Here is a 288,358-nt window from a genome sequence, read left to right as displayed (position 1 = left end):
AAGTCGAAAGAACAGAGGGGTTTTTCTGACAGCAGTAAACCTCATTCAATGAGGAAGAAACATTTTTCCAAAAAAGCTTTTTCGGAAAAAGGCGTGTTTGGATGCAGAAGAGGGAGTTCTTTCGAAAGAAGAGGCCTCTAGGAAATAATACAGGTGACCTGGTGGCCGCTCCATCCTGACTAATTACAACTTAAATGTGAGATAGCGTCCAGTCAATGTGAACACATTGCTTTTTTGTTGAGCTTTTTCTGTGTGGATGCTCTCTTTCTAAATAAGCTTTTTCAGAAGATCTGTTCTGGAAAAGCATCTTCTGAAAGAAGCCTGCAGTCTAGAGGTAGCCTCAGAGTCTTCCACATCTAAAGTCTCATCCCCAGCCTTTGAAGATATTTGCTGCTAGCAGTTGCAGATCTGCTACATGCCACTATAGGCAGTCTCATCATACCATCCCCTCCATAAAATTATTAAGCTCACTTTTGATTGGTTAGTAGGGAGTCCTGGCATTAACAGCAGCAAGCACCCTGACCCCAACCCTCCGTGCTAAGTGGCACCCCACCCCACCACCTCCCATCATCATTCGGGGGAGGGGATGGAAGCCAGAATGAGGTGGGCCAGAAGTGAGGCTTGGGTTTGGAGGAAAAGGTGGAATGCAGATGAAAAGGGGGCAGAGTAAAGGCAGGAAGAGGTGGAGCGGAGCAGGCTAGGGCCAGATTGCTTGCTGCTGCTGGTGCCAAGCCCCTCATTAATTCCCCAGGCTACCCATGAACCCCATTCCCATGAAGCATGCCCCCCTCCCAAAGTACAGGGCCTAGGGTGGTTGCCCTTATCTATCCTATGGATGGGACATCTCTGAAAATATGAGACCAAACCACAAGGTGGAAAGGAGGGGTGTACAGAATGTTGCAACACCACCAAGCTTTGTACCCAGAATGCCTTGCACTGGAAACCCAGTCCCCAGCTCCATGCCCAAGGCTCTGCTGTCAGCCCCAGGATCTCGGTTGCTGGCCCCTATGCTGCCTTGGATCCTGGAATCCCAGCCACCAGCCCTGGCATCCTGCCTGCTGATGGTGCCCCCAAAGGCTCCACTGCTGCCTAGCAGCCTTGGATCCCAGCCTCCAGCCAGGGCTTTGCAGGCCCCTTCAGCTGTGACCTCAGCCTGGAGCATTGAGGGGTAGGTATGGGAGTAAGGGGAGTGCAGCTGAGCACCCCACCCTAAAAATGTTTCCAGTGCCATTGGACCAGTGGTGGAAACAGGCCCATGTTCCAGAGTATTAGTGGAGCACGGTTACCATGGGGCCCACATAACTTGCTATCTATGGCAGGATGGACAATTGGTCTGACCCAATATGGTCATTCTTACAACTCTAGGCTTGCCAAATACAGTTTAGTTTAACATCTATCCAAAAGACATGAGCTCTATTGGTGCAACTTCTATTTGCATCTAAGGCCTTGTCTGCAGGGCTCTGCAGTGCAAACCAGAGGAGTGTGAATTGTAGTAGGGATGTGAACGACTAGTAGAGTATCCAATAAGCAAATGCTTATCGGATACTTGACACGCTAGTCAACTAGTCACTTCCCCCGCCCCTTGCTGACTATCAGAAAGAGAAAGCAATGGAAGGAGAGAAAAAAGGAGGAGGGGAGGGTTCAAAGCAGCAGCGCCGCATAGAGCTCACGGCCAGACTTCAGGCCCCACCTGGCACTGCAGCTTTGAAATGCCATGTGCAGCCTGGGGCCAGGTTGCAAATGATGTTTCAAAGCAGCAGTGCTGTGTGGAGCCCAGCATCAGCTGGGGACCCCCCTGCTGACCCCGGGCTCCAGGAGGCGCTGTTGCTTTGAAATGCTGCGGGAGCACAGGGCCAGTGCAGGACTGCTTGATTTCCCCACTGCGCTTTCCCCTTAGAAGTGTAGCAACAGCCTTGGGGCTATACTTCAAAGGCAGAGGTGCCCTTATTGACTCATCAAATAGTCGACACAAATTGCATCAACTATTCAATTAGCCAATTAATCAAAATATTACATCCCTAAATTGTAGAGCAAGCAAATTGTTCTACTCTAACTGCCCCCTGCAGACACGGCTGACACAGACTAAAAGATAACTAATGTTCGCACGGATGTCTACACAGGGCAATGAGAGTACAATATGTGACAGTGCTCTAGCAATCACATCTCTCTAGTTTGCACTACAGCACCATCGGGAACGGTAGGGATGCTAGGCAGGCCAAAGGCTCTGCCTTCTCCCACTGCCAGCCTGGCCCTGACCACACTCCGCCCCCAGAACGCCTACTAGAAGTGTGCTGGGGGCAGTGTGTTGCTGCCCTGGAACTGCCCGGCTTCCCTCCGCATGCTCTGGGCGGGGAGGCTGGAGCCACGCACACCCGCCCCGGGGTGCTGGGGGGGGCAGACCTGGACAGAAGAGGCAGGGCTGGGGACTTGCCTCCCCAAGTCCTTCTTTCACCCATGGCCCATAAGCGCCCTGCAGACAAGACCAATGTGTGTGTGAGTGAGCAGGGGCGGTCCGTCCATGTAGGTGAACTAGGCGGTAGCCTAGGGTGCCAAGTGAAATGGGGCGCCAAATGTTGGCACAATATCATTGAGGGGTTTGCAGGTGGGGGTGCCGATTGCATGGTTCGCCTAGGGCGCCAGTTGCTGGCAGCTAGTCTAGGGCCGCCCCTGTGACCGAGAGCAGTTACACCACTATTTCATGTGTGACTTTAGGGCTCCTCCCCCTCATGGCATCACCCTGTGTTGGGGCAGTAGCCTAGGACTTGGAGACCTGAGTCTCAGTTCCCTGCTGTGCTCCAGAGTTCCTGTGTAACCCTGGGCAAGCCACTTAGCCTGCGCTCCGCCTCTGCAAAGGGCAGGGGCGTGTGGTGAGGCGGGTGCGTGCCACAGCGCGGAGCACAGCGAGACCCGCCGCTGCCAAGTGCCCGCTAAGCCTCAGCTCCCCCCTGCCCTTCCCCCGCGCGGCTTCCCGAGTCAGCAGCCGCGTCTAGCGCCTGTTGTGCAAGCCCCACGCCTGCCTGCTCAAAGGGAGACGCCCCTTGGCCTCACCGCGGGACACCAGCGTGTTTGTCATGCCCCAGACTCGCGTTGTGCAGCGCGGTGGAGGGAGCCCGGCTGGCGCAGGGAGGCGAGCGCGGCCAATTGCCTACGAGCAGCTCCGCCCCCCGGCCCCGTAGCGCTCCGGTCCGGGGGCCCGCTGGGCGCTGCTCTGCTCCCTCTGGCAAGGCGGGACGGGCAGCCGCAGGGGGCAGCACTCGGCGCCAGTCCCCAGCTGCGTGGGAAGGGAAGGGGCCGGCCACGGAAATCCCCGGCTCAGGCCAGAGAAAGACGTAGGCGGGTGGCGCTGTCTCAGGCGAGCTGCTGCTTCAGCCCTTCTCCCTCAGACACTCACCGAGGACCTCTCCAGCAGCGCCCCGCGCCAGGATGGAGCTCAGAGGGTAAGTTGGGGGGGGGGGCAGCAGGCTCACCCCTTGGGTCCCATCCCAGAGCTCGTGCTCCAGGCAGCCTTGCCCAGACCCTCGTCCCCACGTGCCTGCTGGCTGCGGCTGGGTAACTGGAAGCGAAGGGGTTGCGGTGCCCGGGCCCCCGGGCTATGGCTAAAGCCCTCTGGCCGGCTGCCTGCTCCACGCACGCCGGACCCCACACACTTTGCAGGGCAGGCAGCTGGAGCAGATCCGCCCCCTTCCTTGGCAAAGGAATCCCTGGACCTGTTCCTACCCACCTGCCGCGAGCCACACGTCGCATGGGCGAGAACCAGTGTTATGCTGAGAGGGGGGCACGGGCCTGATTTTCTTGCTGCAGTAGGAGCACGCTCTACACTGGTTCTTTGTTAGAAATGGGGGGGGGATGACTGCTGGCATCAAAAACTGTATCTCTCTAGATCCAGGTGCGGGATGTGGGTGTTTGCCTGCAGGAAGGGGTTTCGTGCACTAGGTACAGTTAAACTTGTTCTCCATTTTGACAGTACACTTTGGGGGGAGAAGGGGATGCTGACTACCAAAATGACCCAGCTGCAAGGTGGTCCAGCTTTTTCCACTAACTCTTCCCATTGACTGTTGTCTGCGTGTCTGCCTGTAGGCTGATTCCTTCCCCTCTTATCCCCCAATCCATTTGATGTGTCTCCGTGGCAGCCAAGTTAGGGTTCATAATTTAATCTTCTTTTATCAAGAGGGAACATTGGGGGGCAAATGAGACAGCCAGATCCTACTCCCAAGAAATCAATTTCTGCTTCTTGTGTTACAGAGGAAGGAATGTGCAACTTAGATAATGATAACTCTCCCCTTGACATTGACTACATTTTAGAGGGGAAACAGCAGAAAACTCTCTTATGATTGTTATTACACAGAAAGGTTACTTTGCTGCTGAATAGGAATGGTACCTAATTGAGCTAAATACACAGAGGACAGTGTCCTTTGTGGTTTTAGTTAACTCAATATAAAAGTGCCTTTTTTATTCTCAGGTTAAGAATTAGCACTCGGATCCTGCACTGTCTGAGCCAAATTCTGACCAAAGTGTGGGTGGAAACGTTAGTTTCCATTGAATTAGATGAATAGATTCCCCCCCTCCCCCCGTTTAAACTCATTCAGTTTACCTCAAACTCCTAATTTGCATGAAAATTACAAAGTGCCTTGTCTATCTAGGATTTCTTACCTTATTCCAGTTCTCGCTACAGGCATTCTGAACAATTCAGACAGAACCTTTTTGGTCAACATTTCCCAGTTCATTGAAATCAAAACATTCTGCAGAGAGCATTTGATTTTTGATAAAGTTCCTCTAGAAATCAGGTAGAGGAACCAGCTTAGTTTCCTGGCTCCCCATAGCAGTTCACCTGGCAGGCTGCTAGAGACTCAGAAACTAGGCTGGTCTTCATTTATCCCAAGATCAGTGCTAAGATCATTTATCCCAAGACTGGTATCCTGGGGTTCGATTTAGCATGTCCAATAAGGATCTGATGAATCATCTTCTGATGGTGCCTCCACTGACCTCGGTACTCCATTGGGTCACGAGGAGTAAGGGAAGTTGATGTGAGAGTTTCTCCTGTGCCAAAGTGGAGACACTGCAGAAATTCAACCTAAGGTACATATCTTAGATCAGCTTTCTCCTCTAGTGTAGATGTGTAAGACAGCCTATGAAGTAGACTGCCCCAAAGCTGGAGAACCTCCTTGCATGGAGAATTCTGAAATGTTTGGGTTTCATTCTGGATCAAAACATCAGATTTCCAGGTTGGAAATAGAGAAATGTTTTGTGGAGGATTTTGCTATCTCTCTCTTTTTACCTGATGATATAAATACTCCTTTCCCTATGGTAAACAAGCTCCTGTGTCGGGGTGGGGAACCTTTTTTGGGTTGGGGGCCACTGACCCACAGAAAAATCAGTCAGGGGCCACACACAAGTGAGAAGCAAAAAACAAAACAAAAAAATCCCAATCCTCACTGACGTGGCCCCCCCAACTGATGAGACATTCCCCACATTCCCCTCATATACCAGAGCCTAGTAGATTTTGTGCGCTCCAGCCCCATGGTGGGCGACAGGAGGGCTGGGGAACCCGCACTGGCACTCCAGCCTCCCAGTGCTGGAGGGGATCCAGCCCCTGGGGCTTGAGGTTCACCACCCCTGCCCATTTGTAAATACATCATCTAAGTATTCACAGCATAACATCAGGCTAAACTTTCTTTTTTTATTTGCAACTTGATTCTTTCCCAAAACCAATTGCTTACCATGTTCCTTTCAGTGGGGGATATTCCCAACAACATATTTTTACCATGCACTTCAACACGGCAGATAAAAGGCATTTGTTTATGCCTCTAGTGGATATGGCAACAGCATGCCAGTGCAGTTGTCTGGGTGGGTCACATTGAACAACTAGGTCTGAATGAGAGAGAGCAGTTCTTAGTCCCAGTCTCTCCCCTCAGTTACAATAGGAGTTGTGGGAGCTCAGCACCTTTCGGGATTAGGTCCATGCAGATTCATACAAAGACAAAGTCAGTAAAATGACCCTCACTGACTTCAGTGGGTTTTGGTATTAACTCCAACACTAAGTTCTGCATTACCGATTCTGTGCTCAACCCCTCAGCAGTGCACTCACATGTAACTACGTAGGCGGTTACTAAATGTTTGTGTAGTGCTATAAGAATCTCTTCTAAAAAAGAGAAGCAGAGAGAATGTCACTAAACAGACTTCCTTTTGGTTAACATGAATAGAAAGGTCTACGCAAATGAGTTTTATATTATCTAGAAAATTATTATAATGGAATGAGGTCATGAAACAGGTAAAGATTTAAGTCAATTGAATTCTACATAACTCAGTTGAGAGAAATATAACAGATGAAGCACAGAGATCTGTTCATAATACAGTTGAGAATGTAGTCAAGATTTATAGATTGGATTTAAAACATGAAACAAAACACTCAGTTGTTGCACCATGAGCATCAGTTTATTTTTTATATGCTTTCAAAAAGAAAAACACACACACACAAATACATTGCAATTTTCAACTGCTTCATCAAGTCTGTTTGCATAAGCAGAAGGTAAAATTGTTTATGTGAATGTGCAGGTGAGAGTGAGAAGAATTATCTCACTGGGCCAATATGTGAAAGAGGAATTGAAACTTTCTCCTGCCTAACAGGAAGTAAAAAAAAAAAAAGGGTGTGTGAGAGAATGGAAATAAACGAAGAAAAATAAATGATTAAGGAAAGACCAAGGGACTGATCCAGTTTCCCTTTAAGTTAGTGGAAATCATTCCTACTCCAGTTGGTGCAGGAATTAATTCCCAATGGGCACAGTACAGAGGAGTTCCTCTGCTTTCAAGGAAGGAAGGAAAGAATCCTCTCACCTGCTCAGGTTGGTGTTCAGTATGGCTACGTCTAGACTGCAGGTTTCTTTTGGAAGATGCTTTTCTAGAAGAGATCTTCCATAAAAACTTTTTTCAAGAGATACAAGAGACAGAGACAAGAGCATCCACACAGCAAAAGAGCAACAAAAAAGCAATCTGCTTTTTCAAAAGATAGTGTCCAATCCAATGTGGATGCTCTCGCACATTTAAGTTGTGATTACTGTGGACGGAGTGGCCACCAGGGTACCTGTGCTTTTTCCTGGAGGCCTCTTCCTCAGAAAAAACACTCTCTTCTGTGTCCACACACGCCTTTTTCCAAAAAAGCTTTTTCGGAAAAAGACTTCTTCCTTGTAGAATGAAGTTTACCGCCATCGGGAAAAACCCCTCCATTCTTTCGACTTTCTGTTGGAAGAATGCAATAGTAGTGTGGACATAAGTATAGTTTTTCTGGAAAAACTCTGCAGTGTACAGTGTGTACAGGCAGAGTGGACAGTAGCAGCAGCACTAACAGCCACTTAGGAGGGAGAGCAATCAGCCACTGGATCTGGTTAGTCAAACTCTGCATTGAAAGATTCAGCTCCTAATCCAATAACAACTTTATATTGACACCAGTTATGCAATTTTGGCAGCTTAGCACAAGTGTAAGTTTGGCTTTCTCATTGACACCAGCAATAATTCTTAAGGGGAATTCTCTGAAATGTCCAATTAATGAAGGACAGTCAAGCATTGCCATCTCTTCAGTTCAACAGGAAATTAGATCCAGTGACAAATTAGCCACTGAGCCAATGGGGCTGTGCCCAGGGGTCACAGTCTCCTGGGGGGGTCCTGGAAAATGGGTATCCCCACGCCCTAATTTGCTCCACCCACCTGGTGCTTCAGCCAGGGAGTAAGGTTGGGGAGGGGGGATTGCAGGCAGAAGGGTAGTGGGGACTCAAGAAGAACAGGACAGAGACAAGAGTCAGGGTTGGAAAAGAAAGGACCCTGGAGCAAGAACAAGTTGTAGGTGATGGGGCAGGAAGGTTCAAGATTGAGGAGCAGGCAAAAGGTTCAAGATTGGGGAGCTGGCAAAAGACTCCTTACCCATTGCAGCAACCTCTCCTCCAGAGCCTGGAAAAGAACCCAAGATTCCTCTGCTGTTGCCATATACCTGCCAGTGGGTTTCACAGCAAAATGTCTGATCCCCCTCTAGTGCTGGTCCATAGAGGATAACTATCTCCTATTCTTATCAGTTACTTCATTAGCTTTTGCAAGCTCATCTGATGAAGTAGGTTTTACACACTAACATGTATCAGAGGGGTAGCCGTGTTAGTCTGAATCTGCATAAACAAAGAGAAGTCCTGTGGCACCTTATAGACTAACAGATTTATTGTTGCATAAACTTTCGTGGACAAAGACCTGCATCTGATGAAGTGGGTCTTTGCCCACGAAAGCTTATGCTCCAGTAAATCTGTTAGACTAGCACGGCTACCCCTCTTATCCATTAGCTCAAGTAGCAAAGGTCTCTGCAATGGATCTGAAAGTTCCAGTCCTACTGATGGCCCGTGCAGGCGTCCACCCAATGCCATGTGATAAATTTCTTTTTTTCCTGTTTGCTTTTTAACAAGCATAGGGAATCACACACACAAAAATACTTTAATCAAACATTATTGAGGTTGCAAAGTCAAGCACTCTCAAACTCACGGGCGGGGGGAGGGTGCAGGAAGAAGAGGGCAGTGAGGATAAATTAAAGTGTGTGAAGCATTCAGATACTATAGTAGTGAGCTCCACGGAAAAGTCCACAAGGAAATTAATAGTTCTGTCTATGCAGCAAAAACAACATGGGTCACTCCTTGAATGAGGAGAGAATATAATATTGAATGCTAAGGTGCGCGCCTGTGTGACCATGCACAAAAAATTCTTCCCCCATTCACCTCCTCTGGAGAGCTGTACAGCAGCACTCACACAGCTGCTCTGGTGGGCAGGGCTGGCTGAGATTATGTGGTGAGGGAGCCTCTGGAGTGGGGTACCGGCACCTGCTGCAGCCAAGTGGTGGGGATGTGGGAGGCCTGCTCCGATGGCCGGGGCTGCCACGTGGCAGGGGGGGCTGGGGCCTGTTCTGGTGGCTGGGGCCGGAAACTGGACCTGCCACATGGGGAGCGGGGGGGCACAATGTGTGTTCCAGTGGCTGGGAACTGGATATGCTGCATGGCCGGGGGGAAGGGTGGCATTGCGTTCTGCTCCGGTGGCCAGGATTGTGCGCGTGTTAATAAATTGGGTGCCATGGAGGCAAACATCCAAACCAGCGCACATGACCTCAATATTGGTGCACAAGCCAAAACTCACTCCACTCTTGGTTAGAAAATCTTAGAGGGAACACTGATGAGCACCATCAATCTGTGAACAGAATGAGGGAGCCATCCTGTAGAAAAAATAGTCTTTAATTGCAGATCACATACTATGTAGTGATACATACACACAAAGGGAGGTGAACTATGGTTGTACAATCCACCTTAATTCTGACATTCTCTATCTTTTGAATGCTTGGCTTTGCTACCTTCGTAATGTCCTTTTAACATAGTTTTTGTGTGTCTAATACACAAGTATGCAGAGGTGATAGACATATTACATTATACAGTGGACAACTCCCATTTATGCCTTAATCTTCTCAGTAATAAATACATGCATTTATTTTATGCCTATGGCTTCATCATCTGCTCAGTGAAACTTATTTAACATAAAACATTCATAACATATTTTTCTCCTGTAGCATTTGACATATACAAAATATTCATTTGCGGTGATGGATATGTTTTGCATAATCCACTTGTGGAAAATGCAGCCTTTGCAGACTCATGCTAGTGAGGCCTTAATTCCACTCCACACCTTGGTGTATTCCCTATTCACATTTTTATATAGGTACATATCCCCATTCACCCAAGAAGGTGATCTGCATACTAAGCTGTTCTTTTAGTAGTGATCTCCACATGTTCCATTGACATGCCACAGACAAATCCAGTCAACTATTACTTAGAAAGGTAGATAGCATTGGTTTCAAGCCTCTCTCTTGCATCCCAGTATAGTATTATACTTCCGTTTATTGCCTTTTCCCACAGAGTGATCATTTTTGTAGTTGTCAAAAATGTGGTTATTTATTCTGAGTCTATATCATAGGAACTGCTACTCATATGTTATTGCTATTGTATTTAAAATTGTGAATAGTATGTATATGCTTATGCTTGCATTATCATCATCCTGCTTTTATCTTTTGTTTTTAGCTCTGGACATTTGTTACTGTTTCTTTTTGCTCTGGGATTTGGTAAGTTAAGAAAAATTTATTCTTGTTACAATCACTTAATACAAGCATTTTTATCTATTTGCACTACATACATCAGAAATCTAAACACTACTTTTGAACAGGAAACAAAGATTCTTTAATACCAGTTTTTTTCTGTAATTTGCATAAAGAATGTCAAACGTCTTTGTGATTTTTCTTAAGGACACTGGGACTACCTTGGGACCTTTATTCGGATCGAATAATACCTTTTTACCAGAGTACTCCCACGGAAGTCAGTGGGAAGTACAGTTGCAGTGCAGAACGAGTTATCAGAATATGGCTCTGAGTGAGTTAAGATTTGTTGGACTAGGCCCAGTAACATAAAAAAGAAGCTTGAGAGGGCTATGTGCAAATGTACTAACCTTAGCCTCTAGACTAGAGAGAGATGAACATTTTCAGAACAGACTTAAAAGCCCTTCCTGTATAGAACCCCTCTGCAAGTTCTGGCCTTGGGCTGACGTAGTGATCACAACCTAACACAGTTGCCAAGAAGAGGCTTCACAAGTAGAACATTAAGACTTACAGACCAAGACTGAGACACTGACAAAGCAGATACCAATTATTTTACAGCTAGGGAATTGAGAAGCAGAGATTAAGTGGCTTGCTCAGGGTCACGCCATACACTTAGTCTGTGGAAGAGAAGAGAACCGACTCTGTGTCTTATTACTGGATCATACTTTCACCCTTCTTTGCTGGCAATGAGATTAGAACTTGGGCCTAAGCAACTGTTTTTCTTTATAAGACTAGTGAATATTGATCTAGTTGTTTTGAAAATAGAAGAACTCCTTTTCTTCTTAAGAAAAGAGGATGTACACTTTGATTGCTCCCCCAGATAACAATCATTTACAATGGGCTTGATAGTAAATAAAAGTGATTTTATTAAATACAGACAGTAGGATGTAAAAGTGATTGCAAGTGAAAACAGGCAGAGCAAAGTGAATTACAAATTTAAAATTAACAAGAAATGTGTAGCTAGTTCTAACACACACTTGAGCTTATTAAAAACTCACCCTAAACTGTTCTTATTTCAGCTAAACCTCCAAACCAGGGAAGATCTTTTCCCCTGGGGTCTCTGGTTCATTCCCTTGGGAGTGCCATGCCAGCCAAAGACAAAGGGACAGCTTGCTTCCCATTGTTTTATAGATTCCACTTTGGGTGGGAACTTGGAATTCTCTCCTCCACCTTCTATGAAATATTATTATCCTATGCCTTCCTAAGACCAACCACTGCTAGACTTAAAGAACAAAGAAGGCTGTTTACAGGTGATCACCCAAACATTCAGGGAAATACTTGATTGTTTTCATTTGCACCTTTAAAACTATAAACCACTCCATAGCTCTAACTTTACATATGCAAGTGATACATACACCAAAATAAGATATATATAGATCCAGCCAATTGTGACATTAAAGTTGATAGATTATGTGAAGTATTATGTCCAAAGCATTTTCAAGTTATGCATATTTGTATCCATAAGTCAATTTCATAAAGCATGCAATGGGGGGCAGGAAATCACAGTACGGTTGTGAGCAGTCTTAAGAAAAGCAGTTTAATATACTGATTTTTTTTTTTTTTGGTTTTCTTTTTTATCTTTGCAGTTAGTACAGAAGAGGAAAATGTTATCAGCACAGCAGGCAGTACTGCTGAACTGAGTTGCATTTATACTTCAGTGGAAAAATTCAAGCTAAATAAGCTACGGGTTTATTGGCAAATACAGAATGGTTCAAAACTTATAGTGGTACACACCTTTGTTTCTGGTTATGAAAACCAAAGCGAACAGAGTAGAGACTTCAGAAACAGAACTCGGTTATTCAAGGATAAGCTGGAAAATGGCACTTTTTCTCTGCTGCTGCTAAATGTCAGCCTGCGAGACGAACACACATACCGGTGCATAGTACAGAAGAAGGAAAATGTTTTCAAAGTTATTCACAAAGCAGTTGTGGCTCTCAAAGTAGCAGGTAAGGTCTTCTATATTCCATGTAAACCTCAATGTTTAAACAGCACCTTCCCACTCTAGATCTTAGAGGATGCTATAGGATGGTTATTTGTCACACTGTTTGATAAGGGGAGGATTTCCCCATGTCTCCAGTGGTGGTGGTCCTACCACACTAATTTGCCTCCCTTAGACAATCCAAGCTTTTAACTTGGACAAAGACAGTATCACCATAAACAATCAAAACCATCCAGATATCCAGCTTTTGAAGAACAAACTATTTGGCCTACTCTTCCCTCAGCTGTTAAGGACTCAAGGGCAGGGAAATGCTTCTGTTTACTGAGAGAGAGAGAAAGCAGTTAAACAAGGCAGTTTCAGGCAGGGCTGTACCCAAATTCTGCCTCAGACTGGTGCTTGGCTAAATTCCAGTTACAGTTTTGCTATTTGTCTTCAGATTATGATTTTTTAATGACTTTCCAAAGCCAAGTTATACCTGTGGCGCAGCTAGGAACCAGTTGTAATCTAAACCCAACACAGGTTCAGGATAGGGAGTAAAAGTAATTTTTTTTTTTTTTTAGAATCAGGTGCCAAAATACATATGTGGAAAACAAGCTTTGATAAAGATAAAGGGTGAGAAAAATCCTAACATACACATAATGGAATCAAAAGTAATGTTCCATCTCTAGTGCAATGTTATCAATGTATTTTATGATAACCCATTAGTAATCAAATGCAATAGAAAGAATAACATATATTATGCCATCTTTTGGGAAATAGGTTTACTCTTAATATAGATTCCCATTGTAAATATTCTGCTGTAGTGATGCACTGTAATATATTTATACTTGATTATTCAGGAGGCTTATAACTGTTTGGCATCACCCATCTCCAGCTATTCAGATTAGCTCAGTTTCTGCAATACATTGAAGAATAGCCATAACTTTAAGAATATGTTTAAAAGCTTGGCTGAACCAAGATCTGTTTAGGACAGGGACCAACTTTTGTCCTGTTTGTACAACTTTAGCACAACAGGGGACTGGAGCTCCTAGACACTATACAAATAATAAAAGTGACTACAGATAAAACCTCTCTCATCTGACACTCTCTGGTCCAGCAATATCCATGGTCTGGAATAATTTTAGTTAGCCAGATATCTACTTATCACGGGTATAGTAAAGTTTCCCGTTATCCAATTAAATGTCTTTACAGCCACCAGTCGTGGCTCTCAGTGTTGTGTGTTACTTAGCTCTAATTTATTCCCAAATGTTTTCTAAGAGCCCAACAAGCAGTGCAAATGTTGGTAAAGTCTTGTACCTTGTGCAAAGTATCCATGTGCTCTAGAAGTTTAATTTATCTAGATGCAAACAATATTTTATAAGCAAGCTAGGGATTTCTGTTGTAGAGAGTTATTTGTGACTTAAAGCAGTACAGTAAACTTCCGATAATCCGGCACCTTTAGGACCCAGGGGGTGCCGGATTATCAAATATGCCGGACTATCAGAAGGGGGGGCTATGAGGGGTCTGGAGTGGGGTGGGAGCCGATGCCACCCCAGACCCCTCATAGCCCCCCCTTACGATAGTCCGGCTCTGCCCCAGGCGTCCCTGACTCAGCTGCTGCTGGTCAGTTTCAGCAGCAGCTGAATCGGGGTTGCCTGCAATAGAGCAGCTGGGGTGCTGCTGGGTTGGTCCCGCAGTGCCAAGGGGCGGCGCTAAGGCACCAACCCAGCAGCACTCGAGCTGCTCTTGGGGACGCCTGGGACAGAGCAGCTGGGGTACTGCCCGGTTGGTCCCGTAGCGCTGCCCCTCGGGGCTGCGGGACCAACCTGGCAGCACCCCAGCTGCTCTTGGGGACGCCTGGGGCAGAGAAGCTGGAGTGCTGCCCGCCAAAGGACGGCGCTGCGGGACCAACCCGGCAGGACCCCAGCAGCTCTGCCTCAGGGGTCCCCGATTCAGCCGCTGCTGAAACAGATCAGCGGCTGATTCCAGGAAGCCCGGGGCAGAGCTGCTCTGCCCCGGGCTTCCTGGAATCAGCTGCTGATCTGTTCCAGCAGCGGCTGACTTCGGGACCCCTGGGGCAGAGCAGCTGGGGTCCTGCCGGGTTGATCCTGCAGCGCCGAGGGGCGGCGCTACCAGACCAACCCCGCAGCACCCCAGCTACTGTGCCCCAGGCATCCGGATTCAGCCTGCTGGTGAAACTGACGCTGCTGGTCAGTTTCAGCAGCGGCTGAATCGCGACGCCTGGGGCAAAGCAGCTGGGGTGCTGCCGGGTTGGTCCCGTAGCGCCATCCTTTGGCGCTGCGGGACCAACCCGGCAGCACTCCAGCTGCTCTGCCCCAGGCGTCCCCAAGAGCAGCTGGGGTGCTGCTGGGTTGGTCCCGCAGCCCCAAGGGGCAGCACTATGAGACCAACAAGGCAGCACCCCAGCTGCTCTGCTCCCGGCTTCCCCATTCAGCTGCTGGTCAGTTTCAGCAGCAGCTGAATGGGGGAAGCCTGTCCAGCTGCCCCAGCACTTCCGGGTTCCTGATGGTGTCGGACCATCAGGAGTCCCGGAGCATTGGATGTCGGACTAATGGAGTTTTACTGTATTTAATTTGTTAATCTACCTTCCGATGTCACTCTTTGGTACTTTGTGATATGCTGCAGGACTGAACGAGACCAAGTCAGTTAGCCCCAAATAGCTTTTAAATAGTGCTGCGTGTGAAGGAATGTCTGAATGGTGTTCCCTAGATCCACATGTGGAAATAGAGAGATCAACCAGTTCCTTAACACCATATACTCTCTCCTGTCGCCTGCAGAAATCTCTCTGCTTGGTGCAGGGTGCCTTATGTGCATAATGGATTTAACTATGTTGCCAGGGAATGAAGCTGCTAAGGCCAGTGTGGAGACATGGGATCTCCATGTGGATGGCCCTAGATAGCCTTATGCAGTTCTGCCAGGCATGGAGGCAGGACTTCCTCTGTGCTTCTGTGTGTATGTATCCCCATTTTCTCTGATAGGGCAATGTGGGCAGGGCCTGCTCGAGCCATTCCTGTGCCCTGGGCAGCAGGCGCACAACGCATGGCCTGCCCCACCCCCCGGCGTGCTGCGCACCTTACAGCTGCCATCAGGCACCCCCCATAGGTTGGCACCCCAGGCAGCTGCCCGGCTAGCTCCGTCCCTTATTCTAGCCCTGACTCCACAAGGAAAACGGGAGAGCTCTGCTCTCAATACGCCTCCTACAACCTCTTCCATAAGGGAGTGGGAGGAAACTGATCTAAGTTAGTTCAGAATCTTCTTATATAATGCTATTGACGTGACCCTTACCCCTTTTGGTTTGGCCTTCTGCCTGCTTCAGGAAATCACTGATGTAAGTGGCCTAATGTCCATGAATGGTGATATTTATATCTGAGTTGTGAGTTTATAATCCCCCAAACCTGTGCACTCTTATCTGTGTTATTCCTCAATCTTTCAAAAAGATTCTAAAATGCGGTGACTTTTCCTTTTCCAGTCAATAACAGCCTACCAGTACTAAGTGGACCTGTAGGAACACGCCCAAGTATTGGTGAAGACATGACACTGAGTTGCAACTATAGTCAAGGATACCCAAAGCCAAACGTTTACTGGATAAATGGAACAGACAACAGCTTCCTCCATCCATCATCATTAAATATCACCCAGGACACAGATGGCACATACAGTGTTTTCAGCACACTGAAGATGAAAGCAACTTCTAATATAAAAATAGAGTGCATCATAGAAAATGAGCTTCTGCAGCAAAATCTAACTGCCATCTGTAAGTGTGTGTGTGTGTCTGTCTGTCTACATGTACATCTCTGATGAATATCAGGTGCATTAACATCATGATAGTCTAGTGGCCTACTGAAATGAGTTTAATTTTTAAAACAGCTATAAATTTAGGCTATAGTGTTTGTATTTAAATGTGATTCTTCAAATATCAAGCGTCTTGGACCCACACACAGGAAGCATCATCCTGAGCGTAAAAACTTGGTCTTTTCCTCAGTCCACACAACAATTTTGTAATTGCTTATTCCCCTTTCAGTTCCTGTGGGAACCACAACAGGCCTCGCTCAAGGGTGGGCAAATACCAGCCCACGGGCCACATCTGATTTGCCAGGGTTAGCCCCCGACGGGATGCCGCGGTTATGTTTACCATTGCCTCCACAGGTACGGGTACTTGCAGCTTCCGTTGGCCATGGATTGCCATTCCCAGCCAATGCAAGTTGAGGGAAGCAGTGTTCCGGTCTGCACCGCTTCCTGCTGCTCCCATTGGCCAGGAATGGTGATCTGTGACCAACGAGAGCTGCAATTGCCTATTCCTGTGGACGTGCAGGTAAATATAGCGCTGGCAGCCTGTCAGGGGCTAACCCTGGCAAATTGCTGCTGTTTTCTTGCCCACCCTTGGCCCAGCTTATGATGGTTTACTTTTAAAACAAAAGACATTTTGGTACATGGTGGATCCATGACTCCTAAAGTCCCACCGCATTGGTTTACAACCGCTCTCTTAAGCCATGTCTATACTTACCATACTGGAGTTCAATCTTCTGGCATTCGAGTTAGTGGGTCTAGTAAAGACCCACTGAATCGAATGCTGAGGGTGTCCCTGGATGGTGCCAGTACACCTCACAGTTGTGAGGAGTAAAGTGGTGGTGGAATGAAAGCTATATGTATGGGAATGCTATAGATGTTTATTGACTTGTGTGAAACTCATGTCTATAAAATGCAGTGGAACATTCATCCAAAATGAAGTTTTGAGAGCTTCTCTCTCCTTTTCACCTTTTCTCTTCAGACTTGGAAGACATCACAAACTCTAATGCTACCAAAGACAGTCTGATAGATCTAAATAAACCAGGAGCTCAGGCTGGAAGTGTCGTGGCCATTGCAGTTGTGTTAGTTGGTCTAGTTGTTTTAACCTGTTGGCTATGGAAAAGGAAATCCTTTCACCGGGAATCATACACAGGTAAATTAAACCACTTACACTAGCTAGGAATCATTCTTTTCATTTGGCAGATTTTAGAATATGAAATATTTTGGCATGTGTAGCTGTGAATCCTGTACATATGAGTGAAACAAGAGCTCATGACAAGTGCTGAATTGACAACACCTGGGGCTGCACTCCTAATTAGCCACAAACCTGGTACAACATAAGAAGTAGCAGTGTAAACTTTTTGTGATATTATCTGAGGAACCAATCCTTTGGATGCAGTAATAGTTCAAGCACCACACCTATTCTGTCTCTGGCCTCTCGACCGAGACACTCTACAAAAGGAATATAATGAGTTTGTGTAATATGGTCAGCTTTCATTAAGAACTGGAAAGAGATCACACACTCATTTCATATAAACCAAACCAATACTGGATGATATTAATTTGGTGTTATCACCCACGTGGGGAAAACTATAATCAATGGTTTACAGAATCATAGAAATGTAGGGTGGAAGGAAACTTGTGAGGTCACCAAGTGCAGCTTCTCGATGAAAGCCTTCCTATCCTATTACAAATGTCCTGCCCTACCTGCTTTCTAAAATTTTCCAAGTGAGAAATAATCCTCTATAGCAAACAAATAATCATTCTATGATTCTATGAATCATTTTACAAACGTGCCTGCTTGCATTTCTGCAGCTGCCCACCCGTAGAATTTTCAGCACTTTACATGATAAAACAAAAGATAGCACCAATAGATGTCTCAAGAACAAGACTGAAGAGCTGGGGAGAGGGGGTACTGTTGTCCTATATGGTGAAAAAAATATCCATTCAGAATTAAACAGACACCTTATGAATATTTTTGCAAAATGACAGAGGTAATCACCCCAGAATAATGAATAATTTGGTAGTTGAGATGCTCACTTCATAGGTGGGAGCCCCGGAGAGGGGTCTGCACTAGGGGGCTACGTCTAGACTGGCATGATTTTCCGCAAATGCTTTTAACGGAAAAGTTTTTCCGTTAAAAGCATTTGCAGAAAAGAGCGTCTAGATTGGCACAGACGCAAAAGCACTTTTTGCGGAAAAGTGTCTGTGCCAATCTAGACGTGGTTTTGTGCAAGAAAGCCCCGATTGCCATTTTCGCCATCGGGGCTTTTTTGCGCAAAACAATACTGCGTTGTCTACATGGGACCTCTTGCACAAAAGCATTTGCGCAAGAGGGCTTTTGCCCGAGCGGGAGCAGCATAGTATTTCTGCAAGAACACTGACAATCTTACATGAGATCGTCAGTGTTCTTGCGGAAATTCAAGCGGCCAGTGTAAACAGCTGGCAAGTTGTTCTGCAAAAGCAGCTGCTTTTGCAGAAAATCTTGCCAGTCTAGATGCAGCCGAGATGTAATAGTGTAGTCGATTAATTTATAAGCAAAAGCTTATTGGTTAATGCTATTGACTACATGTATTTCCCCCACCCCCTTGCCAGTACATTTTTTTAATCAGGCTGGCCAGCAGCCTGGCTCAGTTCTGGCTCACGCCAGGTTCAGGAGTTCAAACCGCCCCCGGACAGGGACTGCAGCCACTCCACGCTGCTGCTTCTATAATGAAGCTGGTTTTTAAACTGGCTTCCCTTGCAGACCAGTTCCTGCCTGGCACCCCACGTTGCTGCTGCTGATACATAGGCAGCAGCGTGGTGTGGCAGGGGGCTCCTCCAGAGTGAGAAGCCCCTACCCCTGGGACTATAGAATAGTTGAGTAACTGATAAGAATTCATGAGATTAATCAACTATTCAATTAAATGATATTTAACATCCCTACTTTAAACCTTGGGTCTGCCACATCCTAAAGGAGTGCTCTGTTCACTGGACTATTTAGGGGGTGTGTGTATGGGGGGGTGTCTCTCTCCGATCCTTCCCTCCCCCTCAAAATTCCATGCCGGACTTGAGAAATCCTCATGACAAAAGTTTTGCTCCTTTCCCATGGGAAGTGTGAGTTTTTAAAAAGCAACAATTTCCAGAAAAAGTTTTATCAAAAAATGTTCATCCATCTCTAATATTTACCCATGTATGTGCACTCTCATTGTGGTGAAAATTGGAGTGGTGCAAGCGGGAGCATGTAGGAATGGGGAAACACAAAGAGCGTTCCTGCTTTGTCACCACCTGGGGTTCACCTCAGTGTCCAGGAGCAACCCTTGAATGGCTAGCAGCACTAGGCACTCCCAATGAGGTGGTGAGAAAACAAGGACCTGCCCCCCTCTGCATCTGCTGTGCTCACTTGAGGTTTTGCCATGGGCCAGTGCAAAGCCACTCCAGCCCAATGCAGGGCTGAGATTCAAACCCATAGTCTCAGCTTCCAAACTCCATTATGATTAGATACAAAGGTACTGAAGGTATGTAGTGTAGTAGTAGCCACATCAGACCCAGAATAAGATAATTAAGTGTAAGATGAATTGCTAGACAAGGTGGTCACTTGGCCCAACCTGAGGTTCACAACTTTTTCTCATGAAGATCAATGTTGTGTAGAGCCAAGCTGGAATTATTCCCAAGGGAAGAAATGCTATTGACCTAGAAATGAACAAAACCTTAATTTTGTATCTTTAGACTGTTCTAATGTTTTCATCTGCATAAGGCCAATGAAAACATTTGCCTACTGTGCGATGATTTGCCTGCTTTCCTGTTGCCTCATTCTTTCCTTCCATTTGTCTCTTCCCTCCCCCGCTTGGCTCTTTTCATAACCTGCACTGTAAGGTCTTTAAGGCAGGGACTGTTTTCCTACCACTTGTCTGCAGAATGCCTACCACCATTTCTTTGTTGAGGCTCTTTGGGGCTACTGCAGTTCAAATAAGAGAGATTTAAAATGCTGTATTTCTTTTCACAGATGTTCAACAAAATGAAGACGGGGCACAATGCAATGGTAAGTAGCAACAGATCAGGCACACTGATCACAGGTATCTGTACAGAACTTCAGGGCTTCAGTGCTACAACTCTCTTTAGAATATTTGATTGTTTAAAAAATCGTACAACATTGTTCATTTCTAACTTCATACAAACTCACAAGTACTACTCTCGCTTTCTGTGTACCACCTCCATAGAGGGACAGATCCTCCCCTTGTTTGAATTCAGATAGCTCCATTGAAGTAAATGGAACTATGCCTGTTTACATCACCTTACAATATGGCTCATATATTTAAAAAAATGTAGGAAGCACTCTCCTGTTCCTAAAAAAGAAATACAGTCTAAACAAGAGATGGGGAATCTCAGGCCCGGGGGTCAGATGCAACCCCCAGCTTGCCTGGATCCAGCCCCTGCGGCTCGGGGCTCCCCCTTAGTATTGGGGAACCTGCGATGGTGGAGCACACAAAATCTACTAGCCTGTGCCCCCTCCTTCCCACAAGGCTCTGGTGTGCAAGGGAAATGTGCGGAGTGTCTTTCTGCTCAGAGGTTTATGTGTGTGGTTTTGCTTCTCACTTGTGCACATGACAACAAACAGCTTTGTATAAATGCCACTTAAAATACCTAATGCAAGCAAGTATCCTTCACATCCAAAAAATGCTTTGCTTTTAATTTCTGAGATGTAAACTAGCTTAATGAACAGCTGTTTTCCGCACTCCCCATTCTGGACTGATTCAACACAGTGGTGCCCATTTAATATCAACAGGCATTAAACCATTTCCTGCTTAATGACATTTTATAAACAATGGATTTTCTCCTATACACAGTGGAGAAGTCTATTGAAATAAACTGCCTGTATCATTTAAAGTCTCCTCTTGATTTGTGTTGAGTGAACATAAGAACAGCCATACTGGGTCAGACCAAAGGTCCATCTAGCCCAGTAGCCTGTCTGCCGACAGTGGCCAGCACCAGGTACCCCAGAGAGGGTGGACCGAAGACAATGATCAAGCGATTTGTCTCCTGCCATCCCTCTCCAGCCTCTGACAAACAGAGGCCAGGGACACCATTTCTATCCCCTGGCTAATAGCCTTCTATGGACCTAACCTCCATGAAAGCCATATCCCAGGACTTGGACCATAAATTTTTAGCTAAGTGGGAAACTACTTGCGCCACGTTCATATTAGTAGTAGGAAATATCTGTGTTATGGTGGAGCCCATGGTGCTGGATGCCATATGAACACATTTAAAAAAAAACTCCCCCTGCAGCTCTGGTCTCTCTCTTGTCAAGGGTGGGCCCCTAAACACTAATCTGGATGGCTTTGATTAACAGCAATAGGGTGTAGAGTGCCTAGCGGGTTCCTGTTCTCCCCCCCAGCACAGCTCAGTTCCAGCCTTGGGAAGCAGAGGAGGTTCAAAGACCTGCTGCAGGGACAGGTGCCCCACACTGGGCTGGTCCCCGTGCATCTACTAGTTTTAGAATTGTTTTCTGCCAAGGGCGCAGTGCAAATTTGCCCTAATGCACCAGAGGATCTGGCCCTACGTCATCACAGCTTTTCAGTCTAGCAGTACGGGGTGTATGTAGCCCCAGGTAAAACACCACCCTGGGCAGACTGAAGTGGCCGTTCTACTTTTTAGTATTATAACAAAAAATTCTTCTGCTTTAGCAATTACATTTTCACCTTACGGAAGGTGAGATCACTTACAGGGAAATCTTTACCGATGTGACAATGAGACAACATAAGAACGGCCATACTGGGTCAGGCCAAAGGTCCATCTTGCCCAGTATCCTATCTGCCGAGATGCCCCAGAGGCAATGAATAGAACAGGGAATCATCAAGTGATCCCTCTCTTTTCCCAGCCTCTGACCAACAGAGGCTAACGACAGCATCCTGACAGGGGTCACCTGTGGCCTGGCTTTATTGCTACAATACGGGAGCTTAAAATTAGTGCCTCATTATTTTTGTGGCCACTTAATTTAAACAATGCTGAAGAAAGCCTCTGTTTGGAGAAGGGGGACATTCTTTGCATTTGCAAAGAGAGATGCACTGGACAATTAAGGCCTTGCACTTAAAAGTAGCTCTGTACTGCAGAACTCACAGGTTAGACTGGAGTCCCACTAAAATCAAAGGGCTCTGAGCAGAAGCAGGGATCCACCCATGAGGATTTAATTGCAGGATCTGGACTCATGGGCCTTTCCTGTCTTTAACTTCATGACCTTTCCCTGTTCATTGATTATGTCAATTAAGCATATTAGCTTTTTCTATAAGAATTATTTTGTCTTTACAGCACAAAGAATTATTTTGTCTTCACCCATTTAAATGGGAAATTCTCAGAGAATTTCGGCAGCTGGTGATGTACCAAGAGAATGTTGATGCCAAGGACGGAAGCATTATCTGCAACACGAATGGCAAAGTGTTTCCAGAGCATGGGCTTCAACAGAGGAGAGAGCAAAATCCACTTACTGGGGGTCTGCCTCTTCTAATCAGCAGTTGTGTTGGTTTCAAAACAGTCTTTGGTGACACACAATCAACATTTCACCCACTTGTATGCGTGAAAGGTACAATGACGTTGAAGCACTGCTTCAGAAATGAAAGACTACCGACCATTATTTTATCAGTCTAGGAATTCCCTATCAGGAGATAAGCGACTGTGTTTCAGCCACGGTGAAAGTTCTCTCTGCCTCTCGAACTTCTTAGAACGATTATTGAACATGAAGAATGTCAGCTAGACAAGTGAACACTGCAAGACTTTGTGTAGCACAAGCTTTGTTGCCTGTCCTACTTCTTCCCTTTCCTCCACATATCCTTTCACTGTTTCGGGGGAGCCTCAATAGCTACACAAAACATCCCAAAGCTTCCAACAGACATGCAGCAATACATGTTGCTTTGACCAAACAAAATTAGGAAGCCATTTTTATTGCAATATAAGTGTGAAATCTACATTTTACAGAATACTCTATTAAAAAAGGATTCTCTTATCAAGTTCAGAGCACAGAAATTATCTGGATTCCTAGGATGTGCATAGCAGTACCTTAGTCCTTGCTCTTGGTGCTGAATTCAGGTCAGCAGTTGCCTGTGCATACAGTTTGGGGCTGGGCCAAAAAAGCATAGTGTGGCATGTCAAGTGCCAGTGAGTCCCTCCCGGCTTCTAGGATACTTGAGATTATAAATACATTCTTCCTGCACCCCGTGCCTCCATCTTGTGTGCAGAATATATGGTCACATTTGCCACTGACACAGAAAGAGTATCATTAATGGTCAAAGTAAATGATGGTTGAAATAAAAAGATGAAATGGCTGACATTGAAAGCTGTGGCTTACCTATGCTTACTGCATGAGAAGTTGAAAATACAATGCCTGCAAGACTGCTATGACCAGAGGGTGCTGCACATGAAAAATGTAAAATCTACAAATAACTTATCCCAATGCATAAGGTTTTGAAGGAAGAAGTTCCTACAGATTTAATTTGCTTTCTTTGGGGACGTTTTACTCCCCCTGCAACAATCACTATTCTGAATTGTACCACCTTATGACATCTTAATGCAAGAATCATAATCCTGTTTTCCAAACTATGCTAGGGATATGGCACCCGGTGGCAATGGCAGGTTAGTGCCCTGGCTTCTCACCTTCAAAGCCTAGTTAAAAGTAAAATAAATTTGGTGGCCATGTTCCATCAATGTGCATATTACAGATATACCCAATGATCTGATCTTATTAAGAGTGTTTGCTGAATTAATAGTCAAGACTAGGCTAACAGTGTAGTAATTTAAGAACAAGACAAACCCCTGTCAAGAATCCTCAATACAGGGGGACAAAATAGTTGTCCTTTTAAGGTGCTTTCCATTCCTGCGCTTCTGTTCTACTGGCAGATTCTAACACCGACCCAACGTTTTGTGGGAAGTTTGCATAGCATTGGTCTGCTCTAGGTCTAGTTCAAGCCACAATTAACCCTCACTTTAAGGCAAACTAGATCTACCCTCAGATTTTAACAGAATTGGGAACCTTTGTAAAGTGCACAGTGCTGTAAGCAGTATGAGACGAACAGAAGCATTTAAGTATTATGATTTTTAAATTGATTTGTCTGTGAGCTTTAAAGACACAGCGATATATGTGTGTTATTTCTAAATGTATGTGAGCAAGAGAGAAGCCAGGTATATTTATGACTCTAGTATAACCTCAGAGTTATGAAACCCAGAATTATGAGCTGACGAGTCAATAGACACCTCATTTGGAACTGGAAGTACACAACCAGAAGCAGAGAGAGAGGAAAAAAGCCAGTATAGTACAGTGTTAAACTTAAAGCTACTAAAATAAAGGGAAAGCTGCATTTTTTTATAATAAAGTTCCAAAGCTGTATGAAGTTAATGTTCCATCATAAACTTTTGAAAGAATAGCTATAATATTTGTTCTCCATTCCCGAGGTGTTTGTAACCCTGAAGTTCTGTTGTAATTAAAAAACATGAATTTCACATTGCTACTGTGCTGCCTGCTAATCTGTGATAACAATGTAAAGGAAAGCCAGTGGAGGCACAAGAAACTGTTGTTTAAGTTGAGATTTTGTGGACTGGTTTTTGTTACTTGTAATGAAACAAGAGGTTTTGATGGACAAAACATGCAATGCTTGGTCAGTAAGGTGTCTGTGGGAAAATCTAAGGCAGTGGTTCCCAAACTTTTTGGCATCACGCCCTGATTTTTTAAAAACCTTCACGTCCTTCCCCCTCCCCCAATAGCAGCAAAACTTGAGGGGGAAAAAAACTGAACAGGGCAGCAAAACTTGATGGGGGGGGGGAGTCTGGGTGCCCTCGCACCCCCCTGGAATTTCTTCACACACCCCAGTTTGGGAACCCATGGTCTAAGGCTATGTCTACACTAGGGAGTTATTTCGAAATAAATACTCCTGAAATAATTTCAAAATAAGCTATTCCTCTTCACAAGCAGGAGTTATTTCAAAATAACGGGTTTAGTATTGTGAGGACACACCTTGTTATTTCAAAATAACTCCCCAGTGTAGCCATGTCCTTAGTTATACATGAGGATTTTGATTAGTCTATCTTCAGCTTGAACACCTTGCACAATGGTGTTTTTAAGAAGAGCTTGAGGAGTTTTACAATCCATTGCAGACAAAATTAATAGGGGGTCATAAACTACTTTCAATATCTTTCTTCTTTGACCTAGACATTGGCTCTTTTTAGCTGTCCAAAGTCTGTCAGCCTTTTATTTTTACTGGAGCTATATTGATAAAAAGCTATAATGTTGAACTAGACACCCTACAAATGTGAACAAAAGCTGTAAATGTATACATTCCTTAATGTTCCAATACAGCACCTTGCAGAAGTTTTGTTATAATTTATCAGATCAGATATGTTTGGCTTAATCGGCCGCTATCCTGCTACTGTGCCTTACACACTTGTACCTTTTTCTAAAAGCATCTTTGTATTCCTCAGTCAGAAAAGGCCTCCCCTGTTGTCTGGAGATGTAAAAAAATGAACATAGCAATTTTTCTCCATTAATCTTAAATTTATTTTATTTTATTAAATTACTGTACAGTCTATAGCAAGTACTGAATTGTGACTGCTTGCTTTGGCTAATTTTGTATGTTTGTTTTATGTTTTAGGGGCAAATCAATACTAGGTTACTGTCATGTTCCTATCAGAGGGATGAGGATACAAGATTGAGTTGTTTGTTTGGGGTTTTTGTCCTTGTTAGTTACCATATTTATATTTCCAATAAAACAAACCCTGATTTTGCTCATTGTGTTTAGCCAAATATATGTGTCTCACCATGGGTCCCTGTTACTCACAGGGAATCCCCACATGCTGCTGATTTCAAACCTATTCATCAGGCACTGTTATGCTGCTCTAGAAAGTCATTCTGAGCATGAACAAGGCAATGGAGCCACAGATAACAAGAGCTGTTCTAAATTGCCTTAAGGGCCAGCAAAAGGATGCAAAAGGATTAATTATTTTAATTCCATGTTCTGATCAGGCATATGTCTGATGCTGAAGTTATTTGTCTGGACAGAAGAGATGCACATACAAACCCCTATCTCATGTATCTCTTAAAACAGATTCTAAGAAACAGATTCATGTTCACAGGAGAGGGAAAGGGTTTCTTGGCATGATTAGTAAATCAGTTTGAAAGCCCCAAAATAGAACACCTTGCTACTAAGTGATCCAAATCCATCCTTTCCTTAGTCAAATACTATCATTTAAATCTGTTTACCTAATGCATTTAATATCTCAAAATGCTATCCCTCAATCCACTCCCATAGCTGAGACTCCAAATGCGCTCTCATTTCAATAGCCATTTGTACTGTGTCAAAGGGATTTTATTAAACCTATTTCTCCCATTATTAATAGTCATAGCCCTTTGTTCATTCAGTGGCTGATCCTGTGCAATTTAAGCCAGTAGGAGCATCAGCACTGATTTCACTGGGTGCATGATCAAACCCTTCAATATCGGCTTCCATAAAAGGATCTCAAAAACACTATACAAAGATTCTAAGAGTTGAAAGTTTTCCTGATTTGTGTAATAAATGACCTATAGCTACACAGTTGGTCTACGTCTACAGAAAATATGCTAATGAAGTACATCAGCATATTTTCTGTTTCTTTCGGCGCAAAAAGCAGCAGTGTAGCCACTTCCATTTTGCGCAAAAACCTTGTTTTGAGCAAGATCCTTATGCCTGTCCCGGAGCAGCATAAGGATCTTGCACAAAACGGGGGGGAGGTTGCACAAAACGAAAGGGGCTACACTGCTGCTTTTTGTGCAAAAAACCCTTGTGCAAAAAGAAATGGCAGAAAATATGCTAATGAGATCACAACTTATGCAAATGAGTCCCTCTAACATATTTTCTGCTGCAAAAGCTCGCAATGTAGATGTAGCCTTGCATTGAAAGTCATGTCTACCATTCATCCAGCAACAGAGGCAATTTAAATGCAACAGCCACAGGCTATTAACTTCTTTATCATTAAACTTACAAGTGATCCTTATGTAGGACAGCTCTTCAAATTAGGGATGTGAAAGGGTAACCAGTTAATTGGTTACCCAGTAAGCGTCACAGGGGGAGCAGGCTCCCGCTTCTGGTATCCAGGCTGTGAGCCAGAGGCTACGCACCCCACCCCCACCGCTGCTTCCAGCCCTGCACGGAGCCAGAAGCAGCCAGGCTAGAGCAGCCCATGCCTGCGTCGCGGGGGCTACTACAGCTGAGTTGTGGTAGGAGGTGGGGGGGGGGGGTGACCCCAGGGATTTTACAGCCCTATTTCAAATATTTGTATTCCTTATATAATATTTTGAAACTTGTTATAAACAATACAGGAGCAGAGCCTAAAGGTAAAGCTACACTACCCTAGAACAGTGTTTCTCAACCAGTGGTACAAGTTCTTAGGGTTACCAGATGTCTTACGAAAAATACCAGACACACTCAGATGGGAGGAATGAGGGGATACTGGCTGGGAGGGGAGCGAGGCTGGCCAGGAGGAGGTTGGGGGTGCGGGGTTAGCCAGAGGGGAGAGAACCAGCTGGCAGAAAGCAGAGCTGGCCAGGAGGGAGTATGGGGGAGCGGGGCTGGCTGGGGGAGAACCAGCTGGCGGGAAGCAGGGCTGGCCGGGAGATAGTCGGGGGGAGCGGGGCTGGCCGGAGGAGAGTTGGGGGAAGAGAATCAGCTGGCGGGGAACAGGGCTGGCCAGGAGGGGAGCGGAGGGAGCGGGACCGGCCAGGGGAGAGAATCAGCCAGCAGGGAACGAGGCTGGTCCGAGCACACGCAGATCCCGGGGTGCTGCCCATCTCGTGCAGAGTCCTGGAGAAGCACAAGCGAGTTCGGCCCCAGGGATTCCATCCCACCCTGGCCCCGTCCCAGCCCTGCCCCCACCCTCCTCCTCTCTGCTGTATAATTGTGTACTGCCTGGCTGGTAGACATGCTCATGCAGCATGAGCGTGTCTATTAGCCAGGCAGTACACAACTATGTACTGATACTCATAATAATAAATCTTAATTAGAAAATACTGGACATTTAGATGTCCGGTATTTTCTCAATTTAGTTCCCGGACAGAAACCTCAAATACCAGACTGTCCAGTTCAAAACCGGACACCTGGCAACCCTACGAGTAGCCTTAGGGGTACTCAAGAGTAGTCTGGGGGGGTATACCAATACAACTGAAATTTGGAGAAAACTGAATTTTTGTTTCAAGTTTTACAGCGCTTTATTGTTTTTGTACTTTTTACACCCCAAAAATTTCATCTCCCACCTGGCTATGATTAAGTTGTTTAAACAAATGTGTTGCAATGGTAAAAAAATATTTGTGTATGTCTGAAAACTGTAGGTACTGAGAATTTTTTTTTTCACGGCTACTTTATAAAGAAGGTTGAGAAAACACTGCTCTAGAGTTCAGACAATGGAGGCCTGACAAGCAGTGCATGCCCAAGTGCTGTGCAGTAACTCCCCTTTGTGGATGCTGCAGGTACAAACTTAAAAGGTCTTAGTTCATACTAATGCAGTTGTTTTTGAAGAACATGTTAGTGTAAAGTTGGGTACTTTCCATTCACACCATCAGCCTCCAAGTGGGGGAGATGCAGTGCACGCCAAAGTAGTTCACTGTTATTCACACCCCCAAAGTGTCCGGATTTAGGTCTCAGACCAGCACCTTCTTCTACAGAAGCAGACTCTTGTGTCTGCACAAAGCTTCATTGAACTCCATTGGTATCTTAGGCCCTGACTGTACTGCAGGGCTTGTAGAGGCGCATGTATTTATTCTACTTGCGAGATAGGGAAGCGTTACTACCCCCATGTTTCAGAGGGAGAACTAAGGCGCACTAAGGGTATGTCTACACTACAAAGTTAATTCAAACTAACAGCCGTTAGTTTGAATTAACTTTAATAGGGGCTACACATACAAACCGCTAGTTCGAATTTAAATCGAACTAGCGGAGCATTTAATTCGAACTAGGTAAACCTCATTCTACGAGGACGAATGCCTAGTTTGAATTAAGTAGTTAGAATTAAGGGCTGTATAGCCACTTAATTCAAACTTGTTGGAGGCTAGCCCTTCCCTAGTTGCCCTGGTAGCCACTCTGGGCCAAACCAGGGAAACTCTTCTGCCCCCCCTCCCGGCCCCAGAGCCCTTAAAGGGGCATGGTCTGGCTACAGTGCTTGTGCCAGTTGCAAGCCTGCCAGCACCCAGCCAGCAGCCCCTGCACCTGGCACAGCATGAGCCAGCCAGCCGTTGCCACCCAGCCCTCCGCCTCTTCCCAGGACCAGGCTGGTGGCTCCTAGGAGCCTGCCCGGGACTGCAAGAGGCGGGCGCCCGCCTGGTCTAGCGCGGAGATCGTGGACCTCATCGAGGTTTGAGGGGAGGCCTCCAACGTCTACAATCTCTGCACTAGCCACAGGAAAGCGGCCATCTAGGGTAGGATAGCTGCCAGCCTGGCTGCCAAAGGCCACAAGTGAACCCCGGAGCAGGTTTGCATGAAAATCAAGTTGGTCCAGGGAGACCCCTGACCCTGAGCTTAGAACATAAGAACAGCCATATTGGGTCAGACCAAAGGTCCATCTAGCCCAGTAACCTGTCTGCCGACAGCAGCCAACACCGGGTACCCCGGAGGGGATGGACTGGAGACAATGACCAAGCGATTTGTCTCGTGCCATCCATCTCTAGCCTTCCACAAACAGAGGCCAGGGACACCATTCCTACCCCCTGGCTAACAGCACTCCATGGACCCAACCTCCATGAATTTATCTAACTTCTCTTTAAACTCTGTTATTGTTCTACCCTTCACAGCTTCCTGTGGCAAGGAGTTCCACAGGTTGAATATGTGCTGTGTGAAGAAGAACTTTCGCTTATTAATTTTAAACCTGCTGCCCATTCATTTCATTTGGTGTCCTCTAGTCCTTATATTATGGGAACTAATGAAAAACTTTTCTTTATTCACCCTCTCCATGCCACTCATGATTTTATAGACCTCTATAATATCTCCCCTCAGTCTCTTCTTTTCTAAGCTGAAAAGTCCCAGTATCTTTAGCCTCTCTTCATATGGGACTTGTTCCAAACCCCTAATCATTTTAGTTGCCCTTTTCTGAACCCTTTCCAAGGCCAAAATATCTTTTTTGAGGTGAGGAGACCACATCTGTACACAGTACTGAAGATATGGTGTACCATAATTTTATACTTCCCCTCCTCCTTCTTCCCCTGGTTTCCCCCTTCCAGCTCCCTTCTCCCAGGTTTCCTTCTCCCCTCTCCCACCCTCTCTCTTCCCCTCTCCCACCTCCTTTTCCCAGTCTCCCCAGAGGTTAATCTCCCCTCCCCAGTTTTGTTCAATAAAGAGAGTTTCTATTTTTGAACACATGTGTCCTTTATTTTTTACATCAGGAAGGGAGGCTAGGGAGGGGTAAGTGGAAGGAGGTGAGGGAGGAATTGGGCACGAGCCCCCGATGGGGAGGACTGGGGTGGCTCTGCGGGCTTCTCGGGGTGGAAGCTCTCCTGCAGGGCCTCCTGGATCCTGACAGCCCCCGGCCCCCCGATTGACTCCTCCCCCAGATGGCAGCCTGCGGCAAGTGCAGCCGGGCTGATGGCTGAGTGTTGTGATGTGCCGAGTGTGGGCATTCAGGGCACTCCTAGACAGGACTGCTTTGCTGTCCCTCATCGAGGTAGACAAGCAAGTGGGGAACCCTGAGAACTGTCTGTCCGGGGTGGGGGTCGGGTCCCTTTAAGCACAGCCCTCGGCTAGCCTGAGACAGCAGCTCCACACTCTAAGTCCTAACCTGATGTCCTGCCGGCACTGGTTCCGGCCAGCCTTAACTTTGGTTCAGGGTCCACTCAATGTGGACATGCTATTTCGAATTAGTTCTTAGGTCTAGATGCACTAATTCAAATTAGTTTATTTTGAATGAACTAATTCAAATTAAGTTAGTTTGAATTAGTGCTGTAGTGTAGACATACCCTGAGGTATTTAGGCCCCTTGCTTCCACTGATTTCAAATTAGGAGCCCTCTGAATCTAGGCTAGAGAGACTGCGAGTTGCCCAATGTCACAAAGGAAGTTTGTGGCAGAGCAGAGAGTTAAACCTGGGTTTCCGAAAGCTAATGCCCTAACCACTTGCCCGGCCTTCCCCTCCATCTAGATAGGCAATTCTTCTGTTTCCAGTGTTTTCTTCACCCACCAGAGAGGACAAGTCAACACAAGCTTGCCAAGCTAGCCAGTATATTTTTTAAAAACGTGTTTTGTGATAGGCTGCCAGAATAGAACCATGCTGCCATCTTTGTGCTGCAGTAAACATTGTGTGGTAAAAGACGATTCAGACAGTGAATTAACCGTAGTGCAAGCTTGTTCTCATGTCTTAATAAATCATGTAAAGTTTAAGGCCAGCAAGGATATGAGCTCATTCAGTCTGGCCTCCTGTACATCAACACTTCATGCCTTTACCTAATTCTCCCTAAACTGAGTCTATTAACTAGGGTTTGACTAACACAAGGATAGGGAACCTTTTTGGGAATTGGGGGCTGCTGACCCACAGAAGAATCAGTCAGGGGCCAAGTGAGAAGCAAAAAAAACCCAAAACACAAAAAACAACCAAAACACAACCCTCACTGACGTAGCTCCTGACTGAAGAGAAAGATACTCCCCACATTCCCCTCGCACACCAGAGTCTAGGGAGGCCCAGGCTAGTAGATGGTGTGTGTTCCAGCCCTACGGTGGGGCAGTGGGGAGGCTGGGGTGCCAGTGCAGGCTCCCCAGTGCTGGGGGTGGGGAGGAAATGAGCTTTGGGGGCCGGATCCACGCAAGCCAGGGTCCACACCCTTGGGCTAAAGCATACCTTCCAGACAGGCTCGAAACATGGAGAATCCACCATTTCCCTTGATAGTTTGTTCCAAAGGCTGATAAGGGTTATGCTTAAGGATTTGTGTTTAATTCCTAATCTTAATTTACCTGGTATGGGCCATGGGAGCCAAGCTCCTCCCCCCGCCCCCATTGTAGGGGCAAGTCTCAGACTCCTTGGCCCTGGAGCACAGGGAGAAAGAGTGGCACACTGCCCCAGCCTTCCTGGCCCTGGAGCACAAGGAGGGCAGGCAGTGCACAGACCCAGCCTCCCCAGCCACAGAGCATGGCCAGGCCTGCCTCGGCACAGCTGAAGCCCAGGCAGCACCAAGAAATTGGAGGGAGCCATGCTGAAGTGAAGGAGGCCTGGTGCAGAAGGTGGGCAGAGCCACACCTGGCAGTTTGAGAAGGCTGATAACATGCATGGTGGGTATCTGGCTTCCGCTTCCAGACAGAAGTTCTTGTTCTGCCTTTGTCTGCTAAATTAAAGAGCCCTTGAGAACCCAGTATTCTTGCCCCATGAAGGCATTTGTACCCTGTAATCAAGTTTCTCTTTATCTGTTGGAAAAGCCAAACAAATTAAGCTCCTTAAATCCCTTACTCAGAGACTTTGTTCCCAGCCCTCAGATAATTTTTGTGGCTCTCCATTTTTCAGCTATCTTTTTAAAATGTGAATGCCAGAACTGTACGCTGTAGTCTAATACTGGCGTCACCAGCGACGTCTACGGAGATAAAGCCTCTTCCCCTTTGTACTTACAACTCTTCTGTTTAGATAACCAAGGATTATATTTGCTTTTTTGACACTGCATTGTATTGAGAGTTCATATTCAGCTGGTTGTCCACAGTGGCCACCAAATCCTTGTCAGTCAATGTTTTCTAGGTTGCAGTCCCCAACAGGTATGGCCTGCGTCCCCCGTTCCTAGATGCATAACTTGGCATTTTGTTGTATTAAGGCATTTTATTTGACTGGATCCCGCTTACCAAGCCATCTAGATTGCTCCTGTCAACATCATTTACCAACTCCACCAACCTTTATATTTTCTAAAAATTTTATCAAAAATTATTTTCCAGTTATTTCCAGATCATTGATGAAAATGCTTCAGTGTTGGACCTTGTACCAATCCCTATAGAACACTCCATTCAATGACAACTCCCCATTGACAACTATTTTTTGAGATCTGTCAATTAGCCATTTTTAATCACTTTGATGTGTGCTTCACTTATACTATAGAGTGTCAATTCTTTAACTGGAATGTTGTGCAGTACTAAACCAAACACCACATTACAAAAGTCTAAGTATACTATATCTATGCAGTTATTTTTATCAACCAAACTTGTCATTTCACCAAGGAATAAATCAGCTTTGCTTGACACAACCCATTTTCATAAAATCCTATTGACAGGCATTAGTTGTATTCCTTTTCTTTTATTCTTTATCAATTGAATCTGCTATCAGCATTTTCCTTATCCAAAAAGATGTCAAAATATGCCACTTTTTTAGTAAAAAAAGGAAGACATCAGGAGATCATAGTGTAAATATTTGTACTGTTCCCAAACATTACAATAACTACAAAATGTCAGACCAACCACAAGGCAGCTGGAACCATCTTATCAGAAATCTCATTGTAAACTAGCTTCTCAGGCTGGTTTGATAAAATGCCAGTAAATTTTCGGTCATTCGGTGCTGAAAGCACACAACATGAATTATTAATGCTTTTAAAATAATGTATTTTGTGTTTTTTATTTTTTATGTCTGCAGTAGACAGGAGTTTCCCTATCACTTGTAATAATCATGGCAAGTCACTGAAGATGGAAATATATTTCAGTGTGTCCTCCTCCCTCCTCCCCCTAGAGTTTTTCCCCCTCAACTTCAATTTTGGTTATTGTTGCTAAACTTCCAAACACAGCTGGACAGAAAACAGCATTTCTTTCCTGTGAAAAACCAAGGTTGTTTTTTTAATCCTTATTTGATGTAAAAAGTCTAAATCACCTTTTTTTTAAAAGGAAAACATAAGAAAGTAAATCCAGATAATTCCATGTCTGACAAACCAAAACCAAGGTTTTGAGCTTGCCTCTTTTCCACCTGGTTGGTGAATGATCTGCCTGACCTGGCAGGCCGGTGGAAGATCAATTACCAGAGGAGCTGGCCAACCCAGATAAATTGCTAGCTGGGGATCCAGGGATAGTGGGAATCCTGAGAGCCCACAAGGAAACCATCAGGCAAATGAGCTGGCCACCAACCTTCCCAGTTAACATGGATTACATTAATTCTGTGTTCAACATATTCCCGCAGAACACTTAGGTTCCATAGACTCAGCATTTTCAGATGGAAACATTTGTCAGAACATTTTTGACCAGCCTCACAACAGCAAACAAACTTCCCAACTGTTTCAACAGTTCTTTACCCACCTCCCTACAGAGACACGCGCACTGTGTTTGTTAGTTAGGAAGAGCACCGATGCAGATTTAAATCTTATTTTTCCATCTGTCACTCTTAGTGCTCTCTCAATTAATCCCTACCAGCTCAGATTGGGTGCTCCACTACACCCAGAACTTGAAATAAGCTATGCAATTTGAGCTACGCAAATTGCATAGTTTATTTTGAAATAGCTTATTTTGAAATTTGGTGCTGTCTATACAGCACTTATTTCAAAATAAATCGCATATGCTCTTTCGAATCTTTCCCATAGTCTAGACGTAGCCTACAAATCCTACTTTTGAGGCATAAGAATTGCTCCAAAGCATGTCTGAACAGATGGCTGAATTTTCTCAGAATCTCAAGACCGAAGGCATTGTTATTCTCAACGTTCAGCTCACATAATTCATCAGCTCTTTAGGGCAGGATGTTCCTGAGTTCCAGGAACATCTCTTCCTCTGAGTGGTCTTTATCTGTGCACACCACAACCCTTCCTCTGGTGTTTTACTTAGAGCTCCAGTTCCTCTAGTCCTGGGATTGTATAAGACTCTCAGTTTTTATTTAAAAACATTTAGGCTACGTCTACACTGGCATGATTTTCCAGAAATGCTTTTAACAGAAAAGTTTTCCATTAAAAGCATTTTTGGAAAAGCGCATCTAGATTGGCACGGATGTTTTTCCGCAAAAGCACTTTTTGTGGAAAAGCATCCATGCCAATCTAGACGCGCTTTTGCACAAAAAAGCCCCGATCGCCATTTTAGCCATCGGGGATTTTTTGCGCAAAACAGTACTGTGCTGTCTACACTGGCCCTCTTGCGCAAATGATTTGCACAAGAGGGCTTTTGCCCGAATGGGAGCAGCACAGTATTTCCGCAAGAACACTGACGATCTTAGATGAGATTGTCAGTGTTCTTGCAGAAATTCAAGTGGCCAGTGTAGACATCTGGCAAGTATTTCCACAAAAGCAGATGATTTTGCGGAAAAACTTGCCAGTCTAGACACAGCCTTAGAGTCTGATCCTGCTTGAATGGCAAAATTGTCAGTGACCTCTGTGCAAAGCGAGTCCAACCAACCCTTCATATTTCATTTACAGACCTTCTATTTGTCTGAGAAAAGCGTTTTGCTAGGGTCCCCTTCACTATAAAGAACTGGACACACCAACAGAATAGGTTGTAGTTTATGCTGAATGAAATGCATATTTGCTCTTTTCTTCTAAGATACTGCGTGTACGTATGTGGGTGGAGTACCAGAAACACACAAATCAGCTGAAGGCAATATTTGAGTCTGGACTTTTTCAGAAGTACAATTCTGTTTTCTTATGTAAGTGAACTGAAATAGCTTATTTGGGATTTTCCGAGGTCAGTTTCTAGTTTTCCAGTGTTGGCCGTGTTTTTTACTTAGGTAAGATCCATACACCCCTTATACACAGAGTATTGTCATGAACGAGTCCCAACAACTTTTGCAGAATCTAAACTGTAATTTATGGTTACAAACAATTACAGATAGAGATTAAGTTTAAATCAATGCTGTGTAGTCCTCTTTAGAATCATAGAATCACAGGGCTGGAAGAGACCTCAGGAGGTCATCAAGTCCAGCCCCCTGCCCAAAACAGGACCAATCCCAACTAAATCAACCCACCCAGAGCTTTGTCAAGCCGAGACTTAAAAAACTCTCGGGTGGAATCTTCATCCACCTCCCTAAGTAACCCATTCCAGTGCTTCACCACCCTCCTAGTGAAATAGATTTTCCTAATATCCAACCTAGACCTCCCCCACTGTAATTGAGACCATCGCTCCTTGTTCTGCCATCTTGTCACTACTGTGAACAGCCTTTCTCCATCCTCTTTGAAACCTCCCTTCAGGCAGTTGAAGGCTGCTATCAAATCCCCCCTCACTCTTCTCTTCTGTAGACTAAATAAACCCAATCTCTCAGTCTCTCCTCGTAGGTCATGTGCTCCAGCCCCCTAATCATTTTGGTTGCCTTCTGCTGGACCCTCTCCAATGCGTCCACATCCTTTCTATAGTGGGGGGCCCAGAACTGGACACAATACTCCAGATTTGGATTAAAGAGCTTTGGTGACTGTACTGATGCTCTGAGCTTCGCCAAGCTATCACACAGTGAAAAAACAAGTCTTGTCTGCTCCCACTGCTGCTACTCAGAGCTCAGTGAGGAATGACAAGAATCAGGCCAGTTTCACTGAAGTGCTGTTTGGGAATGTGATGAGCAGCTTCAAAGGCAGGTACCAGAGCTCGATACTGGCGAGGAAAGGATTCAAAAAATGCAGCTGGGGGAAGGATTGAGAGTAGAGACCTTGCCAATCCCAGGAACCAGGGGGCTGAGGGAAGGGTGCAACACTGGAAATCCCCAGCATCCCTTCTCAGAAGGATATGAAGGATACGGTAAGACAATGTGCCTCTCCAATAGATCTGTATTGGTCATAGCGCATATGCCCCTATCCAGAGCAGGAAGGAGAAAGACAGAAGGGCAAATTCTCAGCTGGAGTAAATTGTCATAATTCCATCCGAGTCAATGGAGCTGTGACAATTTGCTGCTGAGCCCCTCCCTCAGAGCTATATAGCAGTGCCCAGAGACAGCACCCTGTTAAGAGAACTGACAAGCCCCTCTGTCCCAAGAGCTGAGGAGGCAGGTGTTCACTTCCCATTGTTGAGACGGGCAGCTGAGGGAGTGTAGGATGGGGGTGGGATTCAATCGCAAGATGGATTGACGGGAGACTGTAGAAAAGAGGCGCGCCATGCTAAGTTACACTGGGGCTATAAAGGAAAGGAGTGAAAGAAACCGAAGAGCACACTACTGGGATGGGTGAATGAGAGGAAACAGACTGTGAAGATGCAAACAGGAAGAGATGCACGATGATCTAGCCAAAGGAAGAGAGAAGGGGCAAATGAAAGCAAAGCCAGGAATGGTGAGGCGATCTAGCAAAAGCAAACGAGAAAGCATTCGTTACACAAATATTTTTAAAAGCCATTGGCTGTAAAGTTGCTTGTGCCCTGTATTCAATTATAAAATATCGACAAATAATACATAGCAGCTCCGTTCCTTTCAGTTGCAACAGTGCAGCTTGTAGAGGTCAGGGCAGCACAGCTACAATGGCTTTAAACTCTGACGTAGGATTTTTCATCAGTCTGTATTGGAGCCTGTCCACTAGCAAGGGAGGAGTAGGCTTTTGAATGGGAATATGCCTTTACAAAAGCAAGACTCTCCTCCCCTACCTTCATTGCATCCCTAGCAACACTGTGTCAAACGCAACTTAGGCCCGCATTTTCAAAAGCGGTCTCTGATGTTGCATATCAAATTTAAGACATTTGAGGTCTCGATCTACAGGTTACTGGGCACTCTCACAGGTCCCATCAACTTTCCCAGTTGGGTGTGTTCAACTTCTCTGGACACCAGGCCTCTTAAATGTCCAGACTGGGCAGCTGAAAGCTGAAGCCTTCCAAATTAGGTCCCTTTTGAAATTTGGGGCCTTGTGGAGCTAGAAATATCCCTGCTTGTTTTGCCAATTTCTTTCCCATGTGTTAGCTGAAATACCACTCTTGAGTTTTAGTTGCTACTCCCCTTTACACCTTTAGATTAATAGGCCATGTGGATGGGGGTTCCCTGCCAACCAACTCCTATTGCCAATTTTTAGCAGTAATTTTAACTTGAGGGAAATGTTGCTGTTGACCATTGCCTCCCTATCTGTGCTGCGTGAAGAAGCTTGCCCTGACTGACTATGCATTAACCTGCACAACAAGGGTATGTCTACACTACAAGGTTAAGTTGGAACTAGCGGTTTGCATGTGTAGCGCCTATCAAAGTTAATTCGAACTAACATCTGTTAGTTCGAATTAATTCGAACTAGCGGAGCGCTTAATTCGAACTAGGTACACCTCATTCTACGAGGATAACGCCTAGTTCGAATTAACTAGTTCGAATTAAGGGCTGTGTAGCCACTTAATTCGAACTAGTGGGAGGCTAGCCCTCCCCAGCTTTCCCTGGTGGCCACTCTGGGCACCACCAGGGAAACTCGTCTGCCCCCTCCGAGCCCCGGAGCCCTTAAAGGGGCACGGGCAGGCTACGGTGCCCGTGCCAGGTGCAAGCCTGCCAGCACCCAGCCAGCAGACCCTGCACCTGGCACGGCTCGAGCCAGCTACCCGCTGCCACCCAGCCCTACGCCTCTTCCCGGGACCAGGCTGGCGGCTCCCAGGAGCCTCCCGGGGCCGCAAGAGGTGGGCGCCCGCCTGGTCTAGTGCGGACATCGTGGACCTCATCCACGACATCCGCACTAGGCAGAGGAAAATGGCCGTCTAGGGCAGGATAGCTGCCAGCCTGGCCACCCAGGAGCAGGTTGGCATGAAAATCAAGGTGGTCCACTGAGACCCCTGACCCTGAGCCCTGAGCTTAGTACGGCCATACTGGGTCAGACCAAAGGTCCATCTAGCCCAGTAGCCTGTCTGCCGACAGCGGCCAACACTAGTTACCCTGGAGGGGATGGACCGAACGAAGACAGTGACCAAGCCATTTGTCTCATGCCATCCATCTCCAGCCTTCCACAAACAGAGGCCAGGGACACCATTCCTACCCCCTGGCTAATACCACTCCATGGACCCAACCTCCATGACTTTATCTCACTTCTCTTTAAACTCTGTTCTAGTTCTAGCCTTCACAGTCTCCTGCAGCAAGGAGTTCCACAGGTTGACTATTTGCTTTGTGAAGAAGAACTTTCTGTTGTTAGTTTGAAGCCTGCTACCCATTCATTTCATTTGGTGTCCTTTAGTCCTTCTATTATGGGAACTAATGAAGAACTTTTCTTTATGCACCCTTTCTACACCACTCATGCTTTTATAGACCTCTATCATATACCCCCTCAGTCTCCTCTTTTCTAAGCTGAGAAGTCCCAGTCTCTTTAGCCTCTCTTCATATGGGACCTGTTCCAAACCCCTGATCATTGTAGTTGCCCTCCCCTCTCCCACCCTCTCTCTTCGCCTCTCCCACCTTCTTTTCCCAGTCTCCCTGAGTTTTGTTCAATAAAGAGAGTTTCTATTTTTGAACACAACTGTCCTTTATTTTGTACATCAGGAAGGGGGGCTAGGGAGGAGTAAGTGGAAGGAGGTGAGGGAGGAATGGGGTACGAGCCCCCGATGGGGAGGAGTGGGCTGGCTCTGCAGGCTCCTCGGGGTGGAAGCTCTCCTGAAGCCCCTTGATTGACCCCCCCCTCCGGATGGCAGCCGGGCTGATGGCCGAGTGCTGTGATGTGCCGAGTGTGGGCACTCAGGGCACTCCAAGCCAGGACTGCTTTGCAAGCGGGGAACCCCTGAGAACTGTCTGTCTGGGGTGGGGGTCAGGTCCCTTTAAGCACAGCCCTTGGCTAGCCTGAGGCAGCAGCTCCACACTCTAAGTCCTAATCTGATGCCCTGCCGGCACTGCTTCCGGCCATCCTTAACCTCAGTTCAGGGTCCACTCAGTGTGGACATGCTAGTTTGAATTAGCAAAACGCTAATTCGAACTAGTTTTTAAGTCTAGATGCGCTAATTCGAATTAGCTTAGTTCGAATTAACTAATTTGAACTAAGTTAGTTCGAATTAGTGCTGTAGTGCAGACATACCCCCATGGATTTGACAGAATATAGGTATGTGATGGTTGCCATCTTCTTGTTGTTTTACACACTTTGCACCTTTATCCTGCCTTGTGAGTCCTCTAGCTCAATGGAAAGTGCAACTCGTGTCATCATGGAGGAGGAAGTGAAACGGCTGAATCGTAATTGGTCAGTTTCAATATGCTAGAGCAACCTAAGGCTGGAGTGAAAAAACTGGTCTGACAAGCTGGCAGCTATCTTAAGTAAAGAAGTGCATGTAGTGGTCAACATGATGAGGTAATTATCCTCTTTATCCTTATCCAAACTGAGACGGAACTAGCGTTAGCAAAATCAAACCATTTCAGAGAAGAAAAGAATGGAAAGCCAAGTGGTATTGCATAGTCCTGGTAAGGCAATTCCGTCGCACAGCCTTATGAAATAGGGTTCTCTCTTTCCCCATATAAAGAACCTGATTGATTTGGTTTGCCTGTCTGTAAGTCCTAAAAGGGAGAGGGAGAAAGAGGTGCAATCTATAATAATCCCAAACTAAGCAATTCTAGGGGACATATTCTTTTTAGCAATTTTCACCCTCCTCAGCAGTCACAAAGGTATAGTCATATTTCTAGATCTTTATTGGTCATAGCGCATAATCAAAATTCTGAGTTCAGCTGGAAATCTCTGCCCACATGTTTGATAGAGCAATTTTCCCAATCTATATGAAAAGCTATATATGGATACGGAGTTCATATGAATCTTTTTGGACTATGACCTTTAAGAAGTGGATCTCCTGCCATCCTGGCACTCCCCCAAACTCCCACTAACTCCAAAGGACATGTGAGTTGGGCAGGTGTGCAAAATTCATCCCAGTACAGAAGGCTCTCACAGATAAGCACCACTTTAGCCCCCATTTAAGTTTATTCCATTTGGCGGATTTAAGTGGTGCTGGCTCTGTGGCTGGGAAAGAATTGCGCCTAAATGCAGAAACTGGCCTCACATGTAATTTACTTTGATGCAAGATCCTGCTGCAGAATTCAAGGGATCCATTACATCCAGCACAGAAATGATTTGGATAGATTTGGGAGGAGGAGGAGACCAGCTGCAACAAAAGTGCTCTTAAGTTCCATCTACTTGATAGAAGAGATACTTTGGTGGGATAATGTCTCAGCACAATTGCCAGAGTTCCACAAATAGGGCACAGAAGGGAGGAGAAAAGGCACAGGCCTGATGGGTTTCCCTTTGTAGTTAGAAAGGCAGGCATATGCCACCGGATATCACTGCTGCCAGTGGGGAATCGTGCTGATCTCAATGCCCCACCCCCTAACCAAGGGTGTGTCTTTACCTGAAAGCTGTAAATTCCTGTTTGAGGAGACATGCCTATGCTGGCTCTGATCTCACAAGTGTGCTAAAAATAGAAGTGTGGCCACACTGACATGAGGGGCTGCCCTAAGTTCAATCCCATACACAGACACCTCCTCCAGTTGGGGAATGCTCGCCCTCCATTCCATCCCAGGCCCTGCCCCTCTTAACCCCTTTCCCCCAAGCCACTGCCACACCTCTTCCCACCGCTGCTCTGCCCCTCACTCTACTCCCAAGTCCACCCCTTCTCTTAAGCTCCCACCCCGACCTGCTTCTTCCCCAAGCACACCCTCATCCCTACACCTGCGCCCTCCCAGAACTTCAGGAATATTGCGAACACCTGATTATGGTGGGCAAGAGGTGCTGGGAGGGTGAGGGAGACCACTGGTGGGTAAGAACCACAAGGGGAGCAGGGAAGTTTGGCTGCTGGTGGGTATTGAGCACCCACCAATTTTTCCTCATGAGTGCTCCCACGGAGTCAGTGCCTATGCCTGTACATACGTAGTTGGGAGAAACTAATTCCACCCACCACTCATGCTGTTCTGGCTACACTTCTGTTTTTAGCACATGAGCTAGCAAAGGTATGTCTACTCAAGTGGGAATTAATACCTTTCAGCTCCAGTGCAGACAAACCCTGGGCCACATCAAAAATGTTTTAAACACACTGTTCTAATAGTAGGGCAGTTTGATTTTCTGGATCATCTTCCCACCCTCCCCTGGCCAAAAAGAAGCGTGTGTTACTTTTACAAAATAATAGGCTTCCATTATTTGGAAGAGTAGCTTTGTGTGTGCCTCCAAGCACTTTTTAAATGTCTGGAACATTTAAGAAACAACTGGAAAGATCATAATTTATATGCCTCCCACTTTATTGTAAACTGGGACAGAGGCCACATTAATAATGCTTTAGAAGTAATACGCAAACAGATTTAAAAGATATAAACTATTTTGGGGAATCAAGCCAAACCTTTGGAATTCTAACTAAAGAAAGAAGCAAAATCATGGGTGATGGACGACTTTGGGCTTAAGGGGGGCAAGCCCCTCCTGCTCCACCCCTTCCCTGCCCACCAGAGCCCAGCTCTCCCCCCATTTGGCTGCTGGCACTTAGCTCCTCCATGCCCCCAGAGTAGCGCCCCCAGCCATTCCTCCGCCTCAGAGCTCCAGAGAGCCATCCAGCAGCGTAGCCCCAGCCTGCCCTAGAGCTCCAGAGAGTTAGCAGTGGGTGTGACAACAGCTTGCCCAACTCTTGAAGCTTTGGAGAGCTGTGGGCAGGCCGGGTGCAGGGACGCTGAGGCCATGCCTCCCGCACCCCGGACCAGCAAGGCCAGAGTGGTCCCAGCATTGGGACCTGCTTACCCCAGGCTCTGGCATCACAACAGCAGGGAGGGGGTCTGGGAAACTCCAGTGGAGTGTGGGCAGGGCCAGGGGAGGAAGTTAGGGAAGGAATTGCCTTCCCCTGCCTACAATTCCCACTGCCCATGAGCAAAACTATAGCAGGGCCCCGCATTTCTGGGCAGCCTTTCACAGCTTCACCAAGAAAAAGTCACCAGCCTGCATGGCCATTTGCTGGATGATGGAGGAAACCTGCTGAACTTCAAGGTTCAGAGTTTCCTAAATGCAATGATGTAAGTATCATTTCTTTAAAACTGTGGTCAGAAGCCAAGCAGGAGAGAGATGGGGATAGATTTTGAGGCAGAATCCTACAATGAAGCTTACAGGCAGAGAAAATCGTAGGAGTCATTCTCATGTAGAGTCCAATATGCTTTCTTGTGTAGTGTTAGGAAATATTTACCCTGATTCTTTACCCTTGTCACGACATTCCCCACCAAAAAAACGATCTTCTTCCTCACAGGTTACTTTGATGACCCGGCAACGTGACCGCCCAAGAGGAGAGAACACTAGTAGCAGGCCTGGCACTCAGTGTCTGATGTGGGGGAAGACATAGTTGCAGTCCTATGCTGCAGCTGTGATGGACACTAAATTCCCTTTTCCTGTGCTACAAGAGCTATGCAACTGTAGATGAGTGAAGCTGTTTAGAATGGTGAACAACTCAGTGAGCATGGGCTGCTGGCTCAGAAACCAGGATGAACTGCCTCAGCAGTGGTGCTGAAACAGTTTTTGGAGTGGGGGGGGGACTGAGTGCTGCTCCTTTTTCTCCATCTGCACCCCTCACCAGCCTCTAGAGCTGAGGCTGGTAGACAGGCCCCTGCTGATCGCCAGCTCTGGTGCAGAGTCTGGTCCAGACTGGCAGCAGAGCACTGAGAGCAGTGGGCCTGGTGGCCAGGACCCCAGGTGGCAGGGATGCAAGGCACTGAACCACAAGGGAAGGTCTAGGAAAGATCAACCTCAGGGGTAATAGGAGATATTTTTCCCCCTTGGGAATGACTAAAAATGGGGCATGAATTGGTGGAGCCATACATGTCAGAAGCAGAAAGCAACCAGAAAGCAAGTAAACAAGTGAGAGGGAATGTGTGAATGTGGCTTTGAGAGGAAGCCAAGAGAGTGTCTTTGGAAATTATGACAAGGAAATTGCCTGTTTGTTTCCATGAAACTGAACATTGGTGTAGGCTTTGTAAACAAACAGAAACAGTCCCAGAGAAATGCCTTCAGCGTTAGTTTCTTCTACTAACAGATCTCACAGATAAGGTTCCGCATATTAGCTAAATCGCTCAAGGAAAAGGACAGTAGTTCTTTCAGAAATGTTAAAAGTAGTTTGTAAATGTTCCATGCAATGTATTCATGGGGAAAATTGCTTCCTATCAGTCAGACAGTTGACTTAACAAAATAGGGGTCTGATTTTATTGTAAGAGAGCATCAGTATTCTAGCACTTCAGTGTTACCAGCGCCATGTTTAGGAACTGACTCAACCATACACCTCATTTGGAATCAGAATTACACAATCAACTAGCTGCAGAGACAAAAAAATAAAAGGCAAACACAGTATGAACAAATAAAGGGAAAGTTTACAAAAACAAAGATTTGGCCAGATAAGGAAACTGTTTCTGAGCTTGTTTTATTTAAATTAAAATGTTTTAAAGCAGCATTTTTCTCTGCATAGCAAAGTTGGAAAGCTGTATTTGGCCAATGTTCAACTGTAAACCTTTGAAAGAACAACCATGACATTTTGTTCAGAGTTATGAATATTTCAGGTTTTTCAAACAACCTCCAATCCTAAGGTGTTTGAAAACGCTGTATTCTAATTCTGAAAAGGGTTGTGATGAATAGGAGGGGTGCTGGCCAGCACCCAGTGAGTAAGGGATTAAACTTGGTAACTAGCAAGGGTGTTGGCAGGGGGCCAGAAGAACCAACAGGATACAGTGCTGAAATTTGAATTGGCTACAAATACCTGGTCAGCTCTTCCTTTGTGGGGATTTCTAAGAAAAGGGCTGAAGAGAGCAAATGCAATATTCAGAATTATTATGCCTATAAGAAATATTTGACATGGAAGTGAACTGGACCTTGAAGTACAGATCAGCATGTATCGTGAGTAGAGAGAAAAGGGTTATCTAGTCACGATCAGGATATTTTCCTTTATTTTGATTGTTTGGTTTAAACTTCTCTGAGTGAATCCATGCCTTCCTTCCCCCATTCATTATCTAAGGGTACGTCTAAACTATATGGCTCCGTCGATGGAGCCATGTAGATTTGTTGTTTTGGCAAAGGCAAATGAAGCTGCGATTTAAATGATCGCGGCTTCATTTAAATTTACGTGGCTGCCGCGCTGAGCTGACAAACAGCTGATCAGCTGTTTGTCCGCTCAGCGCACTAGTCTGGACGCTCCCCTGCCGACATCAAAGCCCTTTGTCGGCAGTCCCGGTAAGCCTCATCCCACGAGGAATAACGGGGCTGCCGACAAAGGGCTTTGATGTCGGCAGGGGAGCGTCCAGACTAGCGTGCCGAGCGGACAAACAGCTGATCAGCTGTTTGTCGGCTCAGCGCAGCAGCCACATAAATTTAAATTAAGCCGCGATCATTTAAATCGCGGCTTCATTTGCCTTTGCCTATCTGTCTAATCTACATGGCTCCATCGACGGGGCCATGTAGTTTAGACGCAGCCTAAGAGTTGTTCCCAAAGATTTTCTGAGTTTTAATTTGTTTTACTTAGTTGCTCTGTACACCTAGCAACCAAGTATGCTTTATCAAGTATAGCTTTTGTTTGTTAATAATAACAACTACTTTTTTTTAAGGTGATGATTTGATTCTTGTTTTCCTGGAAAGTAACAATGGGGTCTGTGTGTGTATTTGCTTGCCTAAGACTGGGTGGTCAGCTACCAGAGATTGGTAAAAGAGATTGGGGCAAAAGAGCTTGGGGTATTCCTCAGAAAGGAATTCAAGTGTTCCCTCTTGGGTTTTAGGGTGAAATCACTTGATGGTGGCAGCTTTTTGTGTGTTTTTATCCCTCAGAACCAGAGCATCTGTGATTCTGGGGAGTTTTAGTAAGCAGAGCCTATAGAGGCAAGGTATTTAAGGTCTTTGTGGGCCCCCACCTTCTGCACTTGGAGTGCCAGAGTGCTGAACAGCCCTGACAAGGTTATGGCACCTGAACATTAGATACCTATCCTTTAAATCGGCTTCCGTACCTAATGACTGGAAGGTAGCCAACGTGACACCAATATTTAAAAAGGGCTCTAGAGGTGATCCTGGCAATTACAGACCGGTAAGTCTAACTTCAGTACTGGGCAAATTAGTTGAAACAATAGTAAAGAATAAAATTGTCAGGCACGTAGAAGAACATAATTTACTGGACAAAAGTCAACATGGTTTCTGTAAAGGGAAATCCTGTTTTACTAATCTGTTAGAGTTCTTTGAAGGGGTTAAGAAACAGGCGGACAAGGGGGATCCAGTAGATATAGTATACTTGGATTTTCAGAAAGCCTTTGACAAGGTCCCTCACCAACGGCTCTTGTGTAAATTACATTGCCATGGGATAAGAGGGAAGGTCCTCTCTTGGATTGAGAACTGGTTAAAAGACAGGAAACAAAAGGTAGGAATAAATGGTAAATTTTCAGATTGGAGAGGGGTAACTAGTGGTGTCCCCCAAGGGTCAGTCCTGGGACCAATCTTGTTCAACTTATTCATAAATGATCTGGAGAAAGGGGTAAGCAGTGAGGTAGTAAAGTTTGCAGATGATACAAAACTGTTTAGGATAGTCAAGACAGAAGCAGACTGTGAGGGACTCCAAGAAGATCTCACCAAACTGAGTGATTGGGCAACAAAATGGCAAATGAAATTTAATGTGGATAAGTGTAAAGTAATGCACATCGGGAAAAATAACCCCAACTATACGTACAGTATGATGGGGGCTAATTTGGCTACGACAAATCAGGAAAGAGATCTTGGAGTTATCGTGGACAGTTCTCTGAAAACTTCCACACAGTGTGCAGCGGCGGTCAAAAAGGCAAATAGGATGCTAGGAATTATTAAGAAAGGGATAGAAAATAAGACCCAGAATATATTACTGTCTTTGTATAAAACTATGGTACACCCACATCTTGAATACTGTGTACAGATGTGGTCTCCTCACCTCAAAAAAGATATTTTGGCCTTGGAAAGGGTTCAGAAAAGGGCAACTAAAATGATTAGGGGTTTGGAACGGGTCCCATATGAGGAGAGGTTAAAGTGACTGGGATTTTTCAGTTTAGAAAAGAGGAGACTGAGGGGCAATATGATAGAGGTATATAAAATCATGAGTGGTGTGGAGAGGACAGATAAAGAAAAGTTATTTATTAGTTCCCTAAATAGAAGAACTAGAGGACACCAAATGAAATTAATGGGTAGCAGGTTTAAAACTAATAAAAGAAAGTTCTTCTTCACACAGCGTGCAGTCAATCTGTGGAACTCCTTGCCAGAGGAGGCTGAGAAGGCTAGGACTATAATAGAGTTTAAAGAGAAGCTGGATAATTTCATGGAGGTTAGGTCCATAAAAGGCTATTAGCCGGGGATAAAATGGTGTCCTTGGCCTCTGTTTGTCAGAGGCTGGAGAGGGATTGCAGGAGACAAATCGCTTGATCATTGTCTTTGGTCCACCCTCTCTGGGGAACCTGGTGCTGGCCACTGTCGGCAGACAGGATACTGGGCTAGATGGACCTTTGGTCTGACCCAGTACGGCCGTTCTTATGTTCTTATGTACCAATTGGCAGCTTAAGAAAATCATTGGGACACATTAAATGCTCCCAGTATTAGCTTGTCCCCAGTCTTATTGTCGCCCATTCGCTTTGTTCTACTCCCCATCTCCAGCACCCATATTAAAAAGATAAACCTGCTAAAAGATCAAGAAAAGCCAGTGCAATAAATAGACTTTGAAATTTATATCTAACTGTTGTTTTTAAGACCCTCTAAATATTTTCACATGAATCACTGCAGGACTTTGGATCAGTAAAGAATGCTCTGTTATATTTACAGTATAATATTTGGTCAAACAAGGAGGCAATAAAAGATGGAAGATCAAATGTTGCTGAGCATTTGTTATTAGGTAGTACTGTGCCTCTAACTTCAGTGAAGTAAGCTGTAGTTCAGTTTAGTGTGGTTATTCCCTTCATTCCACTGGTTAGTCAAAACCCACTATGCTACATATCTGAGTCATTCCCTCAGACATTCTGCCTTGTATCAGCACTTCCTCATTTAAAGCAGGGACTGGATTCTAGCACTGCATTTGATTTTCAGCCCTCTCGAGCAAAGTATCAAGAAAATCTACAGAGACGTAAGTTAGAATTTTTTTTTATAGTGAAAAAAGCATCTGAGATCTAAGCTTGTCGGGATCTTTTTATACCTGCTTCAGGAGTGGTGTTTGTGTTTAGAAAACTAGAAGTGAGAAGTGAAAGTTGTTTCTGCTGTGAGTGGCAATATGCTGGGGGAGATAAAAGAAAACAACATTGGTCTCTAATTTCTCTTAAATATAATTTGCTTTAGTATTGATTTGGGGTGCTGTGAGGGGCGGGGCGCACACGTACCCGTGCTCACATGCTCAGGTATGAGAAGTGACTGCTTAAAAACTAATTGCAGAGGAGAAAAGCAAACCAATGCCACTGACTAAAAGCTTACCAGTGAGAACAAAGGTCGCTGTCACATGAAGGTAAATGTTATCTGCACTATGTGTTTAATTAACTAAATGACATGCTTTATCTGTATTGATATTCACTTTCCTTGACCATTGTGTTGAACAAGATTATTGGCATCAGCTAAGCTGCAGCTGTGAAGTTTAGAGTAGTTTGCAAAAAGTGAATGCTGAATTTCAGCATAAATATTCACACTGAACACTTGATGCTGAAAGTTATTTAACCCATCTGGGAAAGGAAACTATAACAAACAAACCTATTAGTGACATCACTAAACACACTTTAAAGTTTCAGATGCAGAGTTTTCCCAATGATCTGCTTGCGTCCAATTCACAGAGCAAGAGAGTCATCTGTTGAAATTATCCAGCAAATATTGAAAAACAAATAAACACAAGAAAATCTTAAGCTGCTGACAGACCACTGCTGTGCTCACTTATTTATTATTGATGCTGAGGTAGCATGTAAGTATCCCAATAAGAGGTTAGAGTTGCATCGTATCAAGCAGGTAACAAAGACAGCCTGTGCCCCGAAGAGTTCAGGACAGTTGCATAGATGAGTCATAGAGGTTGAAGTAACCACAGGTGTTTGTCATCTTAGCGAGAGGGAGTGATTTGTGCACCCCATGGCACAGGGAAGCTTTAGGAGGGATATAATGTTGTGATTTTTAATGGGATATTTCAATACAATATTTGGTATAAATTACTCATTTAGTTCTACTCCCAGAAGTGGTACATTCCAGTCATATAGAACAGAGAAACCTGAAGGACACTTATGAGTGAACAGGTATGATATTAAGAGAGCAGAATGTTTTTTAAAAAAATGTAAATAAAAATAGTTACCAGACCAACCTGTAAATAATGAACCATGTGGATTGGAGCTAAATTCCGCCCCCTCCTCCCCCTGCTCCAATAGTCCTCAGAGGCAAGCTTAAACCACGGTCATAATCAGACCAAAGCTAGCAGGAACTTTTCCAAAATGTTTATTTGCCAAAAGCCAAGGTTCCTAATTCCCCTTTTCAAATGTGGAAGTCAATAGGACTTAGATGCTTTTGAAAAATTGACCTGAGATAATTAAAGTTCTTCCATCATTTAAACACCATTATCAGTTCTGAAAATACAGTAAAACCACATTAACAAACATCTCTGTCATTCTGAATACCAAAGGTCTTCAGTAATTTGCAATCTGCCTCTTAGCCCCAGCCTACACTATAAATGTATGTCAGTATGGCTCTGTCGCTTCAGAGTGTCAGAAAATCCATACCTCAGAGACAGGGTTATATTGAGAAAACTCCTGGCACACACACACACAGCTCTATGTGGACAGGAGGGCTTCTCCCACATAACTACTGCCTCTTCTCACATAACTACTGCCTCTTGGGGAGGTGTCAATGGGAGCAGCTCTCCTGTTGGCCTAGGAGGTAGTGTCTCCACTATGTGCTACAGATGGTGCAGCTGCACTGCAGTAACAGTAGACAAGCCCTTAGCAGTGCAGGGAATGCAACACAAAAATGCAGGGATTGGTGCAGCGGATCCTCCTCAGGAAGCCAAAGAATATTTTTAAGTAGTAACAGTTGCCTTTTCCTCCCAACATTAGGTAATCAAAATGTTTTCAAAGTGCAGTCACTTGCAAAGATTTTCCCATAATCTTTTGTTAGTGAGGTTCTAACAGGACGTTGCACAAGTTGCTGGCTAGCCTCACCCACCAATACAAAAGGTCTCTTTCAGTCCTGCTAGAAGATGCCTGCTGCTAAGCTTTCCTTTGACGGCACAAGAATGCCCTTCTTCAAGGGAAACCATCCTGAGAAAACTAGGTACCCTTCTCTCCTTTACAAGCAGGCCAGCTGGTTCCTGCTCATTGTGCTATGCTCATTTAATTTATCATTGATTTTAAATCAATAAAGACTTTTAAAAAAATATCATGTAACTAGGTTTGATTAGTCACCTCTGAACCTCGCTGCAAAACATCCTACTCTGGTTCCCTTTTTTGTTGTAGAAATCACACACATTTTGGTAGTCAGTTCTAATTACCTTCATGAACTCTCATCAGAAGTAACATGTCTGCGCTTGATTTACACACACCCACACACACACACACACACAAATATTTGCTACCTCCTTGTGCTCCATCACCATCTGCCCCTCTTCCCTATTGATTCTCAGTCCCACATCTGCTTTAGTCACTACAGACTGGAATCTGATGTTACTTAGCACAAGTCTATGGGTCTATTTGGGGAGCCAGGTGCTTCTCAATATGAGTAAGGGTACGTCTAGACTACAGACTTTTGTCGACAGAAGTTTTGTCGACAGTATCTATCGACAAAACTTCTGTCGACAAAGAGCGTCTAGACACATTCAGTTCTGTCGACAAAGCAAGCTGCTTTGTTGACAAAACCCTGTAGTCTAGACACAACCCTACATGCAAAAACACCTTCTGTCGACAGAACTCTGTCGACAAAAGGCGTTATGCCTCGTAAAATGAGGTTTACCAGCGTCGACAAAACTGCTGAGTTCTGTCAACGTTATGTCGACAGAACTCAGCGGTAGTGTAGACGCAGGTATAGTTTTGTCGACAAAAGTCCACTTTTGTCGACAAAACTCTGTAGTCTAGACACACCCTCAGAGTATCAGGAGTTGGGCCCACGAGTTTCATTAGGAAGTCAGAAAGAAGCTCTGAAAATATTTTGTTCATGGTATATACAATATTTTGAAAAAAAATAAAAATAACTGGTTTCTCCACCACTCTTCTTTTGCTGAACTTACATCATAGCACTATCTCCCCATAAATAGGAAATGCCTTATTTCCAGTGACAGAAAGCCATGTAGGCAGCTTTCACTGTCATTCATGGGAATTAAAGAATAATCTTCCTATAAAAGTACGGCAAAAGATATCAGACAGATGATACCTCGCATATAGATGGCAATGGAGCAATTTTGCTTGATGAGTAAAACTGCATCAAGTACAGAGCACTTGTCCTTTCGTGGACATAATGCAAATTCAAAGGCAAAGGAGCACTGTAAATTCTGATGTGTATTATTGAATTTCTTGGGAGCACCATTCCCTTCAGATTATTTCAAGGCAGATCAAACTCCCTAGTAGGCAATTACTGCTCAGGTTTCTGCACAATACCTCTTACTAAGGATGACAGTCCCCTACCTGCCTGTCTTTTACTTAATTCTGTTTATTAGTGTGTGTAATAGTCACAAACTTACAAATACACACTCTGTGCATTTATAATATAGATACACACAATCCTGCTAACACTTACATACAAGTAATTTTACTTACATAAGTGATCCCACTGCTGCAATGAATCACAACTTTTCACATTCTTCATTTAAATAAGCTAAATAACAGACAACAGGACTCAGTTCTTTGTGTACATAAAAGTTTGCAGGATCAGGCCCCACAAAAAATGAGATGTGTAAGTGTAAAGGAAACATTGCCACTGGATCACTTGCCCATTATGAAACAAATGTAATGTAATTTAAGTCTGACACCTCTGATTGTGCTTGGATTTGATTAAAAAAAAATCACTTAAACCACTGACAGTACGATATCCAGAGAAGCAGAGAGATCATCTAGCTCAGATGTTCTGAAACTGCAGATCAGGAACCCAAAGTTGGTCGTGACCCCATTTTGATGGAATCACTTGGTCTGGCTTAAACTTGCTGTATCCAAGGCCAAAGCCCAAGTGCAAGGGTTACAACCCAAGACCATAGGGGCTCAAGCTACAGGTCCCCTATCTGGGGCTGAAGCCCTGAAGCTTCCGATTTGCCCCTCTTCTTCTGAGGTGGAAAGGCTTTGGCCCCCTGGCCTAACCCAAGATGGCAGGGATTGAGTGGGCTCAAGCTTTGATACCCCACCCCCACCTGGGATCCTGTAGTAATGTTTCCTGCCAGAATGGGGGTGCAGTGCAATGAAGTTTGAGATCCCCTGGTCCAGCTATTTCAATAAAGGAAAGGAAGAGGCATCTTCGTGGCATATATTCTAAAAAACTACTCACGGGAGGAAACAGTAGGCCAAATTGTTCTCTGGTACATCCAGCTAGGACCATTAACTTCATTGGCCTGGATTAGAATTTAGCACACAGTAAGAAAGGTAAAAATGAAAAATAACCACTTTGCTAATTGCAAACATAGAGAGAGTTTTCTAGAGAAGCCTAAATGAAGCCCAAACCAGAAATTGCTCTTACTAGCCCATCCTCAGTCCCTCAAGACTTGATATACTGTAAGCAGTGAGCTAGGATACACACCCCCTCATCCAAAGCCCATGTTGTCACCAATGTTAATGGGAGGTGAACAAGAGTAGAGTACAACTTGAACAGAGCAGCAAAGGAGTGCAATATTCAGAAGTGCTCAGCAGTGACACAGCTCCGCTCCGTTGAAATCAATGGGCGCTTTCCCATTTACTTTGCTTGGAGTATGAATTAGGAGTCAATGTCACATGTTTTTGAAAATTCCACCCTAAACCAGTTGGGGGCAATTTTCAAAACTGCCTAAGGGCCAGATTTCTGCAGGCATTTAGATACCTAATCATGCAGATGTGGGAAAAGCAGTGTCTTAACTCCCATTGATTTTATTTTTAAGTACCTACATACCTTCAGAAATCTCGCCCTAAGCATCATGAGCTCGGATAACATTTTGGTGCACTGGAAAACATTTATTTGTTCAGTATCTTATTGTTGAATTCAGCATCATTTAGTGGAAGCATACTTAGCATTAGGACCACTGCTAAGTCTGCCCTTTGTTTCTCTTCCTTCCTCATCATTCCATTCTCCCCTCTGTACCTCCTTTTGCATTTCTCTCTCTCAACATCTGCAAAATCCCACCACCCTGTAGATGTCACCCCCCCCCCTTTTAAATTCTAAAAGTCAGCAATGGAAAAAAATTAATGACATTAAAATTTTATCATTTGGCTTTTGAGTCAAATCCCACCCCTACAAGATTAATTTGAAGGAGAAAGTTCACACTTCTTAGTCATTTGTTCAGACGGTCTTCTGATGCAAGATGAAAACATTGCATCAGTTACATTCATTCCTATTTGCAACATTATTTTTCTCAAACATAAGGACTAGAAGCTTGCCATTTTTTAAATTAAAGCTTTGCTTTTACCACATCTTAGCATACACCAAATACCATCAAGATGCATAGGACTTTGACACATCGGCTCTCTAGATTAACTTGCCTGGGAATGTTTTGACTTACTTTGTCTGGCCAACAATATAAAGGCATAATGGAAAGAATAGGCAAACTCATCTATGAACAGTTCCAGACATGAAGGATCTGATTCCAGCTTCATATCTATTTAACTATGCAAATTCTTGTAAGGAATGTTATTCAGTGAAGTTTAGTCATAGATTTTCTAAGAGTCTACTAGCTTGAAATATTTGTTTTCAAAAAATGTCTTTTACAGTATAGATCCTGTACAAACTGCAATTTTAAACTGAGTTTTAACAAATTTTGGGCATAGTTGGCCCTAAACATACTTTGTGTCCACACAACAAGGCTACAACGTAGTAACCATAGCAGCCAATAATGCCATGGCTATAGGTTTAAAAAGTCTCAGAGTGGTAGCTGTGTTAGTCTGTAACTTAAAAAAAATAGTCCTGTGGCACCTTACAGACTTTTTTCTCCATTCAAGCTCATCTGAAGAAATGAATTTTGCCCAGGAGAGCTCATGATTTTATATATAGTCTCTAAGGTGCCACAGAACTACTCATCGTTTGTACAGCTATAGCTTGGCACATAAGGTATACCTGCACTGCATACACCTTTTGGCAGCATGTAGAGTGCATACACTACACACTTCTATAGTACAGATATAGATAGCAACGCCATCGATGAGACATGGCATAGGTGAGTAGTGTAGACACGGCAGAACCTTAGGGTATCTACCCTACATGTTCCTCTTGCTGCCCAAGCAGTGCCTCCCCTGCATCAAAACTGGTACCGTATTTTCCGGCGTATAAGGCTACTGGGCGTATAAGACGACCCCCTAATTTTTTAGTTAAAAGATAGGGTTTCGTCTTATACCCCAGCGCCCCTCCGCCTCCCCGGCTTTGCTCCCGTTGTCCCTGGTCTGCTGGGGACCGTCTCCAGCAGACCAGGGACACAGGGAGCAAAGCCTCTGAGGACGCCCCGGCGCACCTGGGCTGCCCCGCTGCCGGAGCCCCTCCGCGGCTTTGCAAAGCCTCGGGGGAAGCCAGCGGCGGGGCAGCCCAGGCGCGCCTGGGCTGCCCCGCCGCCGGCTTCCCCCGAGGCTTTGCAAAGCCGCAAAGCTGTATACCCGGCGTATAAGACGACCCGCAATTTTTGGGGGATGTTTTTTAACATCAAAAGTCGTCTTATACGCCGGAAAATACGGTACTTTTAGCAGTGTAGTGTCCGTCACTGGTTCACTACGCTATTGGTTAAGTGTACTGTTGATAGATGAAGGTTTGCTTTGAGGACAAGCCATGTCTCTAACCAATTTGGCTAGTCCTCTGCTTTCCCAGATCTCCATGCAGCTGGAAATCCCAGAGTGCTTCACCCCCCACATTGCTGGTGTCATTCTATATCCTGTTGTCTGGACACGCTGCGCCCTGCTGAAGTGAAAGCTTCCCATGCCTCATACTTATGGGCTACATCTACACTGCAGGCTTTTTGCACAAGAACAGCTGTTCTTGCACAAAAACTTGCTGGCTGTCCATACTGCACGCGTGTTCTTGCGCAAGTAAATTTACAGTACAGCGTCAGAAAACAGGGCTTCTTCCAGAAGAGTTATTCCTCTCCCCGTGAGGAATAAGCCCTCTTGTGCAAGAGCTCTTCCGCAAGAAGGCAGTGTAGACAGGCAACATGATTTTCTTGCACAAGAAACCCCTATGGCTAAAATGGCCATCGGAGCTTTTTTGCTCAAGAGAGCGTCCACACTGCCCTGGATGCTCTTGCGCAAAAGCACATGGTAGTGTGGATGCGCTCTTGTGGAAGACCTTTTGCACAAGAACTCTTGCGCAAAACAATTCGGCTATGTCTACACTGGCGTGATCTTGCACCAGAAATATGCAAATGAGGCTAAGCGTGGAATATCGCCGAGCCTCATTTGCATATGTAATGAGCCGCCATTTTGCGGAAGAGGCTCTTGCGCAAGAAGGAGCTGTCTACACTGCCCCTTCTTGCACAAGAAAAACCCTCTTGTGTAAAGTCGTTATTCCTGAAAATAATCAGCGTAATGGTATTGCGCAAGAGGATTTTTCTTGCGCAAGAAGGAGCACTGTAGACAGCTCTTCTTGCGCAAGATCCTCTTCTGCAAAAATGGCAGCTCAGATATGCAAATGAGGCATGGCGATATTCCATGCTTAGCCTCATTTGCATATTTCTGGCACAAGATCGCGCCAGTGTAGATCTAGCCTTCTTGCACAAGAAGCCTGCAGGGTAGACGTAGCCATGCACTTTGGGAATCACATTTTGGTAGTTTGGTAGATTTGCCCACAAGCCTGTGACAGCAGAAAAACTGCTATTTGGACACAAACAGAACCACGTCATGTGTAGGTGGTTAAGACGACCGTGCCGCTAATGAGTTGCAAAAACTGTAGGCCTATGTCTACACTGGCTGGTTCTCGCACAAGAACATGTCCACACTGCCATGTGCTTTTGCGCAAGAGCATCCGTGGCAGTGTAGATGGTCTCTTGTGCAAGAAAGCTCTGATGGCCATTTTAGCCATAGGGCTTTCTTGCACATCCACACTGCCCTCTAGTGCAAGAGCTCTTGTGCAAGAGGGTTTACACTTGTTAGAAAAGAGTGTAGCTCTTGTGCAAGAAGCCCCATCTTCCAACGCCGTACTGTAAATCTTCTTGAGCTAGAATGGGCGGGCAGTGTGGACACTCTGTGAGTTCTTGCGCAAGAACAGTCATTCTCGTTCAAGAACCCACCTGTGTAGACATAGCCTAGTTGCACTTGCAGTGTGGATTGTGTACTGATCCAAAGCAAAGAGAGCAACACCTGTGCTGCGGCCACCAGCACCAACTCAAGAACATGAAAATATGTACCACCCAGCTGGGTGGAGCTTAGTGGTTTCTTTCTGCAGTTATTCACTGGGGCATTTTCTTCCATTTCAGTCCATGCAATTTCATCCACTGAGAGTTTCACTTTGGATAGAAACTCAAAAGTCAAAAGTGTAAGTCATCTGAAGCCACAAACCCAGGTCTTTAAACAAGTTCAATGCTAAACTGTAATTTGACCTCCTTCTGCTTGAAGTAGTGTTTATTTGACTGAATAGACTCATGGACATCAGCTAATCTTGTGATAAATCAAACATTATTTAAGTTTGTAATGAAACCTGATACAAGGTAAGTTGCATAAGCATGTACAGGTCTTTATACCATCAGTGTTAAATTTGGTTCATGGGGGGAGAGGGGCTAGATCCTCTGTACTGGTTTGTTTATTTTCTAATCCAATTCCTCAGGACTAGCAGCTGGCAATATTCTGGCTAATGGGCTGGAAGAGGAAGGGGGTTTCAATGCACAAACAAGGAAAGCAAGAAGTTGTTTATTTGCAGAGTCCAGATCCATTTTCCAGATAAACATTTTTCAAAGAGGGTTTATAACCTTTTGATATATCCTTTGGGTTCAGTCTGTGGATTCTGCACATTCATGAGGTTTCTGCATTTCCCTCTGTGCATTTCTGTGTCACCATATAACAGGACCTCTGAACCAATGTACTGCTTCTAATAAAAATGAACTTGCTTGCAGCTTCAGAGGAATTAGTTGCTGCTGCGGTCTCTGGGGGTAAGTTTACACTGCAGGCTAAAGTCAAGTTAAGCTATGCAACTTCAGCTACGTTAATTGCATAGCTAAAGTCAAAGTACTTTAACTCGGCTTTTGGCATGGTCTACACAGCAGGAAGTTGAAGAACACTCTTCCTTTGACTTCCCTTACTTTTCGTGAAATGGGGAAAGGGGGGAGGAGGGAAGACAACATAATACTGGCATGCTCCCAAACTGCGGGGGGCTATTCAGAAATTTGTTCCACTTGCATCAGCCTGGCTGTGCAGAACTTCATTGCCTTCTCCCCTCCTTCCTGACACACACCACCCTCCGAGGTGGGACACGTCCATTTGTAGCTAGGAGGGCAGGGCACAGTGCAGCCACCACCAGAGTAAGAACTAGTGTTGTGAGGATGGGGGGCTGTTTTGTTTTCCGATAATCAAGTCAACAGATGGGCCTTCACTGCTCTGTTATGTAAATTCCTCAAACACCAATTGGGGCTGCTCACAGGAGGTCACCCTAGAATATTCTTTTGAGACTAGGTTTCTGCCACTTGGCAACTTCCAAAGGGCAAAGCTGGGATGTAGCTTGGTGTAGAGGGGAGGGAGGCAAACAGGGGGAGTTCTATTCCTACCTCTGCCACCACTGAGCTGCTATATGACCTTGGACAAATCACCTCACCTTTCTGTGCCTCCAGTTTGGTATTGTCTATTTAAAGCGTAAGTACTTTGGGACACAGAGTCTCTCCAGCCAGGGGTCTGGGGCCTTCCTGGGCTGGGACACGGTATACTTTCAGCTAGGGGCACTGCCATACTACAGAGACAGAACAATGAAACGTTCTTATAAACCAGCATCTTTATGAGCCATAGATGAGTCATTCCTAGCAGAAAAGCCCTGAGCAATCTCCAAAGTAGCGCATGAGGATGGGATTGTTGTGCCAAAAGCAATGACTCTATACCCCTTCAGGTGAAACATTGCAGTGCTCTGTCTACAGTATGTTCCCACATGCATGTTGTATACCTTTACATAGCAAAAGTGCTAACATAACTCAGTCTTACTATCTAACATTAAACAGTAGGTCCTTTGTTTGCAAGTCATAATCTTAATGCACAATATCGATAGGCCATTTTGTCTGAGCTAATTCATTGCAACTTTTCCCCCCCATCATCATTTATTATTATAGACTGATACACCTTATGAACTGACACTCACTTTTTACAACTGAGCTCACAATTCAGGTACTTTTGTAGACTCAGCCATCAGAACACACATCTTCTCAACTAAAGACAAAAAAATGAAAGGCTCATAAAATACTTCAGGAAGTTATTGTTGCAAGATTAAGCAAGCCTAAAAGGGGAGTTGGCAAACCAAGCCAAGGCATTTCTCCATATTTCCAAGTGAAACTCAAAGATTATGATTCCTAACATGATTTGATATTTCTACTAATTCTAACAGAAGAAATTCAGAACAAATAAGAGGTGGCATTTACATTAGTCGTAGATGATATTTTTCATCCTCTCAGGAATTATACACTGAGATCCCAATTCAGCAAAACATTTCAGACCATCTCTATTTATTAAAGCTTTAAAACCCTTGCTTAACATTAATCACATGCTTGAGCCCCATCAACATCAGTGGGATAACATATGTTTAAAGGCAAGATCAGGCTAAAGCACTTTTCTGACTAGGCATGAACAGTTGTATCAGGACTTGAATGAGGCTTCTGTATTATAAAAGTAAAACAAATGTGTCTTAAAAAGCACCTCCGCCTGAAAACTGCTCCTGCTAGCAAACTCCTGCAGCCGTGTTTTGAAAATCTAGCTCCTATCTGTTTCATGTTACCCTGTGGTTAGTTTAAAATCTCTGTGGTCTTTGTGGTGATGACGACTATGTAAGTGAAAGGAGGCACTGTTATTCTGTCTTGTGTGTACTTACTGTTCCTTTAAACAGAGTCTTTCTGACTCGGGAAGAGCAGCTGCCCTTTTCTGTGTTTCATTTCAGATGCAGATTCACTGTTCTCTCACTTGCTCACTCACATATGCACAGAGAGCCAGACTCTCAGGCAGTATGAGGCCAGGTCTACACTATGCCAGAAATTCGATTTAAGATATGCAACTCCAGCTATGAGAGTTGTGAAGCTGGAATCGACGTACCTTAAACTGAATTTCTGAGGTGGCCCCACTGCGGAAGGTCGATGGGAGAAACTATCCCATTGATTTCCCTTACTCCTTGTAACCTTGTTGACAGGGCACCATCTGCATTCGATTTAGCAGGTCCTTACAAGACCTGTTAAATCAAACCCCAGGAGTTTGCTCTCCGGAACATCAATCTCCAAGTAAGTATAGACAAGGCTTAAGTCAGTATAGTTCTGTCCATTGGAAGAGGTCAGTGAAGTGTCACCAATGGGCATCAGCTGAGGACCTGACTTGAATATGCTAGTTTGTTTTTTCTTTGTCTTAATCTGAAATAGAGATAATATAGACGGGAAAAAATACATATTATTTATTCCAATTATTCCTGTTTTGTGCCTTTTTGGTAACTCATAGTAGGAATAAACCTAGCTTAACCTGCTACTCAGAAATTCCCTCTGTGAAGGGGAAATCCCTGACTAGTATAGAACCACTGTATCAGCTCCACACCTCACTTGTAGCCTGTGATAGAGGAAGCATGTTGCAGAGCGGCTAAAAGAGCTACTACATCCGCTCCACACCTTCCTCTCATTTGTAGCATGGGACATAGGAAGCATGCTGCGGAGTGGCTGCCGAAAATGGGCTTAAACTGCAGCAAGGGAAGTTTAGGTTGGACATTAGGAAAAATATCCTGTCAGAGTGGTTAAACCCTGGAATAAACTGCCTAGGCAGGTTGAGGAATCTCCACATCTGGAGAAATTTAAGAGCAGGTTGGATTGACATCTATCAGGGATGATCTAGATGGTGCTTGGTCCTGCCATGAGGGCAGGGGACTGGACTTGATCTCTCGAGGTCCCTTCCAGTTCTAGTGTTCTATGATTCTAACTTATGAAAAGAGGCATGGCAGGAGTGCTGTGGCTTGCCAACTATTCTTGTCTTTTGGCAGCCCGGTGTAGGTTAGAACAGCCCCGAGGATGCTCTAGTTTATACCAGTGATCAGTGGAATCCCTGGCTGGCCTTAGAATCTAGACGGCCACAGAGATAATACACAGACATTTGCTCCCATCCTAAACTATAGCTCAGAACTGGGGCTAGTACTTTTCAACTCAAATTCCCACTTCAGCACTATCTTGAACAACCTATTTGTCTTTTCTTTCATTGGCCGCCATCATTTTCTTTTAAACGGCTTTTTTAAAATTTAAAGCACAACTCGAAAGAGGCAAAGGATCAGTGTGCAGTAGTATTAGGTTCTGTCCTCAAAGTTGCCATGTTTCAAGCAAGAGCTGAAGTCACTTATGAAATTGCCAGAATGCCTTGTGTCCCAGAATAACAACTTAGTAGGGAATCTAAGGACCTCAGCAACAGCAACCAGGCATGTTTGTGATGAGGTGGCTTCCAGTTTCAACCACATACATGACAGCAACATAGTAGTTTCGATTGGAGGGGAATTAGTGGACCGGTTTTGGAAGTGGTTATGTTAAGAGGCCTGTACAGGCTGCCCCCGACTTGCAATGCTGATCAGCTTCAGGGATAGCATCGCAAGTTGGGGGCATCGTAACTTGAGCCTGCATTTACGACAGGCGTTCGCTGCTGTAAATGCGGGGCTGAGGACGTAAGTCGGGGGATTTCAGCCCCTTCCACACTTATGGAAAAGGTCATAAGTGCCGGGGGTCGTAAATTGGGCCATCGTAAAGCGGAGGCCTCCTATACCAGTTAACTGGTTCCTTTCAGATTCTATTGCTGTATTTTTCTGAGTGGTTTCTATCAATTTTGTTGCAATAAATCAAACACCCGTCAATCCACTTCTCAAAGCATCCACAGAGTCCAATCTGAGAAGTGCTGAACACCTGTTGCAAGGTTTTGACCACCATCTGCTCCCAGGGCTCAGCACCTTGCAGAAGGCAATCAGCCTTGCACAGGATTTGCCCCAACTGAAAGCAAAAGAAAGAGCGAGAAACACGGAATAAAGGAAGTTGGTCTTTGTATAAAGCTTTATTTTGGATGTAAAAGGCAGTAGCAGCAGGTTTCCACTTAGTAGCAGTTCCTTCTACTAGTATTTGGCACATCTTGCAGCGGCTCTGAGGGAATCTCTGCCCTTCAGTGGGAGTTTCATGGATGGCTCAAGACTTTCAGACATGATGATGATGATGAAAGATGAAACAAGATTTTAAAACAAGACTACTAAAATTAGATTTAAAATTGAGACATTTGAAAAAATGGCCCTAGGAGTGCTCAGTATTTTCTGGTCATCAGGCTCCTTTAAGGTGTCTCGGGGTAGGCACCCAGAAGTCACTACTAATCTGTTAAAATCTTAGCCCTAGTGTATGTGAACAGGTAGGACCATATTCCCAAAGTCATCCTCTAAATCTGTTTCACTCAAAAATGCATGCTCCACCCTCTTCCCCCCCCCCCTTTTTTATACTCCTGGATGTGTTTGGTTGCTGGCATCCCATAAGATGGGGTGGGCAATCATTTTTGAAGGGGGGGCCACTTCAAAAGTTTTCAAAGTTGTTGCAGGCTGCCCGGGAAGGGGCAGGGCCTCAAGTAGAAGAGGCAGGGCTTTTAAATAGAAACAAGTGAAAGGGATCGTGCCTCCCATGTGGCTCCCAATGGTGGGGCCAGGAGCTGCGAGCCCTTTCAGTTGCTTCTATTTAAAGAGCTCGCACATAAGCAGCCACTGGAAGGCACAAGCCCTTTAAACAGAAACATCTGAAAGGGATCACAGCTCCTGGCCCCTTAACACGTTGCCTGGCAGCCTACTAGTAGGTGCGAACCCTTTAAATAGACTCAAGCGAAAGGGCTGGCATCTCCCCAGCAGCTCCCAGGCGATGCACTAGCAGCAGGGCCAGGAGCTGTGAGCCCCTTCAATCACTACGATTTAAAGGGCTTGTGCCTTCCCCACCACTGCTAACACATTACCTGGTAGCAGCCACGTGGACGGCACAAGCCCTTTAAATAGAAGTAGTTGAAAGGGCTCACTCATCCCCAGCTCCCAGGCAACGCATTAGGGGGCGGGCCAGGATCTGTGCGTGGGCTGGATCAAATAGGTTCCTACCATAGGAAAATGCATGAGATGGCAGAGATGGTGAAGCTATGTTTTTGCACCCAGGATATCTAACAGATTGACTAAAACACTGGGACAAGGACAGTGGTTGATAGCTCAGCTCCTCAGCTCGAGTAACTTTTTAGCTTCAGCATGAAGCTCATTTGTGCAGGAGACAGAACTTTCTTGGTGGCCAGCCCTTGACCATGGAAGAAACTCCCCTAGGAACGTGGCACCATCACATACCTCACTTCCTTCCACTCCAAGTGAAAGGCACATTGCTTTGAGCTTGCCTTTGCCAGCAAACAGAGCTACAAGTGTCTATAAACATAATATAAAAAATTTGAAAAACACCCTCACAACTCACACTTCTCCAGGTCAGGGGGGAGCAAAGAGGAAAAAACAAACCCCAAACATCACATTGCTGAATGCGGCACTGGAAGTTGCTCAGCTCTTTGCTGATGTGCCAAGTAGAAGGATATCTATAGATGAGAATGCCAGAGGGGTTCTGATGAAGCATTATCTCTTATTCTTTTGGCTATCCAAGCATGGCATTACACATTCAGCCCCAGAAGGGCAGGCACTGCTTTGCTTTTTGTATTTCACAGCCATCCAATGGATCATTTGTTACCTTACACAGAGTTTGGAAACTCTGAAGTGCAGCCATCAGAGGGCAGAAGTGGTGTCACTGATGTTCCGCTCTAATCAAGGAACCAGCTGTAATGCTCCGACTCTGAAAATGATGTCTAACAGAAAAATGGGCACCCATGTCAGGTCAGGGTCTCAGCCCCTTGGGCACAGCTCCAACCAAGAGCAGCTGAAAAGCGCCAAGCTATAGTTGAAATTCAAGCCTGCTACTGGATAACAAGGCTGCTTTTCTTTTCCACCCTGTCCTCACCGACTCAGGTGCTGAAAATGCCACCAGAGCCTCATGACCTGCTGCTACGCAGGGAGCTACTAGACGAGTCCTACAAGAATAACACTGGTGAGAGCTACCACCACTGAGCCAGGAGATACTTCAGAGGGAGCCAACCCAGGGGAGAAAGGAGTTGGAAAGAGACAGCCAGAATGAGAACCCCCCTATTAGGGCTGCTCAGAGCAGGAGGAATAGTTGTTGGGATTGCCACCACGGCCAGTGTCCCATTGACATCAAAGGAACCATGTACAGTCTTAATGGTACAACACTTACATAAGCATTTGCAGGTTTGAGACCCTCAAAACCAATGCCTTACCTTGCTGCCCTATAAATCCCTGTACAAGTCTGGCAGGTTTCCCTTTAGACCAATTCAGCTATTTCAAGACTTGACTGTAGTTACCATTTACCTAGTCCAGAAGGGAGAGAGAGAAAAATCATACCAATCCCGCCCCACCCCCAGCACACAGCCACATAGCTAGTGACCATTAATGATCTTTTTATACAAAATTAGAATCAAATACCTCCTGGAGTAATTCTTTAATTCAGGGATCTTGCCAACCTTCAGGGTTTGTTCCATTTGGAAATATAATGTAAAATGCGTGAAAGGAAAAATTAAACAAGATTTAGGTCTACTTTTAGGGGGTTTCCTAGAACACATGCCTAGGTCAACTTGAGCTTTCTGTGCTTTTGAGTGGTTTCACTTACATTATGCCACCAAACAATATCAGGCACTTTTGTGCTGCTCCCATTTCTCCATAATAGTCACTGCTTTGTCATGTTATATATTGCCTTTCATGCAGCTTTAAAATGAGCATTAGTCTCTTTGTAATGCTATTTTACTAGGTTAAATTTGGTGAATTCTAGTGATCATAAAACAGTCATCCCTATATGGTCTAGGCATCCCTTGAATACTTCTCCTAATGCAAGCAGAACCTCATATAACAATAGTGTGTGGGCTCTTTCAAGTAGAGGCTACATCTAGCTCACCTGGGATTAAAGCCATTCTTGAAGCCTCTATGCCCCATGCCTCTTAGTTTATTTGCCTGTTAGTTCACAATGGGAAGAAATCATTAAGATCTGCTCATACAAGGAAACAGAGAGAATTTTCCTGGACTCAATACAACCATACCACTTGCAGTGATCACTTATCCATTTTGACTTTGGTATGTACACTTACATCACAGCTCCTAGGTGGAGGAGCCAGCGGGCTTTGCACACTGCCCCTGCCTGAAGACACCGCCCCCACAGCTCCCATTAGGTTCAGTTTCTGGCCAATGGCAACTGTGGAGCCATAGCTCATGGTGTGGTAACATAAGGAGCCTTCCTGGCCTTTCCTCCCCCTAGAAGCTTCAGGGACACATGGACCTGGATAGGTATCCTGTCAGCCCTGCCAACACTCCTGGTTCTGGACCACATGACACTGTTTGTCCCCTCAGCACTACCAGTTCCTGGACCACATGCCAGAGCTCAAACCACCCCTAGATCACTCCTGCCTCCCCAACCTGCCAGCCCCAGCCACCTCTGGCCTGTTGACTCAACTTTTAGTTAGGTATATATAATACAAATGGAAAAGTCATGGACCGTGGCTTTTGTTTACTGCTGATGACCATCCATGACTTGTACTAAAAATACCTGTGACCAAATGTAGCCTTAGCTATGAGGGCAGATTGAAAATATTGGGTTTGTTTAGTTTGGAAAAAAGGAGTGAGAGGGGATGTGATAATTTTCAAGCACATAAAAAGTTGTTACAAGGAGGAGAATGAAAAAACTCTTCTTCTTAACCTCTGAGGATGGAACATGAAGCAATTGCAACAAGGGAGGTTTAGGCTGGACAGTAGAAAAAAAATACTTAATTGCCAGGGTGGTTAAGCACTCGAATAAATTGCTTAGGGAGATTGTGGAATTGCCATCATTGGAAATTTTTAAGAGCAAGTTAGACAACATCTGTAAGGTATGGTCTAGAAAATCATAGAATAGTAGAACTGGAAGGGATCTTGAGAGGTCATCAAGTCCAGTTCCTTGTACTCATGGCAGGACCAAGCACCATCTAGATCATCCTCGACAGCTGTGTATCTAACCTGCTCTTAAGTATCTCCAATAACAGAGATTCCACAGCCTCCCTAGGCAATTTATTCTAGTGCTTAACTACCCTGACAGTTATGAAGTTTTTCCTAATGTCCGATCTAAACCTCCCTTGCTATAATTTGAGCCCATTGCTTCTTGTCCTGTCCTCAGAGGATAAGGATAATAATTTTTCTCCCTCCTCCTTGTAACAACCTTTTAGGTATTTACTCCTTCCATGAGCACAGGGAACTAGACCAAATGTCCTCTCATCTTGAGGTTCCTTCCAGGCCTGCGAGTCTGTGTGTGAAGGGAGATCTATTAGTTCTCAGATCTTGAAGGACATAGTGATCAGAAACTAACTGCAGATAGTATTTCCTTTTTTAAATAAAATCAGTTAATTTTAAATTGAAAAACATATTCTGATAATCTTTTTTTAAGATATCCATGATATCTTTTAAGGTACTGGTATGTCATTAAAAAAACCCTAACATTGAAATGCTGTTTTTGTGCATTTTAAATTGAATTTAATTTCCATCCAAGCATGACTGACCAAAGTCACACATGAAAAATTAACATCTAATGAATAAAAAATGCATCATTTTCTCAATAAAATATAAAAATTAAAAATCAGAATAAATGTAGCTAAGATACATAATTCCTTGAACATGTGTGTGTTTAGTGTATCTTCAAGAAGCACCAAAGTTTGTGTAAAGGCTGTAGTCAATATGTTTTAATGGTTACTGTTGAATAAGAATGAAAACGTACAAATGCAAAACACAAGTGAAATCAAAGTTTCCTGCTAGCTGATTTTAATCATGATTAAAGTAGGTAATTTAAATTGTGACTCCCAGTTCTTGGAGTAGTTCCTTTTTTGGGGGCAAAAAGGGAATCAAAACCCAGGCCTACCTGAACTAGGCCTCGTTTACTATTGCACCATTGAGCATTGGTCTGAGGGGTTTCTCATCCAAAAGTGCAGAGGAGGATTTGTCAGGATTAAGGAAAAGGTGGAGTGAGAGTGGCATTAGCTAATGCAGTTTAGCCAACCCTGACCTTTATGTACCCTTAGGACTACCTAAGATAGATCTCAACCAGCTACATTGAAATTAATTGTTGGCCTGAAACTGTGCTGGAGAAAATGGTAGAAGTCAGGTTGCAGTTAACTAATTATTGTAAAACGAATCTCAGCCTCTTTTCCTAATGTAGGAACATCCTCACATGCAGAAATCAAGACACCAAGACCAAGGCTATTGTAGCTAGACTAAGATTTTTCAGATCCAATAGTTACAGCTTCTGTTGGGCCAGCAAAGGCTGCTGTGTAGACAGGACTCTGGTTTTTTGTTTTTTTTTAATTGTTGGCTCTCTTTTGTTTTATGAAAGCACTATGTTGTCTGTGCTTCCCCCTCCCCAAAGTTGCACCTGTTGGGTATTATGGGTTCAGAAAATCAGTTTAGGCAAGGCAATGGGTCAGAAAGGAACTGGCTTCCTTGCTATATGGCGGAATATAACATGGTCTTACTAGAATTTCTCCAAATGGAATCAGATTTGTACAATGTACCATTCATTATCTGTGTTCAGGGTAAAGAGGAATAAAACTAAGCTAGGAGAAAAGACATGAGGAATTTCTGTGACTAATTGCTCCTCAGAAGGGAAACTAGCCAACACCAAATCAGCTACCTTCTTGGCAAAAGGAACTAAAATAATTTGTCTTTGGTTTGTTTTTGCTGAAGGAAGCCCAGGATTTTCCACTTCTCACACTATTGGAACTCGGTCAGTAGTTCAAAGGAATGAAAATCTCCAGAGAAGCATAGCACACTTCCTCCCAGCCATTATGAAACTGAATGGATATTTTTAAAAGAGCTAAGAAAATATTCCATTGCCTGGACTTCCGTATGCCTGAAAGCAGTCTCTCATGAGCCAGATACATGAAAGTTTCTCTTCCACTTCCTGGGAAATTCCCACAGAATTTCCCTTTTTGATCATGATTTAAAAAAATATATAATATATGGATTGCAGACTACAAGGGTGGTTTTTCCTTCCCCTCTGTGTGTGTCTGGTCTAGTGACATTTGTTGAGGGGATTTTGTAGAATAACAGCTAATTTTAGCATTAAGCCTGTCTGAAAACTGAATAAATAATAAACTAAATAAAAAATGTTTATTAAATAAAAGAAAATTTAAAGAGTCACTCTTCAATCAAGGCATCTCAAGTAATCTACAAGCTAATTACAACCATTAGTAGCTGACAATCTGACTTTTTAAATAGCAAAATTGATAGAAATGTTCACAATTGCGATTAGTGGCTTATATAGGTAGTGTGTTTAGAGGCATCCCTTTTGGCATCTAAATACAATACCTGTATAACCAACTAATCCCAATGGTGAACGTTTCTACGCAACTTCAGCTATTTAAAAATGTCAAATTGCCAGCTTTGGGTTTGATGCTGCTCAGTCACACTCACGTAACTCTGGAGTAATTCCACTGACTCCAGTGTAGCTGCTTCAAACTTACGCTTTGGTGACTGAAAATATTTATCCCTAAAAATAAAAGGTTGTAAAGGAACACTATATATGGGGACAGAATTTGATTTCTCCACTTGGTTTCTCTACAAGGGTTTGCAATATTCATGTCATTCCCTCCTTAGCACCAGAACACCCCAACCCCTATACGTTTATATTTCTTCAATTAACTCCCCTCTGCAATACACATTAACATTAGCATCAATATATTAGCTCAACTTCACAACAACTAATCATTGTGCACACGGGATAGAGAAAGATACTCAAGTGAGGAAAAATAGTTTAATTCATAAAGATTTAAGAAGCTGTCATCAAATGTAATAAAAAGAAAATACAAAAAATAAAGATACCGCAGCTATGTTCTTGTTACCTTCAGACACAATACAGCTCTTACTATGTAAAAACTGCAGCAGGTATGTAACTGGGCTTATGGGAATAAAGCACTTCTATTAACTTGAATGGGCATATTCAGGTCAGTAAAGCGTAAGGTGTTTGCTGAAGTGTTCATAGAATCTAGGCCAGTGTTTCTTAAACTGCGTTCCATGGCACACTGGTGTGCCGCAAGGCAGTTGGAGGTGTGCCGCAGAGAACAGAGTTCAAAATGGCCACCCTTAAAGAGGCAGGAGACCTTTTTTTTGCTCAATAAATTCCCTCTCTCCCCCCCCCCCACCCCTTTCACTTCCCCTCCCCCAACAAAAAATCCTTGGTGTGCCTCATAAAAAATATTTTGGTGTTTCTCAGGCTTAAAAAGTTTAAGAAACACTGATCTAGGCTTTCTTCAATAATTAGTCATATAGCACTTAAATCCAAGATCAGAACACACCTGAACTTTGGAATCCAGAACTCCACCCAAGAGCTGGTCTCTATTGCTGTAGTGAGCTGAACTAACATGCTGAACTTTGCAGAAGTTTGGGTCTGGATCCTGACTTTGTGACATGGGCCTATTTCTACAGGTAACGAGGGTTGCCAGGTGTCTGGTTTTGAACTGCACAGTCCAGTATTTGAGATTTCTGTTCAGGAAACAAATTGAGAAAATAGAAGTGTCTGGTATTTTCTAAATAAGATGTAATATAATGTCAAGTATGTCTGGTATTTTTGTTGAAACCATCTGGCAACCCTACAGGTAACAGGCTCATAAAAGTTTTTTGTACACTCAACCCTTACTTTCAATCTTGTCTGCCACCTTATATGTGCCACTGATTGCACACATCAACAGTCAATTTAGGTGGCAGAAATACCAAAATGACAATTTATAGTTACTGGAAAAAACCGAGTATCCCAAGAGACATTCAGGATTGCAGCTAAGCGTATGACAACAGACAAGGGTTGAACAAAGACCTCCAGTTCAGGCATCCTGATTCAGTTTTCATCTATGCCAACTTGAAGAGCCAGCTACTGTTTGTCATGACACTTGTCACATAACTTCTTACTGTATATTTTAGAAATGTGACTTTGTCTGAGTCCGTTTGTTCAATAATTCCTCCTATACTATAAGAGCTAGGACCACCAAATCCAGCATGCAGCTTCCTTTTAACATAACTTAAAGTAAGGTGATGGTTTGGTTGTGCTAGGACAATAGGATGTGCCTAGAATTAAACTGTTTCTCATAAAATGGAAAGGGAAGGGTCTGATAGGGACAGTTATACTATGGAATAATGACAGGGGCAGCAAGAGGCCAGTGATGGGGACTGGACAGCTATAATCCCTTTGGGCCAGCAGGGGACAGGGATGGAGAAAGGGACAGCTATTTATTATATATTTCAGAGAGTTTGTCTTTTTGTGTATCTATTTGCCTTTGTGTCTTTCTGTCACGCATCTAGGGGACATGCACCCCTTCCCCAGCTATGCCAGTTGCAGAGGCCATGAACAAATGCTTCTCACCTGGCCCCAAGTTGCTGTGGTGAGAGAGGGCTGGGGTAGTCCTCTCTCCCTGGGCAACCTGCATACTGAACCCCTCATCCCAGCCCCACCTCAGAGCAATGATTCAAATGAAGCATCTACATTTTCATTTTAGTTTCCAAAAAAAACCTAAAAAATGAATTGAGTTAAGGACCTGGGCAATGCCAGGTAAATCTTCAAGTATTAGCTAATTAAAAGTGGATCAAAATCTATGAGACACATTTTTTGAATGTAATTTGGATGACCAATCTATAGGTCTTTAATCACAGAAACTCTAGACATCAGTGATAGAAATGTAGCCGTGTTAGTCTGGTGTAGCTGAAACAAAAAACAGGACTATGTAGCACTTTAAAGACTAACAAGATGGTTTATTAGGCGACGAGATTTCATAGGCCAGATCAAATAGCGGAAGAAAATTGTCTTTAAAGTGCAACATAGTCCTGTTTCATCTAGACATCAGGTACTTGTAAATGAAAGATACCAAATGGATCTGAAGCTGAGCTAGTAATTCCTTCTCTACTCCATTACAGCCTGCCATGATTATCTGTGCCTTACAGCAGGAAACTCATGCCAGGGAATAGAAATGCTGCAAGGACACACACTGTGGAAGGCAAAGGCCAAGCTTTTTAAATATACCTAACTTTAGACATCCAAAAATACCTGATTTCTATACGTAGTTTGGCACTCAGTTCTCATTGACATTCATCAGAATTGTGAGAGCCCAACACCTCTTCAAAAATCACCCCACTTATTAACTTTAGTCATGCCAATTTGAAAATCTTGGCCTAAGAGTTAAATCTCTAAGGCCTTGATCCCATAAATACATATGTATGTGATTAATCTTTTATACATAAATATTCCTACTTAACGCCCAACAGCCATTACATTAAGTACATGGACAGGCCCACTGATGGGGGAAGGGCAAAGGGGCAACTGCCTGAGGGCCCAACAATTCAAAAGGGCCCAGACCCTTTAAAACGCTGCTGGAGCCCCACGTGGCATGCTCCAGGAGGTGCTAGCAAGAGAAGGCTAACTCCCAGCCCCGCCCTTGCCATGGGAGGCCCTGCCTCTTCTAGAAGCGACGAGCCTCACCCACCCATCTTGCAAATCTGTTGTTTTGAGCAGGGGATTGGACTAGATGATCTCCTGAGGCCTCGTCCCACCCTAATCTTCTATGGTTCTATGACAGAGCAGAGGCAGTGAAATTTTCAGGGGAAGAAAGGGGAATCAGAAGCAAAAACAGTTTCTTTCTGGCTATCAGAGAGAGACCACAATAAGGAACAAAAATCGCCTCTGACTTCCTTCAAAGTTTCATAAAAAGGCAGGAGATCATCACATGTCACTAGCCTCAGGAAATAAGTCTAGTCATCAGGCACAAAACCAGGCATGGAGAGAAACGCTTCATGACATTCCGTTTGTATGATATGTTTTCAGGGCCCTCCATGGGATATTAAACACTCTGGGCTTTCAGAAATCCACAATAATTGATATCAGGAGAAACGCAACAATTGTTATATTTGACACACTAACCTGTCACATAAAGGTGGTCACCAAGTCACACACCATTTCTCCCCGACGGCAGGAAGAGAAGGTGACCCCTGCTGTTCTTCTTTCTGCAACGGATTGGAGAAGCAAGGAGTTATTTACTAAAGTGTAACTTGCTACCTCTGGGCTGTGTCTAGACTGCATCTCTTTTCCGTAAAAGGGATGCAAATTAGACACATCGCAATTGCAAATGAAGCGGGGATTTAAATCCCCCCTGCTTCCTTTGCATAAACATGGCTGCCGCTTTTTTCCGGCTCGGAGCTTTGCCGGAAAAAAGCGCCAGTCTAGATGTGGATCTTTCGTAAAATAAAGCCTTTTCCGAAAGATCCCTTAGTCCTCTTTAAATAAGGAAAAGGGATGCAGTCTAGACACAGCTCTGGTGCAATATGTGCATATGTGTTTAAGATAGGGCTGTAAACATTGTGTAGAATGGAGGGCTTAAGAGAGGCATGGGGTTGATTGCCTTAGAGACTGAAGTCTAGAAAAAGTACACCCTAAGCAACCACAGTACAAGCTTCTTTGTGTACCCCCATACTAATGTGCCTCCACCCTTTCCTAGAGGGATTTGCACAGGAGAAGAAAGTAGTTCAGTCTCCAGGGCCATTCAGACATTTGTTTCTGACCCGACATCAGCCACACTGGTGGCACCTGAAGTGGATTTCATGGACCACTGAAAATTGGACTCAATTGGGCCCATAACCAACCATTTCATAAAGACCATTGACCATCCATAAGATGGTAGTTGCTTTTGGTCACTACAAACCCAGGCTGGCTTCAAATCATTTGTGTAGCAGTGAAAGTTAATATACTGTCAGTTCTCTGAGCCATCTAGCAACTCTCCATTTTTCAGGTTTGGCTAGAGACAATGTTACATCTATATGTATTCATAAAATGAAACTTTATTCAGAAATCAAAGAGCAAGGCCTGACGAGTCCCTGAAAATTTATTTCCTCCTCCCCTTTGTCTGATGTTCCCAGACCTTGCGACTTTGAGGGCAAACTGCAAGGTTCATCTATTTACCTAGCTTTTGGGAAGAGGTAGGTGGGGGGGGGGGGGGGGGGAGGAAGGGGGAGAGGTGGAAAGGCTTTTGAGTGTGCAAATGTGAGATCTGCACAATCCTATCAAAGTCACATGCATGTGTAGAATGAAGCAGTTAAGGGCTTTGGACCTTCTACAGAATATAACTCACAGCTAGAATTTGTGACTTCACATCATCCCAATATCCTGGTAAAGTTACCCCTTTGTCAGCCTCAACCACCAGTCTGATGTGCTCAGGGTATTTAAAGCTGCCCTAACTGGGCAACTGGGGATTCCTAGAGCATGGAGAAATCTCAGCAAGCGTAGAGCCAACACCACCAACCTCCTTCCCTCCCAACATAGGGGCACAATAGGGCTGTGCTGAGGACAGGAGAAAGCATGCACAGAGTATGCTATAGTCTGGAGGTATCCAGCAGGCATAACAACCCTTTTTATAAAGCTACAAACCACAGTAATTCTGAACAGCCCTGAGGTTGTTGTAGAGTATGTTAGAGGTCAAACAGCCTCCAGGATTGAGAGGAGGGCAGAGAGATGGCATAAGTCACCCTTACTGCTCCATCCCACAGATGCCCCAAACCCTTCTACCATGTGTTGGAACGGAAGACAGAGGCCACAGCCCGGAACTGGCTTTTCACTTTGGGTGATCTAGACACATTTGGTAGCATGAAGCGTGAGCAATAGCAGCAGCTGCCAAAGCTCTGTCCAAAGTCTAGAAATCTCCAGAAATCCACTTCCAAATGAGAGGTAATTCTCATATACTACTGTGACTTAAATCTGCATGCATATATGTGTGTGTGTGCATACCACAAGCTGAGCTCTGAATATTGGCCAAAATCATTGTCAACTTGAAATATGTCTGGGGAAAATCTCATTGAGTGAGCTGCAGTGAATGACCTTTCATTACATTTATAGGTTTCCTATGGTTAAGAGCCAGCTGGGGACACTGCCAAGTTCCGGTATGGACTGCTGAATCATCAGCACTATCTCAGAGAAACCAGATCTGGAGTTTTATTTGCACATTCACCTGTGCATGCCCTGAAAGCCAGATACCAAGGTAAGAGGACTGTCTTGGCTGAGACAAGCAAAGGGTGTTTGCCATGAGGAATCATATTTTTTGCAGCTTCTTTTAACTGGAGAGTAGACATTTGGCCTCTCTCCTAACTTTAGTGTCATGGTTTACAGGAGAAGGGCACTAAGGCAAAGATGGGGTGGGGTGTGGGGGAGGAAGCAGTTTGTTTTGTTTTGAAGTTCAAGCAACAAGGGTCTGACAATTCAAAATTTCAATTAAAAGTCCAAGCCAAGAAAACCCTGAAGGCCCCAATCCAAACCTGAAGGCACCAAACCCAAAGAATTGCACTAAATGGTGCCTGACATCTCTTTCCTTGATTCTCTTAGCCCAACTACTAGTGTTTCGGATTAATGGGTTATGCCCACAAAAGTTCATGATACCATCTACATGTTTTATTAGTCTCTAAGGTGCTGCAGGACTATGTTGTTGTTTTTTAAGGTTTTCCAGGCACAGACTAACACAGCGACCCCTCCAAACCTTTTGAAAATGTCAGTGGCTTATAGAGTAGAAGTTTGTTCAGTGTTATCACCACATTGTGCTGAAGACTCTCACTGTAAGCCAGCATTGCTTACGTTGCTCGGCAGTGTGGTAGACTCGGGGAGCTGAGAGGAAGAGTTGGCAAAGATATTAGCCCTCTTAAAGGTGGCCTGTCCCCATCGGACATTACTTGAGTTCAGTTTTGAGTTCTATTAGATGCACAGCTGACTGCAGACCAGGACTTTGCAAACAGAGAGGCATAGCAAAAAAAGGGCTCATGACAAGGCTCCCTTCCCAGGTCTTCCCATCCCAGCACCCTACTGTATGCATCATCCCATAGCAACCCACCAGGTATCCCCAAGTCACCTCTCATTTCTAACCTAGACCCTAACCCCACACTCTTCTGCAGTCAAAGCATTTGGGTATATCATTGCAGAGAGCCACAGCTAGATTTTTGGATTATGGGTGAAATAATCACTGCTTTAGATGATACAGTATCAGAATGTGACCAGAAGTGATACATCACGGTATGACGGGGGACCATACATTCCATTTTTCCTGCAACCCCTTTTTTTAAGCTCTGTCCCAACCACCCTGAGGTTTTTTTCTCCTTCAAAAGGAGGCATTTGTCCCGTTTGCTCTTGCTGACTCAGTTGGCAAGAGCAGAGAGAACAAATGCCCATTTGTGTCAGAAAAGCAGGGTGCAGGTAGAGGGGACAAGCAGAGATGAATGTGGGAAACAGGGCTAGGAAAAACAGTGTTCCAACATCCAGGGACCCCACATGGTTCCACCCACCAGGCAACAACCTCTCACCAGGTGGGGGAGAGGGCAGGGTTCAGCCACAGCACGGAGCGGGGGCTTTAAGTGAATAGCTGGGGGTGTCCTGTTTTCTCATTGGGAGATATGGTCAATCCTGTACTAGGAGCACACTACACCAGCTGTCTGTGATCTGCTGTCTCACCTCCAATGATTGTCTATAGATTTTTGGATTAAATTCAGAGCACTGCTTTTTGATCTAGAGAGCCTGACATGGCCTGGAACTCATCTACCTGAGGAATTATTTTTCTTCCTGTTACTCTGACAGTTTTAATTGGCAAAAGTTCTCAGGTGGAGTTCCCCTGAGTTAATTGAAGTGAAGATTGATGACAGGCTGTTTTTCATATTACTTCAGACTAGGAAAAGAGATAAGTATATATATTTTTAAATAAGTGCTTGTTTCATGGTCAACACTGAACATGAAGGCCCCTTAACACTGGAATTTACTCTCCACACATACAGCAGGAAATACCCTGAATCTATCTGCCTTCAGATTGTAATATGAGGCCTATGAATTTTCTCAAGCACTTGGGAAAGCCATGGGTATTTGTCTGCTTGTATAATTGTTAAGTTAGCTGATTTAATTTTGTTGCAGGGTTGGGCTAATTTGCCTGACTTCTAGAACTGCAGTTTTTATATGGTGTCGTATTTTAATTGCTGTGAAGGCTGCCCTAAGGCTGCTGAAATGCGCTTTTTCCTGTTTAAAAAAAAAAAAAAATTCCCTTCAACAGTTTAGGGTAGGAACAAGACTTGACTGGATTCTTTAACCGTTTAAAGAATAATTCTTCCGCGAAAACTACCATTTTTTGATAGTTTTTCAAACACAGATTTAAAAAAAAAAATCCCATGTGATCACTTTGTAAGACTGAAATGAAGAAAGCATTGCTCCATTGCGCGCTGTCAATAAACAACTAGAGAAAAGAGAAGAGAGAAAGGGGCTTAATACCACAAGCCAGTTAGCGTCATATGAAGTGGTATGTTAGAACCCCTAGATGCATGGATGGTGGTTGAGCATAGGGCTGGGGGAAGCAAGACCCAGCCCTGCCCCTTCTGCCCAAAGCCCTGCCCCCCATGAGAGCTAAGTCCGTCTCCAGCCCCCCACAGAAGCCTCCCTGGCCCTAGCATCTCTGGACCCAGAGCAAGGGGAGGGCACACTGCCCCCGCCTGCCCATCCTCAGTGTGGCTGAAGCCCAGGAGCCATCTTGAAGCTGGGGGCAGAATGTGGGCAGGGCCATACCTCCTAGTTTGGGAAGACATTGCCTTCCCCTGCCTCTTATACCCACTAACTAGAAGCCATTCATTCTAATCCTGCTTTATTACACATGGGGGCTGTGTCTACACGGGGCCACTTATTCCGGAAAAGCAGCCGCTTTTCCGGAATAACTTGCCAGCTGTCTACACTGGCCACTTGCTTTTCCGAAAAAGCAATGACGATCTATTGTAAAATTGTCAGTGTTTTTCCGGAAAAACTATGCTGCTCCCATTCGGGCAAAAGTCCTTTTCCGGAAAAACTGTTCCGGAAAAGGGCCAGTGTAGACAGCACAGTAGTCTTTTCTGCAAAAAAGCCCTGATCGCGAAAATGATGATCGGGGCTTTTTTCCGGAAAAGCAAGTCTACATTGGCCATGGACGCTTTTCCGGAAAAAGTGCTTTTCCAGAAAAGCATCCTGCCAATGTAGACGCCCTTTTTCCGGAAATACTTATAACGGAAAACTGTTCCGTTTTAAGCATTTCCGGAAAAGGGTGCCAGTGTAGACGTAGCCGGGCTGTGTCTAGATTGGCAAGTTTTTCCGCAAAAGCAGACGCTCTTTTCCACAAATGCTTTTAACGGAAAAACTTTTCCATTAAAAGCATTTGCAGAAAATCATGCCATTCTAGATGTAGCCATGTATTTCTATAGTGCCTAGGAAGCCACATCATAGAGCCCCACTCAACGAGGTGCTGTACAAAGAGAGTAAAAAGACAGTCTCTTTCCCCTGAGGTTTACACTTTATGTAGTTCCAATCTGAAATGCGCTCTTAGGCCTGGTCTAAACAAGAACAACCCACTGGTTTACTAACAGTATTATTTTAAACCAACTTAGTGAAGCAATTGCAAACCCCATGTGTGGACATTTGGGTTGATTTAAGAATGTTTATACAGTTTTAACTGAATCAGCTTAAAAGAAAATCAGTCCTCCAATTAAACCAGTGAAACTTTCTCATGTGAACAAGAGGGTCAAGACCTTACTTCTGTGCAAAGGTTGAGCTTAAGAAAAGCACAGTTAAATGACATGGCTGGATACTAAAATGATGGCTGATTTACACATGTTTAAGATAAAGATGGCTTGTATTACCAGGCTCCTTGTTTTCAAGCCTTATTATGTTCATATTTAAGAGAAGGAGAAGTCCTATGGGAAAGTTAAGTGGAAGCAAATCAGCTAGAGCTGCAACAACTCCGAAGAATGAGCAGGCTTGGCTTAAGGAAAAGCCTCACTGTTCTTTGGGTTCTTAAGCCTGCACCAATGTTACTCAAGGAAACGACACCCAATGTTACCCACCATGGTCACTTGAAAGGTCATGAAGGGTGTGTTCTGACATCATCGACTTCAGCAAGCTTGGGGATGTACTGACAAAAGAGCCAGACCCCAGAACTATTGCAAGCAGGTGCACATTGAATGACTCCAGCAGAGTTACATGCACTGTCAGCAGGTTTGAGTCTGCTCTCAAGGCTGCTACAGCCCCTGCGCACAGAGATGGGTGGGATGCCCGGCCAACCACAAGTTCCTCCTGTGCAAGTGGCCTCTCTAGGTGGTGGGGACACTGCAGCAGTCCCTGTGACAGCGCCCTTCTTCCTGTAGGAGTGGTGTGAACAGAGGCATAGGGCATGGCTTCAGGCAATCAGGTCTGACTGGGGCTGAACTGAATGAGGGAGTAGCAAAAGCAGCATAAAAGCCACCTTCCCTTTTGGGGGTCTTGTGCCAAGCACGGCTCAGCCAGGCTTGGGTCGTGGGAGTTTAACATTCAGTTTTCAAGCTACTGCTAATAGTCTACATAGCCCTGTGTCAGTCTGTGTGTGTGTGCGGTGTAGGATCTTAGAGGCAAATCACAGGGCTGAGAGGCTCACTACCTGTGGTCAGTGGACAGGAGCACTGCTGGATTTCAGAGAGTTGCTGACTTAACTACTGAGAGGAGAAAAAAACCACTGCCAAGTTCTTGTAATATTGTTTTGCCATATGAGGAAATGCTGTAGCAATCACTACTGGGTTGGGGGGAGGCAGCCACAAGACAATCTCTGTATAACACATGGTGCACATTACTGAGAAATCTGTGTCTGTGAGATAAACCCTGCGCCAAGCAGGCAGCTAAAACAACAGGCAGGGGCCTACCAAGGAAGGAATTCACTCAGGAAACTCTCTCAGCCACATCCCAAATCCACTTACCCTCCCCATAAAGGATAAAAAAAAACACACTAGTAACATTTTATGCACAGTGAGCAAGAAGAGGGGGATTTTTTAAGGCTGAGTAAACCTTCCTTAAGAAGAGTGACTAAACTGCCTTCCCTTGTAGATGTATCAGAGATCACAGGAGTCTAATCTGGGTCTCATCATCCAGATTTACCCCTTAATATACTAGCACCTCCTTAGATGTTCTGCAGCAAAGAACGGTGAGTTCCCTGTTGGCAGCAGACACTATGCTAGAAACGAGGCAAGATCTAGGAACAGAATAGAAGCAGCTGAGTCAAGGCTTGTGTATGGATCCAATCCAACCCTATGGCCTCCAGGCTGAACGTCCTGTTTTCTCCAGATTTGCCCTGACTCATTCTGCTGCTGCTGCTGCTGCTGCCTTAGTCAGCTCACACCAAGAAACAATAGGAGGCTCAGGCTGGGAGCAAAACAGGATTATCATGAAGACCCAGGCACCTCTATGCTTAAATTGCATGTCAGCAAAAGGAAGGTGAGCAGGGACTAGGACCTCCTCTTCCAGCCTTTAACATAGAGCACTGATTCTCAACCAGGTGTAGGTGTAGTCCTGGGAGCACCCAGAGGTCATCCAGAGGGTACCCACTGATCTAGATCAGTGTTTCCCAGGGGTCACGGGACAGGTTTAGGGTGTCAGAAGTGCAGGACTCACTTTTGGGGTGGCAAGCAGGATGGCCCCATGGGGCTCCAGACAATTAAGTTACATGGTTCAGTCTCACCACGTGGGGCTCGGGCTTCAGATGAGGCTTAGGAGCAAAAAGGCAGCTCGATTATCCCACTGAAATGTTATATTCCAACTGATGTAATTGAAAAGTTATGTGGCAAGAATGAGAAAGTGGGCAATATGTCAGAAATAGCACCCTGTGACACTTCGGTATTTTTAGGTCTGATTTTGTAGCAAGTCATTTTTAAGAGAGGTGAAACTTGGGGCATGTGAGACAAAGCAACCTCCTAAAAGGGGTACAGCAGTCTGGAAAGGTTGAGAGCTAGTGGTGTGGAGGACTGGGGAAGCAGGAAGGATAACTTTAAACAAAGGAATTGTAGGTGGGCATGGGGCAGAGGAAAAAGAAATGTATAAATAAGTCTCCTCCTATGACCCAATACTGAGATGCCAGGGTGAGACCACTCATCCTTCCCCCTCCCCCCCCACCAGTGTTTGTTCTTGAGGGGTTTATTAAAACTTTGTCTCCCCTCCCCACCATAGACAATTCACCAGGAACAAGTGAGGCAGCTAGGTTATAGGGCAGAAAGGACCTGGGAGTTTTTACCATCTTATCACAGATGTGGTAGTAAAAAAGTTTCAGAGCCCTATCTACACTCCTACTTCCCCCATTGCTGCTACCGGTGGAGCTTGGGGAAGAACCTTGCATTTCATTTTTGCCACCACAAATATCCCTAAGGGCTTCAGGACAAAGAGTGTTGTTTCCTTTATGTGGGAGGGAGGGAAGTTGTGGTCATGTTAAGCAAAGGGGACAAGTCTAATGTAACCCCTTCCAAAGAGACCCCATAATAAAAGGCTCCTTTAAATCCTACTCTAGTTTAAGCCTTGTTTTTGCTTGACTGGGGCTAGCTGGTTGCCGTGGCTGTACAGCTAGCTTAGTGCTTGCCAATGCCTGAGGAGCAGTTTTAGAGGACACAAAACATGTAGCAGCAGCAAACACGCATAGGTGTCACCTGGATCTCTGGCCCTAAGGCATCTGCAGGTGGATCCATTCATTGCTGTAGCCTCTGTTGGAAGCAGATCATGGTATCACAGGGATTAATGGTATTGCTAACAGCTCCTGGTGAACATTTCTTTAGACACAATGGTTGCTCTCTTTCACTTTAGCTTTCTGTCTTTGGTGGCCCAGCCTTGCAGTCAGGTCACATTTCAGTCCAGGCCTCTTCCCACAAAAGAAGAGACCAATGAACAAACCCAAACAACCAGCAAAACAAATCACTCTCGTGTCCCTCTCAAGCCATCCTGAACTTTCCTGCTTTCCACCCCTGGCATGGCAGCATTCCAGCTCTGATCTTTTGGCTTAGCCCTGCTTCCCAGAGCTTTCCCCAGAAGCTCCTTAGCCCCTTTCTCAATTCCCTCCCCAAGCACTGACTGTTTCTACCAAGGACCTTCCTGCTTCTTACAGCTTTGATCTCAGTCACCCCCCAGAGCCTGACTTCACCAAGCCTTACCCCCAGATACACACCCAGCTCAATCCACTGAGTCATCTTCTCCTGAATGAGTGCTCCTGTAGTGCAGCCTGAGGCTCTCACAGCTGAGGTCACTATGGACAATTAAGCCACCCCCTGCAGTATCAGCTGGGGATAACTACATGGTCTCAGGCAAGGTTGATCCCCACTCCCCTTGAAGGTAGGGTTGCCAGGTACTGGGATTTTGACCAGAGCTCCTCATTGAAAAGGGATCCTAACAGCTCCAGTCTGCCACTAAAAGTCCAATCGGCAGCACAGCGCGGGCCCAGGGCAAAGGCAAGTTCTGCCCCTGCTCTGGATCTGTGTGACTCCCAGAAGTTGTTGCTGGGTCCCTATGGATCCTAAGTGCAGGGAGGCTCTGGACACTTCCCTTTCCCCTGAATGCAGGCTCCATAACTCCCATTGCCTGAGAAATGCAACCAATGGGAGCTGTGGGGGCAGCACTTTGGGCATGAGGACAGTGGAAGGAGCTTTCCTGGCTGCCCTTGCACCTAGAGACCATAGGAATCTGGTGGCCACTTCCTGGGAGCTGCAGTAAGCACCGTGAGGATCCCCGCACTCTCATCCCTGACCCCATTTCAGAGCTCTCACCCCCAGCCAAAGCTCGCACCCCCTGCAGCCCAACCCCCAGTCCAGAGCCCCTTCCTCCTTCCCAAATACCTCATCCCTGGCCCCACCTCATAGCCTTCACCCTTAGCTGGACCCTCATCTCCTCTTGCACCTCCCTGCCCTAGACCAGTGAAAGTGAAGGAGAAATGGGAGAGAGCTAGCAAGAAAGGGATGGGTGATGAAGAAAGAGGGGAGAAAGCCTGGGGGCAGGGCAGGGGTATTCAGTTTTGCGCTATTAGAAAGTTGGCAACACAAAAGACCATCCAGACAGTAACCAAGCCTATAATACTAGCCTCACATGGGCCACCAAAAGAGCTAATGCTGGTCCTTAAGGGAGCTGTAGAGTTTCATCCACAACAGCAATAGTGAATGGATGAGATAAGAAACTTATTCCCTTCATCCTCCTTTGGATAAATTCTCATGGACAGTAAAAATCATGCACCCTTTCTTCTCTGCCTTTGTTCTCTGTACAGGGGAAGCCAGCACAGATAAAGGAGTGCATGGTGGTGGCATTAATGAAGTGACAGGATTCACAGAGATTGGGACAGTGCAAAAATGAACAGGTAAACTTAACTGCAGTGCAGCTCATCTGGTGGTGCACATGACTGCCCCATGAACAGAGAGAATTTCAAGACTAGACTCTATGTCCACATTGGTTAACTTCCTTCAATGAACACCAGAGCCAAAATCACCTCAAACTGTAGGGAAGTTCAGATCTGAAACCTAAGGGAGCTAATAGCTTCTGTAGGCCCCTGGTCAAGATGTGGGAGGGGCCCCGGCTCTGTGCCCCAGAAAGGGCAGAGCCTCAGTTGGAGGGGGTGGGGCCAAGCATAGCCAGCCCTCAGCATCACCTTGGCCATGGCATGTCACCCACCTACACACACTCCACAGAGCCCTCAGAGCTCCCTGGCACACACGTGCAGCACAGCATGCTGGAGGCAATTTAAAGGGCTGGCCAGCCACTACCACTGCTACAGTAGCAGTGGCAGAAGCCCTGGGCCCCCTTGAATTGGGCCAAAAATCATAGCTGATACCCATTGCTAAAAGATTAATCCAACTGGGTCTAACCTGAAACAGTCTGACTCTGGATAAAAACACTGTGGCCTGGGATGATTTATGGAATAAAGCAATGCAATATTTGGTATGCTAGCACAACAGCAATTCTGGGTATATTATTCCCATATTACACTTCGGCTACGTCTACACTGGCAGCTTCTTGCGCAAAAACTTGCCGGGTGTCTACACTGCACACGTGTTCTTGCACAAGTAAATTTACAGTACAGCGTCAGAAAACAGTGCTTCTTCTGGAAGAGTTATTCCTCTCTCCACGAGGAATGAGCCTTCTTGCGCAAGAGCTCTTCCACAAGAGGGCAGTATAGACAAGCAACATCAATTTCTTGCACAAGAAACCCCTATGGCTAAAATGGCCATCAAAGCTTTCTTGCGCAAGAGAGCGTCCACACTGACATAGACGGTCTTGCATGAAAGCACATCTCTTGCACAAAAGCACATGCCAGTGCAGACACGCTCTTGTGGACGACTTTTTGTGCAAGAACTCTTCCGCAAAACAGTTCGGCTACATCTACACTGGCATGGTTTTCCGAAAATGCTTTTAACAGAAAAGTTTTCCGTTAAAAGCATTTTCGGAAAAGCACGTCTAGATTGGCAGGATGCTTTTCCGCAAAAGCACTTTTTGCAGAAAAGCGTCCGTGGCCAATCTAGACGCGGTTTTCCACAAAAAAGCCCCGATCGGCATTTTCGCGATTGGGGATTTTTTGCGGAACACAGTACTGTGCTGTTTACACTGGCCCTTTTGCACAAAAGTCTTTTGGAAAAAGACTTTTGCCAAAACGGGAGCAGCATAGTATTTCCGGAAAATCACTGATGATCTTACATGGGATCATCAGTGCTTTTCCGGAAATTCAAGCGGCCAGTCTAGACACAGCCTTCTTGCGCAAGAAGCCTCCAGTGTAGACGTAGCCTCATTCTTTTCTCTGTTTTTTCTTACTATATAGGGAACATATTCTCTGGATACCCTCCTACTTACTGCTGTGCTTTTTCCCTGGTGGTAAGTATCCTACAATATGTATCCACTAGTCTGTGGAGACACTCGCATAGCTTCAAACTGCAGACAATCTAAACATCAAAAGATGGAAACTCCTACTGTGTCTAGACTGGTAAATTTTTCCACAAAAGCAGTAGCTTTTGCGGAAAAACTTGCCAGCTGTCTACACTGGCCACTTGAATTTCCGCAAGAACACTGACTTCCTACTGTCTGAAATCAGTGCTTCTTGAGGAAATACTGTGCTGCTCCCATTCAGGCAAAAGTCCTTTTGCGCAAAGCTTTTGCGCAAAAGGGCCAGTGTAGATAGCTCAGATTTGTTTTGTGAAAAAAAGTCCCAATCGCGAAAATGGCGATTGGTGCTTTTTTGCGGAAAAGCGCGTCTAGATTGTCACGGATGCTTTTCCTCAAAAAGTGCTTTTGCGGAAAAGTGTCTGTGCCAGTCTAGACGCTCTTTTCCACAAATGCTTTTAACAGAAAATTTTTCCGTTAAAAGCATTTGCAGAAAATTATGCCAATCTAGACATAGCCCTAATGTACATCTTAGAATAACAAATATTGTTAATGTTATAACTCCTTATTATCACTCATTCTACACCTGCTTGCTTATTGAAATTGTTCTACTTCATTGCACAGGCATTGCTGTGTTGTTGTAGTGATGTACTGACAAGTGCTTGGAATTAGAAGCTGTTTAAAAAGGAAGGAGGCTATTAGGAAAACTACTGGGAGTCCTGGGAGTTTTCTCTTGAAGCCTTGAGCCTCAATCCTTTGCCTATTTGGGCCAGGTCTTCTAGAAGTTTGTTCCATTGTTTTCAAGAGCCTTGGAATAGAAGAGCAGGATCTGACTATATTGTGTGGCTAAATCTTTGGCTACATGCTAAAAGTACCAGTCTCGTAATTTTAATGAAGCGTACATGAATCTCCGTGCGACAGGAAGAAAATATCATTCCTGCCATCCAAATAGGTACCAGTTCAATGGATGAATGTGTTGTCCACAGGCCAGCCGACCAGGGGAGGAGGACAGTGGAGGTGCAAATAGGACAATTGCCCAGGGGTCCTGGCCACTGCTACAGTAGCTCTGCCCACTCTGGGGAAAGCTCCACTTGACTCAAAGGTGCTCTTGACATGCCCTGTGCAGGTTCTGGGGCCCATAAAAAATATCTTTGAATCAAGTGATGCAACTGCAGCTTTCCCTAGCAAGCAGTTTGAGTTGGGGGAAGGGATGGCAGGCGTGGGGTGGCTGCCCTGGGGCTCCTCCTAGCAGGGCTCTTCTGGTGGGGAAGGGAGCAGAAGGGAGAGGGTTTGGGGTGTCTCTGAGCAGGGGAGGGGCAGGAGTCCCATTGATTTCTGCCCTGGCGCCCTGAATTGGTGTCAGTGGGCCTGGCTGTCAAACTTGTCAGTCTTTAAGACACTTCCATGGTTAATGAAATCTTTGGTCTACCTTTCTTTTTAAAATAAGGAAGTATAAGTTCCATTCCACACATCCACTTTCTGGTATTTTAAGATAAATACATTTGTAGGAAACTATGAGGTCATTAAGCCACAGCCTCACAGTTTGCAGCTTCATCTTTGTAAGAGCCCTGGGTATGTCTACACTAGAAAGTTAGTTCGAACTAACGGACGTTAGTTCGAACTAACTTTCCTATGCGCTACACTAGCGCTCCGCTAGTTCGAATTTGAATCGAACTAGCGGAGCGCTTAGTTCGAACTAGGTAAACCTCATTTTACGAGGACTAACGCCTAGTTCGAACTAGCTAGTTCGAACTAAGGGCTGTGTAGCCCTTTAGTTCGAACTAGTGGGAGGCTAGCCCTCCCCAGGTTTCCCTGGTGGCCACTCTGGCCAACACCAGGGAAACTCTATGCCCCCCTCCCGGCCCCGGACCCCTTAAAGGGGCACGGGCTGGCTACGGTGCCCGTGCCAGGTGCAAGCCTGCCAGCACCCAGCTAGCAGACCCTGCACCTGGCACGGCACAGAGCCACCCACCCGATGCCCCCCAGCCCACCCCCTCTTGCCGGGACCAGGCTGGCGGCTCCCGGGAGCTTGCCCTGGACCGCAAGAGGCGGGCACCTTCCTGGGCTAGTGCGGACATCGTGGACCTCGTCCACGATCTCCGCACTACGCACAGGAAAGTGGCCGTCTAGGGCAGGAGAGCTGCCAGCCTGGCCACCCAGGACCAGGTGTGCATGAAAATCAAGGGGGTCCACTGAGACCCCCGACACTGAGCCCTGAGCTGACAATGGCCGTACTGGGTCAGACCAAAGGTCCATCTAGCCCAGTAGCCTGTCTGCCAACAGCGGCCAACCCTAGGGACCCTGGAGGGGATGGACCGAAGACAATGACCAAGCCATTTGTCTCGTGCCATCCCTCTCCAGCCTTCCACAAACTTTGGGCAGGGACACCACTCCTACCCTCTGGCTAATAGGACTCCATGGACCCAACCTCCATGACTTTATCTCACTTCCCTTTCAACTCTGTTCTAGTTGTAGCCTTCACAGCCTCCTGCAGCAAGGAGTTCCACAGGTTAACTATTTGCTTTGTCAAGAACAACAACTTTCTCTTACTAGTTTGAAGCCTGCTACCCATTCCTTTCCTTTGGTGTCCTCTAGTCCTTCTTTATGGGAACTCAGGAAGAACTTTTCTGAATGCACCCTCTCCACCCAACCCCTGCTTTTAGAGACCTCTATCCTGTCCCCCCTCCGTCTCCTCTTTTCTAAGCTGAACAGCCCCAGTCTCTGTAGCCTTTCTTCATCTGGGACCTGTTCCCAACCCCTGATCATGTTAGTTGCCCTCCCCTCTCCCAGCCTTTCTCTTCCCCTCTCCCACCTCCTTTTCCCAGTGTCCCCCAGTTTTTTTCAATAAAGACAGAGTCAATGTTGGAAGAAACGTTATCTTTATTTTGTACATCAATAAGAAGGGGGGCTAGGGAAGGGTAAGTGGAAGGAGGTGAGGGAGGAATGGGGTACGAGCCCCCGATGGGGAGGACTGGGCTGGCTCTGCGGGCTTCTGGGGGTGGAAGCTCTCCTGCAGCCCCCCAATTACTCCCTCTCCCCAGATGGCAGCCTGCGGCAAGTGCAGCCGGGCTGATGGCCGAGTGGTGTGATGTGCCCAGCGTGGGCACTCAGGGCACTCCAAGCCAGAACTTCTTTGGAAGCGGGGCACCCCTTAGAACTGTGTGTCCGGGGTGGGGGTCGGGACCCTTTAAGCGCAGCCCTCGGCTAGCCTGAGACAGCATCTCCATGCTCTAAGTCCTCCTTTTATGCCCTGCCGGCACTGCTTCCGGCCATCCTTAAGCCCTGTTCAGAGTCCACTCAATGTGGACTTACTAGTTCGAACTAGCAAAACGCTAGTTCGAACTAGTTTTTAGTTCTAGATGCGCTAGTTCGAACTAGCTTAGTTCGAATTAACTAATTCGAACTAAGTTAGTTCGAACTAGCGCTGTAGTGTAGACGTACCCCCAGATAGAAAAGGGAAGCAATTCACTACTGCACTATTTCTAATGGAGGACTGGATTTCTGATTAGCCCTTTGCTGCAGGCCTGTTTGTTTGGTTAACAATATGAAGGGCTACTCACAGACTTATACCATCTCAGAGCCTGTTGAACCAGAAAGGGATAGTCATTGGTTTCACTGTTCTGGAACCTTCTCCACAGGTGCCTACTAATACATCTCTGCATGTCTCCTACTAGTTTTTTTTAAACATTAATAAAACCCATCTTTTGAGCCGAAATTCCCTGACCATCTCTCTTTAAAAGCATTGAAGTTTGTTTGTGAAGTCTCGTTTCTAAAAGGTCACAACTTTTGTAAGCTACGTCGTAGTACGTTTTCTACTATATCATGAAGTGGTTAAACAAATTAGCAAAAAATATGTCTAAATAAAATGTATTCTGTGATAAGTTCTTTGATTATTTTTTAAACATTTGTTTGTTTATACACCAATTCTCAACATTTGTTAATACTCCCTGAGTCTCCTAATTGTTCATGAGAGTTAGGAAGTTTCTACTCAGAAAGGAAATGACCTGGGGGAGAAAATTAGTCACAAGCTTACACAGTGAAACACAAAGATGTTCTAGTATTTGAGAATAATTTTCACAGAATTCCAGCTGGTAGTAAATTCCTTCAGTTTACAATGCAGAGACACATTTATGAAAAGCTCTATATAAGTCATCCACACAAAATATGCTCAGAGATCAACATTTGCTGTGATTTAGGCACTAGTCTGGCACTTGGGATATGTGCTCCACCACATATTACCTATCTGACATTGGGCAAGTGAGTTGGGCTCAGATCCACAACCAAATGTAGGCTCTAAATTTCCACTGATATCAGGAGAGAAAGTAAGCAGTTGTGCCTTGGGCTATGTCTAGACTGCAAGCCTCTTTCGAAAGAGAGCGTCTAGACTGCACGCGGAACTTTCGAAAGAGCAAGCCGCTTTTTCGAAAGAAAGCACCCAGTGAGTCTGGATGCTCTCTTTCGAAGAAGCCCTATTTACATTCAAGAACGCCTTCTTTCAAAAGAAGCACTTTTGAAAGAAGGCGTTCTTCCTCGTGAAATGAGGTTTACCACCGTCGAAAGAAAAGCCGTGTTCTTTCGATTTAATTTCGAAAGAACGTGGCTGCAGTCTAGACGCAGGTGAAGTTTTTTCGGAAAAAGGTTACTTTTCCCGAAAAAAACCCTGAGTCTGGACACAGCCTTGGTGTGCAGCTCTGTCAAAAGCTGGCTGAGCTGCAGCAAAAGCCGGCAGGGAGCTGGTGTCAGCCAACGGTCAGGGCAGTGAGTGGTGTGTGTGTATGCTATACACCCGAGACTTCAACTGCTGAGACCGGGGTCCCTTGCAGCGGGCAACCTGGAGGAGGTTGATGAGCACCCCAATAAGTTTGCAGGGAGAGCTTATTACACTTCAGATTTTAGCTGCTAGAATCTGTGATTCCTTCACAGCGGGCAGCCTGGGGGAGGCTGAGAAGTGCCCCAACGGATCTGCCACCTGGGAGTGACACAAATCCAAACGCCCAAGTTCTCCCTGGCTACGTCTACACTGGCCCCTTTTTCGGAAGGGGCATGCTAATTTTGAAGGCGGGAATAGGGAAATCCGCGGGGGATTTAAATATCACCCGCGGATTTAAATAAACATGTCCGCCGCTTTTTTTCCGGCTTGGGGAAAAGCCGGAAAAAAAGCGTCTAGACTGGCCCGATCCTCCGGAATAAAGCCCTATTCCGGAGGATCTCTTTTTCCTACTTCAAAGTAGGAATAAGAGATCCTCCGGAATAGGGCTTTATTCCGGAGGATCGGGCCAGTCTAGACGCTTTTTTTCCAGCTTTTCCCCAAGCCGGAAAAAAAGCGGCGGACATGTTTATTTAAATCTGTGGGGGATATTTAAATCCCCCGCGGATTTCCCTATTCCCGCTTTCCAAATTAGCATGCCTCTTCCGAAAAAGGGGCCAGTGTAGACGTAGCCCCTATATCTGTCCCTTAAGACCGGCTGAAGTTCTTTTAAATTGTGCCTGGTTCTGTTACAGCAACTGAAGGAGTCAGGTTAAAGCTTAAACAGTTACAGGTTTATTGAGGAAGCTTATAAATCATATGGTTGCAATGGCTATTGTTCTATTTCTTAACTGCTAGCAAAATATAGATCTTAAAAATGGTTACAGAGAAGATAAAGATAGGAAAAACAGAAATAATAGTACCAAGTAACAGCTTAACCTTTAAAGAGCTCTTAGTCTGTGTACACTTAAGACAGAGGACCACATCCAGGTACAATTTTTAACCCCCTTCTGTGCCTCTCGACTCCAGCGTGTCAGGCCAGGGCCGGTCCCTCAATTCCTAGGAAAGACGAAAATACGAGGTGGGCATCCCCATAGAACCTCGGGAGGTCAAACACCTAACCCGACCAGCAGGTAGAGGGTAGACTGACACTCAAAAGTGAGTGTGCTGCTGTACCCATCTTTATACCCATGGGGTCACGTATTTCTCTTTCTTATCTGTGATGCCAAATGGTGCTGGTCTGCCTTTTGTGAGACCAGTTCTTACAAGGGAGTTGTGAACTTAATTTACACTTATAAGAGAGAGTTGAGAGGATTAAATTGGAAGTACTGGAGATTCTTTTCTCAGTGGGGGATTCCTCTCCCAGGGATGGCTGTGTGTTCGTATCAACATGGGTGCCAGCCGGGCACTTCTCACAGCCTCGAGGCCAGCGTATTGCCTTAAGCGTTCTCTCCTCATATCTATGTTTTCAGCTTCTCAGGATCAGATGAGCCAGCATAGACTATGCTGATTTTATTGCTCCTTCTCTGTCCTGTATGCTTCAGGAACCTCAGAGAGGCAAATAAGATGGATGAGATGGGGGGGAGGGTCTGTCTGGCTACAGCTGGGTTGCAATAGGAAAGTACCTGTCAGAAATGTTAAGCTACTTTCACCTCTGACTGATTTAAATGGAAGTTAGGAGCCTGTCTTTGTACATCTGGGCCTTCATCTCTTCATGTCTCATGCTCATTTCTTAAATGGAGGAATAAGATTTTCTTAACTCAGACAGGTGTTGTAAGGATAAATGTGTTAAAGATTGAGGTTCTCAGCTACTATTGGTAATAAGCACCACATAAGTGCCACAGATGAATAGATTTATAGGAGAGTCGCCAGCTATTGGTGGCTATTAACAGCTGCTGTATTCAAGCTGTCACTAAGGTATAGGTGTTGGTACAGATGTCTTTCCCATTACAGCTATTGACAAATTTATAGCCACATTCTGAGAGTGCTGACCATGGGAGTTGAGAATAACAATGGGAATTGAGGGTGCTCAGTATGATTTGCCCCTCAGCAATATAAATGTATCTTTTCACACTTCTCTCAACATTTTCTTATTTTACAGCAGTTCCCCACACAGTCTTGTGCCATGCAGTCAGCGGAGACACCGTTATTTTGCCCTGTGCCATTAAAACTCCTGGAAAGTTGGCCATTTCCGATTATTCGATATACTGGCAGATAAACTCATCCTTGGTAGTGCATGTTTTTTACAATGGGAAGGACCGGCTCACAGAGCAGTCCAGAAGATACCACAATAGAACCAGGCTCTTCTTGGATCAGCTGGAGCATGGTAACTTTTCTCTGATGCTCTCTGGAGTTGAGCCAACTGATGAAGCTGTGTATACCTGCATCTCTAGAAACAGAGTGACCGGAGCAAGGAAGACATATGTGAAACTCAACGTCTCATGTAAGACCTTTAGAAGTTGATTTTGAAACAGGGATTTCAGGAGGGAGATGCTGTACAAAGTTTATTGATCCTGGTGGAGCCTATGCATTGCTGACATTAGGCTTGAGTACCTTGTTAAAGTTCCACTGATTTTCACCTCGCCACTTCCATCCATTTCATTCTTCTAATTAAATGAGGAACAGTAAGAATGAGAATTTTTCAGAAACTTCACAACTCAAATATCAGCAGATGATCCAAGACCAGAGAAACCAAATCTCTGATCTTCCCCTCTTTAAATGAAACACATCTTAAGGAGAATTGCCACACAAGTTTTTGATCATTTGGTCACCCATGTTTACATATTCTGCTAGGTGCATCCTTTCCCTATACTAACAGAAGGGGGTGGGGAGGGACTCCAGTCTATTACCCCATGCATCAATAACTTCACTCATATGGGCTCATTCCAAATCCCCAAAAAGTCAAAGAAAGACTTTCATTAATTTTAATCAGCTCAGGAACAGGCCATATATTTTTTCACAGCAAAGACACAAAATCAACTGTCTTTGCACCTGTGACTTTTCTTTTAGTGCTGGGATGCAAAGAGAAAATCTGTTGTGCAAAGAGCTGAACAAGGTCCGACTTAGCCTATCAGTCAAGGGATGCTAGAACATGCAACAAAGGTCTCTTTTTTCCTCCAATGTGAAAATAACTGATATAACAAAAAGTTGAATTATGCTGACTGCTTATTCTGTACAAGGTTTTTAACTATCCCATGGTATTCATTCCAAAATAAATAATTTTGGATTTTTTTTCCAGCTCCAGATAATCAATTAACGGAAAGAAATGTTATGCCTTCTGGTAAGTGAACAACCCCAAACTTTGCTAGATAATTAACATGCCTGGTTTGTTTCAATATCTAATTGGTGTGACTCATTGCACGTTCTGCTAAATCGAGAAAAGCCCTATAATCCTTTGACTTTTGCTGTCACTGGCTACTCCACCTACTGATCCGGAAAGCTACAGAAGAAAGGTTTGTGTATACTCAGTATCAGAAAAGATTCCCACTTACATCCTTGATAAGAACAAATCTACCATTAAAATGGACCTATCACACAGTGAAAAGAGCTACAATCTCAGGCCATTAATAGTAATTAATATTTTACCAATATTGGCAACCTGCAGGAAAAAAAAGCAGCTTGGAAGTTATGTCAGCATACAAGCACTGCTTTAATTAAACGGATATTGAATAACCACACTATGCTCTTTGTATCAATAGAGCACATCCATGCTAGCCGCTCTTGTATCACCACAGAGCAGTGCACTGTGGTTCGCTATCCCACTGTACAACTGGCCACAGGGTGCACTGCTTTGCAAAGAGTTTGTAATGCCTCATGGGCATTACAAGCATCACATAGTGTGGATTTCTCAATCCCATTGAGCCATGTAGAACACAGAGTTCGCCCTGATGCTTTTTTGCTCTAACTTTGCTGCAAAAAACACTGTGGCACTGTCAGCAAAACAGGAGAGTTTTGTTGCCAAAGGTAGCAGTGTAGTGTGTACACCTCCACTTTTTTTTCCTTACAAAACTGCTTCTGCCAAAAACACTGTGTAGAGTAGACAAGGCCTAGGATTACAGAAAAGAGAGGAGAGGGAAGAGTTGATAGTCATTCTCAGCCACCTACCTTTAAAGGATATATATATATATATACATTTTGACAACTTTTTAATGAAAAAATGTTTTTTCTACTGACCATTAAATTTTCATTAAAAAATTCATGTTGTAAATATTGTATTTTGTAAAATTCTCACGTTTTGGTTGCCACAAACATGAAATTTCAAAGAAAAAATAGAGATATAAAAATATTTCCTTTTATCAAAACATTTTGGGAAAACTATTTCCTCACGGTCTCTAACAGTTATATATCCAGCAACCGCCAAAGGAACAACCATTTGTTGGCTGTTGTCTTGTCTTGCATTATTTCTTTTTTTAGAATGCACTCACACAAGAATTGAGAGAGAGAGAACACAAGCTCAGTTAAATGTCTACTTTTCAGCTTAGCTATTAAACCCTTTCAGCAACTGTTTGCTGGTTTGTATATAAACAAACACTTTGCTCTTCTTTTTCCACTTTTTTCTTTTTTTTAAACCTCAGAGACTCTCTCCATGCTGGGATGGGATGTACTAGCTCATGGGGAGAACCCTTCTGGGCCAACAGTAGTAAGCCTCAAGCTGTCTCTGGGACAGAAAACTCTTCTCATAATTTTACCTCGAGGGTTTACTAAGAACCGCTTAAAATTAAATAAACTTTAAAACAACAAATGGTCTGGTAGCACTTTATAGACTAACAAAACATGTAAATGGTTTAATGAGCTTTCATGGGCACAGCCCACTTCTTCAGATGACTAGCATTTGGCACAATTTTCCTTCTGAAGAGAGGATGAGAGAATAAACCACATAGTGACAGCTGTTAGTCATGTTACTTAAATACACTGCTGGAAAGCATCCAGCTACTGCAGTGATATGGATGGTAGTGTTATACCAATAAAAGCAAGCAGGATCTTATGACGGGGGATAAGGCAAAAAGCCACATTTATTGTATATATATATATAAACATTAATTCAATCCTTCATCCATTCATTCAACTTATAGTTACCAGCCTGGAAGTTGCTTGTGACAGAATACTGGCCAGGTATTCTGTACACAAGTGATGGTAGTGGGGAGCGAAGTCCTGATCAGATGCGCATCTGAAGCTCCTGGTGGGCTGGCAGCAGAATTTTGGACTCTGACTCCATAGTCTTTTGGTCCAAACTTTATAGGAATTTCTTCCTATGCTAGTCTATGGGAATTGCTGCATCATGCTGATGTCTTCAGGGTGGCTGCCAGGTGCTTGTCAGTGATCTCATAGGGTGGACCTCCAGTCTCTAGTTTTTCTCCACTTGACACCTTTTGGTTGCACTGTCACCCGACGCCTTCTTCAGCCCTTTGATGCGGCATTCTCAGGCTGGCACCTCTCAAACCATTCATTCATTGTCCAAGTACACTCTCTCTCTTACATACATTCCCTAATTAATGTTTCACATACAATATTTTGTATAATAATAATTTTACAGGTACAAGAGTTGTAGTTACAAAAAGTTACAGAAGTTTCTGGGTGGCATTTCTTAAAACATTATCTCTGAGTGCTGAGTTAGTTACTGTTATAGTTACAATGTTTCACTTTGCGATTGGGGTTAATTGCTTCACAATGCTTTGAAGAGAATGGGAGTCAATTGTGTAACAATGCCCTTAGACAATTACAGGGTTTGGCTCCCAGAGCAGAGTTAGTGGCTTGACAAGCAGCCACTTGCAAAAGTTTGAGCGTGCCCTGGGACACAGAGAGGGGAGCTGTTTTTGGCAACATAGTATTATATTTTTAACAGTTTTAAGTTACATGACCTAATATTACATTCCTAACAAATTATATTCTAGAGGGGCAATAATTATAAATCTAAACATTTAACAATCTTAACAAATAATAATAAAATAATAATCATTCTAAATACTTATCAAGCTTGATAACACTAAATCTAAACACTTTAACAAGAATAAATCTAAACACTTATATGCTTCTTTTACTTAACAAACTTATAGTACTTAGACTTTTAGCTGTGGGGAACAAATTATGGGGAGTCACTTCCACTTGGGGGAATCATTTTTAATACAGGCAGTCCCCGAGTTACGCGGATCCGACTTTTGTTACGAACGGGGCCCTCTCCCTGGTCTCCAGCAGACCAGGGAGAGGAAGCAAAGCGGCGGACGCGTCTGGGCTGTCTGCTGCCCGCGTGTTCCGCCGCTTTGCTCCCCGTCCTTCTGGTTTGCAGACCAGGGGGACGGGGAGCAAAGCAGAGCAAAGCGGCTGAACACGTGGGCAGCTGACAGCCCAGACGCACGTCTGGGCTGTCTGCTGCCCGCGTGTTCCGCCGCTTTGCTCCCCGTCCCCCTGGTCTGCAGACCAGGGGGACGGGGAGCAAAGTAGAACAAAGCCGCAGAGCCCGAGGGCAGCAGGACAGCCACGGCGCGTCTGGGCTGTCCCGCTGCCCCCGTGCTCCACGGCTTTGCTCCAGACGCCTGTGGTACAGCAGCTGGGGCACTGCCCGTTGGTCCTGTAGCGCTGCTCTGGGCGCTACTGGACCAACCCGGCAGCACCCCAGCTGCTCTGCCCCAGGCGTCCTGATTCAGCCACTGCTGGTCAGTTTCAGCAGCGGCTGAATCAGAACGCCTGGGGCAGAGCTGCTTGGGTGCTGCTGGGTTGTTCCAGTAGCGCCGAGGAGCGGCAGTGCTACTGGACCAACCCAGCAGCACTCCAGCTGCTCTGCCCCAGGCATCCCCAAGTCAGCCGCTGCTGAAACTGACCAGTGGCTGACTACAGGAAGCCCCTGCCCCGGGCTTCCTGGAATCAGCCGCTGATCAGTTTCAGCAGCAGCTGACTTGGGGATGCCTGGGGTTCTTAAGTTGAATCTGTATGTAAGTCAGAACTGGCATCCAGATTCAGCCGCTGTTGAAACTGATCAGTTTCAGCAGCGGCTGAATCTGGACGCCAGTTCCGACTTACATACAGATTCAACTTAAGGACAAACCTACAGTCCCTATCTTGTACGTAACCCGGGGACTGCCTGTACTTTAATATGTTATCCCTACAGTAGACCTAACACCAAATACAATAAAATAGAACCTGGTCTTCGCAGAGAAGTATTCTGGCCCAAATAGTGGTTGGGGGAATGTCTGTATAAACGGCAGTAATTATTTAAACAGGTCAGCCTAAGAAGAACCTGACCTAGGGCCTTAGGTACAGGGCCCTTTGGAGTATCTTTTGTTGCTATTGTGGTTTTGCCAATTGTCTAAACAATGTCATCACCAGCAGTGGAAAGTATATCATTATTTGTTGTTTAGTGTCCAGTGTCCCTCTTGTGAAGGGGAATACTTCAGATGTGTTATCCTCTATGCTATCTCTTTACTGAGGTTAACTCAGGAACCTGAAAGGAATTTTTCAAATAATTCAAAATGCAGAAGATAGGAGTGTGATTTAAAAGAAAACCCTATAATTCATAGATGTGTAAAGCAGTCGTACAACTCTATGCCAATTTGAGACTCATTCACTGCCATGTTCAAGAAGGGTGTTAACATTTGTTTACATTGCGGGGGGAGGGAGATGGGGAGAAGCAGCTACCCTTCATTTTCTAGAATGCCTTGTTCTGCCTGGAATAACTGAAGCCATATCTAGTAGACTGCCAGTTGACTTCAGTTCATTTCTGAGGTGATTCAGAAATAGGAGACACAGAAGACTGAAGTGATAAGAAACACCTATAATGGGCAACATGGGAAGGTGATGTACGTAGACCATTGTCTTCTCATTGTACACAAACCTTTTTTTCTTTTTCAGGTCAAATGGACGGTTTACCAAATTGTCCTGGTGATACAATGGACGTGGATATTCTTGTGTTCTGTTCTCACTTTCTTATGGTGTTGGTGGTTTGGATCTTGTAACTGTGAGATCAGGGTTTTTATCTGCAAACCTATTCTGGTGAGGGACTTTCAGCACAGCACTCATCTGTCAGGACTGCACAACTACTATTCTAGAAGCTACAAAAAAACAAGGCATCACCCCTTGAAAACTGGTCTTCTGTTAGGCACCTATATCCATAGTTTGGTGTTCAAAAAAGAAACTTGATTTTTTTTCAGAGGCACTGGCCATCTACAGGACCAAGTGGCTTCACTGAGAGGTGCTAAGCCTGGTTTTATCATCCACCTTCAGAACCTTAGCTGTAGGCCTTCAAGTTTGAAAATTCTAGCCATGCAATTTTCTTGTATTTTTTAATGACAATTTTGAACCCAGCTAAGGTTCACAGTGCCAATGTGAATTAATGACAATTATACTGCCAATGTGATCCTTCAGATAAGATTGCATGTGCTTCACAAAAAGGAGAAGTGGAAGTTGGAGAAAGCATAGCCACATTGTGCGTCAGAGAAAAAGTGGAAGTAGTAGGGATGTCTGCCTTTGTGAAAAATCAAGGGTGGAAATATTGTGACATGAAATTGGAGGCTGTGAACTATGGCTCTTCCTTTTACTCCTGAATATCAACTGCATCATCAGTACAAAGAAATGACCCATTCAGTCAGTCAAAGGAGAAGTTGATGGCAGAGGATGTTTAAAAAAAAATAAAAAGCAATCCCGGAGGAAGTGCGCAACATATGACAAATAAACCAAAGACTTTGAAACTGATTTTTCCCCTTCTTCCCCCAAAGAAAATAAGTACATTAAATGCAGCAAAAGGACAAGTATAGAACTCCTGTACTACTTGGGTTTGGGTATGAGCAATTCTGCAGCCTTTGGATATGGAGTCACTAAGTTCTCTAGTTTGTGTTCAGCACTTTGCTTTCCTTTTTTTGTTTTTTTGTTTTGTTTTTGTTTAAAGTATCCATGTTTAAGGAGCAAAATCTATCATCCCTCCCCATCTGGTTTGCATTCACTGCCTTCCTCCTTAAACTGTGACACACAGCCATAACTAAAGATGTTGTCTTGACATTGTTAAAGTTGAAACTTTCTTCCTACTGATAATACAAAGTACAGTATTTCTTTGTCCATTGCAACTACACTATTGTGTGGCTGTGAACAGACTAAGGACTCTCTCACCAGGTTGGAACAGAGAGAGAGAGTGAGACACAATGCCAATGCAGCGTATAGATACATAGCAATGTAAGCCCAGGTTTCCTGCTTTACACCAAAGCCCCCTTGGATCCACATACTATAGATGTTAACCGAGGGCTCAAACCTAGGACAACGGGTGTTAACCTAGGGTCCTAGGACATTGGAGAGTTGGAGAGTCCAAGCCCATGTTAAGCTGGAACCTAGGGTCTAAGCCCTGTTGCTTTCTTATGTGCAGTGCACATGATCCCAACTTGACATGGGCCCTGGAATGCCTCTGCATGTATCCCAGAGTTCTCTGGGACAACTTCCTTAGTCAGTCCTTTGCCCACGATCTGTAGCACAGTCTATTGCAAACAGATCAGCATAACCCTACCCATGTCTGAACACTGGTCTTCAAGGAAACTACCAGAGAGCCTGCAGTACAGGTACTGACCTCCTGGGTGTGCCAGGACTCAAGCTCCCACAGGGCCAGATACATCTTTTGTGGGCCCCAGTACCTAGACTGTTGCCACGCCCAAGCCCCCTGCCCCGCCAATCTCTTCCCTCCAGAGACTCACACAGCAGAGGTGGCGTGGAAAAGGGCACCCACTGGCAAAAACCAAAGTCAGTGCTTGAGGGCTGCAGGGGTTTCAATGCTAACCGATCAGAAAAAGCTTTTTGCAGAGAGCTGCTTGCTGGTCACAAGAACACAGTCAGATTTTGGTGCTTGCTCCTCAGGCACCCCAGCACATGCAGCTGCTGAGAGGGCTGGCAGGGGGCTCAGGAACTACAGCCAGAGAGCAGAGCAGGGCTTAAGCAGCTGCTCTGCAGAGAGGGGAACATCAGAGGTCCCAGTTCAGCATGACTGGGGAGGAGGGATGATCCGCAACACCCTGGCTTCTTCCCTTCCCTTCAGGACAGCCACTTGCTCCCTGCTCCACTCTGTGACCCTCGCAGCCCACTCTGGGCTGCATGTGCAGGGGCGCCTGGGCACTGTCAGGGTGGCAAGTGGCAACCAACCCCAAAACCTCCTGTAGCTTCCTATAGTGGTGGTGCCAGCTCCTCATTGCTGCAGAGCTTGGCCAGAGCAGGAGCAAAGCTGACAGTTAGGTGTGGGGGGGTGCTGGGAGGTGTGGGGGCCCAAAGGCCAGCTGGGGCTATGCTGGCTGGCTGGCAAGCAGCTGCTCCCTGGGTGGACATGAGGGGGCTGCTGGATGGCGGGATGCCCCCAGGTGTCTAGTGCTGGGGCAAAGGCCTAGGAGGGATGGTTTCAGCTCTGGCTTTGGGACTAGGGGGGCCACTTGCCAGCAACATGCAGAGAGCTGTTCTCAGCCTGCTGATGTTACAGGTGTGTCCATCCCTCTGTAGTCACTCTGCAGAAGATCTGTCCCCAGTGCTTGCTGCCTCATTGGGGTCATTCTGGATCATACTTGTTCCGCCCATCACACTCATCCCTTTCCATGTGATGGAAAACAGTTGGATTCCAGGCACACCCCATTGCCCTGGCACAACCAAACCCTGACCTTGCTTTAAGTTATGATAAGAGGCAGCTGCATCCCGAATGTGGTGGTCCTAGTTCTTACTGTTTAGGAGGAGTATCTCTGGTCATCTGAAGAAGTGGGTTTTGCTCATAAAAGCTCATGATACTACCTACATGTTTTGTTAGTCCTTAAGGTGCTACTAGACTATTTGTTGTTTTTTAAGGGTTTTTTTTATATATTTTAGAAACTTTGTGCATCTGTCCATCTTGAACACCCCTAAAGAGTAAGCTTCTAAAATATACAGTAAGACTGGGCAAGCAAATGGACAGACTGAAATTGCATAGTAGTCACTGGAAAATGGCTATCACAATAACGGTATAGAATTTTCTTCATGTCAACACTTAATTGCATATCTTATGGTAAATATACCATTAACCAACAGCTGTTTTGTTGGAGAAGTTTGGAAATATAGGTAGAAACTGAGCAAAGAACCACCCCTCCTCCTTATCTGGCCCCAGGCAAGCCACTTGTACTCTCAAAACATGTAATGACAGAACAGACCATTCTGTGCCTCACCCTCTAAGCCTCTGGAAAGAACTAAAGGGACAGAAAGCTTTTAAAGTTCTAAAATGGACAATTTGTAGATTTAAAAATCCAGTATCTTAATTTTTCTTACTTGAAGTTCACCAATGGCACATACCCCCATTAGATACAGGGAGACCCTGCACAGATAAAATAATCTGTCAGATTAAATAAATCTCCAGGCAGCCCTTGTGAATTTCTCTTTTATGGGCTTGCCTGATGGCAGGAGTGACTTTTTTCAGCTTATAAGTTTTAGTTATAGTAAGGCACAAGTAAACAGAGCAGTAGTTTTAGCTGAATAGTTCATTTTTATAGCTTGTATAGTATTATTCTAGTTTAAAGACCTGCCTCTCATAACTAACTGGCTACATGCTTTCAGAGCGTTCGGAATCTTATCTTGATGTGGACGGAGCAACACTTGCCACGCACCAAAGGAATGCCATTATAGAGCAATGTGTGGGCATTTCATCACCAGTATCAGAAGTTCACAGCATAGGTAGTGTTCCCCCTTGTTCTGTCACTAGTCAGACCAAGCAAGTTAGCTGACTACTAAAAGGGACAAATTATTAACAAATTTAAGAAGCAGAGCAATGTGAACCAAGAACAGTCTCAACATGTACCCTGCTTCCCATTTGCAGTTGTTTCTGGGGTGGCTAGCTCCCTTCCTTCCAACTTCCCACCTCACAGCACTCACCAGGGTTTCTTTCACAAACCACACCCCCTTCTAGAAAAAGAGGACTAGATGTAACCTCCTTCCTTTTTCAGAAGATTGCCATTGATCTACAAAAGACACAACCTTCTCCATAGCTGCTACAAGCCTGGGAAGAGGGAGAGAAATGAGAAATCTAAATAGCGCCCCATCCAATCTCATTAAAAACAAAACCCTACAACAGTGATACTCAGATTGAAGTTCGAGAGCTGCAAGCAACTCTTGAAAGTGCCTCCTGCTGCTCTATACAGCACATATTAAAACACTGTATGATTTAATTATTAGCCAGTCAGGATGTTTTAATTATTAACCACTCAGGATGCTTTTACTATGTTATTAACCAACTGTAGCGGATAAAATAATAATTTGTCAGTAAAAACTAATGCTGATGGCTAATTTGGCTCCTGAATCCCTGAGATCCAAGTATCACTGCCCTAAAACTTATTAAGTGGAAAGCAACATATATTATTTTACCTTATTTTTTCAGTTCCCCAAATGTCAATATACAGACAACAGCATTATAATGGAAAACAACAACTAGAAGACTAAAGTAGATTTACAGTTGAAGGAAACCTCTCTCTCATAAGACCGTTCCAAAGGTGCCCCCTGCAGGCGGCTAATATGTTTAAAGATTCTTTTTATACTTCGCGAAGACAAGCAGGAAAGGAATGAGTGAAAGCTCCTGTCAAAAGCTTCATTCTTAGGAATCAGAAGTTTCCAGCTGTTGGGGGTGAGATGGGCTAAAGCTTCAAACTGCAGAGAAAAGGGTCTCACTCAGGCTACAGTGGACTTTTAAATGACAGAACATACTACATGTTCATGTGGAACACCCCAGCTCAGACCGTGCGTGTACAAGTGTGACACTGAGCAAATTACAGAGCAAACCCCTCCCCCACTTAGTCTCCCAAAAAGTGTAATAGAAGTAGGTTGCCAGAGGATCAGTTAACCATATTCCAGAACTACCACTCATATTTAGATATGTGAGCTGCTGGAGATGCCATGCTAATTATGGACTAAACTGTACACTTCAGTATTACAAATTGGCTCTCAAAACATTTTGGCTGCAGACTGAAAACAAAATTGTCTATGGACAGACTATTGTATGAATGAATACCTGCTAGGAGCAGAGGTAGGAGGAGAAGACGGAATATATGAATACCTCTTTCTGATGACAGTCTCATGCTAAACTGTACTTACTACACACCTTTGACCACCTCATCTGCACTTGTGTCCGCATCTGACAGAAATAATAATCTTCCAGGCATCTTCAATCAGCCACCATTTTGTGGAGGGGGAAAAAAACCCTATCCTATCAGAGAAGTATTTCTGCCTTCCTATTAATTTGCCCCACCCCCAACACATGGACTTTCCCTCCAAAATTACACTTAGGTAAAGGCCAGGCTGGGTAATATTAAGTCCTGCAATAGTAGCAAGTGTAAAACTTTAACACACAACAAGTAGCAGAAAGGTTTTTGAACTGTGCTCATCACTGGGCAATCCGAGTGTCAAGTACAGTAGATTTCCAATAATCCGGAACCTATGGTACCTAGGTGGTGCCGGATTATCAGATATGCTGGTGTATCGGGAGGTACTATAAGCTGGTTATGTATATATGTTCTTAACCCTTTTTATTGTACATACTGTATACAGTCTACTGTAATGTTTTAGTTTTTTTAACCCTTTTCGCTCAGTTCAGCAGCTGCCACTGTTACCTTGTGACTCATGTTTTGCCAAAGCTCACTCACTAGGCTCTTGCCATTTTGATGCTGGACTATCAGGAGTGCTGGACTATTGGAGTTTTACTGTACATGAAAGATTTGTCTGTGTATTTGATTCTTTCCCTTGTCATTCCTTGCTGCTGAAGGGAGGCTTTAAAATGCATTTATTGCTGAGAGAAAGCAGTGACCAGTCTCCTCTTTGTGAAGGCGAAGAACTTCATGTTCCTTCTGATCTCCCCCACAGTTGTGTGCCCATCCTGCAAAAGGCTGTCCTCAGCACTCATGACTTGTATTCTTTTTGTGGGTGGCTCCATTACTCCTAAGAAGCACAGCTGTCTTGAAAGTTTTTGTTGACTGCTAGCTGCATTCCTAGGTCAGACACCCATCATGTGAAAACTTGGAAAATTAGGAATGTGACTTTGAATCATTGTTAACCGGGCTCCCATAGAGAAAACCAGCACTCCAGGATAATGTGAGGTTCTCTACTGTTGCTGCTTATCAGGTGCATTGTTGCATTCTATGTTAGTTGGCGTTTTAAGGGCTCATATGTTGATTCTGAGGGATAGGGCACTGCAGCAATGCAAGCTGGAGGTCACAAAGCTATGGATCACCATAAGTGGTATTGCAACTGTCCAAAGAGGGCACAGTTGGAAGAAAGGGTTTCTGGAAGTTAGGGTGGCTCTAGACTACAGGTTTTTTTTTTTTTTAAAGTGGCCTTTTTTCGAAAAAACTTCCCCTGCGTCTAGACTACTGCCGCGTTCTTTCGAAAGTAAATCGAAAGAACGTGGCAGTTTTTTCAATCGTGGAAAACCTTGTTTTACGAGAAATAACGCCTTTTTTTCAAAAGTGCTCTTTTGTAAAAAGGCACTATGTAATGCAAACTGTGCTTTTTCGAAAGAGAACATCCAGACTGCCTGGGTGCTCTCTTTCGAAAAAGTGGCTTGCTTTTTCGACAGTACTGTTTGTAGTCTAGACACTCTTTTTCGAAGGAGGCTTTTTCGAATGTATCTTTTGAAAAAGCCTCTTTCAAAAGAGGCTTGCAGTCTAGACATAGCCTTACTCTAATTTAGGTATCTACATTCAGTGAAATATCCAAGACTGAAGATCTGTGCATTGTTTTGAACTATGGGCTAGTTCTGCAATGATTGGTGGTCTCCCTTTCTCAAAAAGATCGCCTCTCTCACCCAGACAAAAGGAAGCTTTATTCCAACAGAAAGAGATGATTTCAGAGTTTATCCTCAAGCTACCTCAATGGAGCTGCATTCACTGGGGTTTGTAGGTTAAGATTTTTCATTCCTGCCACACCCTTATTGTGGTAAGGCAAGAACCCTCCACTTAGTCCCAGGAGCTGTAGTGCCAGTAAAAAGGAACACACACGAGCCCCATAGGTGATAACACAACATCTAGCACAGATTGCAGGATTTCTCATTCATCCTAGTAGATCACTACCATCTACATGCACACATTTATTGTACTGTAAATTTTCTGGTGAGGTTTATATACTCTTCTTATTTCCTGCACACGTAAGGAAGATATACATTTAAGAACAGTGCTTAACATTTTCCTTTTATACAACTCTTTCCTCTGGAGCTTTCCCGCTGACAACGTTAAAGACAGAACATTTTATACCCTCAATATGATTCAAAGTCTGCCTTCTGCTCACTAAGATAACCCCATACTTGTAAAAATAAGTTGATACATAAATGCATTTACAAGAGAAACATATGGAAGCAGCCTTTATTTGTAGTCGACTACATGGAAACAATGTCTTACATTTCATTTCTTATTCCTTTGATGGCTGACAATTTCCTACACACACAAACCCAGCATTGTAACAAATTCTGAGAAACAAGAAGTTTACTAATCTCCACCCAAACACACTTAATGATATAATTAGTTTTTAGCTTCATGAGAATCTCCCTCAAGGATACTATTGAAGCTCACAGTTTTGACTACAGTATTAAAGATATCAATGGGAAAAGTGAATATTTTTGTGGTGCAATTACAAAACCTCAACTCACAATAGACATGTACCATTGAGACCAAAATGTTCTGTATTTTTTAATTGCTCTTAATAGAGAAAAAAAATCTCTTCCAGAGTATTTTTCTTTTTACATGAGCACTGATTAAACAAGGATAAGAACATAGTTTTTTTTAAAAAAAAATCAAACTAATCATCTTTTTTTAATCAAGGAAAAATATCTTTAAATCCCCACTGCTCTCCAGACAAGGGCACAGAAAGTATTTATGAGACCTCAATACGATATTATGCAATAAACCTTAAATCAGACCAAATCAAAATATAAATGAAGCTCATTAAATATATAAGAACCACTTTTAACTGAAACATTAAAACCACATACAGAAATTTTCTGTAGCCGCATCAAAACTAATTTAGAACAATGTATATTCACATCATTACAAATTAGAATATGTGCTGGCAAAAACATCCTCAAAATCCTTGTTGTCATCTTTTAATATCATAAAAGCAACAAAATATTGGGACTCTTGAAAAATGACTTCACGTACATGTCTTAAAATTCCAGTTGATTAAAACACAGTGTATTTGGAACATGATACTTGTCTATAAAACTCTGTTATGTCAACATTATTTTTCTGTGAATAGAGAAAAAGAAAGATGACTTGGCACTCAAAGAAAATACAAGGAACAGAATGCTGTGTTGGTCTATAATGGGGTAGGAAGAGAAATAAAAACAAGTGAACAGACAAAATTTAGGAAAGAGACAAAATGCTGAATATTGTTGGACTTTGAATTAGTAAAGGCTCCTTCAAATGCAAATATTCAATGATAAAGAGATGCGGGGAAGAGGTAAAAAAATAACCGAATAACATTTAATTTATATATCTTCTTCTTACATTTGGTTTTATTTCTACAGAAGAAGCTCTGTTAGTCTGGAAAGGGAGAGGGGTAATAGCAGTGCAGTCAGCCTGTTACCCATTTCTGGTAAGTAACTACATGAATGTGAAAGATGCCTTTAAAATGTGCAAGGCACCACAGTTGATCCTTTCTCCTTGTTTCAAACCCTCTTTTAGATATAAAAGGCCCATTCCTGTTCTGTGGTTAAATTATGAAAGAAATCTTAAAATGCTAGGGTATTTACAATAAAGTGTGTCCTGCTCTTGACATACAGATTTATTCATATTTGGAAAAAGCACACCTTTAAAAACAGGGGGAAAAAGCCATGAAAAGAAGGACCATCCAACACAATATTTTTATTAATGTTTAGTTAACCCTTGGGGATAGAAACGAGTGTTTCCATTGGTTACATCAAAGCTGATCCTGACTTTACCTCATGGACATAGGAAATAATGGAATACTCAGCAAACTATTGTAGTCGTGCTTGAAACACAGGGGCAAGTGTAACCCTACAGCTCAATCCTCATAAATGTCTCTGTCCCCAGATTCCAGCAATTTCTTAATGCCAAAGTTCAGACTCACATACCCACAGGCAGCTTGACTAGCCAAGAATGAATTTTAACATAGCTTTCCTCACAAGGATTAGTAGTATCTTTACTCCTCACCTTTGAATGGCAGTCAGTCCTATAGCAGCTGTATCTATCTGCTCCTTGCAATCACAATTTAACTGGTGCATTTCAACCACACTATCCACAGCCTCTGAAACAGAATTGTGAGTTCTGCAAAGCAATTTCATATCCAGCCCTATGCTCAGGCTGCTGCTCCCAATATTCTGACTCCCACAGTATTCTTGTTGTTGCGTTTTCATTTGCGTCCCTAGTATTTTTCAAAGAGGATTTTTTTTTGTTGGAATAGTATACTGGCTGGTCTCAGAACATTCTCACACAACCCTCACCAAGTGCCCAATGCCAAAACATTATTTAGATTACAGGATAAGCTAGTCAGCAGACTCTTTTGATAGGATGTGTTTGGAAACCAATGCATTTATGTAGCAAACATTTCTGCAACATCTGGACAGAGCTGGGAATCAGACTTTATTTCTGTGGTTTATAAAAGTGCCAATAGGACAAACAGGGGAAATACATTTCCATTGGTGCTTGATATTTCCAGTACTGTGCGCTTTATTTTCTAAAGATTACTATTATTACAGTTAGCCACTTCATTTGCCTATTAATTTCAGCACACCTTTTACCATGGTTCCAATACCATCAAAGATGTGATGTAATTCTGTTTCACACATAAATGCTGGGGTAGTTATCACCTTGTTATTCACATCTATATGAGCTTCGTGGAAGAGAATTAAGGAAAGCACAGCCAACCTAGTATTTGCATATGCTGTCTGTAGAATGAAACACTACCGCCTGTATCTTATTTTCCCCACGCCCATTCTATACAAAAGTAGTCACAGTGATAGCCTAGGAAAGTTCTACTTTTTTTTGCCCAAAATACCAGTATTGCATCAACAGGGAAAAAAGTACTAAAGATTACATGAAAAGATGGGAAACTCTTTGCTTAGAAGTTAATGTTTCAGGGTTAAGATTTTTTTGGTCACCGCTTTAGACTTTCGAGATTCATTTATTTTCTTTTTCCAAACAAAACTGACTAGTTATGGGGCCCTTTTCTGTGGATAGATTGTACTTGTAGGCCATTTTATCTATAGATCTTCTGACTTAACCACGCTACTGGTTGTGCCAGAGAAATTTTCAGGCAACAACTGAACATAATGTGTAAGGACTCAGCCACACAATTGGAATAGTGTTGTCCAATCCAAATGCCTCACATTACAGTCTGGTAGGCTCACACTATCAACAATGAAGCATTGACTGTATTTTTTTGTAACTGTGATGCCTTATGTACTAAGAAAAACAATGCCCCATAACTTTTGGTCGGTGATTTTTAAGTGGAAAGGATATAGTTACTTCTTTCACACAATGTTTTCCTCCTAGTGCTTTAATGGCTCCTGCAGTTCCAGCATAAGGCCATTTCCCACCTTCCTCTTCTTCATGTCCCACAGTAACTTCAGCTCCAGAGAGTACTTTTGCAGCCAACACTGGTGAAATGCAGCACAGGCTGAAAGAAAAATAGAAAGGTTACACCAATTAGACTACTTTTTAAAAGGATTTGTTACAATTATGATGATTCAAATGCACATGGATTTCAAGATCATAAAGTCAAACATGAATAAGATAATTTCTTCCAACACTATCAGGCTTTCCCTGGAAAGCAAAGGATCCCTTTCTTTCCTGGACTTCTCTCTCTTCTTAACATCTTGAAGGAAGATTTAAAAAAAAATTAACTAGCAATAAAAGCAGGGCTGAATTCATTTTTTCTAGCTCATGTACTAACATTAAGGATGTTAAAATGAGATTATTTGGCTAATCGTACACTCAATACAGTTTGTATCGACTATACAATTAGTTGATAAGCGCCTCTACAGAGCCGCAGCAAGGGTAGCTCCAGAGGAGCCGACTCAAGCTGAGACTGAGCCAACCTGGCTCCTGCTGGCTCCAGAACCACCTGTGCTGCGGCTCTGCATTTTAAATTTAGTAAAACCTGCTAGACTCTTACTACATTTAAAATGCACGGAATCCAGCAGCCCCTGTCCACAGTGAACAGAGACTAGTGCCAGAGCAGCCCTTGTTTGTGGTGGTCAGGGCTGGCTGCAGGCAGGGGCTGCCTGGTGACGACAGCCCCCCCTGTGGGTGGGAGCTCAGCTCCCCATTGTGATCCCTGCAGACAGGGGCTGCTTCGCAGATGCATCCCCCTATCACTCCTCAGCTGCCTCTAATAGAGCGGGGGGGGGGGGGAAGGCGACATCCCGGAGATGGTGCTGGGGGGAACCAGGTTTTAAGTCGGCTCACCACCCAGCACAAGCTCCTGTCCCCCCCTTGCTGTCTCTCAGAGGCCGGGGGGGGGGAGGGACGAGGGACAGGCAAGGGAGTGATGCAGAGAGCACAGGATGAGCAGAGACTACTTGAGTCCCTGCTAGCCCCATGTTTCCTGTGGCACTTCTGCTTTTGAAATGCACAAGAGCCCCACAAGGCTCTTGTACATTTCAAAAGCAGACTCGCCCACAGTAGGAACTGGTGCAACTGGGGACTGAAGCAGTCCCCATTTGCACCATTTCCCACTGTGTCTCTGCCTCCCCTAACCCCCACAGAGACAGTGCTGGGGGGAACCAGCTTTACTGGTTCCCCACAGCACTGGTCCTGCTCCCCACCCTTTGCTGCCTCTCTCTGACAGGGGAGGGAAGCGACTAGTTGAGCATTTGCTTAACTGATAGTCATTTACATCCCTAACTAAGATCCACCTATTTATCTAGAATTTGTTTTCTCTCTGTTCTCATATAAACTATCAACTATAGGAGCAATTAAAAATGCTGTTGTATAAATTTACTGTACACGATGCACCTAGAATGTACATACCCAATAGGTTTCCCAGCTTTGTGGAACTCCTTCAGGACACGTTCAACCTCTGCATTCACTTTGCAATCCTTCCCATCCACAGCAAAGGTGGAACTGCCACAACAAGAGGCTGTCAAACACTTACATATCTATGCAATGACTACATATGTGCACGTGCACGGCAGCTCTCAACGGACATCAAAAATGGAAAGTGCATACGAACTCCTCGTGGCATCAAGCAACAAATCTTAGTCTTAACTAAGTACTAAGCGTTACCAAATGAGCCTTCCAATGTTCTGCAGAAACAGGATGACAGTGCTACCAGATTTTCAAATCATTACTTGGAGAGAAAAAATAATTTCTCATCTTCAAGGGACATCCTAGAAAAAGACATTTCATAGAATCATAGACCCCAGAGTTAGAAGGGCCCAGAAGTATCATCTAGTCCAGTAATTCTCAATCAGGGATCCAGGGCCCTCAGGAGAGCCTCGAGCAGGTTTCAGGAGATCCTCCAAGCATGGCCAGCATTAGATTTGCAGGGCTCAGGCCAGAAAGCTGAAGCTGAACCGCATAGGTCTGAACCCTGGGGCCCTGAGCCCTGCTCCCTCAGGCTGAAGCCAAAGCTTGAGCAACTTAACTTTGTAGGAGGCCTATGGTACGTGGCTCCAGGAAACTGTCCTACTTGCTATCCACTAACCCCAACCCTGGCTTTTATATGCAGAAAACCAGTTGTTATGGCACAGCAGGGCCCTGGAGTTTTTATGGCATGTTTGGGGGAGGATCTCAGAAAGAACAAGGGTGAGAATCCCTGAGCTAGTCTAGCCCCCTGTCAAAATGCAGAATTTGTTGTGTCTAAACCATCCAAGATAGATGGTAAAAATATACTTAAATATTTCAAAAGAATCAAAAGTAGAAGACTAGGTCACAAGACTCACGGGGTTTTACACCCATTAGCTTTCTGAAAGGAAACTACTTAGTGATTTGTTTAGTACTATCCCTACACTGTTCCAAGACTTAGGTGGAAAGGAATTGAGAGAATGATATTGGAGATGATCTGAAACAAAAAGTCTTATAATCTTCACTTCCCCTCTTCATGCCCCAAAACAATCATCACAGCACCACAGGGAAAGGAAAGGGCTTTTTAAAAAAAAATGTGCTGTGTAAGCAGAACTGCTCTCTAATTTTGGTGGGAAATTTTTCAGAGTGGCATTTTCAGATAACAAATTGCCACTATAACCATAATAAGAATCACATGGGGAACCCCTCCACCACATTCACATCTGCGTTGAGAATGTTTTGCTATTGAAATCCCCAAACAATTTGAACATAGTCTTCCTTAGGGTAAACCAATAGCCCCCAATCTTTCCTGAAGACGGTATACCTTTCAGGAATCCAATTTGTCTTGTGTACCCCCAAGTTTCTCCTCACTTAAAAACTACTTGCTTAAAAAAAATTAAGACATAAAAATACAAAAATGTACTGAAAAATTGCTTGCTTTATCTTTTTACTGTATAATTATAACCAGGTCTTGACAAACCGCAGCGAGAGCTGCTCGCCAGCCTGGTGGCAAGCGTGCAGCGCTGGTAAATGGGGCGCACAGAGCGACCGGCTGAAATCTACTTGCCACGGGCGAGTAGAATCAGCGGTTTGTCAAGCCCTGATTATAACGAATCAATTGGGACTATAAATATTGTTCTTACACTTCAGTGTATAGTACATGCTAAACAAGTAACTGTATGAAATTTTAGTTTGTACCACATTTGTACACCACTTTTTATGTAGCCTGGTGTAAAACTAGGCAAATATCTAGATGAGTTAATCCCTCAAAGACTTCTGCATGCAAGGTATGCACGCCACTGGCTGAGAAACACTGGGCTAGACTATGTAAACTGACATAATTAATAAAAAGGCCACTGTTTTCTATTATTACCATGTGAGTTATGCATAAAGGATTTCTCTATTGCTTTATTTAACTTGGCACTCACAGGTTTTTAGCAGCTCCAAATCCACCAGGAAATATCACAGCATCATGGTCCTTTGTACTAAGTTTAGCCAGGTCTGTGATTTTACCACGAGCAATCCTTGCTGATTCCACTAAAACATTTCTTGAAGAACAAGAAATAAAGCAATAAGGGAAATGAAGACAATACATGCACAAATTTGGTGAAACTGTATAAGAGAAGGTGTTATTTTTGAAGACTTGAAAACGACAACCCTGAATAACTGCAGCTGTGGCTGCTTCTGAAATCAAACCACTGGAATCCACTGGACTTATGAGCAAGGAATAGGATAAGATTTTAGGTGGTAGCCACAAGAGGAGGACTAAGTTTTTCTCGCGTACAGAATATCAGTTGGCATAAAGCTAAACACTTTGAGAAAACTGCTATTAGTAAATATTTAGTATAGGGCAGGAGTGGGTTGGGGGCTGCTGACCCACAGAAAAATCTGTCAAGAACCACACACAAGTGACAAGCACATGAATCGGATCCAGCTGTAGCTTGTCTGACTCTCGCCTGTGAGGCTCCTCCCCCCACAACACGTGCAGGCCCACGGAAGGACTTATAGAGGGGGATGTGGAGCACCAGTGCTTAATCCCCAATGCTGGATGGAGGGGAGCCCTGAGCTTTGGAGGATGGATCTAGACAAGCCAGAGCCAGCCCCTGCAGCCTCAGGTTCCCTACTCCTGGTATAGGGCATGACCTCTGCAACACACCCCTGCAGAACAAGCAGGAGTCATCCTATGCAAATTAAATCTAGCTCTTACCTTGACTCAGCCTCAGTTGGCTGTCCTTTGCTATGGTCAATAACATGCATCTGAGGAATATCTGGGGCATACATCTGAACTTCAGCTCCCCCACGACTCAGGTGAACCAAAATGCTACAACATTAAAAATATGACGAAAGCTTTAGAAGAGAAGGAGTATGAAGGAGACAATTAGAGCAGGTTTTTTATCTGGTTGACTTTTATGGGAAACATGTTACATGTTTTGGAAAACAGTGACAAATTAGCATAAAAATGACTATATACCATCACTGTTTAGAGACTGCACAGGAGAGGGGTCTCCAAATTGTGGGGTGTGCCCTCTCGGGAGAGTGTGGAGGAACACTTTGGGGAATGAGGTGAGTGATGGGGCCCGGACCCACATCCATGGGAAGGTATGGAGGGAGCACCACTCATCCCAGCTCTGCCTTCATTCCTTCTCCACCTCAGAGCGGCTCTGCCTCCAGCCCCAGATACTTCCCCATCCCATTCTGCTCCCTAGCTCTGCCTTCAGCACATTCTTCTCTGCTGAGTCAACTGTGCAATAATTGAGGGGCAGGCACAGACAGATTCCATCACAGGTAAGGGAGGGGGCAAGGGAAGTGACAGGAAAACTTTGGGCACCACTGCAGTGGGGGTTTATTATAACCTGTCAATGAGGGAGGGAGGAGAAAGAGTGAGGTTGAAGGCTAGATGAGCTACAGAGGTTACCTGAGCCTCTTCTGAAGGATGACTGTAAGAGGAGACCAAGGCTACATCTACACTACATCATTTTTGCGGAAGAGGAAATGCAAATGAAGCGCTCATTAGCATTTCTCATGCTTTCATTTGCATAGTCTCATCCGATACTTTTTGCAGAAGAGGTTTTTGCAGAAAATAACACAGTGTAGATGGGGCCATTTTTCACCAAAAAACCCTTTTGTGCAAGATCTGGTAAACCTCATTTTTTAAGGAATAAGGGATCTTGCACAAAAGGGCTTTTTTGAGAAAAATGGCCCTATCTACATTGCGTTTTTTTCCGCAAAAACCTCTTCTGCAAAAAGGATCGGAAGAGACTATGCAAATGAGAGCATAAGAAATGCTAATGAGCACTTCATTTGCATTTCCTCTACTGCAAAAATGATGCCGTCTAAACATAGCCCTAGTGTTCAGAGCAGCAGCTAGCCCTTAGCAGAGGACTGGCTGACAATAGCTCATTGCTCTGACTGAATGTGAGGTGGCAATTTAGCATGCCCATACTTCCTCATCTAGAAGTATGCATTATGAGCACTTAAAGAGGAACATAAAGCTAAGACAAGGGGTGTGGAAAGAATCAATCTTGGGAGAAAACCGCACACCATCAAAGCTCTTTAGTATTGATAGCCCTAGGAAAATAGCAATTAACTAAACAGAATAAAATGCTCTAGTCGTGTGAAGAATACATGTCTGGACTCTGCAGTAAAGGAAAGCTGCTTACGCTGAGGCCTCATGGATTTCTGTACCATCATACACACCACATCCAGATAAGACCTGCAAAGGGAAAGTCAACACAGTATTTCAGGCAAAATATGTATTTGCCAGACTCTTTTTTAGGGATCTTGCACAACATTTGGGGATAAAGCAATTGTGGCTGCACCCTTATCAAACAAAACAGATATAGTCTCAGTATTGCTGGGTTACACAAGAACTGGAATGTCCTATTTACAGTAGCTTGCTCCATTCAAGTAAATGGCTCTGCAATTACTATTGATTTGAACAGCAAAAAGTATTTTACATTTTTATCAGATTTGAAAAACCCACACATTGTCTTAAAATGTGATGGTTGTCACAAAAGCATCTAAAATATTAGGAGCTTTCATGACCTTAAGACATGTAAAGAGGATGATTTTACATATTAGGGAGGGAATATATTCAGACTTGGATGCATACAGACGCATTTCATTTAAAGGGCACACCTAAAAAACCAGAATTTATGACACTACTGTATCTGTTACATGACTCTTATTCTTAGGATCCATGCCAGAAATTAATGGCTAAGTAGTTTTTTAAACATTTAAGTATACTGAGTCGCTCAATTAAATTTCCTTTATTAACCATGGCAACAATGCATTCAAATAACGCCAACCTTGTTAGTTAAGCATGTTCTCCTAAATATTACTGAAGAACAGTAGAACTTAGAAATTAGAGAAAATAATGTTCTCCAATTTCTGCAGTTTGTTTCCTTTATGCATTTGTCTCAATGGCTGCATGGTCAATTTTCCTTGTTTGTGTGGGTCTTTTAGATAGCAACAAAAAAGTGATTTTTAAAATAGGGAAATTGTGACTGTAAAGACATAAAAAAATTCCAAGGACACTTGCTCCTGAAATTATTTTAAACTCAAGTTTTGAGCAGTGATTAGCTTTCCAAATGGCAGTGTCCCTTTAATAACTCTACTTTCTTAATGCTAGCTCTCACCTCATTTTTAAGCAGCCTGTAGATGCTTTCTCAATTATCCATTGCATGCACACACACACACACACACACACACACACACACACACACACACACACACATATAAAACTTGTTATTTTAGATGCTCTGTGCAATTTACCTCTTTAGATTTTATTTTTATAACCTGTTAAGTTTCTTCTTTGAGTTTCTTTTGTAATTTTAATGCCTTCTGGTTTCCTTTTCCATGGTTCTGTTTCCTCACACTGGCACACTGATTTGTATTGCCCACAGCAGTCTGCCAGTGCAAATTAGATTGCAAGAGAGGACCCAATGTACATAGTTTGGTCCAAGATGTATGTACATAAAAGTCAAACTGTGTCATGGATCAGATGAAAAAACCCAGAAAGTTTCAGCTCTAATAGAGAATAATCTATAGTTGGGGGTGGGGGGAGGGGAGGGAAGAGTACCTAAGGCCTGGATCTGGCCTCCAAAGCTCGGCGTTTCCAACCCCCAGCAGCAGGGACCATACACCAGCATCGCCCACACCTTGCACCTCCCCTTGACTCCTGCATTCCCTCCTGCCTACTCACCACACTCCTAGCCAATTCCTACTCCCTACCACCCTCCCAGACCACCCCAATCCCAGCCTGCTCCTACACCACCTTCCCACCCAGACCTCCCACCCCCAGCCTGCTCCTGCACCCTATTCCTGCCCAGACCCCACACCCTACCTCCCACCCAGATCTCCACCCCAACCCCTGCCCATTCCTGCATCCTCCTCCCACCCAGCCCGTTATCTGACAGCCTCATCCCATACACTGAACTCCTCATTTTTGGCCCCAGCCCATGAGTCAATAGGGGCTCACAAAATCTAACAGCAAGTTCATGAAGAATAGATCCACCCGTGGCTATTGGCCGAGATGGTCAGGGTGGGATGTACAATCATGCTCCTGATGCCCCTAAACGAGGGATGGCTCCTTTAAAATTCCCCTGTTTTGTTCATTCCCTCTGAGCCACCTTGCTTTGGCCCTTGCCAGAAGACAGGACACTGAGTTATCTCAACCTTTGATGGCCGTTCCTATGTCCTTAAGCATTACAATACCCTGTGTGAACACAGCAGTATCTGGCGGCCGCCTAAGGTAGAGAGCTGCTACCTTCGAGGAATGTGCTGCCCGTAGCATTTTCGTATTTGTACGAGGGTCAGGAAACGCTCCTTCAGGAACCTGCTCCCATTAGTAGCACAGTCCTAAGACACTGGCCTCACCCAGGCGAGGCAGAGCGTTCCCGCGCTAGGTGGCCAGTGTCCTTCACCCTGCACTGCCCTTTGCACCCCGACTCAGACAGCTGCCAGCTGGGCAGCCACGTGCTCCAGAGCCTGCGCGAAGGAGGCAGCTAACCGCGGCCGCGGGGGGAGTTTCACCTTGGAGCTGTCCCCCAGGCCAGGTCCCGTCCCACTCCCACTGGCCTGCAAGCCCCAGGGCAGGGGGAGCCCAGCCCCCACGGGCCGCACTCACCACGGCCACCCGGGCCCCGCGCAGGCGGCGGGCGGAGCTGTGCAGGGAGGCTGCCCCGAGCGGGGCCCGCAGCAGCAGCAGCCGCGCAGCCAGCATCGCGCCGCGTGTCCCGGGCTGGCGCAGCAGCAGCGAGCCCCACGGCAAAGCGGGCTGGGCCTGGCGAGGGGACGCGCCTGCAGCTGCACAGCTCCCGCTAGAGGCGGGGAGGCCCCGGGCCCACTGCTCCTCTTGCACCCCCGCACAGAGCGCAGCCACCTCCCCGCCCTCTTCCCGCCCCCTCCAAGCGTCAGCCCCGCCAGACAAGCTTTCCGACCAGCTAGAGCAGCGCTGACGGCGCCTCCCGAGTTATAGCAAGCGCCATGCTCGACGGCGCTGGCGAGAGATCACCGAGCGCCCGGACCGGCCTTTGCACAAAGAGCTGTATACGTCTGCTAAACATTAACTCGTCACCTTGCCCCTTGGTGCTTACCACACAGGCACCTTTCCTTAAAATAAAAGCACATTTTAATGGGGCTTACGATTAAGCTCAAGTTTGTGTTGCCACAGCTGATATTTGCTGTTTTCTTGAAAGCCCCCAACTCCCGAAAACAGGCACTAACCGAACCGCAGCTCTTTGGTTTCAAAGATAATTTTCTTGCCCTCTCAGTTTCCGAGAAAAGCTTGAAAACACCCTAGTCAAAGATTAGAGTGCAAATAAAAATCCAGAGATACATTTTCTTGTTAAAAAAAATCTCTCAAGTTTTGACTATTTAGGGATTGGTAAAACTGAGTTCATTACAGGTATTACAAGCTCATTAGCAGAGTAAATGTGGCACATAATGAAGTGCAGCAAGAGGCTGCAAAGATCAACAAAGACCAGCAGCAATATTAGGCCAAACATGTTCAACACCTTCCGCTTAGCTGTTTTATGCAGAGTGGTGCAAGTGTGTTTAGACAGGGTCTAACCCTGCAAACTGTAGGCACTTAGGTAGGCCTCTTGACTTTGATAGGACTTGTGCATAAAGTTTAGCATACACTTGTCAGCACAGGTTCAAGGCTTAACTGCCCACATTCTCAGTTACATAAACTGGGTTAAACAGGAGGCAAAATTAGGCCTAATGCTGCTCATTCTGTTCAGGTTTCATTCATCACCATGCCCCATGAGAACTTTATAAAAATGTTATTGGACATCTTCGGCAGGACAAATACATTTATTCTGATAGTTCAATCTTATCTCAATTGAGGAACAAAGGAGCAGACAACCACCATACCCCTCTGGAAGGAGTAAGCGCTACGTCTACACTGGCAGCTTCTTGCGCAAGAACCGTTTTGCGGAAGAGCTCTTGCACAAAAAGTCTTCCACAAGAGCGCATCTACACTGGCATGTGCTTTTGTGCAAGAGATGTGCTTTTACGCAAGAACGTCTATAGCAGGGTGGATGCTCTCTTGCGCAAGAAAGCTTTGATGGCCATCTTAGCCATAGAGGTTTCTTGCACAGGAAAATCATGTTGCCTGTCTACACTGCCTTCTTATGGAAGAGCTCTTGCGCAAGAGGGCTTATTCCTCGTGGGGAGAGGAATAACTCTTCCGGAAGGAGCCCTGTTTTACAACGTCAGACTGTAAATTGACTTGCCTGTGCAGTGTAGACACTGGGTAAGTTTTTGTGAAAGAACAGCTGTTCTTGCACAAGAAGCCACCAGTGTAGACGTAGCCTGACTTTTCAACTGATGAAACTTCTCAGGACTTCCACAGAGAAATCTGGGTTTCATTGTGCTGCCTGAGCTGTACAGTTTCACAAAAATACTGTATTTATCAATTTAAATGTTTTCTGACATAGCAAATAAAAACCTTAGCTCTCCCTCTGCTGATGTAATCCTTTGTACTACCTTTATGGTCCAAACTAGCCTCCAAGAACAGTAGGCATACAAATTTAGGGGCAACATCAAAGCTGATTTAACACAAATGTGGCTTATCTCACACACATACACATATCACCCTGAAGTGAATATCTATTTTTACCAGGTACTGTGCAAATCGACAGTAAGACAGTAAGTCTAGATTAGAGGCAAGACACACACAAGAAACTGTTAATGATGGGGAAGTAACTGTGATAACACATAGGTTGCACTTTTCTAGTTCAGCACCCTCTGGGCCCAGGTGCCGAACCAGAGAATTTGAAGAACCAGAGGAGGTCAGTATTGTTTGCCAGCATTACCAACACTCACGCTATTTACTGGGCTCTTAGAAGACATTGATGGGTAAATTGGAGCTAAATAACAGCAGACAGACAGACAGACAGCACTGGTGGCTATTAAATTTAATGGGACTTGGCCACATCCATGATAAGTGGACATTTGGCTAACTAAAACCATGCCAGACCACAAATGGTGCCAGACCAGAGTCTCAGATTAAAGAGGTTCAACCTGCAGTAGTACCAATCTATAGTTACATAGGCTGATAGATGATGTAGAACTTTGTCCTCAAATTTTACATTTTATTATCTTAAAAGTCCCTATCCACCTATAATCCTTGTAGTGCTCCTCAGATGCCCCTAAAACCAATGTTTGCATTTGAGAAAATAAGGGTTTAAAAAAATAAGGGTTTAAAAACAATCCAGAGTGCCATAGACATATACTCCAAGCCCTCCAAGGTATGTTTTAATACCGTTTTTTTTTTTAACATCTTGATACATAGGAAAGAGATGGAAACAAACAAAAAGCAGGAGGAGAGGGATAAAAGCAACAATGACAAGATTTTTTTGATGCTAAACAATGATAAGCAGTACAACAGATATGTTAAAAAAAAAATCAAACATTCAGGTATTTATGGTTCTGATTTGGTTACATAGTAATACAAGTTGCATTCAAACGGATTGGAAATGTCTGGACATAAATCTTTACTTCAACACCCTTGGTCATTAACTAATTAAATTCCTTGCAAATGCTGTACTGTCTGTGAAAGGTGCCAGATATCTGTTCACATTATGCTATGGCATTTATTTCAAATAACTTTTTCAATATTCAGATTACAGTTTGAATAATTTTAGAATTTAGCAAATTATTACTACTACTACTTTATTAAATCTAGCTAGGATAACATTTCAAAATAAGTTGAGGTCAATATGCAACCTTCCAAATAGTTAATGAAAAATGACACACACACATCATTTAAAAAGAGTTTAATCCAGAGGCACAGAAATATTGTGAAAGCAAAGGCTTCAGAGAGGTGATGTGCAATACCTAAAATGCCTGTATATTTATATACATTTTATCAAAATAAACACACAACACAATATTTTTACTAAAATATTTTTACTTGCGCTTCTATTTTGTTTGACAGACAAATATCTTTGACAGACAAATATCAAACAAATATCTTTTGGTTTGAGTTTCTATCTGATCAGAGTTTTCCTTCCTCCCTCAGTTATGGGAAGAGGGAGGCCAGTGGCCATGTTTTAGGGACTTTATGGATTGCATTTCAGTTATCCTAAAATGAGCCAGCTTCTACTGTAACCTTTGCAGATTACTCCAAGCCCCATATCACAACATACACAAAATGAGCCACTATGAGGGCTACTTAATCTCAGTGAATACCACTGGCGCAAATGACTGCTTCTGTAGGTCTCCAAAACAAAATAAATAGGGAAAATAAGTTGTTGTTATGAATGTGTGGTTTCTTCTTCCATAAGATAATCACTATTAGATTCCTCCAACTCCTCTTCACTCACTGATGTTTCTGCAGGACGTTTCATGCCCCGTTGTTGTGAAATGGCCAAAGCGTATTTAATGTTATAGCGATTCCACTCACAGCTGTAAAAATAAGTCACAATAAATAAATAAACAAATAAACAAACAAATAAATAAATAAAAAGTTAGGTTCTGCTTCACCAAAATACACCATACACATTTTCCCTCCCAACATTCAAGAGCCTTAAGCTTTTGTACAAAGCTATGGTTTAAACTTTAGGATTTAAAGGACAGCAATACGCACAGTTTAGAAACATCTTTAAAGTGACGCTGGATGCTCTTCTGAAGGAACTGAATTATGGGCAGCAGCTTCCCTGATCTGTAAAGGAGAGAGCATGCAATTAACTGCATAGCCTATATTTACACATGGAGTTTTAGAATCCCTTTTCACCATTATTCTTCAAATTTTTAAAAAATGGTTAAAGTGTTAGCTCGTTTTTACATACCAATGTTCTAAACCTAAAATATCACTGAATAAAAATGACCTTGCAACTCTGTGCTGTGTCTACCAATAAAACTGCGTACAATTTTAGCACACTACATCACATGCATGCAATTTATCACTCATCTTCAAGCCGAGCTATTCAAATGCTTCTCCCTCCCCATCACCAACAGAGAAACCATTCAATTTTGAGGTCAAATAGCAACTTTGCAGAGTTGATTCTGTTTGCTATAATGATGTTTACTCGAGGTATACATTTCAGAAAAGCAAGGCAGGAATTTGGACTTTACAAACTATCCTTTTCTACTTTAAAACTCAACAAAAGAAAGAATCAGTCTTCCTTGCTGTTTTGGGATTCATTAAATGGCTGCACGTGCGATAAATACTAACTCTTCACCCCATAGAGCAAGGAAATGAATATGTAATTGCTTCTTCCTCTGGCAACTCCCAAATAGTAGTTGGAAAGAGCTATCGGACTTAATTTGCCACCCCCTGAAGATCCTCATTCCAGTTACCCAAAACCTCTAAAACAGGGGTAGGGCAAGATATGGCCAACAGGACGTATCCGGCTGGGCAAGATGCCAGATCTGGCCTGTGGCCACCTTGCCAGGACCCTTAGCACAGATCAGCTACAGCTGCTTTAAAGTCTGCTGCTCTCTGCTCTGGATGCTGGGGAGGATAGGCGAGAGGAGGCTTTGCACACTGCTCCCACTTCCCAGAAAAACCTCTCAATTTCCATTGGCCAATTTCCAGCCAATAGGAGCTGAGAAATTTTACTGAGGGGGTAGGAGCCGCATGCAAAGCCTCCTTCCTCTCCCACCCAGAGCAGAGCAGACTGGAACTGCAGCAGATAGGCAGGGAGCCTGCCTCAGGTTCCTGGAGGGCTGCTGACTGGGAGCCATCTAGGTAAGCACCTCTTAGCCAGAGCCTGCCTCTGGCATCCCTTCCTCTCTCCTCCCCCAACTACGTGCACCAGGTCACCAACCAAACAAACCATCTGTACTTCCCACCTCCTGCAGGTCACAACTTCCTCCCAGACTCTGCATTCCCTCCTTCCCTAGGCCTGAATCCTCTCCTGGACCCTGCTCCAGATCATACCTACCTCCCCTTCACCCAAACTCCCTCTCAGAGCCCACATCCTCTCCTGCACCCCAGTACCCTACCTCAAGCTCCCTTCGGTATCCTAACCTCCATCCCAGACCCTGCACCTCTCCATAGAAATGCAGCCCTTGACCACTTACCAAAATATTAACAGTGGCCCCCCCCCATTACAAATTATTGTCACCCTTGCTCTAAAAGAAAGGTGGGCTGAGTGTAACACTCATATCTTGTCTAACTGCCTGAAAGGAACTCAGCAGTAATGCAGAATACAGAAATCATCATACTGCTTTCCAAAAAATTTAGGTCTGTCATGCGATTTAAAAAAAATTAATCACTTAAATGTGAGATTAAAAAAATTAAACTTGATTAGTCAGTTTTAATTAAACTGTTAAACAATAATAGAATAGCATTCAGATATTTGAGGTTTTCTGTATTTTCAAGTATAGGCTAGCGGGTCTATGCTCTGATCTTCAGCCCCTCTTGGGGAGCAGGGTTCTAGTCTGCTCTGGAACGTCAACCCTTTTCCCCCTCCCTTCCCACCCAGAAGTATACAATTAATGTGCTAATTTTGTTTTCAATAATCACAGGCATTAACTATGATTAACTAACAGCTGTATAAAAAACATAAGGAAAGTACAAAATCAACCTGCTTAGGCGTGAACCACTGCCCAACTGGATGTTAAATCATTATTTACATTTGATGTAATTAAGAACAGTATTCCTACAAGTCTTCTTACAGCTCTTTATGCATATATCACCTAAAGCTAGAAGTTCCTACAAAGTTCTACCTAGAGTCTAGGGGCACCTCCTCTGCAGCTTTACTGCAGAAATCATGTTACATTTCCCTACTGACCAATATATGCTGAAATATGAGTATTTTGAAGTCATCATAATTAAGTAACTTTAATTAGTCTGTATGTTTCGGAATCTGAGATAGTTGTCTCACAAATATTTTAAACTTTAGCTTAAAATCAAAACACAGAAAATTGGACATTTTAAGTCCACTCACCTTGTTTTTAGCTTCTGTCCATGAAGCATCAGCAAGCGCTGAGCCCAAGTAAGATAGAATTCCAAGTGAGGAGATGTCTCAAAGGCTGAGGCTAGAAACTCGAGCAGCTTTTCCACATACAGCTCTGGGAGCGATGAACAGACAACATCAACTGTTTAAAAAACAACCACCATCAAACTTCCATATAGAACAACAGGTGGGGGGAAAAGGAAGGAAAAAAGAGATGTCCTTTGAGGGTCTATTCCAGTTTACTTCTCTGCATCACTTGGCAGGAGGTAATCTGCTAGTATAATGAACATCGCTCACCAGCCCTTCCGAAAGTATGATACTCCTTTCTGAATCTTCCAACCTCCAAAGGACTTAAAAGCAAGTTCCTCTTATCTGCCACTAAAACAGAGTCTGCCATAACATTTTTCCTATTAAAATGTCACTTTTTCTCCATCACCATTTTCTTCTACCCCTCCCCTCTTTCTCTGCACATCCAAACTCTAGCAAAATCTTTCTGCTTCTCACTGTATAGGAAATGCCATACAAGATCAAAAAAACAGTGCTCTATCTCATTCACTATTCCTGTTCCCAACATTGGCCAGTACAGGATGTTTCAGAGGAAGGAACCAGAATAACCTGACCTAGTTTCTTCCTAACCTCTGTTTGTTAGTAGACATCAATGCTCTGAGACAAGAGAATTCACAACTAAAGCCATAACTGTGTCATGGAGATTGCAGATTCCATAATTTTAAGAGATGCCGGCGAGTTCTCTGCCTTCAGCTTCACTCATTGGTAACAGGGCTTCATTACTGGATTACGTGGGTACATTCCATGATTTGTTTATTGCCTGTGTTCTGTCCAGGACTTTTAATAAGACCCATTCCAAAATCGTAGCCTTATTTATAACCCTTCCAAATAAAAGTCCAATCGAATGTCATTCTGAATTTTCTCATCATCTTTATGAATGTCTAACCCTTTTTGAATCCCCACAAGCCCTTGGGGTCTCTGATACCTCATTACAATGAATTCCATGGCTTAACTTTAACAATTCTAAAGCCCTCCCATTCCTCTCAGTCAATATTGCATGGCTCTCTTTCCCATTAGATTGGATTCTCGCCCACCTTTCTGGTTCTCCTCTCTATCCAACATAAAACAGCCTTCCTTCTCTACGACCACCACGTTCCTCCCATGCCTGCTTCCTTGAGTCCCTTTCCTATCCCATGTATCCTTCTACCTGAAATTCTAACTCCTCATTCTCAGGCCTAAAGCTCTGCCTACATTTCTGAGCACTACCCATCTCAAAGCCACACCCTGTTCACTCTTGTCATGTCCTCCCCTTCTTGCCTTTATGCCTTTTTCTATGCTGCCCCCCACACCTGGAACAATTTTACTTTCCTAGCATGCCAAGCACTCACTCGCCAACTCAAAAATCTGCATCTTTTGACCAGTGACTTCTGCTCCTGTATTCTATATGCTTCTTCCTTCCTTACCCCAAACCTCAGGCTTACATAAAAATATCAGAAAATTGATTTCCTTTATGACTTTTTTATTTGAACACATTCAGTCTCCTGTTCCTATCTGTGTGAAGTTACATTTTAAGCTTTTCTGGGCAGGAAAATTATGGCCCCAAATAAGCAATTATTAAGCATTGTACTGTATAATAGCAAATTGTGTCTTTTTAATTAATTATATACAATAAGAACAATGATTTCTACACCCATTTCTATTCAAACATCTTAGAGTACTTTGTGGTCCATGAATGAATTAGACATGAGCCCTGCGAGATGAACATTATCCCCATTTTACAGCTATAAACATGAGGAACAGAGAAGGTTAAGTGACCTCTGCAAGGTCAAAAACAAGAATGGCAGAGAAGAAACAGAAATCAGGGTATGTCTAGACTACAGGCTTACGTCGACATAAGTTTTGTCGGCAGAATCTGTCGACAAAACTTATGTCGACATAGAGCGTCTAGACTACATCCAGTTCTGTCGACAAAGCAAGCCGCTTTGTCGACATAACAGTGTGGACGCAAAGGACAGTGTAGATGCAATAATGCCTTCTATCGACAGAACTCTGTCGACAAAAGGCGTTATTCCTCGTAGAATGAGGTTTACATACGTCGACAAAACTGCTGAGTTTTGTCGACGTTATGTGGACATAACTCAAAGGCAGTGTGGACGCAGGTATAGTTTTGTCGACAAAAGTCCACTTTTGTCGACAAAACCCTGTAGTCTAGACACACCCTCAGATTTCTTCACTTTCATTCTTACTTTCAGCTGCAAGATTCTCACCCTCTTCCTCTTTAGACACATCAGGACTGAGGTAGAAAGGACTAGTGTCCAGAATTAATACAACCTTTCATAAACAAGCAGTAGGCTTGCTGCATTATACAATGTTTGGTAATAAAAGAAAGTTTAAGGGCTACACTCTGCCCTCAGACTTCAGCTCAAAAGAATCCAGGTCTCAAATTTGCTTAATTCAACTGTAGGGGGAGCCCTTCTTACCTTCCTTACACGGTATAGTTTCTATGACCTCCTGAATTAATTTCTTCTCATTCAGCCGGAAGGCCATGACAATGGCCTTGGTGTACTCCTTCTGACTTAGCACTTTGTGCACACTGGTAGGTGTGATGTCAATGTCCAGCTCAAATGGATCAAAGATCAGTCCAGAGTCTAATGAGTAGATGAGAAGGCCTTCTGTGGTGGTAGCTGCCCAGCTTCGCCCTGAAAGAGAAGCGGCAGTTGATATTTAAACACAACATGCTTGTTTTTTTCTGTGGAGCAGTGATAAACATAAAGACAGTTCTGTTTGCTTAGACAGAGAAAGTGATTTGGGAAGAGGTGGTCTCTCAACACTGCATGGTTGGATTGATAAAACACTGTCTGTGAAAGGTGCCTGCTTGACAGCACTATGAACTTAAATCTTCTGGTTATTCAGAGCGTAGGAATAACACTGGCAACAATAAGCCTGATAAACAGCATTGTAACATGTTCTGAAGGATCACCTCTAAGGACAAGAAACCAGTGCCTCTGCACAGAATGCCAATAAGGGGGAAATATGACAATATTAATTAATAATTAATGTGGTTTCTGCTTGGTGTTTTGGGTGACTGGATTGAGGCCAACTCAATTCCCATAACCCTCTAGAGAATCACCACATGACAATGTGTTCCTGTCACCCTAAATCTGGGGTGAATTTGAACGATTGACACAGAAATTAGAGGTTCACACCTGGCAGTTCTCACCCACCACTCATTCTTTCTGCGGGTTGTGTGAGCAGGGTAGGAATGGGGGCATCGACAATATTGATAAACTACATTTACTGTTCACACCTACCAGTAGGAGAGAAACGTAGGCATGTTACTCTTATCTCTGGTTTAAAGTGCCGAGAACTCATGTCACCTGAAATAAGAAATGAGAAGCAAGTCATCAACACATCCAACTAAATAAGGGTTGGGGAACCTTTTTTGGGTCAGGGGCCACTGACCCACAGAAAAATCAGTTGGGGGGTGCACACAAGTGAGAAGAAAATAAAACAAAAAACAATCCCCTCACTGATGCGGCCCCTGACTGAAGGAGAAAGACACTCCCCATGTTCCCTTTGCACACCAGAACCTAGGCGGACCCATGCTAGTGGCTTTTGTGTGCTCCAGCCCCAGGGTGGGACAGCTGAGGGGTTGGCATGCCATCAAGGGCTCCCCATGTGGGGAGGAGGGGCCCTGAGCCTTGAAAGCCAAATCTAAGCAAGCTGGGAGCCCCATCTGGAACCCACACCTTTGGTTCCCCACCCCTGAACTAAATTTTCACAAGGCAGACATGAATCCTCCCCCTGGAATTACTGTCATCATTAGACACAACTCTGACAAAGGAATGCTGAACTACTGCACAACAGGCAAACATGAGAGATACCAACAAATTACTTTAAACAAATCCTGAGGAATCACATTTACTTTCAGCTCAAAGTAACTTTTCTATTTTTCTTATCCTGTTACTCTGATCTCAAACATGAGCAAAGTGCCACTTTGGACATGATGTTCACCACACACGCAAATGTAATCATTCATCTTGTATTGCAACAGTCTCCAGAGGCCTCAACTGTGAATGGGACCCTGATGTGCTAGATGCTCCACACAGAGACAGCCCCTGCTCTGATGAACTTACAATTACAAGACAAAAAGTGTAGATGGAGAACCAGAGGGAGGAAAAATGACATGCCCAAGGTCATAAAGCAGGTCAATGGCAGAGCCAGGAACTTAAGTCTGAGAGCCAGTCTTATGTTTTATCACTAGGCTACAGTACATCTCTTTCCTATTACCTCTGTGAAAAAATATTCAACAACATGTCACTTACAGATGTGGTCTCCTCACCTCAAAAAAGATATTTTGGCCTTGGAAAGGGTTCAGAAAAGGGCAACTAAAATGATTAGGGGTTTGGAACGGGTCCCATATGAGGAGAGGCTAAAGAGACTGGGACTTTTCAGTTTAGAAAAGAGGAGACTGAGGGGGGATATGATAGAGGTCTATAAAATCATGAGTGGTGTGGAGAGGGCTGATAAAGAAAAGTTATTTATTAGTTCCCATAATAGAAGAACTAGAGGACACCAAATGAAATTAATGGGTAGCAGGTTTAAAACTAATAAAAGGAAGTTCTTCTTCACACAGCGTGTTGTCAACCTGTGGAACTCCTTGCCAGAGGAGGCGGTGAAGGCTAGGACTATAATAGAGTTTAAAGAGAAGCTGGCTAAATTCATGGAGGTTAGGTCCATAAAAGGCTATTAGCCAGGGGATAAAATGGTGTCCTTGGCCTCTGTTTGTCAGAGGCTGGAGAGGGATTGCAGGAGACAAATCGCTTGATTATTGTCTTCGGTCAACCCTCTCTGGGGCACCTGGTGCTGACCACTGTCGGTAGACAGGATACTGGGCTAGATGGACCTTTGGTCTGACCCAGTACGGCCGTTCTTATGTTATGTTCTTATGTACTGAAAACAGTGTGCAAATGTAAAACTAACAATTTTGGCAGGACACATCTAATAGTATTACCCCTTTTCCATCTCCTACTGACCGGGGTGGAAGGTTTTTTATCCCATGGAGCCAATGGCAAAAAGCAATGTAATTAACTAACTATGGGGTTAACAACTGAACTTACCTCGCTTTACACCTGGAAGAGCAATGGCAACACCATCCTCATCCCCAGTCCCTTCATCAATCAGCGCCATGCTTCCAAATTCAGTCATCTTCCTACGATCCAAATACTCCTGAAAAATATTCATATTCCATTTGCTATAATACTAGTTCTCTCCAACATCACATAATTCTCTGTATCTGAAGAATACATGTATAGCAGAGGTCCCCAAACTGTGGGCTAGAACCCAACTCTTGGGGGATGTGAACACGGGTAAGAGGGTAGCCTAATGTAAAAAGTGAGGGAACAAGTAACATACAGAGGCAGCTCTGAACTAATTCACAAACATTTAAGGGGCTAGCGTAGTTGGTTATTGCTTTGTACAGGTTGAACCTTTCTAGTCCAGCACCCTCAGGACCTGACTGGTGCTGAACTAGAGAATTTGCCAAACCACGGGAGGTCAATATTGTCTAGAAGCATTACCAACACCTCCACTGCTTAATGGGCTCTTAGAGGCCATTTAGGGGTAAATTAGAGCTAAACAACAGCACAGAACACTGAGAGCCAGGACTGGTGGCTGTAAACAAACTTTATGGGACTGCTGGAAACTTGGCCGCACCCATGATAAGTGGACATCCAGCTAACTAAAATTATGCTGGACTACAGATGTTGCTGGACTAGAGAGGTTCAACCTGTACTTGTATCTAAGTGTCTCCTCCAATTCCTGGAAGAAACTGAAGTTTGCGCTACTCTGGGGTCAATGCTCAGCCACTGTGAGAGAGGGAGGGAGTGTACCTCAGGTTCTCTTACAACAACCTCTTCTTGATTTTGAAGTGATCATTAACGGATTTCATAAAAGTCCAAGTCAGCTCTGCTCAGAGAGTAGCCAGGACAAACGAAAGTACAGATAATAAGAAGTAACAATCAAGAACAAGATGGGAATAGTGATGGAAGATATTTCTATACTGTAGTTAGTGATGGAAGATATTGCTATACTGTAGTTACTTTTAAATGAACTTAAAACCTGCATTTGATGAAGCTGTCAGATTACATTCATAATTCTAACTCTTGTGCCCCTTCTCCAATGCTGCATCCATTCTTTGGCACAAGTATGTTGTGAACAAAGAAAATTATTCAGTACAAGATTATCAGTAATTTTAAAATCTCACACTCTTCAAATGCAATGTTACTGAAAGTTGACTTTACTATCATTTATTGTCAAGAAATCTGTACTTTCAAGACCAAGTACTCTGGCTGCTTTGGGATTTCTTATAATTTAGCAGTTACATGATTTTATTCCTTCTTTTGGTGGTTCCACCTGTGTGTGTGTCTCCTACTCAATACCAACAAAATGAACAAACAAAAACATGCATATTGCAAACCTCACTTACCATACACTGTCCCAGAACCAAACAGTCTTTAAAATATTCAACAAAACAAACTGAGATAGTCACTTACTTCCATTGCATCTAAGGAAAGATTACATGAGATTTCAAATTTCTTCATAAGAATCTGTTCCTTCACATGATAAATACAGACAAACTTTGATAATCCACCTGCCAGAATAGACTGTCCATCAGCTGAATAACACAGAGTAGTGAAAGATCTGAAAAAAATATATAATGAATAATTTCACTTCTACTTCCGAACTTTGAGCAAACATTCAATACTAATACAATGTAAAAACAATTAACAGCCATACCAAATTCATGGCCACAAAAACACATCACAGACCATTAAATTTGGTCTTCCCCTGTGAAATCTGGTGTTTTGTGTGCTTTTAACTTATACTATGCAGATTTCATAGGGAAGACCAGGATTGCTCAAACTGAGGTCCTGCCCTAAAAGGAAGCTGCAGTGGGGTCACAGTATTACTGCTCTTACTTCTGCACTGCCTTCAGAGCTGGATGGTTGGAAAGCAACGGCTGTTGACCTGGCACCCAGCTCTGAAAGCAGAGCACTGCCAGCAGCAGTTCAGAAGTGAGGGTGGCAATACCACCCTTACTTCTGTTCTGCTACTTTCAAGACTGGGTGGCCAGAGAGGGGCACTGCTGACTGAGGGCCTAGCTCTGCAGATAGCAACAGTGCAGAAGTAAGGGTGCCAGTAGTACACCATTCTTACTTCTGCACTGCTGCTGCTGACAGCGGCTTTGCCTTCGCCTTCACAGTGGGCTCCTGTCGAGCAGCTGCCATTCTCCAAGGGTGTGTCTAGACTACATGCCTCCTTCGACGGAGGCATGTAGATTAGCGAGATCGGAAGAGGGAAATGAAGCCGCGATTAAAATAATCGCGGCTTCATTTAAATTTAAATGGCTGCCCCGATCTGCCGATCAGCTGTTTGTCGGCAGATCGGGGGAGTCTGGACGCGATGCCCCGACAAAGAAGCCTTTCTTCATCGACACAGGTAAGCCTGGTTTCACGACCACAAGGACCCGGACTGAAGCCGCAGCCGCGGGGGGGTCCCGCGCCTCTGAGGCTTTGCACTGGCAAAGCCTCAGAGGCGCGGGACCCCCCCGCGGCTGCGGCTTCAGTCCGGGTGCCTGTGGTCTGCTGGGGACCGTCCCCAGCAGACCACAGGCATCCAGACTGGAGCGGCAGCAGCGGCGGTTCCCCGCGCCTCTGAGGCTTTGCTCTGGCAAAGCCTCTGAGGCGCGGGACCCCGCTGCCGCTGCGGCTCTGCTCCCCGTGTCCCTGGTCTGCTGGGGGGAGGGGGCGCAGCTAGTGTGCCCCCCCCCCCTCCCCCAGCAGACCAGGCTTTTGTTTTGGACTCTGGGGCAGAGCAGCTGGGGCGCTGCCGATTGGTCCTGCAGCGCCCGTGGGCACTACTGGACCAACCCGGCAGCACCCCAGCTGCTCTGCCCCAGGTCCTGATTCAGCCGCTGCTGGTCAGTTTCAGCAGCGGCTGAATCAGGACGTCTGGGGCAGAGCAGATGGGGTGCTGCTGGGTTGGTCCAGTAGCACCCCAGCTGCTCTGCCCCAGGCGTCCCCAAGTCAGCTTCTGCTGAAACTGACCAGCGCTGACTACAGGAAGCCCCAGGCAGAGTTGCTCTGCCCCGGGCTTCCTGGAATCAGCTGCTGATCAGTTTCAGCAGCAGCTGACTTGGGGACGCCTGGGGTTCTTAAGTTGATTCTGTATGTAAGTCAGAACTGGCCAGTTCCGACTTACATACAGATTCAACTTAAGAACAAACCTACAGTCCCTATCTTGTACGTAACCCGGGGACTGCCTGTATTGTGAATTATCACTTTGGAAATTTCAAAAGATTTGTCGGTGTACTTCCTTACCTCATTAGGTATTCTGAGGATTATTTAATATTTGTATTGGGTTCTGAAGATGTAAATGCTAAATATTATTACCACTTGTAATGCAGCCATGTCATGTCAACAGCAAAACAATTATCCTGGGCTTTTCCATCTAGCTCACCTTTCTTACCTCATTAAACATAAATCCCAAGACAAACCAGTCTCTGTTCGACACCAGAGATGTAAAAGTTTAACTAGTTATCTGGTAAACATTAGCTTTCTTGATAGGCTTACCGAGGTAACCAGTTAACCAAGGACAGAAGTAGCTCCCCACCCAGGCTTGCAGAAGCCCCCCCCTTTCATGGCAGGCTAGTTGGCAGGACCTCTGGTAGCAGTCCCCACCACAGAATCCCAAGCTGCTTTGTAGTAGCCCTTGGTTAACTGGTTAAATGATTAAAATGGTTTAACCGGTTGACATTCTTAATGGGAATTTACATCCCTACTCAACAACCCATCACTAACATACACTCCTGCAACTATGCTTACTGCATGGATGTGCATCAACATGAGTGAGCAGTAAGCCATATATGAGACAAATATCCACTACAGATGATTTGCTTTCTTCCCAAAGGTCTGGTCTTACCTGGGATCAAGGTGATTCAGAAGAGACAGAAAAAAATGAGTATTAAATGATGAGCTCTGTTTTGAAGACAGCAGCTGATTGGAATTCATAACTAAAAGTTATATATTTTTAATAGAGCTGCCTCCATTTTGGGGGGTGAGAAGAAAGACTGCTTATCAGAGGCATTCCAATAGCAAGTGTACTTACTGTTTGTCTTTTTTTAAAAAAATGTGACTATTACTAATGCATTCAGGAGGCACATTGTCTGGATAATGAAGTCAGCAGGAGCTCCTATTACATGTTCTGAAATGAATCACCTGCTATATACCAGATATCCACAAAAATGCAATTGTCTGCTTTTAACTGACACTGCTAAATGATGCACAGCATGACACAAAAGATTTAATAGGCTATAAATGAATTAAGGTTAGGTGACAGAATTTGATCAGGATTAGATGTGTAAGTGACAATGACATATGAAGAAGATATCAGGAAAAAAAGGTTTGAAATTAGTGGGCAGCACATTCAGTCACAAGATATTCAAGTTATTAAAACCATCTCAGACTCAAGATATTCAGCTAAATTCTGAAATTCTCACTTAAAGCTAAGAGGAATATTCATAGGAGCAAATGAGCACTGTCAATTTCTTGTCGTTGCTACCCGAATATTTTACTTACTTTGCTTTAGCACTTTGTTTGGCTGTTATTTTGTCTAACTCTTTTCTTCCCATCTGAAGATCGTGTCTTCCTTCAATTGATCCCGTCTGCACTGCATTTTCATGATCCCAGAAAGATATCTCTCCATTCAAGGCAGCAACTGCAAGCTCATTGCCATCAGGGCGGAAAGCAACAGCAAGAACTGCAGAGAATTTGGTTGATGAATAAAAATATATTCCAGTCTTAACACACTTTTTTTGGACTATAATAAAGGATACATTCACATTTTTATAACAAAATGCAATTCTGAGCTGACTAAAACCTGGGAGCTAACACGAATATTTTAAAATTCTGCAAATTTTGTCAGTAAATAAATGCAGCGACTCTGGTGCGGCAATGTAGATCACAGGCCACTGACTGCATGAAGATGGGAGATATCACCCTGCTGCTCAGCCCCTTGTCCTTTCACCCCTCAGAACACAGACTTAGCATTGGGGCAGCATCCAACTCTGGCACAGCTCAATGGTCAAGTCTGTCCAAGGTCTGTGTCTGAGGAGAAGGGGCTGGGCCACAGGGATATCTCCTACCTTCATGCAGGCAGTGGCCTGTACTCCCTACTGCAATGCTGGAGCCTCTGCCTTTATTTATCAACAAATACCATTTGCAGAATGTTAGAATGTGTGCAGAACTTTTATTTTGGGAGGCGGGAGGGACAGAAATTTATAATATTTTGGTGAAGAATTCTCTCAACCCAACAGGGGTCCAAGTCGAGAGGGTATCCAGGTGTGGGTTGAAAGGATTCTGTATGAGGCAATGTGGGTATGGGCAGCTCAGCAGTGGGGGGAATCTGGATGCATAGGAGCTTGTTGAGGGGGGTTCCATGGGGCACGGCAGGTGGTCTAGTACTAGAAGCTGCTAATGGGATGCAGATACAGATGCTGGGGGATGGGGCGGGGACCAGTGTTCCCTTTAAGATTTTTCGATCCATGAGTGGAGTGAATTGTGTCATGTGCACCAATATTGAGGTCATGTGCACTCATTCAAATGTGTGCCACCGTTGCACCCACCAGTTGCTGACAAATATCTTAGACATCTATGTTATGGGATAATTAACGCTGTGCTGTAGCTATTCTTTGCCCGCCCGCCTCCCCCTCCCAGGCACATGGGGACAAATAGGGGGCAAGGCATGAGGTAGGGGCTAGCTAGGTCCAATGTGAGGAGCACATGGTGAGAGACCCACAGCCAGGTGAAGGAGAAGCTGCACCAACTGAAGGAAGCATGACTCCTTCCTGAAGGCATCAGAGCTCAGGTTTACAAGGCCTGTGTTAATGGCACTCCCCTAACCTCACTGGGACACATGCAGTCTGCCTACCAATGAACTCACCTCACCCTCCTTCACTCCAATATCTGACCACCTCACAATGGCGAATGCATGTGGCCTCACAACTGTACACAGGGGAATTAGAGACTAAGTGACTCACCCCCATACTAGGGGTGTTAAGTAGTGGTTAGTTGGCTACTACTCGATTAGTCAATAAGGAAGGGCAGTTTCAGCGCTCACTCCCAGCTCACGCCAGGTCTCCGCACAAGTCCCCGCTGCCACTCTGCACTATTAAAGGGATGGGAAGACGGCACAAGAGAATCCTTAGTCCCGGCACACACCCCACTCCCACTGCCTCTGCATTTTTAAAAGGGACAGAGAAGCTGGGTACCGGGTCTCAGCACTTGCACCGGCTTCCCTGTCCCTTTAAAAATGCAGAGCAGAAGTGGGGCGGGGGAATTGTGCTGAGACCTGGGACCAGGGAGACAGCCAGCAACCTCTTGCGCCGGCTTCCTATCCCTTTAATAGTGTAGAGTGGCAGGAGTGTGGGGGGTGGGAAATGAGCAAGTAGTCGATAGTGCTAGAGTTCCTGCTTATCAGGTAGTCAGCTAGTCAAATACTTGTTTACATCCTTACCCCATACCACTGTCTGCAAAGTCCGACGGCAGCACCCTACCCATTGGCCCCTCCTTTCTACCAGCGCCTATCTCACTGTGGAAGGATCGGGGACATAGGAGTATTTTGGGAACCCTTGCTGGCAGGGCTGGCTTTTTGTCCTGGGTCTGTACTGTCTGGCACTATGGAGCTCTGGTCCCTCGCTGTGGAGCACCAGTGGTGCCGCTGGCACAATGTTGTGTAACTAGCATGGTACCAATTACCACATCTACTCGTTCTACAGCATGGATCCAACAGCACCAGGTCCTATGCCCCATGCCCAACCTCACACTATCCCAGTCTCTTCCAGCAAGGGGCAGCATATGTAAAGCCTTTCCCCCCCTTCTTCTCCCCCACAACTAGCTTTATTCCATTTCTGCCTTGGAAACATTCATGACGGAAAAGCATCTGAAATCCCAGCCTGCAGCAAAGCTGGCATGTGTTACTGCTGCACACGTCTGACGCTCTGATTAACAACAGTCTTGGGTCTTCAGTCCCGCCCTTTCCTTCCCACCCCACACAGCTCTGTGTTCACTGGCTGTACAGACGCATGCTACCTGCAGGAAGTCACGGTGACAAAGTGCATTAGACTGCATCACAGTCATTCATTAGCATGCAAGCTTTATATGAATAATTAAAAAAGCAACAAAAGAAAATGAGGGAGCAGCCACCCACCACATGGCTCTGGCCCCAGCCACCGGAGCTGGACCCAAAACAGCCTCACAGAGGCTCGGCTCCAGCTCAAGGGGCAGCCGCCTGTCATGCAGCCTCACCATCAAAGCCATGTGGCGGCCACCAGAGCTGAAGGAGGTGCGTGGGCTTAGAACTTTTTGTGAACAGGCACACACCTGAGAGGGAACTTAGGTGGGGAGTCTAGGTATGAGGTATCCGGATGCACAGGGAGCAGCTACCTGTACAGTGACCTCCTCTCCACGCAGCTGAGGAACAATAGGGACAAGAAGCAGGGAGAAGGGTATGCAGCACCAAGGGAAGTTTTTGGGGGTGGCTCTAAACTGGCTGCTCCATGCAAGGGAAATGCATTCCTCCCCCATCCCAGTTGGGACTAGCAGCTGAGCTGGAGTCAGGGTAGGAGACCTGGGCTGGATGGGGAGGAGGATTCAAGGTATAAGGCTTGGTGACGGGTTCTGAGTATGAGGGTTCAGGTTCAGCAGGAGGTTCTGGGCATGGGGAATCCAGATAGACAAGGGTTGGATGGGTGAGGATTGAATCTGCTCTGGCACAGTCCAGGATGTTCCCAAGCCTCACCCACTCCTTCAGTGATTTCTCTCTTCACTGGCTGCTCCAGGCACTTTAAATAACATGCCCATGTTGTTGGGGAGGAGCACCTGACTGCTCTTATCACTTCCCTTTGCTTCCCATCAGAAAGTCATTTTTCTGTGAGAAAGCAAAGAAATCTGCACAGGACATGAATTCTCTGTGTGCAGTACAGAAAATTCCAAGACTAAATGCTGCCTAAACTCAACATCTATCAAAAATATATTGAGAATATCTATAGAACACCACAGTTCATTCAGAACTGCATCTGCATGGCAAGTTAGATAGAAGTAAATGAAGTTTACCATCTGAATTCAGTGTTAGTGTCTCCTTCGTTCTCCAGCTATCAAACATATCCCAGAGTTTGACTGTTTTATCCCAAGATGCGCTAGCTAAGATACTCCTCATTGGGTTAAAACACAGACTACTGATGGGGCCTTCATGGCCTGATATAACCTAATGGAGAAAGAAAGAAAAAAAAAATAATATGGAATAATGTAACAAGCCTGAGTTCAGCAGATAATCATGTTCCAAAAACTGTGATTATGTCCACTGGCTATAGACACTCTTAGTACCTATATTAAGGAGCATATTATTTTCTCAACAGAAGAATTCCCTCGGGAGTAGTAGGTAAAGCAGCTCAGGACAGGAGCCCCATGCCAGGCACACCAGGCAGACTCAGCCCAACAGGATCCAAGTGTGGAGGGGCTTAGTTGTGGGGTGAAAGGATTCTGTGTGAAGCAATCTAGGTACGGGCAGCTCACAGGTGGGGGGATCCAGATGCATAGGAGCTCGTTGGTGGAGTTCAATGTGCAGGAGCCAATGGGACTCTGCAATTGGTCCAAGTGAAGGTGGTAGGGGCTCACCAAGGGGGTTGAGTGTAGAAGAATGTGGAACAGCAGTGAGGATCTAGGTCACTGGGCAGATTTTTACACTTCCTTTGAATCTTAAAGGACAGGAAATAGAAACTAGATAACAGAATGCCATAGCCCTCGCTTTCTTGTTAAAAGAGGATCAACTTAGAATTCAGGGATATAATGGATTTTTTGAATGTATTACTAACTAGCCAGAGGAACTGAATCAATCCCATCTACATCATCCCAGCCAGGGCTTTGTCAAGCCATCTAGGGATCTAGATTCCACCACCCTCCCTTGGTAACCCATTCCAGTACTTCACCATCAGCCTACTGAAACAGTTTTTCCTAATGTCCAACCTAGACCTCCCCCACTGTAACCTGAGACCATTGCTCCTTGTTCTGCCATCCGTCACTACTGCGAACAGCCTCTCTCTATCCTCTTTGGAACCTCCCTTCAGGAAGTTGAAGGCTGCTATCAAATCCCCTCTCACTCTTTTGTTCCGTAGACTAAGTAAGTCCAATTCCTCAGCTTTCCTTCGTAAGCCATGTGCTCCAGCCCCCAATCATTTTTTTTTTTTTGCCAATGTGTCCGCCTCCTTTCTGTAATTGGGGGTGGGGAGAATTGGACACAATGCTCCAATGTGGCCTCACCAGTGCCAAATAAAGGGGAATTATCACTTCCCTAGATCAGCTGGCAATACTACTAATGCATCCCAATATGCCGTTAGCATTATTGGCTACAAGGGTGCACTTCATCTAATTTGCTTTCACATTTGTGTGAATGTTTAAGGCATGATCATACCCATGCCCAATAAGCCAATGGAAGGCATGGAGGTGGTGAACATCCCCCTACACAGTCATGTATTTCCATAAGTAACTAATCTTTCAGGAGCATCCAGGATCTTAAAGCCACAACAGTGGAGAAAGGGGCATTTAACCCCAAACATTTTCATGAAAACCACAAGTTTCTTCACTTCTATTGCTTCTAGCCTGCCATTCAGCATGGTAAAATCCAGCTCTGGTGTTTAATTCTAGTCATGAGACTCTCCCTACAATTTTGACATTACACGAAGTGGACAACACGGGGGAAGTTTTGTCCCAAGCATGACGGTGGAGATGGAGAGGAGAAGGTTTCTCAACTGCTAACACACTTTAATGTAGTCCATCAGTCCATTTTCAGGTTGCATGCATCTTCCCTCTTTCCTTTCAATCAGAAGCCATTTGTGCTCATCCAGAAGCTAGAAAGGTCCGGTAGCTCCCTCCTAGGTTGTTCTTACAGGCAGCCTCTCAAGAATGCTGAAAATTAACCCTTTCCCCACAGTCATAAACAGGGCTCGACAATTAATGTAATCTACTCGCCTGTGGCGAGTAGATTTTAGCCTGGCGCAGCCGCGCAGCGCGGTCTGCAGATGCACAGCGTGCGGTTCCACGTGGCTGGCGAGCTCCTGTCATAAACATAACATGGTCCAGAAGTACCACATTATAGTCTGCCTGGAGTGGGGAGGCTAATAGGGATTAGAAAGATAGCATCAGCTCCTACTCAGCAAATGAATACTAGATCATAAGCCTCAGACAGAACCAACTAATCCAAAAATACATTTAACATAACCACAGCGCTTTCTATGTTAAATGTGAGTGCTCTAGAACAATCTCAGTTCCTTACGTCTAACAGTCTGCCACTCTGCATTGACCAGACAAATATGTCAAACGAGTCCTGAGAACCAGCTGAAATAATCTCACCACTGGAATCCACCGCTAAGCAAGAGAACTGGGATGGTCGTGGAGAAGTGAAGGTGCGAAAATTGCGGTATCTGTTGTAAACAATACAAAAATATGATGTAAAAAATGTTAACTACATCTTAAATAATTAAGACTATATTAATTCAATTTTTATATTTCACACTTCAATATTTTGTATTTTTTTAAAAATAGCATTTTAAACCAAGAAGTGTAAGAATTTAAATCTGGAGTACATTTAACAAAGCTACTACATACAGAAATTAAAACAGACATTCGAAAAGGACATTTTTGTTCTATCAGCAGAGTTACACATGACTGTCTCATATGAATAAGTTTGAAAATAACTCAGGGACCTCTGTACTGCAGAATCTGGGGAACGTGCTAAGATGCTATTTTTAATCTCCAAAAAAATCCAAAAAATATCTATATTCTTGTTTGAAGATGCTTGTTTCTTTTACATATACATATGTAAATAATGGATAGCTCATGTGTCTTTAAACACACACCTTTGCTGAATGATCAGCAACAATATGTTCATTTCTTTTAGAAGTTTCCTTTGCTGAGGCTACATCTACACAGGGAAGGTTTGGCAACAAAAGGGCTGTCGACGTGCAAAAGTGAAAAACGTTGAAACCAGTTTTTCTGCCTCCCATTGTCGACATTTCTCCTCTGTTGACAGTGCAGTGCTGTGGGAAGGCAGAGCTGATCCCTGCGCTTCTTGGGATTCCCTTGCAGCTCTGTGAGCTTTCCCTGCTGGGAAATGTCAAAGGTACTTTAAGTGAGGTGTGTGCTGATTGGACAAATCATTGACTATGAGAGCCATACGCTCCTTCTGTGTCCAATCAAAGTGCTACTACAGTTCAGTCCTCCTCATCCTCCTCACATAAGAACAGCCATACTGGGTAAGATCAAAGGTCCATCTAGCCCAGTATCCCGTCTCCTAACAGTGGCCAATACCAGATACCCCAGAGAGAGGGATTACAACAGGCAAATTCTTGATATGCAAGCAGAGTTAGCAAAAACTAACCTATCCCAGGACGCCGCCTTGGTTACAACAATCTTGCAGCACACTGATGAAGGAAGGCCACTCACTAGCTTAGACTGCTCATCACTGATTTAGAGACTTGAAGTGAATACACAAGATTAAAAAAAATGAAGCCATAGTCCTCAATCAAGCCTTGGAGCTGAGTGCTTGACATTTCAATAAACTAGAGTCCAACTGCAAACAACCTGATAAGTAAGTTTCTAGACAAAATTGGGTGATGCAGAAAGGCTTAAAGAGGATTTACCTGTGAAGATCAAAGGCTCGCACTGTTCCGTCCAAGGAAGCACTCAGAACGACATAACCAGTGGAGGTAAAAGTTACAGCAGAGATGCTGCTGGTATGTTCTGTAAAAGTTACAAAGCAGAAGCTGCTGCTGGTGTTCCAAACTTTCACCTGCAAAACAAGAAAAGCCCTCTAAGAAATCCTGCATCGTAAACACACCAGAAAATGCTCCAGCATAGCTTCATTATTTCTTCTAACCGAAAGCCCAGTCCTGCATGCCTCGCTCACTTAGGGTACATTGCATAGCTATTTCAAGATAGCTAATCTACACAAGCCGCCCATTATTTCAAAATATTTTTCAAAATAAAAGGTACGCTATTTCGGCATCCCAGTAACCCTCATCCCACAAGGGCTAAGGGATGTCTCAAAATAGCACGTTATTTTGAAATAGAAGTAGACGTGCCAAATTTCAAAATAAGGTATTTCAAAATCGATTCGAAATAAGATACTCAATTTGCATAACGCAAATTGCATATCTTATTTCAAATTTAGGGCGCTGTGTAGACGCACCCTCAGATAGCACTCCCAATTCAGTCAGTGGGAGTTCTCTTTGGAAGGGAGGAATGCAGGCCAAGGGCTTTTATTTGTAAAATCTCAGTGAAACACACAGGTGAAAGTCTGATTAAAACTGGTTTACAATTTTCCATTGGAATGATTTTCTGACACTTTATATAAAAATGACATTTTCCATAGATTTCAATTTTGCAAGAAATTTTCAATTTTCTGTTGAAAAACTGTTTCCAGTCGATGATTTCCCTGCTCCCCACCAGGGTGAGAGTCTCCTTTGTTATCCTAGGTCAGGGAAGCCAAAGCTCCAGGCAGAGTAAAAATATTTTTGAAAAGATCAAATCAAACTGTTGTTTTGACTTTTTCTAAACAAAATGTCAGAATTCCCCTTCTGTGGGAAATTTGATCTTTCCTCATTTCATAATTTTTATTTTTTAAGTTTCAGAATTTCCCACAGATTGTGAATTCCCATTTCCACTCAGCTCTAAATCTGATTGATGGCAGTGGGGCTATTTTCTTTCCCAGACCCAAATAACAGCAGGGGGGAGGACAGAATGTATCTATTCCAGTTATATACACAGTCTGCAGACTATAATTAGAAAAGACAAACACACCCCCCTTCAAAATCCAAAACCAGGCTCTCTCACTAATCTATAGCTTCAATACAAATCTCAGCTAAGAGATGCTTTCATTTTTCTTTTAAAACAGCAACTATTTGAGAAAATATCCTTTAGGAATTGCATCTCTTTATAAAATTATTTTTTATTTATTCTGAGATTGGTAAACCCTAACTGTTAGAATGGCTTTGTACAGTATTAATCCACCATCTGTACTTGGGTATTAATGTGGATATGTATTAGCGACACTACTGTCAAGCCCACAATTAGGCCCACTTCTTTCTTTATGCTGCATTATATCTGCAACTGTTCCAAATCAAGTTCTTAATTGCTAAAAATTGTAAGTAATACAAGCAGGAGAACCCTCGAGAACATCTCAAGATAACAAACCAGAAAGTGGATGCACTGGAAAAGTAAATGGTTTCCTACCTTCCAAAACATATATATAGGCAACGTGGCCAAAAACATGATTTTTAGATGATAAAAATGATTTATGAGTTACAGTAACACTGCTCTCTACGGCAGTGTTCTCCAAACTTTTAACACCCAAGATCACTTTTTAAATCTCAGAACAGGCGAAGATTTACTGCCCTGCCCCCTCCTTGAAGCCCCGCCCTCTCTATTCTCCTCCTGTCCATCACTTGCTATCCCCAGCCCTTACTTACACACTCTGATAAACAGTTTATTTTTAAATTATGCGATATATAAAATTAAAATCATGCGTTTATAGTTATGAAATAAATGGTCTGTTTTTTATTCATGCTATTTAAATCTAAAATTAAGCATTTATAATTATACGTTTTGTGGGGGCAGAGGAGAGGGAACAGGGTGCTGGGAGGGCAGAGGACAGGGTTCTGCAGCAGGGGACAGAGTACCAGTGGGGACAGAGTTTGGGGAGTGGGGACAGGAATAGGGACAGAGTTCGGGGAGTGGGGGCTGGGGAGTGGGGTGCCAGTGGAGGCAGAGTCTCCCCTGCTTCCCCCCCCCTCCACCCCCCCGAGGGAAACCAGTGCGCGCCTGCCCCGGGGCTGATCCTCCTGCGGTGCAGGGAAGCCCCACGCATGCCTGCCCCGGGGCCAAAGCCCCCCCCCCCCCCAGGAAGCCCCACGCGTGCTTGCCCTGACGCCAAGCCCCCCCCATGCAGGGAAGCCCCACACGCGCCTGCCACAGGGCCAACCCCCCCGGCACAGGGAAATCCCCTGCGTGCCTCCCCCGGGGCTGACTCACCCCTCCTGTGCGGTGCAGGGAGCCGATGCTCCCTCCCGCAGTACACCCGGCAGAGCAGCTAGCGCACTTCCAGAATCGCCGGAAGTGGCGCTAAGTTGAGGGACTGCTGTCCATCTCCGGGAAACTGACACTACTTCCTTTTTCACTTGAGGTAAGTAGTGGGGCTTCCCAGGGGTGGGAAGGAAATGAGCGCGGGGCAGACAGGACGCCTCACGATTGACTGGTCGAGGTCTCGCGATCGACCAGTCAATGATGATCGAATGACCATGGCTCTACGGTGTATTCAGATTTGCACTGTTTACTATACTTTTGTGATCCAAGAGTTTTTAATAACTGTGATTGACTTACTTTCCCATCATCTCCTCCAGTAACTAAGTATTGCCCATCTGGAGAATATGCCAATGAGACCATACTGTTGAAATGGCCCTGCTGCTTCAGCACATAAGACTCACTTTGCCATTCCCACACCAGCAGCTGACCAAGACCTGTAAATACAATGGAAGAAAGATAAGTAATTTTGATTCAGTGATGGGAGATATTATATAATACTTGCATACAATATCCTTCCAATTTATAAAAAATCACGTGCCTATAAACACACTGTACATTCACCCTAAAAGGATGCACAATGCAATTTCAAAATGAAGGCAACAGACTTTCTAAACACCCGCAGTTAGGATTTGGCAATTTTATTTCTTGGCCAAGCCAATACTACAGCTGTCATTGGCACAAGACATATGTGTACTGATGAGCAGCCAAAAAAAGAGGAAAAACATTTTTAAAAGTCACTAGAAAGAGAAAAAATAAAATAAAAATGAAACATGTACAAGCTTAAAAATTGTTTTTTCACATGACTTTTTTTAATCTTGCCTTTTTAAGTGAATCAAAGCTGTATATCAACATGAATAAACCACAGAAGAACTAATATTCATCAAAAGCAGCCAATCTGCTGTTCCTGTTACATGGAAAAGGGTATTAACGCAGATACATACATTTAGAGGGGTTTAGCTTGCATGTGACTGACTATGGACTAGATTTGCAGTTCAGGATTGGAGGAGGTTAACTGGTACAGTCATCCATCACTTATAGGAATGATGACATTTGTATCTGTGGAGGCAGACACATGCAGGAAGAGAGGAAACCCAGAATGAAGGTATTCTATAACAGTACAACCTATGCGCAGGCTGGTGCTATGGTCTCCTCCCTTTGGAAGGAAGATGGTCTCATGAGTCAGGTACTAAACTGGGAATCAAGAGATTTAGATTCCATTCTAAGATCTGCCACAGACTTCAGGCAAACCACTAAATCTATGTATTTCATTTTTTTTCATCTGTGAAATAATATTCTCCTACAGACACATTTTATAAGGACAAAAACATTCATGTATGCAATGTACTCTGATATGGGGTTGGGCCTATAAAATAAATAAAACTTTAAAATGTGGCAATCAGGCAGGACCAAGAAGATTTCACACCTGCAGGCCTACAACATATTTCCTTAGAAAGAAGTCCCTTGATCTACAAACCTGAACATCCAAAAGCAATCCAGTCACCAGTGCAGTTCATAGAGATGGATGCAATTCTCTGGTCTGAAATACTAATTGACAAATGTCAAAGAAATACATAAGTTGAGGATACAGAATAAGGAAAAAGTCAATTTGAGAAATTAGGGGGTTGATTTCCTCTTTTCAAACAAGTCCTTTGATTTTGATTTTCACATTCCTATGACACCAGAAATAATGAACACATTATCTCTCTCTATATATAAAAAAAACTTTTCCTGCTGGGTAACAGAATGACATCATCACTCTCTCACACTCTCCGTCTGCGAAAGCCACCAGAGAGAGGGGGGTCGGCAAGCATAGTAAGCAGCAAGTGCAGCCCCCTAGTATCCTCTAATAATTGTAAAGGAAACTAGCAAAAATACACTGCCTACACAGCACTGTCTTAAGTTAGATCAGCCCTGGGGCTTACACATCAAGGATATATGGAGCCACTTTTAGAGCAGTGCAAAAGGTGCAATGAGAGATTCACATTTAATTCTATGTTAAACTGAAAAATGTATCATATTTTGATCATGAGAGCCAAAGTTCCTGTTACCACAAGACGGCAAATTCCACTGTAGTCTCTGGATCTGGGTCTGCTTATACTAGTGACAAATTTGATCCTAAGAGTCAAGGGAGCAGTAGCTGAAAGCATTCCTTGATCATACTCAATATACAGAACACAGCCAATTATGTGCTATTACATGACCATTACTGTGGTAACTGAATATTATACCAGAGAGCAGTAGGTGTCTTATTCCCAGTAATACAATTCTGGGGACTGGGCTAGCAGGAACAAACAATATCAGTGCATACTACTCTTATCTGCCTCTTTTTTTCCAGTTAATGACCAGATGACATTTTGAAGATATAAAATGCTACACAAGCGTTAAATATTATTTCTAGCCTTGGAGCACATTTGTCACAGCTCAATCCCCCAACCTGACGCTATGTGTGCAGTGCTGGGGGGCCGGCTAGCAGAATAACCTCTGCTAAACCTGTCTCTGTGATTCCCCGAGACAAACTTATTCAATCTCAGTCCACCTGAGATCCAAAAAGAAAAAAAAAGACTGGTTCTTCACAGCCACCACCCAAGTGATTTCAAGAAAATCAGGGAAGAGATCACTTGGGAATCCCCTCCCTAAGGTAAAGCTCTCCCTCCTGCCCCAACCTCCATTTTGCTTCGAGTTGGGAAAAACAGAGGGAATGCACAGACAACAATGGACTCCGCTCTTGTAACTAGGCACTTAGTCCTAAGGACACAATAATCAACCAATACCAGTTAATTAGAATTTAAAAAAGCCCAAACTTTTATTATCAAAACAAAACTACAGCTGCAAGCATAATAAATTGGCTAGGTGGAAAGAGCCACAATTTGATATATACAGGCAGTCCCCGGGTTACGTACAAGATAGGGACTGTAGGTTTGTTCTTAAGTTGAATTTGTATGTAAGTCGGAACTGGTACATATTGTAGGGGAAACTCTAGCCAAACATTTTTTTTAGTTTTGGATAGCATAGGGAAAGGTTAACTCCCCTCTAATGTTTGTTTTGCTGTCTGTTCCCCTGTTCAGAAGATTTCACATCTATTTCTGTCCCTGTGACAAACTCAGGACTAAAGGAGTAACTCATCAAATACCAAACAGCTCTGCACCATGCTTTGAGCTAATAGCTTTATTTCCACACACCACCCAGGGTTCTAGGAGGAGGGTCCTTTTTTTGCTAACACAATAAGGCCAGCACTTTGTTTGTTTTGGTGGAGTCTTTGTTTGCCCAGGGAGCCCAGCATGTATAGGGGGAGGAGGGGCGGAGAGGCTGCTTTTGTCTGTTCGGCAGCCTGTTGCTCAGGAGAGGGGGCAGCCTGTTGCTGGCAGGGGGGTGGGGGGGGGGGCAGCGGGCGTGGGGAGGCACTTTTCCTCTGCCCGGCAGCTCTGCGGGACCCCAGTCGGAGCCGGCCCGAGGAGAAGGAGGATCCTAGGACCCAGGTGAGCGAGCCCCGGGAATGCTGCTGCGCATGTGCGGGAGTTGCCTCACCCCGTTCGTATCTAGGGATCCGACATAAGTCGGATCCACGTAAGTCGGGGACTGCCTGTATACACACACAGGGAAAGTCCCTGGGCTGTAATCCTTAGTTACAAAAGAGAAAAACAATTAGCCAGCTCAGACATGATTTCCAAACCCCCAAACAAGGAAAATAATAAACCCTGAGGACTATCTAAACTTTTCCCAACTTACACATTTCAAGAAGACCGTTCCTTAAGAGAGAAAGAGTTTCCCATCTCCCTCATTACCTGGGAGAAAGTTCTCTGCTCTCAAAGAAAGGAGAGAGAGAGAGAAAGAAGCCCTCTTTTCCAGTTTGAAATTCCTACCTGCATTATTGTTGACTGACTGCCTGACCCTCCCGCCCCCATCCACACACACCTTTGCTAAGTACCTGAGTTAACCCCTTAGTCACTGGGTGCTGGTCAGCATTCCTGATCTCAACAACATATCAATACAAAATGACTATCACTAAACAAATACAATCTCCTTAGCCCCATCAATTTTTTTTAAAATGAGTCTCGATTTGAAGTGATGTGTAAAGAAATTTGTGTTTTTTAAAATGCGCTAAATGTATTTCACCCCAGACAAAAAACACTGCCACACTGCTTAAAAAATGATCAACTTTGAAAATTTCAATAATTGAAAAAACTTTTATTTATTAAAAGACAGCGTTGAGCTAGCTGTGAATCATTTCTTCAGATATCTTTCAGACTTCTCGTGGGATAGAAGGAACAAATATGTAATATGGGAATAAAAAACCCAAATTTGAATTTTTAAAAAAGCAACTATGAACTTGAGTGAAGAGCTACTTTGAGGTACAAGATTAAAATTTGCCATAGTCTAGAAAAAAATCTACTTTGTTGTAAATGGAAATTGTGCTTTCATTCTTTACACAATCCCTTTTAAGTTTAGCACACCATTCTACATAGCAGCCATTTAAATATATAAAAATATTCATCTGGTATATCATTTTGTCTTGAAAGCACTCTACACATGCTATTTATTAATACCTTTATGGCATGAGTAATTACCGGTAAGTAGCATTCTCATCTTATACAAATAGAAACTGACCCAGCTGGTGAATAACTAATTCAAAATCATAAAGAGGGTCTGTCAAGACTGGGATTAGAACTCAGTTCCTGGTTCAAATCATGTCTCTCCTTAATAAAGCAATTAAGTGCAATTAAATGGCTTCATTTAATCTTTCAAAGATTAATGTTCCTCTTTAATCAGTGTGGCTTCCTAATTTCAATTTATGACAGAAACGACAATTACAACACCCAGTAGACTATTCAAGACTGTCATTCCATTACACTCTTCCTTCATTATTAGGCACAATGATCTGCTATGGGGCTTGCACAATTATACTAACCTTAAGGAATGGATGAGGTTGAACTCTGGAAGCTCATGAAGGTGAAAAATTCCAGAAGCAAAACCAGTGACTAGAAGATGTGTTTTCTTGTGGTAAGCCGCAGATGTCAGGTTATTAAAATCTCCTTCTTTGTTGAAAAAGTACCTATATGCCAAAGATAATACACCACAAAAACAATGTGAAGATGAATGACAGATGTACTCTTGCAATGACTATTCAATATATGGCAAGTACTTCGGAGGTAGTGCCACAAAAAACAATAAAACACAGTTCTTCAAGTTGCTTTTCTTTATATTTTGCCTTATTCCACCAGTTGAACCACTCCTCCCATCATGGACTCGGATTCACAGCAATTATAGTAACATGATTTAACAGAAGTTGCATATGATTATACACAATGAAAGATGCTTAAGGTGTCTATCCCTGAATTCTTAGATTAATCTAAATGAGTAATTGAAGCACAGGAGCTAAATACTGTACTCTTGGTACTCTGTAGCTCTTATGACTGTTTTGTATTTGATGGCTCTCAGGGATAAATAAACATAAGTTCGAATGTTATCCAACAATTGCATATTCCATTTTAAAAATTTCCTTACACTATAGGACAATATACCCCAGACTGTTTCACACTACAAAATAAGTCTTATTTGAAAATGTAGTCAAGTATCAGAGGGGTAGCCGTGTTAGTCTGAATCTACAAAAGCAGCGAGGAGTCCTGTGGCACCTTATAGACTAACCGAAGTGTTGGAGCATAAGTTTTCGTGGGCAAAGACTCACTTCGTCAGATGCATGTAGTGGAAATTTCCAGAGGCAGGTATAGATATGCAGGCCAGAATCAGGCTGGAGATGACGAGGTGGAGCCAATCAGGGAGGATGAGGCCCACTTCTAGTAGCTGATCTGGAGGTGTGAATTCCAAGAGAGGAGAAGCTTTTGTAGTTAGCAAGCCATTCACAGTCTTTAATCCTGAGTTGATTATGTCAAACTTGAAGATGAACTGTAGCTCAGCAGTTTCTCTTTGAAGTCTGGTCCTGAAGTTTTTTTGCTGCAGGATGGCTACCTTTAGATCTGCAATTGTGTGTCCAGGGAGATTGAAGTGTTCCCCAACAGGTTTTTGTATGTTGCCATTCCTAATATCTGATGTGTCCATTGATTCTTTGCCCACGAAAGCTTATGCTCCAACACTTCGGTTAGTCTATAAGGTGCCACAGGACTCCTCGTCGCTTTTGAAAATGTAGCACTCCTTCAGAAAGGTCACCCAAACTGCTGAAGTTATCTACTACCTATCAGAAGCTAATGTCACTGCACCAAAATTCAGTACTTTGATGTCAACCCATATTTCTTCACAGAAATATAGCTCCACAGCAGCAGAAACAAAACATCTATGAACGCTACTGCAAGATGGCACACTTTGGACCTCTTTACATCTCCTCTGCTTTTAATTTAAAGTGTAAACTTTGCAAGCAATCTTTTGTGCCATAAAACAAAAGAACACTGATTTAATCCTTAGCAAATGAAGGGAAATCTTCTATTTATTCCTCACAAATTGTATAAATCACTATTCACATGCTCAGGGAATGACAAAAGGATGTTCTATTGAAGGCAATAATAACAAGATTTAATGACTGAAAGTTGGATAGATTTGTCCACTAGCTTCAAATAAAACAGAGTAAATTAATGCAAAGTGAGCAGAAGCCATTGCAATGAATCTATGCTATATCTTTTAAACATTTAGATAGACAGGTGAGAGGATTATTCTGGGAGGGGTGGGTGAGATTCTGTGGCCTGCACTGTGCAGGGGGTCAGACTAGATGATCATAATGGTCCCTTCTGACCTTAAAGTCTATGAGACAGACAGACAGATCCCTGTTATTTTTGAAAGATCACCTACTTTGCTGCACGTGAATATTTCACTTTCTCTCTCCTTTCTTGTTCATTTGTAGTGGCTTTTCCACGAATCACCTCACCCTTGGGTTCTTCAATAAAATCTTCACCCAGGTCTTTCACTGACTCATTTTTGTCTTCAGTTCTATCTTTGGGAGGCATGGGCTTTAGACCGTCCAGCTCTGTATCACACTGCCACACACACAGAGCCCCATCCTGGCTAACTGTGTATAGCTGGAGTATAAAACACACATACATCTATTGTGAACATCATACAACCCTATGGTATCATAATCAGCTGAACTAAACAGCATATCAGCCCATCATAAAACAGATTACTTGATAGTTCAGGTTGTAACCAGTTTACAATATAAAACATTATTTTAGTGCCCCTATACATTTGGCTTAGAAAATTCATTTATCTTGAAAATTACAAGGTTTACTCTGACGACAGAGAAAAACATTTCTGCAACTTCTAAAAGACAATCTGGTAAATCATCTTTGAATTACAGAACCTTAAATAATCTAATAGGTATTTTCCATCAGTAATTTCTATGGAACACTTCACTGGAATATGAGCACAAAGGAAATTCAGTAGGGTTATCTAAAGATGGAAAGATGCTGAGACAATTTTAATATGAGCATTCAAATAAGTTCTTTACATACATCTAGACTATTCTCTTCAAAAAAGCAGGCTACGATTGCATCTTTATGCCCCCCAAGAGAGTAATAAATCAAGTTAGCCCATCGCTCAGCTCCAAACACCCATGTTGACATGTCCTTGCTACCAACTGCGAAGCACCTACAAAAGAAAATACAGGGCAAGTCAGATCAGCGAATGGGTTCACAAACTTTCCCATTATGTGGATGCCATTTTAACAGAGAGGTGCAGACATTTAACGTGATTCAGACTGGACAGCTGTCTACACTACAACTGGCAATCTTGACAGGGATGCCAAGAATTGAATCGGCAGAGAGAGCGAGAGAGAGAGAGAGTGTCAACTACACACACTCCATAAGAGTTGCCCCCCATGTGGAGACACATTTTAAGGGATGGTTGTACCCGGTTGCTGCTTCAGATGTGTCTATATGCTATAGATACGTATTCAGACAGCTTTAAAAAAATTAATTATGTATAGATTTAAGAAAATACACTGAGCAATTGAGAAATCAAAAGGAGCTTTCAAAGCCAATGAGAGACTTGAGAATTTGGAGACTGGACTAGAGCTTTCATAAACAAACAAATGTAATTTTTATCTGAGCAAAATATCAGGATCCAACATGTACATTCTTCTGATGTATACCAAAATTTACTGTAAAGTGGGGCTCACAAGACCATCTAAGGAGCTAGGAGCACAAGTCCCCCTGATTGTTGTAACTACTTACTTGGAATCATTAGTCCAGTCAATGCATGTTGTTTCATCATATGGACCATAGTAAGTTTTGTCCAGCACAAACGCATTAAATTCTCGCTTCTTTCCAGGGGCATGGTACATAAGAGCAACATTGTCCTTCGTGATCACAAATTTCCTATCACACAGAAAACAGAGAGCAAAATCATCCACAGAATTGTAGAAGGAGCCAGTCTTTCAGTGCTAGAAACATGAACAACACACCAAAATAATATTAGAATGGGGGTATTTCTTCTTGTGTGATTAAAGGATATATATGTACTATTGCTAAGCTAGAAGAGTAAAAAAGTCCTGGCATGTAAACTACATCACCTGTGTCTATAGCGCCCTCCATTTCACCAAATTTGTACATATGTACATAAACAGTTTGTTACACCCACAAAGAAAAATGGTAATTAAAATCAATTAAGATAGCTCCAGGAAAACAAACTCTTAGAAGCAAGGAAATGTCAATAATTAAGATACCCTTTTCAGTATACCTAAACCCTCACCTTTTTACTATTTTCATGGACAGACTCTACCCCGTTCTAAATAAGTTCTCTATCACCACTCAAGATCCTATAATATAAAACCTTAACTTTAACCTCTGGTGCATCAACATGTGTATCTCTTAGACACCTCTGCACCAAAGAAGTTGCATTTTCCCATGAGAAAACATATTGTGAAGTCAGAATAAAGATTTTAAAATAGTGCCCTACCAGAGGCAAAGAGTATCCTGGAAAAAAGCAAGGTGTGAAGCTTGACTATCTCCCACTCATCTACTCTGCCCCATAACCCACAGTCCAGCGTACAGAAACTGACTCAGTTCAAATATTCATTGATTACTTCCTCCAACCCCTCCAGCACCACAGATTAACAAATTTTATTCCTTGACTTACCCAAACGTTTAAATCAATTACAGCTTTCATTACCTACACACTTTAAAAGGTTTTTTAAAGATTCTGTTTACCTGCCATCTGGGGAAAAGCAGACACAGTGCACTGGCTTCTGAAAATGGAACTGATGTATTACAGATTTACTGAGCAAACTGACAAGCAAGGCAGCTCCCTCTGTAAGAAAGGAAGGAAAGGGATCACTGAAATTATTTGACATTCTAAATAAACTACAGATGCGTAGATTTAATTTTTTTTAATCCAATCATCATTTCTGGGGTTGGGGCGGGCTTTTCAGTGGAACACCAGTTAAAAGAATTAGTATAGTAAATCTGAAGAAAATTAAAGAAGCCACATTCTCATTCAATAACTTTGAAAATTCTGAGGAAGAAATGTATGTTTTCAGACTTTAGTTTTTCTCAAGTGTGGCTAGTTATGGATAATTATCATGTTTAATAAAATGGATTGTCTGCTGTAGTCCTCTGACACCCCTTTAGGAACAAACTCCCCCTCACCAAATACCTTCATCAACTAATATGGCAAGAGTTCCATCTGGAGAGAGCCCCACACATGTGACATTGTGCCGTGTTGCCAATGGTAACGTTTCCGATTTATTACTGGAGGAAAAGAAAATCAATAAAACAATATTAATCACAATGGTGTAACAGTGATCTAATGACTTTGCAATATATTAACGCTTTTCATTTTCATAGGAATATGACTTAATTGCTAGTAAAGGGTCAGCATGGGCTGGGAGCAATGTGGAAACGGTGCGTAAACCTTGGGATTACTTCACACTGTTCAATAGTAACCCTTGTGAATGAAGAAGCAGTGATGCTGAATGCAAAGCTGCCTAGTGCACAGCACCACAATGCAGACCTTTCAAGATAGGAAGGTTAAAAGTAGAGATCAGGGACACCACATCAAATGCATACTGACATTATTGGCCATCTTGACTTGTGGTTTTAAAGTGTTTTCATTTGTACAGCTGCTCTTCCAGATCCAGGAACATGAATAGAGCACTGCAAATCTGCAAACATCCATTCTATATCCACAGACCATACTTGTGGATCAGATGCAGATAAAAAATTTATATCCATGCAGGGCTCTACACATGAAACATGCATTCTCTGAAATCTCCTGGCAGCCTTTTACAGAAGGGGAGAGGGACTGGCTAGGAATCCAGGGCCAGGGTACGCAGCCATCGACAGGCTGGGAAAAAGGCTGCCTGGAGGCTGACAGTAAGTGCCATGGTTGACTTCCCCTGTTCTGGCAAATTCCCTCACCAGTCAGGTCCTGAGGGTGCTAGACTACTGAGGTCCAACCTGTATAAAGGCTTCACTTTAAAAGAACAATCCTACTACAAGGGAGTGGTGGAGTCTGAAATTGCTAGTAATTTTTTATTCCAGACACCTTTGTATCAGGCAGATTGTTCCCCTCCCTTTCACCAAGATACTTTTCATTTGAGAAGAAGTACTACGTGCACTTTTATTCTGGAAGCCTGCAGTGTCTGTATACAAAGCAAAATCTTCCGCCTGCTTGTCACTGATTAACTAGCCATACACTAATCCTGTTCTTTTCAGGTTTTCACACTATCACATATAGAGTTCCTCATACAGGGCTCATCTGTATGCCTACCAGTCATCAGTACATTTTATAACACCACAAAGAAATAGGGAGAACCATTTTACAGAGGTACAGACTGATTTAGTGACTTGCCCAAAGAAGCAGATCAATATCCAGCCAAGAACTGAATCCAGGTCTTGCATAGACCTGTACCACTAGGCTAGAAGTTTTCCTACCAGTAATCCCTTGCCCACTGCTGTGGTCGCATCCACACACTTCACTATCCAGCATCCCCAACCCTATTTTGGGGCCAGCCTTTTAGGAGTTTAAATGAAGATGTCAGCAAGAGAGGCATAGATGGTGCAAGCCGAAATCACTTACTTTTTCAGGTCAAAGACAGTGACTCTGTTCCCAACGGGGCTGATGACACAGTTACCATCTGGGGTGAAATTCAGGTTTCCACGCCGATAAACAGTGCCTAGCAAGTTCGAGAACTTGGGAGAGAAGGAGAGGAAGCGCTGAGTGGGGACTCCACAGGAAGGAGCATCCCTGGGAAGAGCAGCTGCAAGATCAGGGCGGTTACAGCCCCAAGGGGGAGCTCAATGTGCTGGCAGGGCGGGCAGGGCTGGGTGCAAGTAAAGAGGGAAGAGCCACTGGGTGCTCAGAGCAGGACGTGTGGGGAGCCGTGGGGCAGTGCAGGGGGCGGGGGGAGCGCAGAGATCCATGCAACAAGGGACGGGGCGATCCCAAGGGCTGCAGGGGTAGGGGGTGTGCGGGGGGCAGGGAGGCGCTGCAGGGAGCCCAGGGCAGGAGGTGCACGGGGGGGGGGTAAGGGAGGGGGCACCAGGGTCCCAGAGTGTTTCAGAGGGAGCCACCTGGGGGTGCCCGCGGGGCGCTGCAGGGGGCGGCTCCAGGAGCAGGGTGCGGGGGGGGGGGGGGAGGCCTCGGGCCGTGCTAGTGAGAAACGCGCGCGCCCCTCCCCCCCTTACCCTGTAAGCGAACTTCATCCCCGCGGCCGCTCGCTCGCGCGCTGGATCGTTGAGTCCCCTCTCCCGGCACGTGGAAAGCGCGTTCGCCAGCCGCCGCGAGCTCCCTCACTTCCGGGTCACTCCCGGCCGCGGCCTGGGCCTGTCCCGGCAGCGCCCCCTGGCGCGCGGGAGGGAAAAGGCTCCGCAGCTGCGGGCAGCAGCTCGTGTCTCGCGCTGTCGGGGGCGGGGGCGGGGGCGGGGGCGTTCTCTGCACAGCGCGGCCCCGGGGGCTGGGCGGGCAGGGGAGCGGGCCGGCCAGGAAACAAGGGGCAGCAGCTGAGCTACGCGTGGTCACCGCAGCAGGGGGGGCGGGGGCGGGTAAGGAACGAGCTTAGCGGCTCTGCCCGTTAGCAAGCTCAGACCCCCCCCTCTGGAATTCAAGTTTTCATAATGGGCCCTGACCCACCCCCCCCCTCCCACTCCCACTCTATTCCCACCCTTCTGCCACCTTCTTCCTACCCTGACTCTTCTGCCCCTTCCCTCCCTCCCCCTTGGTTTAGCCTCTTGCCCAGTGTCTCCCATCTCGCTCCCCCTCCTTCCCACCCCCTTGTACACACTGCTAGCCAAGGGCAGCGCTAGAGTGGCTGCCAGCAACTGGTGCCCTAGGCAAACCCTGCAATCAGCACCCCCACCTCCAAACCCCTCAATGATATTGCGCCACCATTTGGCACCCCATTTAACTTGGTGCCCTAGGTGACTGCCTATCTGGCTAGCAGTTGCTCCCAGAGTGCTGCTGGCACGGCCCCTATAGGGCCCAGGGGGCCAGAGACCCCACTTCTATTTTTCCTCAATCTCAAAACCATTTTGCATGAGCTTCAGAGAAGCCAAGTTTGTTTTTTCCTGTTACAGACTAACAGTCAAATAGCACCGTAAAGACTAACAAAACATGTATCATACCCTCTACGAGCGTTCATCAGCACAACCCACTTCTTTAGATGGCTCCACAAAAACTCATGATGGCACCTGCATGTTATCAGTCTTTAAGGTACTCCCAGATTATTCATTATTTACATTTTTCCTGTTTTCCACGAGTTCTCCAAGAATGACTGACAGAGGAGACCCCACAGGACTGTTGAAGGGCATAGTACTTGCCTTTTTTTTTTTTCTTAAATAAAGCTGGGCTGGCGAGAACAAAGGGGCTCTGGGAAATTAGTAAACTAGCCCGATTAGCTCAGCTAGCTGGAAAACTACTGCAACAAATCATCAGTTTAACAGAAGGAGGTAACAGGGCTATGAGGAGTAGCCAGCACTGATTTGTCAAGAACAAACCCAGGCAATGCATTCAGATTTATTTCGAGACTGCTAGTGGTCAAATAGATTTGTATGTGCAATTATGCTCCAGCAGTAACACATCAGTCTATTGTGGGGGGGCATATGTAAATCCCTCTCTGTTCCCATGACAGGAGCTTGCTCAGCATGCCCTGAGTTCACATCTAGACTAAAAAAAATAGCTCAGTTTTAACACTAACATACTTTCAAGACATTTCCTAGTCTAACTATGATCCAAGACAAAACTCAGGCAGTGTCAGCTCAAATTATGCAGCAGGGAAGAATATACATCAAAGCACCAAGGAGAAGAGTAAAATTTCCCGGGTAGTCTACTCAGTCTATTCATGGCAAGGAAACCCAGTGCAGGACTTATCCCTGGATTTGAATGGTCTTGGCACCAAGATTGGTTTTTTCTCCAAAGCTCATCTTTATTGTTCTCTAGGACAGAACACCAGCACCATAGTGTAAGTGAACTCCACTCTAGCTAACACACTGGCTCTCAGTACTGAGCTTTCTAGAATCTGACCAAGGGCACTAATGGCAAGAAACCGCAGTCACCCCTCACTTTTCAAGTGAGTAGGGACCCCAGGTGAGACCCTTTTATGTTAAGTGACCAGAATATTCCCAGGTAAAACAGAGATGGCCCTAACTCACCAGCTGGCTCAAGAGATCAACTAGTACTTCTAAAGGAGAATTAAATTGAAAATCTTTCTAGAGATTACCTGGTCCCTCCCACATCACTGTACTTTCTCCTCTGAGTCTGTACTCTATCTTATCTGCCTCTTCTACAAAGGACAGGCCACCTGGCAACTGGCTGGCTCAGGAGAGAAACTGTATCTTAGTCTTCTCTCCTTCCTCAGGTGACGGTGAAGGTCCCATAGAGCGTAAGTTCTGTTCTGTAATCACTACACGTTGCAGTAAAAGGGGCGGTCAGTGAGCACCAAAAGACTAGCAATTCAATTCTAGCAGTGGAGTTACCTGAAACAGTAAGTAGCAGCAGCCTAGGTTTCAAACTTGGGATGCCTTTGTGCAAAAGCATTAACTGATTAGAGTTGCCTGTATGGAGAAACCTATTCTCCAATGCTTCCCCCTTCTCCCCTGTAACAGTTATGTTTCAAATACCTCCCATTTAAATTTAACTAAGGCTTGCTTTAAAAATATTCATCTACTTCAACCCAATCAAAGGAAGTAAAGTTTACAGTCTGAAGAGTAGTAAAAGGATTTATAGTCACTTTGCTATTTAAAGTGCAAAAGTTTGAGAATCACAACAGAGACTCTGGATTTCTTTTTAAAACATGTATATTTTTAGAATTATAATGCTTACATTTTCAGTAAACCATCTTAATACAATTTGTTTAGTCTAACAATATATATTACAGAACAATGTGAAAAATGATTTTAATAGTAAACCAAGAAAATGGATTCAATCATAATACCCACAGTATCAAAGTCACTAACTTGTCACCTTTTCCAGTCACAGAATCCCAGCAGCCATCCATATTAAACGATGTTTGGGTTTTACGGGTTTTATCTGGATTAAAATTGTCTAAGTATAAATTCCACAAAAAAGGGCATCCCCTTCACAGAAAGAAGATGGAATAAAAATAAGGCTTTGTACTAGCACATTTAATTATTTTAGCAACCTTGGTCTAAGTAAACTATGTAGATTACTACAAGAATGTTTACTCATTCTCCAATTTCTTTTTCCATTCCCTTTCAAAGAGGATGGTTTTATTTCTTTACTTTTCACATAACCTGAGTTTTAAAACAAAGGAAAAAATGAAAGTTTATCCTATCAATTTCTTGTAGGTTAATTTTTATTGACAAATATTTAATACGGGATAATTTTACTGTTGAGTGCCTTGACAATGGGACCGTATACAACTGCAGGTAGAAACTCACAATCTCACATTAAGTGCAACAATTTCCGTGCTAGCAGGAGGAAACAACAAGGAGAGTTATAATCTTTCCAGTCACACACAAAGCTGTGACATTCACCAAAATTATACCTCTTTTACATGTGACAGTATATACAATGTTTAACAGATAAATATATATAGCTAAATTCTTTATCTCCAGTTACACAAATTTTAACTTTGCTTCACAATAATTCTACATCTGCACATTTTCCTAAATAGAAGTCCAACCTACTTCATCCATCCTATATGCAGAAGTCTTACCTCTTAAGTAGGACTAATTAGACTAAGCCTTTGTGGTAGTTTTTGTAATAAAAGTTGATTGTTTAGATGTCTCATTTATACTTAAATATTTTCCTCTTTTATAATCAGGGCAGAGAACATGCAAACCAGTTAAATACAAATACAAATTTATCAGAGAACTTAATTAGAAACCAAACAGCTTACATTATCTGAATGCACTTTTAAACACTGACATTTTCTTCAGTAGAGGTCAGTGCAGGCTAGCAACCACAACCTAGATCAGTGGGCCCCAATGTGGTGCCCGCGGGTGTCATGGCGCCCGCCGGGCCATTTATGTGCGCCCACCGAACAATTTGGGCCAGCCCTGCCCTGGGCACATGGCACATGCACTGTGCTGACTCTCAGCAGCCCCTGCGTTGCCCCGCCCCAGGGCACGTGGCCCCGGCCCCGGGCGCCCAGCAGCCCCAAAAGGTTGGGGACCACTGACCTAGATCAATTTTGTAGTGCAGAGGAAATCCCAGTGTATATAGACTGTAAAACCTACTTTTCCTTCCTCAGTGAGAACATTAGAACTGACTATTCATCCAGGTTGTTTTTGTGGATCCCTCTTCCATCCCTTAATGATTTTTACATGCACAGCAAATAGACTGTAGCTACTCAGAAAGCTACAAAAGCAATTCATGATATGAAAGAAAAGGAAAATCAGCAGAACAACTAATTTAAAGTTCTAGTTTAGGTAGCAAATTTAATTAGTTTATTTATTTTAAATTCCATGCATTGTAGAGCAAATATTTTGGCAGATTCATGGAAAAAACTTTAAATGTTTATCTTTTCCTATCTAAAAACCACCCGTCCCCCCCCAAACTGATTATTGCAACAGCCAAACTGAGTGAATTTTAAAGCATAAGGAGTCACAAACAAGTAAAAACCCTGAAGATAATTTAAATGTGGATTTTTCTTTGTTCTATATTTCTCTTTACTTAGAAGTATTAAGAACCCATGGAAACAAACGCAGAGAATTCCTGTTATTCCTTTAAAGCTTGTATTATACAGGTTTTTCACCAAGAGGCCACATATCTGCTGGAATCATGTATCAGTTCATTCTGATTTTTTTCCTCCCAAAGACTACCAGTGAATATCAGCGAAATACATATGTACAAAAATACAGAGCTTTTGAGAACTGGAAAAGGTTTAAAACACTACACTTATTTACAAGCTGTGACTTTCACTCCAATAAAAACACACATTTATTTTCTTTATTTTTGGTGCAACTTATACACAGACATATCAGTTAGTTTGGACTTTTATTTAAATAATCAACCATATATACAATAAAATTTACAACTGAAAAATAATCAGTTGGTATGGGATGACTGCAGTTTGCTGGACCAGAAGAGGTTCAATTCTAGGACTTTAATCCTTCCCCCATAATGAGAATAGAAAGTCAAGTAATATCTTTATTTTAAACATTATTTACTTCAGAAAATTAGGATTAAGGTGCAAAAATATATATGACTCTGGAGTCCATAACAGTACACACTAATTAGGGCCAGGTAGTCAAAAGGAAACAGACTTTGGTTTAAAAAAATAAGCTAGTATTTAATAAAAAGTTACCTATCTGATCTGTTGCTACTTCTCATTAGTTATCAATATCCGAGGGAAAAAACATGGTCCCATGAACATTTATTCCTGAACATAACCACTTACATACCATACTATTGTTTGTATCGAGGGCCATGCCTTTTAAAAGGTCTACCTTAAATGAACATCTTGGTATGATTCCAAAGGACTTATATGGGTAAATAATTCATATGTCCCAACGCACAGAAGAGGTTAAACAAATCTGCAGGAAAAATATATATATATAATTTTTAAACTCTTCTATATGCTGTGGGATTCAGAATCACTCACCCTGTTCTTTACAAATCTGGAAAGCTATCCTGGTCCAGGAAACCAGACAGTCGTGTGACTAGAAAGGCACACATTTGAGTCATTAACAGCCACATTGCAAGGCTTACTGTATGTCAACCTGAAACATTTATGTGAACAGAAATCTGACTGCTTTAAAAGAAAACATCAGATCTGAAGGATGCTCCAGTTACATAAACAACAGACCAACTGCAGCAAGCATCTTGACTTTACCAGCAGGATGTGATTGAAAGGAAAAACAAAAAAATCATTTTACACAAAACATACTAAAGTAACGATAGAAACTAGTTGACACAAGCTCCATTGTACATTTAAATTGATAAAATTGTCTGATGCTTCCATGGCCAGTCAGCGTTGAGTTGCCACAGGTCTGGTTTAAATCAGAATGTTACAATGAAGAATAGGTTATGATCTATTAAAGTGCATTCATATCAAGTCTTTAATGGTTTTGTTTTCCTTGTTAATTTATACTGAATCATCATGTGATATTGACTTCCAGAACATGGTCATCCTTGCTGGGAATAACAATGATTTGCATGCCTGTGCTACAGTTGAAGACCTGACCTGGGGAAAAGGATTGTAGACGGGGCATTGGCAAACCTTTATGTTCCCCACTGGCTGTTGAATGTAAGCTGCCTCTACTCTTTATGCTACTGTTGTCAGCCTGATCATCCATATTCTTGTCCACAGAGAGGTTATCATTTTCAATCCAACTGTCTAAGAAAACAAAAAAACAATCATTCTACAAAATTAATTGATATAAACAGCTTTAAATTAATACTCTTGTGCTACAGTGCAGAGTTACTACTCATTAGTGAGAACAAAACTAAGACTTCATCATCCTAGGAACAGTCATGGCCATTTACTACCCTCTCTAGAAGTACAAACTATATACATTTTATTTTTAAGTTTTCCACAATTGCAATCACTGGTGCAGTTTTGCTACTGTGAAAAATAGTGGAAGTGCTAGATTACAGAAAGCCCTTGTGTTTTAACTACAAAGTTCTACACCTGCTCTGAGCTGGTCTACATGTTAGGGACTGCCAGTAACTTATCTACACTACTGCTTCCACTACTGGGAAAATGTTCAGAAAAAGATTAATTCAGATAAGACAGGTTGAACGTAAGTGTTTTCCAGGTGCCCATAGTCTGTTTTCAAGCTAAAACCTGGGATTTTAACATTCAGGGACCATTACAGAATCACAGGACTGAAAGGGACCTCAAGAGGTCATCTAGTCCAATTCATTATATATTTAACACTCATGATAGGACTTAGTATTAGGGATGTTAGATATCACGTAACCACATGAAATCTTAGCAGTTATATGACTATTTGATAGTCCCCAGGGGCTGGTAACCAGTGCCCTCCCAGCCCTACTCCTGAGGAGCTCTGTCACCCCAGTGCTGCTACCTCTGTATCAGAGTGTTGTGAACAAGACATGAGAAGTGATCTGCACTGATTAGGCCTCAGTCAGAGTATTGTGTCCAGTTCTGGATACCATATCTCAAGAAAGATGTGGAGAAACTGGAGAAGGTCCAGAGAAGAGCAACAAAAATAATTAAAGGTCTTGAAAACATGACCTATGAGAGAAGACTGGAAGAATTGGGTTTGTTTAGTTTGGAAAGGAGAAGACTGAGAGGGAACATGATAGCAGTTTTCATGCATTTGAAAGGGTGCTACAAGAAGGAGGGAGAAAAATTGCTCTGCTTGACCTCTGATGATAGGACAAGAAGTAATGGGCTTAAGTTGCAGCAAGGGAGGTTTAGATTGGACATTAAGAAACACTTCCTAACTGTCAAGGTGATTAAACACTGGGGTAAATTGCCTAGGGAGGCTGTGGAATCTCCATCACTGGAGATATTTAAGAGCAGGTTAGGCAGACATCTATCAGGGATGGTGCTTGATCTTGCCGTGAAGGCAGAGGATGGAACTAGATGACCTCTTGAGACCCCTTCCAGTTCTAGTATTCTAGGATTCTATTCTATGATTCTACAATAAAATGCCAATTGAAATGTATTAAAGATTTTGAATGTTTTCTACATCATCAAATATATTATTTTCAATTACAACAAAGTGCACAGTAAGGGGTTTTTTTTTTTTTTTTTGTATTTCAGAGCATTGAAGATCTCCTGGTTAAGCCAGTGTGGTCTCTTGCCATACTTATCTTTTCTACACAACGGGATAGTTTGCTGTTATGCACTTAAATCTCTTTGATAAACTGCTAACTCTCGAACTATTTCCCCCCCTTAAACATGCTTTCCATGAGATCTTTACCTACCAACTCTCTGAGTTTGTTAAAATGCATCAGTAGAAATTAACTCCTAAGATACTGTACTGAACAATCTTGCTAGTTACTGTTCTTTGTTACAAACTAAAGCTATAGACTCCGAATTTCAAGTTTAAAAATGAAAGGTTATTTCTCTTATTAAAGCAGTGCCCCATTTTGAAAGTTACAAGCAGCTCAATGAAAAGTAACAAAAACAGTGAATTTGGAATGCAATTACATCAACTACAGATTTCATTACTTTGAGTTTTGTTTTATTTAAACTACAAGAAAGCCAATGAAACAGAGTGCCATTTATATAAACCAGGTTTTCTGTGTGGCGACATAGCCAAGACAGCCTTACCAGCATCAAGTTGCATGGAGTGAGCAGAATGATGAGGGAGGTATTTAAATAGTCTGACATCAGGAAAAGGGAGGTACCCAGCAAAAAGTGGCATCACTTCCATGTGCACTTTGTGAGTTGCTTGAGCTGCTACAGGCATAGATATAACTCCTGAACTTTTCCCACAGACTGCCCAGTTACTACTGTTGTCAACAACTGGAAAGGAAAAAAAATGCTATGAAAATTCTGAAAATAGCTACGCTTCTTCATTTTTGTTTTGCAGCAGTTCCAAAAGACCACATGGCCCTATAGTGAAATGGTATTATGAGATAAGTTTAAATCACAAGCTCTTTGGGATGGGATTATCACACAGGATAGGGGAAACAGAGATCACATACAAACAGAATGAGTATTCAACAGGGTCAAATTAGTTCTATGATTTTTTGCTTGTGTTTCATGTTTCCCTCCCCCGTATCCCTCAAAAGGGCAGAGTTTTTGTTCAGCTTATTGTATTTGTTTACTTTAAATTTATTATAGGAATGGATAAGATTTTTGGGATGGTAAAATTAAACAAAATTCATAGAACAGTCATGGTAAAAATGAATAAAATCATGGTACAGTCACAACACAAATGTGTAATAATTTCACATATTGCAGTGTAACATTTACATGAAACAAGTATATTAATGCAATAGCTTTCATTTTGGTATAAAAAGTTATATAGGCCAGGTCTACACTAAAGGGGCATAGCATAGCATAGACATGGCCATACAGACTAAAAGATTTACCTAGCATTGCCTGGGTCCTTACTCAATTTTTGGAAAACCGAATGAAAACATACATGTTTCATTTAAATTATGGCTCTGGGGTGGAGCTGGAGATGAGGAGTTCAGTATGCAGGCTGCCCTGGAGAGCAAGGGTTACCTCAGCCCTCACCTGGCCCCAAGATGCTGTGGTGAGAAGCATCTCTCTACAGCTGCTGCAGCTCCAGTGGGCAAGCCAGGGGAGGGGTGCATGTCCCCCAACTGGGGTAGGTCCAAGTTAGGCTGGGTAAAGGCCTCGGAAGGACCATCTGTCCCCCAGCAGTGCCAACTTTGAGGCAGCTCCAGGTTGGGTGCCATGGCTGGTCGGGGAGGCACCCTCCTCCTTTGGCCCCAACATGGAGCAGACATGGCTTTGGGGAGGGGAGGGGGGAGCTGCCCCCTCCCCTCCCATGGCCCCAGCACTGAGCTACCTCAACTGGGAGGGGAGGCACAGCCCCCCCACCAGTCCAGAACAGTGCTTCTGTGGCAGGTCTGTGCTGGGGCCAGCAAACAAAGGCAGCACTGTGTGCCCACCGTGAGTGCCTGCCCCAAGCCCTCTTTCAACATTTGCTCAGTTATGTCAATTTCGAAGACTGTACTTGATTTTGTGATGGTCTCTCGTTTGGTTTTATGAGAAGCAATCCTGTTCCAGGCATATCCCATTTTCTTGGCACAACCAAACTCTTACCTTGCTTTAAGTTACAAGAGGAAGCTGTATATTGAATTTGGAGGTCCTAGCTCTTACCCCTTAGAAGGAGTTTTCAAACCATAAACATGGGGATTTAGTGATGCCAAGATACAGCAGTACTCCAAACCATCTCCAGTTGCTCTCTTTTCTGTAAGGTTTTTTGAGAAGCAATCCTATCGCAGGTTCATCCTATTTTTCTGGCTCATCTTGATTCAGTCCAGGAATGAAAGTAACTTAAATTCTTACAGGCACTGTCATATCACGAACACCCCTCCCCCACTATGGGGCTTCTCAGGGCAGGAAGCTGGGAGATGGGATTGCAATACAACTGAACCTTTAAGAAATTTAAGTGTGAGGTGGAGTGCAGGGGGCTCAAGGCAGGAGGTTAGGGCATGTCAAGGTGTGGGAACATGGGGTTACAGGAGTTGGGAAGGGGGTTAGGGATGTGTAGGAGACAGGGTTGGAATGAGGCGGGGCTCAGGGCAGGAGGTTCAGGAGTCAGGATTAGGTGTGAGGAGCAGCTCAGGGCAGGCGGTTGGTTTGAGGGAGTTGCTGGTATGTGCAGGAGTCTGGGTTGGGAGGATAAGGGGGAGCTCTGGGCAGGGGAGTTGGGTTTTCAGGAGTCTGGGATTGGGAGAATGAGAAAGGGATCTGCTCAGGGAAGAGTGAGTGTGTGTGTGTGTGTGTGTGTGTGTGTGTGTGTGCGCGCGCGGGGAGCTGGCCCAGGGCCCCCCCTCGCCCAAGATTCGTACCAGCACTGCTTGCTCTTCCTTTCCTGTCCCTATCATGGAGCGAGAGCAAAGTGCACAACTCATCTGCCCTCTACACTTCCCAGCCAAAAAGCGAGGAATGCCACAAATTGTGCACTTCCCCTTCATCAGGGAAAGGGGAAACAGAGCCAATGTCCCCGTATGAATCAGAAGGAGGGGAAGCTTCAGTCCCCCTTCCTCCCCCAAAGGGTGCCTGGGGGAGTGGAGACTCATAGCTGGGGCAGTTCCAGACTGGGGGTGAGGGTGCATGACCCCAGCCAGCCCCTTTCATTTGCCTAGTGATTCTGTATGGTTTTATGAGACGCAATCCCATTCCAGGAACATCCCATTGTCCCCTTATCTTGCTTAAAGTTACGAAAAGAGGAAGGGGCATACCAAATTTGGTAGTCCTAGCTTACGGTTTAAGAGGTGTTATTGGACAAACTCTCTCAAAAATATAGTTGATTAAAAATAACAATGCAGCATCTGTTGTCTTCAAGCACATTTTTATAAGATAAGAAGGTGTCTATGCTGTTGACTGGTATTAAAAATCTCAGGACAACTACAGGCAGAGCTGGAAATCAGGCCATCATACTTCCTCAGCACAGGAAAACTTCTCATTCCTCAATTCTTGAGCTATTCCATATTAAGCCTCATTCTGTGTGTGCTGGAATACTGTCTTCAAACAATAGATTTTTCAAATACTGTGGCCTCTCAGATATCAAGATGTTTTGTTTCATTTGGCTCAAATACACAGCACACACAGTGGCAGATTGAGTCCGTAGCCATAAATGCCTTTTTTTAAGCTTTCCGAGAATGCTGTTTTAGCTATTGGGTGCTGGCAAGTTTCAGAGGAGCTCACAGCACCAAGTCACAAATGATGGATGTGAGAAGCACAAACTGTGGGCTCTTCATAGCAGTAAGCATGTTCATAATTCCCAGTGCAAACTCTTTTAGAGCCTGGAATTCTTCAATAACTGCTGCAGATTGGCAAAGATCCATAATCTCTAGTGGCAATTGCTGACAAGGGACATAGGGAGGGTGGATGCTACCAGCCACAACTGGTATCCCATAGGACTCCTCCCCTACTACTCCTACATCACCACACTGCTTCCTGACCATGAATGCAGGGGTGGTCCTGCCACCTCCCAAGTGACACAGCGGGAGCTGGGGAGCAGAGGTAGTTCCCTTAGCTGCCCAGAGCATTCAGGGGAGGGCACATGCCCCATCCAGGTGTCATCCCTGCTCTTGACACTTGTATTGCTGCTGTTACTATTCTCCTCAGTAAAAAAGGAAACAATCCTCAATGGTGTCTGATTAGATAAAGAGCTGCATTGAACACAGCTGTTCCATCTGCATTAGAGAGGTTGGTGGGATGAAAGGACTTTTCCCTCTTTTCATTATGAACATATGGAACTGGGATTTTCTGACAGGGCATGCAGTGAAAGCACATTTTAGAGTCATAATTTACTTAAAGTATCCTCTTCCAAAGATCACTCACCAGGTTAAGCAAATGTGCCATACACATAAGATGTACAGCATTTAAAAAACAAAGGTTTCAGACATTGATCCAAAGCTTTCCACATGTGTGTATCAGTCACACAAACAGTGACGTGATCAAAGGATATTAAAAAATTTTCAATAGTGTTCCATCTGTCATTGTTGACTTAACTGCTTCCAAAACTTCACAATGTAACAAAAATACATCCAGCTTGCGATCATCTGCATCTGAAGTGCCTGTATTTTCACTGCTTGTTGGGAATAGGATGGCAAAACAAGTACATACCCATCTTCATCAGTAGTATCATACACACAGTGACCATTCCGACACAGCTGTACTTTTCCTTTAGTTCTTCAGTGAGATGAACTTTGGGTAGGTAAAACTTTCTAAGTTGATTTGCACTTGGTATAACACCTAGTTTGCTCTCTAAAAATCCTTTGTTTTAAATTGTCAAGAATATGCAGGGGATACCTCGCAGAAGAAAAAGCTTCTGTTAATTTGAACATTTTATTTCTCCTATAAAGCTGCCATGCAGCCTTGGTATTAAAGAGATCAGTAACTGGTTTTGTTTTTTTAATTTCTAGCTTCATCTGGTTTTTATTCCCTTCATTTGCATGTTTGAGTTGTACTTTTAAAATGCTTTACACAGCTAGCCTCTCTTGTAAAATTAACAGGTACATTGCACGACTTAAAAAAATTAATAATAATCTTTCCTCCACTGTCATGGAAGGTTTCAGGGTTCTGCTCTGCTCAGTGCATAATTTTGCCAGTTTCTTCTTTTTTTGTTTGCAGCTGTTCTCTTAGTCTTACTTCAAAATAATGTGCTATATCTCCTTTTGCACACTGTGTGACTTGTGTCAAACTCCATGTTGCTCAAGGCCTGTTTGTGTGTGTATATTTTAATAGAGAGAATTAAATATTTTAATATACAACATTGTCTATAAGAGAGCATTAAGATGAGAAAGTTTGGCAGGTAGTACCAAAACAGAAGCAAAACCAATAATGAGAACTGCACTAATTCCTCAAAAATTACAGGAGAAGAAATAGTCACTACCTTCATACATAAGTTTTGTTGTGCAGTACCCATCCGATTCTGTTAATGCTTCATCTTTATCCACATCCAAGAGGTCAGAAAGTCGGGTGATTGACACCTCCAAAGAGCAGAGTGAGCCCGTTTTACAATACTCAGCCCCCAATGGTGGAAAAATCTGTGTCTTCACATTATACAATGTCTGGCAAGAGGAAAAAAAATAGTGCTCTGTAAATACTGAATCAATCATACAAAAAATTGTTTTTACATAAATTCAAACTGACGATGTAAGTTACAAACTCATACTTAAGTTCCATGTCATACTACAACCTGTATGTGAAGACGACCCCATAGTCTTTTGTAATACATCTCTACAAAAGTCACTGTAGTGCTTTAATGAATACACAACTATGCTAACAAGAGAACTTCTGTTGGTGTAGAGTTAATCCACCTCCCCGAGGCAGCAGGTACGTGGGTGGGAAAAGGTCTTTTGACCCTGTCTCTAATATAACTATGTTGTTCAGGGCATTCCACTTCAGGATGTTTCAAACTAGGGATGTTAAATTTTGATTAATTAACTATTCAATTAATCAATGAGGACTATCACAAAGTTCCAACTTTAAAATGTACAAGAACCCCAGAATATTGAAACATCATGTGGAGCCTAGGGCCTGCAGGGAGTCCCTGGCTGACCCCAGACTCCTGGCAGTGTTTCCGCTTTGAAATGCACAAGAGTCCCAGCGGGAACTCTTGTACATTTAAAAGTTGGAACGCCGCCGCCACGCACCTGCTCCCTCCCATGGAGCTGGAGGAAACCGGCTTTTAAGCCAGCTCCCCCCAGAACTCCCTCTTCTTTCCTCCCCCATTGGTGCCTCTTTCTGATAGAGACAGCAGCAGGGAGGGAAGGGAGTGACTAGTCAACTAGTGTGTCCACTAGCCAATAAACTTTTGCTTATCAGATAGTCAACTAGTCACATACATCCCTATTTCAGACCCTGAGCAATGACGGTATCCCGATATAGGTCCATAGCATCTAGCTGGCCTCACTGACAAGTAGTAATCATCTCTTATAGCAATGGTTTTTAAACTTTTTGGCCCATGACCCACCCTGCTCAATGCAAACCTTTCCGCAGACCACCAGCCAATCACCCATGACAACAAAATGCGTGTAGGAGTGGGACGAAGGGTGGGCAGGTGCGGGCTGAGGGTACAGAGTCTGATCATGAGGCGGATGGGGGGGGGTACCTACCTGGCTCCACTCCCACCCCAGTACTCCTATTGGCTGGGATTCCAGCCAATGGGAGCAGTGGGGAAAGTGAACAGTTTTCTGCACTGTTGTTCCCCTAGCCAAAGGAGGGGAAGGGACGGATGTGGCAGCACATGGAGCTGCTTCCTGCCCCATGAACTGTATCCAGCTAACGAGGCTTGGGGCTCCTCTTCCATCCCACCTACCCACCCAGTTGAAGCAGGCACTGGCATTCCAACCACACAGAGGGATGTGGGGCTGGACAGCCAGTGTAGATACAGCTCTGTATTAATCATAAATCCCTGTAATAATCATTTTCTCACTGAAGTTTTAATTTGTATCAAGTCCTTTTATAAATCATTGGTATTACGTCTTTTTACAATGCAACTTTGTATCTCATAGAATCGTTCCTAAAAATAAGGTAAAAAGAGAATGTCCTTGTACCTCCTTTTTGCTTAATTGATTTCCCTGTTGAGTAAATGAGGTGTGAATGGATAAGACGTGAAAGGCAAACACCTCCAGGTACTTGCAATGGTTGGAGAGGGGATGGAAGCAAGATCTAAGAACAATGAGAAGAACAATGGGACCTGTGAAGTGGGCTCATTGCAAGACACATGGATGGCCTTGGAAGTCAACAGTAAGTGCCTGCTTTTGGAAGCATCCTCTTTGAAGGTGAATGTTGCAGCACTGAGACACCAGAAGAAAGGCGCCACAGATGACTAACTGCATATGCCTCTCACAGATTATGTATATGCATGTGATGACTAACTGGTGTTAGCGAGAGGGAAGACACTATAAATCTACAGCATCTTGCAGGGGGACCCCGGGTTTGGTTTTGTCAACATGGGAACATCAATCCAGATCAGCAGAAGCCTGGCTCCACCCCTCCCCCACCTAACTCACCTGGCCAGTACAGTTAGAGGGAGCAACTGTTGGTAACAAGACAGGGTGTGCATGTGTGTGAATGTAATATAGCATATGCATACAATAAGGGTTGATTGCTACTGTGTTTCCAATAAATGTGGTGTTTTGCCTTCTCCCCGGAGAAGATCCCGTGCAGTACTTTTAAGAACACCACCAGCACAGGCTCTCCGCTGCAGGATAGAGGCAAGCTCTGAATCCACAGCCCACCTGCAACCTGGCAACCCTACAAACACTCAGCACCCGGCCTCTGCCCCCCCCCCCCCCCCCCCCCGCCTCCACCCCCAACACCCGCAGCCCTCATGCTTACCTTGTTCCCCAAGGCTGTCGGTACAAAATGGCTGCCGGCAAAAAGACCTAGGGAAAGCAATGCTTCCCCTGGGTCTTAGTGCTCAACCACTCGCCCGTTCCTATCCCTGCACTCACTCTTAAAGGGGACATGATGCTGTTTTATTTAACAACTTTGGTCTCCCCCCACTTTTTTCCCCCCTTTAACAGAATTTTTTCCTGGTGTTTTTTTTGGGGGGGGGAGGGGGGAGGGTTCAGTATTTTTATTTCAACCATCTGTATAGCCACTGGTTGTAAAAAAAATACTATTTTGAACAAGAAAATTCTTGGAAGATTGGTCCCTGAAGGGATGGGGAAGGAGGACAGAGACAAACTTCAGGCTTACCCCAGTTCTGTGGTGCTTAGCAATCAGTGATCAGCTGTAATAAGCATCCAAGAAGCTATGAAGTCAGATAATCTCCTATCGTCCCTTTGGCAGCAGACTACACACTTCGGCCTTGATTTTGAAGCCAAATCAGACTAGCAAAGGGAGGTGCTCTCCTTCTTTGGAACTTACTGTGTATTAATTTGCTCAGGCTGTCTTGTTGGATAAAAAGCACATCTCTGGTGAGTCTGAAACTGCTTCCTCTTCCTACTACTACTACTTAACTATACAAACTATTTACAAAAAGTTTTTTGCAAGAAGAAGTTGTGTAAAGAGACTGGCTACCAGCAACAGAAGCAAGGGAACAGCAGGGACAGTGCTGCCTTTTATGCCATCACCTGACAGTATGTGCATGTGGAGGTTGCACACACTGTCCTGATAGCTCTCAGGATGGGTAAAAATTATCCACTTTCAAAGTAGTGGGCAGGCACATAACTGAATTGGAATGGACATGTGCAACCATTTAAAGACATTCTATTTAGAGAGCTCTCTCTCCCTGGGCCTCCTATCACCCAAATTCCTCCTTTCCCTTTTAAGCCTAAGACATAGTGTATGTAGATAAAAATACTTACAAAATAGTTTTCCACTTGGAATTCATAAGTGTACGGCTTCAAGGAGAATGACTGCTCTTCAGAGGTAGCTGGACAAAAGTTAACTGAAAATTGGCACTGCAAGGAGGGAGGAAGTTCTTTTGTCCACTTCAATTCCCACACAAAGAATACTGACTGCTTACTGTGTACGTTCTGAAAGAAAATTATTGATTCATAGTATGAACTTTTGTCTTAATATCAGATTCTATGCTGCTTGTGTAACGAAAGGGAATTCTTACCATAGTCTTGTTATACACAATACAGGATGCACCTCCCAAAGCCAGCAATCTCTGATCTGGCAACATCTGCGGTCTGATAGGATCACAGATGATCCTGGACCAGATTGTCCTGGGAGCCTAGTGGCAATGACGGCCAGCCTTGGGAGGGGATTGGGGTGACAGCCTGGCTGGGGCAAAAGTGGAGTCAATAGCACTGATTAGCAGTGGGAAGGGTGGGGCCAGTGACAGGGGACCTTCTCTGGTGCAGCAAATTCCCTCATTCGGGACCGACCAGAACCGACACACCAGAGAGGTCCAACCTATAATGCCAGAACTTATATTTATACATGCATACAATTATCATTCCATGAAACTATAACCTTTTTACAATTCTCTATCTAAAATCCCTACATATGTATTGACCCAGACTGCTAAAATTAGAGGAGGAAAAAGTTTCGTTATCAGAATCGGTATATTAGACATAATTTTTTTCTGAAGGGTAAATGCAAAAAAGTCTAATTTTGTTTTAAAGTTTGCTACTCAGGAAAACACACAAAAACATGACTGTCTTAAGTCCAGGCACAAAGCAGACTGATGCATATTGCAGAGCACTGTTGTGCCATTGCATCTCAATCCTAGTTTGCAGCACTTGAGCTACTCAATTTTTTGGCCATTCTTGACCATAAGCCCTCAACTCCAATAAGTTATGTAGTAGCTTTTTGCAAGAGAAACAAGAAAGGATTAGGAAACCCAAGAAAAGGTTAATCACCATGTGCAGTGAATAAGGTTCTTCTAGAGGTCCCCCTATGGGTACTGCACTGTAGGTGTGGCATTGCTCCCTGCACCTGAGATTGGAGGTCTTCATTAGAAGTGCCTGTTGGACCATATACATGCATCTCCCTGTCTCACACCATGAGCAGCATGTATATAGCGCTGTGAGGTCCAAATGCCATCCAGTTCCTTCTCTACCACGGAACTTAGCTTTCAGCTGCAAAGCAAAGGGAAGGAGGACAAGCAGTAGAGCACCTACAGGGACAGACATCTTAAAGAACTTTAGTTACTGCACAGGGTGAGTAACTGTCTTTTCTTTTGCGAGCGATGTTCCTATGAGTGTTCCACAGTAGGCAACTATGAAACAGTGCCCCTATTTGGAAGGCTGGAGCATTGGAGCAGCATATAATGTGGATGATAGGACATTGTCCCCTAGCAGTGTCTGATGCTATGTCGTGAATAATAGGGATGTTAGATACCATGTATTTTAGTAATCGTGTAGCCACAATAATTTTTAGTGGTTACGAAGCACTCCCAGTCACACTACCTGGAAACCAACCCCCCCCCCCCCACTGTGGCAGTGGGGAGCCGGTCCACGAGGCGGGGGAGGAGGGCTGGAGGAAGAGAAGAGGAAGGACAGCTCCATGGAGCCAGCACACACAGACCAAACTTAAAAGCTGTTTAGCTGCTTCCCATGTGTACCAGCTCCTGTCTTGCACTCTCCCGCTCCCCTCTCCCCCCATGCTGCTGCCTCTCTCAAATGGAACATTAAGAAAGGTAACCAAGGTGAAGAGAGCAGGTGGAATGTGTGAGGAGTCACACATTCAATTGTGTAGTTGGCAGGACACATGTATACATAGCAAGATCTAGTTGGAAAGACATTGTTTAGAAATAGCCGCACCTTTTGATCTTTCAGCTGTTGCTAGGAATAAAGCATGGCGTTTGTCTATAAGATTTAGTTTTGTCCAGGTAAAAGGCTATGTTTGTCTGATGTCCAAGGTGTATAATGTCAGGTCCTGCTGGTTGTTGTGTGGCTCTGGAAAGAAATAGGACCAGTAAAGAGGTGGGTTTAAATGTAAAGAAGATAGTAGGGTTGGGTCAAAGTTTGGGATGTATGTATAACAATCTTGTCTTTATAAAAATTGTGTGCAGAGGGTACGCACAATTTCAGCAACTCAACACGCAGAGGTGATATAGTGACAAGAAATGCTGTTTTCAAGGATAAGTGAACGTAAGAACACATTGCCATGGGTTCAAACAGAAATCTAGAAAGAGAACAGAGGATGAGCTTGGGATGCCATGCTGGGGTGAGTGCCCATATGTGAGGGTAAAGATTTTAGAAGCCTTTCAGGAATCTTTTCATTAGCAGGTAGCTGAACACAAAGTGGCAGTCTACCTCAGGGTGCCAGGTCACAATGGCTGCCGAATGCGCTCAAATTGAGCTGTTGGATAACCCAATGTTTAAGATGTAAAATATAGTCCAGGATGAGTGGTAATGTAGCGATCATTGCCTTGACATGATTGGAGGTGCACTAGGGTTGGAAATTTTTTTGGGGGTGGGGAGGGGGAAGACCCTCAACAACTTTGCCCTGGCTCTTCACGTTGTCTCCGCTGCTATTGTGGCTCTTCGTCTGGAACATGTGGGCCACTCCTGCTCTCAGAGATTGAGGTGTAGGGTGGATTTGGTCAAGATCACCTGCCCTGCACTATATGGGTCTGAAGCTGTGCTCCACAATAAATTAAATAAGCGTCTCTGATAGTCCTGGTTGCATGAAAGGGGCACTTACATATTTTTGGTTGTCTCCACCAAAGTACTAAGTTCTTGTCAGGCATAGATAGGAGTGTGTGAAGGCTGTGTCCATAAGGTACATAGACTGTATGTAGCCATGGCTGGAGACAGTGTGCAACCATGTGTGCTTTACCATGAACATGGGTGCTGCCATGTAGCCGAACAACAAGATGCATATCCTTACTGAGATCTGGGAACAGGTTCTCATCATGGATACCAGAGACTATTTTGAAAATCTATAAACAGGAGGAAAACTCTGGCTTGTATGGTATCCAATTGTGCCCTCAAATTTCAGGTGCTTCATAGGTGGTCAGTGTAGATTTCTCCAGGCTTATGCAAACGCTGAGGCTTGAAAAAAGGTTCATTATCTCTCATATGGCGTGAAGGACAGATTTGGATGCAGCTTGGAGGAGAGAGTTATCTAAGTACACAAATATGACAAAGCCCTCTTTGTGTAAGTAGGCAGCCATTACCACAAGGACTTTGGAGAACCCTTGAGGGGCTATAATGAAACCAAAGGCTGTACTTTGTATGGACAGTGATTAGTCCCCAGAATGAACTGGAGTAGCTTTCTAGTCAGGCTATACTTTGTTTTGTTCTCCAAGATGTGTATTGTCACATCAAACAACAACAAAAAAAATATATCATATATCCCTTTCCAATCCAGTACTGAGTTAATGGTAGACTGGGTAATCCTCTTGAAACACTGCAGTTTGATGAAGCTGTTGAGGATTCAAAGGGTTCAGGATCAGTATCCCCCTGTCAGATTTGTTTTGGACTAGAAAAATCAATGGGAGTGAAGCCCTTCCCTTTGTGCTGATATGGGACCAGCTCTGTAGATCCCAGTTACAGAAGGTGTTTTTATTTCTTCTCGCAGTATGTATTCATGAGAACAGTCCATAAGATGGCTGGATACAAAGGGAAGGTGAGATAGGAATGGGTTGAGGTATCCTTTCTTGATGATCTCTAGAATCCACTTGCCTGAGGTAGTTAGCCACCATAATGGAAAGAAAAGGAGTAAATGATTGCCAAATGGGTGGCATGCTGGAGAAGGCTGTTGTGATTAGAATTGGGGGAGGCTTCTTGGTGCCTCAACCACACCTTCAAAATTGCTGTTTGGCTAAAGGTAAGTGAGAGATAGCCCCTTGAAAAGTTGTATGTCTGCACCTAGGTAGGGGGCTTCTGTTGATGGTACTGTGTGTTGTACCATCAACGAGGAGTGGAATGAGATAGTAAGGATCATGTAGGAGTTTAACATTTCTCTAGCTGTCTCTTCAGCACTGGCACAAATGCCAGAAAAGCAGAGCTGCGCAAGAGTTCTTCAGGGAGCATGTGAACTCATCTCTGCAATGTGCAAATAATTTGGGGCCCTCAAAAGGGTAGTTAATGGCTGTTTGTACCACGTTACAGAGGCTGGAGATGTGTGGCCATGATGCCTGTTTCATGATTACGGCAGTCACAATGGAACAGACAGCAATATCCATGGAATCCAAGGAAGTTTGTGAAGCTGTATGGACTGAGAGGGAGTCCTTCAGATAGGAGGATCAGCTCCTTCTTGTAATCAGGAAAGTCTTGGCAGAGTTCCTGTATTTTGGGAAAAAAGTGACAAATTTGGCTAAAAGAGCCTGATAGTTGAAGATGCAGAACTGGAGTGTAGCAGATGAATACACTTTGCAGTAATAGATCCAGTCACTTTCAATCCTGGTCCTAATGGGTGGATCTAGATTGGTACTGGTATCTTTTTTTGTGCATGACATTGACAACCAAGGAATTTGCAGTAGACTGAGGGGGGAAATCCATATCCTTAGTAGGAACGTAATAATTTGTGTCTGCTCATTGTATGTCACTGGGATTGATGTTGGCATCAGCCAGTGCATCTTGGTTGAGTCAAGAATAGCATCATTGACAGGGAGGGCTATTCTGGAGAACAAGGACGCGTGAAGGATGTTGAGCAGCTTATGCTATTTTTCTTACACTTCCTCTAAAGGAACCTGAAAGGAGTCTGCTATCCTGCAAAACAGCTTCTGAAAGTGTTTGAATTCACTAGCTACAGGCAGTCCCCGGGTTACGTACAAGATAGGGACTGTAGGTTTGTTCTTAAGTTGAATTTGTATGTAAGTCGGAACTGGTACATATTGTAGGGGAAACTCTAGCCAAACATTTCTCCAGAGTTCAGTTTTATTCTCCCACACCTCACTTCCCTCAGTCCTTTATTCTCAAGCTGAGGTGTCTGCTGAGAAAAGCCGCTCCGCATCTCCCTAGTCTGCTGGGAGGGGGCGCTAGCTTCGCATCTCCCTGGTCTGCTGGGGGGAAGCAGCTAGTGCGGGGTTGCCTCACCCCGTTTGTAAGTAGGGATCCGATGTAAGTCGGATCCATGTAACCCGGGGACTGCCTGTATAGTGTAAGGGTGGAGGCATAATAGCCTCATCTGGGGAAGAGGAGTAGAAACAGAGTGGTGGTATAACCACTTTCTCCAGTTTTTCTTCTACATGTGTTATCAGGAGTGGCTCAGTCTCTTAGGGTTAAGAAACCAATCTGAAAGGTAAACATGCAGGCCTCTGGCTTTGCTCTATAGGAGTCTTCCTTAACTGCAATCTGTACATGTCCCATAGCCTGCAGTATGGTAATGACGCATGGAGTTGCATCCACAACAGTCCATACCACGACCTTGGATCAGTTGGAGGTTGCAGATAGTGAGGACATACAGAGAACATGCTTTTTATGTTTCCCAAATATAAGGGCTGGCGGGATTATGCTCCTTGTCTTCCTCGCTGGGACAGGACAGAAAAGGGAGTGATGCTGTTACTTTAGAGAAGTGGGCAAAGATGGAGGGAGTTCATGTCTGAATAGCAATAATTCAGGCAGGTCAGATACAAGCAAGTTTTTGGAGCATCTGAATTACAAGGGAGGAGGGAAGCGTACAATCAACACCAATGATATGTTGGTACAGAGGAAGAGGTGCATTTTCTTCAGCAGCCAGCAGATGGAGTTGAGGACTTGCTCAGGGCAGAGAGTTTGTTCAATGCCAGTGTAGTTGGTACTGAGAGCTTGGTCGGTGCTGAAAGGTACATGAGTGTGGGTAGAGCTGCCAGTGGTTTCTGATCAGGGTGGTTGGTGCTATTTTTGAAGGTCTCACATTGCAGACTCCTGTTCCAAAGTGTGCCAACGTGCAGTTTACCCATTTAGGGCCCTTAGACCTCTGTTTAATTCCAGAACTTAAGAGATTTACATGGTCCTGAAGCTACATCTCATCCCTGAAAATGTCAAGGCCACTGATCTCACAGGGGATGGTATTCTGGTGGGCAGAGCCTCAGCGGGTGATGCAAGTGTCAGTTCCTTCCCATCAGCATGGGAAAGAGAATACTTCTTAGGATATGGGGTGAATGAAGGGTCAGTATACAACCTAGTAGATCGTAAAATGCATGTGGGGGAAGTGCCCAGGCCAGGGTTTGAAGCTAGATGAAGGATTTCTCCATGAGAAGTTGCGGCTGAATATCCAGTCTTTTCTGGCCTTGGAAATCAGGTTGTGGCAATGTGTGGCAAAGACTTCTGTGGGACATATTGTTCTTGCAGGCAATGAATGCACTATGGTGGACCACTGGTTACTGGAAAAAAGTGTCACAGCAGGAAATGCATCTCTTAAGTCCAGGAGATCCAGGTCTCAGGGTGAGGGAGAAATCTTCCTAGTTGAAAAGGGCAAAAAATGAAGTCCCAACCGATGAACTAATGGGGAAGACAAGCATAAGGAATTTTTATTTTTTAAGGGAGAGGACAAGTAGTAAATTCAAACACTAAAAGTAACAGACAAGGCACTAACAGCTCAAATGATAAGCAGAATCTTCTGCAGATTCTGTCCCAGACCAAAAGGCAGTTAAGAACTTGGTGGGTGCTTGGATCGCTAAGTGCTAGATATACATACTGCTCATGGCACTCAATGGGGAGGAGTGCATGTGCATTACAAAGGGGACTGCAAATGAAGATCTCCATTACCATGTGCATGGTGCACTGCTGCACCTACTGTGAAGCACCCATAGGGACATCATTCAAAGAACTAATCATCTGCAACCCATGTCAGGTTTTCATCTTGAGTCTGCAGATGCAAAAATCTATTTCAGTGACATAGTTCCCAAAATACCCTTGAGTGGAAATCACGCTGATGTGCTTCTCAGTGAATGCAAAGGTCTGAATATTTCCATTTGGGTGTGTCAGTCTTGTTATACACTTACAAAAGGTATTTACCTAGATGCTAAGAATTTCAGCAATACAAGATTCCAATTTTTCAATTTAAGATGAGTTCACTTGTGCCTGGATACATTCACCTTATTCTGCATACTTAAAGTAAATGAGTCACCAAGAAGAATCTTTACCTGTTGGGATTCTGGCTTCAGAGGTAATAACTGTAGATCTATGCAGTTACCAAAATTTTTCAGGTTATTGTCTGACAGCTGGAAGCAGAGTTCTGACAAATTCTGTACACAAACCTGTACATATTTCCTGAAAATTAAGCATATTGAACATACAATAATGTATACTGTATACTGAGAACAGTTTCACTGAAAGCTCAAAGAAAACTACATTAAAACATTTAAATCTTTGCCATATAAGTTTCCCTGTGTGGCTTAGGTAAGAACAAGAAAAACTGAAGGCATATTATTTCTTTTCCTCTGTTTAATTGCTTATCTCTGAGTCTGTAGTAGTAGCTCTATGGTACAGGTGTTTTTTTTTAAATGTAGTTTTGCTTTTAGTGTGTTTTTACATGGAGAACAAAAGATGATGAAAATCAACCTGTAACTATTGCTTAATATACATAATGTATTTGTTGTGGAAAAGGGAGAATACGTGAAGCCAAAAATAAGCATTTCATAGTGTAACAAAATCTATCAACTCCACCACCCATTTACAAAAGAAAGCTTATGTAGAAAGATCACACATAGAATATCAACTTCAACAAACATTTTCTAAGAGGAAAGAGACTATAAATATTTAAAGACTACATTACCGTTTGCCTGCTGACAGTAAGGAATGCTTGGCATTAAAAGGTATACTGAATGTTAATGCAATAATGGTGGAGTAAATTGACCACGGACAATCAATGGTTACCTGGAGGAAAAAAATAATTCTTATTCATGGTATTCATTTGTGTAATGGCTTTATTTTCCAATTCCAAACACTCAAACATTTCCCAGAAAATTTGTCTTCACCAGTTCAAACCTAATGCATCCAAAACAGAGGAAAAAATGATATCAAACAAACAAAGGTTATCAAGATGGGAAGAGGATTTATTTTGGTGCTGTCAGCTTGATGTCTCCCTGATTTTATATTGACAAAAATATAAATTACTAAGAACAAAGCCTATTATCATAAGTGTAACATAAGGGATGATGTAACTGTATTCTAAACTTCAGCAGAGAGCTTCAAAAGAAAGTTCCTCAAGAACTGAACGCAACGTTTTCACTTAACATGTACACAAAGTGAAATATCGTTTTTCATATATGTTCACACTCTTTAGGAACACCCCCACCACTAGGAAGTGGTGTTACTAGTTTAATTGGGATATTCTTTTATCTTAATACTGAAGCAGTGTCCCAGAACGGTGCAAGGTTACTATGAAGATAGAAATTCTCTCTCTCTGGTGGATCAGAAGAGAGGCTTTGAACACTGAAGTCAATAAAGATTCCATGTCACTTTAAGCAAGAGAAGGGGTGTTAACTGTGGTTTATTGGACAGATTCTAATGTGGGTTATTGGCACAGCATATCAAATCTCAGAGAAAGATAGTATTTGGCGAAGAGAGACTTATCCTCATATAAAGTACTGTATGGTTTTGTATATACTTTAAGTATCAGGACAAGAAGAAATGGGTTTAAATTGCAGCAAGGGAAATTTAGGATGAAAACTAGGAAAGACTTCCTAACTGTCAAGATGGTTAAGCACTGCAATAAATTGCCTAGAGAGATTGTGGAATCTCCATCAGTAGTTATGTTTAAAAGCAAATTAGACAAATACTTGTCAGGGATGGCATAGATGGTGCTTGGTCCTGCCATGAATGTAGGAGACTGGACTTGATGACCTCTCAAGGTTCCTTCCAGTTCTATTATTCTATGATTCAGTATACATCCATTTCATACAAGTCTGAAGTGCTTTCATATCCATTCAGCTAGAAGGTGTTCTGTGCAAGTAAGATTGTCTCACCTATATTTTGGTCAATTTAAGCACTTGTGATCAAAACATTATTTTGTCACCTTACTTTTTGGTCAACTGTAGCCATGCAGTTGTCGGTTTTCTGCTTTTCTTTGCTCTTCCTGTGCAGTTCTTTATTTACCAGATTTTCAGTTTCCACTGAAGCTGTTGGGGTTGATGGCAAATAGATAACTTCTAGTTCAAATTCAATCACATGATATGCAGGAGCCACTGGCAGAGCGATGCTTGTGATCTTTTCAGAAGACTGGATCAGTAATGATGATTCTGAGACTTTTTCTATAATTGTGTAGAATGTGAAGTAGATTCAGAAACATTTCTGCCCTCCACAACCATTTTTAGTCTCTCGTTATCAGTTCATAAGACCATATACTGAAAAGCTAGAAATTCCTTCTTAGATCAAGAAGGAGCCCTGAATGATTGGAATTTACGGAGTCTGGAAGCCATGCCTTCCCATTAGCAAGGATAGCAGCCACAGGACTCATTGTAGAACTCAAATAACTCCACATAGGCTTCCTTGATTAAATATTTGACTACACATACACTATGATGCTTAGGCTGGCAGAGCCCCCCAGAGAGAGACAGTTTTCACCAACAGAACTAGCTTTACTGTTCATAAGCAAACACTACCTTCCTGAATGATAGTAGCTACATTAACAGAAGCATGCTTCTGTTATCAGCATAGTTGTATTTCTACCAGATGTTTGTCAGCATAGCCATGTTAGTTAGGTATATGGGTTTTTTTCATATCCCTGACCAATATAGCTATATCAACATAACTTTCAAGTGTAGATCAAGCCAAAGACCCCATATTATGAAGAACCTTACCCTTCACAAAGAATTAAGGAAACACTAGTGGGAAATGGTGAAGGGCTATACTGGCTACCTTCCTGGTAGTCCATGCCAGGATTCAAGTGCATTCTTAACAGAGCAATTTAATGATTAACTTGAACTTTATCAATAAACATTCCTTCAGTTCTCATCTGTCACATTAGCCAATCTGTTTTTCGCCACTAGTCCCTGTGACTCTTCATATCCTATTACTTCATTCCTTTCATTTTACACAAGCTTCATTACTGATAGCTGGGGCAGATGAGGATTTTACGGGACCCAGGGCAGCACAAATTCACGGGGCCCCCCCTTTGACACAGCGCATGCTTCTTGAAGTGTGGGGCCCGGGGCAGCTGCCCTGCTCGCCCTGCCGTATATCCGTCCCTGCTGATAGCACAAGTCTGTGTACTTGTGATAAATGAGGATTCCACAAGCAACAGTAACATATCCTATATGAAATTTAAGGTATCTACATTTGAACCTCGCTTTATTCAACTACTGAGTCTTTGCTTCTTGCTTTTACATACAAGCTGAAGGACAGCATTAAGATGCATTAGGCATAGCTTTAGGAGAAGGTGGCATAGGACCTGTTTAAATGTTTCTGAGTTGCCAGATCCTAAATTGATTGTTACAACAGTGTTAAACATTCTTGTATACTGCTGCTAATGCAATATTATTCATAACATGCTTGTAGGATTTCTGTATATTCAGACTGGTGACAGATAATGAATTTCAGGCATGCTGCTTACCCCTGGTGTTGGAATAGATCAATGCTTTGCTCTCTGGATGATATAAGAAAGGCATGGCATCGGCATTACTGAGTTGCAGAGTATCTCCACCCTTCATGGTATAATGGCCAGTAGTCACTGTGAACTTCACCTTCTGAGGAATACCAGCCAAAAGGCTGTCTGAAGAAAAAGAAAGCAAACAGTGGAAGTGTATTCCAGCACTCTAGTTATTAAATTGTTACAGTTTGCTGCAAATGGTAAACATTACCAGTTAAAATCTAATTCACTAGGAATGTTCTTAAGCATGGTGACACATCTTATAGAAAAAACTTAGATTAGTGATTCCCCTTCCACTGAATTCAAAGGAAAGACTCCTATTGATTTAAAAAAAGTTATATCAGGGCCTCTTTGGTAAGTGAGAATGCAAAATAAAGGGATTTCATTAAATTATTGAAGCCAATACAATGTCACAAAACTAGTAAAGAAATTCACAATCACTGGTGAAGTCAAATCACTATTTTCCCATCAAAGTGTCCAATGATGCAAGACAAAAATCTCACTTTATGCTCCAAAAGCAAATATATATTACTCACACACACAGAGCGCCAGATTCTGCAATTCAAATATACTAGTTGTGTCGTCACTTGGCAAATGGGCTTCATAGTATTCAGATTCACTAAAGCCTTATGACTCTCATATGTGTTATCAATAGAAGTAATTTTAAATAGGAATAAGTGTAAACCAGGAATGGGGAACCTATTTTGGATTGGAGGCCACTGACCCACAGAAAAAAAAAAATCAGTCTGAGGCCACACAAGTAAAACACAATCAATAAATCAATAAATAAAATGCATTGACTTTAAAAAAAGAAAAAGAAAAAAGAGTAAGGGGAAGCCCTGAACCTCAGGGCCAAATCCAGGCCAGCCAGTGGCTACATCCAGCCCAGTGTAAACATCTAACCCTTGTATATAAACATGTAATCCCTGAAAATTACAGCAGTTACATGTCTGCCAAAATGAACGCATTGTAACATTCCTAGTTTTAAAAGGAAGCTGTAAAACACAAAAGAGCAAAGTTAGTTTGTTTCTTGTTTAAACAAGTAACAAAAACAAACAAAGGCTTAGTTTTACAAGTTTACCTACCAGTCAATGGCTCCACTTTTAGCTGAGGCTCCTGAGAGTACACATCATATTGCACAACTGGGTAAATATGAGGAAGGACAAAATGCACTTTACCCAGTGATGTGCACAGCTGCCTGAGAGTATATGTCCCAGGTTCTTTGGCCTTTGAAAAATAAAAACACAAAACTGAAAAGTAGTTTTCAAGCTAGCAATTACCTTTACATTTCTCAAGAAAAATGTTTTTGCAATTGAATTTCTGACAAATGAAGGACAAAATGTCTCAGACCATTTCTAACTGGTACAATTATCAATATAACTAGATAAAAGAGCTAAGAAAAAAGTTCTTGAAATTCCTTAAGCACTCAATTTAATTTTCATAAGTATCCAGTAAAACCGTTTACCTCAAAGGACCCCATCTAATAATGTGAGGGGGGTATAGGAATTTTATCCATTTGAATCAAATGCCTTAACAGTCACCCAGAGTACCTAGCATAGCACATATTATACATACACATGAACTGAGGGTTACATACATTAAAATAAAATGAATATGCTCACGAATATTTCAGATTTTACTAGGTAGTCATAAACAGCAGAGTGTATTTGGCTAACATTCATAAAAACCCCACACTGTGCAAAACACAGCCTTCAATCAATGTAAGCCTATAATGTCTTCACACTCTCTTCCACATCGAAATACATTATTCTTTAATAGGTGTCCACACAATTTCAAACTCTAAATGATAGTATTACACCATTGTAAAAAGATAATAAAATGGTACACCTGTAGGCGTGCTTTCAGAAGATGCATAATTTCTATCCTTGTTAAGGACAATAAAGCCACTGCTGATAAAACAAGATTTGAGGTTTGGTAGTGAGTTCCCCCCCTTTAGTCACTTATTACTACACAGCATAAGAAATGCTACAAATTTGTCTGGAAATGGATGACAGGAGAGGGATCATGCGAGGATTACCTGTTATGTTCCCTCCCTCTGGGGCATCTGGTATTGGCCACTGTCAGACAGGATACTGGGATAGATGGACCTTTGGTCTGACCCAGTATGGATGTTCTTTTCATTCTTAAATCTTGTCAATGTCACGCAATGTTCTCATAACAGAATTAGAAATGTTTGGGCATTGGACATGAACTTTAGTTTTAATCAAACCAGCAGAGTTAGAGTAAACTGATGAAAAAATTGAAATACCTCAGTTTATCCTGTTAAAAGCACTGAGGGCATTTCAACACGAAAAATTCAAAATACTACAGATTTGAGAGGCCAGTGATACATTTTGCATCTAGGTAGAATAGGTTCTCTTAAAAAAAAAAAATCTTCCTAATTTGTTTTGAGCATAACATAAGATCTGTGCCATATCACATCTCACCTAATGTGAAATTAACCCATAATAAAAAAAACCCAAATGCTTCAAACTACATGGAGTTTGATCTGACAAGTGAATACTCAAATCCAAAATGTTTCAATTTTAAGTTAGGGGGTACTGCCCCCAAATTATAGCCCCAAAGCTTCACCATCTGAGTGTTTTCTCACACCTTTTTCCATCTTGTAAGTACAGTAAAACTCCATTAGTCTGGCATCCAATGCTCCGGGACTCCTGAGGGTCCGGCACCATCAGGAACCCGGAAGTGCTGGGGCAGCTGGACAGGCTTCCCCCGTTCAGCTGCTGCTGAAACTGACCAGCAGCTGAATCGGAGAAACCGGGAGCAGAGCAGCTGGGGTGCTGCCGGTTTGGTCCCGTAGCGCTGCCCCTCAGGGCTGCGGGACCAACCCGGCAGCACCCCAGCTGCTCTTGGGGACGCCTGGGGCAGAGCAGCTGGAGTGCTGCCGGGTTGGTCCCGCAGCGCCAAAGGACGGTGCTGCGAGACCAACCCGGCAAGTCCCCAGCTGCTCTGCCCCAGGGGTCCCCGATTCAGCCGCTGCTGAAACAGATCAGCAGCTGATTCCAGGAAGCACGGGGCAGAGCAGCTCTGCCCCAGGCTTCCTGGAATCAGTCGCTGATCTGTTTCAGCAGCGTCTGAATCGGGGACCCCTGGGGCAGAGCAGCTGGGGTCCTGCCAGGTTGGTCCCGCAGCACCGAGAGGCAGCGCTACGGGACCAACCCGGCAGCACCCCAGCTGCTCTATTGCAGGAATCCCCGATTCAGCTGCTGCTGAAACTGACCAGCAACGGCTGAATCAGGGACGCCTGGGGCAGAGCCGGACTATCGTAAGGGGGGGCTATGAGGGTTCTGGGGTGGCATCCCCTCCCACCGCACTCCAGACCCCTCATAGCCCCCCCTTCTGATAGTCCGGCACCCCCTGGGTCCTAAAGGTGCCGGATTATTGGAAGTTTACTGTAGATAAAATCATTAGTTCATATTATATGCAAGTGTCATGGGAGATTTTACGTAATTCAAAGGTAAGCAATTTTTAGGAGTCATAGGAGAAGGAAATACAGATCCAAAAAAACCCAGAAAACATTTTCTGACCTGCTATAAAACTGTAGGATTAATACAGTTAAAGAAGTTCAGTTTGGAGACTGCTGCAAATTTAGCAAGAAGGAAGTGCTTATGGTCAGTCTAAAAACCTGAAACAAAGCAGAATGCACATACATCCCATATGAAGGTGGAAAAAGCAAGTTCCCCTTTATTGTTCCCTCATGGAATTGATTGTTAGGCTGGCCTATACTTAAAATTTTGATCAGCACACTTACATTGCTCCCCCAGACGGACATTACTATGCTGACCTAAGTCCAAGTGTAGATACAGCTCAGACAACAGAACGCTTCCAGCAACCTAGCTACCAGACTCAGAGGTGGATTAAATCTACAGTGATGGAAAAAAAGCTTTCCAACTGCAGGAAGTGCCTACACTAAGACACTAAACCAGTGCAGCCATTTTTAGCTTTGACATGTCCTTAATCCTGCAAAGGTGAGAAAAGGTTTCTATCTTCTTTTTATTTTAAATCCCTTGTCCTGTTACATAATGTAATAGGAGTAAGGGATCCAATATGAAGCCACCTTCCTACAGTCACAGCACAATTTCCCCATAATGTTCCTTCACTACAGGAAAAGATTTGAAAAATAGGAGAACTAGGAACTTAACTGTCCCTCCTACAATAGTGGCTACCAGGAATGTGAGAGACCAAGTAGTAAATTGTATCTTCATTTATATTCCATTTTTCTGCTTCTACAGTTTAGTAGGTGGCTTCCTCACCCAGGAAGCCAAGAATAATGTGCACACTAATCACCTATAGCCTTCTCCCAGTCAGGCTCTTCAGACTCAGGTCTGATTTTGTATCTACATGAAACTGCATCTGTAGCTATCAGAAATCTTCAAATCATACTACACTGCCTCTATGATATTCTACCTAGACATATTTAGTAGCAACAGCAACTGATTCACAGGAGATTTTCAACAACCTAAAAATTAGGTCAGTAGGTAACGTACAGATCACATGGCTGCCAGCTCTCAATCCAAGCACCTGTTGTACCAATGTGAACTTACATCTCCAGAAAGTACCCCATAGAGGCTCATAGTGCTAGCCTGCCCCTATGTGAGCAACTGTCTCTTTAGTACCTGCTGTCTAAATGCTGCAGAGACTGAAATGGGAAAGCACATACGGCACTTCGCATATAATGTTTCTGTGTAGTTTACAGGCTGACAGACAATGGTGACTGACAATGGGAAAAGGGTATGAAAAACTAAAAGATGAATCCAAGTCTCAGGAGACTAGAGAGAGTCCTGCAAATCTGCAGATATCCTCTTTATTTGTGGATGCGGATATCCACAGCTCATTTTTGCAGATAGATGCAAAATTTGTATCTAGAACCCTGAAAATTTGCAGATATCTGCTTTATACCCATGAATCATTTTTGTGAATGCAGATACCAACTTTGTATCTGTACAGGGCTTTAAAGTGGGGAAATACACAAGACAATATGAGAACACTGAAAAAAAATTCTATGACCAGCACTGTTAAACTTTCAATTTTTAAAATAATCTACAATTCTGCTTTTGTTCAGTTCTGTAAAAATGTTGCAAGTTAAGTACTAAACCATTAGGAAATGCCAAAATCCCTGAGACATATAATTACAAGATCATATACTGTTTTATTCACTTGACCCTGACCTAACTCAATATACAGGACAGGCAGAGCTCTGGAAATGGAGGCAGAAAGTCATCATTTCTTTTTATACTCAATCCACTGTCCCATGCTTTATTGACTGTACACCACCCAGACACTGCACAGAATACAGAGTTATTCATTTCCTTGTGGTGTATCTACAGTGTGCTCATCACTATAGTATCCAGGTCTAATGAACACCCTGCTGAAGGTTTGAAGACTTCTTTTTTGTTTTGAAATGTAGGCTGGGAACTGAAGCACAATGTGATTAAGGCAAAAAAAAAAAACCCTGCAAGAGGCTGAACGTTGAAACACCTATTTTTCAGAATTTTTAAAAAGCTATGTAGACATACCAAATTATTCCTCACAAAACCCTGTCAGGAAGGTCAGTTACTATTAGGGATATTAAGAGTTTAATAGATTAACTGGTTAACCGATAGGCTGATGCTTATCAGTTATATTATTGGTTAAACTCTGCCCAGCCCCACTCCTGAGGAGCTGGCTGCAGAGAGCACAGCAAAGCCTCCTCCCCAGGAATGGAGGCAGCAGGGGCTGGAGGCCGCACTCCTGGGGCAAGGTGATAGGGAACAGCCAGCATGGATTTGTAAAGAACAAATCGTGTCAAACCAATCTGATAGCTTTCTTTGATAGGATAACGAGTCTTGTGGATAAGGGAGAAGCGGTGGAAGTGGTATACCTAGACTTTAGTAAGGCGTTTGATACAGTCTCGCATGATATTCTTATCAATAAACTAGGCAAATACAATTTAGATGGGGCTACTATAAGGTGGGTGCATAACTAGCTGGATAACCGTACTCAGAGTAGTTATTAATGGTTCACAATCCTGCTGGAAAGGCATAACAAGTGGGGTTCCACAGGGGTCTGTTTTGGGACCGGCTCTGTTCAATGGCTTCATCAACAATTTAGATATTGACATACAAAGTACGCTTATTAAGTTTGCAGATGATACCAAACTGGGAGGGGTTGCAACTGGTCTGGAGGATAGGGTCATAATTCAAAACGATCTGGACAAACTGGAGAAATGGTCTGAGGTAAACAGGATGAAGTTTAATACAGTCACTCCCCCAGTTACGAACAAGTTACGGACCAACATTTGGTCCGTAACTCGAAGTGTTCGTAACTTGGATCCCATAGAGTTACATGGCAACTGTGCTGTTCATAAGCGTGGATCGCCGTTCATAACTCTGATCCGCATTTACGACCGCTTTGGTCGTAAGTGCAGATGGTCGTAAGTGGAGGTGGTCATAACTCAGGGAGCGGCTGTAATGACAAATGCAAAGTGTTCCACTTAGGAACAATCAGTTTCACGCATACAGAATGGGAAGCAACTGTCTAGGAAGGAGTACAGCAGAAAGGGATCTAGGGGTTGTAGTGGACCACAAGCTGAATGAGAGTCAACAGTGTGATGCTGTTGCAAAAAAACAAACACGATTCTGGGATGCATTAACAGGTGTGTTGTGAGCAAGACACAAGTCATTCTTCTGCTCTACTCTGCGCTGGTTAGGCCTCAGTTCGAGTACTGGGTCCAGCTCTGGGCACTGCATTTCAAGGAAGGTGTGGAAAAATTGGAGAGGGTCCAGAGAAGAGCAACAAGAATGATTACAGGTCTAGAGAACATGACCTATGAAGGAAGGCTGAAATACAGGCAGTCCCCGGGTTACGTACAAGATAGGGACTGTAGGTTTGTTCTTAAGTTGAATCTGTATGTAAGTCGGAATTGGCGTCCAGATTCAGCCGCTGCTTAAACTGACCAGCCGCTGACTACAGGAAGCCCGAGGCAGAGTTGCTCTGCCCTGGGCTTCCTGGAATCAGCCGCTGATCAGTTTCAACAGCGGCTGAATCTGGACGCCTGGGACAGAGCAGCTGGTGCACTGCCGGGTAGGTCCCCGCAGCGCCGCACCTCAGCGCTGCGGGGACCAACCCGGCAGCACCCCAGCTGCTCTACCCCAAGTGTCCCCAAGTCAGCCGCTGTTGAAACTGACCAGCGGCTGATTCCAGGAAGCCCAGGGCAGAGCAACTCTGCCTCGGGCTTCCTGTAGTCAGCCGCTGGTCAGTTTCAGCAGCGGCTGACTTGGGGACGCCTGAAGCAGAGCAGCTGGGGTGCTGCCGGGTTGGTGCCGCAGCACCGTTCCTCGGCGCTACTGGACCAACCCGGCAGCACCCCAGCTGCTCTGTCCCAGGTGTCCTGATTCAGCTGCTGCTGAAACTGACCAGCAGCGGCTGAATCAGGACGCCTGGGGCAGAGCAGCTGGGGTGCTGCCGGGTTGGTCCAGTAGTGCCGAGGAGCGGCGCTGCGGGACCAACTGGGCAGCACCCCAGCTGCCGCGAGAAAAGCCTGGTCTGCTTTGGGGGGGGGGGCGCACTAGCTGTGCCCTCCCTCCCCCCCCCGCCCAGCAGACCAGGGAGACGCGGAGCAAAGCTGCGGAGGACGCGGGCAGCGGGACCGCGGCGCGTCTGGGAAGTCCCGCTGCCCGCGTCCTCCGGGGCGAGAAAAGCCCGTTCATAACTACAGATCCAACGTAAGTCGGGGACTGCCTGTAATTGGGTTTAGACAAGAGAAGACTGAGGGGGGACATGATAGCAGTTTTCAGGTATCTAAAAAGGGTGTCATGAGGAGGAGGGAGAAAGCTTGTTCATGTTGGTCTCTGAGGACAGAACAAGAAGCAATGGGCTTAAACTGCAGCAAGGGAGGTTTAGGTTGGACATTAGGAAAAAGTTCCGAACTGTCGGGGTGGTCAAACACTGGAATAAATTGCCCAGGGAGGTTGTGGAATCCCCATCTCTGAAGATATTTAAGAGTAAGTTAGATAAATGTCTATCAGGGATGGTCTGATGAGAGTATTTGGTCCTGCCATGAGGGCAGGGGACTGGACTCAATGACCTCTCGAGGTCTCTTACAGTCCTAGTATTCTATGATTCTACGATCCTTCCTGACATAGGAGTCTACACAAAGAGCTGTTTGCACCTTCAACGACTATTAAGTTGATAGTGCCCCAACCATTCTTCAGCACAATTGATGGATTTTTTCTCCCTCCTCTTCCCTCCCTCCTATTTATTTTGCGTCTACACATCCTAAACTCAAAACTCCGGTCATCTAAAGAAGTGGGCTGTGCCCACAAAAGCTCATGATACCATCTACATGTTTTGTTAGTCTGTAAAGTGCTACCAGACCATTTGTTGTTTTTTCTGTAGAGACTAACTTGGCTACCCCCTGAAGCTATCTTTAAGAATTTTGCTTTCAAATGATGTGACCAGCATCATATTAAGAAACACTGTGGCAGAGGCAGGAATACAACTAGTTTCTAGTATGGACGTAACCATATATTTATTCTCTCTTCTTGCAGCTCTCTCCCTTAATCATTACACACCTTCCATCTTCTGGAATGAAAGGGACCATGGTCCCTTGGGGAAAAGAGTATGTGATAACGTAACTAAAGACTATCATACTCATAAGGAAGAATTAAACTTTGACATTTCCTAAGAGCAGGTGCTTGACTTTGAAATCTTACATTCTTTTACTTACTTATTTTTGTATGCAATGGTTACTACATCTGCTAAATAAGCAGCCACACACTGGAAAAGAGCAACCACCAATGTGATTGTGTATTGCTACAGCTAAGACTGGCAGATACTGACTCTAGGGGAAAAAAGATTACCTGCAACAGAACAAAATAAGAAAAAATAACTCCCTGGCTGGAATCTTTTATGCATTACTCTAAGCAACTCTGACTATGAAACAAGGAAATCTTACCTTTTCTAGAACATGATGAACAATGAACATTGCAGTTTGGGACAGATGCAATACTCATCTGAATTGTAATGGTTAGAGAAGTTTTATTTTTATGAAAATGGTAACTGGATAAATAAAAATGAGTTTGGTGGGATCATTCTAGTGTCCCATTTATGCACAACAGAAAACCAACCACACCCTTTGGCAGGATTAGCAGCCTCTCTTCAGGATAGGCCAAAGTCTGCAATAAAAGGGGTGAGCCAGGAAGAGGTTAAGCTGCACTGGCAAAGCTGTGGAATGGGAGCAAACTGGATATTGCTTGCCAGCACTACGCCCTTCTCTAGTCAGTGCTTTTAGATCTTCTTTCATGAGTGCTACATTCACTCAATTGTAAAAACATACCTGAGTTCTGAATGTTATTGTATTGACCCCCGGTTCCAGTATAAAGTTGCTACATTTTAACATGTGTGCCCCATCCTCTAAAGTCACTCCTAAGGGCATATCCAGAGAGGAGCTGCTCTCTTGTCTTCGCAGTAGCATGTGCACATTTTTGCAGATGATTCCCGTCGTGTTCAAAGAATTATCCGAAGGGCTTCTTTCATACATTTCATATAATTCCAGTGCTGGCAAGCTATTTCTTGACAAAGGGAAGCCTGCAACATCATTCTGGAAGCTGATAATACCATTAGAAGTTTTGTGTTTAGTGAGCCATTCAGCTGTTTTCCGGTAACTATTTTTCTCAATGCTGAAGTGGACATTGAGGGCAATCTGATCCACTTGGACTGGCATGGGCATTTGACTCAGCAATGTCAGCTCAACGGACAATGTTCCACCCACATGGATAACAGCATTTGGAGGGTCAAAATGAAGAGTTTTCAACTGTGCAAAGGAATGCAGAGACAGTATAACCTTTTGACCTGGAAATACAAACAAAACCAAGGTATTTTATTCCACTCTGCTTTTGATAATACAAGATTAGCCTCTACAGAAATCAGTTTTAAATTTTCTAAACTTTAAAAAAAAAAAAAATCCCTGTCTCCCTCCCACAGCGCCAAAGTGACCAAAAAACTACCATCTTCTTCTAATCTGAATGGAAGAAGAATCTAAAATTCTCATGACTCCTAAGATTAGACATATTACAAAGTTACAATTTTATTTCTGTCAAATACAATTATTTTGTCCTTTTCTCACTACAACTGTATTTTTCCAATAGCTTTTAAGCTGTATAGTACACTACACTGTAAACAAAGCAAAAAAACCAAAAAGCATACCTATGGCAGCAATTCTGCGCCTCAACTGACTTGGGCTTGCTATAAAGGTTTAAAACCAGCAGTGCAGATTCTCTCAATTGGGCTAGAACCCAGGCTCTGGAATCCAGTGGAGTGGGTCTCAGAGCACTTTTTTTCCAGTGTAAATGTGCCCATAGCAAGACCTGTTATTCCTTCAACTTCTTCAGGATCACTTACTACTGCAGTTAAAGGTTTCCAATCTAAGCAGCACAGTATCACAATACTAATTAGGTAAGTAAAGGGGAAACTGGTTAACTGGTTACCTAATAAGCATTACCTTACTGGCATGCTTACCAGGGTACCTGGTTAAAGGGGTGCCCAAACCGCAGCAGAGCAGCCCCCTCGCTGGAGCTGTGGGCAGTTGGAGCAGCCTCCCACCCACAATGCAGCGGCACTCCCATGCCTGGCTGGGGCAAAGCAGCCCCACACCATGGTGTGATGGGCAGGCCCCAACTCAGCTGGAGCCGCTCTGTGCCCATGCTGTGGGTGAGGAGCTGCTCTAGCCTGGTCAGGCCTGATGTGCCACAGGCAGAGGGAAGGGACTGCTTCATCCCACAGAGTACTGGTTAATCAGTTAAACATAGTTTAACTGGTTAACATTTTAAATGGGATTTTATATCCCTATGGGCTATTATTCCTTATGCTACTGTACACATGAACAGTTAATGTAACACGACAGAGCAAATATTCCAGAGAGAACACCATAGTAGAAAATGCAAACTCATGAAAGCCATAATCAGAATGGTGCCTGGAGCCATTATCTGCAATAGGATTGTGTTCCCCTCCCTCTTACATCATTACTGGATCCCAGAAAACAACAGCAAACACTAAAAAGAAAAATCTTGCAAATAAGAAGCAGGCCTAACTTGACACAATCATTCATATTTCCAAGTTGCCTTCATTATTGTAATCCAAGCTGAATATCAAAAAAATATGCACATAGGGATGAGCAGTACATTTTCAGGAAAATTGCCCCACAGTGTACTTGTAGCCTAAATCATAGTAAATACTTCTGAAAGTAAAGTGCAGGGTGGAGGAGAGAGAAGGAAATCAAATAATGTATCAAGGCAGAAGAAAGCCAGAAGAAAGCATCAGCCAGAAAGGAGTACAAGCCTAACACCAAAGAAGGCAGGACAACAGTCTGCCAAGCATGCTTTCAGAGCTCCAGATAGCGGTATCCAGAGGCGGAGAGATAAATCAGGGTGTATAAGATCGCCAGAGATATCTGAGAGCTGTCCTGGAAAAGTAGAAAGGGGGGGAAAAATAAAAGAACCCAAAGAACCTTTTTGGTATTCAAACTAGTCATGTTAATTAGTGCATCATCCATTATTGCCAATAATGCAATAATCCTTTTTTGCTAAGAAGGACTTCCAAAATTATCTCAGCCTAATGAATACCATTACATGAAAAGGATATAATAGAGCTATCTAAGTTCTAGTGTGAGTTATAAAGCTAAAGCAGAAACATATATTCAAGAATCCACTGAGTAACAGTATAACAAACTTGCAAAAGCCAGGCAATTCAAAGTTTCAGATCTTGTCAGGCTCTATCCTATACTTAACTACTCAAATTCCAGAGAAACAGAATCTGAGCGCCCAAAATTTGGCTCTCTTTAAACAGTTATATCTCCCATAATATAGTGAGCCATCTTGCTGATTGCTACAGTTTAGGATACAAGTAGCACATCCCCTGTGACTCCAGGAACAGACACAAAACTAAGTATATCACATCACAACCTCTGGGCTTGCCTATACTATTGTTACAACATGGTTCCAATTTGTAACATTAACAGAACCTAATGATTCTCAAACCGAAGGCTAATTGCGCATTAGCAGAATTATAGAACACTAAGGTCAAATCTACATGCAACTAATGATTAAAGCAACTAGAAACATGTTACCAGACAGTTTTAAAATGGTGTTCTGCTCTTCTGGGGGCAAACTTGTGCAGGAGCATGTGTGACTTTTAAAACAAGCTGAAACTAGCAGATATGGGATGAACAAGAAATAATATGCAGAAACAAAGGGACCACAAATATCAAGAAACATTTGGAAAACAAAAACCATAATAGTGAACCTCAGAGCTATAATTCACTACTGGTGGAGCTTCACTAGCTGAAGCAATGGTGGGAGGTGTAGCTAAGAGCGAGCACAGACAAAACCTGTAGTAAAAAAATGCTTGCACCTTGTCCATATTACATCTTACACCACTAACACCAATTCTCCAGAAGCACATTACAGACCTAAGATATGCTAGTGTAGGTATAGCCACTGGGCTGGGGGGGGGGGGGGGGGAGGCAACAGGAGAAAAAAACCTACTCTGAAGAACTCCCCTAACACACAGACACACAGACACAGCAGAAAATTGAGGAATTTGGGGTGATGAAGGTAGAAAGAGATTGCCATGTGTCAGATAATGAAATTAAGTAACTAAATACATGATGGGTTATGGTCCAGAAGTTACTCAGGGAAGTCAGCTGTGATCAGAAAGACTTGCTATTATACATTTGATTAGCTAAATACTATGGACAAGTATTTAAATCCAGTCTCACCTTTGCCCTCTGTTTGCTGGTTGGCAAAATTTAAAATTTCTTGGCAGAAGTGTTGGCGTTCATCTTCTGTTAAGTGATCATCACTAGCTAAAAGACTGCTTGTTTGAAGATAGCTGATGCACCATGTTAAGGAATTGAAAGGAAAAGGACTACAATCCATTTCAGAAACACTTTTCTGGGGGTGGGGAAAACTGAATTTCTGTGTTACTGCTTTTCTGTCCTCAAGATACTGGATGAGCTGCTTTAGCATCAACTAACTCCCATTTGAAAAGAAAGCAATGGAACGTTAACTGATGCAAAATTTCACTACAGATTTCAATGCAGATTATCTAATAAACATTTTATCCTCCACACTTAATCTACACTTTGCTACATAAACAGCATCTCAAACATATTACTGACTGGTAGAAAATTCATTTGCTCTTTACTAACCACAGATAAAAGCACTGCATGACCAAAATATTGATGGATTACATTACACTGTGATAAAAATTAAATTTTAAATAAGTTTTAGCATTTGATTAAACTGTAATTTATTGGTGCGTACCATGCACTTAGTGTACAGAACTCCACTCTGGGAATCCACCAAATAGAACAGCAACACTTACAACTAATCTAAGAAAAGAATTTATGGTCTTTTGAAGTACTGCAAGTACGAATTTGCTGCAGTACAATATTTACTAACATTACATTATCATTGTCTAAACAGTATTTTTCATAAGAGCACATTTTGAAATATATAGAACAAAATTTTCCAATGTGCCCAAGTGATTTAAGAACCTAGATCCCACTTTCAGAAGACACTTGCCACTTAGATTAGCCTCCACTATGTTAACACATCAGTAGAAACAGTGTATAATATGATGTTTACTAGACCAAAAATAAGTATCATCATACAAACTTCAGGGCCAGTATATCCCTTCCACAAGAGCCAGACAATGTGTATGCTAGGCTTGTTAGTCTAATATAATGCATCACATTATCTAGGCTTTGTCAACTCTGTCTCAGGGTCTCAAGATGTTGAAATGGAAAACAGGCAAACACAAGAAAAACTGGTATAAGAGGTCAAAGACAAAGAATAGATTGAGATTAATTTTACTGACTGGACTCCAGCCTCATATCAAACTTATGTCAGAAAATATGCACATGTCAAAGGTACTCCAATCTGAATTTTCCATGTTTATTTTAGAAGATACTTTTCAATTTGCCCTAGGTGTTTCTGACATTCTGCCAACTGTTTTCTTGTATGTGTGATAAGCAATGCCCAGCCCTCAGCAACGTAAGTTTTTAGCGCTCCTTGGAGATAGACCTCCGCCTTCTGTGGACCCTTCTTCCTCCTTGGAAAATAAAGAACAAATAGTTCACAGCTGATCTAAGTATAATAGAATACCATGGACACAAAGCTTCCCTACATATATCCCAAACCTCAAAGTTCTATTAAATTAACAAAACTGAAAAACAGCCACTGAAATATCATCTTTTGATATGAACTTGACAAAGCATTGTAATGGATGATGCCATTAATGTTGTGAATACAACACAGTATATTTGGGACTGCTTATACATTTCATCCCAACAATTTTTTTTTTTTTTTTTTTTTTTTTTTTTAAAGAAATCCTATAGCATGTCTACACAAAGCCTCCAAACACAAATCCACCCAACATCACAGGAACTAAACTAAAGTTTTCCTCCAGCCCACTGGGGTTCATTAGTGTGATGCAGCTGTCTTGTTTTTATAATTAAAAAAAAACCAAAACCACTTATTCAACAAGTTCCAAATATACTAAAACTAAAAGAACAAGGAAGATGGACCATTTAATTAAAAATGAGCACTATACTATCCCTCTCTCATGTCCCTCAGGCCAAAAGCCTTAGTAAATTTATAAGCCTTTAATTATGACTAGAAGGTTTAATTAGCTACCATGGCCAACAAAGGAACAAGGTCCAGTATAACAGGACCCAAATTAAAACCCTACTCTGGAACTCCTAGAAATGTAAATGTAAAACTGAACCCCTTAAATGAAAGCTCTTCAGCAGAGTTTAACTAACAGAGGAGAGTTTCAGTTTCTCTAGTAGTTAGAGCCCCCAAAAAATCTTTAAAGATCTAAATCAATATCTGAAGTAAGGATGTTAAAATGCAATTATCTGGGTAATTGTATAGCTGATGCAATAAGCACTGCTATGCAGAGCCACAGCAGAGATGAGTTCCAGGAGCCAGGTCCAGAGCCACTTGCGCTGCTGCTCTGCATTTTAAAGGTAGTAAGAGCCACTGGGCTCTTGGTGGCAACAATCCCTGTCTGCAGGGGGGCTCAGCTCCCCACTGGGTCCCCTGCAGACAGGGGCTGCTTCCCAGTAGCATCCCCTATCTCCCTTACCAGAGGCAGTGGGGAGGTGGCACTCCAGAGACCATGCTGGAGGCAACAGTTTTTAAGCTGGCTCCCCCCAGCACCGGCTCCTGTGCCACCCTTCCTGCCTCTGAGGCAGCAAGCAGGGGGTGCCACAGAGAACACAGCACAAGCAGGAACTGCTTGAGTCCCCGCTCACCCTGTGTTCCCTGGGGCACTTCTGCCAAAGGGCTCTTGTACATTTCAAAAGCAGAAGAACCAGCATTGGGAACTGGTGCCAGCAGTCCCCACTCACGCCGGTTTCCCGCTGTGCCTCTGCATCCCGTGCCCCATGCGGAGATGGTGCTGGGGGGGAACTGGCTTAAAGCCAGTTCCCCCTAGCACCAGCTCCTGCTCCTCCTCTGCCACCTACTTGCTGCCTCTCTCTGATAGAGGAAGCAGGGGGAGGGAGGAAAGTGACTATCCATCGATTAGTTGACTGGTCGCTAACATCCCTAATCTGAAGTTGGATTGCTAAGAAAATATGAATCTCTGGACAACTGCTAGAAGTTTTTTCTTTACAGCTGATGCTGCTAAACCAGGAGGTAGCTGTATACTACACCAACTTTAGATTCTCAGTGTAGCTTGTTCTGCACATTGGTGTTTACCTTGCAGTGTAATTTATGGTTGAGCATACTGCAATTAATTCCTATTAATACACACTGTAGCTAATAGTCAGATGATCTGTTTATTATTTTGGGTATCATGATTTAGCATGACAGCATATCTTGTTAATTTTTGTATTATATATTTTCTTGCAAAAGAAAACTTAAAGTATTTGTATTAACAGTATCTGTACTATTAAAAATATTCTGTTGTTAAATGCACCTGTCAGAATTCCCTTACAGACTGTGTCCAAGCTTTTCAACGCTATGGTATTTTTAGAAGACATTTAAAAAAGTTCATTTACATATAAAACTCTGCCAAGTCCTTTCCAACAAGTTTAGCTGAGCGAATTCTTCCAATATTTGTGTACATTTCAATGGTGGCGTGGGACAGATCCTGTTTAAAAGGTAAAAAAAAAATGAAGAGTGTAACAAGCGCAAAACATGGAAGAGAAAAGAATTCATTCTTAATCCAAAACCCACAATGTACAGTTCCAAGTCAACATAAGTGGTGCACATAAGAGATACTTCACAAGAGAAATGCCACACAATTATGCTAGTTTATTTAAATGGACAATCATCAACTCAAAAATGTTTTTGAACAAGTTATCAATTACTACAACTGAAAAAAATTGGAGAAATGTTGTGGGGACTTTGTACAACTGGTAACATTTTACATCAGGGCTACTCAACTTTGGAAGCCCTAAGGGCCACAATGATACTCTCAGCACATGCCAAGGGCCACAACTTAAGTGTGGTTGCATATACATGCAAATGTATATGCAAATAGCTTCTTTCACATTGATGGACATGAATACACAGATTAAGGCAAGACTTTACAACACACAGGCCCTATTTAAGTCAGTTCTGCTGATATTAATAAAATGCAATATTTACCCAATTTCCACCCATATGACAGCATTTTTAATGAACGGCAGTCCAGGAATTGTATTACTAAAATGCATATCAACAGAAGACCATTATATTGGCTACTGTTTTGTTTTGGCTGCCACCAGCAGGCCGTGTGTTGAGCCCTGTGTAAACCCAAACTGCACCGCAGGCCACAAACAAAGGGGCTGCATGTTGAGTAGCCCTGCTTTACATCTAACTCATCATCGGTGTTGGCCATGTATAACCAGTAACCCTCTGTCTCACATTTACACACAGAATAAAGGAAAGAAAAACCCCTTTTTAAACAGGATAATGAGATTTTAATACCGCAAATAGTGATTCAAGAGCAGCTGTTGTAGTTAAAACTATTTAAAATTCATGTATTGAAGTGACCATATTTCGAGGTGACAATATTCGCTAACTCTCTAGGCTAGACCTTTGAATATCATGTTCATATTTATCAAAATAGTTAAAGTTTGCACAAGAGCTTTCTCTCCTGGTGCTCTAATTAAACACATTATGCATCACTACTTGGAAACGTGTATGCGCACTGCTGGTGTGAAAGTGATCATATAGCTGGTCTTATTCTAAAGAAGTTTAACCTGAAAGAGAAAACTCCATCAACAACTACAATTCTCAAACTAAAAATCAAGTCAAAACACTTTTCCAGTTAAACTAGGGGGTGTTGCCCCCCCGCTCACCAATACCCCTCTCTCTGGGGGTAGGTAGTCCTGGCTCTCCCCGGCCACTGGAGAGCACTGAGGCCGCACCAGCCCCAGCTTTCCCTCCGGGCTGCCAGGTCAAGGCTATGGTGTGGCAGCCTTGGCTCTCCCCACCCAGGCCAGTGGAGAAGGTTGGGCTGAGGCCACAACAGCCCCAGCTCCCCCGAGCACCAGGGAGGAAGCAGAGTGGAGGCCACACAGTGGAGGGATGACAAGGAAAAAAAATTGTAGAGAGATAAAATACAGCGCAACAGCAGGGAGAAGCGGGGATCACCTGCAACAGAGAAAGGCCCTGTTCTGAGCCCCCTGTCTTGAGTGTCCCTGCTTCCTCCAGGTCCCTGTGTCCCTCACTTCTTGCGTGCTGCTGCTCTCTGCTCCCCTTTCCGCTGCGTGTCCCCCTTTCCCACCATGCCTATGATGAGGGGCCCCATTACCCTCACCCAGAGGGGCCCTGCTCCTGGCTAGGGGAGAGGAGCCAGGCAGGAGCTGCTGCGCCGCAGAGTCCCCCCCAACATGGAGGGGCTGGGTAGGCTCGGTGTCTATTCCAGAGGGGCTAGGATGGGTCAGGCCATGACAGCCACTTGATGTTTCATCGCTTAGCAGGCGGCTGCAGAGTGAGCCCCACTGCCACGGCGTTGATTGGGGCATAGGTGTTGGAGTGCCTGGCGCCCTCCCCACTCCGCAGCATGATCCTGGCCATCTTGGGGGCATAGGTGGTGCGGGTGAATTGCTTGCCCCACTAAGCCATGGTTGCCAATGTGCAGGGCCAGGGCAAACGCTCCCTGGCGCTCGATCTGAGGCAGGCGCAGGGAGTGGTAGTGCTGAAGAGACTGCTTGCAGAGCCCTACTGCCACAGTGAGGTGCTGCCTAGGAGAGGACCCCAGGCACAGAGTATGAAGGAAAGAAGTGCAGGAGCGGCCAGAGAGGAGGATCCACTAGTTTGAGGATGGAAGGACAAAAATGTTTCCTGCACGACACAAGATGGACATGCTGACATCACTGTAGCCTGCAGGAAAAAGTATGGACAGACAGACAGACAAATAGTTTGAGGCACTCTGCTTAACACAAACTATTCTGAGACACAAGGTTCTGCAACTAACCCTGAGCCCCACTCCGTACACAGCCACAATTTGTAGGTTAGTCTTCTTAGTCCACCCTAGCTAAATTTCTAATATGGCTACAGACCTCTTTCCCCCAGAAAGCCATCACATGTCGGCAACAGACCCCAGGCTCTGGGCCACCGATTCCAACACTTTCTATCGTTATATGCATATACATGTTAGAAATACAACCCTCCCTTCCTGCTATGCTCAGCAACCTTTCACTTCCCACATATGGTCTAAAGATTTTTCCATTTAACACTTCACAATTAAGATCATCCCTATCAAGTCTCTATCAGTGTTTCTCAAAATGGTCCATGGACCCACTTTGAGAAAGCTGCTACCAGGCCGCTCTGGTTTGTTTACTTATCAGTTCTGCAGCCGTGGTTACTTATTTGAATTTCTAATGTATAAAAATATGACAGTCAGAAACAAAAAGGAATTTAAATAATGGAACTGCCAAGCTCTGCAGGCATTTATTCAGTTTACATTTCTTAATTTGTGCTAGATCTGAGAACTTACCAAAGACCTTGACATGTTCTCATAAGTTCAATTCAAACTTTTACAGACATTTCAAAAATTTGCTAGTCTGCTAATTTACGTTAGAGCATACCAAGAAATAACGTATAACAAATCTGAAGTGTTTGGACTAAATCTTTTATGAAATACTCTTGAAGTGTCTTTTGAAAAAGGGCACTCCAATTTCCAAAATCCCATTTTACAAAATATTTTAGAAATGTGTGTCTGTCCTTGAGTTCATTTGTTGAAGAACTCCTCCTAAATTAAAGAGCTAGGATCACTAAATTTGGTAGGCAGCTTCCTCTTATCAGAACTTAAAGCAAGGTCAGGGTTTGGTTATACCAAGACAATGGGATGTGCATGAAATGAGATTGTTTTGCATCAAACAGAAAGGAAGGTATGATAGCAGTTGGGATATAAAATCCTGTTTGATAGGTTAAATGTTAGATTTAAGTGTTTCACCAATTAAGCAGGATCCCAGGCAGGGGACTGCTCCCACTCAGCTGACCAGTAGGCAGTGATGAATGGGGGACTGGAGAAGTCCTCCACGCACTGCAGGCAGTGGGAGGGAGGCTGCTCCTGGGCACCGGTTAACCGATACCCAATAAGCATTGCCTGAAAGGGTGATGCTTACCAAGTAATAGGCTAACTGTTTACTTCTTCATGTCCCTAGATAGCAGGGACAGTTATACTCATGAATGACCACAGGGAGGCAGAAAGCACCCCAACCCAGTGGAGCAGCCCCTGGCCAGTCCCTGGGGAGAAGCCAGCAGACAGGCTGCACGCCCCCCCGCTGCCCTTCTAGTAAGCCTTCTAGTACTTTAAATGTGATTTGTTCAATTGCCCTCAACATCTTCTATATCGAATGTTAATGGCCTAAAAATATACGTAACTTTCAGGCACAGGGTAGCTTTTTCCATGAAGAAACAAAAATTGAGTGACAAAGATAAGATTGAATCCAAAGTAGCTTACAGATATAACTACATAATCACTGCTGTGGCTCCATAATAGAGAAAAGAAAAACTAGGTTTCAAACTAACCAGTTATGATTCTTCAACACAAAACTAAGGTCTTGATCTCTGAATAAGATTTGCTAACTCTGACCCTTAATCTAGTCTGGCTATCAGCTTTAATGATATTATAATTAGAGGGAGTAAGTCCCATTGCAGATAAGACCTTAACAAAATTTCCTGAAAAGCTGGATGCATCTAATTTATCCATCAGGTAACTTACTTTCAGAAACTATTATTCTAAGCCTATGGCCAATTTTTTTTAGAACATATAAAAATTACAAATTCCTTTACATCGCCATAGTAATACTTATGCAAATTAAACCAAAAATTGCGAACTTGGTGCCTAATGTTAGGTTCCCCACTCCATATGGGGGCACTAAACGACAATGCTCACATTTGGAAGTTAGACTGACTCGTAAGTGCCAAAACACACATGAAAACTTCATATTAGGTACCCAAGGTCTGAAAATGTTGGCCGTAACTATCCATGAATATGCATAATATGTTCACCATTTTTGGTATGTATATTTGCTACAGTGTAAATATTTATATGCCATACTTACTAAGTAGTGTTTTTCAAAAGCTTCTACAGATGACAAGGCCTCCTTCAGTTTCTTGTAAGGGCTTTGTGCAGTGTTGGCTACAAAATAAAGTCACTGATTTACAGATTCTTATTTTAAACACACAATAATCAAAAGGTAGAAAGAGAACAAAATAATGTTATGTGCTACATTTCAAGATTGTCCAGACTATTTGGGTAGCGTAATCTTGTTTTCACATTTTCAAATTCTAAATTAAAGGTCTAGTTAACAGGATTTATTTTACTGATGACTACCTTTCCTGCTCTAGACTACATTTTAGTGACATTACAGCAAAGAAAATTTCCCTACACTGTTTTTAAAATACTGCTTACCATATTCACCAAAATCTGTCAGAACATAAGATTACATTTAGCTACTCCTCCTATCTTAAAACTTTTCATACTTAGTTACCCATCACAGGATTTTATAAAAAGTATCAGAAGTTTACTGTACTTTATATTAGAAAAGAGATAAGGTATGTAAAGTAATAACTTCTGTTGGTGAAAGAGCCATGGTTTTGATCTTACACAGAGCTCTTCTTCAGGTCTGTACTTTATATGGTATTTTAATCTCAAATTATCTTAAAGTATTGCATTCTAAGTCTGCAATTCATCTCTGTCACTCCACACACTTGGTGTGGCAGTGGGGGAGAGGGAGTGAAGAGGGGAAATAAATATTCATTCTACTGCAATTCCATTAAAAGCTAGTTTTCCCTCTTATAATTTTTGATTTGCTGTAGTTGGTTTGGATTCCCTTTCACTCAGCCAGACTGCAAAAGCAGAATTACATCCCAGCCTGTGTCAAATGGTACACACACACACACACACACACACAAGTTGTACTAGGAGATATTTAACATCTGGAATTTTTTCCATTAATTGTTTAGCGATTCAGACTGAGAAACACAAAGATAACTAAATCTTCGTTTCTGACTAATATAGTATAATGATATCACTTTATAGCCCTAGTTTCATGCAGAGTATACTACATCAAATCAGGATTCTTTAATTTCATTCTCAAACTGAATTTTAAAGTTAAGGATTGCTGTAGGAGCAGTAATAAAAGTAATAAATAATTCAAAACCAAAGGTGATTAGATTACTAAGTGGCACCTCATAACATTGATAAACTAAATATATACTGGGTAATTCAAGCAACATCACAGCGCTATATTTTTTTTTAAATTGAAAAAATACAAACTATATCACTCGTAAAGAACACCTGACCCCCTTCTTTACTCCAACCCCACTATTATCTGTACGTGTGTCCACTTACACAATAGAATTAAATTTTCCCTGAAGAGCTAATCTAAGAGGGAAGTCATCACATATTTAAACAGACAGTAAGGTATTAAATAAAGCATGCATGTGTTTTAGTATTACCTGTTTCAGGGCGCTCTGCTCCCAAGCCTGCTAATAAATCAACTGTTCGGTTAAGATCCTCTGAATTAGGTCCCTTTTCTGACACAAGTCCACACAGATAACCAAGGGACTTTAGCTATGAAAATAAAACAAGCAATAAATGTGCTTCAAAATGTTACAAATATCAATACAAAAAGTCTTGCAACCAAATGTCTTCTACAATATGAATCCCAATAGATCAGTAAAGGATGTTTTCATAAAAATACTGTTGTTATATTACAACTCTTTAAAAACCCTTATTAAAATTGCCTCCTAAAGGGACAGATAGGAGCCTTCTAAAAATGGACACACATTTTTACTTGAAAAGCTGAAAGGAATCTTGTCTATGCTTAAATTAAACTTATGAGTCAATAACTTTAGGTATTAAACACATTACAAATGTAAACACTTAGCACTTATTTTTATGAAACACTTGAAATATCAATACTTATCAAACCCAGGAGTAGAGATTTTAGGGTGGTTTTTTTTTAAATGTACATAGAACAACATTCATCTGTCTGGCAGCTATCAATTGACAAGAGCATTTAAAATTCCAGATTTTTATATTTAATTAGTATTCTACTTTTCAATAAAAAAATTAAAATACACAGAACTCTATGAAGTGCTGAGTCTCCAAAGAATAGATTGGGTGGATATACACACTGAAAATTCACACCTAATGAGTTATAAAATTCTCTATGGGAAGTGTAACATTTCTTCCTGAACAAAATAGATGATTAGCAGTACTTCCTTTAACAAGTACAGTGTCATTAAAGTAAAATGCAGGACAATGTAGCACTTTAAAGACTAACAAGATGGTTTATTAGATGATGAGCTTTCGTGGGCCAGACCCACTTCCTCAGATCTAATAAACCATCTTGTTAGTCTTTAAAGTGCTACATTGTCCTGCATTTTACTTCAACTACCCCAGACTAACACGGCTATATTTCTATCACTAGTGTCATTAAAGACATAGGTGAAGAATTACCAATCATTATGGGACTGGATTGGGGTAATATGCTATATTCTGTGTCCAATTATACTGTCTGACTGACAGTCAACCCTGGTGATTATTTTTTGACCTGAAGAATTAGGCTGTCATTTTAGCATAACGAGAGAGGTTAGCCATCAACCAGTTACCCAGCCTATTTTATAAAAGGGTTTCATTATTTGTCTTGCCCTTATGAAGTAGTAAATTTCACAGTGCATGGACTAATTTTCTTTTAATCATTCTAAAGGGACTTTTTAAATTCCACCTCATTTGCTGTTTTGCTATTAATCCTGGATCTTCTCCATTCCATACTAGGGATTTGATAATGTACACACGTAACTGATGAGCCTGAGCTCATCGGTTAACCTACATAGTTACATTCCGCACCTCTCTCCCCGCACACTGCTGTCTCTATATCAGCATGGGAATTGGGGGTGAGGTGAAGGGAGGGAGGAGGGAGCCAGTGCATGCAGGGAGCCACTTTTTTAATTTATAATGAGGCCAGAATAATAGCCTTTACATACCTGCCACTGTCAAACACATAGTTTAGTATTTTCCTGCCATAGTGGAAGCAGTAGACAAACAGTCTTGTTTAAAATTTACATGCAGATTTGGGGAATTTTTAGAACTTTTTTGCTTCAGCTAGTCATCTGAGAAGATACCAACCAGAAGAGATGGGGTACAGCTGGCATTCATTGCAGTTCCTCAGACTCATCTGGTGAGGGGGCAGACCAATATAATCTTAGGAAAGCCTCTGTTAAGAACCACCAAAAACACTAACTATTTGAGCTATAACCACAAGGCTCCACTGGAAGCATTCAACTTGTATCATCAATCTGTCTAGTATGATTTCTCATCCATGCCAGTTCACCAAAAACATCTCTCAAGTCCTTCACTCTAGCCTCTTCTCCACTGCCTACCTGGTTAGGGAGTACCAAAGCTTTGATGGGACTAGGTAAGGAAAAAAACAAAAGACAAAAAAACAGAGGCTAGATTTCTCCAGTCCCTCTTTCCCACCTAGCAGTATGAAGGAAATCGGCTCACACAGCTCATTCCCATTCACACAGGTATGCATAAAATGCTAACACCTGCAGCAAGAACAATAAAGTCATTTACAGATCGAGTTTCAGTAAAAAAATGCTCACAAGTCAGTAATTAACATTTAAGTTACCACTGTGTCACAATGACTAACTGATACATGGTTACTATTATTAGTAAGAGGAGTTAATACAATAGTGCCTAGCAATCCCAATTTAGGATTAGTGCTCCACTATGTAAAAACAAGTAATAAAAGAAAGTCCCTGCCACAAAGAGTGTGGTCTAATTTCTGACAGGACACAGCAGGTGGATAAATCAGACAAACAGGAAGGTGGGGGAAGAAAACACTTAGACAAGCAAGGTTAACATAGTACACAGAAATTTCAGTAACACAAAATCTCAACCTGCTTCTTTCCTTGCTGTTGGCAGGGATCTAAAGTTAACATAGCTGAGGTGATGCTTATGGAAGTGTATAATGAAGGATCAGGTAATGGCTTTTGACAGACACTTTCATCCCTTGTGTAAGGGGAAGCATACGAAAACATCCAGCTGGGTGAGTAGCAAATAAGCAGGCTGTTTAAGCAAACATTGTCAACAAAGATAAGGATCAATTATTTCTCCTGTAATTATTCAACATCCACAATTTCTATACTCTTACCAGATTTCTAGTAAATCTGTTAGAACAAACAAGAAGTTTGGGGGAAAACATCAAAATAGAGATAACAATCCTGGAGGTGTAAAGGTTCTCAATTCAGCTCAGGTTTTGTTTTCTTGCAGCACATTCACTGCAACCTCCTCCTTTCAGCTGATGGACTTTATAGGCTTCTTTCAAAGCAAATTAGCACCACTACTTGATTAGCTAGAGTGGTCACTTGCTTAGCAAAATGAAGCACTTCTTCATTCCCCACATCAAGGAGCTAAGCATGGAACCTCCCAATGAAACAGGGGGAAAAATTTAAGCCTGGTTATGTCATATAGCACAGAGTACTACACCAGGATAGTCTATAGATCGGTGTATTAAAGAACTTCTAAATACATGTTAAAACATGTCCATGTTTGTCATAGAACCTTGGCACATTTCAAGTGAAGTCTCTAACTGAAACATATCAGCATACTTACCTTTTCAGTGGCATAGCTCCATAAGCCAACTGTGTGGGAAACATTGGCATCTATTTGAGCTCGATCACAGCAGCCTTCTATTCTTTGTAGAACCTCCAAACAGCTCAAAAATACCCAGCAATCCAAAGCTCCGGGAGGAACACAGACCTGAAAAATGAACAGATAAGTTTGAGAAATGAGTACAGGCAGTCCCCGACTTACGCGGATCCGACTTATGTCGGATCCGCACTTACGAACGGGGCTCTCTCACCCCGGAGCTCACAGGCAGCGGTCAGCCACCTCGAGCTCCAGGGCGAGAAAAGCTGCTCCGGTGCCCCTGGTCGGCTTTGCTCTGGCAAAGCCTCAGAAGCGCGGGAACCCGCCACTGCTGCGGGTTGGCTCGCGGTGCCCCTGGTCTGCTGGGGACGGTCCCCAGCAGACCAGGGGCACCGGGAGCAAAGCGGTCCGGCACCAGAGCAAAGCCTCAGAGGCAAGGCACCCCCCCCCCGCTGCCGCTTTGCTCCCTGTGTCCCTGGTCTGCTGGGGGGGAGGGCGCAGCTAGTGTGCCCCCCCCCCCAGCAGACCAGGCTTTTGTTGTGGACCCTGGGGCAGAGCAGCTGGGGCGCTGCCGGTTGGTCCCGCAGCGCCGCTCTGGGCACTACTGGACCAACCCGGCAGCACCCCAACTGCTCTGCCCCAGGCGTCCTGATTCAGCCGCTGCTGGTCAGTTTCAGCAGCGGCTGAATCAGGACTCCCGGGGCAGAGCAGCTGGGGTGCTGCTGGGTTGGTCCAGTAGCGCCGAGGAGCGGTGCTACTGGAGCAACCCAGCAGCACACCAGCTGCTCTGCCCCAGACGTCCCCAAGTCAGCCGTTGCTGAAACTGACCAGCGCTGACTACAGGAAGCCCGAGGCACAGTTGCTCTGCCCCGGGCTTCCTGGAATCAGCTGCTGATCAGTTTCAGCAGCAGCTGACTTGGGGACGCTTGGGGTTCTTAAGTTGAATCTGTATGTAAGTCAGAACTGGCGGTCAGTTTCAGCAGCGGCTGAATCTGGATGCCAGTTCCGACTTACATACAGATTCAACTTAAGAACAAACCTACAGTCCCTATCTTGTACGTAACCCGGGGACTGCCTGATCATATTAGGACATAGTGGGGCCAAAAAAAAAAAAAAAAGGTATACTACATAGTATAAATTCTTAGAACAACTTGCTCTGCAGCATACAAGAGGACACTAACTCTTGACTCCTTCCAGAAAAATATACAAAATTCAGGAAGCAAATGTGGTTGAGCCACCAAGAAAATAAAATGACCACATTATAATTAGATTTGACTGCCTCACCATGATGGAAGGCGAGGGAGAGAACTTTAAGTTGTATTATGGAAGATGAAAAAGGTATTTTTAAAAATGGTGAAGTTAGAATAATCTGAAGGGGACAAAAAAAAGTAGATCAAGATCTATAGATTCAGCACACCTTTTGTCAGGATACATCACACCTAACTAGCTACAGAAATTTAACAAACATTAACTAATGGATAAAGGAAAAATTATCCAACAGATTTTAATATTTCAAAAGACTACAGATGCCCCTCATAGAAGGAAGTTTGTCAGGTAAGAAATCTTGTTACAGATAACGGAGTAAAACAGAGATAAACACATGAGAAAAGGTTATTTTTGCAATAGCTCAAAAATGAATACAAGGATCAATGCATTTAATAAATAACTAGAACACATTAAAGTATCAAAATTGCTAAGAATACAAAATTATTCAGGTTAGGGTGGATGGCAATAAACCCGAAAAACCTAACAAAGTAGACTGAGTATCTTGGTAACAGAAGTCAACATTTTTAAATATTAAGGGGGAGGGGGGAAGAAATAAGAGGCAGAAGCTTGTCAGCAGGAGATCACCTTCTGCTGAGAAACGTAGAGCTAGAAAGGATGTGCTAATCCCAGCAGGGTCTCCCAGTGGAGCAGGTAGCCAGGAACTATTCTCCACTCCTGAGGTGAATGGTCACTCTCAGTAGCTGCTCCACAAGGAGAAGGGAAGCAGGAAATGAGACACAGAGTGACTGGTTTGGAGTGTGCAAAGGTAGGGGCAGAGCACTGTAAAGTGGGAGGCTGGCAGTGTTCGTGAATTGCACATAGCCTTGTGTAGCCATTAAGTCCAAGCAGGGTGTTGATGCATACCAAGATGTCAATGGAATCTTGCAGAGATGTTCTGGAAACTCCCTGATTTTCTCTTGCAGGTTCCAAGGCTGTACAACCATGTTTCTTCCCCTGTTGCAGGATACTCTCCCACACCATTCTGCAATCACTGGTGCAGGGATCAAAGCAGCTCATAGATGAAATAGGTATGGAGCAGGGCAAAAGCCACTATCATCCAAAAGTTAAACTCTGGTTTCCCTCCTTACCCTCAGTATTGAGATGTCTCCTACAGATATACTTGCCTGTGAAGAAGCATGACAGTACTTCCTTGTAAACCTGCTGCACAAGCCACAACTGTGTGTTCCTTTGCCCATGTGCTCACTCTTCACTCCCCTCTTCCCTTTCCTCTCACACTCGCCATGTTTACAATACCTGCAAAGATGTGCATGTGCCTTGCAAAGATCAGTGGAAAAGTGGCTGCATATGTTGCAAAAAGGGCTTAAGGGAAATGTTTCAATGTTGAAAAAGAATATAACAAACTGTTAAATTTTAAGTTACAGATCAGACCTTTCCAATTCAGACATCTTCTGACAGACTGATGTAATGTGTTGTCCTCACAACACTGAACAAAAAGTAGGAGAGAAGTGTGAGATCCATGCTTTCTTACTGCAGATGCACGAGTGGATAACAAATGGCAGTTGGAAAAATGGTGTGAAAGGAATCCTGCAACCCCGGAGGCCTGGGAAACAAAGCAGTGCTTGACAGGACATTTTGCATGGTCCCAAGATGCACTGTGTTACATTCCACGTTCCCACCAGGGCCTAGTGACAGCTGGTGTTGCCAGGTACAGTGGGATACATACTCACAGTGCATTGCTCATGTTGTTGAAGAGGAAGCTAAAAATTTAGACAAAGAGCAAGTATAAACATGCTTTGGTGATTTTTTTGCTTACTTGTGTCAACATTCGTTTCAGCGACAAAATTTTGTAGTTTAAACACACCCTAAGACACAGTAGAACAGTGGTCTCCAATGCGGTGCCCACGGGCGCCGTGGCGCCCGCTGGGCCATTTCTGTGCGCCCGCCAAGTGATGGGGGTCAACACCACCCCCAGGTGCACGGGCGGAGCCAGCCCCGGGCACGCATGATGGGATAACATCTTAAAGTATTAAAAATGATTCCCCCAAGTGGAAGTGACTCCCCATAATTTGTTCCCCACAACTAAAAGTCTAAGTACTATAAGTTTAAGTAGAAGAAGCATATAAGTGTTTAGATTTATTATTATTATTAGTTAAGATTGTTAAATGTTTAGATTTATAATTATTGCCCCTCGAGAATATAATTGGTTAGGAATGTAATATTAGGTCATGTAACTTAAAACTGTTAAAAATATAATACTATGTAGCCAGAAACAGCTCCCTTCTCTGTGTCCCAGGGCACTCTCAAACTTAGTGTTACACAATTGACGCCCATTCTCTTCAAAGCATTGTGAAACAATTAACCCTAATCAAAGTGAAACATTGTAACTATAACAGTAACTAACTCAGCACTCAGAGAGAGAATGTTTTAAAAAATGCCACCCAGAAACTTGTGACTTTTTGTAACTACAACTCTTGTATATGTAAAGTTATTATTATACAAAATACTGTATGTGAAACATTAATTAAGGAATGTATGTAAGAGAGAGTACTTGGACAATGAATGAATGGTTTTGAGAGGTGCCAGCCTGAGAATGCCGCATTAAAGGGCTGAAGAAGGCGTCAGGTGCCAGTGCAACCAAAAGGTGTCAAGTGGAGAAAACCAAATACTGGAGGTCCACCCTATGAGATCACTGACGCGCACCTGACAGCCACTCTGGACATCAGCATGATGCAGCAATTCCCATCGACTGGCATAGGAAGAAATTCCTATAAAGTTTGGACCAAAAGACTATGGAGTCAGAGTTCAAGGTTCTGCTGCCAGCCCACCAGGAGCTTCAGATGCGCATCTGATCAGGACTTCGCTCCCCACTACCATCACTTGTGTACAGAATACCTGGCCAGTATTCTGTCACAAGCAACTTCCAGGCTGGTAACTATAACAAATACACAGAACCTGAATGAATGGATGAATGATTAAATTAATGGTTATATGTGTGTGTGTGTGTGTGTGTGTGTGTGTGTGTGTGTGTGTGTGTGTGTGTGTGTGTGTGTAAGTAGTGACAGGAATAAGTAGCTAAACAACATTGTTTGCTTCTATCTTTTCTTTATTCTTTATTATTATCTTTACAATAAATGTGGCTTTTTGCCTTATCCCCCCTCATACGATCCTGCTTGCTTTTATTGGTACAACACGCAGCACATGGTCAGTGCCAGCCCCGGTCGTGCAGCGGTTAGGCGGCTCCATCCCCGGGTGCGCGCTGCGAGGGCTGTGCTGGCCCTGGTCATGCGGCGTATGGGTGGCAACAGGCCAGGCGTGTGGCACAGGGGCGGCGCCAGCCCTAGGCACTCAGCACATGGGAGGCCCCGCCACCGGGTGAGCAGCGCGAGGGCTGTGCTGGCCCCGAGCTTGCATCGTATGGCAGCGGCGACCCGGGTGCGTGGCATAGGGGCGGCGCCGGCCCCAGGCGCGCGGCACATGGGCAGCCCCGCCACTGGGCGCGCAGCACATGGGTGCTGCCAGCTCCTGAGTGTGTGGCACAGGCCCTGGCTCTGGGCATGCAGCGCATGGGCGGTGGCGGCCCCGCGCTCAGGCATGCAGGACATGGGCTGTTCCGACCTTGGGCGTGCAGTGTATAGGTGGCCCTACCCCTGGGTATGCAGCACAGCTGCGGTGCCAGCCCCGGGAGCATGGCACATGGGTGGCGCCAACTCCGGGCATGCAGCGTATGGGTGGCCTCGCCTCCAGGCTCATACATGGCCCCACCCCCATTGGAGACCACTGCAGTAGACGATACTCCTTCACATACACTCAGACACACCCACATCCAAAAAAGGTGTTATGAAGGGAGCTGACAGCTTTCCAGGCCGATTTCTTACACAGCTATATGTGTTACTTTATTTAAGTTAATTATAGGCTATAGATCATGACATAGGTAAAGAATTCAGGCAAGAAGCAAATGAATGACTCAGCTTCACAACTGAGGAATCTCTCTCCAACAAATCCTGTTACCAACTCTGTCCACATATCTCTATACAAGTGACACCATTATAGGGCCTAACCCCATCAATCACACCTTCAGGGGCTCATCCACCTGCACATCTACTAACATGATATATGCCATCAAGTGCCAGCAATGCCCCTCTGTCATGTATATTGGACAAAACAGATCATCTCTGCACCAAAGGATAAATGGTCAGACACCAGACATCAAGAAAGGTAGCATACAAAAACCAGTAAGAGAACACCTTCTTGGACACTCAGCAACAGACTTAAAAGTAGCCACCTTTTTACAAAACACTTGAAAACCAGAGGAAAGAGAGAAACAGCAGTTTTGCAATTCATCACAATCACATTAGGACTGAATAAGGACTTAGAATAATGCTTCTCTCACTAAATGGTTCTCTTGGTATTCACACCTCCCTGTCAACTGCTGGGAGGGAGCCACATCCACCCTGACTGAATTGGCCTCATTAACATTGGGCCTACTCTTGATAAGCAACTTCCTTCTTTTGATAGGAAAGTGAGGAAAGAGAGGTAGCTCCAAATCTCTGTGATTGCCACTCCATGCATCTGACAAAGTGGGTTTTATTGACAAAAGTTTATGCCTAAATAAATCCGTTAGACTTTAAGATGCTACAGAGCTCATCATTGTTTTTTTTAATCAGCTTCATAGTAAATGTATATTAGTTTTTTTGATAATGCTCAGAATATTTTATCAATACAATGCAATCATAATACTGCCTCCAGGAAATCAAATCTTTAAGCAGTCTCCAAATGTGTGGCTACCCAGCAAGAAAAATCCATGGGTAGCACATGCCAGCCAACTCAGGCTTGCGGGGCTCAGTCTGCAGAATTGTTTCACTGCTGAGCAGGTGTTTGGACTCTGGCTGGTGCTCCAGCTCTGGGACGCTCTCACCACACAGGTAATGAGCCTCACATGTAGGGATTTGTTTTAAAACTGTCACATGAATTGTGGCAATATTACAATTATCAACCTTCATAGCATTATATTGACAGCACACAGTGCTAAATGTGTCAGCAGTTAAACAACTGGACAGAAACCTATGTAATTATTAAAAGATATAAAACAAATAATGCATTATATTACATTAACTCACTTCTAGCAGCTTAAGCTCCTGCACACAGTTGTGAAGAAGCTCTAGAGCTCGCTGGGACACCTCCCACGGTCTCTGCAGGAAGATCAGCAATGTGCACTGGCGAGAAAACAGGTAACTGCGCAAGTCTAATAGAGTGGCTTCTTGATTCTGAATCAGCTCTCGTTTCTCCATATCTATTGGTTTACGAAGAATCAATCCATTCCAGCTCCGCACTGGCTGGCAGAAAAAGGTCAACCAATTTGCTCCATCTAAGTAAACAAAGACAGTTATTATACAAATCCATGTTATAAATAAGACTTTTTTCAAGCCCACAATAATGTTGGGCAACTAACTCAACCATATCAACAGCCTATGGCACCCACACCTCCCATTACTTACTGTGGATACTTAAATGTAGGCTCCCAATTTCCAAAATGTTGACCTAAATGCCTGACAGCTGTAAGAATTGGTTTACAATGCATTTCTGAGTGATTAAAGTAAACCTAAGTGAAGTTAAAGTTACTCAGCTTTGTCTGTATCTGAGCATCCATTAATTACAATTCACCATAACAAGTGTCTCCCATGCTTATTGCATATCGGCCTCTCTCCCACTACTATGCTAAGTAACATGTTATGTGGTCCATATACCTTTGTATTTTTAGATCTACACTTAGTGATATCTGAGCACCTCATGCTGAATTATGAAATACCACAACATCTTAGACAAAAATGGCTTTCACATTACATGACACTTTCCAAAGGAGGTGTGTATCCAGTAGTATTATCAAAATGAAATGAATTCTCAAGCCTCATGCTGCTTGTAGGAAGTAATTTATATTAAATATATGAAAAGAATTATATGCATATGCATCAACTAGGCATGACATAACTGCAGTGTCTAGAATTCTTTACAATATCTAATTTGAAAGCCACATTTTAGTCAATGCCTCAGGCAGTCTGTAATCATGTGTGTTGTTTAAAAAACAGTGTTAGAATCAACGGGAAACCTTCAAAATAGCATTATTTAATCGGGAAACCTTCAAAATAGCATTATTTAATGACTCGAAAGCAAGCTGTAGGAAAAAGCAGCAGCACCAGGGCCAAGTCAAGATATAGGTACTTTAAACCCATGCCTAGGGCCCCAGTTTTGTTTCATGGATGCAAAGAAAAACACAAACACATGACCAGAGTACAACTGTTGCCTGTCTCAATCAGGAGAGAGCATGAAACAGCTCCAAGTAGCACAAACTCTCTCATTCAACTTAATTGAAATCAGCTGCCATCCCAGGCAAGGGAATGGCAAAGCAATATAGTTTATGTTTAGGGACCCCTCTTACTTTAATCTGGTCCTGAGCAGAACAGAGTGAGTAACTAATCTGCTGCACATATTCACTTGCTGATTTAAATACTTACCACCAGCACCAAAGTTAACAACATACTGAGAGAACAATGCATCAAGCTCATCATACTGCACCAAGGCATCTTCAAACTGCTGCAGCATCTCAAAGACAAAGGCCAGTTCTTCCTTTTAACACAAAGGCAAAGAAAGGTACAAACTATCAAAAGGTGTTGTAGTCAATGTGGATTTTAAGAACTAACACACACAAAAGCACTTCTCCAATCTTGTCTCAAAGGACATCAATACGCAGGACAAGGTCATGTTACAACTATAATGCTCTAATTCCCCATGTGGATCCTCTTATTCCAGAACAAGAATGCCTTTTTCCAGGTTAGCCTATACTGCTTCCAAAGCTAAATGGGAAAAAAACTAAACTACAGTAAGACAATCCACATGGAAAGTTATAATGGTACAGTTATACTGGACCATTTTTTCCATACAGACAAGCCCTGACTCACTACAATAAAATATTTAGAACAAGCCTTAACTCTCAGGAAGCTCATGAAAACCCATCTCTTCAGAAAACACTGATGCACTTATAATTTATTCATTCTATCTGTATTAAGGAAACATTAATAGTAGCTCCAAAATTAAAAGTTGAATTTTAACCTCAAAAGTGAGGATTCAACATCTGTTCTGTTTGACAAATTCCACCTATTATCCCCCAAATAACAGCACTTACTGAGTTGAATAAATTTTCTGTGAATTTACAAGTAAATCTATTAATGAGTTTAAGGGTTAAAATTAAACAGTTTATTTAAGAAATTTAGCACTTCATGTCATTTCTCCTCCCATCCTGAACAGGGTTAACAAAATAATGCAAAGACTTTGAACTTCAGCATATGGTCGTATGACTATGAAGATATTTAGTATTTCTGGCTCCAGATTAAACTGAATTTATTTTTCTTCTCTTCCCCACTTGTCATGATAAGCAAAGTAAAGGCTTTAACACGTTTAGATTTTTTTTTAACTGATAAATTTGCTGCATTCAACATACTTGGATTCGGGATAATTACAACACCATTGTTATACTGTGTTTTACCCTAAATTATGGTATGTACTTTCACCCTTAACTCCACCTTAATGTGATCTTTCCTGTCCAACCACCTACTTTTGTATTACATAAGCAGAAGTGAGTCTCAAGAGGTAGTGAGACCAATCTAACAATGTAAAAATTCAGTACTATATGGCATGACACATGGGAGAGAAATACTTTAAGAGAAATATTATAATCAAATCAATCACTAATGTCATAATTTGAACGTGTGTTTTTTTCCTGTAAGTGTTTGAATGTTTATTAATAGTAAATCCCATACATTTAGAAACCATCCAAATCTGGAAATGTATCTGATACCAGGATTCTTTCCAGAGAATTACATTATTCCATTTTCAGGCATAAGACCAAGGTCCATTTATACTCTGATAATCTATGCAAAAGAATGCTTTAATTAATTAATAAATAAATACATAAATAAAGTACAGCATATTGATATATTATTTTAACTATAAGAGTTCATTTGCATAGCCTAAGTATATTTGAATTTTTAAGACACCTTTCACACAAAAGGCAAGGAAACAACTAATAAAATGCTTGTAAAAAAATATGTGTTCCCAAGTAATCCATAGCATAAGACGCAGAAGTCTGAACAGATCTTGCAGGTGAACATAGCAGGCCATAATAGTTAAAAGTGTTGCCATAATACTAATCTTCCTATCTTTTTAAAAGGAGAGTTTGATCTAAAAAGATACATCCAAAAGAAGAATGATTTCGACAAAATAAAGGACTAATTTTTTTTTAAACTTCTTCTTTAGAGCCTATACCTGGACCATGAAATACTCGCAAAAACTCCATCCTGGCTCAGTCCTCTTCTCCCTCAAAGTTCTCATATCATCTTCAAACTTGCCTAGATTTTTGGTAAAAGACATGAGAAGCAGAGTCCTAAGTTTTGTCAGGAAGGCGTTCCAGGATTCCTGAGAACGGGAAGAATCTTTCAAGGGGTCAGACAGTACCACACATCTGTAAAGATATTGACAGAAATTTTGTGGGAATAAAAAGTAACATCCATACATAAAAAAATCTTAACCCCTACAATTAAATACTATAAACAGTGTAAAATGGAAGGCATAAGGGAGCTCAGATTTCCATTCAATATCAATTCAAGAGTTTTATTAATAAGTAATGGTATGAGCTAAGGACACAGTCAATGAATGTAACATAGTAGTTTTAAAATTATAATGAATATTGAACAGCCTTGAGCATACTGTAGATAGAAAGGAAGCACTTAGACTCGGGAGGAAGGCTGAGAGGGTCCTGACACTGGTCAGGAGTGGCAGGATGATCTACCTTCCAAACATACACTTCTATCACAGGCTTAGAAAGAAATTTAAATCTGTGTTCCACAAGGCAGGAGAATTTAAAAAACAGGGACATTTTTAAATCAGTATGTATGTTTACATTTAACACAAAAAAAAGCTATGCTTGGAAAGATTGCTAGCAGAGCAATAGCTAAAGTCATTCCAAGAAAGTCATTTCTATGTAACAAAGAAAACACTATAAGTTCACATCTAGACCATCTGTCATGGGACAAGGCAAAAATATTCCTACAGTAGATTCTGTAAGGTTGTTGGGTTTCTTTTTTATTTCAAATGTTCCACATGATGGGACTCCCACAGCTTCCCTTGTAGTCTGTGAAAGTCATTTGAGAACTCACATTCGGGACAGGCTTCGTCCTGTGATTTTCTAATTAATATTCAAAAAAGTAACAAACCCTTGCAGACAGAGACTATGTATTCATTACAGGGCTTTATCAGAAAAAGGTACGCAAAGTGCACTCCGCAATTTACGTACCTTTTTCTGATTGTTTTTTCGGAGGAGGCTTTTCCAAAATTTGGCCCGTTTACACTCGGCCAAATTTTGGAAGAGCCCTTCTTCCTCATAGGAGGAGGAAGACAGGGCTTCCAAAAGAGCGCATCTGCTCTACCACTTTTTTTTTGTGGAAGAGCAGACAAGTTCCCTAGATGCAGCTGAGTTCTTCCAGGATCCTGTATTCTAGACATAGCCAGAAGGAAATCCCCTTCCCAATTCAGAGTTCCCAATTATGGAAAACAAAGTTATTTTGCTATACAATTTTCAATCCAAGATAGACCATTTGAAATTGAACTACCTCGGCTTCATTTAATTCTGATTATTTGCCACCATAAATTTAAGAGGCCGATGGTATCCAAATACAAACATGAAGCTGACAACATACTACATAGTCACACTGTCAACTTAGATTTACATCTCAGGAGTGTTCACACCTGATGTTGCAACGGAACATGTTGTCATTCATTCTTTACACAAAGATTCTTTGCTCTTAGTTAAAAAGTAAACTATGCTAAATTGATTTGAAATGGTGATTTCTCCAATCTCATTCCCCGCTTCCAAAACAGGAAAAGGTTGTGATAATCACTGTATTTTTCTTAAAATAACAAAAGCTTCGAAAATTGAATTTGATGCAGTACAGAGGGAAAAAAACATTTAACACTGGTAGGAAAGTAGTGGTTCAAACTAATGCCTTGTCTACACTAACTAGTTGGGAAGTGATGGATGTGGAGCACATGGCAGGGTCAGCTGGTGGCATGGAGAGTTAGGAGTCTTCCAATCTGGAGGGTCCTAGATAGTCTCAGCACATAGGATGCAGGAGAGGGGAGCTCTGGTAAAGTGCTCATTTTGCTTTGATACTGAACAGTGGAAGGCAACTGAGCTCTCATGTACTTTGTTATATGGTAGAGGTAGCATAAGGGAGAGAAACTAACAGAGCCTGTCCATCTATAGTGGGGCCATGGCAGAAAAAAGTTTAATGTACACAGGATGTCTCTGGAATCCTCCAGAATGACCTCTAGGAAACATTCCTGTAGGCATTCTGCAATCCTCTGAAGGAAGTTCCTTGGGAAAATTGCTCTGTTTCTCCCTCTGCTGTTGGAACTTTTGCAGTCCCACTCTATTTTTGCAGGGACCAGAGCGACACACAGATAGGCATTACTCAGAGCCAGTCTGAAGACACATGCATGCAGGAGATGCATCCTTGCATTCTGAGTTACCCTTATTACCAAAGGTCAGGTCTATACCAAAGGTGAACGTTGAATCAAGGTGCACAACTCCAGTTAATTACATCTCTGGAGTTGAGGTACCTTGATCTAAGTTTTCCTGCCATCTCCACAGTGGGAGGCTTAGTCCTTGCAGGACCAAGAGTACCAGCCACTGACAAGGGCATCCTATGAGTTTGATAAGTGAGTCTTAACTAGACCCACTAAATCAAACTCAAATATTGATTGCAGCAGCATTGATCTTCCCTGGAGAAAAGATATGGCCTTCACCTGTAGAAAAGGGTACAAATATTCAGAATAGGCTCCCTAGATGCTTACAGTAACTACCTTCACAAACCACTTTTTGTCCCTTCCTGCCCTTTTCTCTCCTTCCCTGTAAACTCACCAAAACTGGGACTCTCAACAACTTGTGCTAGTCAAAGGACAGCTAGAAAGGTGTGCATGTAATTTGTCATTCACAGCTGTGAGCACACAGAATACTGTCTTTAGTCATTGCCTTTTCTTGGCCTCCACACAAGCCCTTGAGACTATACTCCTGGACACAAGTGGAGTGCATCCATCAGATAAGGTGGCAACCCAGGAGGAGTAAGACACAACACAGTTTGTGAGGTGTTGCAGTCAACAGATACAGAAGAGTGAAACAATTGCAAGGAGGGAAATAATTAATGAAAGACTACGGTTGGATAGCCAGGAAAGGACACAGGGAGGAAGAGATAATAAAGCTCCTCAAGGAGCTGACAGATGTTCAAGTGCCTCGTCAGCCTCCAATCACAGCAAATGTGTATCCAGTTCTCTTCAACCACTACTGAACTCCAGTCCATGCCCTCCCCAAACGCCTCCAATGCATGCATATCTTTCAGAACCCTTGTAACAACACAGGCACTCCAGGGCTAAGGACTGGTTTCCCAATGAAAGCTGAAGTTATATCCAGCCATGAGAGTCCTAACTGTGAAACTGTTCTTTTTGTTATATCCCCTGTGACGGGGCGCCAGGCTCCGACGCAACGGAGGCCTCGGCCCCCCGCACTCTCCGACCCCCCGCGGGGCCAGAGTAAGCGGAAATTACAAAAAGGGAGCTCACCCGCAAAGAGGGGGATTCCTCCTGCCAAGTCCAAGCGGGATCGCAACGCGCATACACCAGCTGGGCTGGGAGAGCTGGCTGTGCAGAGACACCGGATGACATCATCAGCCTGCGCCCCACAGGTAAGGGGGCGGGGCTAGGGTTGGAGGGGGATTCAAAAGGCCGGGACACCGGCCTGGAGGGAGGGAAGAAGGAGAGCCAGAATGAAAAGGAGAGGGGCCTGGGGGAAGAAGCCCACAGCAATGCGGGGGTGAACCAGCAAGCTGTGGGCAGAGTCTCCGCCTGAGGAGAACATCCTGGCAGGCAGGCAGGACCCCACGCCGGAACCTGGAGGGAGGTAGACCCCGGATTATGTCCAGCACCAACAAGGGACTAGCCGGAAGGTGGATTGAGCCGTCGGGCAACGGGGAGGAGCACTCAGAGGACAGGACGGTCTGAGACTTTGAATTAAAGAGTACAGGGGGAGAGGGGTGATTTTGGGGTAGGCGACCCCGATGATGAATGGGTTGTAAGCCTGAGGGGAAGCCTGAACCCTGATATCCCCGTTCTACAATTTTTGGTTTATGCGGCTATTAAACGTGAGTCTTAATTTGTGACATGCATACACAAAACACACAATTATTCTGGAATAAGGTGTCGGCGGGGTTTCCAAGGATAACTATGGACATTTGCAGATACCCTATTGGAATGCTCTGCTCTGGAAAGAAAGTCTCAGTGTGCAGCTTTCTGAATAGCCCAGTGTCTTGTAGCGGGTTCAACTCACTTTCCGCACAGCTCCTTCCCTCAGGGTGGCTCCGACTCTTTTGGGTGAGGTGTTCTCTTCCGGGCACTGCCCTCCGGCAGTGACCACTCTGATCTTGGTCTGAGCCTCCTTCCGGGGGGGGGAAGGGGGTGTCATTGTTCTTCCTCCACTCCTCCTTCAGAGTCCTCCCTACTCCCTAGGACCCCCAGTTTTTCTCCCACTCTGCCTGCCCGATTGCCTCCTGCAACCCTGCCTTGCAGACTTATGGCCTGGGGCTTCCCTGGCTCAAACTCCCCCAGACAGTCCAGTATTTTTGCCTCCTGTCTGGAGGAAAAAAATTCAGAGATATTGGACACCTAAAATGTCTGGTACTTTTTGACTTTTCCCCGGCCGGGAGGCGAAAATGCCAGGCACCTAGCAACCCTATAAACACTCAGCGCCCGGCCTCTCCCTCCCCCACCAGCTCCCAACACCCCCAGCCCCCATGCTTACCTGGTTCTGCAAGGCTGCAGGGGAAGATGGCTGCCAACCAAGGGGAAGCCCTGGGTCTTAGTGCTCAACCACTCCCCTGTTCTTATCGCTACATGCACTCTTAAAGGGGACATACTGTTTTATTTTAATTCCCCCCGCCCCAACAACTTTGGTCCCCCTTTTTCCTGCAACAGAATTTTTTCCCTGTGTTTTTTTTTGGGAGGGGGGGGTTCAGTATTTTTGTTTCAACCATCTGACAACCCTACTCCTTGCAGCCTGGCCTTTTAGGGCTGCTTCCATGTGAGCCCTGCCCTCCATGACTGTCTCCTTGCAGCCCAGGGCCTCAGGCCGGGTAGCCTGGGTTTGCTACGCCGAAGCCTCCCCCATTTCAGGCAGGTCTCTCCTCCTCCTCCCAGGAGCTGCTCTATATGGCCTCCAGCCAGGCCCTCGTTAGCTGCCGCAGCTGGGCTTCCTCCTGACTCTAGGTCTCAATTCCTTAAAGGGCCAGTACAGAGCAACACCCTGCCAATCTGAAAAATGCTTGCACATGCACCTTCCCAGACCACTCTGCAGTGATGTCAAACAGTCAACCCTGGTGATCCACCAGCACTTGCAAGACCATGGAGAAATAGTTTTTTTCAGTTCATATACACTGTCATAAGATGGTCTGAGGCCAAAATAGGGATATATCAGCCCCTTATAGCTAGAGAATCTCATGCTTCAAAGTCATCGGTTATTTCCTAGACATTAGTGATTCTCATAGTCCTTCAAAGTAGGAGGCAATTAATGGCCCTGCACACTTGCATCACTGCAGCCTATACAATGGACTTTCTAACTCCAAACTCATTTGCAACTGACTGGTAGCAGTTTGAAGTTGTCAGATTTCACACAGTGATTGCACACTTTTTCAGTGAGGACAGCTCTCATTCTGTGCCAGGGTGAGCGCTACACAGGAAGGTGGCTTTGTGCTTACCGAAGTTCTGCAACCACTCCGTCATCCCATACATTAATAACAATAAACGGTCTGGTAGCACTTTATAGACTAACAAAACATGTAGATGATATCATGAGCTTCCGTGGGCACAGCCCACTTCAGATGACCAGTCAGATGAAGGGTCATTAGCTGTGCCCACGAAAGCTCATACCACCATCTACATGTTTTATTTAGTCTATAAAGTGCCACCAGATCATTTGTTTAAGTTTATCCTGTACAGACCAACGCAACTACCCCCTGAAGCTTCATTTATCACAATGCGATCCCACCACTCAGCGTTTGTGTCTAGAGTCCAGTACTGATGGTCCACCATGGCAAGCTGGTCCATGAGCAGCACCAATAATTTTGAATTATGTTTCCACAGCAGACAGATGGGCAGGCATTGGCGACTGACTGTTTTGCAGCTCGTGAAATACTGCAAGAGCAGCCACATTGTGTTCATGATCAAACTGTTCTACAGCTCAGAAATTATGCTGTCAGGTAGAGATGGTGGATGCAGTTTATACAGGCTGTTGAAAAAACAGTAAAGAATGAAGTAGAAAGCCCATGGAATGAAGGAACAAGAAGTACTTCATCCTGTAATGGCAAGCATGGTGAACCGTCATCTGTTCCCAAAACTCTAGGTGGCAGGGGGTGGAAAGACAGCTATCCCTGACGCAATGGTTAGTGACGATGCAAGAACAATGACTCTGCATGTGCTTCACCAATGTCATTAAAGGGACTTATGATCAGCGATAAAATTTAAGTTGACCTAATTCTGTAGTGTAGACATGGCTTAAGATTTAACTCTTGTGCTTCTCCGCTGGCGGTGGGTTTACATAAATCTTGGAAAAACAAAGATTTGAAGTTCTGAAAATTGATTTTGGTTACTTCATTCATTCTGAATCTGCATCTACAAAAAAAAGTTTGCTTTCATATGCTTAAAGCCTTTTACCTTTTGTGGAAGAGGAGAACAGCCCAAATTTAACTGTAGCCCTTACAGAAATTTTATTATTTTTAATCCCAAACAGCTACTAATTCCGAGTTGGGTCAGGTCGAGTCGGCCAAGTCCCAGGTGGCCCAGGGGCAGGCGTGATAAGGGGCCTCCTCGCAGTAAGTCAGCAAATCTTTTTCTCCATTGCTACATATTTTGAGAAAGTGTATACATTTTACCAAAACCATGCACTTACTGTTAGTCATCAGGGAAGTTACTATTCTTTGAAGTGAGAACCTGGATCTATTAAAACAATATTTCCAAAAAGTCCTTACCTGTCGCTCTGCTTGTTACAGAAGTCATTTCTTATTTTATCTACTATAGATGTTCGGGGAAGGATGTTCGTTTTGTTCTTTTTTTTTGCATCACTCTCAACCACCACAATTAGCCAATCCACAGAGCTGTGAACCTTCAGAACGTTCTGCCACTTGGTGATGTCATCCTTTACTGTAGCTTTGTACACTTCTGTGTCCTGCGATTATAAGTAATCAATTAGCAAATAAAAATGACAATCTGGAAAAATGTTAAAGGCTTTTTTTTTTTAAATAAATGAAAAAAATTAACATCAAAATTGAATCAGTGACATTATTAAAAAGGGAAACAAGAACAAAGTCAAGGTAAGATTTTATTCTTTTAATTGCTTACTTGATTAGACTATTGAAAACAAAAAAAAGTCAAATTTACCCTGAACATCTCCTTGAAATTTAGAACTCAACTCAACTAAGAAAAATGAAACTAGACTGATTACTTTCATTTTCTGATTCTTTTACACCAACAGTGCTGTGGCATTTAGGTTTTTGAACACTACAGGCAGTCCCCGAGTTACGCGGATCCGACTTATGTCGGATCCGCAGTTACAAACAGGGCTTTTCTCGCCCCGGAGGACGGGAGCGGCGGGACGCCCAGATGCGCCGCGGTCCACCGCCCCCGTCCTCCGGGGTGAGAAAAGCTGCTCCTCGTCTGCTGGTCTGCAGGGAGACGGGGAGCAAAGCTTTGGAGAACGCCCGCAGCGGGACAGCCTGGACTGTCCCGCTGCCCGCGTGCTCTGCAGCTTTGCTCCGCGTCTCCCAGGTCAGCAGACCAGGGAGACAGAGCAAAGCCGTGGAGGACTTGGGCGGTCCCACCACCCCCGTCTCCCTGGTCTGCTGGGGGGGGAGGGGGGTGCAGCTAGCGCCGCCCCCCCCCCCCCCCCCCCCCAGCAGACCAGGCTTTTCTTGCCTACCCCTGGGGTAGAGCAGCTGGGGGCTGCCGGGTTGGTCCTGCAACGCCGCTCCGGACCAACCCGGCAGCACCTCAGCTGCTCTGCCCCAGACATCCTGATTCAGCCGCTGCTGGTCAGTTTCAGCAGCGGCTGAATCAGGACGCCTGGGGCAGAGCAGCTGGGGTGCTGCTGGGTTGCTCCAATAGCGCCGAGGACCCGCGCTACTGGAGCAATCCAGCAGCACCCCAGCTGCTCTGCCCCAGGCGTCCCCAAGTCAGCCGCTGCTGAAACTGACCACCGGCTGACTACAGGAAGCCCGAGGCAGAGTTGCTCTGCCCCAGGCTTCCTGGAATCAGCCGCTGATCAGTTTCAGCAGCAGCTGACTTGGGGACGCCTGCGTTTCTTAAGTTGAATCTGTATGTAAGTCAGAACTGGCGTCCAGATTCAGCCGCGGTTGAAACTGATCAGTTGCAGCAGCGGCTGACGCCAGTTCCAACTTACATACAGATTCAACTTAAGAACAAACCTACAGTCCCTATCTTGTACGTAACCCGGGGACTGCCTGTACTAGAAAGTTTATAGGTTGTTAGTATCTTCAGTGACTTTACATTTAAACCATTGAAATAATTTTCTGCAATTTTCTTTCTACAGATCAACTATGAATATGTTGCTATGAATATTCACAATGCAAAGCTGTGTTAGGTTAGTTAAGATTGGTCACAAATCAGCAGCTTAGTTTCTTTTTATAGTATGAGCGTTTTTCCTGTAACGAGGTTAACTTCCAGTGAAGGAGACATTGCAGATAAGCAAGATTAAGGCGTTTCAAATATTCTCCATTTTGGATCACTAACCTTTGTCTAACACATGATTCTTCTAGCACATGAGCTTCCGATTTACTGGCTGCATGAATTCTCCCATTTTCATAATGGGACATGGATACATTGTGTTGCTGCTAAAGACATTGTGAGATCCTTGTGAAGTTTAGTTTCCACTATGCCAAAGGTCTCAGAAGAGGTTTTTGGAAATCCTATCCTTACTGCTGTAAATATAATTTACAGTTCAAATGCGCAAGTGGGCAATAGGGATGTGATAGTGTAGTCAATTAACCAATACGCAAAAGCTTATCTGTTAATGCTATAGACATGAATTTTCTATCCCCTAGCCAGTAAGTTTTTTTTAGCAGGTTGACCAGCAACCCAGCTCAGTCCTGGCTCACACTGGGTTTGGGACTACGCCAGCTGCACTGGAAGTGTATTAGGAGCCAGGTGGGCAGGCATCCTGGCTCAGTTCTGGCTCTCACCAGGTCCAGGAGCTCAGCCCCAGCCCCAGCCCCAGCCAGGGGCTGCTGCCACTCTATGCTTCTACCTCTATCAGAGGCAGCAGCACAGAGACACAAGCAACTTGTCCATGAGAGGAGCTAGTTTTTAAACTGGCTTCTCTCTCAGACCAACTCCTTACCTGGGACTAATACCTCGGATACAGGGGGCTCCTCAAGAGTAGGGCTGGAGCACAATGACTGCCGACCCCTGCCCCCAGGGACTATCGAATTGTCAAGTAACCAATAAGAATTCATGAGGTTAATCAACTATTCAACTAATCGATATTTAACATCCCTTGTGGGCAAGTTAATATTTACTTTTCATGAGCACTTCAAGAATGATTTGATTATTCGAACTGTCGCGGAAGGTAAACAAAAGAAGTTTTGTATGGGGACAGCAGTGAAGTAAAAAAGCTACAAGTAGAAACTTGCAGGATTTTTGGTGTTATTCACCCACCTCTAGTGTTTACTAAAACTGTCACTAAGTCATTAGCTACTGTCTCCTTCAAACCAATCTACTAATATGACTGTTCCCAAAACAGACTTCCAGGGTGCTCCGCATTAAACTGTGCAGTCATGCATGTTGCCCTGCAGTAAGACTTGGGTGTTGCTTAATTACTTTTTAGTCCATACCATAAAACATGGTCAATATTAGTTACTTAGTATTGTAGCTTTTATAAAAAGCTTTAAAGTCTTGTAATCACCTTACCTTTATTGTTGTTAACTTTTCAAGTAACTTTAGATGGTTAGCACAGGATTTTTCCTTTATTTAGTCCACATCAATACTTGCAAGCATTGATTTTACCATCCTTACTTTCTGATTCCCACTATCAGGAGCCATAATTCCCAGATCTCCTTAACTTCCTACTTTAGCAAAGACAGATCTGCACATCCGTGATTTCCTAGTCTACTAGTTTTAGTACACTGCATAACATTTTACACCTCATCTTCCATCAAATTACACATGTTGATTACCCTAGTGATATAATGCACTTGAGAAACTTAAGTTGCCCTAAAGCTTCATCTTACTTAAGTCCCATCTGGCAACATCAAACCTGTCTTATATTAACACTGTACAATTCCCACTCACCCCCATTAGTGACCCTAGAGGTAACCAATGTGATCAACAGGAGTAAGGGGATAGGATACTGTATCAGCAGGTCCCAATTACCAACCTGGGATAATCTAGAGATTATTTTACCTTCAGTCCCACTCATATACCTTACTACATGCATGGCTCCCATTTAATATTTTTCATAATACTTACACAACATTCTGTCCAATAAATATGAAGAAAGGGAAAAGTCAGGAGAGCCTTGTTCCCTTCTTTGGGTAAGAGCTCCTCTTTAAATTGAACAAAATTAGATTCAAGATGAATCATCTTCGGAGCACGTCCATAAGACCTATACAGAATTTTTTTTTTAATTAAAATTGGAAATTAATATAAGCAGTAAAACTATAAAAACAGAAATGACAGGCAAACATTTATTTAAAATATAGCTTTAAAAAACAACTCACAAAACTTATCTATGTTCTCTGTGGCTTGATTTGTATGAACTCAAAAAATAATAACCTGTTTTCTCTTAAAATAAGATATTCAGTTTTCAAGGAGAAGGGCTGGAAATTTTCCAGCTTTTATTTTAAAGAGAGAATCTTTTACATGTACTAGTGTTCCTCCAAAATTAGAGGAGGCCTTTGGCTGTGGGATTCACAGGGTTCAAAGTCTGTTCTTAAGTCTTTCCCATTAAAGCAAGAACCAGGCTTATCTTCAGAGCATGGCAACCTGCAAGGCGGAAAAAAACTAATCTTTACTGCTGCCAATCTCTCTGAAAATTAGCTTGGGCTAAATGCGGGAACATCCATCTCCGTGCCCAACATCCTGAATTCAGTGATGACTGGCTCTGAAAACCAGGCATCTTTCCTTCTGTTCATCTTTTAAACTCAACACAAATCACTGCACAGTGTCAAATCAACTGCATTTTTCTAAACCCAACAACATGTAAAATAGAGCAATACTGCAGGAAAAATATTCTACCTTCTCCATTCCATGGGTTCTTTTGGAAGCTGCTGAGAAAGCATGGGATATACAGAAGTGAATAAATTCTGATCTCCAGCACCTACAATTAAAAAGAGAGCCGTATTTTAAAAAGGTCCTTTTAAAAAAATATATGTATTAGTCTACGGGCTTTTAAAAAGGTCTACAGGCTAGACTAATACAGCAGTATTATCCTTGCATGCTAGGTCTTTAAGAGACTGATTTTCATACTGCATGCAAGGATAATACTGCTGTATAGAAAATGCTTTACAAATAACATCTTAATAGAATCTCTCTACAAAACACCATTGATATAGCTATTCCAATTTCACAGAAGTTGCAAGAAACTCTGCTACAGCCAATGTCATATGTTTAAAGCAGTGGTTCTTAAACCGCAGTCCATAGACCACTAGTGGTCTGTGGCTGCCTTCCAGATGGTCTGTGGTGGGAGCTCATCCACCCCTTTTACTCCCCCCACGAGGAGCCTGCACTGCCACTGCAGCCTTGTGGTCGGCAGAGCCACGAGGCCACAGCACCAGCTACAGCCAGCAAGCAAACTTACCCCCCTCCCCCCACGCAGGCCATGGAGCTACATGTGGAGGAGTGTCGCCACCATGGTAAGAGCAGTGCATCCTTCAGTTGGTCCCACGGAGCAGGGAGCAGGTTGGGCAGGCTCTCGCAGTGAATGAGCAGCCAACGCCTCCCCCTCAACATGTTGGACTGCACAAGACCCAGTAGCCGTGGGAGGATGCGAGGCTGAGGACCCTGCACACACATGCAGCAGGTGAGGTTTTGGGGCCCTTCGGGGGTTTGCACCCACAGGGGCTTGGTCTGGAGGGAAAGTTCCATGGCCTGGACACCTGGTGGGACCCCACCCCTTGCCCTGCTGTGCCACGCCCAGACTCCCTGCCCCTCCATTTCCCTGGAACAACCCCTCCAGCCACCTTGACCCCAGGCCTATTCCTAAGGGCACCCTGCCCCCCATCTCCTTGAACCCCCTCAGCCACACTGCTCCCCCATCAGCACGCCTTTCTGGCCAGACAGCCTGCTTTTGCACCCTTCCTTGCCCCAAACCAGGCCAGACACCTACCCCCAACCGTGCTCCTACATCCACAGTTGCTCCTTACATCCTCCCTTGCTCCTGCTCACTCCCTCTGGCAAGACACCCTACTCCCAGCCTTCTTCTGCACCCCACCTCCCTTACAGATCCTGCACCCTATCCTTATACTACTCAATGGCAGCCCTGTCCTGCACACTGAACCTCTCATTTTTGTCCCCAACCCAGAGCCTAAGTGGTCCATAAAATCCACTAACTCCGGAACCCCAGAAATGAAAATCTGGCCTATGGAAAGCCCTGAACCTTAGTCTTCCCTGTCTCTTTCCTTTCCCCTCGCCCCATGGGGCTGGAATGCCAGAGGAGTGAGGTGTCTCAGTTGGGGTCCACATCTGTGAGGGTTGAAGGATTTTGTTGGAGTTTTGCTTTTCACTTGTGTGGTCCCCAATTGATTTTTCTGCAGGTCGGTGACCCATGACCAAAAAAAAAAAAAAAAAAAAAAGGTTCCCCACACCTGCCATAAAGAAAGAAAACATTCAAACCTTGTGTGTTGGACATAAATTAATATTTTACTTTATTTAAAATGAAGTTTGATAAACTAACATGAGAAATGTAAAGCACTTCATCTATTTAATAAATTAAACTAGTCTCCCTTGCTCCAGCACTAGCAAAATGGCTCGGGTGAAATTATGTAATGGACGGTGAGTTTCCATTAGCAACTGGTGGTCCGCATAAAGTTTTACATTGCGCCAGGTGGTCCATGGGTCAAAAAGCTTGAGAATCACTGGTTTAAAGAAAAAAAAAGCCAGCATCCAAAAACATCAACCAGCTTACAAAAGGCATATCAGATACCAAATCCATGGTCTTATGAAACAAGATAAACAGAAAACATTTACAATCCAGCACAGAAAACAGTAAAGGATTTTCAGAAAAGTAACAGTAGCTAGCTGATATTTACGAACTTGGCAACAAGAGGTAGTATGAAATCATCCATACCATTAAGCCTCTTTTTAAAAAAATGTTTAAGTTAAGCAAACAAATCCCTTAGTTTTAGAACAATTTTAAGTATTACAAAAACCAGGAAAGACTATATCCCTTATTTCAATACTCCTTAAGTTACATTCCAAATAAATAAAATAAATAAATAAATCAATAAAAAAGTTCACATCCTATAAACTTCAAACCTCAAGAACAGAAGTTTACTTTCAAGCAACTTTATCTTCTAATTACTACATATTAATTTTGCTTGCTTTTAAAATAGCGCATGAGTCAGCTATTGATTTTTTCCATTCAGTACATTGTTCTTTCAATCATTTAAGCACCACCCCTCCATTAAAATGGCATCAATATTGCAGGTCAGAGTAGATTCAAATTGTATATTTGATATAAGAGACTAAATTTAATCAATAATGAACACAATTTGAATTACAGTACCTACCAGATTGAAATTTTAATGGGTCAAATTTTAGACCTATAAAACCAAACAAGATGATCCAAAATCTACAACATAATGAAAAAAGCCTGATGTAGTTAAGATTGGGGATAATGTCATTCCAAAGCATCATAAGCTGAATTAATGAAGGAATGGACTTGTAAGTGTTGGCGGATTCTTTGCCTCTCAACTTGAACGATCACTACTAAGCATATAGTACAACCTCATCCTGTAAAGGAGTTTTCTTTCTTCTTAGTTCACGCTAACACTTACATATCCAGCCTTTCCTTATTTTGCCTTAACGCCTAGGAACTTGAGAACCAGTCATCTTTTAATTTGGTTCATAAATCACATTTTGGATTGATAACATAGCTCAGAACATATGTTTCTTAGTTTAGTTTTTTAGTAAAGAGTAAGGAACCATCAGTCACCACCACCTAAAGTACCAAAAGGAGGAAAAGTAATTTGTGTTCTGCACCTAAATAGGGGATTTGGATATTTTTAGTTTCTACCAAAAATGTGCAACAAGTGTTATTTGGGGGGGGGGGGGGGGGAGAGAAGAGAACAGTAGGCCAAAAAAATATATATCATACTAACGCACTTGAATTTGTTCATATTTTTATTGAAAAAACTGGTGCTTATGAAGATCTCAACTAGCATTAACTCATCTTTATAAATGCACTGAGATATATTGGCTGTTTAGTTATATTTAGTTTCAGATTTCACATTATAAAACATTTTGATACCAAAAGTTTGATTCTGAGTTCTATCTTTAATATAAGAATGACAGTACAGAGTAGATATCCTGCTTCTGTGCTCCACAGTCATGTTCAACCTTTTTTTCATTTGCAGACCCCTAAACATTACAAAAGGAGGTGCAAACTCCTTTAGAAATCTTAGACAGTTTAAGTGTACTAATAAAACGTGCAGACAAATACTGGGATAGAGCCAACAGAAGGGAAAGATCAGACAATCTTACAAGATGATCTGTATGACCTTGTAAACTGGAACAACAGAAGTAAGATGAAATATAAAGCAAAGTACAAGGTATTTTATTTAACAATAAGAATTATTTTTGTAAGCTGGGACCTGTCAGTTGGAAGTGACAAAGAAGACAGACCTGGGGGTGTTGGTTGATCAGAGACACAGCTGTGAAAAGGGCTAATGCAGTTCTAGGATGCATGAAGTGAGGTATTTCCAGTAGAGATATAGAAGTTAGTGCTATAGTAGAATGCACTGGTCAGACATCAAAAATACTGTGTGTAGTTCTGGTCTCCCATCTTTAAGAAAGATGCATTCAAAATGTAACAAATGCAGAGAACCAAGGAATGAAAAATCTACCTTAGAGGAGACTCAAAAGAGCAAGGTTTTTTTAACGTAACCAATAGAAGGCTGAAGAGAGATATGATTGCGCTGATTACATCAGAGAGATAAAGAACTCCTCTCCCCTCCCTGATAAGTAAGAATGTGGACACAAGAACAAATAGATATAAACTGGCCATCAAAAAGTTTAGGCTTGAAGTTCTATGAAGGTTTGTAATCGAAGAAGTGATGTTTCGGAACACCCTCCCAAGGGGTGCAGTGAGAAAAAAAAAGAAAAAAAAACACACCACACAAACCTAACCGGCTTCAAGACTGAGCTTGATAAATTTACTAAGGGGTAGTATAATGAGACTGCCTGCAAGGGCATGTAGCTGATCTGTGACTACTAGCAGCAAACATCTCCAAAGTCCAGTAATGGGATACTAGATGTAGAAAGCTCTAAGCTACTACAGAGAATTCTTTCCCAGATATCAGGCTGATGGGTCTTGCCCACATGCTCAAGATCTAATTGATCATTATATTTGAGGTCAGGAAAGATTTTCCCCAATCCAAGTCAAATTGGCAGAGACCCTAGGGATTTTTCATCTTCCTTTCAGAGTGTGGCACTGGTCACTTGCAGGCTTAAACTAGTGTAAAATGTGAGTTCTCTGTAACCATCTCTGAACTAGGGATGTGAGTACTTGACTAATAGATAAGCCTAAGCTTACCGGTTAGTCTAGTCCAGTGTTTCTCAACCAGTTGTATGAGTACCCTTGGGGTACTCAAGGGAAGTCTGGGGCAGTGGGTACATTTAAAACTTTTTTTTTTTTAAAGGGAGGGTACTTTATAAAAAAAGGTTGAGAAACACTGGTCTAATCGACTACTCATTCCCCCTTCCCCCTCTGTATAATTTCAGCGGAGGGGGGGGAGTAGGAGCCAGTACTTGGGGGAGCCAGCTTAAAAGCTGGTTCCCCGCAGCACCATCTGTGCTGCTGCCTTCCTCCCCACCCCCTGCGCTGCTGCCTCTGGAACCCCCCCATGGACAGGGGCTGCTGCAATGAAGCAGTCCCTGTCCTCGGTGACCTGGGCTGGCTACAGGCAAAGGCTGCTCCAGCCAGGCAGGCAGCCCACCTCAGTCCCAGCTCACACCAGGTCCAAGACCTAACCCTGCTGTGGCTCTACAGGGGGGCTCTTAATACATTTTAAATGCAGAGCTGCAGTGGGGATAGGTCCCAGATCTGGCATGAGCCAAGACTGAGCCAGGCTGCCTTCCCTTATTGACTAATCGTGTAGTTGATAAAAATTCTATCCACTACACAAATAGCGAATTACCTCATTCTAACATCTCTACTCAACCATGATTGAAGGACTTCATTAAGTCAACCAGAGATTGCCAGGGGGAGGGGTGGGGAGTAGGGGAGTCTATTACAGTGGGTGGATGAGGCTCTGTGGCTTGTAATATGGAGGAGGTTAGACATGATAGTCAATTCTAACATAAAAGTCTTTGAGGGTCCACAGACCACAGGTTGAAAACTACTGTCATAACATGATTAAGTAATCAGAAAATCTTCCACAGTATGGCCTTGCAAGTGATAGGTGCTGCTCTTTCAGTACAGGCAGTCCCCGGGTTACGTACAAGATAGGGACTGTAGGTTTGTTCTTAAGTTGAATCTGTATGTAAGTCGGAACTGGCGTCCAGATTCAGACACTGCTGAAACTGACCGCCAGTTCTGACTTACATACAGAATCAACTTAAGAACCCCAGGCGTCCCCAAGTCAGCTGCTGCTGAAACTGATCAGCAGCTGATTCCAGGAAGCCCGGGGCAGAGCAACTCTGCCTGGGGCTTCCTGTAGTCAGCGCTGGACAGTTTCAGCAGAAGCTGACTTGGGGACGCCTGGGGCAGAGCAGCTGGGGTGCTGCTGGGTTGCTCCGGTAGCGCCGCTCCTGGGTGCTACTGGACCAACCTAGCAGCACCCCATCTGCTCTGCCCCAGGCGTCCTGATTCAGCCGCTGCTGAAACTGACCAGCAGCGGCTGAATCAGGACCTGGGGCAGAGCAGCAGGGGTGCTGCCGGGTTGGTCCAGTAGTGCCCAGAGCGGGCGCTGCAGGACCAATCGGCAGCGCCCCAGCTGCTCTGCCCCAGAGTCCAAAACAAAAGTCTGGTCTGCTGGGGGGGGGGGGGGAGCACACTAGCTGCGCCCCCCCCCCCTCCCCAGCAGACCAGGGACACGGGGAGCAGAGCCTCTGAGGCTTTGCTCTGGCAAAGCCTCAGAGGGAGGGACCCCGCCGCGGCTGCGGCTTCAGTCCGGGAGCCTGTGGTCTGCTGGGGACCGTCCCCAGCAGACCACAGGCTCCCGGACTGAAGCCGCAGCCGCGGGGGGGGTCCCGCGCCTCTGAGGCTATGCTCTGGACGGTCCCCAGCAGACCACAGGCACCCAGATTGAAGCGGCAGCAGCGGCGGTTCCCCGCGCCTCTGAGGCTTTGCTCTGGCAAAGCCTCAGAAGCGCGGGAACCCGCCCGGTGCCCCTGGTCTGCTGGAGACGGTCTCCAGCAGACCAGGGGCACCGGAGCAGCTTACGAACGGGGCTTTCTCGCCCCGACTTCCGGGGCGAGAAAGCCCCGTTCGTAAGTGCGGATCCGACGTAAGTCGGATCCGCGTAAGTCGGGGACTGCCTGTACATATTTTCCTTCCAACAATCTTTGCAAGAAACTAAAAAGGTATTGACAGAAATACCACCTTGTATTTGAAGGAAATAGGTCAGGGTGTCCAAATTAGGGATGTCAACATATAGACAACACGATTAACCAACAGGAGTGGGCTTATCAGTTAATCTTGTCAACTACACTCACTGTTCCCTCCTCCCCCAATGTCTCTGTACCAGAGGCTGTGGGGTCGGGGAAGAGCAGAAGCCAGTATCAGGAGCTGGCTTAAAAGCCAGTTCCCCACGAGGCCAGATCCACCTGCCTCCACTACACTGCTGCCTCTGATAAAGAGGCAGCAGTGTGGAGGATGAAGGGGGCAGGCAGGAGCTGATACACATGGGGAGCCAGCTTTCAAGCAGACCCATCTGCCTCCCCTTGCTGCCTCCTACAGAAGTAGCAGGGGGAGAGAGGAAAGGCAGGCGCCTTTGCTGGGGTGAGCTGGCTTAAAAGCCAGTTTTCCCAACACCAGCTCCATGTTGCCATCTGCCCTCCCCACCACACTGCTGCCTCTATCAAAGGCAACAGCACAGGGTGGTGGGGGAAAGGACTGCATCCCATGGAGCAGTCTCTCCTGTGGGGAGCTCAGACCCCTTTCCTCCTCCTCCCTGCCCAACAGCGGCTGCTACCACTCCACACTGCTGTCTCTGTATCAGAAGCAGCAGCACAAGGTGGCAGGAGGGAGCCAATCTGAGTGGGAAACTGGTTTTTAAACTGGCTCCCCTCACAGATCAGCTCCCACCTTCCACCAATGCTACTGCCTTGGATAGAGAGGCAGCAGCATAGAGTAGCAGGGGGCTCCCCGGGTGTGGGCCCAGAATGCACTGGCTGCCAGCCCCACCCTCAGGGACTATCAAATAATTGTATAACCACTAAAATTTCATGCAGTTACATGATTATTCTATTACACAATATCAAACATCCCTAGTCCAAACTGTCTCTCAAGCTGCATGTGGCTATTGTACAACTGAAGTGCAATTCATGCAGCCCCCACATGTACCCTCTCCCCATTTTCCACCTACCAGACAATGTGGGCAAGTTCAGGGCTTCAGGCATGCAGCAGAGTGGTGGGGCATACCGCTTCAGTAGGAGCAGGGTTGAAGCCCTGAGATGCCCCACCCCATAGGAAAAAACCCTTAGCCACACAACCTTATCAGGCTGAAGCCCCAACCCCTGGCAGATATGCCCCAGCTCTCAAACTTCTGAAGACTCCTAAATGAAGTTTGGAGGGTCAGTATGTTTGGCCACTCCTTGAATAGACTGAACAATGAAAGAGATAAGGATGTTAAGTAACCATTAATCTGCTAATCAAGCAGTCAACAGAATTTCCATCAACTAGTCAATAGGCACTTCCGCATTCCGCCTTTGAAATGTACAAGAGCCCCCGCTGGGGGAGTAATGCAGAACTCTGCATGCAGCCCAGGGCCAGTGGGAAGTCCTCAGTACAGGCATTTCAGAGCAGCAATGCAGCATGGAGCTTGGGGTCAGTGGGGGACTCAGTCCCCCACTGACCCTGGATTCCATGCTGTGCTGCCAATTTGAAATGCTGTGCCAGAGTCCAGGATCAGCTGCCCCTTTTTCCAACAGATCCTGTATTCCTCAAAAAATGAGATTTACAGGATCCGTCAAAAAAGGGTTTATTTTTGACAGATCCGCGTCTAGACTGCCTTTTTTGGGGGGAGGGAAGGGCTTTCAAAAAACTCCGTTTCGAAAAAAGCAGCAGCCATGTTTATCATAATGAAGCGCGGGATATTTAAATCCCTGCTTCATTAGCAATTTCGACATGCTTGATTTGCATCCCTCTGTCGACAGAGGGATGCAATCTAGACGTAGCTATAGAGTGCATTACAATAATCCAATGGGGATGTGACAAGAGCATGAATCACTGTAGCCAAATGTCTCAGACACTTCGCCAAAGGATCAATGCCCACAAAACAGATATTAGACAGGATCACAAAGAAAACACAGTTTCTTGCCATTTCAACCAGAAAGGACATTGTCTCAATGACTTAATTACCTGCATCCTGCTTCAGAAGCCTTTTAAATCTGCACTTGAAAGGGAATCCTCTGAACTGTCATTCATGCTAAAATTCGACACTACGTGGGGTGGAGGGGGTCTCGACAAAGACTCTAGCTATCTTACCCATTACAAAGATAGCATCCCCAATTATCACCTCTAATACCATTAGCTCACAGACATTTACCTCTCCCCCCCCCACCCCGCATCCTCCTCCTGTTCTGAAATTTGATTTGTCCTTTTCATGTGTGTTTTTTTTAATTGTATCCTTTGGTATATATGGTTGTGACTATTTTCTTCCACTATTTGATCTGAGGAAGTGGGTCTGGCCCACCAAAGCTCATCACCTAATAAACCATCTTGTTAGTCTTTAAAGTGCTACATAGTCCTGTATTTTGTTGTAGCCAAGTCGTTCTTATTCAGGAAGGGTCACAGCTGGCGGATCAGACGAACTGCCCAAAACATGTAGTTGATTATATTAACCAATAAGCCAATGCTTGTTGAATATGCACCCCCCGCCCCCTTCCTCCCACTGCCTCTGTCTCAGAGGCAGCAAAGGGGGAAGGGAGAGAAGCAGGAGCTTGGGCTGGAGGGAGCTAGCTTAAAAGCTGGTTCCAGCCAGCACCAGCTCTGCAGTACTCTTTCCCTCCCACCCCCGCACTGCTGCCAGGGAACAGCCTCTGCCTGCTGCAGGCCCAGGCTTGCCAGTCGGCTCCATGGGAGGTAGAGCAGCTCTGTCCATGGGGAGCCTGGACCCCTCCCTAGCAGCAGCCTTGTCTGCGGACCAGCCCCTGCCCGCAGCTAGCCCGGGCCCCTGCAAACAGACTGCTTTGCAAAGCCTCCCCACCCACACCCCCTTCCAGAGGCAGCAGTATGAGGTGTCTGGGGGCTCCCCAGAAGTGAGGCTGGAATGCACTGGCTACTGAATAGTCATGTAACTGATAAATAGTTGTGTAACCACATGAATCTTATTACCCCATATCTAACATCCCTATCTCCATATACTTATACTGAACTACAGAAATTTTGCTATTCTTCACCACAGTATTTTTCCTGCATTGCAATCCAGCAGTGTTGCACCCAACCCTACGACTGATATAATGTTACAATCTATGGAATTTACTATATGCTTAATATTTAAACAAACCTAAGGCCAATTATCACTGGGTAACCTAAGACACCGAAGACAGATACTGATTTGCAAATTATGGCAGTTTGTACAAAATGAACTATTCCTTAATGGTGTAGTAACAGCTTACTGGCACATGATGGGAAAAGACAGTTCTCATCCAAAACTCCCTGAATTGTCAAAGGCTTTAAACAAAACAAACAAAAAAATCACATTTATTGTTGAAGAGTAAATGTAATTAAATGGAACACTTCACATTGTTCCCCAGGGATCCCACTAGCAGACACTCCCAAAGGCTTCAACATTTAGACTCATGTCAAAAGATCAACACTACAACAAAATCCTTCAGTGCAGAGAGTGAAAAGAGCTGGAGAGAAAGCCTGGATGGACCACTGTCCCTTACCTTAAAAAAAAACACCCCACACACACACAGGCCGATAACTAGAACATCTGAGTGAGGAGATCTATTGCTGCAAACTGACAAAGCACGCTACTATATGCCGTAAACCAAGATATTAAGTGATAAAAGAAGCTACAGTATTTGGAAAACAACCTAACACAACCCTTAATGAACAAACTTGTTACACCATTACTTTTCCACATAGCAAGAGATCCAGGATTTTTAATTAGATGTAACATTCAATTTCATATGAATTGCAGTTTATACCAGATTAAATAGCACTCCTTGAACAAAGAGTCAAAGGTATCAAGTTAGGCATAGTCTTGTATTTGTACACCCTTCCTATTCATCATGCCAACTAAGAAAGTAATACTATATGGCAGGCCACCCCAGCCATATAGCATTGTGGATAAACTACAAAAATAATTACAAAAAGGAGCAGCTGCTGGATGGCTGTATTTTTGCATCTCCAGAGGTATTCCTTTATTTGGGATAGTTGAGCAAAAAGACAAGTCAGTCTGCAGGGATGTAGGAGATCAAACAGAGAAGAATCACTGACAGATCTCTGCCAAGTGGTATCATCCTATGATACAAATGTATAATCTGGATAGTAACATTTAAAAGCAAGTCAGCTAGAAGTACATTGACTATTCTGGCAATTGTTCAGACAGAGCATCTAAAATTCTTTCACTTTATTTTTTAAAGTGCATGGATGACCGTATTAAGCATGTTAGGACAAATGTTGACATGTCAAACTTCACATTTCAACTCTTTCAAAAAGTAACTTACAATACCAAAGAATGCAGTCTGCACTATTTTAAGATGTTCATGAGAAAAGTTACTTCAAAGGAAAACAAAGACCTGAGTTCAAGACTTGTCAGTTTGCTCCTTCATTTACCTGACACCCAAATATTGTCTGTTCACATTAAAAGAACATTGGTTAATTAACAAATTTGCAGCACAGTAATACTTCTGCAGCAGCACTGGCTCCAAAAGTTTGAAGCTTACTTGAACCACTTAAATGATCTTTCAGACTCCAGCAGCTGCATGAAAATATTATGGTAGAAAGCTACAGCATATTCCTGTTCATGAAATATTCTTCTTCTGGAATAAACATGGAGTAAGAAGGAGAAGAAGAACTAGAAGTCAGGGCGATAGTGGCAATGCAGTAGTGCTGCACAGCCACACACAAAATGTTGGATTCCAGTGCAACCCTCTGGTTTGCAACCCAACAGTGATGAAATAGCTACTCAGATCATGATGCAGAGCCCCACTGGCTATTTCAGAAAAATTATTCAGACCTTCCATGGTAATTACTTTTACAACCTGGGAAACTGTTGAGGAGAGGGAGAAGAGAAAGGAACTCTTAATGCCTCAAAAGGGATAATGCAAACAATCATAGAAAGAGCAGGTATGGAGGGGATACGGAAAGAGCAGAAAGTAGGAGAAACTAGATTGCATAACATAGCGTGCTTGTAGTAACGAACTCCAAGCCAACCATTTTTGGGGCATCGGACAACAAATCTCTCTCCATGTAATACAAGAAAAGACGACCTCCAGTGATCTGCTGAGCTTTATGGGCGCTGTCTATAGTCATGGTTATGGAACTATAATTAAAGCTTAGTTCTCCTCTGAGATCTGTCTGTCTATTCAGAGAAACAAAAAGCCTAACACGTAACATGGATGTTGATCTAGCCAGATGTGGCTATCTTCCCGTCCACAGGAAAAAAAGATTTCACAAATTCCTGAGAAATTGCATAAATAGATATTTTACAAATTCCTGAGATTGAAAATCAATTTTCTTCATTATAGTACTTAAATTATATAAAGCAAAAGCATTATACCAAATGCTGCACTTACAATTGGTATCAAACATACAAATTATAAAAGCTAATCACAACCTTTATATTTAAAATTTCAGCTTCTGCAGGCAATTTAGAGCCCTTGTGAAAAAAGATAACGAAAAAAATGGTGGCAATAGTACACCCAGCATCAGCTTTCTTGAAGATAAGGTATCCACTGACAATTTGAATTTCTTAAAACCTTTAAAAAGTCCTGGATCCATAAAGTCCTGGATCCATAAACAGCTTATAACACAGCAGTCTGATACTCAAGACTTTAATTCATGTGAATTGGGGTTTGCCTAACTAGACTGTAGGTATGCAATGAACAATGATGGGAAAGTAGAGACTGACATTATAATAAGGGCAGCATTAACATTTGGGTCTTAACTTTGTACGTCTACATTTCTAATGAGTTTAAAAAAAATACACTAACTACCTACCACATTAGCGCTGGTATTTGTATTGCTTAAATTACTGTTGGTGCTAAGTTGTATTTATTCTGAACCTTAAGGATTTTTTTCTGGGGATCTAAGTAGGAATGTAATAGTATAGTATTAGAATGTAATAGTATAATCGATTATATCAAAAGCTTATTAGGTTAATGCTATAGACTACACAAATTTCCCTTCCTCCACTTGCCAGTAAATTCTTTAGCAGGCTGGCCAGCAGCCCGGGTCAGCCCTGGCTCACACCAGGCCCAGGACCTACGCCCTCTGCTCAGGGTCTGCCTTTAAAGTGTTTTAGGGAGCTGGGCAGGTAGGTAGCCCAGCTCAGTTCCAGCTCTTGTAGGATCTGGGAGCTCAGACCTCTGACACAGGCAGCAGCATAGGGCAATAGGCAGTCATCCACTAGGGGAGCTAGTTTTTAAACTGGCTTCCCTCACAGACCAGCTCCTGCCTGGCACCTGACAGACTGCAGTACAGACTGGCAGGTGCTCCTTGTGAGTGAGGCCAGAGCGCACTGGCTGTCAGTCCCACCTCCCAGGGACTATAGAATAATCAACTAACCGATAAGAATTCATGAGGTTACTTGACTATTCAATTAACTGATATTTAACATTCCTAAATCTAAGTGAATAATAACTACATATAAGAGCTGTCAACTATAAGAGTTTAAGAACATTTATATTTTGCCAGCCTCCCTGCTACATGCCAAAAATGGTCAAATGCATTCATCATTTGTTGGAAATGGGGATGTTAAAATGCATTTATTTTTGTAAACTGTTGAAGTTTTCTGAAGTTACATGTTTATAACAGAGGGCAGGCGGAAGCCAGTGCTCGCTGGGGAGCCAGTTTGAAAGCCGGCTCCCTGCATCACCATCTCCTGCCTGTCCCCCCGCTCACACTACTGCCTCTGATACAGGGGTAGCAGCATGGGGACAGATGGAGTGAATGTAACCATGAGGATTAACCAATGAGTCCAGGCTCACTGGTTAACTATGTGCACAGGTTCATGTTAACATACCTCGTTGGAAATGAACCATTTCAGAGATATGAAATAAGGTGTTCAGACACCTGAACGAGTTTCGTAGTATAAGAACTTAAACATAGAAAGTACTTACAGGATTCTGAATAGCAATCTTGAAACTGACTTGTCTACCAGTTTCACTCTGCACCCATAGGTGATGGTAGCAGAACAGTGGTGGGTAACCTGCGGCCCATTGAGGTCCTATGTATGGCCCATGAAACATTGTTAACTGTTGCCCATGAACAGGGTTGCCAGATTCTGCTGGTTTTCATCTGAGTAGCTTTCTTCCTAACACTATTACAAGTGTAACATGCACATAAAGCAAGGGTACATGAAGGGAGATGTGTGCTGACTGCACACAACATTGTGAGAGTTGTGTGCTCCCTCTGCATCCAAAGTGCTGCTACAGTTCAAGAGGCAGATTCTAGTAAGAAAGCACTGACAGAAGTACCCTATATCCCAGGAGACTGTCTTGGTTAAGATAATTTTGTAGCTCACTGATATAGCCTAGATTGCCCCTCACTGTTGTAAAAGCTTCCATTTCAGAAATCCAAGTTTGAATTCTGAAAAAATACTGACCATTTGGGGACTAATCACTACTTGCATGTAAAAAAGATTAAAAAAAATCAAGTATGTATATAATAATCCCACCATAAAACAGCTAATGCAGAAAAACCTAGAATTCTTGATTTTTCCAATATATTCATAACTTATTTTGACAGAGCTGAACTACTCACAGGCATGTGATTACAAATGAATTATCAATTCTGCTGCAGAAAAAAGTAGCACTCTTTCCAAAGCAACTTCGAGGCTTTCTATTATTTCCTATGGCAGCAATTATTTTTATTTGATTTTATTTTTCAGCATCTCAATTCCTCAAAATCAACGTTTTATACGTTTAATCAGACATAATGAGTCTACTATTAGCTGGGGACAAATATTACTCCCAGTGATAGTTATCTAAACACTGTACATACATCATAAAACCTTTTTAAATATAAGAGACCATTTACAAAATTTTAAAATAGAACTGCAGTACACAAAGTAAGCAGTGTTATTTGTTGAGTTACTTCTAACATCATAACACTACCACCAACAAAGTACTTACATTAAATTATTTTCTGTACTAGCCTGTCAAGGGGTGTCCTCATCCCCAGGACAACTCCTGCTGGTACTCCCAAAGTACAGCTTCCCCTATTACAGTAAATACAGCTTCACTGGCCTAGTCCCAAAGTACAGTTCCCTTTCTCAAGGGTACAGACAGCCCTGCAAGCCTAGTTCAAATGTAAGCCTCCACAGGAGCCTGGGAGAGACATTACTGTGGGTTGGGGGAGGTAGGGGGACCTGGGCCCTCTCACTCCACAGGGTCCCAGCCCAGGGCCCTGTTGGCAGTGGAAGCTTCCACCACTTGCCGAGCAGCGATTCCAACCAAAGCGTGCTGAGCTCCTGAAGAACAACCCTCCACCCTAGGCCACTTCCTACCGTTCTCAGTATGTAGTGTAGACTTTGTGGTGGTGTTCGGTGAGTTGCTAACCCCCTGACGGCCTCACTGGCTGGGGTGGTTACTGAGATTGTGGCTGTTGCCGCCAGGGCTGCCTCTCCTGGGGCAGCTGTGGCTGCCAGGGCTGCTGCTCCTGAAGTGGCTGTTCACAAGCTCCATCCTGAGCTTCTTTCCCTCCGTCCATCCACCCCAACTGAGCTAAGCAGCCCTTTCTTATACTAGTGCAGCCATAGCATGCCTTGTAAGCAAAAAGGGGGTGTGGCCTCCCCTACTCTCCAGGAGAAGTTAACCCCCTCCTGAACAGCAGGGGGTGGATACGCCCCATCACATAGCCACAAAGATGTTTTGTACTGTGTAAGACTTAAAGCATTTCTCTCATGTGATGTCAAGTACAGAAAAGATCACCGAAATTACCAAATATGGAAAACTCAATTCTAACGAGGCCACAAACCATTCAAGATTTACTGTCACAGTTACCATGAAATCACCAGATCACCTAGATGTCGGTATGTAATCTTTAAACCCCTTCATTTTCAGTTTAAACTTATTTTTCCTGGAAAATTCCCAGGTTTTACATAAGTATATTCAGGTTTTTTCCCCCGTTTCCACCCTACTTTTGACTCATTCAAATATATATAAAAATAACTTAAGTAAACACAATACGCTGCATAAGATATGCGCATTTGTGACAGCATATTGATCTGTATGCATATCCAAAGCTGCCTGTTGAAAAAAGGCTATATACAGGCAGTCCCCGAGTTACGCGGATCCGACTTATGTAGGATCCGCAGTTACGAACGGGGCTTTTCTCGCCCCAGAGGACAGAAGCGGTGGGACGCCCAGATGCGCCGCGGTCCCGCGCCCGCGTCCTCCGGGGGGAGAAAAGCTGCCCCGCGTCTCCCTGGTCTGCTTGGGGGGGGGGGGCAGGGGGGGGAGCGCCCCCCCCCAGCAGACCAGGGAGACGCGGAGCAAAGCCGCAGAGGATGCGGGCGGGACCACAGCACGTCTCGGCGGTCCTGCCACCCGCGTCTCCCTGGTTTGCTGGGGGGTGGCGCGCAACTAGTGCGCGCCCTTCCCCCCCAGCAGACCAGGCTTTTCTCGCCGACGACGCCTGGGGTAGAGCAGATGGGGCGCTGCCAGGTTGGTCCCACAGCGCCGCTCCTCGGCACTACTGGACCAACCCGGCAGCACCCCAGCTGCTCTGCCCCAGGCGTCCCCAAGTCAGCCGCTGCTGAAACTGACCAGCGGCTGACTACAGGAAGCCCGAGGCAGAGTTGCTCTGCCTCGACTTCCTGGAATCAGCTGCTGATCAGTTTCAGCAGCGACTGACTTGGGGACACCTGGGGTAGAGCAGCTGGGGTGCTGCCCGGTTGGTCCCTGCAGCGCTGAGGTGTGGCGCTGCGGGGATCTACCCGGCAGCGCCCCAGCTGCTCTGTCCCAGGCGTCCAAATTCAGCCGCTGTTGAAACTGATCAGCGGCTGATTCCAGGAAGTCGGGGCAGAGCAACTCTGCCTCGGGCTTCCTGTAGTCAGCCGCTGGTCAGTTTCAGCATCGGCTGAATCTGGACACCAGTTCGACTTACATACAAATTCAACTTAAGAACAAACCTACAGTCCCTATCTTGTACATAACCCGGGGACTGCCTGTATTACTCTGAAAGATAGTCAGACACATAAGTATACTCTCAAGTGCAGCTGCTTCTGAACATCCTGATGAGTGTTTCATTCACCACACACATTTCAAGATGATAGCAGATAACAGCTCACAGATTTTACACAAAATGGAAAGAAAATGAAAATTCGTGTCAGAATAAGTTTCAGAATGCAAAGTAGTACAGGTTGTGCCTCCCTTAACCAGGACTCCCAAGTCCAGCATCATCTGTCGTCTGGGCAAGGACCATGATGTCCCTGGACCACAGAGCCCAGGAAGAGGGAGGTCTGGTGGTGGGGTAAAAGCACCGTAAGGGGCACTGGAGACTCAGCCAGAGCCCGCAGTGGGGAGGGCGAGGGAGGAAAGTGGACAGACAGCATGGTGGGGAGTTCTGGCCCTCAGGTGCTCCCTGGCCTCAGCAGCCAGGGAGCTCTAGTCTGGATGCAGCCATGGACCTCCACCCTGGCCAGGGAGCTCTGACCCCAGCAGCAGCTAGGGAGCTCTGGCCCCATCCCCAGCCATGGAGCTCCAGCTCCATTCTGGTTCCAGCGGCCAGGGAACTTAAGCCCCAGCCCCTGCAAGCGAGTTTGGGCCCAGCTGCAGAACCAGGCAGCAATGGTGCTCAGACCCCAGCAGCAGCCTGGCCAGGGAAAGCTCCAGGCAGCAGCAGCGGGAGGCTGGACCCCTAGCCCAATAGCAGCACAGCAACAAGGGGAGGGACCTTCTGCGGTCTGGCAAAATCCCTCATTAGGGACCAGACAGTTTCTGAAGGTGCCACAGACCAGCAAGGTCCAACAATTATTAGGAAAAAAATAGGAGGAATGGATGAAACTGAGTGTATGCAATGCAAATAGTGTGGCCCAATTATTAAATAGAACTATTAGCCTGTAAATATTTACAAGTCTACAACAGACCACTTTATTCAAATGAAAAATTTATGTGGGGATTAGAGATTTACTTAACACAGTGATAGAAATGTAGCCGTGTTAGTCTGGTGTAGTTGAAGCAAAATGCAGGACAATGTAGCACTTTAAAGACTAACAAGATGGTTTATTAGATGATGAGCTTTCGTGGGCCAGACCCACTTCCTTTGATCTGAGGAAGTGGGTCTGGCCCACGAAAGCTCATCATCTAATAAACCATCTTGTTAGTCTTTAAAGTGCTACATTGTCCTGCATTTTACTTAACACAGATGTTTTAGAGTCTGTTTTAGTTCTGCAGCAAACTACAATGACGATAAGAATCTGAAGCATTAGTCAACTGCCGTGGTCACCGACCAGTAGATCATAAGGCTTTCGGGGGCCCCCCCTCAATGCCCCCGACCCCCAAGATGAACGCCACGCTGATGCTACCTCCAGTGTGGGGGGGGAGGGAGTTCTGCAGCTGAACGCCAGGTCCTGGAAGTGCGCAGGCTGCTCTTCCTCCCCCCCAACAGCCAGCGCGGTACCTAAAACACCAGACTGTCATGCACTGGAGACTTTGTTCCCCTGCTGCCTTCCTGCGCGCAGGGAAGGAGGTGGGTCCAGGACTGCGCCAGCTCCAGATGCTCAGGCAGCGCATGCTGCCATAGGGAGTGGAGGAGCAAGGCATGCGCTGCTCAAGCAGCTGGGGCTGGTGCAGGCCTGGCCAACTCCTCTCTCCTCCCCCACACAGAAAGGCAGCAGGAGAATAGTCTCCAGCATGCCGGCTTCAGCTGGCGCAGTCAGGGGCTCCTCCTCCCCCTCCCCATTCCCACACGGCACAGGAAGGCATCAGGCACGCAACAGACCAGCATTTCAAGTACCATGCTGCTGTTTGGGGAATGGGGGAGCAGCCCACACATTTCCTGGGCCTTAGTGTGCATCTGCAGGATCCCCAGGTATCGGTCCCTGTCCTCTCTCCCCACCCAGAGCCCCACAAGTACCCTGCCCCAGCACCCACCGGCACCCTGTCCCCTGCCCCAGCACCCATTAGCATCCTGCCCCAGCACCCAGTCCCTTATCCCAGCACCCACAGGCACCCTGTCCCCTGCTCCAGTATCATGTCCCCTGCCCCCACCAGCACAGTTGGGGCCACATTAGTGAGGCTTGAAAGGTTTGGAGGGGTTGTGTTTTTGTATCTCACCTGCGTAGCCCTGACTGACTTTTCTGTGGGTCAGTGACCCCTGACTCAAAACAGGTTCCCTGCCCCTCTTATAAATAAAGACAGTGCTGAAATCTTTTGTGTTTGACATTTTATTTAGAAGTGAAGCCTAGCCAACAAGCCCCCAATTGGGGCCAAACCCTAATCTGGCCACAGCATAACAACATTCCTGAACCCCCCCCTCCCACACACACACCCCAACCCCAAACCTGAGTCTACCATATACTAGAACCCCCTGTCCTGTGCCTCATCACCAAACTCCTGCACCCCCACAACAAATTTCTTCCAACAGAAGGATCGAATAAAAGCGGCAGTGTACCCGTATCCTGAGAGTGTATAAGGGCTGGGGATACCAAGTGATGGAGAGAAGGGGAACAGAGGGCAGGGCCTCAAGGAACGGGTGGGGTCCTGAGGAAGGGATGGGGTAGATCTTGGCTTGTCCTGACATTTAAAAAGTGATCTTGGGTGTAAAGTTTGGAGACCCCTGGTCTACTGAATACTTCACTGTCCTGCCATCCTCCAAAATAAGCCACAATATTTACCTACAAAATTACTGATAGGAATTTATCAAAACCAGATGAAATTCAGTGCAAAAAACGGAGAAGTATAAAATGAAAATGATAGGCCCTAGTCTTATAGCTCATGTATCTAGATTTGCATGTAGTAGCTATAGAAGTACTCCCACAGAGCACTGAAAAATCCTTCAACAGAAAGTTAGTTAAATTTGACACTGTACTGAATGACAGTTTGGGTCACACAAAAAAAAACAGAAAAATAACCAAACCTTTCCCAACAAAAGCCATGTTTTTTGAGGGTCTAGTATTGGCCCTTCTCTCAGGTCAGTATTGAGGTAGTGAGCAGGTTCACCCTTTGGTTTGCATGTCTCATCCCAAAACCAAAACCCATGGCACCACTCGCCAAAGCCCTGACCACTTATGGTCACAAATTTTTGTAAGCAAGACTATTCAGAGGTTTTTGTGGTAGCCTCTGCAAAATAGCACTTGCCATCATCAGGATTTCTCAACTACACACATCCACAATGCATCCCTCAGCTCCCACAAGCTGGGTCTACTTCTGTTTTCACCTTTTTGTAATTCCATGGTCCCCAGTACCTCTCCCTATACGGATGGGGAAAATAGGAAGTAGAACCAAAGTGCATCTCCCACTCACTTTAAAAAAAAAAAAAAAAGGAGAGAGAGAGGTGGTCTTTTGAATGACTTAAAAAGAGCCCCAGTTATAAAGTCTCTGCCCACTAAGCCATATGTTCCTATCCAGCTCAGGAAAGTAGTGATCTGAAATACTCACCATCTATACCTTTTCACCAGTCTGAGTTAAGTAGTCATAGTCCTGTTTTCTCAAGAAATGTCCACATCTCAAAAAACACTACAACTATAATTATTGTAAGTTGTTTCAGAAATCTCTCAATTTAATACTGAGATACATGGCAGAGTTATATGGTGAATGTAGTACTGTTGCATCTCATGCCACATCTACGTTGCATAGAGGTGATTTCAGTTTTCAGCTTATTAGCAGCACTTTTCACAAGCACTAAGGCCTTGTCTACCCTACCAAGTTTTTTTCCTACTGAAAATTGTTTTTTGGCAACAGCACAAACAATGCAATGAGACTTTTGTTGCAAAAAACACTCAGTTCTAAAAACAAAAAGCTGTCACCACTACAAGAAACCTTTTTCTCTTCTCCTTCCTTGGTTGTCAACAAATATACAGCATATACAGGCAGTCTCCGACTTACGCGGATCCGACTTACGTTGGATCCGCAGTTACGAATGGGGCTCGCCCCAGAGGACACGGACTGTGGGACCTCGCAGTCCTGCCGCCCGTGTACTCCGGGGCTTTCTCCGCGTCTCCCTGGTCTGCAGACCAGGAAGACGCGGACCAAAGACACGGAGGGGCTTTGCAAAGCCTCGGGGAAGCCGGCAGCAGAGCAGCCCAGGTGCGCCTGGGCTGTCCCGCTGCCCGAGCCCCCCCGCGGCTTTGCAATGTCTCGGGGGAAGCCAGCAGCGGGACAGCCCAGATGCCCCGCAGCTGGCGTCCTCCGTGGCTTTGCTCCCCGTCTCCCTGGTCTGCTGGTCTCCAGCAGACCAGGGAGACGGGGAGCAAAGCCGCGGAGGACCCAGGCGGCAGGACCGCTGTGCGTCTCGGTCCGCCGCCCGCGTCTTCCTGGTCTGCTGGGGGGGGGGGGGCCGCAACTAGTACGCCCCCCCCCCCCCCCCAGCAGACTAGGCTTTTCTCCGGACGCCTGTGGCAGAGCAGCTGGGACGCTGCCGGTTGGTCCCACAGCGCCGCTCTGGGCGCTACTGGACCAACCCGGCAGCACCCCAGCTGCTCTGCCCCAGGCATCCCCAAGTCAGCTGCTGCTGAAACTGACCAGCGCTGACTACAGGAAGCCAGAGGCAGAGTTGCTCTGCCCCAGGCTTCCTGGAATCAGCTGCTGATCAGTTTCAGCAGCAGCTGACTTGGGGACGCTTGGGGTTCTTAAGTTGATTCTCTATGTAAGTCAAAACTGGCGGTCAGTTTCAGCAGCGGCTGAATCTGGACGCCAGTTCCGACTTACATACAGATTCAACTTAAGAACAAACCTACAGTCCCTATCTTGTACGTAACCCGGGGACTGCCTATGCACCATAAGGTGTTTTTGCGCTTTTCTTATCTTCCACAAAGTCTCCCATAATCCCCATGCTGCCGCTTTGGTCAGCAGTTTGACCTCTGCTGCCTTGCCACCAGGTAGGTATACAGAAATCTGCACTCCTCCTCCTCCCTTTGCAAGCCCCAGGTACTTTAAATTCCATTTCTTGCTAAGCCAGACAGCAGATCAACACTGACTATCACTCCAAATCAGTGGTCTCCAACCTTTTTAAACACGAGATCACTTTTAAATTTAAGTTCAATCCAGGATCTACCTTAAACCCAAATATCCATGCCCTGCCTCCTTTATGCCCCTCCTCCAAGGCCCTGCCCCAGCTCACTCCATCCTCCCTCCCCCATCCTTCCTCCCTTTCATCAGGCAGGGGCAGAGGGTTGGGGTGCACATTCTGGTCTTGGGCTAAAGGATTTAGTGTTTGAGCTGAGTCTGGGGCAGGGGTGCAGGAGGGGGTTCAGGGTACAATCTCTGTAAGGGAGTTTGGGTCTAGGAGGGGTCAGGGCTATGGCTGGGGCTTCGGGTGCAGGGGGATTTATGACTGGGGCAGGGGTTCAAGATGCAGGCTCCACATGGGCACTGCTTACCACAGGTGGCTCCTGGGTGGTTGTGCAGGGGACTAGGGCAGGCTTATTCCTGCCCTGGCCCTGCACCACTCCCAAAAGCATCCAGCAAACTCCCTCCATCCCAAGACATGTTGTGCCCCCCTCTGTTCTGTGCGGATAGACTATGGGGGGCTGGGGAGAGTGGTCACCCTGACATCAGCGCCCACCCCCTCCTCTCCTTTCCGTGGAGCTGTCCACCCTCCCTTGCTTGTTGTGCAGGGCAGGGAAAAGTGAGGGGAGGGGCAGCAGAAGTGCCAGCATTTGATAGCCTCTTGGCCAAACCAGTCAAGATCACCCATCAGAGGCTCCAAGATCTACCAGTAGATCCCAATCTACTGGTTGGTGACAGCTGCTCCAAATGCTCTCCAGGTTAGACAACCATGGAGCATTTGGATCTTACCAGTGTGTGGAGGGAAGAGACTGAAGTCCCAGACGCAAGTGACCCATAGGAATTGGAACATGTACAGGCATATTTCATGAAGCTTGTGAGAAAAGGACACATGTTGCAGTGCCGAGTGAAGATAAAGGAAGTGAGGCAGTCATATCACAAGGCAAGGGAAGTAAATCATCACACCAGTGCTGCACCAAAGATCTGATATTTCAGTAAGACTACAAACATTATCTTTGGTGGTGATTCCACCTCAACTCCCAAGATCCTAGCTAATAGGTATGGCCCAGGAGGCTGTTGATGCACACCAAGATCAATAGAATCTTCCAGAGATGTTCTGGAAAGTTTCCTGGAAGTAGTAGTTAATCCTCTACTGCAGGTTGCATGAAAGTGCAGCTTTGTTCCTTCCCCCACTGTAGGACACGGTCTTGTGCCATTCTGCGATCACTTATGCAGAGACCAAAACGGCACACGAACGAGCTGCATATGGAGCAGGATGAAAAGCCATAAGCATGCAGTAGTTGTAACCTCGTTTTCTTGCTTACCCCTTAGCAGCGAGATGTCTGCTAGAATTATACCCCCTGTGGAAAAGTGTCAGATGATTTTAGACTGAGTTCTCTGAAAAAACTATTTTCTTTTGTCCATACACACACACACACACACACACACACACACACACACCCCACCCAAACCCAGCACTCACCATGCTTTGGGTGCTTGCAGAGATGTGTGCCTGACAATGATCAGTGAGAAAATGATTGGTACACATCACAGAAGGTGTTTGTAAGTGAAATATTTAAATGCTGTACTAGAATTTAACAATCCCTCTTGTACAATGTCTGTAGTGGCCAACACCTTGAGGTTCACAACTCCCATCCCCGCTTAGCATCTTGGGCAGTTAAGAGGCCAAGACTTGGCAAAGATAATATTTGTAAGGAGGCACTACTGCACTCCCCTTCCCAGAAAAAAAGGAAAATGAGTGCTGGAAAGCCAAAAGGCAGGACTGAAAACAGAATCAAGCATCTGCTAGGAACATGATTGAGTGGATGATACAAATAATTGAAGATCAGATAGAGATGCTCAAGTCTTTGACAATGCTGGAGAGTGATTAGATTCGGGGGTAAACCTTGCCTGCAGCACATGCACAATTCTTTACCAACTCCCGCACACATTCTTTTTCATGTCATGGGAGTCCTCGGTTTCCCCTTCACTCCACCCCCTTTCAAGACTTTGACAACGATAGCTGGACCTACACATAATTGGGAAGTTTTACCCTTTCCAACCTCCTCTTTTAGCAGCAAACATGTGTTTTGGTGTGTCACTGAACTTTCTCTTGATCAATAATAAGCATTGTACCATTATAAAACTGTTTTGTGTTCCACAAATTCCCATAGCAATCAATTCAGCCCCAGGTGCAGGATTTCCAAGTATTTTCTTGCATGGGTACGCAGACCCAAAATTTTACATGGGACACAGTAAGCAAGCAACTCCCAAAACAAGTATGTTGGTGCCCTTCATTGTCCAAGTGCTTCCTCAAAGCCTTCCTGACGTTAATAGCTGCTGTCTGCGCTCCTCTGACAGCCCTCATATCTAGATGCTCGTACTCTGCAGCCAAGCACTGTGCCTCAGTGTTCCACCCAGGGCAAACATTTCACCTTTAGATTCACATAGATTATGCCAAGTGCAGCACACAGCTATCACCATGTGAATATTAACCTCAATAAGGTCTAGCCTACCACAAAGACACCCCCATCTCACCTTCAATCTGCCAAAGGCACATTCAACTACTATATGGTACCTGTTCTGCCTGTTGTTAAAATGCTCCTAACTGCTGTACAGGTGCACTCTGTAAGGTATTCTTGAGACAAGGCTATAAGGGGTAAGCCTCTCGGGTAATCTCAGGATTACTGTCAGCATTTCCACATCCCCTACTGTAATCTTGTGGTCTGTAAAAAAGGTCTCCTCTTGCAGTTTCTGTACAGTCCAGTGTTACTACAGATGAGTGCAACATGTATTTTTTTATAGACCACGTCAAACTGCTGTCTGTAAAACGCTTATGATGATCCAAAAGCACATGAAATGCCATGGAGAAATATCCCTTACTGTTGATGTACTCTGTTGCAAAGTGATCTGATACTAACACTGGAATATATTTGCTGTCTGTTGACCCTCTCCCCCCAAGTTAGGAAAGTCCATCTTTGCAAACCTATCCACCATTTCATGCACAAATCCCAGATCACAATCCTCTGTAGTAGACTGTGATTTATTGCTCTGTGCACTTGCAGCAATACAACCCCAATGACAGACTTCCTCACTCCAGACTGATTAGCAACTGACCAGTAGCAGTCTGGAGTCACCAGCTTCCAGGCAGTAAATGTCACATGCTTCTGAACTAAGAAGGCAGCTCTCATTATAGTGCTTTGGCCCGGAAGGTCAGGAGCCAGCTCAGTGCACAGCTCCAGGAAGGTTGCTTTACACATTCTGTAGCCAATGCTCTTTCCCCCACAAGTTAAAGATGTAATTAATTAATGAGTTACCCAGTTACATGTTAAGTTTATCCAGTTAACTGATTAAATGGGGGCAGGCGACACCCTCCCTCCCCGTGCCACCTGGGCTGGACTAACAGCCCACAACGTGCACAGGACGGACCCACCGTGGATGAGGGCTGCTCTAGTCAAGCTGAAGCACCCTCCCTCTGCCACTCCTGCCTATGGTGGGCCCTGCAGAGCTGGAGCAGCTCCATGCCCACAGCAGGTATGAGGCTGCTGCAGCCCCAACCAGTTAACCATAACTGTTAAGGGTGAGGCTCACCAGTTAACCATTAACATCCCTACTTCACACCTGCATCATGATGCAAAACCCACTATTTAGTGCTGGTTTTCCTAGCCCAAAAAGCAACACTCTACCCTAGGTAGCTACTATGTGAATGCCAAAAACAATGTCAAGTTGTTGCTGTCCATATCATGCAGAATGTTAGATGCTCATGAGTCTTCCTCTTCCAATAAATTGTGCTGCCATGTGTAATGTGCTCACAACACTTAACAGAACGCTTAAGAAAAGTGCTCTCTCACTGCAGATGCTAAAGTGAATAGCAAAGAATGACAGCTGGAAAAACGGCGCAAAAGAAAACTGGAAACCTCTGGAGGGCTGGAACACAAAGCAGTGCCTGACAGGACATTTTGCACAGTCCCAAAATGCACAGCTCTCTGTTCTGCTTTCCCACAATGTCTAGCAGCAGATAATGTTGCTGGGCACTGAGAGATGTTGTCGATTTTTTCGTATTAACATTGGTTTTGTCAACAAACCTCTGTAGTGTAGGTAAATCCTAAATTCATTTACTGTATGTAAACACACAGATGAATTGTTAATTCCAAGATGATTGGTGCTAAATGAGAATGAAATCCTAACTATCATTTTGAAATGTTTTAAGCGGGATGAATGCAATTACTAAAAAGATGTCTTGTATTCTTTCAATTAAAAAAACTGAATCAACTTTCATCAGAATTGTCAAGTTAACAAAACAGACTGATCTCTCGCACAAAATATTTCATCCTAAAGTCACATTTGGCAAGGGTGGGGAATAGTGTACTAATAGTGTAGTCCAAAGCTACTCAACACATGGCCCACAGTGCAGAGGGCTCCTCGGGCGAGGGACTTTAGTGCATTGGCTGCGAGCCCTGCTCCCTACACAGTTGAGTTACCAGTAAGAACTGATGAGCTTAATTGACTATTCCATTAACCAGTATTTAACATCCCTAGTGGGTAACAGTTCGAAACAGCAAGTCTACAAATTAGAGGTGTTAGCAAACATTTATTTTCATAAACGTGTAACCACTGAATTTTTCAGTGGTTAAACATTTACACACACACGAGGGCAGGGGGTAGCTGGGGCTCCCCGCGGGCATTAACTCCCACATGCCCCCTCTAACAGAGAAGCAGCAGCGGGGGAAGGAGGGAGGACTGGGCAGTGAGGGGCTGGAGACAGGCAGCTCCATGGGAGCAGGGCCGGCCTGAACCCTTTTGGCGCCCTGGGCCCAGGTGCGCGGCGCTGCCCCCAGGCGCAGGGCACGTGCCCGCCCCCCGGGGCGCACAGCACATGCGCACACTGGTCACAGCCACTGCCGCACAGCCTGGGGCCCGCACCCGGGGCGCACGCGCTGCCCAGCTTGGCCCAGCCAGCGCTGATGGCGCGCATGCAGGGCCCCGCAGCCGCAGGGGGAAGGGCGCTGCAGGGCCAGCACTGCAGGAGCCGGGCACGCGGCTCCTGATGACAGCTATAAGGGACGCTGCGCGCCCCTTACAGCTGCCATCAAGCGCCCCTTATCGGTTGGCACGCCGGGCAACTGCCCGGCTCGCCCATTCCTGTCTGGCCCTGCATGGGAGCAGGCATGTGCGGGCAGTCAGCTTCCCAAATGTACCAAATCCTGTCTGCCCCCCTCAGTCCCTCTTTATCAGAGAAAGCAGCATGGGGAGAGGGGTCAGGCAGTTCCACAGGAGCCAGTGCTCATGGGGAACTGGCTTTTAAACCAGCTCAGGCCAAACATTGGCTCCCACCCTATTGTTGCTTGATACAGAAGCAGCAAGGGGGTGGCGGGGAGTAGTTAGGATTAACAGATAAACCCAGGATTATTGATTAATTGTTTAAAGTACAGGCCAACATCCCTACTACAAATACTGTTCTTCTTAGCCCAATCATGTTAACATAACAAGGAAAGCATGAAGGCATTTTTAAAGTTTCATTCATGTGTATTTTTCTTAGTGTAAATTTGGAGTCAAATTGATTTGAAAGGGTTGTGAAGTAGGGGGAAATAGGAGGGCAATTCAACATATCACTTAACATAGCTTACAAGCAGTCTCAATGAAAAACATTCAGGTAGTCATTTTTAAAATAGAAAAATATTTCTAAGGGTTTTGCAAAAAGAAAAAAAAAATCATTCCAGGCTATATGGGAGTTTGTTAGGATTAGAGAAGTATTTCTAGACTGGTTTGGTACATGAGTTAGTTCTGTAAAATCTGTGACTATCATAATCAGATACAAAAATATAACATTGATAAAGAAGGTGCACAGTATACACCCAGTGGGTTGTGGTTTATTTTATAGTCAGCTCAAAAAGGTGTACTGCATGTAGTACTACAGTACTCAGTACTCTAAACTTAGTTTTACATTTTGAAGATGGTATTTTACTTGTCACCAATATAAAGCTGTGAAAAAAAACCCTAAGTCTTGCCCAACAGACAAAATGAACAATCAGTTAACAGTTCCATTTTGTTAAATAGGAGAAGAATTTGCTAATTAAGCATCTTTGATACTTTTATAGTGAACAGCGACAGTGAACAGTTATAACAACTGGAATTGACAGTAAGCCTATAAATACTTGGACAGATAAAATACTAACAATTCCTAATTAACAATTCTGGTGTGCATCAGGATAGTCCATATGAGTATGAAGCAGATCTGATTGAGTTCCCAGACAGAACTACCGTACTAAAACCTTTTCACTGTTATCTAAACTAATCTGCTAATCATGTTCTCTAGACCAGTGTTTCTAAACTTTTTTTTTATAAAGTACCTATTTTAAAAAATATATATATAAATACCCCCGGTACCTACAGTTTTCAGACACAAACTTTTTTCTACCATTGCACCACATTTGTTTAAACAGCTTAATCGTAACTGGGTGAGTGATGACATTTTGAGGTGTAAAAAGTACAAAAATAATAAAGTGCTGTAAAACTCAAAACAAAAACTCAGTTTTCTCCAAGTTTCAATTGTGTTGACATACCCCCCTCCCCCAGACTTCTCAAGTACCCCCAAGGGTACTTGTAACACTGGTTGAGAAACACTGCTCTAGTCTAGACTTTGTTCTTCTCCAAGCTTCAAGTTTGCTCTTCCCCAATTATCAATGCCCTGTAAAATAAACTTGCCCTGCCTCTACCCCTGTTTCTTCCAAAAGCTGTTCATTATAGCAGAACTATACATTTCTCAGAGTTTTTTCGTAATAGAGTTACAAGCAGTATCAATTAAAAAGACAAATACAGGTACTCATTTTTAAAATACCAGATATTTTTAAAGGTTTTGCAAGAAGTGAAAACTTCATTTCAGGCAACATAGCATTAACATGCATTAAAAAAAATCTTATAAGTAAACGTGGACATATGGATGAGGACGACTTGCAAAGAAGCACAAGTATTTTTAAGGAGCAGTAAAAAGTAGCAGTCTCACAACTTCCCCTCTTCCCACAATCCTACCTCAACAGAAAGTACTGTAGCAATTTGATGGATGAAAACATGTGCAAGGATTTAGCCATACTTGAATGAATTCCTTGTTGCCAGCAATTTATATGCATATCAACGAATCACAAATCCTGGTGCCAAAAATTAAAACATAGCAAGATTTGAAAACTATCTTGCACGTTCCAGTATGTCAGTCCTAAAGACATGCCCCAAACCCTAAGAGAAAGTTGTTTGTTTAAAGGGAACTTGTGCTTCTGGGAAATGGTTAGAAAACAGAAATGGTTAGAACGGCTAATTCCCAAAGCCCATTTAGCCTTGTCTCTGTCAGTAGCCAGCACCAGGCAGTTCAAAATAAAACGTAAGAACGGTGTAGTCGTGGGGCCTGCACTAAACATTAGCTTTCACCCGAATCGCTAATACGGATTGGTTTGCAACATGGAGCCTGAACATCTCCTTTCCCGGAGCGGTTAGCCGCCACGGCCATTCCTGCAGAGCAGACTACCCAGCGTGAGAGCACAGCCGAGCTTTCTGCCAAACCCAAACCTAACGAACACGGGCCGCTCCTTTACACCCATCGCACAGACACGCTGAGGCTGCAGACCCGTAGGGTCACAGCGCACAGACACCCGCAAAACCCACCGGCCCCGCCGCACCGGCCAGCGACAGCCCCGAGGGGCTAAAGAGGCGGCGGAGGAAGGGGGAGGGGAACAAGCAGCGCGGTTTCTGCCGGTTTCTCCAGCCCCAGGCGCTACGAACAAGCCTCCCGTGACGCGCCCCCCGGGCCCCACGCAGCCCTGCCCCGGGGCCGGTCCAGCAGCCCGTGCCCGGCCGCCTCCCCCGGGCGCACTCGCCTTGCCCCGCCCTCCCCGAAGCGGTCGGAGCCGGGACCCGCCCGGCCGGGCACTCACAGGTCACGATGGGCTTGTTCTCCATGGTGTAGATCACCGGGGGCTGCGGCTTCTCCTCCTGCTGCTGCTGCTGCTGCTCGGCGGCCGCCGGCGCGGCGGGGTCCATGGGCGGGCGGGGTCCTCAGCCCCCGCGCCCGCTCCGCGCCATGGAACTAGCGCTGCTGCCGCTGCCGCCGCCGACTCCCCCCCCCCGCGCCAAGGGCCAGGATGGGCCGGTCCGCGCCGGGATTCCCCCCTCCCCCACCGGCCCTGCTGCTCCACACTGAGGGGAGTCGGGCTCTTCCACTTCCCGTGCGGCTGGCGGAGCATTACCGCTTCCGGGGGGAGGGGCGGGGTTAAAGGGGAGAGGGGCGGGGCGCCGCCGGCAGAAAATACGTTGAGAGGGCGGGAGGAGACTCCGTTACGCAGAGAAAGGGGGTGGGGCAAGCGCGGCGCGAGCCCCAGGGCAGTGGGAGACGGGCGCTGTCAGACCTGCCCCGCGTGGCTAACTGAGCGCCTGGCCAGCGCCACCCACGTCACTGGGGGGCACGCGCCGGGCCGATGGCCCGCGTGCAGCAGCGGGGAGCAGCAGCGCACGTCCGGCTCGCGCTGGGAGAGGCGCAAGGGGCTGCAGGTGGCACGCGCCGCAGGGCGGGCACAGAGCTGCCTCCTCCACTGCCCTCGCGCCGCCGCTGCGCCCCTCCCCGGCCGGGGGCTGCTGCCCCTCGCCCTGCAGCCCTCCTCTCCTCTCCTCTCCTCCCCTCCGGGCTCGCACGTTGCTGACCCGCCCGCTCTTTCTTTCTCTCGGGAGAGCGGGAGTCGGCTTGTGGCCTCTTTCGGGCCTGCCCCTCCTACAGAGGGATTTCAAACTAGCAGGGTGCGCGCCTGCAGAGCAAGCCCGGAAACTAGCCAATAGCCCGCCCTAGAACAGGATTTTTCTGGTCTCTCCTCCATGTCTGTTCCTCTGCCTCTTCTCCTCCTACCTCGCTCAGCTCTCCTCCCGCTCCTGCCTCTCTCTCTCTCCTTTTCTCTTTTCCTCCCCCGCCTGCCTCTCACTCGGGGGACCACGTAGCCCAAACGGCGGCTGTTTGGGCTCCGTGCTCCCCGTGCGGGGGCAAGCGGCTGTTTGGGCTTCACACTCCCCCATGCAGCACGGGGACCGTGGAGCCTGAACAGCGGATTGCTCCGCATGGTTCCCCGCGGCGGCCCGGCTGAGCAGCGCAGAACTCAGCTGAGCACCAGGGCTGGAGGTGAAGGGGAGTGGGGTGGTGATGTACACAGCCGGTCCCCGCCCCCTGGCCGTATACATTACCGCCCTGACCCTTTCCCCTCCCGCCATGGCACTCTGCTGAGTTCTGCACCGCTCAGTCAGCCTGCTGCTGGGGAGCAAGCAGCACAAGAAGCCGTTTGGGCTCCGCGGTCCCCATGCAGCACGGCACAAGGCAACAGCGCCCCCAGAGATGACTCGTAATGCTACAGAGTCACAGACATGGGGCTACTATATATATGACGAGCCAATTAGCCCGTTGGGATTTTCAGGTCTCTCCTCCACATCTGTCCTCTCTCCTGAGCCTCTGGTGTCTCATTCCGTCTCTCTTCTCCTCCTCCTCCTTCCTCCCCCTCCCCCCAGCTCTCCTTCGCCTCCTGCCTCTCTCTCTGTCTTTCTCTTTCACTTCTCCTCCCACCCCGCCTCTCACTAGGGAAATGCAGGACAATGTAGCACTTTAAAGACTAACAAGATGGTTTATTAGATGATGAGCTTTCGTGGGCCAGACCCACTTCCTCAGATCAAATAGTGGAAGAAAGTAGTCACAACCACTATTTGATCTGAGGAAGTGGGTCTGGCCCACGAAAGCTCATCATCTAATAAACCATCTTGTTAGTCTTTAAAGTGCTACATTGTCCTGCATTTTGCTTCAACTACCCCAGACTAACACGGCTACATTTCTATCACTATCTCACTAGGGAGACTGCAAAGCCCAAATGGACATTTGGGCTCCACACTCCCCGTGCTGCATGGGGGGCGTGGAGCCCAAATGGTTGCTTGCGCTGCTTGCTGCATGGGGAGTGCGGGGCCCAAACGGCCACTTGCGCCCCCGCGGCGGCCCGGCTGAGTGGCGCAAAAGTCAGCCGAGCGCCACAGTGGGAGGCGAAATGGGGCGGGGTGGTGATGTTCATGACCAGGGGGCGGGGCCTGGAGCTGCTGTCATGCCACACATCACCACCCTGCTCCCCTTCGCCTCCCACCATGGCGCTCGGCTGACTTTTGCGCCACTCAGCCGGGCTGCCGTGGCGGAGCAAGCGGCCGTTTGGGCCCCGCACTCCACATGCAGCACGGGCCGCCCAGAGGGAACAGCCAGCATTTCAGGCAACAGCTCCCCTCCCCCCCCAGGGGGAACAGCCAGCATTTTGGCATTACAGACTCAGACACTGGGCTACTATATATATACCAGGCTTCTTATTCCGAAACAGTAAACCTGCATTTTGAGAGGAATGATGCCCATTTCGAAATAGGGTGTGTGTGGATGCCACAACAGTGCTTATTTTGAAATAATTGGCCTCCAGGGCATCTCACAGCTGCCCTGGTGGCCACTCTACCCATGCCCCTTCAGAACTCTATGGTTTCCCTTCTCCGGCACAGCTTACAGTTGCAGCTACAGGGAAAACCGCTTGTGGCACAATACAGACCCTGCACTACGCTGTAGGACCCATTTCTGGGAACTGCTGACCACAGCAATTCCCACTGAGGCTGCTTGCAAGCCAACAGCTAGCTCCCAGGCACCTGCCCAGGGGCAGAAGAGAGCCTCTTTCTGGTCTGGTACGGACAGAGTGGCTCTCACTGAGGTCTGGAGAGAGGAGGCTAGCCTCCAGGATCTCTGCACAAGGTGCCAGAATGCTGAAGTCTACAGCCAGATGGCCACCAGCCTGGGCCTGAGGGGCCACACACACACCCAGGAGCAGGTGTGCATGAAGATCAAAGAATTGCACTAGGCCTCCACGAAGGCCAGGGAATGCAGTTCATGATCAGGGGTAGCATGCCAGTTGTGCTGTTTCTTTGAGCAGCTGCACTACATCCTGGGAAGGGGATCCGTCCTTTCCCCCCATCATTGACTCTGGCTGGGAGACACCTATCATGAGCCTCTAGGAGGGCAGGGTTGTGGAAGAGAAGGGGAAGAGGAGGCCATCCAGGATACAGTGGAGGTCCAATCGGGAGGTCATAATCTCTCTAGAGCTAGAACCCCGCCCCCCCCCAGGATATCTCCCAGGGTTTGGACAAAGCCAGAGAAGGCCCATCAGGTGAGTTGTTACTTTCCCTAGACATACATGGGGGATGGTGAGGGGCTGTGCATTCTTCGCTTGGCCTTTTTGGCCTGGGGATCACACAGCAGCCTGTGCATGTGGAGTGCCACTCTGGAGCAGACAGCTGCATGAGGTTGCCACACAGGATTCCTGGAGAGGTGTGCCTTACTCCTTTCTCCATGGTGGGACACCATTGCACCACCAACCACCACTAAGGAAGCTGAGGTTATAGAAACACACAGCACAACCTCATGCCTGCATTCTCAGGCCAGCATCTGCTCTTGCGCAAGTGAGGTGAGGTGGAGGATACCAAGCCCCTGCAGGGGAACCTGCTGGGAGGAAGGAAGTGAAGGGCATTCCAGTAGCATTTTCCCTGGCAAGCAGCATCTACCAGTCTCACACACCTCCCCCAGCACCCTCCCGCCACTTTGCTCCAGTAGGAAGGGATAGACGTCCTCTCCCTGTGGGACTCCACAACTGCCAGACCCAGCACGTGTGCGGCCCAAGGAAAAGCTGAGCTGGCCCATCGTCCCCTTTTACCTGCAGGCTCCTGTCCTGGCCGGCATCTTCTCATGGTTACTTATCCCGGGGGGCGGGAGGAGTAGCAAGGCTTGCCTGGGACATCCATGCCTCCCGGCAGGAAAGGACCCACTGTGTGGGCCAGGCATGTCCAAAGTCCGGCCCGGGGGCCAATTGCGGCCCGTGTTCCGGTTTAATACGGCCCCACAGGTAATTTGGCAATATCTATCTTTTATGGCCCCCAACGAATCCATATGTATTGAGATGAATACATTGTAAAATCTCAGTTAATGTCAGTTGGTCTAAATCAGTTATAAATATATTTGGACACAACATGTATACTTGGTGTTATGTTCCTGTTCATATTTTTTGAACTTAAAAGTTGACAGACAACCTTTATTACCAATAATATGTAATGTACTTTACAATGTTCCTGACATATATTTCAGCTTCCTGTATTTTTTTTTTCATCTGGCCTTCAGATATGAAAGGCAGAGTGATTTAACACCTGTTTAGATTTGTCATCTATGTGACGAAATGAAAAGTATGCCATTTGCAATAAACTTTGCATAAAATAGTTAATTTGCATTTAATTTTAATGGTTCAAAGAATGTCAGGCAAAGTGGTCGGCCCTCACGCTTGTTCACTTCATCAAATCTGGCCCTCTTTGAAAAAAGTTTGGGCACCCCTGGTGTAGGCCATAGATGGCCTTCCTTGAAGCACATCGCTATCATCTGAACTGAGACTTTCAGTGTCAACTCAAACATTAGGACTAGGCACACTGTCTCCTGGGATGACTGGCCTTCTTGCTTGCCATCAAAGCTGGATCAGCTGCAAGTGGGGAACATACAACACCTCCCAAGCATCCTCTCAACCCTGTGAAACCCTCCAGCAAAGGCAACCCCAGGACAACCTGGTAAGGAAACACCTGGAGTGAGGAAACACCAGCGGAAACACCAGGACGACCTGGTGAGGAAACATCTGGATTGCCAGACAACTCACTAACACCAGATTTTACAGGCTTCTCTCCTCTGATCCCACTAAGGAATACCAAAAAACCCCCACCTAAACCAGCTACTCAAACTCCCTGCTACAACGCAGGACTAAATCTACACTAACGCATCCAGGGTATGTCTATACTAGCCCCCTAGTTCGAACTAGGGAGGCAAATGTAGGCATTCGAAGTTGCAAATGAAGCCTGGGATTTAAATATCACGGGGTGTACCTAAGGACTTAGTTCGAGTTAACGTTTGACTGCCGCATGTAGCTGCAGGCAGTTAGTTTGGACTAGGGGGATTTAAAAATGGCGCCCGGACGGGAAGATGCAAATAAAGCCAGGGATATTTAAATCCTGAGCTTCATTTGCAACTTCAAATGCCTACATTAGCTTCCCTAGTTCGAACTAGAGGGCTCATGTAGACATACCCCCTCAAATCCCCAACCGGGTGTTTTCTATATGCTACCCAAGATACACAAATCTGGAAAGGGGTGGGGCCTAAATCAGAAGGGACAGGATGCTTCTGGGCTTCCCCACCCACAGATCGTGATTAGTCTGAGGATGAGGGAGCTCCTTTGACCCTCTTCCCACTAGGCACCCATGCCCCTGGCAAGGCAGAAAGAGGCTTTGCATGCTCCACCACCCCCAAGCGCTGATGGTTGTGTGGGTTTTTTTGTTTTGTTTTGGTTTTTTTGTTCAACTTTACCCCTGGAGTACCAGCACCCTTTTTCTTACAAAAAAGGCACTGCATTATCAAAAATCTACACTCTATCCCCCTCACACTCTCAAGTCTTGGGAGACAGACCAGTCCTCGCCTGCAGATAACCCCCTAACCTCAGAAAAATCAGATATCCAAAAAGGCAACACACAGAAACTTGTTGGGGAACATTAACTTGCCTGGGCACTCATTAATGGATCTCAAAGTCATCGTATTATTTTAAACCAATTTCAAAAGCCAGCTCAACAGCGAAGCTACAGAACTTAATTTCATTTACAAGTTTGATTCCTACAACAGAAGTCTAAAAGACATTGTTTGGATGAACTTAAACAACAAATGGTCTGGTAGCACTTTATAGACAAAACATGTAGATGGTATCATGAGCTTTCCTGGGCATAGCCCACTTCACATCCTAATGATGTAAAAAAACAAAGGGTACCTAAAGTGGGTACTAAGTATTCTTATCAACTTCATTTAGCATGGACACTCTAATTGACAGTTTATTTCCCGTTTTTCTTTTTCCTCCTCCTCTCCCACATCCCCATCCCCTCTCTGTGCTATTTATTTGAAAACTAGACCGACCCCTTAAATTCCGTTCATCTGAAGAAGCGGGTTGTACCCATGAAAGCTTATGATACAATCTATATTTTAGTTAGTCTCTAAGGTGCTGCAACTATTTGTTGTTTTTAAGCATTTCCTAGTGTAGGCATGGCCTTAGAAACTAACAAGCTAAGGTGCTACAGGACCACTCTTATTTTTAAAGTTGCAAACTAACAAGGCTACTCCTCTGAGACCCAAGAACAAAACATATCTGAAATTCAAACACAAAGCCAGTATTCATAACTTCAGATGCAATGATACGTGGCTTTAAGCAGGATAATTATACTTAACGGATTGTAACTTTTTTCCATCAATGCTTACATGATGAACTTTGTACAACATTTATTGTGCTTTTGCAACAGTGGTGACTGTATTAGTGTAACTAGTAATCTGTGTTACTAGCCTCACAAATAGTTTCACTGAAATCAAGATATCACATCTACTGTGGCCACCTATTCGCAAGACTTGTTATACTATCAAAGAAGAATATTAGGTTGGTTTGCCATTATTTGTTCTTGACAAATCCATGTTGATTTTTATCTGTCACCTTATTTTCTTCTAGTTGCTCACAAATTTTGTTTTTGCTCCATTATCTTTCTAGGCACCAAAGTTAAGCTGACTAGTCCATAATTCCCTGAGTTATTCCTTAGTCTACTTTTTATTGACAAATACTATATTTGTCCTTTTCTAGTCCTCTGGGATCTTTTCCAGACCGTCTCACGTTCTCAAAGATAACTGCTAATGGCTTACAGATCTCTTCAGCCAGTTCCTTAAATATTAAAGGATTTATTTAATCAATCCTTACAGACGTTAAGACATCTAACTTTGTGTAAGTACCGTATATACTCGAGTATAAGCCGAGTTTTTCAGCACAGTTTTTGTGCTGAAAAATGCCCCCCTCGGCTTATACTCGAGTCAGCCTCCTGCTCGCGGGCGGGCTCAGCGCGTCTCTGCCGCCGGCCGGGTCTAGACACGTGAGCCCGGAGCTCCAGCCCCCCAGCCCCTGCCCTCCTGGCCCTTCCGGCCCCTGCCCTCCTGACCCTCTCAGCCCCCCTGTCCCCTTGTCCCCCCCAGCCCCTGTCTCCTCGTCCCCCCCAGCCCCTGCCCTCCTGGCCCTCCCGGCCCCCCTGTCCCCTTGTCCCCCCGAGCCCCTGCCCTCCTGGCCCTCCCGGCCCCCCTGTCCCCTTGTCCCCCCGAGCCCCTGCCCTCCTGGCCCACCCAGACCCTGCCCCCTCGGCCCCCCAGCCCCTGCCTGCCCGGCACCATGGGCCCTTGCCGCGTGGGAGGAAGGGCGTTTGGGGCCGTTCGCCATGACGCTCGGGTGCAGCGCTGAGCTCGGGAACAGCTGGGCCAGGAGCCGACTCGGCACCGTGGGCGTCTGTTCTGGAAGCTCCCGGGAGCCCTGATCACGAGCTTGGGCCCGATTCTGGGGCAGGTGCACAAGGACCAGCCGCTGCTCCCTGCTCCCCCTCCCCACCCCTCCCGTGGTAAAATCCAGCCAGCACCGGCACCTGCTCCCCCCGCTGGCTCACTGGCCCATCGACGCCCGGCCCGGGTCTTGCACAGCCTCCCCCCCCCCCCCGCTGGCTCATTGGCCTATCGACGCCTGGCCCGGGTCTCGCACAGCCCCCCCCCCCCACCCGCTGGCTCATTGGCCCATCGATGCCCGGCTCTGGTCTCTCACAGCCCCCCCCCCCCCCCGCTGGCTCGTTTAGAGGGGGCTCGTTGGCAGGCGAGGGGGCCGGAACGTGGGGCTGCGGGGCGGGGGCAGCGGGGGCTGAGCTGTGGCCGTGCCTGCAGAACCATATTGTTTTTGTTGACCCCCTTTTCCACTTACAGAGCTAGGTTATTGTTTTTCTTTGAAATAAATATTCATGTAATTTTATTGGTATCTATCTTCATTTTTTACATTTACCAGTAGCTGCCTCATTTCCTACCCTAGGCTTATACTTGAGCCAATATTTTTTCCCAGTTCTTTGTGGTAAAATTAGGTACCTCGGCTTATATTCGGGTCAGCTTATACTCGAGTATATACGGTACTTAATTTGTTCCTTTGCTATTTTAGCCAACAGATGTATGTCAGTTACACTGATATTCACTATCTTATTCATCTGAGTACTGCTAACTATTTTGGGTGAAACTAGGAATACCTCTTAGCAATTTGACCAGATTGGATGTTTTTATTTTTGTACAGATTTGCCAATCCTCCTTCTGTAATAAAAACTTATTTCCAACACCATTCCAAGAACTTGTTTGGTAATTATCTTTCTGCTGTGTGCTGCTGCATTATTTTCAGTTGAGTTGTTGATGTCCCCTCATCAAAACCAAGTCTTTGTGACCCCCTCAAAATGTCTGAGAAATCTAACTTACAAAGCCATTCAGAAATTATTCAATATAACTTTAAATTGAGGACAAATTAAGTTTAAAAAAAATCAAAACTCTCACCTACTTAGTAATCTTACTGACATTGCTTTTCAAGTCAAGATGCCTCTTCCAGACTCCAACATCTGTCTCCTTTCTCTCTTCAGGTGTAGTGAAGGCCATGAGCAAGGAGAGAGGCAGGAGCATCTGCTCCCACTTTGAGAAGTATTTCCAGCTGGAAGCAAGGCAACTCCATGCAGTTTCTTTGCTAAGATGTAGTTGCCTTAGCCTTGTCCTTGGCCCTGGCCCTGCTCCACCTTTCCCACCCAAGAATGGTCACTTAGCAATTAATGGTCTTGTTTATACCTGTCTTATACATATTTTGTTACTGTCTGAATTCAGTAAAATTGTTTGTTTATGCAATATAGGTATGTTTAGAGCAATTGTATGGATAGCCTTTAGGTTTAATAAAAGAATTTATGGTTCAGTTTAGGGATATAAAATTCCATCTAATTAACCAATGTTATATTTAACCAATTAATTCATTAAAAGGAGCAAGTGGGGAAGGGTGTGTGTGTGCAGCTGGAATGCCCCTGCCTGTGGCATGTGTGGACTGGGCCCACTGTAGACAGGGGTGGGGATGGGGAGGCTATTCCAGCCCCGACTGGTTATCCATTAAGGGTCAGGCTTACCTGTTAAACATTCACATCCCTAGTTTAATTACTTTTGTGATAATATCCTGCATAAATAATACAAATTCCCAAGAGCAGAGATTCAATAAGACAAATTCAAAGTCGAAAACAGACAAAATTGTGTTTTGGACAATGTTTTGAAAAGAGGTAAGACATGGCTAGTAGCCTTCAGGAAGAAAGGTGCCGACAAAAGAGTTTATGTAATTAGAGAAAAAGAAGAGTAGGGTAAAATTAGGTATTCTAAATTGTGTGAATGGTTGCTAATCCCTTTTTATTCATTTGTTTTCTCTTCTGGTGCTCAAAGAGCTATCTTAACTTGAAATCATATTTTTAAGTGGCCATTAATTTTGTTTTAGAATATACACTGATAATTTTATGGTTGCTTGGCCATTGCAGCTCCACAATTGTCTTCAATTTCTCTTTGTGGTTAGCAAGAGGCAATTACTGTTTCATACACAAATCACCATTCACTGCTGTGGTCTTGAGCTTAGAGTAAAGCAGTAGTCTTTGCTATTTGTCATTTCAGTCTGTCTCACACACTTGAAAGTTTGTTTGTTTGTTTGTTTTCTAGTCACATTAGGGGAAAGTGCTTAAAATCCATCTCTGAAAAATCAGGCTCATTAAATTGCCTTGAAATGGGCTCCCCAAAACTGAGTCAGTCAAAACCACTAGTCACTTTGAAAATATAGGCCATGGTCTTCACGTCCACATTAGTTTAGGTACAGCTCATTAACTATATTTCTCCTTGCAACTGGCATTTAGGCTTTCCAGACTCTCTTTTAAGCACACCCAGATCTTTCAGTATATATACTTGTCCCAATTCTCCTCCGCTTTCCCCTCTTGAAGTAGTAACCTCTGGCCACAATAGGGAGCTAACTGTCTCTCTGTATCTCCCTACCTACTCCATTTGCTAGTTTTCTGCAACTGTTGATCTAATTGAAGCTGCACACACCACAGTCTCTGCATCAACATACAGTTAATCATATATTGGTATAATTTACACTACATGATCTGTTCATTTTAGATTTCATAAAACCAATTATTTTATAATCAATACATTTCTGTGCAACTTGGGAAACTTATACTTAGAAGAGAAGGTGATCACAGTATTTTATAAAGGGGATGGGAAATTTGCTAATATGGGCTAATATGGGCCAAGCATATGTATTCTGATTCAAACAAGAGCACATATTAACAAAGAGACTCCCCATTCTCATTATTCACTTCCATCATATATCCATAAAATATTTTAAAAAATAACATGGTATAATATATCAACTCAGCAAATCTATGTATTCCTTTCTTTCTGTATGCCTCTGACCTTCTATTTCCTTCCTTATCCCTCCCGCACTTTCTTGGATGTTGACTTATTTTGACCAGTAGCTTTCAACCAGGGGTACTGTGGTACCACAAGGTCTTCCAGGGGCTACATCTAGTTATTTGTCTAGTTTTACAACAGGCTGCATAAAAAGCAAGAGCGGAGGCTGTATAAACTATACTTTCAAACAGACAAGGACTTGTTTATACTGTTCTATATATTATACACTGAAATGTAAATACAATATTTATATTGAATTTATTTTTTTATAATATGGTAAAAATGAGAAAGTATGCAACTTTTCAGTAATTGTGTGCCGTGATACTTTTGTATATGTCCGATTTTGTAAGTTTTTAAATGAGGTGAAACCTGGGGTACTGAAGCTTCCTGAAATCAGCTTCCTGAAATGGGTACAGTAGTCTGGAAATGTTGAGAGCCCCTGATTTATACCACGATGTCTTCAGGGTAGGGAATTCTCTCATTCTGTTGGAAAGCCATTTTGGTGACTATGCATACATAGTCCCAGATTCAAAACATGTAAATACTGATGAGCCTACTGGAGAAGGCAAAACAGCATTTTAATAGGAAATTGGGTCTTGTGTTGAGAAGGGTGTATCTCAGGCCCAAAACCAAAAAATGATGATACAACATTAAACTGTTAAGTATGATTAAGGGTTTCATTTCAAATTATTACTATGGGATTAACCCATATAACTCCCAGTAAAATCTTTTACACCTTTTATTAAAGATACCGGGAGGGAGGAAAAACAGTTAAAGCATTTGGAATATAAGGTACAAATACAATTTTCATCTTTTCTCTTTTTGCACCGAGCATTACAAAAGGAAAACCGCTGTTTGACAGTCTTTTCAATTTTATTAAAGATAGTATTAACTGCCCTTTTGAGGGGGAAAGGAAAAGTTAGTTTTCTGGAACTATTGTAGTGTGATCTTACTTCCTTTCATACAACACAAGTAAAATACATGCATACAGAAGGTAAAAAAAGTAGCAAAGGGTGATGCCATCTTCACTGACTTTTACAAGCAACTTCACTGCAGGAGAAACACAGGTCTTGTGCGCACTCTGCTCAGCCACTGGCAAGTTTTTACCAGAGGTGGGCTGTTTAAGGTGTTTCTTGTAGCTGGCCTTTGTGGCCACACACTTTCAGCACTGTGTGACAAGTCAGATGCTTGTTAGAAGACACAAAGAGAAATAAGATGTGAATGAAGAACAAGCATCAAAACAAGACCCTTTATTATGAACACTTTGTTCCCTGGGATTGAGAATGAGAGAACAAACTGGTGATGACTCAAAACACTACTGGAACTTTCTCAGATACCTGTATACAGTAATTCCTCATTTAACACGTGCCCGCTTAACACATTTTCACAATAGCACAATTTTTTTAGGGAACTCTTTTGAATCACACGACTGTCCCCGGAATGACATTATTTCCCCAGGTGGCCTGTTGCCAGCAGCTGTGTGAGGCTTCCCCTGCAAAGCGGTGGAGGCTTTGCCGCTTGCTGTGCTATTCCCCAGCGCCCCCCCCCCTCCCAGATGTAGTGTGGGTCCCGGAAGACCCATCACAGGGGCATACTTCCAACCCAATCCCCCTCTCCTCTGTAACCCAGTCCCCTTTCTCCCCCAACCTTATGTCCCGGTCCCAACAGACACCACTGCTTAAAACACAACCCCCACCTTTTCCATTATTTTCAATGGGAAAATTGACCCTGCATAACAGGTTTTCACATAACACAATCATTTTCTGAAACATCTATAGTGTTAAATGAGGAATTACTGTATTATAGTACAGTAAGAACGCACTGTTCACATTACAAGAGTTGTTCAGAATTTATTCAAAGGCTACTGGAGGTATGACGTGATTTGTTTCCTTTTACTGGCTAGGTCCAAATGTCTTTCAGGATTTTGAAAATAATGAAGGACCAGTGGTGTCATGGAAATTCCCTTGGGCCGAGATAAGGAAGAGCTGGCAGCTATGATGGTAGATGTCTTTTCTCCATCCAGTCCATAAATCCCACTGCTCCCATTTACTGAGTGTCAGATACCTACTGTCCAAAAAGGCATGGCAGTCTTATCTCATTAAACTTAACCAAGCTATACACACTTCCTCTCATATATAGTCTTTCAGTTCCTATTGTTATGCTGTTCTTTGACATTTTCAGGAGCCTTGATGACCCCTTTTAAACACTCCAGTTTGTACCAGTCTATTTAACACCAACTTCTGCATGCTTTTACAAAGAATGTTATGTTACAAGCTAAGTTGGATTTTTGTTAAGGACAGCTACAAATACAGGCATCTGCACAATAATGCCTTTTTTAGTATCTGTCACTATTTAAAAGCAGTCAAGAAATATATGCAAAGTTAAGGCATGTGTCATCTAATAGTATTTGACATCTTATGTTCGTGTTTTCAGGAACTGAGATCCTCTCTGGCATTAACACAGTTATAAACTATATGCTTGAGAGAGTCTGTGTCTGCCTGTCTGTGAATCTATTTGCTTAAGAACGCCTAAATAGTAAGAGCTAGGATGACCACGTCTGATATGCAGCTTCCTCTTCTCTTAACTTAAAGCAAGGTCAGAGTTTGGTTGTGACAGGACATTGGCATGTGCTTGGAATATGACTTTCTCTCATAAAACAGAAAGGGCAGGGTCTGCTTGCAGGCATAGTTATACAATGACCACAGGGAGGCAGGATGCGTACCAGACTAGCTATAACCCCATTGAGATAGCAGGGAGAAGGGTGGAGAAAGGAAGCGCTATCTACTGTATATTTGAGAGAGTGTCTGTTTGCTCCTCAGCCAAGGGACATGCACCTGCTCCCCTGACTGTGCCTGCTGCAGCTACAGCAGCCATGGACAGACTCATCTCACCTGGCTGAAGCTGCTGTGTAGAGAGATAGAGCTGAGGTTGTCCTTTCTCCCAGGGCAGCCTGCATACTGAACCCCTCATCCCCAGCCCCGCCCCAGAGCAATGATATAATTTGGGGGTTTTTCTTTACTTATTTCAATTAAGGACCAAAGCAACCCCGGTAAATCCTCTAGTGTTGCTATAAGATAGAATTAAAAAAGGATTGGATTTTGGAATGGACAATGAGAACATTCAGAGTTACAACAGGAATGTTTTAATAGAAAACCATGGAAGAGATGGGGACTATCCTGCTTCGGGGTATAAGCCAAGTTGTAACTGTGGAAAAGATTTGGGGGAAACTTTCCAAGTGAGCAGTTTATAACAAATCTCCATATCATGGTTTTCTTATGCCACCTTAGACTCCTAGAGCTGGAAGAAGTCTCAGGAGGTCATGAAGTCCAGCTCCCTGTCCAAGGCAGGAGCAATCCCAACTAATCAACCCAGCCAGGGCTTTGTCAAGCCGAGACTTAAAAACCTCTAGGGATGGAGATTACACCACCTACCTTGGTAACCCATTCCAGTGCTTCACCACCCTCCTAGTGAAATAGTTTTTCCTAATAACCAACCTAGACTTCCCTCACTAACTTGAGACCATTGCTCCTTGTTTATTCACTACTGTGAATAGTCTTTCTCCAGCCTCTTTGGAACCTCCCTTCAGGAAGTTGAAGGCTGCTATCAAATCCCCCTCATTCTTCTCTTCTGCAGATTAAACAAACCCAAATCCCTCAGTTTCTCCTCATAGGTCATGTGCTCCAGCCCCCTAATCATTTTGGTTGCCCTCCACTGGACCCTCTCCAATGCGTCCATCTTTTTTATATCTTTTCTTCTAAATCATCTGGCACTGGCCACTGAAGAGAAGGGATATTGGACTAGATGAATTCCTGGTTAGATACAGTATGGCAAGCCTTCTATTCAGTTGGAGTAGTGTTTGGGATTAAGACACCTAACTATTTCATTTACACCTCATCTAATATATTTTTAAAATAAATCCATTACAAAGTATAAATTTTCCACAATTTCTGGCAAGCAAGATTGATTAAAATCAAAGTGATTTTATTCACTAAGGAGGAAACCTTGATTTAAATTTATATTCTCAATTTGCATTTGTACTTTAGTTATTTTTCAAGAGACTAATTCTCATTGATTGTTAACATTAAAACATGTTGTTTGCAACTAAATATAGCCTTTAAACTAAATTAGGCACTTTTTTTTGAAAACCAGGAGGATGAAGATCATATCTATACACATCTAATTAAGCAATTATATAGCTTGCCATACATTTATTCAGATTCTTACTTTTTACTTTTTCTTCGTTACGTTAAGAAATTGATACATTTTTGTAGGGTTTTTTTTTTTTTAATTCACGATTCTTGTCAGGCTGGATTTGGAGGGAACCTAGAACTCAGTTACAATGTATAAAGATAGTATTTTAAAATTGCTTGTTAGTCTTACAGTCTGGACACGCGGGTGTCGACATCAAAGGTATTTGTCGACCACCCAGGTAAACCTCATCCCAGGAGGCATACCTGGGTGGTCGACAAATACCTTTGATGTCGACACCCGCGCGTCCAGACTATCGCGCTGAGCCGACAAATAGCTGATCAGCTGTTTGTCGGCTCAGTGCGGCAGCCATGTAAATTTAAATAAAGCGGCGATTATTTAAATCGCCGCTTCATTTTACTATGTCGGGTAGCCTAATCTACATGCCTCTGGTGACAGAGGCATGTAGTCTAGACGTACCCTAAGTCTGCCTTGAAGTAAGAAAAAAGGCTTATCAAAATGTATTTTGTATTTAAAATGGACTGATCTAGTCAAGAGAGGAAGTATTAACTGCAATGAGTTAATGGATTGTTTGTCACCACAAGCCAGATTTTCAAGGGTATTTAGGCACCTCAAGATGCAGATCAATGCTTGGTGAGGTGAGGTGCTTTTTAATGTACAGCTAGTCCTATCTGCATCCGTAGGTCCCTATATACCTTTGAAAACCTAGCTCTGTGTCTAAGTTTTTAGAACTAGTAGATCCTACCCTCTCACCTAGTTTTTATTTAAAGATTAAAAGAGGAAAACAAGTTTTTCTGCTCTCTCAGCTCCCAATCTGTTTCTCAACTTTGAATGTACTACTCCAAATTAAGAAAATATTCTCTCTGCCTCTGATAAAGAAAATTAAGTTTTGCCTTAATTACTCTTGATATTTTTCAACATTAGAAACTGAAAGTAGCTACATGTGGATAAATATAAATCCCAGCATTTGCCCCATAGTGAAGACTGAAAATGATATATTTACTTAGTGCAAAACATCATGCTGTGATGTTTATAGAACTTGAATTTACCTCAAAAGTTGAAGATGTTTTCCATGATTCTGTGTATGATTTAAAAAACACCACCCTTTGACTCATTAATATTTGAAAAATATTAATTGATACAGCATTCATCTTCATTTATATAAAATGATTTTAATAGATTATAGTAAATGTAGTGCTTAATATAGAATTATGTCAAATTGAATTTTAAACTGGTTTCTTTTAAAAAAATATGTGTGTAATCAAAATGTGATTTTTAAATAAATTCAATTTTGAAGGTGTAAGATAAAGCAACAGATTTATATTCGTATCAATTTGCAAAAGATAGCTGAAAAAAATGCAATATACAAATATATAGGTTAGTTTCACCACCTAGTGGCCTTTGTGTGAATCTCTAAACTGGCTACAGGTAATGGAAGCTAAAGGGGGTAGTCGAGTTAGTCTGCACAGGATAAACTTAAAAAAAAACCCAAATGGTCTGGGAGCACTTGATAGCCTAACAAAACATGCAAAGTGCTACCAGATCATTTGTTAAGTTTTTACAGGTAATGGATAACCCCTAAACTGATCACACACATTGTATATATTTTCAGGTAACTTCTGTTCACTGTGACCTCTTGCATAAATGCACGTGCCAATGTTATAGCAAGCAGAATAGTTGAATTTCATTGTTACCTATACTAGTTGAGAATCCACACATCTCGCAGAGTTTTTTCTGTTCCCGCCTCCTCAGTCCTCTTTATTCAGACTTTCTGTATTTGGGCTTTTATGGTGACAATATCTGTACAGTTGTCTCCTGCAAATACATGTCACCTTATTTTAGCAGTGGCTTTTCACGCTATCCTGGTACTAGGTGACAAAACATTTTTCCATGAGCTTGTGCTGAAAAATATTTTAATAGTTAACACTGTAGCTCTTAGCACACTGAAGGCAGTGTTAATTTTGTATCATTTCTTGGCTTTACAAATACAGCACTTATGAGTTTTTCCCTGGACCATATGAATGTCTGACTACTGTTCCACAGAATGTGACAACTGGATGGATTATGCCATCAGAGGGAAGAGAAAATTATGGGGAAAAGAGCATGAATGATTGAAAATTTTGAGGGGAGGGTTCATTATTCTGTCCCTGGTGCTAATTTGTGCCAGTGCAGAGCCCCATCACCTCTGGATTTGGCAGTTCATATTCTGAGCTCTTCTGGGCTTGCCAACTCAGTTATGAAAGTAAAACAAAAGTTACATGAGCCCTGGCACCTTCTTCATTATAAATTAAGCGCTGCTGGGCCTAAACTATTGGAGTGGTTCCCAAAATATAAGGTATAGTGCTAGGGCTGAACTAAGAATGGTAGAGTGCTGCAAGAAGCAGCATGACTCCTAGGGCAAGAAAAGCTGCAGCTGGAACATGCACACAGAAAAGAAGGCAAGGTAGTGAAAACTCTGCCCTCCTATAAGAGGGCTCTCTGCAGAGAAATAGCCTGTAACCAAGAACAGGAGTAAAGAGGCTCAGCTCCTATAGAAACTCAGATGGCCAAATGCCAATTTCACCATTAAAAAAAACCAGAACCTTCAGAATAGGCCTTGCAAAAACAAAATGCCAAACTACAGACTTTAGGGTTGCTTCAAACAGATTTACACATCTGCTGAAGAACAGACAATTCAGACACAGTGCATCATCCAAGAATATTATAATCAACCATGGTATGGAGTGTTGCTGTCCAAGCTGTGGTACTGTCCAACTGGGGTCCAGCTCTCACCCCTCTTTTCTTTCCCCAGTCATGGCCCTGGCTGAACTCTCAGCTCCTCCTGTGCCAAGTGGGGCCATAAGGGGATAGGGCTGAGAATAGCATGCAGGGGCATAGCCTTGGTCATAAGAGAAGGGACCTCAGCTGGAAGAGGTGGGGAAGGGGGCTAGCCTCCCCAAGGTGAAGTTTTACCCACCACACATGACTGGAGGCTACCCTACCCTACCTAAGAGAGAAGAAGTTGAGGTGCAGCAAGAGAGAAACTAAGGCAATGGCCATACCTGACACTGAAGAAGGTAAGCCATTGCTAAATGGCATTTCCCTCCCAAATTCTCAACATCACTACTTGCAAAGGTAGTCAAAATGCTATATAAAAGAAATTGCAATTACCTCAAAATAGGGAAGGCCTAGAGAAGTGTTTCTTAAACTTTTTAAGACCAAGGAACACCAAACAATTTTTTTTGAGAAACTCCAAGGATTTTTTGTTGAACAAAAAACCCAAACCAAAACACTTGGTCGGGGGAAAAGAGTTGGGGAAAAGTTATTGAGGGGAAAAACATCACCCCTTTAAGGGCAGCCATTTTGAATTCTGTTCTCCGTGGCACACCTCCAACTGCCTCGCAGCACACTAGTGTGCCCCGGAACACATTTTAAGAAACATTGGCCTAGAGGCAGCTCGTTCAATATTGGCATCTTGGCCAGAGAGTGGCCGCAGCACTCTCCAAGAGATGTTTGGAGTTATTGCTACTGTTTATTTGTGGTAGCACATACAAACCCCAGTTACAGTTTTAGGTCCCATTGTGCTAGGCCAGGGTGGGCAATAAGTTTGGATGGGTGGGCCACTCCAAGGTTTTGGTAAGTGGTCAAGGGCTGAACATTTCTATGGAGGGGGTGCAGGGTCTGGGAAGGAGCTTGGGTGCAGAAAGTAGCCAGTTTTGCCTTAGATAAATAAAATGTTGCATCTATAGTTCCAGAATATTAGGTAGGGGGAAGTAAAAAAATTAATTGGACCAACATCCAAGGTGAGTCTTACTACACATTTTCTGTATCATTGTTAACCAAATTTTCAGGCTTCCAAGCTCCAGGGAGAGAGAATTTGGGGTGTATATGCCCCTCACTTTTAAAGTTCAGTCATCCTTTGAAAAGTATTTTCCTGGGGATGATGCCTCATTAAAGTTTTTTCATTCTGAGAGAAAAGAGACTTGGAGTTTGGTGCAGGAAGGAGTCTTCATGCTGCTGCTTTTCCTCTGTTTACTAAAATGCAAATTTTCTTTGTCTTCTTTCTTTCTCCTCTAGCTGTCTGAGGACTCTGTTTATAGCATATATGCAAATTGAAGTAAGCGCACATCCCTTTGTTTCATATAGGCCTGCTTGACCAGTTCCACCTATTGGAAGGGGGTGCTACACGTGTTTGAACAGGTGCCTTCATCATCATCATCATATGGGGGCATTTCTGAACTTCACTAATAATGTTGCTACATACATTTCTGCCATATTATTGACCAGCGAGTTAGTTATTAGTTTTCAAAAGATACCCTACAAAGCTTATTTTGTATGAAGATTAAGAACTTGAGAACGGCCATACTGGGTCAGACCAAAGGTCCTTCCAGCCCAGTATCCTGTCTGCTGTCAGTGGGCAATGTTAGGTGCCCCAGAGTCATAATGTGATCCTTCGCCTGTCATCCATTTCCAGCCTCTGACAAACAGAGGGTAGGGACACCATTCCTACCCATCTTGGCTAATAGCCATTGAGGGACTTAACCCCCATGAATGTATTATTACAACAATGGGTAGGGTGTGACTACCGGGACGCATTCAGTCACTACATACTCTGAACAACCAGGGCCATGACACTAACCTTCCCTTTAGCCTGTGTATTAAAATAAGCTGGGACTGACAAAGGAGTCTATGGACAGAATACACCCAGTTCCTATGGAAACGTAATGGAAGTTGTGTGCCAAATTCCCTTATATGCCTTGGAAAATCTCTGCCTAATATTAGCTTCAGAGGTTGCTTTATTAAGAGTTTTGCTTGAGTAAGAAAAACGTTGTTGAAATAATATTTTCTCTCTAACCATGTTATCTCAATGTTAACAGCTAATTTATGCTCCATTCTGTACAGTATTTAATTTAGGTAGCGTTATTGCCTTGTTGTTTGGCTGCCAGTAATAGCTGTCTTAGTTTCATAAAACAACCATATTATTTTCCCCTTCCTTCTTGCTCATGTAGAGTACGTCTACACAGCACCCGAAATTCGAAATAGCTTATTGGGAAGCCTAAGGTTTTTTTTTTTTTAAATGAATTGTATTTGTTAAACCTTCCAGACTGCAAGTTGGGGGTTCCCCACACTAATTACTGTACTATGCCATTTTAATTATTCCTTTTTAGAACAAAAAGACCAATTGACTGTAAGAGATGGTATTGCGTATCCCTCCCCACCCAGATATACTTGGTGAAGAGATGTTACCCGTTCAATACTAGTGACAAATGCTCAGTACTGTAAGACAGGAGAATATGGTGACTCTTAGGTTTATAGTATATTAAGAAGAAAGCAGGCCATACTTTTATAATATTGGAGATTTGGGAATGTGAATGAGGGGACTTGTATAATTGTGACTTGGGGAGATTAAAGCAGTGACACTGGGAAGGAGAACAACAAAGCCAGTGAGAGTCAATGTATGCCTCTGTGCATTAATAACATTCTAGATACCCACTTAGCTCTTTGCAATTGCTTAAAGTAATGCCTTACGGCAGGAAGGCATTCCAGTTATATATGAAGAAGGGAGAGCATGAGTTTAGAATGGCCATATTACTTATGAGAGGCAACCTCATGCGTTATGCAGCTCAGCTCAAATGAATGTTAATTTTCATGCTACACAATGTATACGATAAGGGAAGAACTGAATTTTAAGCTCTTAGCTTTTAAACGTCCCCTACACACTCCAGCATACTTCCCGCCCCATGTAAAAATGTTACAAAGTTATGGTCCAATGTTTTGCACCCTTATGAGGTGAGAAGCAAGTGCTATGTCTCCTTCTGCTGTGAATCTCCCCTTTTGAATAGTATGAAGCTCGTGTTCCTACACTTTGGGGGTCAAAGCATCCATCAGAGCCCCGGGAACTGTCTCATGCTTGGAGTGACCATTGGAAAGTGGTGTAGGAGACAGTGCAGAACACTCATATCCTGGGCGTAGAGATAATCCTGTCTATGTGGAATAGGCTGCTATCCTTTCTGTGCCAGATTATACTTTACTCAGCAGTAGTCTTACTGAAACCTACAGGAATCTTCATGGTGTAAAGTCCTAGTCAACCTCGGGGTGGCAGAATCTGGCTTTAACTGAATTTGAGAGGGAAGATCAGTTACGAGTTTGTTTGTTCTTTTTAATTGAGCTGTGAAGATTTCCACTGAAGAAAACAGAGAAGCCATACATTCTTCACTGTAACATTCCTTCTCTCTCAGCCCATTCTCATTCACTGCATTACATCAGAAATGAGACTAATTGATTCAAGGCAGGACCATGTCTGTTTGTTCATTATTCATCCTATCAGAGCACCCACAAGAATGCTCGGCTGCTACATAAGATAGGTGAAGACATGGTTTGTAAGAGCCTTTCATATTTTGTAGCACTTTAATATTCAAAGATGAATTTTTTATATTTAATTTTACACTTTCAACACCTGATGTGGAATAGGATAAAAAAACAGATTTAAATTTAAGGAAAAGTTATAATTTATCTTTCCAACATTAAACTAATGTACACCTCCTCAATCGTAATACACCATTTTTTCTAACTATGGATTGATACTTCAATTAACCAAATACAACACTCGTAAGTGATTGGTTGAAAGTTGGAGTAAAAGTTTCATTTCAAACCAAGCTGAAATGTCCAGTGCCTAACCAGTGTTCTTTGTAAACTGTGTGCATGGGTGGCCATCCAGGAACGATTCAAATGCTGCTCAGCTTATTAGCAGAGCACCCACAGCTGGCAGCATGTATTTCTATTGATGGTCCCATCTACAGATGCCTTGGTGACTAGAGGATAACACCATCAGCCCTCTCTCTCCTACCCATAGCCCCCCATCCCCAAAGACATAGCTTCAGGGATCCTCGGGGATGGGGAGGCCTGGTGTGGTGTGCTGGCAGCAGTCGCAATTCCCATAGCAACAGGAGCCGCTGGGAAGGAAAGCGCACTGGGAAAGTGCATTTGCTTCACTTCCCTGTGGCTCCTGCCACTGCAGAGAGTGCAGGGGGCCACAACTGTGGCTGCCACGCTGCAGCAGCCCCTCCTCCCCCCGGCGATCCCCAAAGCCATATCCCTAGGGCCAGGATGCCATGGGAGAGAGGGTGGCACAATGGTAATAACGGACACTCCCCTGCCAACCTGCTGAGAGTCCTGGGCCGGATTACACAATTGATCTGGTCAGGGATGGTTTGTGGGCCCGGAGTTTGAGACCCCTGAGCTAGATCTTCAGATGGCATAAACTGAAACATATAGTCAATGGAGGCATACCAGTGTACAGCAGCTGAAGATCTGGACCACCACATTTAAAATTAAAACTGTAATGTTAAGGTAGCAGCATGATTTGGTAAAGAACTTATTCTTGGAATTGTGTAGCCTCCTAACATAATGCCTTTTGTTGCGAGAATCACAGATCCGATGATAAATACCCAAGGGGGGAAGGACAGAACCAGGTGGACAGTTTTATCAAATAAAAAATATTTATTTATGACAATGGTGAATTTATAGTATTTATTCTAAGATTTTTAATAGACCGTGTTAATAATGAATTTACAGTATTTATTATATTTATTCTATGATTTCTAGTTAAACGTGTCAGAGATATAAGGATGGGAATAGCAAGGGGAATAGTCTCTAATCTTAAAATATCCAGCTACACTAATTAAATAACAGTGATAACTACAAACTCTTATGTACTACCCAAAAACAACTACAACACTAAGCTTATACAACAGGAAAAAATCAAATCATACATACCAACTTACACAGCACACGGAACATTTCACAGATATCGGTTCGGTTGCGAAGGCCTTGGTTACGCCCGAGAGTCGGGGGAGGTGGCTGGTCGGTTGATCAGGCCGGCAGCGCTTTGAAGTATACGAGAAGGCACACGCACAGGGGTACGTGTGTTGCGAAGACCTCCTAGAGCGAACTGTGCCATGGGTATTTATCCCCAAATCTGCACATCGCTTTCCTGCGCTTGCATATTACCATATATGGCCCAATGGTCACCAAGTGGGGGGGGGTCTGTGTCCCAGAGGTTGAGCCGAAACTGTGCAGGTTTCATGCGACCAGGTAAGCCCCGCAGTTCTCACGCCAAGGTGATGGGTGGGAGAGTCTGAGGCTCTTTTCCCCTTTTCACACCTTCCCCTTTTCTAAAGGCAATGGTATGCAGGAAGGGTGCGGCAGGTTTCTCTCAAGGAGTCAAGAGCGGCCTGGCCAAACTTTTTTACTGGGGGGCGGTTTCTTTTCTCTAACATCTTTGAAAGGATTTAAGTAATGCGAAACAAAAGCAAGAATAGTGGCAGAACTCACATGGTGCTTGCTGCTATCACATTTTTCACTCTGCTTCTGTTATATCCCTCTTTCCTTACACTTTGTCTATTGTCTTTCTAGACTGTAACTTTTCCAGGACACAGGCTGTATCTTGTTCTATGTTTGTACTGGGACTAGCACAATGGGGTTTTGTTCTCGGTTAGCTTTTAGGGACTATCATAACAAATGTAGTATAAGTAGGGTAAATGTGTGAAATAAAGCATCACTAGTGATTGTTGGCATTTTAAATACATTCATAAAAGCCAGCTGAGAAGATACAGCTTGTATAGTTTCATAAAAAGCTCCAGATTATTTTTTTCTTCAAAACAAGAGCAAGTATTTAGCTTGAATTATACTACTTTTCTCAAAATATATATTCTTCCATTTTTCCTTTGGTTGGATTTCCAAGAGATGTTTCCTTTCTAGATACTGTTAAAACAGAGCATGAGAGGCACCAAGCACAATTTTAGATGGTTAGCAAGTTGTAAGGCTGTAAGTGGATTTGCAGGGGGTTTGTTGCCAGTGTTCCAATTCTGTCCATCACAATAATTGTAACATTGTTATAGCGTCTAAGAGCTAGACTCCATTGTTCTGCTTTTACAATAGATTGCTCTCTGTAATTGGTTGCTGCAGTGTATTTTAATTATTATAGTCCACTGACTGTTATTAGACACACACACACACACACACACACACACTGTACTATCATATGAATAAACATACACAACCTGATTTTCAGACAAACTGAGTCCAAACTTGCATTTTGTCTACTTAAAAGCCTTGATTATATAGGTGTGATTTTTAGAGGTGCTGAGTATCTGACTTCAGTTACAGTTAATCTCTCCAAAAGGAAATAACCACTCCTGAACTTGAGATGAAGTAGATAGAGTTTATCTGGTATCTTGCAAAATTAGCTTAATAAAGACCCTATCTCAATTTCCTTCTAAACTACAGGTGGAATCTCTCTAGTCCAGTACCTTCGGGACCTGACTGGTGCTGAAGCAGAGAATTTGCCGAACCACGGGAGGCCAATATTGTCTCCTAGCATTACTAACAAATCCATTGCTTACTGGGCTCTTAGAAGTCAGTTTGGGGAAAATTAGAGCTAAACAACAGCACAGAACTGTGAGAGCCAGGACTGGTGGCTGTAAACCAACTTTATGGGACTGCTGGAAACTTAGCTGCACCCAGGAAAAGCAGACATCTGGCTAAGTAAAATCATGCTGGACCACAGATGTTGCTGGACCAGAAAGTACTGAACTATGAAGTTCAACCTGTATTAGAATGTTTAATTGCTGTGCTCCTCACTCATATTCATGAAATAGTTTTTATGACTAGGTGGCTGAGCTGCTACTAAAAACAAACAAAAAAACAAAAAAAACCCAACCAACCCCCTCAAAAAAACCACATGTAGTCCGCACTCACTTACTTTGATCAATCAAAGGTACCTCTAAGTGGCTTTATATTACTATTCACAATAACAAAATATAGGGTGTGCTGTGTTACAGTGTGTGGAATGGAAAATGATTTATATTCATACCTAGTGGCCTGAGATTCCATGATAGTAACAAAAAAAAAAAGTAGCCCAGACTACAACATTTAAGACTTTTCCAGGAGTCTCTGTCATATATAAATACAGAGTAGAATTTAAAATCACTTGTAGTTAAATCAGGTTGCAAGGAGGCAGCACAATGGGGTCCTGTTTGGTGACTAAGGCTTCTATGTCCTACAGCAACATAAAATAAAATGGTAATAAGGCCAGAAGAAAATAAAACAAGACAGCTTAGTTCCACACTACTAGTATCCAACTGCACCAAAACTGTGTGTGGCAGAAGCTACTAGGACTTCATACCACACTTGCTACATATAATAAAGTAATATGACTAATCATCTGGTCTGTAAAATGTTGTTTGCTGCAGCTGTTTCAAGTGAAATTGCCAAGTTGAGTGTCATTTCCCCCGCCTTTCTCGCCACACACATTTATGATTGCAACATGACAGAATTCCACATCCGTGGCTATGTCTATACTCGGTTCCTTGCGTGAGAAATATGCAAATGAGACTAAGTGTGGAATATTGTTGAGTCTCATTTGCATATCTAATGAGCTGCCATTTTTTGCAGAAGAGGCTCTTGCGCCAGAAGGAGCTGTCTACACTGCCCCTTCTTGCGCAATGCCGCTATGCTGATTATTTTCAGGAATAATGGCATTGCGCAAGAGGATTTTTCTTGTGCAAGAAGGGGCACTGTAAACAGCTTCTTTTGGTGCAAGAGCTTCTACAAAAATGGCGGCTCAGGTATGCAAATGAGATTCAGCAATATTCCATGCTTAGACTAATTTGCATATTTCTAGCGCAAGAAGCCGCGAGTGTAGACATAGACCTTATGTATCAGTTATTCCAGTGTTTATTACTCATTTAGTACAAGACAGATTACCCCTTTGAATACCCAGAGAAAATATATCCCGTGAAGTACATTTGTAATCCTCTACAGAACTGCACATGACCCATAATCCTGTTTAAAAGGTATTTAAATATAAATAATCTGACCTATACACTGTGTTTAGGATTACAAATAGGAACCAAAACTGTACACTTGACCCCCAACTGATTAAGAAACTTTGTAAAACTAAAGTTATATTTTGCATATAATATTTTATATATACATACACACACACACACACACACACACCTCTCATCTGCAGGTCGTCATCTTTTTTTTTTTTTTTTTTTTTTTGCTGAAGTCCTAATTAAGACAGGGATCATTTTTTCAAACTCAGATAGTAGTGTTTTGTTGTAACTTTAATCTAGGTGATGGTATTTTCTGATTAATGGGTAGCAGGTTTAAAACTAATACAAGAAAGTTCTTCTTCACACAGCGTGTTGTCAACCTGTGGAACCCCTTGCCAGAGGAGGCTGTGAAGGCTAGGACTATAATAGAGTTTAAAGAGAAGCTGGATAAATTCATGGAGGTTAGGTCCATAAAAGGTCCATAGCCAGGTGATAAAATGGTGTCCTTGGCCTCTGTTTGTCAGAGGCTGGAGAGGAATGGCAGGAGACAAATCGCTTGATCATTGTCTTCGGTCCACCCTCTCTGGGGTACCTGGTGCTGGCCACTGTCGGTAGACAGGATACTGGGCTAGATGGACCTTTGGTCTGACCCAGTATGGCCGTTCTTATGTTCTTATGATTATACATGAATCCTTCACTTAAAAATGTAGTGAGAAGTTTAAATAAAATTGATTTAAGAAATATTAAAATATTTTGTATAATTATATGAAATGATAGTTCTACTTAAATTTTTCTTTTACATATACTAATGGCTGAGCATTGGGCTGAGAGTCCAGAACTCCAAGCACTAATTTTACATCTGATGCAAATCCCATTTACTTCACCTTACAGCTTTGTGAAGGTCTCTGAGCTCCCTGGCTTCTGCTGCCCCATCTGTAAATAAGGAGCTACTTAATCTCACAGAGGCATTGTGAGGATTAATTTCCTAACATCAGTAAATCTCTTTACAGCTTTTAAACACTAAGAACAACACCTGGAAATAGATGGGAAATAACATGCAATTAATTATCTTTGCATATGAACTATTAGTCGTTATTTCTTGACCTTCATTTTCTGAAACATTATTGCCAACAAAGAGAGAGAGAGGGAGAGAGAAAGGGCACGTATTTAAGTATGGCTTGCATTCATTGCTTCCCTCAGATTAAGGCTGGAGGGGGGGGTTTCTGGACTATCTATTTTATATTAAAGGAAAATACCAGAACCTCTGCAAGTGCAGTTTTCACCAGTCTTTGTACTGACAGGAATTTCCTGTGAATGTTCAGGAGAAAAGACAGCAACAGAGGAAGTGTGCATTCTGTGTATTGGCTTGTGAGGGGTAGAAGATGCTAAAAGCTTTGTTTCCATTATAGATTCATAAACAAAAATCAGGTTTTGTGGAAAAAACACAACAGTGCTCTTCCCACCAATTTAACTCTCCTGCTACACTAAAATAACAAAACCACTTCAATGAATGGCAAAGAGCTTTGTGTGGCAGAGTGAGGTAGTGCCAGCGTGGACACTGTACTTGTTTATTTCATGCTAAGTGCCTCCAGGAAGTGTCCCACAATGCCCATCTTGACGGCTCTGGTAAGTAGTTTCTACTCTGCTACCCTGAAATAAGGTACACAGAAATAAGGTACACAGGCATCTGTCTTGAAAGTTTTAAAATTCCACTTCCTCTTTGCTCAGCATGGATAGCTCCCATCCTATCTTCCCGGCTCACCATATTGGCTTTTTGTAGCAAACAGGTTCCTGTGTGGAGTCTGTGAGAAAAGGAGGCTGTGCAGTCACAACTCTGATCCAGCTGTAGAAACTTTTCTGGTGGCATGAACTGGAAGGGCACAGAAGGGGCATGGAGCAGGACCATGCTTAGACCAAGGAGCTGCAGTAGGCATACCAGAAGGTGAAGGGAGGCCAAGCATCCTTCTGGTGCAGCACCAAAAACATGCCACTTCTACAAGGAACTGCATCTCGTTCTTGCCAGCAACCTTACTTCCATCACCAAGAGTCCTATGGACACTTGTGGAGAGGGGGACTGGCAGGAGGGGCCAGGACCTCTTTGACTTTGGAAGGGTTTCGCCAGCCCCAGCAATCTGGCTCCGGCATGCCTGAAGCAGAAGAGGGGAGCTCTGGTAAGTACTAATTTGTCTTTGATAATGCAGTTACATGAGGTAGAGGTGTCCTTTGTTTTGTTACATGATCCAAGTGAAACAAAGTCAGTACTGTTTGCCTCTGCTTCTTATTCCTTTGTGCAACTACAGTGAGGGCCCCGTGGAAAAGTTTTTTAATAAGCACCAAGATCTCTCAGGAATCCTCCATAGAGAGCTTTAGAAAAAAATTTCCTACAGGTAATCTGCAATCCTCTGCTGAAGGTGCTTTGGCAGAGTTACTTTATTTCTTCCCCCAATGTAGAAAACTTTACTGCACCGTTCAGTAATTACTTCTGCAAGAGCCAAAGCAGAACATGGGTGAGCAGCATATGAATCCAATCTGAAGCCAAACACATGCAGGAGACGCATCCTTACATCTTTCATTACCCTGTGTAGAGTGATTTCAGCTTTGATTGTCCTCTCCAACGGGCAGGGGAGCTGACAGCTTCATTGGGCCCCTGGCTATGGTAGGGATGGGGGTCCAGCTCTGTGCTCCAGGAAGGGGCAGGGCCCTGGGTGGAAGGGGTGGGCCTGGGTGGAAGGGGCAGCCAGGTTTCAACACTGCTTGGACCATGATGTGCCCCCACCCCAGCCCTCAGCACTGCCTGGTGTAGCAGTGGCCAGGAGCCCTGAGTCTTTTTGAATTGTTAGGCCCTGGGGCAGTTGCCCACTTTGCCCTCCCCTGTCCTTGGGCTTGCATATGGGAAATGGAGTCAGTATTCAGAATAGTGCCCCTGGGCACTTGTATTGATTCCCTTTTGAAACCACCCAGACATAGTGTACAGCTTCATAGGAGTAAGGGGTAGGCTGGATCTCCCAGCATCGCTATGGACCTTTCCACATCCCTTACTGAAAACTTCTGGCCTGGAAAGCAAATACCTGCACACAGCTTTCTGTACAGGCCAGTTTTTCTGAAGATGTGTGTACCAGGCACTTTCTCTGACCAACCCTGCACTGATGTTAATGAAATGATCCCAGTGAAGAAATGATCCCTGAAAAGGAAAAACAAACTGAAGAAAGTTGGCAGTTTTTCAAAGGGATATTAAAGGCCCAAAAGCAAACTATTCCATTGCATAGGAAAGATAGGAAGTATGGCAAAAGACTGCCTTGGCAGAACTAGGAGATCTTGCATGATCTAAAAATCAAAAAAGGAGTCTCATAAAAAGTGGAAACTAGGACAAATTACAAAGGATGAATATAAGCAAACAACACATGTATGCGGGAGCAAGATTAGAAGGACAAAGGCACAAAATGAATTCAATCTAGCTACAGACACAAAGGGTAACAAGAAGGCATTCTATAAATATATTAGAACCAAGAGGAAGATCAAGAACAGGGTAGGCCCATTGCTCAGTGAGAGAGAAACAATAACAGGAAACTTGGAAATGGCTGAGGTGTTTAATGACTTCTTTGTTTCGGTCTTCACTAAGAAGTTTGATGACGAAAGCATGCCTAACAGTGAATGCTAGTGGAAATGAGGTAGGTTGAGAAGTTAAAATAGAAGAACAAGTTAAAAATTACTTAGAAAAGTTAGCTGTCTAAGTCACCAGAACCTGATGAAATGCATGCTTGAATACTCAAGGAGGTATCTGAGCCATTAGCTATCATCTTTGAAAAGTCATGGAAGTTAGGAGAGATTCCAGAAGACTGGAAAAGGGCAAATATAGTGCCCATCTATAAAAAGGGAAAAAGACCAACCTAGGAAACTATAGACCAGTCAGTTTAACTTCTGTGCCAGAAAAGATAATGGAGCAAGTAATTAAGGAATTCATCTGCAAACATCTGGAAGAAAATAAGGTGATAGGTAACAGCCAGCATGGATTTGTAAAGAATAAATCATGTCAAGCGATTCTGATAGCTTTCTTTGATAGGATAACAAGCCTTGTGGAAAAGGGAGAAGTGGTGGACATGGTATACCTATATTTTAGTAAGGCGTTTGATACGGTCTCGCATGATTTTTTTTATCAATAAACTAGGGCATTACAACTTAGATGGGGCTACTGTAAAGTGGGTGCATAACTGTCTGGATAACCATTCTCAGAGAGTAGTTTTTCATGGTTCACAATCATGCTGGAAGGCAATAATAAGTGGTGTTCTGCAGGGGTCTGTTTTGGGACCAGTTCTGTTCAGTATCTTCATAAGTGATTTAGATAATAAAGCATACTCTCTATGCCAATAAGTTTGCAGATGACACCAAGCTGGGAAGGGTTTCAATTGCTTGGGTGGATAGAGTCACAATTCAAAATGATCTGAACAAACTGGTGAAATGGTTTGAGGTAAACAGGATGAAATTTAATAAGGACAAATGCAAAGTGCTCCACTTAGGAAGGAACAATCAGTTTCACACATACAGAATGGGAAGCGACTGTCTATGAAAGTGTACTGCAGAAATGGATCTAGGGGCCATGGGGGACCACAAGCTAAATATGGGTCAACAGTGTGACACTTATTAAAAAAAGCAAATGTGATTCTGGGATGCATTAACAGGAGTGTTGTAAGCAAGACACTAGAAGTCAGTCTTCCACTCTACTCTGCACTGATTGGAAGCCTAATTGGAGTACTGTGCCCAGTTCTGGGCACCACATTTCAAGAAAGATGTGGAGAAATTGGAGAAGGTCCAGAGAAGAGCAACAAGAATGATTAAAGGTCTAGAAAATATGAGCTATGAGGCAAGAGTAAAGGAATTGGGCTTGTTTAGTTTGGAAAAGAGAAGAAAGAGGGGACATGACAGCAGTTTTCAGGTATCTAAAGGGTGTCACAGGGAGGAGGGAAAATTGTTCTACTTGGCCTCTGATGATAGGACAAGAAGCAATGGGCTTAAACTGCAGCAAGGGACGTTTAGGTTGGACATTAGGAAAAACTTCCTGTCAGGGTGGTTAAACACTGAAATAAATTGCCTAGGGAAGCTGTGAAATCTCCATCACTGGAGATATTCAAGAGCAGGTTAGACAGATATCTATCAGGGATGATATAGACCATGCTTGGTCCTGCCATGAGGGCAGGAGCCTGGACTTGATGACCTCTCGAGGTCCCTACAGTTCTAATATTCTATGATTCTATGATCCACCAGTATTTATAATACCACAGAGAAATACCTCTTTTTGTTGATGTCCTCCATCACTACATGATCTGGAGCCAAAATTGGGATATGCGTGCCCTGTGTTGCCCCTCTGCAGTTAAGGAATCTCCTTGCCACAAAGCCATCAGCTATATCCTTCATATTGCCCAGAGTCACAGTCTTTTATAGCAGGAAGTGAGTAATGTCCCTGCATGCTTATATCACTGCAACCCCCAAGATGGACTTCCCAACTCCAAACTGATTCACGGATGACTGGTAGCAGTGTGGAGTTGCCAGCTTCCACACAGTGATCACCACTCATTCTTCCACCACCCAGGTTTTTGAGACAAGATATTTAGTATAGCTTGATAATCAACACCATCAGTCTATTGATAAGCCAACGTAAGTATGTGTGTGCTCATAACTTTTATCTCCTTATTTCTACTTATCTTTATATGTGTCTATTTATGTTAACACATACATATTAATATATTCATAACTATTTATGACTACCCATATCATTAGATATAGGCATGCCTACACTTTTACTTTTCTACCTATGCTTACAATTTATATATTTATAATGTGTATGGTTTATAACTTTATGCTTATTTGCATATCGTCATTTGTCACACTTCATGTTTTCTTTTTCATTAACCTGTTGGCTATTTATGTACCATGTAAATGTCGGCTATATGTTCATATTTATGAAGCAATAGGTGTCATTCATTTATATGCCTGGAGTCATGTAGGCATTTTGGTAAGCAGAGTATAATTCTGGCAGATTCCTAATTAATTTACATTGAGATAAGGGAGAAATGGTGGGTGCAGGCATATACCATCTCTGATCTGTTGTTGCCAGCATTGGAAGTCTGGGATGTTAAGGGTAAGGTGAATTGTGTATGTTTATTTTAATAGAAAGGCACTTTGAGACTGTCAGTCTATTGAGGGTCAATTAGCAGCTGAACAATCACTGAGTTTTCATTAACTCTGTTAGGTTTATTCCTGGAATGTATGGGAGCTTGATTAACCCTTCAAGAGAATCACAACTTTGAAGCATTTATAATCAAACAAGTGTTATATAGCTATCCTTCAGGTTACTCATTTAAGGAATGTGAAGATGCAAACAGAATTTAAAAAAACTATAGGTGGACTGTGAACATTACTCCTCTTTCAATTCCAGAAGTAAGGGAGTAGCAATACTAACCCACAATACCCTAACTTTTTAATGTAATCGGTCATGGTTGGATCCAGAAGGCAGATGCATAGTAATTTTACATACCATTTTCAATACTAAGAATTTTGGGGAGTGCATATAATCCTAGCAATGGGAACACACCCTTTATCACAGAAATAACTGGCATTACTTCTAACAGAGCCAATGGGCTAGTGGTAATAGGAGGAGATTGGAATGCTCTAACAGGCGATATCATAGACAAATCTCAGTGTTCTAGGTAAAAATTTCTGCTTGTTGAAAACCAGCCATTATCCCTACTGGAGGCTACTTGATCAGTGGATACGTGGAGACTGAAGCACGATTACATGTTTCTCCATAGTTTATGCCTCCTATTCCAGATTAGATTTTTTATATCTACAGGTACTAGCTCCTGCATGACTGGAAGTGGTAATCGATATCATCATCCCGGGACACAAATATAGCATAGTTATTTTAATTCTAAAAAAAAAGCAAGCAGTCTCCACCGTGACAATAACCACCCCAATCTGCTGAGCATATATTATAAAAGTCTGACAAAGATTCTTGCTTCAGTTTAACAGTGCTCCATCAAACGTGGTGGGCTTTATTCATGGCGGCATAGTGGCGGACAATTTGCAAAAGATATTCTTTTTAATCTGCCAGGCACAGACAACTGATGCTGCAACTTCTATCTTGTCATTTGACACAGAAAAGTCTTTTGAGCAAGTGGAATTTCAAAACATACAAGAAATCTGGAGAAAGTTAGGATTTGGACATAATTTTTTTTACTTGGATTGATATTATTTATAACATCACCACTTGCCACTGTTCTGACAAATAATGTTATCTCCTCTATTTTCAGATTAAATAGATGGATAGATCAGAAATGCCCTCTCTACATTTTGATATAGATATGAAACCACTGGCAACCTATGTGAGAAAAACATCTTCCACTGAAGGAATTACCATCTGGGATAAAGAATACAGAATTAACAGTTTGTTCACTCTCAAAATCCCTACATTTCAATTCCCACTGTTACTATCTGCAATAAACTTTTTAATGAGCTATCAGAAATTTGAATAAACTAGAACAAATCTCAAGTAACAAATATTTCTAGTAAGACCAAATCCATCTAAAAAAACCCCAATCATTCATGCAAAGAGAGAACCTATTTAGGCATTAGGATATCCTCTAATTTATCAAAGATAGTATCTGGAAACGTGGATCTCATACTCAAAGGCTACGTCTACACTGGCCCCTTTTCCGGAAGGGGCATGTAAATTTCACTAGTCGTCGTAGGGAAATCCGCGGGGGATTTAAATATCCCCCGCGGCATTTAAATAAAAATGTCCGCCGCTTTTTTCCGGCTTTTAAAAAAGCCGGAAAAGAGCGTCTAGACTGGCCCCGATCCTCCGGAAAAAGTGCCCTTTTCCGGAGGCTCTTATTCTTTGAAGTAGCACTTTTTCCGGAGGATCGGGGCCAGTCTAGACGCTCTTTTCCGGCTTTTTAAAAAGCCGGAAAAAAGCGGCGGACATTTTTATTTAAATGCCGCGGGGGATATTTAAATCCCCCGCGGATTTCCCTACGACGACTAGTGAAATTTACATGCCCCTTCCGGAAAAGGGGCCAGTGTAGACGTAGCCAAAAGGTGAAAGACCAGACAGAAAAAAATGGTGTTTACTACCAATATCTATGGGGAAGGGTAAAAGCCATTAAAATGAATACAGGACCAAGATTAATGTACAAAAACCTCAGAGTTGTACAACAATTCTTATGGAATACAAAGACGCCATAGATATCCTACAAGATACTTAACAAATCATGGCAAATAAATAGGGTGGGGATTACCTGATTTATATCAATTTTCTTTTCAATTAAGACTTTTAACAAGATAGCTTTATTTCACCAACCAGGATCCAATGTGGTCTGAGATTGAAGGAAAATTAGTTAACCCCTCTGGCTCTCTCTTCTGCACTTCCAGTTTTGAAATGCTTGTCTGCAAGTGTTAGGAAAAACACGAGTGTCCACGAAAGCTCATGACACTGTCTACATCAATGTTTCCCAATTGGTGCCGTGGAAACACCGATCTACATTAAGCCACAAGGTAAACCCAACAATCACTTGTTGCATTCTAAGGGGCACGAATGCCTGCGATTTTGCTAAAAACAGGTGGCCAATTTGTGTAAAATTCAGCTAGTTTTTATGATGTTCTTTGAATTGTGTATGTAGTTTTTGTTTTTCCTCTTCAGAAGATTTTAGTAAAAAATCTTTGATTTTGGGCTCTAACTGAAAAGTTCCCTTGGCAGTTTAAAAAAAAAATTATATACAACTTGGCCGAAAGGTGAGCCCTAAATTACTTGGTACACCACAGAGATTTTTAAAGAAACTGGATATAGGACCAATTTCAGATGTTTTATTATAATTATAGATATAAATCATGTACCTAAACCTGGATTGGGGTCAGGAGCACATAAGATCTTTAGATTAAGCTTATCTATCAGGAGCTACATTTTTCTGACGGATATTATCTTAAAATGGAGAAGATACTTCAGGGCTCATGCACTGCTGGTAGCACATCATGGCACAATTGACTGTCAGTAGTTGCATGTGTACCCTCAAGCCTTAGAGAGAGCCTCCCTACTTCCTATCCCCACATAATTAAAAAATAAATCTAGGAAATTACTGTACAAAATAATGTCACTGTGAAGCAGTTACTGTTTTTGCACAAACATTTCTGACACAAACCCACAAGAGCCAGGAAATGCAAAGTTTACCAATGCGTATCCTCTTTTCCTCCCTGGCTGGAACACATCTGACCATCGCTACTGTACAGCACACACCATGCATTTCAACTTTAACTCTGACCCCTAAACCCACCTTCGTGCAGATAGCTTTTACCAGATTGTTACCATCACGCATTGTTATGGATATCTGATACACTAATTGGTTGTGTTGGGAGAGGTAACCTGGCAAAGCAGAGTCTGTAGAAGGGCAGTTAAAGGGGATGAAGGAAAACTGACATCCCATTGCTTTTTAAGTTTATCCCTAGGAATGGAAGAATTAAAGAGGTGGTGCATAATTTATGCTCATATGCTGCACAGTACCTATGGTAATAGCAAGATGTATACTTGTGGGTGGAGGAGTAAAAGAAGTTTAATGTTGGATGCCTTTTTCATTTTCTGACCGTTGTGCATTTGTGTCAGGTATGTTGTGGGAGTAGCAACCC

General features: G+C 44.0%; 5 protein-coding genes across 9 annotated transcripts; 2 read left to right on the top strand and 3 right to left on the bottom strand.

Moving 5' to 3' along the window:
• Nucleotides 1-2,963: 2,963 nt before the first annotated feature.
• ICOSLG (inducible T cell costimulator ligand) lies at nt 2,964-25,627 on the top strand. Its single transcript, XM_075912693.2, has 7 exons — nt 2,964-3,437; nt 10,086-10,126; nt 11,743-12,102; nt 15,565-15,849; nt 16,864-17,034; nt 19,867-19,902; nt 22,167-25,627. Exons 1-7 carry the CDS (start codon nt 3,424-3,426, stop codon nt 22,196-22,198), a joined length of 939 nt encoding a protein of 312 aa, XP_075768808.2. The 5' UTR covers nt 2,964-3,423; the 3' UTR covers nt 22,199-25,627.
• Nucleotides 25,628-47,573: 21,946 nt separating this feature from the next.
• Nucleotides 47,574-103,145, top strand: LOC102447648 (myelin-oligodendrocyte glycoprotein-like). Of its 3 annotated transcripts, none has more exons than XM_014581018.4 (8): nt 47,574-47,732; nt 72,542-72,719; nt 72,888-73,029; nt 81,070-81,159; nt 82,612-82,664; nt 89,519-89,860; nt 90,656-90,697; nt 95,260-103,145. In XM_014581018.4, the coding sequence occupies exons 4-8, from the start codon at nt 81,152-81,154 to the stop codon at nt 95,361-95,363; spliced, it is 549 nt and encodes a 182-aa protein (XP_014436504.2). In that variant the 5' UTR covers nt 47,574-47,732; nt 72,542-72,719; nt 72,888-73,029; nt 81,070-81,151; the 3' UTR covers nt 95,364-103,145. The 3 variants fall into 3 exon arrangements, with proteins under 3 accessions (XP_014436504.2, XP_006137953.2, XP_075768770.2); XM_075912655.2 differs by lacking the exons at nt 47,574-47,732; nt 72,542-72,719 and adding exons at nt 61,638-62,773; nt 62,906-62,984; XM_006137891.5 differs by lacking the exon at nt 72,542-72,719 and having other exon boundaries at nt 47,575-47,732.
• A 1,802-nt stretch (nt 103,146-104,947) lies between these two features.
• GATD3 (glutamine amidotransferase class 1 domain containing 3) lies at nt 104,948-114,295 on the bottom strand. Its single transcript, XM_006137889.5, has 7 exons — nt 114,022-114,295; nt 111,554-111,606; nt 110,101-110,214; nt 109,322-109,441; nt 107,358-107,450; nt 105,846-106,002; nt 104,948-105,220 (listed from the first exon to the last, which is right to left on the bottom strand). Exons 1-7 carry the CDS (start codon nt 114,115-114,117, stop codon nt 105,092-105,094), a joined length of 762 nt encoding a protein of 253 aa, XP_006137951.3. The 5' UTR covers nt 114,118-114,295; the 3' UTR covers nt 104,948-105,091.
• A 2,504-nt stretch (nt 114,296-116,799) lies between these two features.
• PWP2 (PWP2 small subunit processome component) lies at nt 116,800-151,290 on the bottom strand. 2 transcript variants are annotated; one of them, XM_075912629.2, is made up of 21 exons: nt 151,134-151,290; nt 150,526-150,638; nt 149,101-149,195; nt 148,656-148,755; nt 147,681-147,824; nt 146,961-147,096; nt 146,302-146,528; nt 144,413-144,556; nt 140,981-141,051; nt 139,804-139,940; nt 137,067-137,215; nt 135,701-135,848; nt 133,486-133,636; nt 129,952-130,132; nt 126,868-127,015; nt 125,434-125,542; nt 123,625-123,690; nt 122,794-123,012; nt 120,299-120,449; nt 117,991-118,065; nt 116,800-117,809 (listed from the first exon to the last, which is right to left on the bottom strand). In XM_075912629.2, the coding sequence occupies exons 1-21, from the start codon at nt 151,149-151,151 to the stop codon at nt 117,659-117,661; spliced, it is 2,733 nt and encodes a 910-aa protein (XP_075768744.2). In that variant the 5' UTR covers nt 151,152-151,290; the 3' UTR covers nt 116,800-117,658. The 2 variants fall into 2 exon arrangements, with proteins under 2 accessions (XP_075768744.2, XP_075768753.2); XM_075912638.2 differs by having other exon boundaries at nt 120,299-120,422.
• Nucleotides 151,291-153,722: 2,432 nt separating this feature from the next.
• Nucleotides 153,723-253,488, bottom strand: TRAPPC10 (trafficking protein particle complex subunit 10). Of its 2 annotated transcripts, XM_006137887.4 has the most exons (23): nt 253,177-253,488; nt 223,766-223,847; nt 222,998-223,133; nt 219,487-219,683; nt 212,684-212,879; nt 210,877-210,988; nt 209,485-209,732; nt 203,105-203,251; nt 199,939-200,053; nt 198,540-198,616; nt 194,037-194,128; nt 191,939-192,079; nt 190,743-190,855; nt 187,305-187,819; nt 179,053-179,194; nt 177,932-178,090; nt 176,401-176,630; nt 175,154-175,254; nt 174,522-174,648; nt 167,359-167,529; nt 163,932-164,109; nt 159,158-159,352; nt 153,723-157,246 (listed from the first exon to the last, which is right to left on the bottom strand). In XM_006137887.4, exons 1-23 carry the CDS (start codon nt 253,280-253,282, stop codon nt 157,008-157,010), a joined length of 3,819 nt encoding a protein of 1,272 aa, XP_006137949.2. In that variant the 5' UTR covers nt 253,283-253,488; the 3' UTR covers nt 153,723-157,007. The 2 variants fall into 2 exon arrangements, with proteins under 2 accessions (XP_006137949.2, XP_089630502.1); XM_089774376.1 differs by lacking the exons at nt 222,998-223,133; nt 223,766-223,847; nt 253,177-253,488 and adding an exon at nt 221,264-221,821.
• Nucleotides 253,489-288,358: the final 34,870 nt, after the last annotated feature.

The sequence above is a fragment of the Pelodiscus sinensis genome, chromosome 1, assembly GCF_052426305.1.
Source record: "Pelodiscus sinensis isolate ZL-2025 chromosome 1, ASM5242630v1, whole genome shotgun sequence".
Taxonomy (NCBI): Eukaryota; Metazoa; Chordata; order Testudines; family Trionychidae; genus Pelodiscus; species Pelodiscus sinensis.
Note: the sequence above shows the minus strand (reverse complement) of the source record. Positions and strands in the feature narration are given on the sequence as shown.

Excerpts from the sequence above, each read along its gene's own strand:
- ICOSLG (XM_075912693.2), top strand. Across the intron at positions 10,127-11,742 it reads TCTTTTTGCTCTGGGATTTG|TTAGTACAGAAGAGGAAAAT; the intron begins GTAAGTTAAGAA and ends TTATCTTTGCAG. Across the intron at positions 17,035-19,866 it reads TCACCGGGAATCATACACAG|ATGTTCAACAAAATGAAGAC; the intron begins GTAAATTAAACC and ends TTCTTTTCACAG.
- LOC102447648 (XM_014581018.4), top strand. Across the intron at positions 89,861-90,655 it reads TGTGAAACTCAACGTCTCAT|CTCCAGATAATCAATTAACG; the intron begins GTAAGACCTTTA and ends TTTTTTTTCCAG. Across the intron at positions 90,698-95,259 it reads AAGAAATGTTATGCCTTCTG|GTCAAATGGACGGTTTACCA; the intron begins GTAAGTGAACAA and ends TTTCTTTTTCAG.
- GATD3 (XM_006137889.5), bottom strand. The coding sequence starts at position 114,117 with ATGCTGGCTGCGCGGCTGCTGCTGCTGCGGGCCCCGCTCGGGGCAGCC. Across the intron at positions 110,215-111,553 it reads GAAATCCATGAGGCCTCAGC|CATTTTGGTTCACCTGAGTC; the intron begins GTAAGCAGCTTT and ends TTAATGTTGTAG. Across the intron at positions 107,451-109,321 it reads TTTGGAGCTGCTAAAAACCT|TTCCACCTTTGCTGTGGATG; the intron begins GTGAGTGCCAAG and ends TTGTTGTGGCAG.
- PWP2 (XM_075912629.2), bottom strand. Across the intron at positions 146,529-146,960 it reads TTGAAGAGAATAGTCTAGAT|CTATACACAGTTAGCCAGGA; the intron begins GTATGTAAAGAA and ends TTTATACTCCAG. Across the intron at positions 123,691-125,433 it reads TCTTCCAGGTGTAAAGCGAG|GTGACATGAGTTCTCGGCAC; the intron begins GTAAGTTCAGTT and ends TTCTTATTTCAG.
- TRAPPC10 (XM_006137887.4), bottom strand. The coding sequence starts at position 253,282 with ATGGACCCCGCCGCGCCGGCGGCCGCCGAGCAGCAGCAGCAGCAGCAG. Across the intron at positions 178,091-179,052 it reads AAAAGTGGAGCCATTGACTG|ACAGCCTTTTGGCTGGTATT; the intron begins GTAGGTAAACTT and ends CTTTTTCTTCAG. Across the intron at positions 159,353-163,931 it reads AACAAAACTTATGTATGAAG|TTGTTGACAACAGTAGTAAC; the intron begins GTAGTGACTATT and ends TTTCCTTTCCAG.